Raw genomic sequence first — 270,035 nt, 5'->3', positions numbered from 1 at the left:
CCCATTGACAGGGCGCTGCACGCGCTGCCCTCCAGCAACAGCGCAACTGTCTGCTAGAGCAGCCTGAGGCGGGAGAGACAAGCGGCTCGCTCCCACCAGGCGCGGGGCTGAGGCGCCCTGCAGGAGCGAGCGTCCCTCGCCGCAGACCGCGCGGGGGTCTCCCCGCGGAGAGACGGCGGGGGCTGGTATGTCTGACTGAAAAGGGGTCGCTTTCTCCCGTCTTCCGTGGGGTGGCTGAAACCCCGGAGGGAGGGAGCGGCCCTGCCCTGCCTTTTGACAGGTCTTCGCCCTGCAGCTGCAAGAGCAACGGCTCCGAGAAGCGGCCAGTGACGCTCATAGCCGTACGCGGGGCGAATTGCTGCCGCGCTCAGCGCCAGGACCCGGCCCCTTCTCCACACAGGCTGGTTCAGTCGGCTGGGCGGGAAACAGGCGACACCCTGCAGCTCGTGGGCGCTGGTGCCGTGCCGGCAGGGCAGAGCAGAGCTGCTAATGGGGTGACTGGGCTATGTCTACACTGCAGTTGGACATCCGCGGCTGGCCTGGGCTAAGGGCTGTTTCCTTGTGGGGTGTAGATGTGCAGGCTCCTGCTGCAGCGCTGAGCTCTAGGACCCTGCGAGGTGGGAGGGTCACAGAGCTCGCTGCAAAGTCTATACCGCAGTGAAACAGCCCCTTAGCCCGAGCCCCATGAGCACGGATCAGCAGACACGGGTCACCCATGGGTGTCAAACTGCAGTGTACCCATACCCTTGGAGCCTCGTGCCAGCTAAGACAAGCCCAGGGACAAGCGGTAACTTTGGGAAGGGGCAAAGGGGTCATTCTGCCCTTCAGCCTGTTACGTGAGAGGTGGGGCCAGTGTGCCTGGCTCTAGGGCCTGCTGCCCGGAGTGCTGCTCCCCCTGTCTTCCCCACCCACACCAGGGCTGCCCAGAGGATTCAGGGGGCGTGGGGCAAAGCAATTTCGGGGGCCCCTTCCATAAAAAAAAGTTGCAATACTATAGAATACTATATTCTCGTGGAGGCCCCTGGGGCAAATTGCCCCACTTGCCCCCCCCTCTGGGCGGCCCTGCCACACACACTGACTCTGGGAAGGTGATGTTGCCCTAGAGTCCCTATTGCCTGAGCAGATACAGAAAAAGGCAACAAAAATGATTAGGGGTGTGAGTAGCAGGACCGGCTCTACCATTTTTGCTGCCCCAAGCAAAAAACAAACAAACAAACAAAAACGCTCGGACTGCCGCCACCCGAACTGCCGAAGCGCAAAAAAAAAAAAAAAGCTGCTCGGACTCTGCCGCCCCAAGAATGGACGGAATGCAGCCCCTTAGCATGTGCCGCCCCAGGCACGTGCTTGCTCTGCTGGTGCCTGGAGCCGGCCCTGGTGAGTAGAGTTTTTAATATAGGGTGACCAGATGTCTCGATTTTATAGGGACAGTCCCGATTTTTGGGTCTTTTTCTTATATAGGCTCCTATTACCCTCCCCACCCCACCCCTGTCCCAGTTTTTCACATTTGCTGTCTGGTCATCCTAGATTAATAAAACTGGGATTTTTCGGCTTGAAAGAGACGACTGGGGGGGATATGAGAGAGGTCTATAAAATCATGACTGGTTTAGCAAAAGTAAATAAGGAAGTGTTATGAGAAGGAGTAAACACAAGAACTAGGGGTCACCAAATGAAATTAATAAACAGCGGGTTTAAAAGGAAGTATTTCTTCACACAATGCATACTCTTTGCCAGAGGATATTGTGAAGGCCAAGCATCTCAGCAGAATGGGTGGGGGAAAGCACTTGAGTTGCAGCCTGATCTCTGTCTAGTGTGGGATTCTAAAATCCCTAACGTCTGTTTGGGGCGGCGTAGAGTGGACCAATAGTTTGTTTTTTTTCTGTGCCTGATTCCTGCAATTAATTGTTTCCCACCCCACTCATTGAAATCATTAACATATGTGAGCCATTGTGGGGGGGGGGGGGGGAGAGATGGAATGAACACATAGGTGGCAGACTAGGGGATCAGAAATGATGACCATCCTAAGTGCTGTAAGTTCACCAAGTTGTTACCAATGAATGATAAACACACTGGTATGTTTGGAAATATAGCGGTCAGATCCTCAGCTGCTATAAACTGTCATGATTTCAATGAAGCTGTGATAGTTTACACCAGCTGACAATCTATCCCTAGGATTTTAAAAACTTACAGTTTTAAAAAAGGGCTTAATTAGCAGCCAGAGAGAATTTTTGATTTTTCCTTTCTGTTTGGTGTTACCGCAGAATGATAGCCTGAAATCGGCTTGAGTGTCTGGAATGTTCTCATCCACTTTGAAAAGCATTCCCCTGACCTCATTTTTGTAGGTACCTTTCTGAATATTATAAGCCAAGTGTTTCCTTATTGCTGTACAAAAATACAAATAGGCCTGTATTTGGGAATATATTATTTGGGTTAGATATCCTTAGCTGACGGAGAAGAGAGAATGTTTTTGTCTTCTACCCTATAGCAAACTTATAGGCTTCACAAAAGTTCTCTGCTGCAGCAGAGCCTGGTGACTTACTCAGCTTGGCTCTGGTCTGTGATATTATAATGAAGCAGATCTACTGATACATAACAATGGGAGGTTTATAAAATGATCTTTTATGTACGGTCTCTCTCAGAAAAAGTCCATTTAAAAAGTATTCAAGTAGACTCTGATCTTAAAAGTATTCAAAACTAGCAATGCACATTACAAAAAAATCATGTTTGTAATCATAAACTTAAAAAAAAATTACTTCAGCTGAACTGAAAATGATACTTGAAGCTCCAAGGTGAGAAAGGTCAGTCCTTTGCTAAATAAATAAATAGGAAGCTGATCTAGTATTCTGTCAGCCTCACAATGTGGCCTCTGTGGGAAGCAGAGGGAGACTGGGAGGCTACAGAGTTTTCTGTCATTGGCAGAGGATCAGGAGAGAGAGAGTGTGTAAGAATAGGATGAGAATGGAAGAAGAGTCCTTCCTGCTTAAAAAACTCAACCTCTCCCTCTCAAGTCATTTGTGTGGTTGACAGATTTAAGGGGAATGGGAAGGTCCTTGTACATGAGCCATTCTGTAAAGCAGTGAGGAAATGAGGGAAAGGGAAGATCAAGAATTCTTAGTGAAGGCAAGAACTGTCCTCTTTTATTATAGCATTGTGATATTTCTCAAAGGCACTACTCTGATGCCACTAAGTAGCCATAAAATTAGCTTAACCAACCCCCTTGAAATTCCCACATTGAGCTGGAGTATCTTCAAGGGGCTTAAAGATACTGTAGTGGCTTGAGGCCTACCTTTGTTGACCCTGGGCACATTTGTCATGTCCAGGGAAAAGGAAATGTAGTTGGGTTATGTTTATGCTCCAGGAATTCTCAGTTGCTGGATTAATCTCTTGGGAGCTGCCGGTAGTCAATGTAATTTACAGCAGCTCTCAGTCTGCTCTAATTTGCTTGCAAGTGTCTGGACTGATGCAGACCGACCCAAGCATTTGGGGACTGTGGCTTTAAGCCCGGGGTCAGCAACCTTTCAGAAGTGGTGTGCCGAGACTACATTTATTCACTCTAATTTAAGGTTTCGCGTGCCAGTCATACATTTTAACATTTTTAGAAGGTCTCTTTCTATAAGTCTATAATATATACCTAAACTATTGTTGTATGTAAAGTAAATAAGGATTTTAAAATGTTTAAGAAGCTTCATTTAAAATTAAATTAAAATGCAGAGCCCCCCGGACCGGTGGCCAGGACCCGGGCAGTGTGAGTGCCACTGAAAATCAGCTTGCGTGCCGCCTTCGGCACACATGCCATAGGTTGCCTACCCCTGCTTTAAGCTATCTTTGTGCTCCCCATTCCTAAGTCTCACTCTGAATGCTGCTCTGTTGGACCAAAGGATCAGGGCTCTTATATTTGTTTTTAGAGTTGAAATTGTGAATTTTTCTGATTTTTATGTCAAATATGCTAATTTTACTAATCATTTAAATATTAAAATCTTAATTGAAGGAGTTGCCTCTGCAGTCCATGTTCCATCAAGTGTCTTTGTTTTTGATCCATACTGGTTTTTAAACAGTCATAAGTGTATGCAATGCAAGGTTTGGTTGCTCCTCATTAGTGGTAACAGCAGGAGCTAGAAGGTCATAGATTTCCTTTGAAAACTTGAACTACTAGTTTTTAAATTGACCAGTGGTTCCATATCATCAGCAAGCAGTTGAAGTAAGTGGGCAGCCAGACGTAGGGGGAGAAAGTGTGGCAGTTTTTTTGAGATAAATAACATACCGGTAATCAAGATTAAAAATGTGTGAGGTTGGGAGTTTTTATCTTTACATGCATCCCAATGGTAGAACCAAATTACTTTGTCTACAAAATAAAATTGGATAAAAACCCTTGTAGTTGCAGTAGTATATTACCTTCTAATGATACCTCTCCGAAGGGAATCTTTTTCATTCATGTATCAGAGGGGTAGCCGTGTTAGTCTGGATTTGTAAAAAGCAACAGAGAGTCCTGTGGCACCTTTAAGACTAACAGATGCATGCATGCATCCGACGAAGTGGGCATTCACCCACGAAAGCTTATGCTCCAATACATCTGTTAGTCTTAAAGGTGCCACAGGACTCTCTGTTGCCTTTTTCATTCATGATCACACTGATTTGGGTGTATGTCATATGGCATGTAGTTTAAAAATCAAATAACCAGAAGAGGAGGGAGGATGTTGTAAGAAAGTTGGCCTGATGGACTTATACTGTATGTACACTTTTTGTGAACTGTTGAGAAAGTGCCTTTTCTTACCGTTGCAGGGTAAAAATAAGAATACAATCGAAAATGGAAAATATAGAAGTACAGAACACACAATGTGGTAAGATCTCTGGAATAACTTGTCATGTCTGAATCTGTTTTTCACTGTTTTACCAGACTCTGATGGTAGCTGGGCTACCATGGGGATAGGTGACTGTTGGATGAATTTGCTTGTGCCTTGCTACTATATTCATATATTTGGATTATATGTTGTGATGAAGATACTAGACAAAGCTAATGGCATAGTTCAGACACTAAATTGTGTCCATATGAAATCACATGTTTTTGATAATTATTGTTTCCACATTTATCTCTATTTTCATTTAACCATTTATATTCCTTGAAATCACCAAAGCATTGTGAGTTTTAAGAGAAATTCAGTAGCTACTATTAACAGAAGTGGTAAAATAATTATTAATAAAGTCACCTTGATAGCACACTCAAGACCTTAAAGGCCAGATTTTCAAAGGTATTTAGGCATCTAAAGATGCAGATATGTGCTTAGTGGAATTTTTGAAAGCACATAGGCATTTAACTCTTATGGGAGTTAGATGTATAGGCACTTTTGAAAATCCCACTAGGCACCTCTCTGCATCTTTAGGTGCCTAAATCTGACCATATCTTCTCAACAGTTCATCTGTCCTTAGGATGTGGTCCAACTCCCAGTGCTAGTTGGATTAGTCTCTTAATTATTGAGATTATGTCCTGGTTGGTGGTGAGTGTCCTAAACTCACTCTTGCTGAAGACAATTGAAGGGCACTCGGCACCTGGCAGGATTGAGCCCTAAAAGAGAATTTTCTATACCAAACACCCAGCTTCTCCTGATTTGTCCTTGAAGGTTTTATTTATACAGTACATTGTCATGATCAAGATTTTAGACCCAGCATTTGATGTAATTTATAATTATAATTGAATGGGGAAAGTCCTCTAAATTCTGTTCTTTGAAAGTCCTGTGGTGATGGGCATGTGGTGACAGAGACAGGCAGAGGATGCTGCTGGGGTCCCTAGTCACAAACTTGCATACAGGCAGAGTGAGTGACGTGGTCATTTGTCACTGACTACAGAGCAGCCCTCTTTAAGAATAGTGCTTCACTTCCCAATCCAGAGAAAGGGGAGGAAAGGATCCCTAAACATCATTCACTCCATTATCAGCTTGCTAGTGTGCTGCAACTATCTGGTCATCCAGTTGTGTGGTAAAAAACAATATCACACAAAAAATACTGAACTCTGCATCCAAAAATGTCTACACTCTTTCTGATGATGCTGGTGGGCTCAAAAGGCATACTGCACTCATTTGAAAAAAATTTGTCAAATATAACATCGATGTAGCTGCACTTGCTGAAACGTCTCCCAGGTAATAACAATCTTGAAGAGTTCGGTGCTGGATACACATTCTACTGGATAGGCATGTTCGCGGAAGAGAGGTCACTATCAGGGATAGGCTTTGCTATTCGGACATTTATTGCATGCGCTCTTGATTGTGTACCAAAAGGAATAAATGATCTCCAGATGATCCTTTGCCTCACCTTGACATGTGTATGTCATGTAACAGTCATCAGTGCATATGTACCTATGATGACATGTTCTGATGATGTCAAAGAAAAATTCTACAAAGACTTCGACAAGGCCATAAAATCAGCTCGTCAGCACGACAAATTTAATCATTCTAGGTGACTTTAATGCCAGAGTTGGTCACAGTCACAAAGCTTGGCCAAAAGTAATTGGTAAATGTGGTGTGGGGAAAGAGCACTTAAATGGCGCACTGTTCTTTACAAAGTGCATGCAGAACCAGCTAGTCATCACAAACATGATATTTCAACAAAGCACAAAACAACATGAATGCATTTCCACTCTGGTCATTGGCATTTTATTGACTATGTCATATGGCAATGTGACCATTGGGATATCAAAATCACCCATGCACTGTGGGGAGCATGCATGTGGTCTGATCATCTGTACGAGATGCAAAATGACACTTATCTTGCAATTAAAACAGCACCAGTGTTGTCAATCTGAATTACCCATGCTCGAAGTGCAAGCGTTGAAATCTGAGCTCGCATGTACAAGGCTTGTTAAAGAATTTGATGAAGTTCTTTATATGCTTTCTCAGGCGGACACAATAAACATTGAGTCTTCCTGGTCATCTTTTAAGGAAACAATGTTTGATGCACCTTAAAGAAGCAGGGCCAGCTCCAGGCACCAGCTAAGGAAGCAGGTGCTTGGGGCGACCAATACAAAGGGGCGGCAGTCCGTCCGCTATTGGGGCGGCACGTCCGGGTCTTCGGCGGCGGTTCCCTCAGTCCCTCTCTTCCTCTTTGAGCTGCCGCCGAAGAGGAAGAGGAGGGAGTGAAGGATCCGCCGCCCAACTGCCGCTGAAGAATGGAGCGGCGCGATTGATCTGCCGCCGAAGTGCCGCCAATTGGCTTTTTTTTTTTTCCGCCGCTTGGGGCGGCAGAAAACCTGGAGCCAGCCCTGTAAAGAAGTTCTTGGCTTTATAAAGACGAAGCATCAGGACTGGTTTGATGAAAATGATGCTGAGATAAAGAAACTCCTGACATCCTTGTATGGTCTTCACACATTATGGTTAAATGATAAAAACTCATCTATTAAAAAGTTCTTATTCCTATACAAAGTGCAATGTGCAAGCTAAGCTTCACCACAGGAAAAATAGCTGGTGGAAAATGAAAGCTAATGGTACCATCTGCATCCCTATCTGGAATGCAGATGAGTCACTGCTGCTGACTTATTGTGGACAAATTCTCAAAAGATGAGCTGAACACTTTATTAAGGTTCTGAACTTCCCATCCACCGCATCAGCTGTTGATGGTTTGAATAACTTCCAATTCATGACCAACTTGTAATTCCACTGAACATATCTGAAGTATGGAAAGCTGTTAAGCAAATGTCAAACGACAAAGCAACAGGTCCAGATGGTTCCTGCAGAGATCTTCAAATGTGAGAGCCATGACTTGTCAGGAAGCTCACTGGCCTCTACTAAAAGTTTTTAGAACAGGAAACTGCCACAGGAACTTAAAGATGCCAGTATTATTCACCTTTATCAAAGCAAAGCATTCGTGCATCTTGTGATAACCATCGTGGCATTTTGTTCCTTGCCACTGCAAGAAAGATATTCACCTTAGTCATGCTAAACTGGCTGATTATCAACTAGCAGGGAAGATATTGCCTGAAATCCAATGTTGCATCTGTCCTGGGTGTGATACTTAAGATGGGATCTTTTTACTCTGGCAAATTCAGGAGAAATGTCATGAACAGAATCAAGACCTATATATAGGTTTTGTTGATCTTACTAAGGCCTTTGACTCTATAAATTAAGATGGCCAGTGCAGAGTTCTCCACAAGTTCAATTGCTCTGATAAGTTTGTCAACATTATTAAATTTTTTCATGCAGGAATGCAGGTTTGTGTTCTTGACCAAGGCTGCTTCTCAACTCCTTATGTTGTCACCAATGGAGTAAAACAAGGCTGTTTTTTTTCTCTGACATTATTTAGCATCATGTTTGCAGCTGTTTTTTAATAGATACATTCAGAGACATTGGTTATGGTATTTATATGAAGTACCACATAGATGGAGGTGTCTTGAATCTGCATCTCCTGCATTCAAATATAAAAGTTATGAAGACAGTTATTCATGAATTACAAAAAGAACAGGAGTACTTTTGGCACCTTAGAGACTAACCAATTTATTTGAGCATAATTTGTTAGTCTTTAAGGTGCCACAAGTACTCCTGTTCTTTTTGCGGCTACAGACTAACACGGCTGCTACTCTGAAGCCTGTCATGAATTACAGTTCACTAATGGCTCTGTTTTATTGGGCCATAACCTCAGGGACATTCAGTTGCTGACTGACTGCTTTGCGCATGCAGCAAAATGTTTTGGCTTAACGATCAGCCTAAAGAAGACAGAAATCATGGTTCAGCCTCGACCAGGAAGTACTGCAACTACTCCAGTTGTATTCATTGATGATGTACCTGTCAAGGTCATTGACAGTTTTCCTACCTAGGCAGTGTTGTTTCATGAGATGCGGTGATTGATGATGACGACATTATGAAGTGCATTGGGACAGCCAGTAACGCCTTCAGAAAACTTCAACATCATCTCTGGAATGAACGAGATGTCAGACTGCAAACAAAAATTGATGTTTATTGCACCATTGTTATCACCTCACTGTTCTACGGCTGCATTATTTGGACTATATTGCTGCCCTGTAAAATGCATGGACCAGTTCCACCTACAATGACTGTGTGGCGGATGGTGGGAATTTTAATGGCAAGACTTGGTTCCAAACACTGACGTCCTTGAGTGCTTCAACATCAAAAGCATTGAAGCTTTTATAGTGAGAGTGCAGTTTGAGATGGTATGGTCATGTGGTCCATATGTCTGACAGCAGAATACCGAAGGCCATCTTCTACAGAGAATTGCAGACTTGAACTTGTTTTAGGGGCAGACCAAGAAAATGTTACAAAGACACTCTGACGGCCCACCTCCAGTCTTGTAATGTTGACCTCAACATTTGGGAGCTCTTAGCCCACAATAAGACCTGATAGCGGCAGCTCTGCCACCTTGGACTGAAAGACTTCGAGAGCTCACAGATTGCTGCAATGAAGGAGAGACGTGTGATGATGTGTAAAGCTAAAAGCAATGCACCTTCATCTGCAATTGTTTTTACCTGTGGCATTTGTGGATGGGGCAGCAGGTCTGAAATTGGTCTTTGGACTCATCTCAGGACCCACAATAAATGATTGTAGCTCATCTGTTGAATTTGATGGGAGACTCCATTATCATCAATCATAGAAAAATAATAATAATTAATACAGATACCATTAATTTGGGGAGGCCCAACAAATACATAGTTCTTTTGTCTAAAGGCTGGTTCTGCAGTGACATTTAATTGTAATATTCCTGGAAATATGCAGAAACAAAGTGATAAAATCAGCTACTGTATAAAGTGATTGTTTTTATTAGTGTTAGATAAAAATAGCCACATTAATTTCATCTCTAATGTAAAACACTATAAACAAAGGCAAAATTGGTTGGAAAATCGTCTGTATTTTAATCTTCTAAAATAGTGTTACAAACAATGGAAGATTTAAAAAAAATAGGGTCAATCCAGTATTCCTTAATAAATCAAAATTTGTTCTGGTCCTGATCCAGGATTAAATTCTGCTAGTAGAGATCACATTCTGTGGATGAAATCTTGGCCCTGTTGCAGTCAATGACAAAACACCAATTGACTTCAGTGGGGTTTCAATGGGGATTTCAACCTGTATGTCTTTCATTATTCCATATTCTCTGTTTAAATTAATTTTGCAGCTAGAGAACAACATTGTTACTGAAGGCAATAAGGTGAATATGAAAAGGGGATTGTTCCATTAGCAAATAAAATAATCATCTAGTAACAAAAACTACTTAGAGACACATTTTTGGGCTGTGCATAACTTTTATTGCTAGGTGGGGGGAAAAAAAGATTCAATTTCAGATTGTTCTTTTTTTCTCTTCAAAATAGAAGATGGTGCCATATTTTTATGAGTCTTAACATAAAAATTAATCGTCAATTTAAAAAGGTGCATTCAAAAGAAAACATACATGTTTCCTGTGAAATTCTTCTAAAACTGTTTTTTTCCTCAAAGAGATGAAGACAGATCTGAATTTACTTCTTGAATGTCTTAAATACCAAATGGACAGCCCTGCTTCTCAAAAAGAGGCCTTGATCACTATTTATTCAATCTGCCAACAAAACAGTAAGAAGTATTCTACCATGACATTTCGACTGGGGCATTTGTTATTTCCTGTCTGGGATATTTGAATATGGTAATACTAGAAAAAAAAATCATAGTACATATTAAGCATTGTCACTTTTTAAAATAATGTCTAGGAGTCATAAGACTCTGTAAAGGCATAAAATCTTGGAAACATGTATTCCATACTGCTGATTGTTTTTGGATTCCCAAATTAGTACCTAAGATAAATTTCCCTTTTTGTTCATTGTGTCTGCATATGCAACAGGTGATGCAAGTGATTATTTCCGAGAGATTGGTGGTTTGATGTTTGTAAGTGACCTTGCAAAGTCAAGTGTGCATTGCATAGTAAAGGAAGCAGCCTTATTTACATTAGCAGTTGTAATGGAGAGTAATGGTAATGTATACTTTTATTTATTTTTCCAAGTTCTATATCACTGCACTTTATTGTTCCTGAAAATTTAAGATTTCCTCCTCCTGCCTGTATTTATCATATCAACCAATGGTTTAATGTAGTTTTAGATATATTTATTTATCAGGTTACAACAGATACCAGCCTGACAAATGGGACCAGATTCTTGACTCTGCTGTTCCATACTTGCTCCATTCTGGAAGCTCAAAGGGGCCATAAAGCCAGCTTAAATGGCCATCTGAGAATTCCTCTGGTTTGGGGGAATCCCTTGGGTGGAGTGGCTGGTGCTACATCACCAGCCCCACTTATAGGCTCTGGTGTAGAGGGCATGGGTGAGCAAAAGCAGGGTGGTGCACTTCTTCAGTCTCCCACTGTCATGATGGTCTGAGATTGCTCAGTATCATGCCTCAGAACTGGCTCCAGGATCAGGAAGTAGCAAATAGCTCTTTTGCAGCCCTCTTCCCTCAGAGGCACCTAGCACATACTGGTCACAACTGAGGATCTAGGCAAAGACCTGCAGGTTACTTATCAAGTTACATTGAAAATTACTGACAAGTGGATTTGAGAATTGATCCTTCAGAGTGAGTCTGGAAGCTACACTCTGCCTAGTAACTGTTAAACTGTTGCTAGGTAAGATGAATTTCTAATGTCCTATGTCTTGAAACAGATATCCCAGAACTTCTGAATTAGTGCCATGCCATGAGGAGGGAAATTAGAATGGGAGCTTTCAAGTAGACCTGATACTTTGTTCCATAAAATGACCCAATTATGGTTAGTTTATGTATCACCTTGTTTGGGGGAAAGGTTGCTGTCAGTCACATCTATGGAAGGGTCAATAGACTTTTCAGTCTGGCTCTCAGATATGTTGGTTGGGGGAAGGGAGGAGAGGAAATTTTGCCTTACAAATAAGTAATGGTATGAAATATTTAAATTTTAATATCTGATTCAGTCCTGAAAATTGTTTTTCTCTTGACAGCCTTTCAGTATAGGTCAGTCTGTATATTTTAGACAGAATCTTTTTATCAGTCTGTAATTTGTAGACTTTATTGCCTAAATAAATAGAAATTGTAAATGGCTTAATAGGAATTAATATACCGATAATTCATTTTCTAATTTCAGTTTACTGTCAACAAACTTTGTGTACATCTGAATTGTTTGAAGACCTCATTTTCCTCTTAACTAATAAGAGTTCTAGTGTGAATTTGAAAAGAATGTCTGTTTATGTTATATTAGTACTGGTTTCAAATAACAGTAAGTATTTTGCATTCACTTGTAAAAATGCCATTAAATTATTAATACTATGTAACTCATTTTAAAACACACTGCTGGTTATCAGCCCATACTGTTTATCATGACTTCAAGATTTCATTAATATTTTGTACGATTAGTATATAAAGATTAATTGTGACACAGATTACTTTTAGGTGATCTCAAAATCAGTTACAAGTAGATCAAATATTAGCAGGGTTTTTTTTAAATGTTGAAAGTACTTTATCTTATTTGTGTAAGAAACTTGCATGTAGTTTTTAGCAAAACGTAATGCAAAATGAGGGTTTCTCACATTTTGTAGAGAAATTGAAACATAACAATTGATCTTTATTAATTACTATTTGTATTACAGTAGCACCCAGAGGGACCCATACTTCTGGGCTCTGTACAAACGTATGGTTTAAAACACAAAGTAACAATTAATTTAGAAGTTCTTGTAGTTTATAAAAATTGAAGAACATAGTTAGCACTTTTTGTTGCTATACAGTTAAGGGTGAAAGTACATAACACATTGTTCATTTGTACATGGTTTACTAAGGGAGCTGAAGTAAAACTGAACTATTTAAATGGCATTTAAAGTATTAATACTTTGTTTAAAATTATGTATTGTCTCTTCCAATACTGGCATATGGTCATTTATAGAGAGTGGGCAAACTCACATCAGAGAAACAGGCTGCATTGGTGTTCTGCTACAATTATTCAGGTAAATAAACAGTTTTTGTTAAGATATAAAGTAACAGACTATTTAGGTCCTAAGTCATCTTTGCCATTATGTTTGCTTTTTTCTTAACAGAACAACTCTTTCAATATCTGAGATGAATCTGTCAGATGAAAATATTAATCAGTATTATCAGCTGTGGTCTTCAGTCTGCAGTACTCTGTGTGCATGTGTTAATAATCCTCAAAATGGTAACTATTATTAAATAATTGTATAACATAAGATGATAGTTAACATAAAAAGAACACTTTTCAAAAGTGACATCTGACTTCCATTTTCTAGCATGTCTATAAACGTAACTAGATATTATATTTAGATTTTTGTTGTTGTTTGTTTTACATCTCTACAGAAGACAATCAAATCACTTGCTGTTCAGTTTTTCCACATGCAAAAGACTGGCTCCAAAGTTGCATAAAGCCTGAGATAGTTCGTCCTATTTGTTCATTTATTGGACTTACAGTTGCTAATAATTGTAAGTACATGACATCCTGTCAACAATTTAGATTTCATGGAACTACATTTCATTGGAAACAATAATTAAATTTTAAATTTCTTCCTCTTTCCCTATCTCCCCAGATTCATTCACTGATCTTCCACCTTCTTTGCAGAAGGCATGGATCAGCTGCCTCTGTGTCATTGTCCCTTCTCCTCCAAACCTCACAGAGGACACTTACAGGTCCAGGGTTTGCACTGGGCGAAGAGGTAGGGTGAGCAAGAGGCAGGAGTAGGCATTCACATCATCCCCCTACTGGTCTCATGGAGATTCCTAGGAAAAAATAATCCAGGTTCTGGTAGATCAGCTCCAATGGAGCCATTCTGCTGGAGTGGGGAGGTAGAGTGCTGGGGGCCAGCTAGTCATGAATCATTTTGCTTAGAGGTATCCAGCTTGCGAGAATATCTCTCTCTGTGTATATTTCTCTTATGAAACCTCTCTGGAATTTTCAGTAAGATGGTTACTGTCAGTAGTAATCTTAGAAATACCAACTGTAATTAAAAACTTCGCATTGAAGAAATTATTGCTCTAGACTCTATTTAGTCATTTTCCTCGAAGAGTGCAGCATAGGTGTAAAAATGCTACCAGATCAGTATAGTAGTGTTTTGCATCCACTTTGTGCTGGGTAAGTGACTAAACAAGGTGCAGGGCAACAAAGAATCAGGCTCTTTGTTTTCAAATATAGTTCAGTTTAAACATGGTGAGAAATATTTCTCATTTATATTGCTTTCCTGAGGTAAATGGATGCAGTTTTCTTTTAAAAGCACCTTTGCCTTTGGTGAGTCTTTCTCTAAGGATTCTGTCCTTTCTTTGTCTCTTGCCACCACTTGGTTATACCACAAGAGAACATTGCATCAGAACAAACATCATAGATACTTTTATGGTCCCCAGTCCCTTCTGATATTTTTTTCATGTGCGTTTCCAAAATGCTTTTCTGTTGAGCTAATCAATTATTTTATTATTAAATAGAAGTTAGGTAAGATACGATTCAAAAGACACTCTCTTTACCTATAAGATATATAAAAGCTGATGGTATGCGGGCTTTATTCACTAGCAGTTTTGTCACACCATCCTTCTCTATTTCAGTGCATTCCTTTAGGCTCTGTCCAGCAGACTGTAAGTGTCCTACTTTGGAACAATCTTTCGCTTAGAGGGCTTTGTGTGGTTCCTTTGCACATGGTGACATTTACTTTAAGGGCTAGATTCTGATATCTTTACTCATGTCGAGTAGTACCTTACTCCACAAATAGTCCCATTAGCTTCAAGTTAGTAAAATCTGTAAAATTCTTTGGGCGCCATTTTGATTTTCCAAAGGTAAGTTCATCATTATTACAACACAGAAAATAGTGGCTATAACTAAATGAAATCAAGCAGAACACCAGTACATTGTTTACATGTGTATATTATGCTTGTATATTTTCTATAATTCTTATGAAAAATACATTTCTAAATTTGCCATCTCTTCTATATTTCCAATTTTGATTATGTTGTATTGATGGAATTGCGTTTGATGGCAGGAAAATTAGCATACACACAAAAAATCATTACCACATTGCTTTATTAATATTGTTTTAGTTAATAGAGATATAAATGTTGCAATTCAGTATTTATTCTTTTTTTCCTTAAGCATATGTACAGGAATACTTTGTTTCTGTTGGTGGATTAGACATATTAGCTGAAGTACTTATCAAGCTGGTCCGTGATTCATCTAGAAGCTACTCAAGCGCAAAACTTGCAGTAGTGGTAACAAAGACTTTAGATGCTTGCATTGCTGATAACTGTAAGTGAATGGACCCCAAACATTTTTATATCTATGTATGGTATTTCTAGAAATAAATTAGTAGGGCTAGATTTTAGAAGAAAAGTATGTAGATGGGCATGAAATGGCAAGTAAGTGTACATATATTGCACATGTAAAACTGTGTTTTGCACATGTCAGAATTTCCTAAACAGTCTCCAACTGAAATTAGAAAGAGTGAAGAAAATGTACCTGCACCTGTTGGGATTTGCAGAGACATGGGGGTGTGACTAACAGCTTGATTTTTAGCACATAGATACACAAACAAATTTAGGTGCCCCTAAGTCTTTGGAGAAGCTTGACTTCTTTATAGGAAGCCTCTCCAGTTGTTCTATGGGGAGGATCTTATGTCTGATAAACCTAGAGTTAGATCTTCATGTCCTCTCCAATTGCAGTGAGTTCTCCATGTGCTGAATCTGGTAAAGGATTTGGGGAACCTTTCCAGAGGTCTGCACCCCAGTGTGCTGGAGAGCCCTGATTCATCAGGGCTTCTTCCGCAGCAGGATTTGGGGGATGGCACAGTGTTGGGGCTGGGAAAGAGCATTTACAGGACTGGTCCACTGAAAGGAGACGATACTGACTTCAAATGTTGGAGTGAGGGAGTGAGAGCAGGGGAGAAATGGGGGCAATCTCAAGGCTTCTTCAGGGATATGGAGGACACCCTGAAAAAGAAAATGTATTTTTGTTGCATTGTGTTGTGTACTTACTGTTTAGTTTAATTTTTGTCTCTTTAAATTATTTTATACTAATAGCTGCTGTTGGTGATGTCCTGGTAAAGTATCACATTGTGTCTAAGCTACTGAGGTTGCTGACTTCTGACACTCTGGATTCAGGAGAAAAAATTAGTATTATTCTTACAATTGGGCATTGCACAGAAGGTTGTGGTAAGATTCTGATTTCTGTTATGAATTTTGGTTTGTGGCTTTAATCACTTCAATGCCGCACTCCTCAGCAGTTTTCATTAAAATACTCAAAGCAAAATTCTTCCACATAATTTAATTCAATATTAAAATTCAAAGAAAAGGGTTTAGTTTTCTGTAGTGTTCTATCTTTGGTTTTGAAGAGCTGCTATCTCAATACAACATACAGTATCTTCAGGGTTAAAAGAAAGTAGAGTCTCATGAGGAGCACTCAAAGTACCAAATCCTGTTCACCTCATTCACATAGGGTGAAATTCACCTTGTCCAGAGGGCCAGAACAAGATACATGCATCATGTAAGTTCCACTTAAGCCCTATTTTAACTGCTCCAGTAGTACTTGGAGCATAGATGTTGTGCTGACCCTTTGCACAGGGACAAATGTCACCTATAAATAATCTTACTGAATTTAATAGCATTACTTTTGGAAATGAGAACAGGATTTTGTCTGAAATGCTTTTGCCTGACATTTTAGTGTTTGTCCAAAATAAAGTTGCCCAACTCAGACTGTCAGTTGGTACCCTGTGGCAATGAAAGCAAACTGCATGGATAGATGATTGATTGTTTATATTGTTCGCTTTTCTCTCAAGAGCACTCTGGAATCTGTCAAACAGAGAATATCTTGTAAAGCCCTAATCCTGCTTCCTTTGAAGTCAGTGGCAGTTTGACAGTTTCGACAGGAGATGGATTGGGCTGTAAAGGAACTAATTGAATCAAAGGAGGGCTTTGCTCCATGGAAAATATATTGCAAATATAAATTTTATGATCTTATAAAATAAGAGAATTTTTATTTTAATATGTTATTGTTTGCAGAGTTAAGGATTTTTTTTAAAAGAAAAGAAAAGATCCAATATAATTAGAGAGTTTAAGATCCTGTCTGAACTATAAAAATGTTTTTGGAAAGTTATGCAAATGTTAGCATGCAAATGTTAGCATAGTTTTAGAAAACACAATTTTAGACGATTACATGAATTATGCATGGGGCGACTGTTCTTTTCTTGCCCAAGGAAGAACTGATTAGATAGGCTCTGCTTACAATGCAGATTTCGAACTGGAGTAAGCCAGACAGTTGTAAATCATAGTTTACACTATGCACATGTACATGAGAGGTTTGCACGAATGCAGCTACCTTAGTGCAAAAAACAAACAAACCAAAAAACAGAACAACCAACAACCCTAATGAAAAATAAGGCCCTAGTCAACAACTGAAATTCACTTGGGTCCCATTTAATAAATATACAGGTTTTTTACTAACTTAAACTCTAGATTTTTTTTAATGCAGACTTTTAATTATGGATCGCTCTGTATTTTTCACTTGAATTAGCAGTATTTACTTTTTAGCTGACTCAATCCTTATTGGATTTGCTTATACTACTACTGAAATTTTAGAAGTGACTGTTTCATACAGTAAGTTAGAAGTTATGAATCGTCCCTAATTGCTTCCTAAACTGGACAAAAAATAAATAAAGCAATTCATATAAAGTAGTTCATGCATTATACGGAAATTACCCAGATACGATTTAATGAATTTGGCTCATGATAAAAAGAAACATTTTGCTGAATTTTATTTAAAGTTATTTATACTGTCTTCTAAAGATAATGTAAGAAAACTGTGAAACCATGGTACAAGTTAGAAACTGATTTATTTTCCTTTAATGCTAATCTTCTTTAGAAGAAAATCAGTATGATCTGCTTAAGAACAATGGCCTTCCACTTATGATTCAGTTATTAACAGAGTCTCAGGATGAAGAAGTAAACAAAGCTGCTACTTTTGTGCTGCAAAATTGCAAGCAAATCAGTAAGCTTATTGTTGTTTTAAAAAAATGAAATTCATTGTTCTCAGTATTTAAGATTTGTAAACCTTCAAAATAATTATAACTGTAGCAGGTTGGTGATGCAGTGCACTTCAGTAACCTTTGTTTTCCTTGGGAGTAGTTGTATATTTACCACCATAGAGTGATTATAACATTTAGGGGGGTGAAAGAAAAATTGCAGAGATTCAGTTGAATGCAAAAATGTGCGGGCATAATCTGTGAACAAAAGGCTGATTCCCTTTAAATTATAGGGTTGCCAACTTTCTAATTGCACAAAACTGAACACCCTTGCCCCCCCGCCTCACTCCCGCTCAGTCCATCCCCCTTTCTTGCATCGCTTGCTCTCCCCCACCCTCACTCACTCCTTTTCACCGGGCTGGGGCATGGGGTTAGAGTGCAGGAGGGATTGAGGGCTCCAGCTGGGGATGCTGGCTCCAGGGTGGGGTCAGAAATGAGGGGTTCTGGGTTGGGGCAGGGGTTGGGGTGTGGGAGGGGTTATGGGCTCTGGGGTTGGACCAGAAATGAGGGGTTCAGGGTGTGGGAGGGGGTTCTGGGCTGGGACAGGGAGTTGGGATGTGGGAGAGGGCTCCAGCTGGGGTTGCGGGCTCTGGGGTGGGATCAGGGATGAGGGGTTTGGGGTACAGGAGGGGGCTTAGGGATGGGGAGTTTGGAGGGTGGGAGTGAGGGCTGAGGTAGGGGGTTGGGGTGCAGGCTCTGGGAGGGAGTTTGGGTGTGGGAGCGGACTCCAGGCTGGGGCAAGGGGTTAGGGTGTGGCAGGGGGTGCAGGGTGCATGCTCTGGGAGGGAGTTTGGGTTCTGGAGGGGGCTAAGGGTTCAGGCTCCAGGAGGGAGTTTGGGTGTGGGAGGGGGCTCAGGACTGGGGGTTGGAGTGTGGGGTGCAGGCTCCGGGAGAGAGTTGGGGTGCAAGAGGTCTGGGGCAGGGGGTTGGGGTGCAGGCTCCTCTGGGCGGTGCTTACATCAGGTGGCTCCCAGGAAGCAGCAACATGTCCTCCAGCTCCTAGGCGGAGGCGTGGCTAGGCGACTCCACGCGCTGCCTCCGCCCGCAGGTACCGCCCTCACAGCTCCCATTGATCGCGATTCCCATCCCATGGGAGCTACGGAGCTGGCTTTCAGGGCAGGGGCAGCACGCAGAGCCCCCGTGGCTGCTCCTACACCTAGGAGCTGGAGGGACATGCCGGCCGCTTCCTAGGAGCCGCACAGAGCTGCGTAGGGAGCCTGCCAGCCCCACGCCAACCGGACACCTGGCAACCCTATTAAATTAGCTCTGCAAGGGTAGCCTTGGCCTCACTCCAACCTGTGATACTGTCTTTAGAGACAGAACTGGTTTTTAGCAGCAAGTGGAGTCCTATATAGGTTAATTTGTAGACATATATAGGTTAATATAGACATATATAGGTTAATCCTATATTGATTAATTTGTAGACATAACTCCACCAACCGTTTAGGTGCTGATTCTTTCTACTGCTTATATTAGGTAAAAATAATAGAATTGACAGTTATGGCAAGATGTTATACTCTTTTCAGTGTGTTCTGTGGCTGAGTTTTGTTTGTTGTTTTTTATAAATGAGATGTGGTCAAGCATTTTTTCAGTGCCGTGACCTGAATGCAACAGATTCATTAGAAAACTCTATTTTATCTTTAATTTACTTATAAAAATATATTTGTAACATTCAGTTTGTTCTAACATGTGAACCAGTTTTTATAAGCCCAGGTTCTTCTTTGAGTGCTTGCTCATATCGATTCCAATTAGGTGTGCGCGCACCGCATGCACGGCCGTCAGAGAACTTTTACCCTAGCAACACCCGGTGGGTCGGCCGTGGAGCCCCCTGGAGTGGCGCCTTCATGGCACTGGATATATACCCCAGCCGACCCAGCGCCCCCTCAGTTCCTTCTTACCGCCTGTGACAGTCGTTGGAACTGTGGAGCTCGGCTTTGCTGCTCTCCACTCTCCCTAGCATTTTTCCTCTCAACAGTGTTAATAGTTTAATAGTTTATAGTTAGTATAGTTATAGAGTTTTTATATAGTTATAGTGTAAATAGTTCTACTTAGCGGGTTGTCAGGGATCTTCCCTCCTCCCCACCGGTAGCTTGGGTTCATGCCCAAGGTTCCGGGCTTTAAACCCTGCGCATCCTGCTCCAAGCCCATGCCAACGGACGACCCCCATGACTCTTGCCTAAAGTGTCTGGGGGAATCTCATCAGATCGAGAAGTGCAGGATCTGCAAAGGTTTTCGGCCCTGGACTAAAAAGGAGTGGGACTTTCGTTTGCGACAGCTCCTCATGGAGGAGGCTCTTAGCCCTTAACCTCCAGCACCACGCCAAGACCCGGCACCGAGCGCTTCGGTGCATAGTGCCCCGGTGGCAACAGTAGGAACTGCACCGCGGTCGGACTCTGATAGAGACCCGCAGCACCGGCGTTCCCCGGCACCGCAACTGACATCATCGGTCCGGCACCGCTCCCACTCGCCTGGTCACAAGTGGCACCGTAGACCGGAAAAGGCTGGCCCACCTCAGCAGACACCAGCCTCCCTGGATCCACCCTCGGCGCCGCATCCCGTAGAGGAGCGGCCGGGGCACAAGTGCTGACTTCAGCACTGTTGACTCCGGCACCGAGAGCGGAGCCGTTGAGACTGGTGCGTCTGGATTCCCCGACACGTAGTGTGGTTGAAGTCCAGTTGCCATCGACTCCAGACACATTTGCGACTGCAAGGGATCTGATTGCTATGACAGCGTCAGTATCCCCTCAGCAGACAAAAGCACCGGTTCCTGCTCGTCTGGTCCCATCCCGGGGCAAGCTGGCCCTTATCCACCCAGCACTGTCAGTTAAGCCACGGCACCGTTCCCACTCCCGACGCCGCTCGCAGTCTCGACGTCACTCGCAGTCCCGGCACCGCTCTCCTTTGCGGCGCTGGTCATACTCACGGCACCGATCAGACTCCTGGCACCGTTCTCGGCACCCCTCTGTACGCCGGTCACCGTCCAGGAGCAGATCTCAGTCCAGACGCCACTCCCGATGACGATCACCATCGAGGACTAGGTCCAGACCCCTGCACCGATCTAGGATCACAGTACCGTTCCCCCTCGCGGCGGCGCTCTCCATCTTCCCGGTACTGATCTCCATCGTGTCGACGTGATTTGGTGCAGACCCACTCGGCACCACCCTGGCCATCGTGCTCCACCTCTCGTTCAACAGAGTCGGACACGGGGTCATGTCTATACGACTGCCGCCACTTGGCTCACAGCCGTCTGAACTCAGGGGCTGCTCATTGGCAGGCGCAGGGACAAGGTCCGGTCCAAGGGTCTACTCAATGGCCCTTTTGGACGCCCTGGGCGTACCACCAGGCCCAGGGTGCTCCGTCAGGGGCTTCTTGTTCAGCTCCCTCCGAGCCGTGGGTGCCAGAGGCCACCGTCAGCCGTCCGGCTCCTGAGCAAGCGCTCCTGAGCCAATACAACTATAACTCTTGGAATTCCATGTTAAAGTTCAAGGAGCTGGTTCCTTCGGAGTCCAGAGAGGAGTTTGGGGTCTTGGTGGAAGTGGAAGAGGGCAAGACTGTGGCGAGGACTGCATTACAGGCGTTGGACACCGCAGACTCTGCCGCTCGGACCCTCTCTTCGGGCATTGCGATGAGACGTATATCTTGGCTGAAGCTTCCGGCTTACCACCGGAGCTTCAGCAAACATTACAGGATCTCCCCTTTGATGGAGAGGGCCTGTTTTCAGACAAAACTGACTCGAAGCTTCAGAGCCTCAAGGACTCAAGGGCCATAATGCGATCGCTGGGGATGCATACACCGGCTACCCAGCGGAAGCCATTTAAGCCTCAGCCCCAACGCTCCTATCCTCCTCCTCGGCCGAGGAAGGACTTCTATAGGAGGCAGGGGCGTAATACCAGGAGGAAACCCTCCAACCACCAACCCGGCCGAAGCCCTTCAGCGGGCCCTAAGCAAAACTTTTGAAGGGACGCTCGAGGACGATGTACCGGACCTCGGTCAGGATCCTACCCCACCCTTCCTGAATCGTTTATCCTGTTTCCACCATGCTTGGTCCCTTATAACCATGGACCGTTGGGTTCTTCGCATGGTGGAAAGGGGATACTCTCTCCAATTTTCTTTCTTTCCACCCTCCCTCACCGTCCCTCTTCAGGGACCTGTCCCTCTTCAAGGACCCTTCTCACGAGCAACTCCTCATTCAGGAGATTCAAACGCTCCTATCCATGGGGGCGATCGAGGAGGTTCCAAAGGAGCTAAGGGGCAAGGGGTTTTACTCCCGTTACTTCCTAATACCCAAGACAAAGGGCGGGCTTCGGCCTATCCTGGACCTGCGCGGACTCAACAAATTCATGGTAAAGTTGAAGTTCCACATGGTCTCCTTGGGTACCATTATACCTTCCCTGGATCCCTGTCGCCGCCCTCGACATGAAGGATGCATATTTCCACATAGCAATCCATCCGGCACACAGATGCTTCCTCTGCTTTGTGGTCAACCGCGAACACTACCAGTTCACGGTCCTTCTGGTCGGCCTTTCCACAGCCCCCCGGGTGTTCACCAAATGTTTGGCAGTCGTGGCAGCCTCCCTTCGTCAGAGACGGATACAGGTATACCTGTATCTCGACGACTGGCTCATCCGAGGTCGCACCAAAGAACAGGTGCAATCCCACGTTCAACTGGTCACGGACACGTTTTCTCAATTAGGTCTTCTCATCAATGCAGCGAAGTCGACTCTAGAACCAACCCAGAGAATAGAATTCATCGAGGGGATCCTAGATTCCGTGCGTGCCTGAGCCCTCCTGCCGGACGCTCGTTTCCACTCTCTAACGGGCCTCATCCGGAGCCTTCAAAGCTTCCCAACCTCGATGCCAAGAACATGCCTGAGTCTCCTGGGTCATATGGCTTCCTGCACATACTTGACCAGACATGCCAGACTTCAGCTACGACCACTTCAGGCCTGGCTGGCATCTGTCTACCGCCCAGGTCGAGACAGCCTGAACCTGGTGGTCACTGTTCCAGAAGGGGTCCTGGCCTCCCTCCAATGGTGGCTAGACCCAAGGGTGGCATGTGAAGGAGTCCCCTTCCACACCCCTCAGCCCTCCTTGTACCTCGTCACGGACACGTCAGCCCTGGGATGGGGCGCTCACCTCGGGGACATCTGGATGCAAGGCCTATGGGCCCTGTCCGATCTCTCTCCATATCAACGTACGGGAACTGATGGTGGTGCGTCTTGCGTGCCAAGCCTTTCAGGAGCGATTGCACGGTCGTTGTGTGGCGGTCCTCACAGACAACACCACGGCTATTTTCTATATCAACAAGCAAGGGGGGGCTCGTTCCTCCCCCCTCTGTCAAGAGGCCATTCAACTCTGGGAGTTCTGCATAGCCCATTCCATTCACCTGGTGGCGTCGTTTCTCCCAGGGGTCCAGAACACGTTGGCGGACCACCTCAGCAGGTCCTTCCAATCCCACGAGTGGTCGTTCCACCCCGATGTCATCCACTCCATCTTCCTAAAGTGGGGGTTTCCCCAGGTCAACCTGTTTGCCTCACGCAGCAACCGGAAGTGCCCGGTGTCTCCAGGGCCGCTCCCCGGGCTCTCTCCCAGACGCCTTCCTACTCCCGTGGATGAGCAGGTTGTTGTACGCCTTCCCGCCATTTCCCCTTGTACACAAGGTCCTGATCAAGGCGCGCAGGGACAGATCACGACTGATTCTGGTCGCCCCAGCGTTGCCCAGGCAGCACTGGTACACCATGCTGTTAGAGATCTCGGTGGACGCCCCGATTCCGCTGCCTCTCTTTCTGGACCTGATCGCGCAAGATCGCGTCCGCCTCAGTCACCCCAACCTGCAGTCCCTCCACCTCACGGCGTAGATGCTGCATGGCTGAGCCACTCTGAACTTCTCTGTTCTCGTTAGGTGTAGCAGATCCTGTTGGGCAGCAGGAAACCTTCCACTCGGGCTACGTATATGGCTAAATGGAAGCGATTCTCATGCTGGTGCTCTCTCCACGACATGCTTCCCTTCCAAGCGTCCGTGCCTCTCATTCTAGACTATCTTCTGGACCTGAAATAGCAGGGCTTGGCGATACCATCCATCAGAGTTCACCTGGTGGCCATCTCAGTTTTCCACCCGGGAGTGAATGGCCGATCTGTCTTCGCCAACCCCATGGTTGGTAGGTTCTTCAAGGGCCTGGACCATCTATATCCACAGGTACGACAGCCTGTACCCACGTGGGACCTCAACTTGGTCCTCTCCAGACTTATGGGACCCCCGTTTAAACCTTTGGCCACATGTTCCCTGTCGTACCTCTCTTGGAAAACAGCTTTCCTTGTTGCTGTCACTTCGGCGAGGCGTGTCTCTGAGCTCAAAGCTCTTACATCGGAACCACCTTACATGATCTTCCATAAGGATAAGGTGCAGCTACGACCTCACCCTGCCTTTCTTCCCAAGGTGGTATCGACTTTTCATATCAACCAGGACATCTTCCTTCCAGTTTTCTTCCCAAAACCTCATGCCAATAGTCAGGAACAACGGCTTCACTCCCTCGATGTTCGTAGGGCTCTTGCCTTCTACACTGAATGTACGAAACTGTTCCGGAAAACGATGCAGCTCTTCGTCGCAGTAGCAGACCGGATGAAGGGTCTTCCGGTCTCCTCCCAGCGGATCTCTTCTTGGATCACATCATGTATTCATGCTTGCTATGATCTGGCCGGGATCCCGACCCCCCAGCTCACTGCTCACTCCATGAGGGCTCAAGCCTCGTCGGCAGCCTTCCTGGCCCAGGTGCCAATCCAGGAGATCTGTAGAGCTGCTACTTGGTCTTCAGTGCATACGTTCGCCTCACACTATGCCATCGTTAGACAGGCCAGAGACGATGCAGTATTTGGTAGGGTGATCCTACAATCCACGGTACTTCACACCGACCCCACCGCCTAGGTAAGGCTTGGGTCACCTAATTGGAATCGATATGAGCAAGAACTCGAAGAAGAAAAGATGGTTACTCACCTTTGTAACTGTTGTTCTTCAAGATGTGGTGCTCATATCCATTCCAAACCCGCCCTCCTTCCCCTCTGTTGGAGTAGCCGGCAAGAAGGAACTGAGGGGGCGCTGGGTCGGCCAGGGTATATATCCAGCGCTATGAAGGCACCACTCCAGGGGGCTCCATGGCCGACCCACCGGGTGTTGCTAGGGTAAAAGTTCTCCGACGGCCGTGCACGCAGCGCGCGCACACCTAATTGGAATGGATATGAGCAACACATCTCGAAGAACAACCGTTACAAAGGTGAGTAACCGTCTTATCTATGTGCAACTCTATGCCTTTATTTGTGCACACAATTATTGTGCTTGTGTGTGCAATTTGGGTAATAGTTTGTACTTAACTGCATAACTGTCTATCCAGACTACTGCAGTACCGCATATTCATATATGGGTGCATAGTTGCAAGCAGATTTTTGCTTGTAGGACTTGGGACGCTTACACTATAAGCCAGGGTTTTTGTTTGTTTGTATTTCCTACTGAATTTCCAATTTTGGGTGGACAGTGATCAAATATTACAATCAAACCTTAACGTATGGCCTGATCTTGATAAGTACTGGGAAGCTATAGCGCTCATTGAAATTCAGATCAGGTCCATGGTAAAGTCGTTTTTCAAGGAACAACTTCTACAGAAGCAAGGTTTACTATAACTGCAACTCAGTATGACCCCAGTTCAGCAAAGTACAGAAGCACATGCCTACTTTTAAGCATATGAGCAATTCCAATGGCTTCAGAGAGACTAGTTACATGTTTAAATATCTTGATGAACTGGGACCAATAGCTATAATTGCAGTTTACATTTTGAAATACATTGAAGCTATATGGAACTTTCATTCTACTTCATTATCCCCAAATTTACTATAAACAGGTTGTAATATACACTGTTACCTCGATATAACACGAATTTGGATATAACGCGGTAAAGCAGTGTTCCGGGGAGGCAGGGCTGCGCAGTCTGGTGGATCAAAGCAAGTTCAATATAACGCGGTTTCACCTATAACGCGGTAAGATTTTTTGGCTCCCGAGGACAGCGTTATATCGAGGTAGAGGTGTATATTGTAACTGAATAGTGGATTTAGGATTTTTATTTTTTAATGTTTAAGCTATTAAAAATATAAAAATGAAACATTTTTCAATATACTATTCAGTGTAGAAAGACCACATTTTTATTTTATTTTCTGCTTTACAAAGCTGAGAAATTGTCTCTGAAAATAAATGAATATTCATTAAATCTGAATGATGCAGAACAGTTGAAAATGGATCTACAGATTAAAGAGAGGAATCTAGAGGACTACTGGAAGAAAGTAAAAGAAATTTTACACAGAATAGAACTTCTTGAAAAAGAGCATGATGAGGTAGGCACATTTATTCAAAATACGGTAAACCTAAGCAAATCTCTCAAAAGAAAGCTTTCTCCTCAAGAGTTTAGGGAGAAGTAGGAGGAAATACATTAGATAATCTCAGTGAACTATAAAAGTGGGAAAGAATTGGACATCAGAGAAACTATGTCCTGCAACTCTTCCCTTTGGCATTACTGTATATTATAAAAAGATAGAGATGAGGGGAGGCACTCAGAGAAGGGAATGAATACAAAGTTGAGATCCTAGTTTTAGTGCATTGCGAGAAACTGTACAAAATATATTATATTGTAGAAAATCCAGTTTTGTAGTACTTAGTATGCAGTTAATCCAGGTTGAACAGTGTGGCAGAAAAAGAATATCCACGTTTTTTTAAGTGTCTGTAATGGGTTGTGCTCACCACCTCGGTGGCTCCTGTTGGTCACTCCAGGAATTAGCTCTGTCCTAGCCGCGGAGCACCCTCTGTGGGTGATGTCCCACCCATTGCCTGCTCGGCTGTGCTGTCTGGGACCCACGTTGCTCCCTGGCTTGCGGCGTCCTCTTCTGGACACAGCCCTCCGGCTGTGCCCCTACTCTATTCTCCCCTCTTCCAGGGGGGTATCAGCAGTCCTCAGTCTGCACCTGCTTTCGTGCAGTCCTCAGGGACAAGGCACAGTCCATCGGCCATGCTCCTCTATGGTAAGGTGCGCTGTAAGAGGGGAGGGGAGGACCCAGGCCCGCCTGTTACTCTGGGTCCCAATCCAGGACCCTCTAGCAGCAGCTTCCCATGTCCCTCCTTCAATCCCCTCTTCTCCCTGTGAACCCTGGGCCACTTCCCCTGGGCCAGTGCACCTTCTTGGCCCATTTCCACATTTGTGTGTGAAATGCCTGTGCAGTCATAATAACTTCATGCACAAATGTGTACTCAAATTAAGCATCCAAATATCTAGCTCTAAAATGTAAATGCTTACGCCTTCTTATGCTAGGACTCTGTTTATATCTTGTTTGAATTGATAGACCCAGGTAACTATCATGGTTTATTGAAAAGTAATAGTCTATATGTATTTCATATTAATTAAAATGTTTCTTATGTTTCAAGGATATATGCAGCAACTTTCAAACTGTGGAAACAGTACATAGCCATCAAAAGCAGTATCCAGCTAAAAAAGCTATATACTTTCTGTAACATAAGGGAACAAATCAGATTAAAAAAAAAAGCCTTGTAATCAACCCTGTGATAGAAATGGAGATAAAGAACCCAAATTATGCCAAGTGACAAAGCTAGAAAATAGTTGTGTGAAATGACCTAGAATCATGCTAGAAAAGCTGTAGGCATATTGGTCTGAGTGTAACAGAAAAAGATGCTGAAATATTCAGATAGAGCTCATTAATGTATACAGATTATTCAGTGTTATATAGTACTGTATCTGTCTTGTTCAGCATGCAGTTCAGTCTTTCCTTGATGGTTTCCTATGTCTGCCATTACTATCTGGTCCCTTTAGGTAGTCAGTAGCCAAGTGCTCAGTGACTTAATTTACATGAGTCCCAGACTTCTAGAACTGCTCTGTAATACGACCCAGTTTATTGCTTTCAGATCCAAGTTCTCACTAGGTTACAGTTCCTTTAAATTCTTTCTCATAGCTTTGCTGGATTTCTTGTTAACAGTGTCTAACTAGAGCCAGGCACTTCTGCAGCTTTGTAGTTAACAGGGTCTACCCTCAAATTGCCCAGGTCTGTCTTCTCCTCACCCTACAATAGGATTTATTAATGCTTTGTACAATCATTAACTGGTATTTTTGTAATATAGGAAACAGTAAGAAGACAAATATTTGTTGATATACCTCAGGAAGCAGTTATGCAAGCGACATCAAAATACCATAAAATGAATGCCAGTGACCAAAAAGCAAACACTGAAAGAACACATACAAAAATGCAGTGTTCACAGCTAAATTGTAAGTCTGATGATTTGGTTGGTACTACATCTGCAAATAATCAGTCGTCCAAAAATGGAATATTAAAGACTGTGAATCTAGTAGATGCTTCTACCAGAGAGAGTGAGCAAAATGTTACTCTGCATTCAGCTGATAAACTACACACAGGTAGTGTACAAAAAAGTCATACTACAAATGAACGAACTGCTTGTGAGAAGAAACAGTCTGTTCCTCAAGCAAGGTATAGTATTTGATGTCTCAATGCAAAGTAAAAATGTAAAGTTGCTGTTCACTTAATGAAAATTTCAAAATCAAAAGGTCATTTTATTTAATTATTTTTTACTAACTAGCTCTTTATTGTGAGAGAAAACAGACAACTTTTTGGTCACCACAGCTTTTCTTAGGTGTAGATGTAGTATCTTTGACATCTTAGATCAAAGAAAATAGAATCTCAATGCAATAAAGAAAAAGGAAAAGCATTTTGTCTTTGTACTCTAGATGAAGTGGTTGCAGCTATCTCAAATGCATTTATAGGTACTATTTTAAAAATCTAATATAAGATTAAATATTTAAACTATAAAATCCATAATATTTTCCCCCCAGTTTTCTCTCACATTTCTTTTCATAGAATCATAGAAGATTAGGGTTGGAAGAGACCCCAGGAGGTCATCTAGTCCAAACCCCTGCTCAAAGCAGGACCAACCCCAACTAAATCATCCCAGCCAGGGCTTTGTCAAGCCGGGCCTTAAAAACCTCTAAGGATGGAGATTCCACCACCTCCCTAGGTAACCCATTCCAGTGCTTCACCACCTTCCTAGTGAAATAGTTTTTCCTAATATCCAACCTAGACCTCCCCCACTGCAACTTGAGACCATTGCTCCTTGTTCTGTCATCTGCCACCACTGAGAACAGCCTAGTTCCATCCTCTTTGGAACCCCACTCCAGGTAGTTGAGGCTGCTATCAAATCCCCCCTCACTCTTCTCTTCTGCAGACTAAATAAGCCCAGTTCCCTCAGCCTCTCCTCATAAGTCATGTGCCCCAGCCACCTAACATTTTCGTTGCTTTCCACTGGACTCTTGAATTTGTCCACATCCTTTCTGTAGTGGGGGCCCAAAACTGGATGCAATACTCTAGATGTGGCCTCACCAGTGTCGAATAGAGGAGAATAATCACTTCCCTCGATCTGCTGGCAATGCTCCTACTAATGCAGCCCAATATGCCGTTAGCCTTCTTGACAACAAGGGCACACTGTGGACTCATATCCAGCTTCTCGTCCACTGTAATCCCCAGGTCCATTTCTGCAGAATTGCCACTTAGCCAGTTGGTCCCCAGCTTGTAGCAGTGCATGGGATTCTTCCTTCCTAAGTGCAGGACTCTGCACTTGTCTTCGTTGAACCTCGTCAGATTTCTTTTAGCCCAATCCTCCAATTTGTCTAGGTCACTCTGGACCCTATCCCTACCTTCCAGCATATCTACCTCTCCCCCCCAACTTAGTGTCATCCACAAACTTGCTGAGAGTGCAATCCATCCCATCATCCAGATCATTAATGAAGATGTTGAACAGAACTGGCCCCAGGACAGACCTCTGGGGCACTGACTGCCAACTAGACATGGAGCCATTGATCACTACCCATTGAGCCAGGCGATTTAGCTAGCTTTCTATCCACCTTATAGTCCATTCATCCAATCCATACTTTTTTAACTTGCTGGCAAGAATACTGTGGGAAACAGTATCAAAAGCTTTGCTAAAGTCAAGATGTATCACGTCCACCGCTTTCCCCATATCTACAGAGCCAGTTATCTCGTCATAGAAGGCAGCCAGGTTGGTCAGGCATGACTTGCCCATGGTGAATCCATGTTGACTGTTCCTGATCACCTTCCTCTCCAAGTGCTTCAAAATGGATTTCTTGAGGACCTGCTCCATGATTTTTCCAGGGACTGAGGTGAGGCTGACTGGTCTGTAGTTCCCCAGATTCTCCTTCTTCCCTTTTTTAAAGATGGGCACTATATTTGCCTTTTTCCAATCATCCAGGACCTCCCCCCGACTGCCACAAGTTTTCAAAGATAATGGCCAATGGCTCTGCAATCACATCAGCTGACTCCCTCAGCACCCTCGGATGCATTAGATCTGTCCCCATGGACTTGTGCATTTCCAGCTTTTCTAAATAGTCCTTAACCTGTTCTTTCACCACTGAGGGCTGTTCACCTCCTCCCCATACTGTGCTGCCCAGTGCAGCAGTCTGGGAGCTGACCTTGTCTGAGACCGATTCTACTGGCCATGGATGAAGACTGATGTGGAGCAGTATTTTAAGACCCGTGCCCGGTGTATACAACGGAAGACTCTACCCACGAGAGCTGCTCCACTGTTTCATCTTCACAGTGAAGGCCTTTTGGATTTGGTCTGTATAGATTTTCTCACAATTGAACCCGATAGCAGAAATACTTGTAATGTGCTAGTCGTAACTGATCATTTCACAAGGTATGCACAGGCCTTTCCCACTAAAGATCAAAAAGTTTCTACTGTTGCTAAAACTCTTGGGAGAAGTACTTTGTGCATTATGGGTTGCCCAAGCAGATGCACTCAAATCAAGAATGGGATTTTGAGAGTCAATTAATTCAGGAACTTCTGACTATGCTAGGACTAAATCTAGAACAACACCTTATCATCCACAGGGAGACCCACAGCCTGAATGATTTAATTGGACCCTGCTTAATATGCTGGGAACCTTGAATACCAAACAGAAATCTAGATGGAGCCAGCATGTTAGCCATCTTGAGCATGCTTACAACTGTACCCAAAATGAGGCCACTGGGTATTCTCCGTATTTCCTAATGTTTGGATGTGAAGCACAATTACCAATAGACCTCTGTTTTGGGGTCTCAGTGGATGGGTCTTCCCACCAGTCTTACCTCCAGTATGTGGCTAATTTAAAAAAGGACTTGTGTGCTGCTTATCAACTTGCTTAGGTAGCATCTGATAAGGTGAACCGGGGCAATAAAGACTGTTATGACCAGAAGGTGCGATACTGTGATCTGCAACCCGGTGATCATGTTCTGATAAAAAATCTTGGGCTCCCTGGAAAACATAAACTTGCAAACCATTGGGATTAGCAGCCCTAAATTGTGGAGAATCAAATGCTCAGGCTACCTGTATATCACCTAAAGCCTGAAAAGAATGGCGGCCCATTAAAGACTTTACATCGAAACCAACACGTCTGGGGCAACATGTCAGAATGGATGACCCATCAGATATCGAGCCTACCCCTCTACCCAGATCATCTAGCCAAAGGACAACTGACGTCTGAAAGTTCCTCCCACAACTCCATAGGTGGTACTAATCCTGTGCCTGGCCCTGCTACCATGATGGACATAATTGGTCCCCCAATCAGAGACTGATTCTGAGGAGGTTTACCCTGAATATATATCTATGTATCATGAACCCTCAGATATGTCTCCTGGGTCTGTTGTACTGTCACTTGAGCCAGATCAACCTGAAAGCGCAACTAGCACACCCCCTTTAAACCCTGAAGCTCTTTCTATTCTTTCCTATGGGAGAAGTTCATAGGGAGGGTGTAGATATATGCAACAATCCCCCTGTGTCTTCAAGTGTAGGGAACCAGGTTGCTACAGATGTTGCTCCTTCTACAATGAAGCCAAAGCTGACGGAGCTTTATTAACACCTCCTATAGGGGAGGAAGAAGGGATGGCACAGCCCTTAAGGAGGTCCCAGCGAGAAGTCAGGTCCCCTCAGTGGTTAACATATGATGTGGTTGGAGAGAGCAATGAGGTGTCCATCCCCACAGTACATCATGGGGTGGTTGTGCTGAAAGATTTTAAAACACCTGTGGAGTCCAAACCAGAATATATATCCTCTGAGGATGAGATCAAGTGTTTTTTCGTGGTGGTGCTCACCTCAGGCTAGATGCCTAAATTGTGCCTCTTCTACTGGGCCTATACTTTACCCTCCATTGAATGTTTCCCCAGCTAGCAGTAGAAATTAAGAATGTATGTATTATATTGTAAATTAATCTGGTTTTCTTCTTTGTTCTGGTTCCTTAATGGGGACATTAAGGATTTTTCCGGTTGGGGGAGAATGTAGGCACCCTTTAATAGAGGGGCCTCTGAACTTTATTGGGAGTGTTCCAGTTGGGAAGATCCTGTGTGATGCAATCTAGCCTTATAGACTACAACTCCTATGATGCTTGGGGAAAGGGTGAGAAACCTTAAATTAGAGTGAATAAAAGAAGACTCGGCACACCACTTCTGAAAGGTTGCCGACCCCTGGGTTAGACAGACACGTCAGGGATAGTTTAGCTATACTTGGTCCTGCCTCAGTGCATGGGGGCTGGACTAGATGACCTCTCAAGGTCCCTTCAAGCCGTATATTTCTATTATTTTAAATGTTATTGTGAGATTTGGTTTTAACTTTCTTAATGTGTTTTTGATCTTTCCAGTGAACACTTGTTTAAACAGCCATCAATGACTGTTCAAAATCTGAAACAGGCACAAGTAGCAGGTACAAATAACTGAAGTATATTCTTTTTTTCCAGATAATGTTGTATGTTATGGATTGTTATTGGAAATAAAATATGGTCCATATCGCTTACCTTTAAAGCTATATTTTATCATACAGTGTGTATCATACTGTATGTACACTCCCATTCCATTATGTACAGTGTTATAAATTTGTTAATATTTGCGTAGATTTGGAATTTTATATTAAATAACTATTAAAATGAGAATCTATTTCTTTTGTTTAGATTTTATCTTCTAAAATGTTTTACTTTAGTATTTTTTTGTAAAATATTTCTAACATTACACAAGATAAGTTTAGATAAATGTTTTCTGCTATGTCTGAAAACAATTTTGGATTGAGCAATGAAAGCCATCAATAGTACAAGAATTTGTTTTGTCCTCTGCTCTAAATATTGGGTAGACAAAGGAAACAATCTTGTGAGCTGGCATTTAAGCATGTGTATTGTTCCATTTTGATTTCAGTGGGACTATTCGTGCATTAAATTAAGCACATGTGTAAATGTTTGTAGGATGGGGCGTAAGGGATTAGTGTTGATCTCCGCTTCATTATAGCCAGTGTATTTTTCATACTTCAGTTCTGATCCATCTAATCTTTATTCTTGAATAACCTATTGACAATTTAGAGGAGTAAGAATTTCTCATCTGAATAAGTGTTTGCGTGATTGGTACCTTAGAAAGGGCCAAATTGTGCTCTGTTACATCACTGTAAATCAAGAGTAAGGACTACTACATGTGTAAGGTTTTGGAGGATCAGACTCTAGATTTGAAATAAATACAATGAACCTGATATCCAACTTCATCATATCTATTTTACACAGTTGCACCAGGTAAAACTGGTATGATCAAATGAAAAAATCAGGCCCATTGCATACAATGAAACCAAGATAAGTACTGAATTCCCTGGAGTTAATCTGGATTTACAATAGAGTAACTGAAATTCCCATTTGACCTATAGTATTTTTTTATTCTTTGCTGTTGTGTAAATTAAACATCTATATGTCTTCTAGAAATGTAAAATAAAATTGGACTTATGTATACTGTGGAGAAGTTACCACCAGAAAGACAGTTTGCTTTTTCCATCCTAGTGAAATACACTTTTTTCAAATTTAGAAACAGTTACATTTTGTTCAGACTCAACAAACAAGGAAATAAGTATTCCAATTACTTCTGCATCTCCTAAAATGACAGATTTAAGGTGCTCAGGTAAATGATATTTATCTTAGACTTTTTATTATGATTCCATAAAAATCTTTTTATGTCCTATCAGAAATACATTAAATTACTTGATATTACTTCTGATTTGACGCATCTACAATACTAATAAATCTATTGCCTGTAGCCTATTTTTCTCCCCAGTAATAAAGTGTAATTGTCCCCATCTGCCACTGGGCAGATTGACCAGCCAGAGTAATCTAAATAAAGCCCACACGCTCAAGTTTAGGTCCACATCCTTTTCCCAAACAGAAGATTTGGATATTTTCCTGCTTTCTGTAAGCAGAAAGGGGAGAGAATATATTCTTTCCCTGCTAAATAGGTCTCCTGACTACTACATCCACACCCTGCTCCACTGCTAACCCTGGATCTCTCACTACTAAGCATAGGCTGTCTCAGCAGTTGCTGCTTGCAACCTGCAGTCGCATAACCTGTCATGTGCTTTCTGAACTCAGTCCCCTCAGTCTTAAAGGGGCAAGCCAACAAACTGGGATGTGTGAATTTGCCAAAGGACCAACATCCTGTCACAGACTTACACTATTTTTTTAAACTTATGTTAGTATCCAACTTGTTGTCTAATCCTGTACGCATATGTTTGTGGCTAAATTGTAGCATTAAGTCACAGCCATTTTATGGGAACACTGCAAAACTGCAATGCTCCAGAGGGTACAGTGGCTATGCCACTATTAAAGTGGTTGTAGTATGCAGTGCCTTTCACTTGTCACACAGGTGTTAGAAGCATGCTGTCATCCCTCTCTGGCCACTATATACAGCTTAGTATTAACAGTGTCTCTGGCCCTGGGCACAAGGACTTCTTGTACTTGTAGGGTGACCAGATCACAGGGATGAAATATCGGGGGGCGGGGGGGAGGGGGCGGGGGGGAGCGGAGGGGGAAAAAAAAAACGGCAGCAGAGCAAAAAAAGTTTCTCAGTTTCGCAGGGGCCGGGGGCATTAGCAGGCCCCAGCCGCGCCACCGGATCACGCACAGTGCCCCGGCCGTGCGCGCTGCCTTCCCCGCGGAGCCTCCCGCCCCCTGGCCCATCCCGGGCACATGCGTCCCGCCGCCAGTGGGGAGCCTCGCACCTATGCCGCTCGGCTGCGCTCCAGCGGCTTCTTCCCAGCGGAGCTCCCCAGCAGCGGCGGGGAAGTTTATCAGTTCGGGGGACCCCGACCGGCTCCTCGCCCCTATCCGCCGGCCGCCCCGCCTGGGACAAGTCTTGCCCCCACAGCCCCTCTCCGCCGCATGTCTCCGGTGGGTGGCCCACGCCCCCAGGCCGCGCCGCCCACCCAGGCCCTGCCCGCTCTGCGCTGCCCCCAGACCCACCGTGCTGCCCCATGGGCTGCAGGGCTGGAGCAACCTCCGCGCTGCACTGCAGCGCTCCCGGCCATGGCCCGTGTGCCCAGGCTGCTGCACAGGGGCGTCTCCTCCCCAGGCCCGGCTCGGGATCCTATGGGGCAGTGAGGGGGCAGGGATTTGGGGAGGGATCCAATGGGGGAAGGAGGGGGCGGAGTCGGGGCGGGGGGGGGCGAGAGCCCCTCCGGGCTCCGCCTTTGCGCCGGAGCGGAGGGCAAAATTGTTTGTCCAGTGTCAAAATTGTTTGTCAGTGACGCGGGACAAACAAGCAAATATCGGGACAGTCCCGACCGGGACGTCTGGTCACCCTATGTACTTGGCCCCTGTGCATGGGCAGTGCATAATGGAGGCTGGGGGAGCCTAAGCCTCCCCAAACCTCACACCACCGGGGGGGTGGGGGCAGTGAAGGATTTGAGCCCCTGGAAAAATCTCATCCTGCCACAGCCCCAGTGGTGGGGACACAGCTTTTCTGGTTTCAGGGACACAGAGGGCGGGGGGAGGAGCGAGCAGGGGTGGAGCATTGGGGGAAGAGGTGGAGTGGGGGCAGAACAGGGACGTGGCCATAGGGGAAGGGGTAGAATGGGGGAGAGGCTCTGGGTTCAGAGCTCCAGCCAGGGCCCAGAGCTCTGCCACTGTCCTAGCTGAGGCTGAGAGCTCTCAGCTGACTCCCCCTATGGCCCCAACCGAGCTCTCAGCCCCCCCTTCCCTGGCTAGGGCCATGGGGGGAAGGGCAGAGCTCTCAGCCCCATCACTCTCCAGCCAGTGCCACGGGGGACTGAGAGCAGCAAGCAGGGACAGAGGCTTGGCTGGAAGGGGTGGGGCCTTGGCCAGAAGAGGGAAGCTTCGCCCTCTACTCATGCCCCAATGTGAGTGTGCAAAGGGAACAGAGGCTCCTTGTGTTCTATCCTGTACCTTCCTTGTACTTCTACACAGGGTCTATACATCATCTGGCCCTTTGTGGATATAATTTATTTTCCATGGACTTAATAAAAACAAATGTATGTTTGTGGAGAGCTACTACAAAGTGTTAAACAGGCATTTTCAAAAATATACATTTTAGGGCCAGTCTTCCTTGACGTGTACATGGAAATCTAAGAACAATTTGAACCCTTTTTGGGCAAAACAACAAATCTGCTGGGTTTAGTAGTGGCTCATAGAATGCATGCTGGGGCTTTAGAACAAGGGTTTGCTGGCTGCATCAAGGTTGAACGTTGCAGAACATGAAAGAAGGAAATTAAAATAAGTGTCACTATTTGGAAAGACTGTGGCATAAGCTCTACAAACCACTTTGAAGACATTTTTAACAAATAGATTTCCTACCTCTACATCTTATATATGGTATTTCTACAATGTAGGTTTTTTGTTTTTGTTTTTCCAGGATGTATAACAGTAGGACTGCCTTTCAATAGCAGAAATTTTAGCAAGATCTTGCATACTTGTCCACATCAGTGTGATCGTCACAAAGTCATTCTGGAAGCTGAAGAGAGATATAAAAGGGGACTAAGAAAATCGGTTATCTGTAATAACAGTAGTTCTGAGGCTTTTAAGAGTAATTATGAGGATTTTTTATAATAGATAAGGGTATAGTTTAAAAGGTATTTGTAATTAGTAATTTGTTTTGACTGATTCTGATCTAGTAATCTGACATTGGTGTAACTCCATTAACTTAATTGGAGTTAGTCATAATTTATACTGGTGTATACTTGAGATCATAATTAGACCCCTGGTCCCTGGGAGTAGAAACTACAGTTAACATCTCTCTTGTGTGTTCCTTGGTAATTGGCTGTATATCCCAGGGCCGCCCAGAGGATTCAGGGGGCCTGGGGCAAAGCAATTTCAGGGCCCCTTCCATAAAAAAAAGTTGCAATACTATAGAATACTATATTCTCGTGGGGGTCCCTGCAGGGCCCGGGGCCTGGGGCAAATTGCCCCACTTGCCCCCCCCTCTGGGCGGCCCTGGTATATCCTCATTATGAACTTGGATGAGGCTGTCTGTCCTCTTAGCCAGAATTAGTAAGTCCCTGCCTTCTACCATTAGGAAAGAGTGAATGAGTGCATGACAGCACAACAAGCCCTTTATCATACCAATATCACTTCCTCAAGGATGTGAGAGGCTTAGAACTCTTGATTGAGATGGTGGGTGAGGGAAATTGCATCCTCAAATACATGTAGCTTTCTACTGAAAAAAGAAGAGACTGGATTTTTAGAATGAAAGATTTTAGCTGATAGCATTTATGATGATGATAAAACGATTGTCCTGTGCTTTCCAGAAATACTGTTGACCCCAGCTAAGAAAGGAAGACTGAATACAGAGTCATCAACCTTCAAGAGCAGAAAAAATCTTGAGGAAAATTTCCAAAGTAAGGGCCCAGTCCTGCAACTGAGGCTCATGCAAAAACTTCTTACAGGACCCTCTGTTGCTTTTTATTGTATGAGTAATTCTATTGCACGTGTACGCAAGGGGTATTTCTACACAAGCCTCCCAGCCCAGATCCAGACTTCTTGTATCAGGGCTTGTGTTAATATGCTAAAAACAGCCACGTAAATGTTGTTTTTATGTTCTGGCTTGGGCTGGAGCTCTGGCTCTGAAGCCCTCCCACCTTTAAGAGCCTGAGCCACATTGTAAAAGCAACGTCTACCCAGTTATTTTTAGCATGTTAGTATGAGTGCCACTAACACAAGTCTGTGGATCCTGGCTTGGAGGCTTGCTCCCAGGTGCTATGTAGACATACCCGTGCAAGACTTAATTGTGAGATCTTTTGTATGGGGAATTATGTCCTCCTCTGGGTACTCTATAAATATTAAGCATAACTATGTCACTCCAATAATAAATAATAAGATGGTATCTCATTTCGGTGCAGCAGAAAATAGAGAAATAGGCATTTTTGCTTTTATTAGCAGGAGATTGTGGATGGATTTGAAGCAATGGGGTTCCCGAACTGTGGTGGAAGTAGAGCAATAGAGGGCATGCATCTCCCTATTTTGGCACCAGACCACTTTGCTACAGAGTACATAGACAGAAAGGGCTACTTTTCTATAGTATCAGAGGGGTAGCCGTGTTAGTCTGAATCTGTAAAAAGCAACAGAGGGTCCTGTGGCACCTTTAAGACTAACAGAAGTATTGGGAGCATAAGCTTTCGTGGGTAAGAACCTCACTTCTTCAGATGCATCTGAAGAAGTGAGGTTCTTACCCACGAAAGCTTATGCTCCCAATACTTCTGTTAGTCTTAAAGGTGCCACAGGACCCTCTGTTGCTTTTTACTTTTCTATAGTTATGCAATTGTTGGCAGATCACCAGGGATGCTTCACCGACATCTGTGTTGGCTGGTCAGGGAAGGTGCATGATGCGTGCATTTTAAGAACACAGAAAATATGCTGCAGAGTGCCTAGTAGTTCTGAAAGCACCCACTTGTTACTGTACAGTGTGACACAACTCATAGGATCAGTGATAGTAATAAACAGACATTTACAGCAAACACCACAAAATCAACAGGTGCATTGACTGTTATATTCATAGATATACATCAAGCACCACACAATTCCTAACAGGCCCCAAAACATCAGGGTCAGGTTGAGCACAGAAAGCTATAAGCAAGGCCTTTCTTTCCTGACTGGGAGATTACTATTGGCAATGTTGAAATGCCTGTAGTGATCCTAGGGGACCCAGCATACCCCTTGGTCCCTGACGCATGAAGCTGTACACCAGCCACCTTGACAGCACCAACGAAGGATTCATCTACCTGTAGGTGAAGCTGAATGTGCTTTAGTAGGTTGAAGGGACACTGGCATTGTTTACTCACAAGATTGGATCTCAATGAAAAAAACATCCCAGTAGTTATACCTGACAGCTGTGTCCTGCATAATATCTGTGAAGCAAAGGGAGAGGATTCTTAGGGTCAACATAAATAACAGTGTCTACACTCACACTGCATCAATGTCAGTACATTTGCCCGGGCTCAACGCCACTTGGGGAGGTAGTGTTACTGCATCACTGTAACAGAGCATTTTCATTAGGGGGAGACAAATTTAAGTGTAGACACATGCACAACTATGTCAACATAAGGCAGCGTACATCGCCCTAACTGTAATGTAGACCAAGCTATTGACTTCAATGGATTTGCTCCTGATTTCCACTGATGTGAGAGGAGAATCATGCCAGTTTTGTTGAAATGCACATTGACAGGTTACAACAAGATCAGAGTATTCTTGCAGACTTTGTCTATACATATTCACAATTGTGAATTAAGTAAGGAATTTTCTAGTAAGTACAAAGTCAGAATTTTTACAGTATTTTAAAGCACTTTTCCTGGAGCATTGTATCGTAAATATTAAATGCAAAAAAAGGGAATTTAGTGACCTCAAGAAATGAAAAGCTTCAGCTTGATAACCTAGGAGGCTGAAGTCTTCTACCCATTCACAGAACAAGCACAGTGCAGGACAGCAGCAGTTGCCCCTGTAACTGCCTCCCAATAATTTGCATAAACCTTACGTACCAACAACTTTCAGAATGAGAAGGGAGTTCAATATTCATGGCTCATTCATTCTTTAGTCTCTTTCCCTTTATTGGTTACTGGTGCCATTTGTGATAAGAGGAATCTTGGTGTGATGTATACATCTGCACTAGGGCTGTCAAGTGATTAAAAAAATGAATCGCGTGATTAATCGCACTGTTAATAATAGAATACCATTTATTTAAATATTTTTGATGTTTTCTACTTTTCAAATAAATTGATTTCAATTACAACACAGAATACAAAGTGTACAGTGCTCACTTTATATTTATTTTTATTAGAAATATTTGCACTGTAAAAAAACAAAAGAAATAGTATTTTTCACCTAATAAAAGTACAGACGTGCAATCTCTTTATCATGAAAGTTGAACTTACAAATGTAGAATTATGTACAAAAAAAACCTGCATTCAAAAATAAAACAATGTAAAATTTTAGAGTCTGCAAGTCTACTCTGTCCTACTTCTTGTTCAGCCAATCGGTCAGACAAACAAGTTTGTTTACATTTGCAGGAGATAATGCTGCCAGTTTCTTGTTTACAATGTCACCTGAAAGTGAGAACAGGCATTCTCATGGCACTATTGTAGTCGGCATAGCAAGATGTTTACGTGCCAGATGCGCTAAAGATTCATATGTCCCTTCATGCTTCAACCACCATTCCAGGGGACATGCGTCCATGCTGATGACACGTTCTGCTCGATAACAATCCAAAGCAGTGTGGACCGACACGTGTTCATTTTCATTATCTGAGTCAGATGCCACCAGCAGAAAGTTGATTTTCTTTTTTGGTAGTTCGGGTTCTGTAGTTTTTGCATTGGAGTGTTGCTCTTCTAAGACTTCTGAAAGCATGCTCCACACCTCGTCCCTCTCAGATTTTGGATAAACCTTGGGTCGAGTGCTGTAGCTATCTTTAGAAATTTCACATTAGTACCTTCTTTGCGTTTTGTCAGATCTGCAGTGAAAGTGTTCTTAAAATGAGCAACATGTGCTGGGTCATAATCCGAGACTGCTATAACATGAAACATATGGCACAATGCAGGTAAAACAGAGCAGGAGACATACAATTCTCCCCGAAGGAGTTCAGTCACAAATTTAATTAACACATTTTTTTTTAATGAGCATCATCAGCATGGAAGCATGTCCTCTGAAAAGGTGGCCGAAGCACGAAGGAGTATACTAATGTTTAGCATATCTGGCACATAAATACCTTGCAATGCCGGCTACAAAAATGCCATGCAAATGCCTGTTCTCACTTTCTGGTGACATTGTAAATAAGAAGAGGGCAGCATTATCTCCTGTAAATGTAAACAAACTTGTTTGTCTTTGCGATTGGCTGAACAAGAAGTAGGACTGAGTGGAGTTGTAGGCTCTGAAGTTTTACATTGTTTTGTTTTTGAGTGCAGCTATGTAACAAAAACCCCTACATTTGTAAGTTGCATTTTCATGCCACAGAGATTGCACTACCGTACTTGTATGAGGTGGATTGAAAAATACTATTTCTTTTCTTTATCATGTTTACAATGCAAATATTTGTAATAAAAAATAATATACACTCTGTGTTCTGTGTTGTAATTGAAATCTATATATATGAAAATGTAGAAAAACATCCAAAATATTTGAAATTTATTAATGGGTATTCTTATTGTTAACAGTATGATTAAAACTATGATTAATCACGATTAATTTTTTTTGTTGATCACATGAGTTAACTGCGATTAATCGACAGCCCTAATCTGCACTAAGAATTGGATTGAAACTCCCAGCCCATATCTCAGCCTCTAAACTTAGTTCATAATCTCTCTATAATAAATTTCAGTCTAATGGGTGTGGATCAGTGTGTCAGTTTAACCCCATAAAATATGAGAACTCTTATTTCTACTTTTAAGATAATTCACAAGGGATTCTCACTTAAAATGAAGTGATTGTGGTATCTTAGGCACAGCACCAACCATATCCATACAGTGCTAGTGACTGACACTGTTTTGTATTATTAATGACCATAGTTTAAAAATAGCCCAAAGTTATGTTCCAAAATCCATATTTAGGCTCCTAAATAAGCGTCCTGATTTTCAAATTTACTGAGCATGCAGCAGTACCCACTGAAGTCAATTAGTGCTCAGTGCTTTTGAAAATCAGGCCACTTACTTAAGAACCTAACTTTAGGCTCTTACTTTTGAAAATCTTGGGTTTATATTAGTGTCCAAATTAACAAATTGCTGATACCAAGTTACTAGTTAATTGGTTCATTTATTCTCCAGATTCCAAAATTGGTTATTTTTTCCCAGAGAGATTTTGCCAGCATAACCTTTTCCAAATTACTGACTATTTTCAAGTCATCAACCCCTTTAGATTGATATGACATGGCATCTGGAAGGCAAAGGTTTCCTGCCTGGCACATTCTTCTAGTCCAGCGCAGCTAAATTAATAATATAGCTGGGAAGAGGGTCTTCCCTTGAATTTTGGTTCCTAAATCATTACCTTGTTTGTTGTGTTTTAAAAGGTATTCGTTTGACTCCTATGAAGAAAACCCAAAGTAGTATTTCAAATATAGAAGACAACTTCAACAAAAATATTAATTTCAGAGAAAAATATAACTTAATGCCTACATATACAAAAAGTGAGTATTGCCATAAAATTAATCACAGAATTCAGGAAGTTGTAAAATCAATTTTACTCTGTTTCTGGTTGAGGGCATTGCAACTGGCTGTGCTTCACAAATCTATGCTCATCACTGGAGATCAAGGTATGAGAATTTAAAATGATATATACTATTATCTTCCAACTTTAATAAATACAGATGTTGACTTGTGAGCATGGTCTTCTGTCATCTGTTGGTTAGTTACTTCTACTGCACCTAAGATATAACCCCTTGTATATTTAATGCATCAGTGACGTTGATGTAACTTTAATGCTGGAGAAAAGATACTTTTATATTATTTGAGTATTAGAATTTATAAAATAAGTAACATTCACACTTTAACTTTTGTTAGAAGAACTGCTGCTTTACATTACCACGTTCAGTTCTATCTTAGATTTCAATTAGTTTAAATTAACAAACAGATGGCCTTGTTCATAACTCCACAGCTCTCCAAACAAACCAAGACACACGCTTGAGGAAACAAACAGTCAAAGAGACACACAACACAGAATATCAAGGCTTGAATGAGAAAAATAAATATTCATTTGATGAAGATGAGGTGAGTTATGAGGCCAGATAATACCCTCACATATTTGCATAAAAATCCAAATAAAGTCAATACCTGTGTGTTTTTTAAAAATGTCTTTGTTGTTGTTAGTGTAGTCACTTGTAACAGGAACCCAGCACCAGGATGAATGACCAAGTTGAACCCTAGTGTAAACAGGTGCATCTCCATTGATTGTCAGTGCAGTTACACCCACCTATGTATTTAGTACTAATTTTTTTTCAGCCCTTCACTCTCCTTTAACCACCCTTGGGTCTCCCCTTCTGCCCAGTACCTGGTCCCTGTGGCCACAGAGTGGGGGGCTGGGGCTGACAGATGGTTGAGTCAAGATGGGGCAGCTGGGACTTGGGTGCTCCCCCAGTGAGGGGGCACGCTAGGCAGGTAAATGTGGTCAGAGGAGGGAGGATGGGACAGGGCTCTTCAGAAATCGTCTCCCTGCCATAGTTTCCGCCACCGCCTCTGGTTTCATTAATAGGCAGTATATCTCAGAGCCTAAGGAGGTAAGGTCTCTGAGAGACACTGCACACGCATTGACTATTCTGCTGTCAAGGCAGCAGTTCAGGAGGGCTATGAGCCTCACCAAACATGAGACCAGCTTCAGATTCTCACTTCCATCTTCCCTTTATTGGAAAAATCACGATATTGGGCTAATTTAGCAATTTCTGTGCAATCTGTGAAGGAAGCTGCCCTCCACACCTTAGCCATTAGGAGTGTGTTGGCCTTTTATCTGGACAGGACCAAACCCTTAGGACCCCACCCAGACTGTTTGTCTCTTTTGCTGCCAGAGTTAAAGGGATATCTGTTTCCACCCAAAGACTTTCCAGTTGTATCCTCTCTTATGAGGCTGCTAATCACCGTTCCTAGGGTTATAGCCCATACGACCAGATCTCAGTCTACTTCCATTTCCATGTTGAAGAATGTGCCCATTACAAAAATATGCAAAGCTGCCACTGAGGCTTTGATTCACACCTTCTCAAAACACTGTGCCTTACTGCATGCCTCCAGGACAGATGCTATCTTTGTACTGCAGTTCTGCAGACCGTCTTAGACCAGGTTCTGAAGCTTCCACCTCCTTCAGGGAGTACTGCTTAGGAATCAGCTGAAGTCACCCATAGGGACATAACTTGAAGGAGAGATTGCTTACCGTATACAGTAAGTGGAATTCTTTGAGTAATATCCCTGTGGATGCTCCACTATCCGTCCTCCTTTTCCTTTGCATCAGAGCAGGGGTCGGCAACGTTTGGCACGCGGCTCGCCAGGGTAAGCACCCTGGCGGGCCGGGCCAGTTTATTTACCTGCTGACGCGGCAGGTTCAGCCGATTGCGGCCCCCACTGGCCGCGGTTCGCCGTCCTGGGCCAATGGGGGCGGCGGGAAGCGGCGCAGGCCAGCGATGTGCTGGCCGCGGCTTCTCACCGCCCCCATTGGCCCGGGGCCGCGATCGGCCGAACCTGCCTTGTCAGCAGGTAAATAAACTGGCCTGGCCCGCCAGGGTGCTTACCCTGGCGAGCCGCGTGCCAAACGTTGCCGACCCCTGCATCAGCGTCTTGTCTTGAAGGGACTTTGTGGTAGAGAAGGAACTGAGGGTGGTTCACCCAACACTGCCCTATATATCCTTGGCAGGGCTGGCTCCAGCTTTTTTGCCACCCCAAGCGGCGAAGTGGAAAAAAAAAAAAAAAAGATAAAGCCGATCGGCAGCACTTCGGCGGCAGCTCAATTGCGCTGCTTCCTTCTTCGGCGGCAGTTCGGCGATGGGTCCTTCGCTCCCTCTCTTCCTCTTTGAGCTGCCGCCAAAGAGGAAGAGAGGGACTGAGGGACCCGCCGCCGAATTGCTACCGAAGACCCGGACGTGCCGCCCCTTCCTTCGCTGGTGCCTGGAGCCGGCCCTGATCCTTGGTACGGGGCACAAGAATAGTTAGGGGGTATGTGCAGACTAGGTGCAGCTACCAAATCTCTGCTCAAAAGTGCATGGGGCACAGTTACTGTACAGGATAAGTAACCTCTCCTTCTGTTATTCTGTAGGCCTCTATAATATAAGAACTAACATTTAATAATTATGTTAAATGGTATTCTTAATGACTTTTTCCACTTCAATGCTATGTACTTTTACATAATTTTTAAATAAGTCAAAATAAATACTTACAGAGCACTGAAAGTCTTTCATTGGACACACATGCAAGAGCTTTAAAAAAGAGTAAACGAAGAATCCGGAAAGATTTTACAACAGAAGAAGTAAACTATCTTTTGAGTGGCGTAAGGAAAATGGGCCATCACTGGAATTCAATTTTGTGGTCCTACCCATTTCAGAAAGGACGGACAAACGTTGATCTTGCTAAAAAATACTGCAAGTTACAGATACATGTAAGGAAAATTTAATTTTCTGATAGTCTCTTTATGCTAAAGTTAAAAACTGATTTAAATTGTAACCTCTAATTGCATTTTCAGTTTTGCTGTGAAATGAGAAAAGTGTGAGATTTTGTGCTGTGCCTTTGAGGCACGTCACAGAAGTTGCAGCCCAGGGGGCAAAAGGGCTAAAGTGACTGTAAGCCACCTTTTGTGCCCCCCCAGTTCTGGCTGCTCCCATTTGTAACTGAGGGCTTGGCTACACTTGCAAGTTAGAGCGCATTAAAGCAGCCCTGGTCGCCCTAGCTCACTACCCGTCCACACTGGCAAGGCACGTAGAGCACTCTGACTCCAGGGCTAGAGTGCTCCTGGTACTCCACCTCGGCGAGAAGATTAACACTTGGTGCTCATTGGCTGAAACGCCCGGGCGTTAGTGTGAACGACGTGTTGCATTACTGCGCTCTGATCAGCCTCCAGAAAGTCCCATAATCCCCTTAAGTCAAGTGGCCACTCTTGTCATTGTTTTGGAATCACTGCAGGCATGCTGATATGCCCTTTGAAAGCTCCATTTCTGACAGCCGGCATGGTTATCTGCTCCGAGACAAAGCAACCATTACTGTGGAATGCTGTGTGTGAGAGAGAGAGAGGCGAGGGGGAGAGGGGGGTCTGCTGCTGTCTTACAAGACAGCCTGCTGACATGCTCTCAGCCCCCCCAAAACCCACTCTCTCTCCCCCCACATACACACAACACACTCCCTATCACACTCCACCACACCCCCCTCATTTGAAAAGCATGTTGCAGCCACTTGCATGCTGGGATAGCTACCACAATGCACTGCTCTTTGTGGCCACGCCAGTGCGCTTGCAGCTGTCAGTGTGGATAGATTGCAGCACTTTCCCTACTGCGCTCTACGAAGGTTGGTTTAATTCAAAGTGCTCTACATCTGCAAGTGAAGCCATGCCGTAAGACAGCCCTAGTTGCTCGCTGTGACTGTCTTCTTCAAGTCCTATGCTGGGAGAGAACTACATCTAGGACTTTTAGAGCTCCTTAGCATCATTCCAGCCCCATTACTCAGAATACAAGGGCCAGAATAAGTGATAATCTCACACAAGATCCCTAGGATAGTCCAACATATTGACTAGGGACTGGAAGCCAGGAATTCCTGAGTTCTAATTTCTCTCTGACAATGACTTGTTTGGCCTGGGGCAAGTTTCTCTATGTGTATATCAGTTTTCTCTATCTGTAAAATGAAGATGATTTTTATTTACCCCTTACGCAGGGTATGAAGGATTATAATTGATTAACTAATATTTGTAGCGTGTTTTGAACAACTATCAGGTATTCTTCCTCTTAACCCTGTTCTATAATGTGTACTAGATCTTGTATCACAATTTAGTGTGTGAAAATACCAGTTTGTCTTGACATTTACTATTTTTTTTCTAATTTTACAGAGGAATGAAAATAAAGAAGATCTGTAACATCTTTCTAAAGTATTTTATATTCTGCTAAAGAATTTGGAAGTTTAAAGGACAGAATTATAGTATAAATGAGTTAGGTACTGTTAATATGCACTCTACATATTTCACTTCAGATTTTTTATTGTGATTTGTATAGGGCTAGGCTCTGATGTAGACTTAAGTGAAATGTATTTTGATAGGTATTTTCAGAATGCTAATGTACATTCATTAAATAAAATGTATACCAGTAAAATAAAAATGCTTTAACTTTACTACAGAGGCACATCCCAAAAAAAACCCAGAACAAAACTATTTGCATGCAATATTTAACTTGACCTTCCAGTGCTTAACTGGAATATTTGTACTTGCTTTAAATATCTCACTTGCTAAAACTATATTACAAATCATTTTATCCTCTTTCATTTTTGTACAAAAGTTTAACATTGCTAAATTGATATTTTATACCACATACTGATACATTTTAAAATATTTTTGTTGGCTCCGTTTTTATTTTCTTGCTCTTTTTTCTATTCCACTGTCCCTGAGATGGAACAAGAGCACTTCATTATCTTTAAGATATAGCCATTTCTACCTTTTTCTCTATTTTATACCACACTTATAGATGTTATTGCACTTGGGCTTAGTACTCTGAAATGCTCAAGTTTATTTAAAATGCTTTAAGTGTGATTTTTATCACAAACCATAGGCACCGACTCCGTGGGTGCTCTGGGGCTGGAGCACCCACGGGGAAAAATTAGTGGGTGCTCTGCACCCACCGGCAGCTCCCCACCCTGCCCCCCCACCCCAGCTCACTTCCGCCTCCTTCCCTGAGCACGTCGCCGAGTCCTGCTTCTCCCCCGTCCCTCCCAGCACTTGCGCTGCAAAACAGTTGTTTCACGCGGCAAGCGGTGGGAGGGAAGGGGAGGAGGAGGAATGCGGCGCACACGGAGAAGAGGCGGGGCCGGGGTGGGGATTTGGGGAGGGATCTAATAGGGGCAGGGAGGAGGTGGAAATGGGGTGGGGGTGGGGCCGGAGGCGGGGGGCGCGAGCACCCACCAGTGCCAAGGAAAGTTGGTGCCTGTGTCACAAACTACCCTGCTGTGTGTGTATATAGAACTAATATTGAAAGCTGCTAAAGTTGAAGGAGCCCAATTATCATGTACACCTATACCAGAATGAATAGGAAAGCAGGATGTAGCCATTTTTATTTTTAGAACATTACTTATATGCAGTCCTTTATAAAGCTCAGTTATGGGCCCTGTCTTTAGGAGCTTACTATCAAATTAATTCTGTTTTGGATGTTCATTTAATTTCCATTTTTTTGTGTTAGTAGCCATTCTTCCTTTACTCTGAAGAGCAGTGGGTACTTTAAGCTAGTGTTCTTGTATGCCCTTTAGACACGGTAGTAATAGTGTTGGGAATGCCAGGAGAAGCCCTGATTAGAAGGCCCCAGCCCTGGGAGGTTGGACTGATGTCTCACTCTCAACTCCCAGAAATAAGCAAACCAGAGAGCCAAGCTATCTTAGGTTTCCTGCAAATGTGGAGCAGTAATACAGTGGTTGAAAGACCCTCGAAGGACAGAAGGGCTGGGGCTAGTTTTTATTTCTGTTAATTTAGTTTTCATTCCTTTGTCACCTTGGAAATTGGGACTAGAGGCCTAGCCCTAGAGCAGATCCCTGACAACCATGCAAACTCCCTGATAAGGCAGGCTGACATAGGAAGCAGTCCACAGAAGAAGCAAGCGATCTGATCAAACAACCCCTTGTTACAGGCTCCCTGAGCTTGGAATCCAGGGTGGAGGGAGGGACTGGGTTCCTGTACAGCCTCACCACGGAGGCTAGCATGAAGACCCCTGATAAAAGGATCAGAAGGACTACTGAGCTTGGATCTGGGCTGATGACCTGATGTAGAGTCATGGCAGTACTGTTGAGTTGAACTCTGGTTTTCCCTGAAAGTGGTAAGACTAAACACGACCTGGCTGGAGTGCTGAGTCACAAAACCAGGTGGGATAGCAGCAGACCTGAATGGCCAGCCAGTGGGGCTACATAAAGTAAAAGCCCTATAACACTGCACCAAGCCACAAGGTGGTGCATCAGCTGGTGAGTCAGTTTGGGTATATCTGCACTGCAGTTAGACACCTGCAGCTGTCTTGAGCTAAGAGGCTGCTTAATTACAATGTAGATGTTCAGGCTCAGGCTGCAGCCTGAGCTCAGACCCTATCACCTCACAGAGACTTGAACCCAGGCTCCTGCCCAAGCCTGAATGTCTAAACCTCCATTAAAAGGCCTTTCAGCATGAGCCCTAGTCAACTGGTATAGGCCAGTTGTGGGTGTCTAATTCAGTGTAGACATATCCTCAGTAACTAATACTAATTCTTTGATCATCTGAACAAGAAAGAAGAATGAATAGGATCCACATTTATCTAGCTGTTTAAAAAAGGATGAGGTTTTTAATACCAAGATGTGACATGTGGGTTGAAGTGTATCTTGTATATCATTCACTCTGCCATAAAATCTGATGATAGAGCTAGAACTGCACATGAATAAAGCCATTGTATACCACAGCTGAACAGCAGATAATACATCTAACAATACATTGTGTTTCCATAGGAAAATAAATTTACCTTCTCTGTAGTAGTATTTTGATAGAACTTATCATAACATACATAAAATCAAGTAGTTAGATATAAAACAGTACCTACAATGTATGACAGTTTATTTTCAAATTCCATCCTCAATGTTGAGAACCCCAAAGAGAGTGTGACAGTTACCTAATGTCCCATTTAGCAACTTCAATTTCTGCCCACAATCCTGCAAAGAATTACATACGCTTGGTGCACTGTGAGTAGTCCGCTTCCCTGGGGGACTTTTAGGCCAATATTTTAAATTGACTCTAAAGAAACTCTTGCTACATGTATGCCTGTCCCAGTTTAATCTACTTTCTATATGCCCACTAACATGACTATTATCACTAACCTAATTGTGTGTGTTGAGTCTAAATTCTTTAACTTTGTAAATACAATGATCCATTATGCTATGCTCAATTACCACAGCAGAGGTTCTGGAACAGTAACTCCACTGACGTCAATTAAGTTACTCATGTAACAGGAGAATCTGTCCTTTTCTGTAATATTGTTCTGAGTCACATGTAAGATGTCACAAATCAATAAGAGTAAATAATTTAGTGTTAGACTTAAGCAGCCACGCTTGTTGTGATCTTATATAATGCACTACAAGACTTCAGGCAGGCCAAGAACAGCAGGCTATTGTGATGGGGTATACAAACCCCACTCTGGACAACAAGGGACTAAAGAGCTGCTCTGGGCTCAGGCAGCTTCATACCACACCTGCAATACATGCACATGCATAGAGGAGGAGCTTAAAAGAGAAGCAAAGAAGCATACCTGTTGGCACAACCAGTAAGAGAACAGACCCTCAACTCCTGAGGAAAGGGCTGACTGAAGGTAGGAGCTCCTCAGATGAGTGCTCCGCAATGGCCCTTTCCTGAGAGAAAGGAGAGCCAGATTCTGATGCACCTTGAGAGGGAATAATTCCCCTCCATTTCCTATGAGCTCTGTTTATTTGCATTAATTCCCCCTTCTTTTTGTTCATGGATTACCCTGGAAAGGAAGAGACTTTAAAGTGACCTGGCCGGAGGGTCGAGTCATAGGAAGATGCAGACCACCACAGAGGTGGGGCAACCATCAGCAGGAAGTACCCAATGGGAAGAGAGCTGTATGTTAAGCCTGGCCACAAGGAGGTGCTAACAGTGAGTCAACCCCTTCACAGCTATAAAATGGTGTATTCCTTAACAATGACAAATTTGTTAATACAGTAGAATGCAGGGCCCCAACTTTCAGGTGGGTGGGCAAAAACAGACTGTGCTAGCTCAGCTTCTCCCCCAACACCAGGCCCTTTTCCTGGCCCTGGTGCCCCCAGACACAGAGCTTCACCTGCTGAGTTGGGCATGCATATGGGGCGGCTCAGAAAATGGCAAGGCAGAGCTGCCGGAGCATAGCTTTCGGAAGGGTGTGCACATAGCTCAGTCCTGGATTTCACGTGCCCAAGTGACGCTCAGATTTGGGTGGGCCTGGATGCTAAGTGGATGGGCCACGGCCCACCCGTGGCTACGCCCCTGGTAGAACCTCAAAGATATGAACACTAGAGTTATGGACTTATCGGTCAACCGGACGCCATGTGAAATCAGAAGTCCTCAATCAGGCAGCAGCGCAGACGGAAAAAAAAAGAAAAAAAAGCAAATACTGTACTGCCTCGGGACTTTAGCCCCGAAGCTCAGGGCTTCAGCCACGGGGGCTCGGGGGCTGCAGCCGCAGGGTGGGGGGGATTAGGACTCTGGGCAGGGGGGAAGGCCCTCAGAGCTTCTGACCCTCGGGAGCACCGGGGCTCAGGGCTTTAGACTGTGTGGGGGGGAGTGCTGGGGCTCTGGGCTTCAGCCATGTGGCTCTGTCCCTGGCTTCAGCCCCGTGGGGGGTGCCAGGGCTCGGGGTTTTAGCTGCGAGGGGAGCACCAGTTTCAGCTCCAGCGCTTCCCCCATAGCTAAAGCCCCGAGCCCTGGCACGCCCTCCCCCCTGAAGCCAGGAGTGGAGCCGTGGGGAGCCCTGAGCTCTGGCACCCCCCACGGTACTGAAACTCGGAACAGAGCTGTGGGACTGAAGCCCCGAGCCCCAGCACTCCCCCAGGTCTAAAGCGCTGAGCCCCTGTGTCCCTTGCCTGGAGCCCTGGCACCCTAAGGGTTAGAAGCCCCAACTCCGCCTCGCCCCCCACCCAGAGCCCTGACCCCCCACCTACCCTGCGACTGCAGCCCCAAGCCCCCATGTGGCTGAAGTCCGTAACCTCTTCTTCAGAGTTACAGAACATTTCAGAGTTACAGACAACCTCCATTCCCAAGGTCTCCATAACTCTGAGGTTCTACTGTAGATGCATTTTTGCTGCAAAATTATGAATAGTGACACCAGGTCCCCAACTAATTTATGCTTTAATTCCAAATGATGTATGTAAACTTTAATGTGTATAAGGTTCTGTGTATTGAAGGAATTGATGAAGTCAATGGAAACTTTTAGCAGTGTGAAAAACTAGTCTAAATACTCAAGGAAAAACTTTTTTGAAAATTACAGAAGCTAATAAAACCATTGCATGTAAAAAAAAATAAGCTGCCGGGAAGTCAGAGCAACAAATGTAGCAGAGTTCCACGCTCTACAGAGACTAGAAACAACAGATGGGAGGTTTAGAGAAAGAGATAGGGTTGTGGGTTAGACAAGCTTTGTAATGTATCTTTTGTTACATACAAGAGTCCTATTTCAGAGCTGTTTAAATTTATGCCACAAAAGACTAACCATATAAATGGGCACTACTAAGTGTATAAGCGTTTACAGTGACTACTGAGAAAGTCTTATACTGATAATTAGCAAAATTGAAGTCAATTAGTAAAATTAATATATTGTTTCAATTGTTCTACATAGAGAGCCTAAGAGAAGGTCAGAACTTTTTGTACAGAAGATTAGGTGTGTCCCTGGTGAGTTCAGCTGTAATAGTCCTTGTTTGTTAGCATTGGCTGGGGAGCTGTCCAGAGTACCATGTAAAATTAGTTAAATGTTACACTAAATTATTAGAATGCAACTACTATCAAATTTGACTTCTGCTTACAATTGAACAGATTACCATATGACATTCAGAAATCTGAGTAGAGCTACTATTTGCTCTGATTATGTCATATTTATAGAATGCTTTGAAAGTATTAGTAACCTCATTTTTCATTGATAAGTTTAATATTTCATTTTTATTTTCTGGTTCAAATTATGTAGATGCTCTGATATCATTAATTTTAACATGCAAATAATGTTAATATTCTGTAGTTAGTTAACACAGGTTTCTCTTTATTTGGTGTGCAGTTTTCTTAATACTGCACTAACACATCATTACAGGGGGAAAAAAGTAATTCTGTAACTGAAAATTACATTTGGTTTTCTGCTGCAAAAAGTCTTTCAAAAATCCTCAATAGGTATTTTAACATTTGTAGCTGTTGTGTTTTTAGCTCTGTATAATATACAGTAACTGCTTTGTATCAGCTGAATCGATGCATCATAAGCATCTTTCTTCAAAAGCTTACAAAAGGTGTTCTTTGAGAGACATACCCTCAAAGACCCAGGTCTTGCATACACTTATGAAGATGCTTAACTTTACTACTATTAATACTCCGCTCAGTGATGCTACTCAAGCTCAGAGGTGCTGGGGTACTGCTGCACCCCCTGGCTTGAAGTGGTTTCCGTCATACACAGGGTTCACAGTTTGGTTCAATGGCTCTCAGCATCCCCACTACACAAATTGTTCCAGCATCCTTGCTCATGCTAGTAAGCTTAAGCACTTAGATCAGGGCCGATCAGAGACAAAGTTAGTCACTGGGAGTGGCATACACATGAGGACAGAATTTGGCCCTTTTTAAGGAGACTCTTCTCAGTCTTCTTTCTATTAAAGATTGAACCCTACCCAAATAAACTGCAAGTGGAGAAACCTATTCTGTTATATGAGAATTGATTAGGCTACAATTAGTATATATGAAGAGGGGAAAGAATTACACTGTCAAGGGATCACAATAATAACACGCTTCTAATGCAGACTAATGGCTGAAGAAGACAAATATTTAAACATCCCTCTCTTCTTCTCACACATAGAAATGGGAATTACATTAGTGAGATTTAAAGTCTTGAAGTGACTAGAGACTAACATTACTTCACTAACATAATATTAAATTATAAACTTTGCCACTAATTTGATCCAAGGACAATGGTGTCCTCTTCAATGGGGCTATTTGGGAAGATGAGTAAATGAGTTGTACATCTAGTTTAAATCAAGTAAATTGTTTTTAATTTTTTCATTAAGCACCAAGACCATAGTTCCTCTTCTCCCTACCCCAGTGTTTCAAAACATCATGTACATTTCATAGGTTTAAAATTACAGTATGAAATAATTTATAACCATGATCACACAACTTGTACCTAACATGCAAATAAACTGAAAGTGTTTTCCTGTAATAGAAGGAAAACCCCATTCTTCCACTTGTTATAATGATATGCTTGGCATCCAGAATTGGACACAGTATGCCAACTGAGGCCTCACCAGTGCTGAGTAGACAATTACCTCCTGTGTCTTACGTACAACACTCCTGTTCATATACACCAGAATATTATCCTTTTTGCAATTGCATTACATTGATAACTCATTCAATTTGTGATCCACTATAACCTCCAGATTCTTTTCAGCAAGTACTACTGTCTAGCCAGTTATTGCCCATTTACAATTGTGCATTTGATTTTTCCTTCCTAAGGCCTGGTCTACACTATGACTTTAATTCGGATTTAGCAGCGTTAAATCGAATTAACCCTGCACCCATCCACACAACGAAGCCATTTATTTCGAAATAAAGGGCTCTTAAAATCGATTTCTGTACTCCACCCCGACGAGCGGAGTAGCGCCAAAATCGATTTTGTCATTTCGAATTAGGGTTAGTGTGGCCGCAATTCGATGGTATTGGCCTCCGGGAGCTATCCCACAGTGCACCATTGTGACCGCTCTGGACAGCAATCTGAACTCGGATGCACTGGCCAGGTAGACAGGAAAAGCCCCGCGAACATTTGAATTTCATTTCCTGTTTGCCCAGCATGGAGAGCACAGGTGACCACAGATAGCTCATCAGCACAGGTAACCATGCAGGCCGATAATCGAAAAAGAGCACCAGCATGGACCGTACGGGAGGTACTGGTTCTGATCGCTATATGGGGAGAGGATTCAGTGCTAGCAGAACTTCGTTCAAAAAGACGAAATGCCAAAACTTTTGAAAAAATCTCCAAGGGCATGATGGAGAGAGGCCACAATAGGGACTCAGATCAGTGCCGCGTGAAAGTCAAGGAGCTCAGACAAGCCTATCAAAAAACAAAGGAGGCAAACGGTCGCTCCGGGTCAGAGCCGCGGACATGCCGTTTCTACGCCGAGCTGCATGCAGTTCTAGGGGGGGCCGCCACCACTACCCCACCTCTGACCGTGGATTCCGAGGCGGGGATAATCTCATCAGCTACACCTGAGGATTCTGCGGACGGGGAAGAGGAGGAGGAGGAGGACGAGCTTGCAGAGAGCACCCAGCACTCCGTTCTCCCCAACAGCCAGGAACTTTTTCTCAGCCTGACTGAAGTACCCTCCCAACCCTCCCAACCCAGTATCCAAGTCCACGACCCCATGGAAGGGACCTCAGGTGAGTTTACCTTTTAAAATATAAAACTTGTTTTAAAAGCAAGGGTTTTTAATGATTACTTTGCCCTGAGGACTTGGGATGCATTCGCAGCCAGTACAGCTACTGGAAAAGTCTGTTAACGTGTCTGGGGATGGAGCGGAAATCCTCCAGGGACATCTCCATGAAGCTCTCCTGGAGGTACTCCAAAAGCCTTGCCACAAGGTTTCTGGGCAGTGCAACCTTATTCCGTCCTCCATGGTAGGACACTTGACCGCGCCATGCTTGCAGCAAGTAATCTGGTATCATTGCATGACAAAGCCTGGCAGCGTATGGTCCCGGTGTTTGCTGGCATTCAAGCAACATCCGTTCTTTATCTTGCTGTGTAATCCTCAGGAGAGTGATATCGCTCATGGTAACCTGGTTGAAATACGGGAATTTAATTAAGGGGACAGAGGTGGCCATTCCTACTGGGCTGTTTGCCTGTGGCTGAAAAGAAATCCTTCCCTGCAGTTAGCCAAGCGCAGGGCGGGGGAATTGGCCCAGAGCTTTTCGCGTTTGGCTAGCAGGGATCTTCCCTGATACCAGCCATGCGGTGGGGGGAGGGGTAAAGCGATCATCCCAGAGAATTCATGGCGGGGTGGGGGGTGTTAGTTTGGTTCCTGCAGGGATCTTCCCTGATACCAGCCAGGCGGTGGGGGGAGGGATAAAGCGATCATCCAGATAATTGGATAATAGTTTGTTTTCTGCTGCTGAAGGTTAACAGGAAAACCGCAGCACTCAACGGGCTTTGCTTGGTATGTGGGAAAGGAGGGCGCAGAAGCCGAAAGACAATGGCTTACCATGGCCGCATGCAAGCCGAATTCTGTTGCCCGGACCTGCGTCTGTGATCTCTAGCAGCAAAGCCACAGGCACTCAATATTAAGAGGCAAAATGCGACCTTGCACAGAAATCACATGTGCTATGTAATGTGAATAGTGTTGGTCACCATGAAAGAGTATAAGCATTGTTCTGCAAAATGTATCTTTTTAAAAAATTCTCTCCTTTTTTCCCTCCCTCCAGCAGCTGCAAATTCTTCAAGCCTCCCTCCTCCGTCCCGAAGGCTATCACAGATAAGGCGTCGGAAAAAGAAGACGCGAGACGATATATTCGCAGAAATCATGGAATCCACCCGCAGTGACAGAGCTCATCTGAATGAGTGGAAGGACACGGTTTCAAAGTATAGGAAAGAAGCCAGTGAACGTGAGGACAGGAGGGACCAACGTGAGGACATGAGGGACCAACGTGAGGAGAGGAGAGATGCTCGAGATGAGAGGTGGCGGCAGGAAGATCAGAGGAGGCAGGATGCAACGCTGGGGCTGCTGCGTGAGCAAACAGACATGCTCCGGCGTCTGGTGGAGCTTCAGGAACGGCAGCAGGATAACAGAGTGCCGCTACAGCCCCTGTATAACCCCCCTCACCATGTTCCATAGCCTCCTCACCCAGACGTGTAAGAACGCGGGGGGGGGGAGGCTCCGTACACCTTCCCATTCCACCCCAGTGGACAGCCCAAGCAAAAGGCTGTCATTTTTTTAACCTTTTTTTAGTGGCCTTTACCTTCCCGCCAATCCTCCTCCCAAACCCCACCCAGGTTCCCTCCCTCTTTTTATAATCTATTAATAAAGAATAAATGATTTTTAAACGACAGTGACTTTATTTGGTTTGAAAGCAAGCTGGGGGAAGGGGGAGGGTGGGTTCCTTACAGAGAATGAGTCAATAAAGGGGGCGGGTTTTCATGAAGGAGAAACAAACAGATATTTCACACTGTAGCCTGGCCAGTCATGCAACTGGTTTTCAAAGCTTCTCTGATGCACAGCGCTTCCTGGTGTGCTCTTGTAATCGCCCTGGTGTCTGGCTGCGCGTAATCAGCAGCCAGGCGATTTGCCTCAGCCTCCCACCCCGCCATAAAGGTCTCCCCCTTACTTTCACAGAGATTGTGGAGCACACAGCAAGCAGAAATAACAATGGGGAGATTGGTTTGGCTGAGGTCTGAGCGAGTCAGTAACGATCGCCAGCGACCTTTTAAATGGCCAAATGCACATTCTACCACCATTCTGCACTTGCTCAGCCTGTAGTTGAACAGCTCCTGACTCCTGTCCAGGCTGCCTGTGTATGGCTTCATGAGCCATGGCATTAAGGGGTAGGCTGGGTCCCCAAGAATAACTATTGGCATTTCAACATCCCCAACGGTTATTTTCTGGTCCGGAAAGTAAGTCCCTTGCTGCAGCCCTTTAAACAGAGTAGTGTTCCTGAAGACGCGAGCGTCATGAACCCTTCCCGGCCAGCCCACATTGATGTTGGTGAAACGTCCCTTGTGATCCACAAGTGCTTGCAGCACCATTGAAAATTACTCCTTGCGGTTTATGTACTGGGTACCCTGGTGCTCCGGTGCCAAGATAGGGATATGGGTTCCATCTATCGCCCCACCACAGTTAGGGAATCCCATTGCAGCAAAGCCATCCACTATGACCTGCACATTTCCCAGAGTCACTACCTTTCGTAGCAGCACCTGAGTGATTGCTTTGGCTACTTGCATCACAGCAGCCCCCACAGTAGATTTACCCACTCCAAATTGATTCCCGACTGACCGGTAGCTGTCTGGCATTGCAAGCTTCCACAGGGCTATTGCCACTCGCTTCTCAACTGTGAGGGCTGCTCTCATCTTGGTATTCTGGCGTTTCAGGGCAGGGGACAGCAAGTCACAAAGTTCCATGAAAGTGCCCTTACGCATGCGAAAGTTCCGCAGCCACTGGGAATTATCCCACACCTGCAACACTATGTGCTCCCACCAGTCTGTGCTTGTTTCCCTTGCCCAGAATCGGCGTTCCATGGATAGAACCTGCCCCATTAACAACATGATCTCCAAAGCACCGGGGCCCGCGGTTTGAGAGAATTCTGTGTCCTTGTCCATGTCCATGTCCTCATCACGCTTGTCGCTGTGCTGCCGCCGCCGCCGCCTCCTCGCCTCGTTTTTCTGGTCCTGGCTCAGCATAAACTCCACAAGAACGCGCGAGGTGTTTACAATGTTCATGACTGCTGTCTTGAGCTGAGCGGGCTCCATGCTTGCCGTGGTATGGAGTCTGCAGTGTTCACCCAGGAAAAAAGGCGCGAAATGGTTGTCTGCCGTCCGTTGCTTTCATGCAGGGAGGGAGGGAGGGGTGAGGCTGTACCCAGAACCACCTGCGACAATGTTTTTTGTCCCATCAGGCACTGGGATCTCAACCCAGAATTCCAATGGGCGGGGGAGACTGCGGGAACTATGGGATAGCTACCCACAGTGCAACGCTCCAGAAATCGACGCTAGCCCCGGTACATGGACGCACACCGCCGAATTAATGTGCTTAGTGTGGCCGCATACATTCGACTTTATACAATCTGTTTCCCAAATTCGAATTATATAAATTCGGATTAATCCCGTAGTGTAGACATACCCTAAGTGAAATACTTTGCATGTCTTTATTGAATGTCATCTTGTTGAACTCAGACCAATTCTCCAATTTGTCAAGGCCATTTTGAATTCTACTCCCGTTCTCCAAAGTGCATACAATCTCTCCCATCTATAAATTTTATAATCATACTCTCCACTCTATTATCCAAGCCATTAATGAAAATATTGAATAGTACTGGATGCAGGACTCACCTCTGTGTGACTCCAGTTTCGTACTGAACCATTGATAATTGCTCTTATAGTCATTCAACAGATTGTGCATCCATCTTATAGAAATTAATCTAGACGACATTTATCTTGTTTGCTTATGAGAATGTCATGTAGGTTTGTGTCAAAAGCCTTACTAAAATAAAGATATATCATGTCTACTCCTTTCCCCCCATCTACTAGGCCTGTAACCCCATCAAAGAAGGAAATTTGATTGGCTTGGCATGATTTAGTTTCCTTGTTTACTTTTTTAAATTTCTATGAGAAAGTTATTCTATTTTCTTGTCTCTATTAAGTCAAACTGCTTAATCTCTCAGACAGGAGAAAGGATACATTTATATAGTACTGCAGTGATGATGCTCTCATCAAGACTTCAAGTGACTGGATTGAAAAAGGTTCTTAGACATTTCTCACAAAACTCCTGCAGTGTATGGGATATCACACACTATGGCCTCCTTCTAGCCTCTATCCCACCCTGAAATCAATATCTCACCAACTGCCAATAGGATAACACAGAAACTGTTACCATCAAGTGCCTGTTTTGTACGCTTCCTCCAGGATACTGTTTGAAGCCTCATATACCTACATATTGGTCTTTTAGTTCCTGGTACCCCACCCTTACCCCTCCAGAAGAAGAACCATGGCTGTGGCCATGACCAGTAAGCAAAGGTGTGGACAATATTCCTGCTCGCACCTCTCTCTTGGTAACTATGGCCCAGGAATTTATATATAAACCTCCTTTCTCCTCCCACATTCACTGTAATAGTATTATTGCTGGCCACACCAATGTTCTTCTTCAAGTAGTGTCCCTGTGGGTGCTCCACTGTAGATGTGTCGGAGTCCCTACGCTGCTGATCGGAGAACTTCGGTAGCAGTGTCCATTGGGCCCGCACATGCGCAGTCTTTCCTTCTGCTATACCAGGAGGCTAGCCCGCGCGTGCTGGCTAATAGACTTCAGTTCCTTCTCAACCACCCCTGACTAGAGACAGAGATTTAGCTGTCCATTTGCGGATTGTTAACTCTTTTACAATTGCTAATTTTTAGCTTCCTTTGAAGCCTCTTTTGTTTCTTTTCCCCATTTTACTGTTTATTTGGCCATTGCCAGGGGAAAAAAAAAGAAGAAGAAAGGACTTTTGTCAACTCCCAGTGGGAGGGGAACCCCCAGACAAGAGTATGCTCAGCTCTTTGGGCTTCAGGAAGTGTTGCACTTGTAATGAGGTGATCCTGGTCACGGACAAGCACTACCACTGCATCTGCTGCCTTGGTGAGGACCACATCCAGCAGAAATGCTCCCTCTGCCAGCATCTCTGCCAAAGACCCTGCAAGGACAGAGAGCTTCGACAAAAAATTATCTTGATGGAGGTAGCTCTCCTACCCCAGTCCTTCGGCAGGTGTGAGTCTCCCTCCTCGACCTTCAACTTTGTAGGATAGTGGGTCAAAGAAATGGTATGGGGACTCCTCTCACAGGTCAAAAATGAGAGTGGGAAGTCCCCTCAGTGAGCCCAGAGATAGCTGAAAGCGATCACCATCTCTCTTGATAGCCTCGGCACTGCCGGCACCGAGACCACAATCTGGCACCCACACCTCCCCGTACTGCTGATACAGGTCAAAAACTCCCTGGATTGGTGGAAGAACCCAGCCATAGCATGCAAAGGGATTCCCTTCTTGCAGGCGTCACCATCATCACTCCTTACCACCCATGCATCGCTCATAGGATGGGGCACGCATTTAAACGGACTCACAACACAAGGCAAATGGTCACCTGTGGAGATATCGCTACACATCAATCTCCTCAAATTGAATGGTCAGGAATGCCTGCACTCATTTCCTTCCACTGATAGCAGGATCACAGATAAAGCTCATAACAGGCAACATAGCCTCCATGTACTACATCAACCTCCAAGGAGGGGCCAGGTCGCCCTCCTTATGTGCAGAAGAGATGAAGCTATGGACTGGTGCATCTCTCAAAATGTCACCTTGTCTGCGGCTTACCTCCCGGGCACACAGAACTCGATAGTGGACAAGCTCAGTTTCAGATTCCCACACAACCACGAGTGGGAGATGCACCTGACAGTACTTCACAACTTGTTCTCACAATGGGGAACACCTTCCACAGATCTGTTTGCCGCTTACTAGAACCAGAAGTGTCCACAATACTGCTCCAAAGCAGGGATGGGACAGCACTTTCTGGGCGATGCTCTCTTTTCCCCTTGGGACAAAGACAACTGGGGCAAGGAAAAGCCTAAGAACCACTAATTTCCCACGGCCTTAGCAACATCACAGAATCCGTGGTAAGGAGCACAGTAAAAAGAGATAAAGATGGATGTCTCAGAATTCCACTGCTTTATTTTCGGACTGGCATCCAGTTGTCTGAGAGCCCTGCGGACGCTAGGGGGCGCTGCTCCCTGGGACACTAGGCGGCGGCTCCTCCCAGCCGCTGAACTCATAGCTGCCCGCGTGGCTGCCTGACCGAAGCGGCGCGCGGTCCGGGGGCGGGCCCCCCACAGGCCCCGCCTTGAGGACTCTGTCGGGCTGCAGTGCTGAGGGTTTGTGCGGGGAGCGGGCGCGGTGTCTCCCGGGTGGGAGGCAGCGGCGGGACAGCCCCGTCAGGCGGGCTCGGGTGAGGTCACTCTTTGTGGTGGCCGTGGCTGCTGTTGGCAAGATGGCGCCGGTGGAGAAGAAGTTGCTGGGGCCGGAGGCGGCCGGCGCCGCCGAGATCCCCAGCGAGGAGGAGGAAGGGCAGAACCTGTGGTGAGCTGGGCCGGGGGCTGGCCTCGGCTGCTCCCGACGGTCGGGCGGGGCTGCGGTTCCCGCAGTGGGGCGGGGCGGGCTGGGGCTGGGTCCCCTCCCGGACGCCCTGGGGAGCGGGGTGGCAGCCTGGCCGCGGCCCTGCCGTGTCAGGAGGGGGCCGGGCGCGGCTGTAGGGCCCTGCTGCCTGCCTGCTCCCGATGACTAAGGCAGCTTGGGGCCCCAGCACCCCTGCCGCGGACAGGCGAATATCTCCCACGGCTCCCAGCCGGAGCTGACCCGCGGCTTGGAAGCAGAGCTGGGGCGCAGTGGCGGGGCCTGCGCTGCCCGGGTGGGTGGGTGGGAGGAGGGATTGGATATGTGGGCGCCGCGCGTGGGCTCGTACCCGCTTTGGCCTGGCCCCCTCGGGGGACTCTCCCTGCGCCCTAGGGATTTCAGGGACTGAAGCCCCTCGGCAGCCCTGGCCACAGCGCTTCTGCACTTCCTGGGTGGGGACATGGGGTGTAGAGAATGACTTGCGTGTAGTCACATAGGAAATCATGGCAGAGCTGGGGATGCTCTGTGGTCTCCCAGCCCTTACGCTTTCACCACTAAGTGATGTGTCTGATTTCATCTCCTGGTGTTAAAGGCAACAGAGTAAGGCCTTCACCATAGGTTAGTACCAGTCAGGCAGTCAGCAGTCATAGCTTTAGGTCTTCTTACAATTAGCAGGCCTCTTCATTAGTGGTTCAAGTTTGTAAAAAACGATTTGCTGTTAAATGTGTCATTGAGGCACTGCAACATTCTTTGTCATAAAAGTGAGCAGCTCTGATAGCTGCCTTTCAGATTATCTGAGCAAGGTATCTGTCTTGAATATTTTTATTTAGAGATTTCATAGCTGGTAGATATCTTTTCTGAATGGATGACATTTGACAGGTCTGTTTAAATATCTGCTAATAAGGGCTTTGGAGCTGACATTTACCTGATCTTTCTTTTTGGGTGCCCCACTGGCAAACTAACAAGTGGTGCTGTCCCCATAGGTCCTCAATACTGAGTGAAGTTTCCACCCGGTCCAGGTCTAAATTACCATCAGGCAAAAACATTCTTGTTTTTGGTGAGTAGTATCTTCAAGCAGTGGAGAGGGTTGATTTCTTAGAAATAATAAAGCATGGTTCACACACAGAACAGGGTTTTTTTTGGTGGGGAGGGGGAGAGAGGCGGAGTTAAATGATTTAACAGAATTGGTTCAAAACTTTGTATGGACAAAACCATGAGTTGATGCACTTAATTTGACTTTAAACCTGGCTTATATCAGTTTAGCTTGCATTGGTAAATGTATACGTGCAAGCTAACACAATATAGCAGGGCAAATATAGATCTGCATTTGCACTGGTTTAACTTAATGTGTTTTTAAAATAACTTTAAATGGGTAGACAAGGCCATTTTGTTGGAGTAGAATTGGCCCATCATGGGTGATCATAAATTTGTTAGTCTCTAAGGTGCCACAAGTACTCCTGTTCTTTTTGCATAAATTTTATCTCTTCTTTCAGGCAGCAGAGATGTAGTAAGTATGGGATCCCCAGGTTGGGTGGAACTTGAAAAGTTGCTCTGGAACTGGCTCTGCTTATACTGGGAATTAAGAGGTGGAATATCAGATATATCAATTGATGTTAAGATATAGGGCAGGTCTTCACTACGGGGGGGGGGGGTCGATTTAAGATACGCAAATTCTGCTACACAAATAGCGTAGCTGAATTCGACGTATCGCAGCCGACTTACCCCGCTGTAAGGACGGTGGCAAAATCGACCTCTGCGGCTTCCCGTTGACGGCGCTTACTCCCACCTCCGCTGGTGGAGTAAGAGCGTCGATTCGGGGATCGATTGTCGCGTCCCGACGAGACGCGATAATTCGATCCCCGAGAGGTCGATTTCTACCCGCCGATTCAGGCGGGTAGTGTAGACCTAGCCTTAGATAAACTTACTTTAAATTCATGAGGTACTATATGATGTCCCTGTCCCCAGACTAGTGAACTGTCTAGCCTCATGCTGTTAGACTCTCTATTCAAACTAATGGAATATGTTTTTGAATAGTGCCGCTGCTCTTCTCACTTGTCAGCCTACACATTGACAAATTTAGCCCCAAAACTTGAGGAATGGGGAAACACAAGACCCCCTTTACAAAAAATTGTAACCTCTTAAGTTAGCTTAGAAAATCTTTCCAGTAACGAATACACTTCTGAATGTATCTTTTTGCTGTACAAACTTATTGGCAGGTGATGACGGTTCAGGTAAAACAACACTTATGACTAAAGTACAAGGAGCAGAGCACAGCAAGAAAGGAAGAGGATTGGAATATTTGTACCTAAATATTCATGATGAAGACAGAGATGGTAAGTTACATGCTTTCACATGTAGTCTTTTGCTGAAATTGAGTAGTTGACACATTTTCATAATCATTATGGGTGTCCCTAGTGTATCTTTGGATTACAGTGAAGTAGCTGTTTCAGCATGCCCTTGTTGTATACGTTGTAAGAAATTGATATGGCTCATAAAAGAAAAATGCATTTCACACGTAGAGTATTGTCTCTTTCTCTGCCCTTCTCACAGTCTGGGCTCTTTAAGGAAAAATACATTAGAACAACTTGTTCTCAGAGGATCCATTTACTTGCAGGATGACATTTTGCTGATGTTGATGTACTAGTACATTATTCATCCTGCCTACACTCAAATAAAGGTGCATACCAAGTCTTGAGCTACAGGAAGGATTCTTAACACATCCAAGAGCAACCAGGATCTTAAATATGGATTTCATAACTTCTTATTGTAGCCAAAACTTTTTAAACTAAGTTATATGTAGGTTACAGTCTTCTGTATCTTGTGTCTTTGGTTAGGTTGTTGCCATCGTCTACATAATGGAGAAATTCCAGTAAGCATGGTTAGGTGAGTGAAAAGGAGAAATTAAGCCAGTGACAGAACCAATATTTCCTTTTCTCCAAACTGGGGCTTGTCTTTCTTCTTTTCCTCCTCTCCCACTTCCCAAAACTTGTTGCTGGTTTCATTGCAACTGTTCTCCAGCACACTGGAGGCAAAAGACAAGTTAACTAAGAGTCAGCATGGTCCAGGAAGTAGAGCACTGGTCTGAAAGTCAGGAGAGCTTGGTGTTGTGCCACAGACCTGCTGTTTGATCTTGCACAAGTCACTTTACCTCTCTGTTCCTCAGTGTCCTTATCTATAAAGTGAGAATATTGATATCAACCATTGTTTGTAAATGCTTTGAGCTCTCTAGATGAAAGTGATAATGGTGTTGCTCTTCTGTGCCCCTGAAAATAGAGGACCTTAGGAGAAGTGCATTGGCCACATTGCTGCTTGTGTGTAGGAGTGACACACCTCATGCTCATATCGATAGTCAGCAGAGGCTTGGTACTTTCCTTGCCAAAGATGCCTTATAAGTCATACTCCTTGAATCCAGAGACAGCTAAAGTCGTCTTCAGGCTGTCATACTATATTTGACCCATAGGCTATGTGGTCTTGCTGGCAGAGGTGGTCCTCCTTACGCCTGGGGGTCTGGAGATAATTAATCAGACATAAAACCTGCTGCAGCGTACCCATCTGCCTCTCCTCTGCCACCCAAATGGATACTAACATCTGCAGTATTGCCTCTTCAATTGGCCATTATTCCTGACTGCTTGCCTCCTTCAGAGGCAGAGGGAAGGAATTTGGGATCTGCAACAGTACTTTCAACCAGCAGGAAGGGATTGCTCCCTCCTCAGTCTCTCTTATAGACCTGGGTAACTGGCAAAGTACCACTTTCCTCTTTGGAGATCCATCCTTTTTAGTCGTCCACCTTTCTGAGGAGCAGAAAAAGAGAGCAAAGGAACTGGGGAGTGAGAAGAATGCAGTGTTGAGTAACATCCAATGAGCAGCTTACGGTGTTTCAGACTTTGACTTATAGAGTAGCATCAATATCTTTTCTAAGATGGTACGTCTGAGTCAGGTCATCTGCCTTTTATCAGGGACTCAGGCCTGTGTCAAAAGAAAGGATTCCTCAAGACCAACAAGAAACATGGAAGTAAAAGATTTTTTTAAAAATGAATTACCGTACTTTGTGAGGTTTATTTGACTGTATTATTAAGTTTATTTGCAACAAATGAAGGGCACCAGGTCAGCATTCGGTCCCTGGAACTCTTTCATTGAAGCAAGAAGAGAATGGCCTTTGCATCTTTCTTTGGTTCTAGAGACCATTATCTGGTATCTTCATGTTTCCAGACTTGGGTCCAGAAGAGTCTTAATCTTGGGAGGAAAAAGCAAAATACGTTGGGCAGAGAACTGGCTTGTCTTCCCTCCCTACCTAATTTAGCCTTTAGAAGCAAGATGATAAACTTGATTGCTCATGAGTCCAAAGCCAGATAAACTCTTACTTTCCTTCTTTCACCCTTTGCTTTCCTCTTCCCTCCCTCCAAAATCCCATTTGAGCATTTAGTTCATTTTCTTGCAACTTCAAGTAGAATAGCTATAGATTGTTAGGCCCTAGAGACTTACCTTGAAGTTGTTGTTCTTACCTTTGTCCTTTCTACCACATCAGAGATTTCTGCCCAATTTTTGGGAGTGACTGAATCTCTCTTGGGTGCCAAGTTATTCATGTAGTCCTTTTCTTGGATAACTGGCCAGTTCAGGCCAGTTATTGCCAGGTATTAGTCGTTCAACATTACGTGCACACTATTTTGATCTGTAGGTCTCCAGACATATTAGAACAAATCCACTACTTTATTTCTACCTGAAGAATCTCCTTCATAGCGTGTTATCCCCTACTCTACCTAGGCCAAGGGATTTATTCCATAAAAGAGGTTCAGGGACACTTGGCAAGCAAGAGGATCCTCCAAGGTCAGTGAGCCTGTACCTGAAGCTAATGTCGCTTCTTCCACATACATGACACTTCAGCTCATCTGAACATTCGTTGTCAGCAAAATTCACTCAGTATGAATGACCTGGAAGCCTTGTATTCCTTTGAAAGTTTACCAGACCCTCTAATGGTGAGAGTTCCTAGGGATTGTGATGGAGTTCATTTTAGTTTCTTTTCCCTGGCTGTGTAATCACCACCAATACATCTCATCTAGGTAGAGGAGCACATTGTCAAAAGCTGATGTAATCAGTGGAACATGTGGAAGATGAGCTCCATATAGCTCTGTTACAGCATATTTATTTATAAAGTGGCTTTTAAAATCTTTTCTGACACTGATCAAGGGCAGCGTTGTTAAGTGATAATGGACAAGACAGCAGAATATTACGTCAGCAAGCGGCAGGAGACAAAGGCTTTGTGGGATTGATGCACAGTGTATTACACTACAGATAACATGTAGAAAGAGCATGCTATCAGACTGCTTCACACTGCAGGGGCAATATAAGCAGATTCTGACCATGGTAGACTTGGATAAAATAGGACCATTCTTCTATCGTTACATTGCTGTTTGTAACAGAGGTTAGTAGTCTTAACTGCAGAGCAATTCTGGGCAAGATTGTATCACAGATGTGTGCTGATTGGGCTAGTTGCTCCAGCATGAAACAGATGCTGTTAGTACACATACCTCTCATCACAGCAGAAATGGAGGCTCCTGTTGGTGTCATTGGAGCTGCCATCTCAGGACGATGATCTTGTCTTGCATCCCATTTTGGAGCTGCTTCACTTTATGGGTGATTGACTTCCTTTTGACCTGATACGCCACATGTAAATGCAGGAGATTCAGCTGCAATGAGTGAGCCGTTTCCCCTTTGGAGTGACAATTCACCATAGATGGTTTTCTCAGTTATCTTACTACCTGTAATCTGTTTCCATATTCTGCCTCAATGCATCATTTTATTTTTATTTATTGTACCCTAAATACATTTGCCCTCCTTTTATCTTAACAAGTTGCACCTGTCTGCATCTCAGTGTATGATGTGCTAAATGTTTGATTCTTTATTCAGTTATCTCATTGTCCCAACTTTCCTGAAAGTTCTAGTTAACATCTTCCTATCATGGAATAGGTTCTGACTGGTGGGATGTTGCCATGACGCTGATAAAGTTGATAGGCACATTATTCAAACCCTGGCAAGAATGCTCTTTATACTACTTGTTTATAAAGTAGTTACACCTGAAAGAAATATGAGTTGCAAGCTTTACTACTGAGCATCCCACTGAACACAGAACAAATTTTGTCCTTCATCTTCATCTCTCATTAAACTGAAAAGGTGTCCAAGTTTGACACAAATTAGACTTTGTGTTCTTCCCAGCAACTTGATTTTACTTAGGTAAACTAGTCTCCATATACTGGATGCTAAGATGGCTTTGAGCTGCTGTTTGGATGGGACTAAGGCATTTAGCCGATAAATAAGACTGTGTAGCCATTTGGAATCAGTATAAAGCCATTTTTTGTTAGGCATGTGCCCAGTGGATTAGGCTGTGCAATGAGACATGATTTATTATTTAGAGTTTTAGAGCTCATGGTACCATAGTTAAGTCAACATCGATTTAAACGTTTCTGTGGGGTTGCTAACTGGAAGCGTGTACCGGAATGTATACAAAACCACACGACTGGTATCTAGAACAAGTTGGTCATCTTAACTTTCAAAAAGTAATCTTGCAATTCATGTTTTTATTAAAAATTCTCAGCACACCTTCCTGGAGCTTGTACTATTTGCTAGACTTCCACAACTGGAAATGCAGATGACACTTCTAAAACATAGAAAATGGTTGCTTAACATTACTCAGCCCGACTTCCCTTCTGTATTCTCATAAGACTTTGGGGTTTAACAGAAGGAACTGAGGCAGTAGGACTGCTTGGCCTTTCTATAATTTCAGCTCCAAACATTCAGTGCTGTGAGAGTACTTCTGTGGCCCCAAGGGGCACTGCTTTCTAGAAGTTCCAGAAGCGTGATCGGTTCTGGGGGAGGCATATCTCTCAAGTGGGAATATGCAGCAACAAATCTCCCTAAGGACCACAGTTACTGTGATGAGTAACTGTTTAAAGTAAGTGGATACTACTAGGAAGCACAGATGGGAGACGAGACATCTTTAATCTAATTAAAAGCATAACCGTTGACCTATTTACTGGGTTGATGGTACTTGGATAACTTAACTGAACCAAAGTCAAGCAGTAAATCAACTTTTGACTGTTTCCTGAGTTCTTAATTTTTAAAGTCACAGTTTAAAAAGTGGTAATATTTTTAACTGTATATGTTCTCCGTGTGCTCAGTCTTTTATCCTCTTCATCTTTCTAAAGTGTCCTGATGAAGTCTCAGGTGTGTGACTCATTGTCTTAACCATGTGAGGATGGTCACATTTGCTAAACTTTAGAGTATTTAAAGTGCAGCTTGCATCAACTGAGTTTTAAAAAACAAACTGTGAAGTCATCTTAGAACAATGGTACCAAATTGTGGGGATGCCCCCCTAAGGGGTTGTGGAGGAATGTTTTGGGAGAATGCGGAGGGGCCTGAGCCAGCCCTCATAGCGGTTGGTGAGGGAGCGCCACTCTACTCCCAGCTCTGCTCTGGCCCCGCCCACAGCCTCAGCTCCTGTCTGCGACTACTGGGGAGGCGCAGGTGGATTATATTAGGGGCAAAAGGGGGCGTGTGACTTAAAATATCTACTGAATTTACAATACAAACAGATCTTCAGTAGAAAGTTCGAATTTTCATGACAATACTTGTATGCAACATGTGAGAACGCATCTTGCTACAAGAGTGGAGACCAATGATTGCTAATATTAGATACTTCAGTGATCTTGGCAGAATATTGGTTTGCATAAAAGATTAGATGTACAGGTGGAGTAGGGGTTAAATTATATTGCAATTCCAGTTGGACTTGTTCATAAACTGATTACTTTGATATCTGCATTTTCAAATTTATTATAAATGTGTATTTTAGCCTCTCATGCTAGACTTGCAATACTTTGCAGGATTCTGGCTAAATATACTAGCACCTAACACAGTGAAGCCTTAATTATAGGCACAACTGTAATGATCTCATGACATACTTGGAGTCCAAGTATGAATACATATGCCAAATTCAGCTGTCTTGTATAATATATTAAGTGAATGATTGTAACACACTAAGCAGAAAGTATCCTTTTATAAAAATGAAATGTGTACTTAGGAAAAGCAAGAGAATACAGATGTTCATACCTCTTTGCCGCTAAGTTAAAACCAAGATTCTTACAGAAAGCAACAACTCATTTTACAGGAACGCTGCCAAATTGCTTTGTTGGTGCTCTTTTTCCCTAAGGGATGGGCGGTACACATACTCATTATGTTAAATGCGAACAGGCTAGACTTGCTGGTAGCTAGCTTCTACTCATCTTCAGTTTGGCACTGTAATACCATGTTGGTTTGCTACTTACTGATGGGCTAATGTGGCTGTAGCAAAAGGCACGTTAGTTTGAGGTATAATTGTCCCTTTTCCTTTTCAGATCAGACTCGCTGTAATGTTTGGATTCTAGATGGAGACCTGTATCATAAAGGGCTCTTGAAGTTTGCTGTTTCTGCAGAAAACCTGCAAGAGACCTTAGTAGTCTTTGTGGCAGATATGTCTAGACCGTGGACTGTTATGGAATCTCTACAAAAATGGGCCAGTGTCTTACGTGAGCACATTGATAAGCTGAAAATTCCCCCGGAAGAGATGAGAGACCTGGAACAAAAATGTAAGTCTAGTATGATTTTTCTTATGATTTTTTTTGCATCTTAATGACAGTTTGTTTAAACCGTGTCTTGCTGTACTACTTTCCTAATGCATAGTACTTAAAAGCAGATGATGGCTAAATGTAAACTTTGAAGTTTTGACTGCAACACTGATTTTAAGTGAATGGACTTTTTAATCAAGCTTTTAAAGAACTCCAGCTTTTGCTTGTATTCACTATCAGAATACTAGTTGAGTTAATCACTCTTTGAGTAAAGGATGTAATATTTCAAGTTGCCTTGTATTTGAGCCTTCGTGCTTTCATTGAAATCAGTATTTAATCAGCCAACTTTAAATATGATCAAGCTTTTTAAAAAAAAATCTACCAGAACAAACTTATGCTTTTCTCTCTCTACTCACTGTTCTGTATGTAGCTGTGTGTACATAAATACAATACTCACAAATATATACTTTCTCTAATTCTCTTCTACTTGCCTGTCCTTTAGGGTTGAGTATCCATGGTTGTATATTCCAGTGTCAAACTCTGGATTATGATCTAGGTGAAAGAATGCTTTAATAGGATTTTGCAGGCTATAAACAACCACAATCTTAAGTGTGGTGTTGAGAGGAAGGGTACACTAAAACACACTGTCGTTTTGAGGCTAGTGGTTTCCCTGTAATGTACTTTCTAAAGAACTACATTCCTGGGTATATTCATATGGCTAATATCCTCAGAGGAACTCTTGAAATGTATTTGCCACTCTAGAATGTCATTTTGTAATTGGTCAGGGTTGTTTGCTACATCTTTGCTACATGAAAGAGCACTAAAAGAGCAGAAAACGGCAGGGAAGCAAAGGGAGGCCGGGGGGGGGGGGGGGGGGCGACGATGTGTGCGGTTTTGTGGGGGATTGCCCACACACACACAGAGGCGAGGCATGGGGGAGTACATGGGGTTACATGCCGCCCCATTTCTGCAAGCGCAGAGCTGTCCAGCTGAAGGTTGCACGCCAGTGGTGAGGTGGGGGATGGATCTGGCCATGTTAAGGAGATAATGTTAAACCTATAAAAGGCATTTTTAATGTGCCCATCATAGTGGTACCCTCTATTGTGGGGAGCCTATTTTGTTCTACCTCTCTCATTCAAAGCAAAAGAAAAGTTATCCATTCATTTGTACCACTTCAAACCCACAACTTGTCTTTTCCATTAAATGCCACTTGGCAGTGTTTTTGGAGAAGGCTAAGGATACATTCCTGGAAATGAGGAGGGAAGGTGGAAAGGATCTCTTTTGTAACTGATTCTTTAGTTTAACTGAATTTTTTTCCCCAAACATTTTTTCTGTTTGAATCTGTGCTTTTTAAAATATTGTTGGGTGTACAGTAGAACCCTGTTTATCTGACCCTCCATTAACTGGACAACCAGGACTCCAGGGTCAGAAGCAGGTGATCTCCCCTGTGACTGCTAGAAAGTTCTGCAGAATGGCATTGTCACATTCTCTGGTTTATCTGGATTTTTAATTATCCGGTCTGGTCCTGGTCCCAATTAGATCAGAATAAACTGGGTTCTGCTGTATAATTCTGTTATAAAACTAGGTGTCAGGAGAACTGGACCCCTTGCATAGGTCATCCTCCCCTGCCAACATCTAAATAAATTAGTGCCAGCACAAGATTTTTATTTAATGAGCAGCCCTGAAACATATCAGAACTTTGAGATAGCAGAGCACAAAGGTTAAGAGACTTGCTGAGGTAGCCCAAGGATGCATTCTCTGTCCTTTGAGCTGTAAACTGAAGGGTAAGTCAGTTTGAGTCTAGATACAGCTGAAGCAAAGTTGTTAGTGTACAGTGTGAGGATCTTGAAAGATCATAGTGGCCTTGTTTTGGGATCTGTATATCAAAGCTTCTTGGAATGAGAAGCTTGTATTGCTCCTTACTATAACAGATTCTGAGAAGGTGATTGTTATGGAGAAATGTTAGTGACCTTCATGGTCTTGGTAGGAGGGTGGATAAATCAAAGCAATTTAAATCTCTGATTTTAATAATAATTTAAGTCAGCAAGCAGGAAACTTTAATTTAAATAATCAATTTTAATAATGTTTGCATTTGTACTTATTCCTCTAAAGAAAAGTTCATTCTCATTGGTTGGTAATCATTAAAACATTTGATTTGCTACTAAATATAGACTTTACACTAAATTTGATGCTGCTTTTTGCTAACCAGGAAGATATTTATATTCATGCATATTTATTTAAGCAATTATGTAGCTTAACTTTTTACTAGGTGATTGTTTTTACTTGCAATTTGTATCAAGCGCTATTTGGATGCACTTTTTCTGAAGCTGACAGGCTGTGAAGATCATGTTTAGAATGCCCTGTGCAGACCTAAATCCACACTGAGGCTATGTCTATACTGCACACCTTACAGCAATACACCTGTGCCACTACAGTAGTGCCGCTGTAAGATATGCAGTGTAGCTGCTTTTTGTCAGCAAAAGAGAACTTTCCTGCCAACAAAATAAAACCACCTCCAACGAGGGGCGGTAGCTTAGTCAGCAGGAGAGCATCTCCCACCGACAAATTACTGTCCACACCTCCACCCCCTGACTAACCTCAGTAGGCCACCCAGCCTGTCTGGGTTGGGTGGTGGGGTGCAACCAAAAGTTATAACTCAAAAGTAGGGGGCTTAGCTCAAAAAGTTTGAAAACAGCTTAGGGTGCTGGGAGGAGGTAGCTAGGGGCTGTGTGCAGACAGGGGGTAGCTCAACTTGCAGGGAGGGGGTAGCTGGGGCTGTGTGCCCAGGGGGTCGCTATGGGTGTAGGGAGAGGGGTACTAGAAGCTGTGTTCAGGCAGGGGGTAGCTTAGGGTGCAGGGAGAGCATAGCTCAGGATGTAGGGAGATGGGTATTATATGCTGGGAAGACTCCCCTGTGGTCCCTGTTCCCGGAGGGGTCTGCCAGCCACGGAGCCGGGTCTCCCCACCTTGGGGGACTCTTACCGGTTGCATCTGCGGTAGCAAAGGGGGCTGGGAGCTGAGGAGCAGCTTCAACCTGGGGCACCAGCAGGAGTGGAAGGAACGCTGCTGCTGTCTGCCCCATGGCACCAGCCAGAGCAGCAGCTGTCCCACAATGTCAGGCTCTGGCTTCCCACCTCTGACCTGGACAAGGGCCGGGGAGTGGAGATTTGGGAGAGGAAGGGGGGAAGGTGTGGTGATGCCCCTCGGACTGCCGTGATCTTGCGCTGCAGGTTTGGGGGGGGGGGGGGGAAATGCCCTCCATGTCCCCAACTCTGCCCATGGGCTCAGGGCTTCTGGCTCACAGGGAGCACCAGGGCTGTGGGCTCCAGGCTTCAGCCCCACGGGGTGCGCCGGGAATCAGGGCTTCAGCCCCATGCCTCCCAGCTTCAGCACCGTGGTGGATGTCGGGGATGGGGCTTCAGCCCCGCGGGGGGGGGGGAGGTGCTGGGGATCCGAGCTTCAGACCCACGCCTCCCAGCTTCAGCCCCGCGAGGGGGTGCTGAGGATCAGAGCTTCAGCCCTTTTCTTCCTGGCTTCAGCCCTGTGGGGGGCACTAGGGATCGAGACTTCAGCCCTGCGTCTCCCGGCTTCAGCCCCATTGGAGGTGCTGGGGATCAGGACTTCAGCTGTGGGGCCCCAGAGACCCCTTGAAAGGGCTCACGGATCCCTGGTTGACAACCACTGATATACAGCAAAAAGGCTTTTTGCTGTCTTTGCAGTCTGCTGCCAGTTGTAATGCCATGTAACAGGGTTCACACTGCACCACCTTCACTGGGTATTCGTCCCCTGGGCCTCCCTCTACAGTGAGTCAGGGACACTTCAGTCTGGTGCAACGCCCGAGCTTTTTATTCTCAGAAAGTTTCCCACCACCAGTTCCCAACTATATACAGGCTTCACAGCTACTTTGCCTACAACAGGCCTGGCCAGCAACAGACTAGGAGGCTCCCACTTCCTTCTGTGCCTGATCTTTCTCTTTCCCTCTTCCCCCCTTCTCTGGCTTTCTCACAGCCTTTATAGTTCTGGGCTAATAAGACTGGCAGGTGCGGCCAGTTACCACGCAGGCACGGGGCTACTCACCCATCCTTGATTGGGGCTGGAGTGGCAGGAGCTGATTAAAGGCTTCTCAGCCAGTACCCTGCCACACTCCACCACCGGATTTCCATTTGCTGAAGTCGGTCTGAACCATCTCTTTTGCTCAGTGATTTGCAGCCTTCATAGCTACTGAAACTTGTCCACTACGTAGGCTCGTTGGGTAGCATGCGGTCCAATCAAGAATTGGCATATTTCAAGGTCATTCTCATCAAAGTAGTCCTGATGGTTCCCTTTAAACAAAGCAAAGAACTTCAGCAGCCATATTATATGTCAAGTCCCAAAAATGTTTCCAGGCTAGCCCTACATCCACTGAGGCTTCTGTCACTGAGGGGAATGCTTCCATGAGTTTTTGTTGGAATTAAGTGTCATAGTTTTCAAGGCTTGAAATATTGATATGGGGACATCATGGAGCTCTCTTTGCCATAGAATAACGTAACTATTTTGAATGAAGGCGCGTCCAGGTCGTCTTATATTTGTTGGCCTGTTGAAACACTAGTGATGACTAGGTTGTACTTGGCTTGTTACTACTTTCCAAATGTACCATTAGAGTTCTTGTTACCAAGACATGACAACCTATCACGTCGCCCCAGGATGCAGTCACAACCAACCCTGGCATGGAAATCACCTAAAGTGGTCAGCTTATTACATGGGACTGATGTGATGATGCTATCAGGGGTTTGATAGAAGTCCTTATCCTCATCTGGATTAATCATTTTCAGTGCATGTGTTGATGATAAAGCATAATGAGTTTTCACAAAGGCCAGTGTGGAGAAGCATGGGTCTGTCGTTGACACCATTTGGCAGGGCATCAAGTTTGCAAGCAATCAAAAAGCAAGTGGCAAACCCCACACCAAAGCATCTGCATTTATCCTCAGATATGCGAGTCCAATAAAAGATACACCTTCTTCTTCTGGCTGCAACTCACCAGCAAGTCTTGTCTCACTGAGTGCTTCAATATCCATATTGTACCGTGCCAATACTCTGAGTGTTGCAGTTCTACATTCAGTTCTGTCATCTCTGTCAGAGCATGCAAACATTCCAAGTTGCAAAATTTATTTGGGTCTTCATTATATTTAGATTTCAGAAAAGCTGGATGACCAGTTAGGTATGGCATTCTGAGGGTATGTCTATGCCGCAATTAAAAACCTGTGCCTGGCCCATGCCAGCTGACTTTGGCTTGTGGGGCTTGGGCTAGGGGGCGGTGTAGATGTTCAGGCTCAGACCTTGCAGTGTCATAGAGCCCGGACTCCAGCCTGAACCTTAATGTCTGCACTGCAATTAAATAGCCCCTTAGCCTACGCACCATGAGCCTGAATCAGCTAGCACAAAAGATTTGGGAGGAGCAAGTATTTTTAGGGATCTTTTTCCATCCTCTTCTCCATTTGAAGAAACAGCACTCTCTAGATAGGGCTGCTCTGACACCCAGGAAAGATACAAACATGACATCTTCTCTAGTCTATGATGAACAACCATCACTGCACTCCATCAGCTTCAGGAAAAGTGCCAGGAGTAAAACCGTGCTCTTTATATGATAAGTCAATTTAGCTAAACCTTTTGATTCTGTAAATCATGAGGGACTCTGGAAACATTTTGTTCATCTTTGGATGACCTGCAAAGTTTATTTCTGTCATTTGGTCCTTCCATAATGGGTTGATGGTCAGAGTAGTGGGAAATGAAAAGATATCAGACCCCTTTCTGGTCACTAGTGGCAGCAAACAAGATTTAGTTAAGCCCGCGCCGCTTCCAGCAGCTCCCATTGGCCCAGAGCAGCGAACCGCGGCCACTGGGAGCCGCGATCGGCCAGACCTGCAGATGCGGCAAGTAAACAAACCGGCCCGGCCCGCCAGGGGCTTTCCCTACACAAGCGGCGTCCCAAGTTTGGGAAACACTGGGCTAAAAGATAGGAAAGAATGGGTAGGAATAAATGGTCCATTTTCACAATGGAGAGAAGTAAATAGCGGTGTCCCCCAAGAATCTGTACTGGGACCAGTGCTGTTCAGCATGTTCATAAATGATCTGGAAAAAGGGATAAAGAGTGAATTGGCAAAGTTTGCAGATGATACAAAATTACTCAAGCTAGTTAGGTCCAAAGCTGACTGTGACAAGTTACAGAGGGATCTCACAAAACTGGGTGATGGGGCAACACAAAGGCAGGTGAAATTCAGTGTTGATAAATGCAAAGTAATCCACATTGGAAAATTTAACCCCAGCTATCCATACAAAATGATGGGATCTAAATTAGCTGTTACCACTCAAGAAAGGGATCTTGGAATCATTATGGATAGTTTTCTGAAAACATCTGCTCAAAGTGTAATGGCAGCCAAAAAAACTAACAGAATATTAGGAACTGTTAGGAAAGGGATAGATAATAACACACAAAATATCATAATGCCACTATATAAATACAGGGTCTGCCCACACCTGGAAATACTGTATGCAGTTCTTGTCATTCCATCTAAAAAAATCGAACTGGAAAAAGTACAGAGAAGGGCAACAAAACTGTCTGGAGAATGGAACAGCTTCCATATGAGTGGAGATTAAAAAGACTAGGAGTATTCATTTTAGAAAAAATATGACTAAGGAGGGGATATGATAGAGGTCTATAAAATCATGAATGATGTGGAGAAAGTGACTATGGAAGTGTTGTTTACCTCTTCAGATAACACAAGAACCAGGGGTCACCCAATGAAAGTAATAGTTAATAGGTTTAAAAAAAAAGAAAGTACTTCTTCAGACAACACACAGTCAACCCATGGAACTCGTTATCAGGGGCTGTTGTGAAGGCCAAAAGTATGACTAGATAAGTTCATGAAGGATAGGTCCATTAGTAGCTATTAGCCAGTCTTGTCAGGGATGCAGCCTCATGCTCTGGGTTTCCCTAAACCTCTGACTGCCAGAAGCTGAGACTAGATGACAGAGGATGGATCACTTGATAAATTGCCCTGTTCTGTTCATTCTCTTTGAAGCATCTGGCACCAGCCACTGTTGAAAGACAGGTTACTGGGATAGATGGACAATTAGTCTGACCCATTATGATGGTTCTTTCTTGATCACTGTAGACAACACCACCATCCTGCTTGTAACCTGGCCATCATCTTTGACTCAGAGCTCTTTAGATCCTCACATCCAGCCTATGTCTTAAGTCAGGTCCACACAAGGTGCTTTTGGCAGCAGATGTCCTGGTCAGGGGTTTGATGAAGTGTGATTCCCTGACCTACATAGCTATGCTGACAATGGCACCTAGTGTAGATTCAGTATTGCTGATGTAAGGTGTGTCCATGCTTCCAAGTGTAAACCTGGCCAAAATCTTGCAGATTCTTTCTACGTAACGTCTAAGATATGGCTTTTCCTATCTGTCCAGGCAGCAAAAACTCTCATCGGGCTCTTATCTCAGACCTCAATTACTACAATATCCTTCTCTCTGGCCTTGACAAAGGCAATCTTGCCCCACTCGTATCCATTCAGAATGCTGCTGCTAAGATCGCTCTTTTAGCCTGTTGTTTTAACCTTGTCTTCCCTCTCCACTGGCTACCCATTTTCTATTATATCAAACATAAGCTGCTTGTCTTCACTGCCAAGGCCTTTCCTGCCTATCCCCACCCTACCTATCATCTCTCATTCAGTATCAAAAGTTCAGCTCCTTTCTCTGATGGGCCCATAATGGCAGCCTCTGTCACCCACTTGTGAAATTTTCAAACAGGCACCTTTGTGCTTTCTTCCATGCTGCCCCTCATACTTGGGAGCTCCCTCCCCCATAAACATTCACAGAGCCACTTCATTGACCTCCTTCAAACTTTTCACTGCCATGATACCTACAAAATATTTGACAATGGTTAGTCCACTAGTATGCTAAGCCTATAGCATGTCATGCTGACTCACATTATCTCGGTTTCCTTGTGCTTGCTTTCTGAGTTCCTGTATCCATCTGTTGTCTCTGGTTTTATACTTAGATTATGTGAGCTCTTTGGGGCAGGTGTTATGCTCATACAAAGCACACGGGATCTTTATAGAGGAAGGCAAATATGCAGCATTTATTGAAAAGACAACAGTTAGCATATGCTTTTCAGTCACACACACCTACACATATAGTCCTGCCAGTGATGTTCATAGTTACCAGTCTGTTGTAGCTCGAGTCAATCTAATGGCCAGTTAGATTGAGCACGAGTGTGGAGCTGGGTTCTGTCGGTCGCGATTATGATTATTTTTATGTTTCCATTGGCTCCCCCTGCAAATACAAAACATAGAGCTCAGTATCTTCACATTGTCCAAGTTATCCATAAATATAATTTCAGAGTTCACTTCAAGTTGTTGGATTGTTTCGTGGCATGGAAGCTTATTTGATATTGCATGATTTTAATCCCCCAAAACAGCATAGTGCACTGTTTGGTGGTGATAGCACTACTTGCTCTAGAGATGGGAAGCACCACTGCTTTAAAAATCTGGGGAACAATATCTCTTTCCTTTAATAAAACATTAGCCAATGTACAGAATTTCATGTAATACTTTTCCTTACATTCTTTATATTACCATGCTTCCGTACATGCTCAGAGGAGTACCATGATGATATAATGCAGTGGTCCCCAACTGTGGGGCACATCCCCCTAGGAGGGCACGGAGGTTCAGGGGGGTGCGGCAGGGCCCGGGCCAGCCCCGACAGGGCGTGGGGAGGGAGCACCACACAGCCCCGCTCTGCTCTGGCCCTGCTCCCGGCCATGACTCCACTCCTGGCTGCAACTGCAGCTGGGCTCCCAGCCCTGCTCACGACCATGGCTCCTGAGGGGGCCTGGACAGATTCCATTATGGGTGGGGGAGGGGCAACATAAAAAGTTTGGGGACCACTGATGTAATGGATGGATTATTATATTATCATTGACTTCAGTCAGTAGTGAGACCTTGTTACATATGCCAACTTTTTTAAGTGAACAGCCACAAAACCTTATACTCTAACTTGTTTTTGCAAAGTGCTACATTAGCAGGGTTGTCATTAAGTGCTTCTATTTGATAGCTTGATACAGAAATAAAATTAAGTAAATCTGGGGTTGCAAACTTTCATTCATTACTAAGAGGTTTGATGCTTAGAAAAGTTGAGATTTAAGTTGAGACATCCTAAAGGATCCTAATTTTCAGAGGATAAGTGCTGAGCACTTTCTGAAAATCAAACTTCCACAGTCTGTCTAGTTGAGTACCCAAAAATTGAAGCACCGAGAATCACTAAACACTCCTGAAAATGTTGGCCCTTATATTTAAATTAGAAATGTGCTTTGGATTCAAAAGCTGAAAGCTAGTAATAGCCAAATTCCAAAATCTTATTTTTTTATTTGGCTCAATAGGAATTGTACAATTTCTTGAAGCTCAAATTCTGTTCTCAATTCATGTGTTACCTTAAAAAGGTTGTTGAGAAGATGTCCCAGCTGCTCATAAACATATAATTTTCTGAAACTATTTCACTTTAATACAAATTTTAAAAATGTATTTCCGTCTCTTACCTTACAAAGATCTTTTTTCATAGTTATAAAGGAATTCCAGGAGTATGTGGAACCTGAAGAAGGCTACCAAGGATCACCACAGAGAAGAGGTCCTTCATCATCTGGCCAAGAAGATGAAAATATTACTTTGCCACTTGGAGAGAATGTGCTGACTCACAATCTTGGGATCCCTGTGCTGGTGGTTTGTACAAAGGTGAGCTTGAACTTGAGTTTACTAGAAAGGTTAGTTACTTTTCCTTTTGGAAGATACTTTGATGCAGATGTTTGCAAGCTGAAAGTGAAAGTTCTGGATTTAGAGTAGATAAACTTACCTGGCAGGGGAGATACCATGATCACAAAGGTGGCTTTCCCAGGGTGAGGCTCATCCCTTGCACTGCAGGTGTGCTGATTCCTGCGATTTCCCCAAATGTGGGAAACTCGACTGCATAATTTGTGCTAGTGGTGGACTGCGTTCGTGCTTTCCCCTGGGGAAGAAAAAAAAAAACCAAAACCTTTTTGTTGTATAAACAAGACTTAAAAGTGTGTTAGATTTTTAATTTTTTCTTTTTACCATAGAAGGATTGAGAAAGACCAGTCTTGTCTTTTCAGTTTGGATGAAAGACATATTAGAGGTCTAAAACGTGGACTTTCTCCATCCTTAATTGAAAAAGAGAAGATGTTATGTTTATCAAAAAAACTTTTCTCCCAGTGTTTTGAGGCATTTGAAATAAATGCTTTCTTTTCCCATCAGATTTCACTTGCATAGTATCTCAGTCTTTCCTTAAATAGTATATGGGTGGTAGTGTAGATGAGATCTGAATTTCTAATGTAGAAAGTACCCTTCTCAACTGACTTTTTAAGTTATCTTTGTACATCATACAGTTACCTGGGTTACCACATGAGAAGGTGTTTAGCAACTAGTGACCTAATGAAAATAGCATTTCAAAAATACACATTTATGGCATCAACTCAATATCTGGCATAAAGAATGGATATTTGATGTGGCTTTAACTTTTAACTAGACACTTTTTGTCTTTGGTACCTTGTGAGCATTTTACCCATTGGTTAATTAGTGCAGTCTCCCCAACAAAAAGCGTGAATTGAATGCTGATTAATACAAGGGAAGATGTGTACAGTAGAACCTCAGAGTTACGAACACCAGAGTTACAAACTGACCAGTCAACCACACACCTCATTTGGAACCAGAAGTACGCAATCAGGCAGCGCTGAGACCAAATAAATAAATAAATAAAATCCCCATACACAAATACAGTACAATTCTGGGCTAAACATAAACTACTAAATATAAAGGGAAAGTTTAAAAAAAAAAAAATTAGACAAGGTAAGGAAACTGTTTCTGTGCTTGTTTCATTTAAATTAAGAGGGCTAAAGGCAGCATTTTTCTTCTGCATAGTAAAATTTCAAAGCTGTGTTAAGTTAATGTTCAGTTGTAAACTTTTGAAAGAACAACCATAACGTTTTGTTCAGATAAGCTGAAGATACGAGTTACGAACAACCTCCATTCCCAAGGTGTTCGGAACTCTGAGATTCTACTGTATATCTAAAAGCTTGAAGAAAATGCAGGTTATATGCAAGGAAGTGTTAAGTGGCTTTGCTTTTTTTTTTTTTTTTTTTTTTTTTCCAGTGTGATGCAGTGAGTGTACTAGAGAAGGAACATGACTACAGAGAAGAACACTTTGACTTCATTCAGTCACACATTCGTAGATTCTGCTTACAGTGTATCCTTTTCTAATCTGAGGATAGTGGCAGAATAAAATCTGGAAGATAGGAAATGTATTTTATTATAGTGTGTGAGGGAAATAAAATAACCTAAGGAGAAACTGCATATCAAAATAACTTCTGGTATTTACTAACTTAATGTATAGTATTTGGAGTGTAGTTATGAAAATATATTAAGACGTTTGTCAAGTTTTTTTTTGTTTTTTTTTTAATCTGAAGCCATACATTTGATCTAGGGTCTGTTACATTCCTTGGCAAGGGACTTCAGTTTTGAGATGCATCACATTACTCTTTCTCCCAGAACGTGGATTTCCATACTAAACTTGCACCCTGTGACTTTTTTAAAACAGCTTTCTGGTGTCTATATTGGTCAACATTTTAAAAGCTGAATCTGTTTCCTAAGTGACATGATTCTCATCCTCTTTTTCCCTCCCTCCCAAAGGTGCTGAACACCTATAGTTTCCATTGACCTCTAAAAATTGAGCCAGTAGGTGCCTAACTTTAAGCACCCTACTCTGAAAATTTTGGCTATTTCTCAATAGAAAACTTCAAATATTATTTCAGTTTAATTTAATGTTTAAGTACTGTAATTTATAGTTTTCCTTAAATGAAGTAATTAGATGGAGCTGCCTTGATTTATACATCAGTTAAGGAAGAAAAGAACCTTGACTTGCTGTATAAGTACATTGTACATAAAACATATGGTTTTCACTTTACCACACCTGCCTTAGTGGTAGAAAAGGATGCAGTCTTTATGTAAGTTGATGTAAGAAATATATTTTTCAAACTTTTTGTTTCTGTCTGATCCCCTTATCACTGAAATGTTGTATTTCCTTATGAACAAGTGAAACTTGTACACCCCAAACTTTAGTGCATTTAATTCTTCAACAGAAAATAAAATCGCCACTTGGATGTGAAATATTCTGTTCTAATGTGTGGAATTTAAATTTGTTAAAGTAGAATGAAAAATTCTTTCCACATAAACAATTCATCATTAGCTCCATAATAGCGCTCTCTCTCTCTTGCACCACCCGCCCCCCCCCCCCCCCCAATATAATTGTCTCGTTCTGTGAAATACTTCCATATCTGGTTAGAAGTCTGCCTTCCAAAACCATATTTCACAAAAAAGGAATAATTTGCATCATTTACTTAAATGTACTTTCCATACGTAAACAGGGCTAAAGATAATTAATTGAAAGGGTTGTTTAATTGTAGGAGCATTTCATACTATAACTTATTGGAATGAAGTAAATTTGCAAAGAATCTGATATCTAATAGCCACATTCAGCATGCTGGAAGGAAGTTGGAAACATCATTTAGACTGGTTCTCCAGCAGGCACTTTCTGGGTTTTAAGAAAAGAAAAAAAATTGTACTTGCATTGTTTTAGTGCTCAGTGCCTAGGTTTATTATAATCTGACATTCTTGTGTTCCACATTAGCTTAAAAAAGCATAGTGGCTATAGGTCTATTTACCCAGAATGATAATGCCATCTCAACATCTTGGTAAGCATAGCCTGTTTTCAGAGTGAGGACTGTGCAATGACCTCTTAATGACATGATAAAACTGTTACAGAGGAAGTACAGTAGTATGGTAATACGATTACTTACTTAAATGTGCATGTGCTGTGCCAACAATCTTTTGAGTTTAATAAAACAAACCGTGCCCTAAAACTTTTTTTCCCTATAGACCTGCTGGTTGGGACAATGAAAAGAAAATTGCTATTTTACATGAAAACTTCACAACGGTGAAACCAGAAGATGCATATGAAGACTTCATTGTAAAACCTCCAGTAAGAAAGGTACAAAAGAGTTAATTTTTGAAGTTCAGTGTAAAGAAACTACAAATCACTTCACTATAATTGAATGGTTGATATTGACTATTAATAATATAGAACTTCAGCTTGTAAAGTAATATGCTTTTCTTTTAAATGTTAAACCACTTTTGAAGTAGGTGCATACATTCTCCAGTGGTCTAGGGCAGAGGTTCTTAATAGGGCTGTCGATTAATCGCAGTTAACTCACGCGATTAACTCAAAAAAATTACCGTATATACTTGTTCATAAGCCAAATTTTTTTAGTAAAAAAGGGAAGCATCAGAGTAGGGGGTTGGCTTATGAACAGGTAAGGTGGGACACAGTCCCCTCCCTTCCCCCCCCGCAACAGAGGGGGCAAGGAGAGGCAGCAGAGCCAGAAGGGAAGAGGCAGGGCCAGAGTCTCTCCTCTTCTGGCCACGCTGCTCTCCCCCCAGCCTCCGAAGCAGCTGCAGCTTTGGGGCTGGCAGGCTGCAGCCGCCCAGCCCGGCCTGCCAGAGCAGGCTGCGGCCAGGCCAGAGACATCCTCCCCTGGTCCGCCCCAGGTAAGGTGGGAAGGGATGGGATGGGGACAGTGGGGGGGTCCCAGGCTAGGAGCAGGTAGGGGTTACACGGGGAGGGGTCATGTGAGGAGGTTCCGGGTAAGGGGTGGGGTCATGTGGGAGATGGTCTAGGTATTTTTCATTAGTGTCATGTTACTTTTCAACACTTTTTAACACTAACATTAATTGCAGCCCCCAAAATATTAATTTTACCTAAAATTCTAACTTCAGATGATATGCGCATGCAAAAATCACATTGAGTCCGTAATTTGAGTCCTACAGAAGGGCCCCTATTTATTCTCTTACTTGTTTTAAATTATCACCAAAATATATTCTGTACTACAAAATTCTCTTTGTAGAGTAGATGTGGAGCACAAACTAGGAGTACAAATAAATATTCTGTAGACTGCTAATTGTCTGGACCATGGTCAGGTAACTTATTACAGATAGAGGAAGAATGCATTCTTTTCTAATGGGGCTGGAGTAGGGTAAGTAATATGTAAAACCCTTAAATGCTATTTCAGTCCATATTTGACAACTCCCCAGGGTTTTTTACCTCCTGTCTTGCGTGTTTGCAGTCCCATCTAAGAAAAGAAAAGAAGAGTGGGGACATTTGAAGACACTTGCGGGGAGGAAGGAGGAGAGGGGAATGGGCCTAGTGTTTTCCCTTAAAGATGCTAAAGATATAGCACACCACTGGCAACTCTTTTTTTTAGGTGGGGGCATCTATTGCTCTGTTGTTGGAGTGATGGGAGAGGCAGCCCTCCAAAGTTCAGGCAACCATCCTCTTTGAACATCAAACCTTTGCTGGTTTTAGTAAATTTTAATATGAATATTATTTATCAAATATGTATCCAGCCCCCTGCCAGTTCCTCATATTATCCAGGGAATTGTCCTCAGAAAATATTGTTTTGTAACTATGCCAGGCCAGTCATTCTGAACCCAAAGCTTTTACTGGAAGTAGTTTCATTGCTGCTTAAAGTGGTAGAGATATCTATTAAAAATATAAAAGCAGCATGTCTTTATTGTGGTCTAATGTACTCGGCAAGTGACTGTTCAGTTCTGATGGGTTCAACTGCCCATCAGGACTCTAGTGAAATGCATCTGCACCATAGGTGCTGGTGGGATGCTCAGCAGTGAAGCCGCTAATTGGCTACACTGTTTAGGTATATGCATGAAATAGTTTGCTTCAGATATTAAAAAGCTGATGGTATTTGATGGAAGATCAAATATTTGCATGTAAATACAGCAGTGAGCTAGTTCTATACTCTCCTTTCTTGAAAGGACAAAACCACTTAAAATATTTCTACAGCTGTGCCTATTTAACCAGCAAAAGCATGGATTAGGGATGCATATACATGTTTGGTCTTAAAGTTTACATGGGATCAATATTAAATCCTGTCACTGTTATTTTACACTTGTTAACTGTTTAAAAAAAAAAAAGCTATAATCTTGGTCCTGCATTTCCTAAAGGGTAACTGCTGCAAAAGTGTCCCTCCTTTTGAAAGCCAGACAGAAGGACATAGCAAACTTACTGCCCAGTTAGTAGTAATTCTGCACCTGAAATAAGCCACAAGTCATGGAATGGATGTAAGAAGTGGAAAGGGGTTGAAGTTAGGCTTTTGTTTTTATATGCTGCTGTAATTGTAATAGTTTGGGTGACCACTTTGTTTCTAAAGAGAAATGCATTGTTCAACAGTTAGTCCATGAGAAAGAGTTGGCAGCAGAAGATGAGCAAGTGTTTCTTATGAAGCAGCAGGTAAGAATGTGAAAATGAAACTATTTGAAATGAAAGATTACTTAAATAAACAATGCTTCACTTTGAACTTTTCAGCGTTATATGAAGTTTAGGGCAAGGTACATTGTTTTTAATATTTCATTTTTGAGTGGGTATCCATTATTCTATTTTGCAGATTAAAATGAAATCATAAAACTTTGAGTGCTTAAGAAATGTCCATTTTTATTTTACTTCCCTGCATATGAATAGAAAGTCTGGCCACCGTTTTGAAACTTGGAATACCTGTTAGTTGAGGGTGAGTGCCTTTGAGAAGCAAGGAGGAGCTGGGGATACTCAGCACTCTTGAAAAATAAGGCCACTTTTTGGTGCTGAAGTATGATATGGTTGCCTAATTTTGGGCAAGCAAGTTGGAAAATGTGTGCCTGGTTCTTCTAAAATGGAATCCTATGGCCTTTTTGGATGTTTACCATAACTGAAAATATTAGGTGTACCTTAAGAAGCTTGGCTGTGAATGGCTGTGACATGCTGGGATTACATTAGCATATTTTCCCATTTGATGGGAAAATACCAGACAGGTACAAATGAATACTAATTTATACAGCGGAGAAGAAAAATAAATGGTATTAACATAGTAGCAGAAGTAATAGCAGAATGTTTGAAATTTGCTAGACAGATATGTAAACCCTAAAAATGAGGTGAAATTGTTTTGTACATCAATAATAATGCAGTAGCCAACCTCCCAATTAAAATGTCTCATTCATCAGAGGTTTTAATATACAAGCAAACACTTTGGCATGAGCTTTCAAGGTGTTAGGCGTGAATAAAGCCAGCTTCCAGACATGCTGTGTATTAAGTAATAAATATATACAGTAAAGAAATGAGAACATACCAGTGCCTTACAGTTGTATGCGTTTGAGTGGACGTGCTTGAGAGGCTCTAAATTGAGCTCTAAGGAATGTTCTAGGTTAGGATTGAGATGCTTTAGTGAAAGTGTATAAGGAAGCTCTTGTGTATTGAACACACAGTACTTAGTTCTTTTAATTGTAGTGCCCTCTATTGGTAAAATTTGGAAATGTATCTAAATGTTGTTACAGAATGACCATATGTTAATTTAACCAAAGTCTGCTTCCCTGCTTTTATTTTGAAAAGTGTGTAGTTTTGCTGAGGTATATTTACAAATCACTGTACTGTCTTTGCAGTCTTTACTTGCCAAGCAGCCAGCCACGCCTACAAGAGCATCAGTAAGTATACACTAGTAGCCTCTCAAGAAATGGGGGTGGCTTTTCCTAGACTAGGAAGCTATTCATTGGTCTGTAAACAAGGTACAGACTAGAGCGCCTTCTCTGAACAACCAAAAATGAGCCCTCCTTCATAGTGCATGGTTCTAATCTGTGTGGGGCATAGCGTGCAGTTCATAAATGCAATCATGACCTAATAAAAAAATCTTCCAGTGCCACGGAAATTGTAAAGTGTCTGTAGGTATTCAGATGTCATGTGACAGAATGGTTTTAACAAATAATTGTGGAAACATGGCATTAAATAATCTGGAAATTGGGGATGAGTTGAATTTAGAATGTGCTGTGGTAATTATCGTGTATATTCATGCAGAGGCACTCTCCCAAGATTGGCTCTTGTAGTTGATCATTTTTCAGGGTAAAAGTGTATATACATCACAATATCAAAAAAGGTAAAAGTAGGAGCTTTGTATGTAGTGCAGTATTTATAGATGGTTATAAATTAATCTGTTAATTCACTTACTTGGATTTGGACTGTTTTTATCTAAGGAATCTCCTGCAAGAGGACCTGCAGGATCCCCAAGAACCCAAGGCAGAGCTGGTCCTGTCAACGTACCCAGTGCCTCACCAATAACATCAGTTAAGAAACCAGATCCAAATATTAAAAGTATGCATTACAACTTTGGTATTTTACCAGGCATTTTTTGTTTCCCTTTAAAAAGGGAAAAATGTGTTATTTCCTGATAAACCTGTGTACATTGGTTTTGAGATTGACTCACTGATACTTTATGCTTCGTGCAACTCACACGAAGATGTCAAATCCTTTGTATTCCAAATTGTCTTCTGAGACACTCATTGCTTCAAGTAGCACTGCACTGTTGTCTAGCTGGTCAAAGTTCAAATACATTGGTGTTTAACAGTTACCTAAAACAGTGTAACGTGCCTGTTTCAGCCAACTGGTTTGTGACCCCCCCCCGCCCCCCAGCCATTTGATCCTACATCTAGTTTCATGTTTTCTGTCTCAGCTGTTCCTTCTGGGACCCAGAATTTACCTTCTCTTTTCCCAGATTCTCATAGACATTAAAGCCAAAAGGGACCATCATGATCATTTAGTCTGACCTCTTGGACGTCTCATGCCACAGAACTTCACCCACCCACCCACCCACTCCTGTACTAGACCCTAGTTTCCATAGAGCTGCAGAGTTTAGTACTTAAAAATATTCCTAGGAAGACGGAACTCCATTTTTCCTACCCCACTGGGGTCCCCAGGGCTGACTCCTCTCCCTCCCCCCCTCAATGCACATGTGGGAGAGATAGGGAAGGGGGCATTCCTCAATGCCATTCTCATACACTTGACCATGTAGACTGCTCTTGTCAGAATAGCGTATTGATCTACTGCCATGTCACACCCACTGCTATATGTCTGGCTCCTGGATTCTCATTCAGAGTAGCTATATGTTGAGCCATGTGTATTCAACCCCTTTAGGTCTTAAATGTACTCAGGAAACTTTTCTGCCAGCAACCACAACAGGTGAAGGAGGAAGCAGAGTTGTCCCCACACAATATCTTGTTGCATCCAAGTCCTGAAAGCATGTAGCCAAACTGAGAATAGCAGTTAACTCAGAGAAGCAAAGCCCAGGTTATGTAGGGCAGAGCATACTGAAGAGATAAGGGAAACGCTTCCTAAACATTTAATAAATAAAACAGATCAGAGAAACATTGAAGCTACTACTTATTTAAATTTGTTTGAGCTTTAAGGACTCTCAATTAAATGTTATAACTAAAAAATGAAAAGAGTAGCCAGGATAAAAGTTTGTATGCAAGATTTGTAGGATTTGGCCAAAGTACACGGAGAAGCTTTCAAATGCAGAAGGTGAATTCATAACAAACTAAAGCTTTGTCTAAACACAAATGTTCACCATTACAATTAAATTGGTTTTAATTCATACATGTTGTAGTTTCAGTGCAGATCTGTGTGTAGACACTCTTATTTTGCGATATGTCCTATTTTGATTTAATTTGTCAATTTTTACCAACTTAAGCATAATTAAAATAGGACACGTTTATTACAAAACAAGTGTCCATGCACTCACTTGCACTGAAATAACAAAAGGTATGAATTAAAGCTGGTTTAGGCTTTGTCTAGACTAGGATATAAAGGAGCGGTGTTGGCACATATTGGCTAATGCATTCTAAAAGCCTAGTGAAGACAAGGCTGTGGAGCCGCCAAGATGTGTTAGGCTGATTGAGTGAAACCCTGGTGATAGTGTAGCTTTAACATGCTTAACACATATTATTAGGCTTACACGTTCACACTATATCTTCATATTTTTTGTCCTGCATACTACATGGGGGAAGTTGATTTCATATAACTCTGGCTATATTAGCCTTTATTAGTTATATTTTTGGTCTAGATATCTGACTTGCAATTTTTACTTACTGTTGTAACAGTAGTGCTTTTTGCTACTTTGAATACTCAAGAGCCTAGTAACATTGGTGAGCTTGTTTGTTTGCCTATTTAAATCCAAATATATAGGGGGGGGGGTGTGAATGAAAACTGAGCAGTTCAGTCTTAATTTTCAATACTCCATTTATAGCATTAATATTAATTTGACACTAGCTAGCTGAAGATTTCAAGGCACATCTGCAATATATACAGCTTTGCATTCAAAACCATCTAGTCCATGAGACTTACATTTCCCATCTAGACAAGGAAAAGCTGAAGCGCATAGATTTAGGTTGAAATTCTTTGCTGCACCTTTAAGAGGCTCAGCACAGAGGGCACAGTCAGGGAGAAACAAGGTGCCTTAAGCCACCCTTACATCTTGGGATTCTGGGCTACTTCAGGAGCTCGTGCATCCCAGAATCCTCCTTGGCAATTTATGCTACAGCGCTGTCCCTACATGCCTCCTGTGCCAGAGTGCAAATGTGTGGAGGGTGGTAAAGGAGGAACTAGCAGCAAATAGGGGCTGGATAAGTGAGAGAGTCTGTCCCATACTTGAGATTTTTCTCTTTTGGCTAGTGTGTGTGTAACATATTTTTTTCCTAACACTTAGAGAAATGTAGGTATACATATGTTTTAGAATTTATGATTTCCAAAAAGTAATAAGTTATTATTGATTATTTGTTTTTTAATTAGACAATGCTGCAAGTGAAGGTGTGTTGGCTAGCTTCTTTAACAGTCTGTTGAGTAAAAAGACTGGCCCTCCTGGGAGTCCTGGAGCTGGAGGAGTGCAGACCACAGCCAAAAAATCAGGTATTGAAAATCTGTTGCAGGATGTTTTGCATATTTTTAATGTTTTACTTGGACCACATTTAAATCAACGTGCTTATCATTTAAGCTGATCAGTCAAATAACAGAACTTGAGGGATATGATATGGAGCCAGGATAAAAAGTCTCTTCTTACAGTTTTGCAGACTTTGGGGTTGCTATTAAACTTTCTATAGCTTGACTCTTTTAATGAAGTTGCACTGCTGGGAAATAAACAGCACTGAGCCTTGATTGTATTCGGAAGGTATTAATCTACCTTGTAATTTAAACTTTATTTCTGAATTCTATCTATGTGGCACTTCGCTACTACTTACCTGAGAGGAAGAAATTTAGCTTATTTGTTTTAGGCTGCTGTTTCCAATCAAATCCCTAAAATCTCTCTGGCATTCAAGTTTAAATTAATACGTAGCAACTAATATGAAGGAATGTCTTAAAGCTGCAGTAATAAGTGTTTAATTAAAGTATCATCAAAAGCAATTGTCAGCTTTGATCAAAGACTCAATCATATATATGTAGGATATGGTTTCAGAGTAGGATGCTACTCTGAAACCTGTCATTATGCAAGGCACTGCATTTAGCCGTATGGAGTGGAAATCCATCTCCGAAGAAGTGGGCTGTAGCCCACGAAAGCTTATGCTCAAATAAATTTGTTAGTCTCTAAGGTGCCACAAGTACTCCTGTTCTTTTTGTGGATACAGACTAACACGGCTGCTACTCTGCAACTTGAGTTTGTATTTTAGCCCTTTGCAAAAATTAAAGATAGCTGTTTTTAACTTGGTCATGCCTTTGGAAAAAGCGCTTAAATCTCTGAGCAGTCATACCTTGCCACTTAATGTTTTCAGCATGTACCCTGGGAAAAAAATCACCTAATATTTCACACACATCTCTGAGCTGGAAAACAGATGCTTGTTAAATTCTTTGGCTATGAAAAAGACTATTGGAGGAAGCTGTACATAGTTATTTATATAATTAATCTATTTTTTATTTTGAGTGCCTGTCTCAAAACCTTGCATTTATACCTTAGCATTTGCGTAGTTTAACTTGAAAAAAATATTATATATGATATACAAGTCCATATTCAGACAGTGATAAACCAGGATACAAACAGTCTAACAAATGAATATAAATTCATATATTAAGCATAAAGAGAGAAGAAAACAAAACTAACTACAAATTGCTAGTTATCTGTCTATAACTGAACTGAATACTAATCCTAATGTATAAAAATCAGAAGGGTAAAATCTCCCATTTGTACACCTACTCTGAAGTATCTGTTGATTTTAATTAATGAATGCAACACATTTAAATTCTAACACTTCATGCGGTATTAAAGAATCTGCATTTTTCCCATTTTTCTTTGAAGGGCACAAATTTCACAATATGAATTAAACTTTTGATTCCTGAGAGAGATCAATACAGTTAATAATGAAGGAAACAATGAGTGTGATTAAAACCAAAGTAACAACACTTTATAGCAAGTGCCACAGATATCATGATTTTTTTTCCTTGTGCAACTTATTAAATACTTAAAGATTTCCATATAAAATACTCTTCGATATGACTGACATACTATGATCATCCTAATGATGGAAGAATTGTTTACTTATTAGTTTTTTGGAGGAAATATCTTAACATGATTGCTGTTAAAATTTCAGTTGTCATAACAATGTACATCCATCATGCATATTTAAAAGCTGAATTATACAGCAGTCTCACTTTTATTTTAAGGCCTAATCTATTTCTCAGTGAAGTTATTAGGAGTCTTTCTATACTCATCAATTGATAATTGGATCAGGCCCTATGAAGATGGATGAAATAATGAGAAGTTAAATAAAATACCAACAGAAACAATTATTATAAATATTTGTGCTGCTGATATTTCAAACAATGCATTGCAACTGTATTACTTACTATTTGTCCTTTCTCTTTAGGGCAAAAGACTGTTTTGACAAATGTTCAAGAAGAACTGGATAGAATGACTCGCAAGCCCGATTCCATGGTAACAGCAAACTCTCCAACAGAGAATGAAGCTTGATAGCGCTTAAAAACTGTATATGTAAATGACCAAATAACTATGTATATTGATCTGATAAGACCAGGATTTTTCTGCTATGGCAGATGCTATAAGTTTTCTTGGGGCAGGGGAAATGAACTTAAAACTTCATTGGCTTGTCCCAGTATAAAGTGCACATTCAGGAAGTTTGCATATAAAATCCCTCTGTATAAGATAACCATTTAAAGTTTATATAGGGCAATTCTCTTGATTTTGGAGATAAGCAGGTACATCAGCAGCTGAATTTCTTGTTATGAAGAGCACAGAGAAGCAAAATGCAGAATACCTTTTGCAATACTACTACTGACTGCACACAAAGCAAGAAAGACATGAAATCCCTTTTCAGAGTTACTGGAATTGGCCATTTGTATGTTAGCAAACACATTGGTGTACTTGGAAAGGTGGTGATACAGCACAGCATTAATTAGATGGAGGAGAGAGAAATCCAGGTAGGAAATGCAGCACTAGTAGGGGGACGTGAGATTTGGCTCAGTAGGAATAAAGAATGCTGACTGGACTGGAGAGGGAACACAGTTACTAAATCCTGTGGTCAACATAGGGCAAATAATCACTGTTTAAAAAGACTTCTTAAAATTAGAGAATTTCCAAGCCAAACACTAAGCATCATGGGAATTATTCTTGTTATAAATTGCATCTTTACTTTAACAAAAGGTGTATAAAATGGGGGGATGCCCTTTTTGGTATAGCTAACACAGGGAGAAACTACAACTTGCTTAGATCCAAGTGCCTGGCACAAAGTGTGATGTCTTTAGAAGGTGCTTGAACTTATTGTGCACTGTAGTACAAACAGTCACTGTTTGGTTTTATTTTAAAATCAGTAGTTTTAACAATTGTATTTAATTTCAAATCCTGTTTTCTGATTGCTCCTGCCTTGTTTTTTTAAATGCCAAGAGGCTAACCTAAGAGTGATGGGTGACATATCATTTTCCCATAATGAAATGTGCTACAGAATACTCAAATACTTCTTGTTTGTAATTAAACAATGGCTACCAAGCTCAGACTGATTCCTGCCTTCTACCTATGGAAGTTTTTATAGACTTTCAAGGTTCTTGTTCCAGCCATGTAGGCTGCAATCTGCAGCAGACTCTCCAATTCGAACAATAAATTGAAGAGTATGAATATGTACACTGAAGAATATAGAACCAGTGACTGTTCAGTTTGTATTTTTCCCTAAATGTAGCATTTTCATATGGAAAGTTGCAGTTGTCCCCTGTTGCTATATGGAGTAGTGTCCTTGGTCACGTCAAACCAATGTTCCGTAAAACACTTCTTCAGTTACTGAAATGGCACTTTGATTTTATCACGGTATATTTGTTTTACACATAAACACTACCATAAATGAACTGTATCAAGCATATTCTGTGCTTTGAAGGGAAAAAAACCACAATTTGAATTATACAGAGTTTACTTTTTATTGATATGAACTTGTTTGTTGTACTAAATCTGATGTCTGGATATAGCTTCCCTAATATATATCATTACTTAAATATACAGAATTAGATTGACCATTAACACAGTCCTGGACATAACTTCAAATCCTATGTTAAATCAAGAGGCTGGCTTTTTCCTGTTTTGTATGTCTGTCTAAACATTATCTAGAAAGCTAAGAGTATTTACTTGCCTCTTTGACAAACATTAACATAAAAGCATGTTACTTGTGCCAGTTTTATTCTTGAAAATATATTATATTTTTTCCATTTTTTTTTACTTTTTTTAATGTTATGACCTTGAGTTACACATTTGTCTAAATGGTTGAAAACTGAGAGGCTGTGGACAGCAGATAGGTTGTGTGGTTGTTCTGCCTGGTGTAACAGGTGCCAGTGACAAGATGAAGTTAAAAAAAATATCCTGTTACCACACCAGAAGAAAGAATTGCATACTGTCCTTGTGATATTGAGATTGGGGAATAAAACATCAAAAGCAAGACACGTAAATTGAAAAAGCATGCGTTTCTAATGGTATACAGTTGTAATGAAACCTGTGCAAAACTGCATATTTGTATTAATGTTTTGTCATTTGAACTGATAAGCACTTTCTGTATCAATATGGCTAAAAGTTACAATTTAAGTATCATTGGTTAGATCTACTAAAACTGAGCAAAAGCCAGTAACGTATTATACAATTTGTCACTTGTGTAAAGAGATGCTTCTGACAAAACAGAAGTTTGATTTCCAGTTCTTCATTGCAAGTCAATGCTCCTAGTTTATTGGAAGAAAGTTGTAAGTAATGTAGTGTCCACTGTTTGCCAAAGTCTAGAAACTTTGGAGAGCTGCACAGTTGTTTTCCTGGTGTTTTCAAGCATTGGAACCAAAGGCCAAACTGCAAACAGCCTTTACATTTTAAAATAAAATTAATTTTATTTGCAGGATACACTTGTATGGTAGACTGTTAAAACTATTATATGACTATTTATATGCATTATAGTGATTGCATCTACTGTTCTGTTTAAACTTAAGAAAATAAAATAACTTCTCCACTTGAAGATAAGGCAAGTATAGAGGTTAAGGATTGGCCCTCCATAAAAATGCTATGGTTATGCTGCTTGATTTTAAGTTTGCACTTTTTTATTGGCGTTTTAGAAACTGTTTAAACTGAACAGAATTTGTCATATTTTATTTAATTTAACTACGTTGAAGGTGACTGCTCTGTACATCATGAACTTAACAATATACATGCTGTAAATGAAAGTTAACTGTCCTGTATACTAAGTTTATTGATGTTTTTTAACTTACAGTTAGGACTGCAGATGTATCAAACACAAACCTTAGTCCAGTTGTATGGCTTTAACCAGGTGCAGTATGCAGTCATGTGGAATCTTGCTTTCTAGTGCTGGCAAAAATGAGGACATGTCTTTAGTTACTGGCTTCAATAAACACGAATCCAGACTGCTTAAAATGTTGTGCCTTTTTTATTAAACAAGACAAATTCTAGTACTTTTTTGGAGGGGGCAGAATCTTAAGGCATGTAGGTAACACAGGCATGATTGACTCATAGCTGAGAAACATCACTGGCTTTATTATTGAAGGGTCCCATTGCAGATCTTACTCATGCAAAAACTGCACTGAATTTAGTGGGTACGGCCATGGCTATACTACGCATTTTTGCTATGTTGTGATCCCTGACCAACATAGCTGGGCAGGTTTTGCCAGTATAGCTTATTTTGGTCGGGGGGTGCGGGAGAGGGACTGGAATAAGCAAAAGCAGTTTGTCAGTATAACCTGCTGCATCCACACTAAGAGTGCTTTGCCAGTATAATATACCATTATAGCTATACTAGCAAAGCGTTCCAAGTGTAGATTTGGCCTTAGGTTTGCAGGTCTAGAACCCAAGTTACTAGTGGTTAAAATAAGGAGCTGCAGGGGCAGTGTAGTTCACCATTCTCTGCTAAAAAGAAGTGAGGAACTCCCCCTTCCTTTCATTGTCTTGAGCAAGCAGTGCTCCACCACAACTCCCTCTTCTGGGCTGATCTGGTGAGAGCTGCCCCTCCTTCAATCTACTAAAAGTTTATTTCGTTTTGGCTTCAGTGCACACCCTTTCTTACTTGATTTCCTATGCTTAAAGAATTCAGTATTCTCTAAGAAAGCTGACTTTTATACCTTTTATACCTTAGACACCTGTTCCATTATTTGTCACTCACCAAAATTCTGGTTAGTCCAACATTAATCCAAGATTTCTTTGGTCATTTTCCCATTAAAATAACTGCCTTCCACGCCAAGATTGACGGATTTCTACCATAGAGTTTTTGCTGAATTCAGTCCTTCTGAAGCCCTGTGCAGCAATAATGAGAGATATTGATTATAGAGGATAAACTTAAGCATGTCTCACTTTTTTAATTTTAGTTCATTAATGTACAGTAAAGAATGTAGCACAGCAAACCGTGAAAAGAAATTGACGAAACCAATAAGGTGAAATTTAGAAAGAACATGAACTGTTTATTAGCAGTAAGAGAATTACCCAGTATGTGCATTTTTGTGCACAGAACTTTGTACTATAGGCAACTAGAAGAGTTTTCCATTTCCAGCTGCAGCATCACTGAAGTTCCAGTTTTCAAAAGGAGCATGAAAACACTGGCAAAAAAGGAAGAATGCCAATATCATGCCTGTTACCTTGCTGCTGTTGATCAGGATCCTACTCTGAGCATAAAGAAGCCGTTTTCCCCATGCTAACTACAGTTTGAAAGAGAAATGGCTCAGCCTGGCAAATGGCAGGAGTGTCTTCACTGAAGAGACAAGGTGAGTGAGGTAATATCTTTTATTGGACCAACTTCTGTTGGTGAGAGAAACAAGCTTTCAAGCTTAGACAGCTCTTTAGGTCTGGGAAGTGAACTCAGTGTCACAGCTAATAGAAGGTGGAACAGATTGCTTAGCATAAGTAGTTAACACATTTCAAAGGTGGAAAGCAACAGAGGGTCCTGTGGCACCTTTAAGACTAACAGAAGTATTGGGAGTATAAGCTTTCGTGGGTAAGAACCTCACTTCTTCAGATGCAAGAAGTGAGGTTCTTACCCACGAAAGCTTATGCTCCCAATACTTCTGTTAGTCTTAAAGGTGCCACAGGACCCTCTGTTGCTTTTTACAGATTCAGACTAACACGGCTACCCCTCTGATACTTCAAAGGTGGAGTGGTCCGTTAACACCCCTCCAGTCAGAGGGGGAAAAGACAAGAAAAAAAAGCTGGGGGGAGGGGTTAAGTAGGTTACAGATTGTTGTAATAAGCCATACATCCAGTGTGTCTCTTCAGTTCATACACAGGAGCAGTGGCTTCTACTGAACACTGTTCCAGACTACTGTCTGTTTTAACTCCTGTATTCTCATCCAGACAAAGCCAAACTTCAGTGTTTTTACTTCCTCCATCTAATACATTAAAAATCTTAATCAACTTTTACTCTAATTATTCATGTTCACTTACTGATTTTTTTTTTCTTGCTGATCATAGGAAAAATGTCTCCAGGGAAGAACATTGTCTGCTAGAGAATGTAGCTGGAAATAGGCAAAATTTTCAATAACCATCAAATTGATGAAGAAACAATTTGCCAGACCCCAAAAGACAACTGAAAAATAACATTCAGATTAAGGTTTCATCAAGGTTTTTAGAACAAATAAGGTATTCATCTGCTAATGTGGGGTTTGGCAGTCAAGTAAAACGTTATTGCAGTCAATATTAGCTGTACAGGAGTAGAATCTGCTCTGTGAGCTGGCTATCTGACAGTGTTGCTCAAGCCCATCATTAAACTTGGGCTACTACACACACAAGAGCATCAAAGCAGTGAGGAGCTGCCTCCTCCCACTGCAGAAGGAGATCTCTGCAGATCATACAGGGGACTTGAAACTCCCAGCAGCTGCTAGCTTTGCGTGTGCATAAGGCTGGCTCTGACTTTTGCTTTTAGTTTTAATTATTTTTGCAGCTGTAACTCATGATTCTTGAATATAACCTGTTTAATATGAGAAATGAGTATGTGTTGAAGGGAAATTGCAATGATCTCTAAAGTGTGAAGCTTACCAGATTTATTATCCACCCTTGCATATGCACTCTTAAAAACTGACAGATTGTACAGTGAGGGGCAAACATCAGATTTACTTTAATCTTTATATAATTTGATTTACTTTGGTAGAAAAATAGACATTCTAAAAAGAACCTTGAAGCATAGAAATATGTCTGGCACTGAATATGATGCAAGAATATAATACAGATAGCCATAGACCTAAATTGCTTACAATCTAAAAGACAGCAGGGAAGAAGGGTCACAAGGAAATCTAGAGGGGAGGCACTCAGAACATGGTGTAAACAAACACGCAGCTTAACACATAGCTATAATTCAGTTCCTATATTTTATGGCTGTCAAGTGATTAAAAAAATTAATCGCATGATTAATCACACTGTTAATAATATAGCATTTAAATATTTTTGGATGTTTTCTACATTTTCAGATATACTGATTTCAATTACAACACAGAATACAAAGTGTACAGTGCTCGCTTTATATTTATTTTTGATTACAAGTATTTGCATTGTAAAAAACAAAACAAATAGTATTTTTCAATTCACCTAATACAAGTACTGTAGTGCAATCTCTTTATCATGAAAGTTGAACTTACAACTGTAGAATTATGTACAAAAATAACCTGCATTCAAAAATAAAACAATATCAAACTTTAGAGCCTACAAGTCCACTCTGTCCTACTTCTTATTCAGCCAATCGCTAAGACATACAAGTTTGTTTACATTTGCAGGAGATAATGCTGCCCGCTTCTTGTTTACAATGTTACCTGAAAGTGAGAACAGGCGTTCTCATGGCAGTGTTGTAGTTGGCAACGCAAGATATTTACGTGCCAGATGCGCTAAAGATTCATATGTCCCTTCATGCTTCGACCACCATTCCAGGAGACATGCGTCCATGCTGACGATGGGTTCTGCTCGATAACAATCCAAACCAGTGCGGACCGACGCATGTTCATTTTCATTATCTGCATCAGATGCCACCAGAAGAAAGTTGATTTTCTTTTTTGGTGGTTCGGGTTCTATAAAAGCTGTGTAACGTAGACATTCCCTTAGATAAGTTCATGATGGATAGTCTATCAATGGCTATTAGTCAAGATGGTCAGGGATGTAACTAGTGTTCCCTCTAATTTTTTATGTCCATGTGTAGAATGAATTTAATTATGTTCACCAATATGGAGGTGATGTGTGACACATCACCTTCATATTGGTGCACATAAAATTATGTGGTGGGGTGGGGTCGAGGGATTCTGAGTGTGGGAGGGGGCTCAGGGCTGGGGCAGAGGGTTGGGTTGCAGGGAGGGTGAGGGCTCTGGCTGGGGGTGAGGGGTCGGGTGGGGCCAGCAATGAGGGGTTTGGGGTGCAGGAGGGGGCTCAGGGCTGGGGCAGAGAGTTGGGGGCAGGGGGTAAGGGCTCCGGCTAGGGGTGAGGGCTCTGAGGTGTTGCCAGGGATGAGGGTACAGGGTGCAAAGGGGGCTCTGGGCTGGGGCACAGGAGGTGCAGGCTCTGGGGTGGGGCCGTGGGTGTGGGATGCAGGCTGTGGTGGGAAGAGAGGACTCCCCCAGCCCTCTCTCGCTGCAGCAGCTCAGGGCCGGGTGAGAGGCGCCTCCTGGCTGGGCCAAGGGAGGGGCTCCTGTCCCAGGCAGCTCCGGCAGGCCTGGGCCGGGCCGAAGGAGGCTCCTGTCCCCGGCAGCTCTGGTGCACCTGGGCTGGGCTGAGGAAGGAGTTCCTCTCCCCACCTGCCTGCACTGCCCTTATGTCAGTATAAAGATATGCAGTTGCATAAATGTTCACAGGAGTGTGGCATGAGATTGTAAACTCTTTGGGAAAGGGATAAAACATACAAGCAAAGGGTTCAGGGTGACAGGCACTCAGTTTGTTAGATCCATAGCACCCCCAAAACCAGAGGCTTTTTTGTGTGGAGTGAGGGGAAGTGATAGAAGGGGATGAGTTAATAGGACGATGGAGAAGGAAAAGAGGAAAACTAGGAATCCCTGGGAGAGGATGGAGATGGTCATGGAGGCAGGGAGAGTGAGGCAAGCACCACAGTGACCGAGGGAGGGAGGCACACAAAGCAAGCAACCAGCTATTTACACATTTGAGGAACATAGGATTTGCCCTGGTTCCTAATTACTGATTCACTTTCTTCAAATGATGGCTATGTACTCACAACACACGGGAAACACTCCACTTTCTGATGGTTGGCTGGAGTGAGAGAGCAGGCTCTGTCTACGCCCACATGCAGAAACAGAGCCAAGCATACAGGAGTGATTTTCTTCGCAATGTAAGTAATCCACACACCCCGGAAGGCAGTAGATAGGGAGGGGGTCTACACTGGCAATTGAACGACAAAACTTTTGTCTTTCAGAGGTGTTAACCCCTCTCCCACCCCGAAAGACAAAAGTTTTGCCGTGACAAGTGCCAGTGTGAACAGCGCATTGTCGGCAGGAGTGCTCACTTGGTGACAACACAAATGCCGCTTGTTGGGGGTGGAAGCAAAAGGCTACCAACCCTCCTCAAACCACTTCTGAATTTGAATGGCAAACAAATACAACACACCCACATTTAAAGGGTTGCTGCCAACTTTAAGCTGCTTTTATTTTCATTTTTAATTTGACTAGATTTCACGTCCTACACCTGCCTCAGAGTCTCTCAGCCAGTTTTGCTATTATTTTCCTATTTGTTTAAATGTTCCCCTTTCCCCTATTGCTGTGTGAAAGACACACCTAAACAGAAGAAATTACTATACAGGGGAAACAGCCAAACTGTACAAAAATTACTGTCAAATGTAGAAATTAAACACACAGAAAAAACAAGGAAATATTTTTTCTCTAGTCTGTTTCAGTTACAGTAATCCTAGGTGTCATTTATAACAATAGTAGCTAAAATACATTGAGACAGAAAAATGATGTTGAAGTTAACAGCAACCGCATTAAAAATAAATATTTGCATTTCTCCATCTGAGCAGTGAATGAACTGGATTCGTTACATAACATCAAACTCTTATAAAACAGTTGCAGTCAATCATTTTCACTGGCCCCTTTTGTCTATGGAAATAAAGAATGTAGTAAATGAACCTCATCCTTCTTCAAACCTGCTATGGGGCCTTTAAAACTCTTGACAGTTTATAAAACAGTTTACATAATTTTGCTTCCTCCCTTTGACTCCCCCTCCCACCCCCATCCCCCAAAGCACTTTTATTCCAAAAGCTTGGCTGTATCCTATACACTTTGTTCATTCTCTCACTATAAAAATACTACACATCACATGGAGAGCATGACTGCACCCACACGGCTTTCTGACCTTGCCCTTTGTGCCTGTGTTTTCATGTGACTGTTCAAGGAAAACTGTATCCTTTTTCTCTGCCCAATGGTACATATTTTCTCAAAGTAAGAGGCCCTGATAAGAGGCTTAGTTTGTCATGAATAAACTAAGCATGGCAGCCTGTCCCAACCCACTTTTAGAAAGCTATCGAATATGCTTATTTTTTCAACACACTTTGTGTTGGACTCTTTCAGAGGAAACATTCTAACCCAAGGTCTTGTCTGCTCTCCAGCACCATCAAAGGGTCCATGGCACTTTTCATAAGAGTAGGAATTTTTGCCTCAATTTCTTTCTTTTCCCCTCGCAGTTGTGTAGCTGTTAACTGGTCTGCTGCCTTCAACCCATGTTATGCTCATACAAAGCACACGGGATCTTTATAGAGGAAGGCAAATACACAGCATTTATTGAAAATAGAACAGCTAGCATATGCTTTTCAGTCACACACACATACACATATAGTCCTGCCAGTGATGTTTATAGTTACCAATCTGTTGTAGCTCAAGTCAATCTAATGGCCAGTGTGGAGCTGGGCTCTTGTCGGTCGCAATCCGATGCTCTGAGGCTCTGCAGGACTGAACCCAGAGTTCCATGGCAAAACACCCCAGCTTTATAGTTGTAAATTCCCATTTGAGTCGATGCATTTTGCAATGTCATCCTGTAATCATTAGTCCTTAAGTGGTGTTATCATTTGATGGTTATTGTCCGGCTTCCCATCGTTATCTCCTATTTGTTGTCTCGCCTTCGGGGATGCCTGCCTCACCTCTGAGGTCGTCAATGCTGTTAACATGTATACAATGGATGTTTTCTGATTGTCTCCTGGTCTTTCCAAGCCTATCACTTCTTCTTGACCATCTGGACATTTGTGATGGCTTTCACACCTTATCTTTTCGTGATGCATGCATTCCTCATTCACACAAACAATCTCTTATAGAATCCTTCAAAGGTATACAGACAGCATTTTATATTCAGCAGAGTACATTGTGAATCAAGCCTACAATTTACATTGGGGCTTCAGGCCCTCAACATTCCTCTAATCTCTTTAACATAGATACAATACAAGATCCTGTCTCTTACTTACTAAAACCTTAAAACAAAGAAATGTATATTTAACTAGAGTGCCTAATTTGTAATACATATAGGAAACCATAGTAGACATTATAACTTATCCTAAAACAAAAGGGTGACCATAATCAGTCATAAGGATTGTTCTGGTCTGTCATTCCTTTCTGCTATTCAAAAAGGGTTGCTGACAGGATGAAATCAAATCATACATTAATTCTCATAGTACATTATAAAATCCACCTCCTACACCCAGAGGCGGAGGCATTATGAAACAGTGTGTATAGTTTCCAAGTGCTTTGCAGACCTTGGAGATGAAAGGAGCTTTATCTGTTTCAAATATTTATTATACCTTTTCAGGGTGATAATGAATGACAATGTAAGTGGGGAAATGTCAGACCCATTGGACTCTATTGAAACACTTTCAAATGTAACTCTTTTGTAGTAGATTTCTTTCCCTTTGCCAAGCTCTATACAAAAGAAAGCCCTGATCCTGCAAAGATCTAGGATCTTCTGCCATTACTTAAACACATAGGTGAGATTCTTTGCTGTTTCTTTAACACAGGAGTGGGTAAACTACGGCCGTCAGGCTACGTCAGTCCTGTCAGATGTTTTAATCCGGCCCTCAAGCTCCCACCGGAGAGCGGGGTTGGAGGTTTTCCCCGTTCCACATGTGGCGTGGCTCTGTACGGCTCCTGGAAGCAGCAGCATGTCCTGCCTCCGGCTCCTACGCATAGGGGCAGCCAGGGGGCTCTGCACGCTGCTGCCGCCCCAACCACTACCCCCACAACTCCCACTGGCCAGGAACCGCGGCCAATGGGACCTGCAGGGGTAGCGCCTGCGGACGGGACAGCGCGCAGAGCCGCATGGCCAGCGCCGCCCGGAGCCTGCACCCCTGACCTCCTCGTGTGCCCCAACCCCCTGCCCCAGCCCTGATCCCCCTCCTGCTCTCCGAACTCCTCAGTCCAGCCTGGTGCACCCCAAACCCCTCATCCCCAGCCCCGACCCCCTTCCCCAGTCCGGAGCCCCCTGCCACACCCTGAACCCATCATTTCTGGTGCCCTCACCCCCTTCCGCACCCCAACCCCCAATTTCATGAGCATTCATGGCCCGCCATACAATTTCCATACCCAGATGTGGCCCTCGGGCCAAAAGGTTTGGCCATCCCTGCTTTAACAGGTGTAGCACAGAACTTGCAGCCCAGAGGGTGAGGGGCTTATGGTGGCTTAAAGCCACTCTTGGGCCTTCCTGCCCCTGGGCAGTTCTGGGAGTTGCAGAGGCCCCTGGCATAATTTAGACAGCTCTAGGGGACTGACTATGTTACAGCAGCATCCCCTGCGTGCCCTTTGAGCTAAAGCACTGCCTGAAATCTCTGTTGTACTGGTATTGCAACCCCCTCCCCAGCATATTCCACACACACCAGGGCTTGTGAGGGGGTCCTGGGAGGGCAGCTTTTCTCCCACAGTGTCTGCATTGGGGAACTCTGTCCCCAGCTGCCTATAGGGATTTTAGGGCCCCTTTAGACTGCTTTGGCCCTTTACTCAGCTCAGAGGGGCTGAAGCAGAGGTGAGGAGCTCAACCATACAAATTATACAGGTAGAGGTGTTGTAGCTGACACAACGTATAGAGTATGGCGATGAATAGGATTGACTAGCTCTATTAGGGGATCTGCACTTGCACTATGTATTATTCATGAACTTGTTTGAAGATCCTGGGATTTATTCCTAAAATGAAATGTTTTTGTCTTGTGAGTAGAACATTTATTGAACTTTTTGACCCATTGAGAATAGTTTTTATATGTGACTTTATGGCAACTCCATTAGGGATGTTTGCCATTGTCTTTCCTAATCGGTAGCCTCTCTTTATACTCTAACATGAGTGCGTTGTAAAATATTGAAATAAATACAAATGTGTAAAACAATGATTATTCTAATTGACCAATAGCATTTTCATAGAGAGAATCAAACCTCTCAGACCTTTTCATTTGTTTGGGTAAGGAATCTAAATCTAAATCCAGATTCGTGTTTTGCAGCTGAGGCCCTCACTTATTTATGCACTGAGATCAGGTCTGCTTACCATGTGAACTTGTAAAAGGTGGGATGAACAAATGAGATGCAGTTTTCCTTTAAGGCCTATATTTGGCAGAACTTTCAGGCACAAGTCACATGTGCAAGCTCTGATGAGGCTATCTGGCCAAAGAGCCTGTCAGACACTGGTGAACGCTGTCTGTTATTCTACATCCTTGGAAAGCTGTTCAGTACATTTCCAAGGTAAGCTAGGCAGAAAGTCTGAGAAAAGAGCACTTAATTTTCAACAATGTCTGAGCCTTTCAGGGATCCTCACAGGATCCTTCTTTTCCACACGCTGTCCCCCACAGTACTTTCTTTCCCCTACCCTTGTCAGCCTGCCTAGCCCTTTAGCTGAGGACTAAACTCAGTTCTCTACAAGGTCCATCAAAACTGCTCCTGAGTTGGCCAGAGGGATCAGCACTAAGTGACACACAGCATTGGCCCCATCCTGGGGGTTCTGTCTGCTGCTTCTGCAGCCAAATTGAGACTGAGCTAGAGCCGTGAGCTGCGCTCTTCCCTCGCAAGTTAATACTGGATTGCTGCACCAGTCCCCATCCATGGTTCAGTTCTGCTTCTACTGAAGGTCAGTGCCAGAATTTTCAGTGGGAGCAGGATGGGGGCCTTTGTCCTTGCCACATACTGTAGTAATCTCTAAATCTGATTTAGCAAAAAAAATTAGCCTGTCTCCCATGCTGCTCAGGGCTACAGAATTACACACACACATACAAATTGGCATGGTGTGAAAAATTATTGGATGTTTTGCTGAATTAAGAAATTGAAATACACTGAAAGTTTCTCCCAAGTGAAATTCCTTTACTGGTATTTATTGGATGTTTTTGAACTTGAGAAGTGAGAGGGCTGTGGAATTTTTTAGAGTTGGGATATCAAAGGAAAACATTTCTCTCCTATGCTGGAGTTAAACTCTAATCACTGCTCAGCTCTCTTGGAATTTGGCAGCATACCAGTGCTCCTTCCCTTCAGTAGGTCATGTGGAAATACTAGCATGTTTTCTTAAAGAAACTCTCAGCTCTTTTCAAGTACTTACACGGATGCTACTTTCCTGTTTGAATTGGGTTCTAACTGCTTCAGAAATCAAATAGCATTTTCCATGAAATAAGCACTATTCACATCTACAGCATTTTATATGTAATTATTAAAATATTTCCAAAGCATTAACCCCAAAAAATACAACTTTTAAAATTAGTTCTTAGGTTGACATTTGTATTTAATTACAATTGAATCAACTATTTTAACTTTGAGAATGTTTAAAAATGTAATCAATATAATTATTGTGATGTTCAATATATGTAATATTTGCTTCATTTTTATATAGGTTTCTATTAATCTGAAGTTGTCCACATGTTTATCAAAGGCTGTAAATCTTATATATGAACAGCTGGTACATTTTGATCAGTTATAAGGCTAAGTGACATATGGTTATGGATTCTCTTCCCTCTGCTCTTTGTGCCTGGATTATTGATTGGCTTTAAGCTATAGCCATAGTACTGGAGATACTTTCTGATAGGTAACAGTTAATTCTGTCCAAGGCTGGATTATCTATTCTGTGCTAATGTGAATCTTTGACCAGGCTCGGTGCCTGATCTCAGCATTCTCTCCTTTATAACTTTTATTCTCCTAGAATGATAACTGCCCTTCAGTTTTTCAGCCTTATCCATTGGTTGTAGATCCGTTCATCAAATTCCGTCCCTCTTTCCCCTCTCCCGCATTATTTGTTTCCTACTAAGGTATTGCTAAATTCCAGTTGGATGTGAAATCATCCTGGAAAGATGCAGTGGTCTTATTATTTATTTAGTATTTGTATTGTGGTAGTGCTTAGACGCCCCAGTCATAGATCAGAGTCTCATTGCGGCGCTAGCTCCTTTATGTACGTAACACACACACTGAAATCAGACTCTGCCCCAAAGAGCTCACAATCTTATTTTAAAAAGTTATCTTAAAGTAACATAATCTGCTTTGGATGAATGTAATAAACTTTACCCTGGATCAATATATGAAATGTATTTTATACATTTAATATGTATGTATTTTTCTTCAAACACTATATAGCAAAATCTATAAAGGCGCTGCTTCTGTGTCAGGCAAGGATTCCTTTATTAAATGTCGGCAAAAACCACAAAAGCCTTTGCCAAGTTGGTCCAGGGAAGCTGGCCCACCCGCCTTTCCATAAGAATGCCAAGGAATCCCCCAGTATGGCTCAGTATTGACTCCATGCCCTTTATGGGGTAGGCAACCTATGGCACGCATGCCGAAGGCGGCACACAAGCTGATTTTCAGTGGCACTCACACTGCCCGGGTCCTGGCCACCAGTCCGGGGGGCTCTGCATTTTAATTTAATTTTAAATTAAGCTTCTTAAACATTTTAAAAACCTTATTTACTTTACATACAACAATAGTTTAGTTATATATTAAAGACTTATAGAAACAGACCTTCTAAAAACGTTAAAATGTATGACTGGCACGCAAAACCTTAAATTAGAGTGAATAAATGAAGACTCGGCACACCACTTCTGAAAGGTTGCCGACCCCTATGGCAATCCAGGAAGCACACTGTACTGTACTGATCATGGTGCCGAGCAGGATTTTGCTGTGCATGCTGGTGCCCCGTCTGTTAAACCACGGTTAGAAGGACACTGTCAACATAGCTTGTTAGGAAACATTCCTTACCATTGTTAGAAATAACCAGAGATTACCAGAATGGAAAGAATATTAACCATGCTTTCTTCTCCCCATGTTTGCTCACTTTTGATAATAAATAATACTGGGCACTTCAGTGCTTTCATCCACAGTTCTCAAAATGCTCTATAAATATGAAGTTTTCCTCATCCCCCTGCTCCCCATTTCACAGAGCGATAGTATGGAGGAGTTAAGTGACTGGTCCAAGGCCACACAGGAAGGCTGTAGCCTCCCACTTGTGTTTCACTCACATTCCCCCACAGCAGCAGGCGGCGGGTTCTCCTGCAGCATGCTATTATGCTCTGACTGAAATGACAAGGGATAATTCAAAATAATGTTAACTGATTTTGTAAATGTTTTGCTTTAAACCATTCTGTTCATGGCAATTTTGTAAGAAGTCCACTCCACCCACTCCTTAACAAATTAGAAATGTGGCCTTGACAATGTCCCTTTGAGCTGTGAAAGCCCCAGTGCTTCAGGAGCAGCTGTGGAACCTATTTATGTTAAACAGAATCCAGAACGAAGCTACCATGCAGCAGCAACCACTTAGCTCTGATGTTTACCGCAAGCAAAGGAGCTTTGTGAGATATACTTGGATTTCCCTGGATTGAAATTAGAGCTGGAAAAGACCTATTAGTCCACCATGTCCAGCCCCTGCCAGTGCAGGATTTGAATTAGCACATTGCCATGCTTGGCATGTATGTCCCAAGCAATGGGGATCCCACTATTGATAGGTCCATCCATGGGTATTAGCCAGGATGGGCAGGAATGGTGTGCCTAGCCTCTGTTTGTCAGAAGCTTGAAATGAGCAACAGGGGATGGATCACTTGATGATTACCTGTTCTGTTCATTCCCTCTGGGGAACCTGGCACTGGCCACTGTCGGAAGAAAGGATACTGGGCTAGATGGATCTTTGGTCTGACCCAGTAGGGCCATTCTTATGTTATTTCCCTTGTGGGACAATTCTATGATCTAACAGTCTTGTAGGACAGCTCTGCATTTATCTCTGTGGTCCTGTTGCTCCCTCCCCCCCCCCCCCCCCCCGCATTTATCCAGCATCTGGGAGGAGGTAAAAAAGCTGTTTTTCAAGCCACTTCCAGCACCACAGCAAAGTGCAGAGGAGCATTATGGCAACCCGCACTGGCCTGTCAGCATTAGTCTCTTCTTCCTCACATTGCTAACCCTGCAGTGAAGGAGAGTAAGGTGTGAGGAGTAAGACAGAGAAATACCTCTTGCCTTGGAGGGTCCCCAGCCTCTTTCCGTCTCTCTTCTTCTATCACTGTAGTCCTGCCTCTTGGGGCCTTGTAAGGAGTGACAAAAGGGGAGAAGAAAATTCCAGGAAAGTAGTAGAGGGGATGGTGGAGAGAATCCCATGGGAGTGAGGGAAAGAGAGGATGGAGGGGAGGGGAGAATCCCAGGGTGGAGAGTGGAGGGAAAATCCTGGGGGACAGGGAGAGGAACAAAGGTGGCAAAGAAGGAAATCCTAAGTGTGGAAATCCAAGGGGGTCAAGGGAAGAAGACAGTTGACAGATGGTGGAGGGGAGGGAGAGTCCTACAGAAGGTGAAATCCTGAAGGACTAATAAATATAAGAGAATACACTGTATAGAAATGTGAATGAGAAAAAATGGTGAGAAGGCAGAGAATGAGTGAGAGATGGGAAGGGAGAGGAGAGGAAGGGGCCAAAAAGCTAGAAAGAGGCAATTTCTAGGATAATTTTTTTTTAAGTTCTGTATTTGTTTATTGTTCCTTTGCAGACATTGGGGAAAATAGACTATTTCGAGTAATATTAATATTGCTAGTTGTCTACTCTGGTTACTGTAGTATATTAGTGCCGTTTCTTTAGTTTCTACCTGCTTTCTTATGATTAATTATGGCTATTTTGTTGTCTTATTTCCTGCCCATGTTCATATTTCTGTAGTGGACTCTGAGTAAGTTGTTGTAGGATCATTCCCTCTCTCCTCACTACATACTTTCCTGTCCCTTCTTCTGCATGCGATGGATACCTAAATGAAAGTTTGCCTGCTTTCTAGAAATCAAGCCTTCTATGGATCACATATCCTGTGTACACACATTATCTCCTTTCACGAAAAAACCCCCAACTTTGCTATACAAGTGAATGTGGGGAATTAGAAGGGGGATTGCCCAGCCTTCTCTGGCTACTGCTAAAACATCACTCACTGCCAATGAAGACACAAATCTCTGGATGATAAAGATATATCAGAAGAGCAAATATTTGCTTTTGGAATACACCTGATGGTATCAATTACAAATATATATTTTGCATAGGAGAGATTGACCATGTAAGGGTTTTAGCCCTCCACATTTGAATTCTCAGTTCAGTCACTGCGACAGTACTATCAGTGTGTACACACTCTCTGAATATATAAGATTTTAGAAAATGTCTGCAGCTGCATTTATATACATTTATTTGGCAGATTATGTTGCACAACTCTCCTTGGTTATGATGACAGCATTGTTGTGTAAATTATAGAAAAAATTGAATGTGTCTCCGAGTGTTCTCTCTCCTTGGTCCGTACATACACAGTGATTTTTGTGGCTGTGGAATCTACCCCTTGCCTTTGCACTGGGTTTCCCAATTTAAAATTTTACTTAAAAATATTTCTAGCCCTCATAGAAGATATTGCTGAAAGTGTTCAGAGTACAAACTAATGTAGTGGTGTCTTCTTGAGTTTACGAACATTCTGTAACTGTAGTTCTAAGAGGCTTAAACTGCCCTATATATCTCAATGGATCAACTTTGAAACCTAAAGAAAATTTTCAGAGTAGCAGCCGTGTTAGTCTGTATCCGCAAAAAGAACAGGAGTACTTGTGGCACCTTAGAGACTAACATATTTATTAGAGCATAAGCTTTCGTGGGCTACAACCCACTTCTTCGGATGCATATAGAGTGAAACATATATTGAGGAGATATATATACACACATACAGAGAGCATGAACAGGTGGGAGTTGTCTTACCAACTGTGAGAGGCCAATTAAGTAAGAGAAAAAAAACTAAAGACTCCTGTTCTTTTTAAAGAAAATTTTCAACCTTGTTAAATATCACTGCTGATCAGCAGTAAAATATCCAACAAATCTGTTTATCCCACACAACTTAATTGCCTCTGATCCCTCCCGGGGTGCCAAAAGTCTCCTCCCAAATGGTTGTAATAGCCAACTGAGATTTATTTGCACTGTTATGTGTTACCAAACAAAAGATTATGGCAAAATGAAAATTGAAAGTGTGGAGGGGACAGCACAAAATAAGTTGAATTTAGTAGCAAAATAACACATTAGGCCACTATACTGACTTAATATATTTGTATTCATTTTTGGATTTAATACATGTATACTTAACTTGAAGTTTTAAATCTTTATTGAAGATTAAGGGTGAGATTTTTCAAAACTGCCCAAGGAAGTTAAGTACTTGGGCCCAGATCTTTCAGAGGATCTGGACCTCAGTTCCCTCTGATTTTCAGTTTTTAACTTTTTGTGGGACAATCCCACCCTAAATCTTTAATCTTTTTAACTTAAATGGTGTTATTGTAAAACTGCCAGTTTGCTGTGCTAGACTATTGCAGAATTGAAGTTTAGCTTGTCGCAGAGTAGGGGAGGCTGGAAAAAAGAAAAAACATTGCAAGATGTTTTCCCATTTTTTATCTACATTTTATTCTGATTTGTTTTCTGACTGCCATACCACAGAGTAGATGGCGCCTTGGTTATACTGCCATCTACTACCATAAATAGTTCCTCTTTTTCCTTCTTGTTTACCCTTCGTAAATATTTGCAAACTGATCTCATAATCCTCCCCCTTCACTTCTTAGATAAGACAACAACTAAGGTCAAAATGCACAACAATCTGCTCAGAAAACTGGCCAGAACGACATGTGGCGTCAACACCAAAACGTTATGCGCTTCAGCCTTGGTACTCTGTTATTCAGCGGCGGAGTACTGCGCACCAGTATGGGCTCACTCATCTCATACAAAGATGATCAACATACAGCTTAATTCCACCATGCGTATCCTTTCAGGCTCACTTAAATCTCCTCTACCTTGGTTACCAGTTCTCTGCAATATTGCTCTGCCCAGTGTTCTCAGAAAGTGTCGCAAAGCTCATGACGAAATTGCGTGATATGCCATATCTTCCGTTAATTAAAGACTTGTTTAATCCATCACATGGTCGTCTGCCCTCACATCGCCTGCTGTGGATAAATTTACTGAGTGAGGGATTTATGGTAGAGGACACAAAATGGGTTTCATGGTTTGCAAAGTAAGTGACAAATTATTATCTTGTCTCGGATCCCACTCAACGTCAAGCCGGGTTTGATTTACGCAAAGGCAATGAAGCCTTCTGAACCAGTTTCATACCGGACATGGAATTTGTGCTGCAGCAGAATTTCGGTGGCATTTTAGAGATAGTCTACTATGTCTGTGTGTGCAGCCACAAACCATGACATATTGTTGAGGACTGCAAAATGACAGCTTCCTGGAGGCCTTCGTGCCTTGAACATCGTTGATAAGAACACTGTGGCTTGGCTTGACCAAATTGCATAAGCCAAATAAGAACAACAACACCTCTTAGTAAAATAGGACATGACAATTATTTTAGGCCCCAATCCTGCAATGAACACTGGGTGAGTCCCATTCTCTTCGCACAGCTCTCATTTTAGGATTGGGGTCTTAATTCTCTATAAATGAGTCCTTCCAGCTTCTTAATTCCTGTTACTCTTCTCCATACTCCCATTTATTCAGTAAGAAAGTATCTAGAACTGACCACACAATATTTCAGCTGTGGTCACCCCAGAGCTGTATAAAATGTGACCCCCGCACATACAGTCTGTGACCCATTATTGCTTTGGGGTTTTGTTTTAAATATTAACATCACATCCCTTTATAAAATAGTGTGTGATCTGCAGTCTGCTCTCCTATACAGAGGAAAGCTGGCTTGCTGTGGTGCAAGACAAAGTGGGAATCAGTGAGTGAGCTGAGTTCTTTGCCCAGCTCTGTCAGGTGATTCCTGTGTGACCTTGGCTAAGCCTCAAAGTCACTTGCCCATCCCATGTCTTGGTTGCCCCATTTGTGGAAGTGGGATTATCCCACCAGCTATACTCGTAGAGACATTGAGGCCCTTATGTCTGTGAAGTGTTTGGGGGTATTTGGTGGGGAGCAGCACTAATGAAGGGCAAGGGATTGTCTTCACCCCAGGATCATCTTCTGCCTCCCAGGTTTCTCTCCTCCTCAGCCCACCTGTGGCACGAATCGGTCTTCCCCGAAGATATCGACGTGGACTGCTCCAAACCACATTTATTTTGCTTCTTTCTACGCGCTGCCCTTAAGTGCCATCCCCAGGCTTGGTGCCTGTACCCACCCCTTTCTCTGGGGCAGGGGGTCCCTGTGGGAAGGGGGTGGGGGGAGCGGGCTGTTCCCCGGGGCGGTGGCCATACCTGACCCGTTTTCTGGGGAGGGGGCTATTCCTCACGGTGGTGCCCGCGCTCCCGGCCCTTTCTCTGGACAGGGGATGTTCCCCGCCGCGCAGGTAACTGCTCCCGCTCGGGGCAGGCGCCTCCTGGCCCCGGCGCGCCTCAGGGCGGGCTCTCTCCGCCCTTTCCGCTCAGCGGCAGGGGGAGGAGCAGGCGGCGGTAGCAGCAGCAGCAGCCGCCGCTTCTCCGGCCGGAGCTGCCCCTGCGTAGGACAACAAGGGGAGCCCCGCAGGGCAGCTCGCGCCCGGCCGGCCTAGGGAGCGCCCAGCGGCTCCATCCGGCGAGGGCCTGGGGCGCCCCCACCCGCTACCAGCGCCGGGCACACCCCCTCCCCCTCGGCACTAGCGGGGAGGCGGCTCCGCTCTCCACAACAGCGGCGCCCCGGGAGCTGAACGCCGTCCCCGGGGATCGCGGTGCCAGAGGCGGGGTTCGGGGCGTCCCCTGGCGGGGCTAGAGGAGCGGGGCCGGGCGCCGCACCATGCTGTCCCCGCGCTCCCCGCGCCCGTCCGCCTAAGGGCAGGGAGCCCGCGCCAGCTCCCCGTGCTGCCATGCTGCTGGCGCTCCGCTAGGCGAGCCCGGCTCCAGCAGCGGCTCGGGACCTGACGGGCGGGGATCGTTGCGCCTCACCCCGGGCGGCGGCACCATGAGGAACGGCGAGGAGCTGGAAGGCTTCGATGGCGAAGCGTCCAGCACCTCCATGATCTCCGGGGCCAGCAGCCCCTACCAGCCCACCACCGAGCCCGTTGGCCAGCGCCACGGGCTGGGCGGCCTCCGCTGCGACCTGGACTATCTGCGGGGCGCTCTCGGCAAGATCAAGATCACCGAAGTGGTAGGTACAGCGCCCCGGGCAGGCCCAGGGACGCGGCATCCGTCAGGAGGGCATTGGTATCCGGATCCTTACCCAACGGGGGCATTGTTCCTCCCCGCACTGCCTAGGCGCCTTTATTCGCTGTGGGGGGAGGAGGGTGTATGTGTCGGGGGTACAACCAGAGGAGGCAGTTGCTTGTCCCCTTCCCGGCCCCGCGCTTCCTCCAGTCTAGGAGGCTCACAGGTGGAGGGGGAGGACGAGCTCTGCTGCACTTCATTCCTCAGGTGAGAGTTTAACCTCCCTGTCCTTCATCCCGCCCTACTTCCACGCAAGGTTTCTGCTTGCATGGTCCTGCTCATAAGTACTAGCGCTGCCACCTCCTTTAGGTCACGTTAGTCTGGGAAGTTAAAAGAAACCTGTAATAAGTTTTGTTATTTGTTGGGTGTTCTAAATCCCATCGGGGTCGGTAATAAATTCTACCACCCCCTTTCTTGGTGTGGATTAGTTTCACTCTTGCTAATGGTTACTTGATGGTCTTATTTTTGAGAGACCCGGGATTTTTGATCTTTTGATATATGAGGCAGCAGGTGAGGGGCAAGTTTGTGAGTCCCTTTTCTGCCTCCCATAGACTCATCATCTGGTAACAATTCGCCCATTGTTTCTGGGTAGCTGAATCAAAGGTGTGCGTGAGAGGGTGTTTTTGATGTTTTTTAGGTGTATTCACCAACTCCAGACTAGCTTGGATTCGACTGTGTGTACATGTGCTACTCAGTTGTTAGTGTACTTTTGGTTGTAAAGATGTATAAACTCACAACATACCACTTTACATGTTAGAGCTCTATAGTGTAGATGTGGGACCCCAAGAACAGTGGTTCGGGTCAAGTGGAAGTGATGACATTAATGCTGTCATCTTTTGTATATTAGAAAGTCTTACTAAAAATGTGTTTAGGCCACAAACTCCATTTTTAAAACAGTCTGTTTTCCTAAATGCCATTCAGATCCCATTTTTTCACTTTCCTAAATTGCTTGAGGGTGGATTCAGCACAAACTGTATGTGTACAGGTTTGTCACCAGCCAATACATAGCATTTTATATTGTTGCAAATGTTTGTCCAATGTATGAAGGTTAACCTGAACCAGGACCAGTTAACCTGAATTTTTTTAATTTAAGAAGAATATTATTTTTTATTTAAATATGACTGAAGAGAAGTAGGATTTGTACACCTGGATACCTGTACCATCCTGGTATCTTATTTCTTGATTATTGAAGGAGTAACTAGTTGTGCAGCTGACTGTGAGAGCAAAATTTGGGCCTTAGTTATACGGGTTGTACTCCTATTTGACTTAAGGCAGCACTACAACTTGAACTCTAGTCAGCTCAAGAAATGAATTTCAAAAGCTTTAAATCCGACACCTGCACTTTAATCCCACTGCGAAACTGTGTTTTATTTGATTTGCAGGACCAGATGGGGACTAATCAAGGATCAGTCAATCAAGGATGCAGTAAAAGGACAGGCTCTGCTCAGATTTGACAATCTAGGGCCCCAATCCTACACAGACTGTGTGTGTAAAGTTAGCATATGCGTGAGTAGTTCCCTTGACTTTAGTGGGACTACTTGCAGCATATAAAGTAAAGCATGTGCTTACATCTTTGCAGGATTGGGACCTTAGTTCTGGCAAGATTCAACGGGTAGAGGAAACAAACAGGAGGAGAAGAAAGGCGGGGAGGATAAAGTAACTGTAAATCAAATAAATTTTACCAGTAAGAAGTCCTCATTCTTGTAGGTTAGTTTTTAACTGTTTTTCTGTCCTTGTTTGTTTGTGGAAGACACACACAAGCAGAGGACACTAAAGAAAGGTTGCATCTTGCAAACATAAAGGTGAATAACTTCATTCACAGGAGTAGTTCCAATGGGCACTGCTTGCCTGAATACATGTTACTCACTTCTGTGCTTGCAAGTTCAGGCCCAAACTGGCTGAAGTGGTGTCAAATGCACAAAGAAAACAAATTGAAGAAATAGAGAAATAATTTTCTAATTTCCCTTAGATAATGAACTTCATGTATTAACAATTGTGTGTTAAACATTTTTGAACAGAAGTGTGATTAAGATGATAGTGTCTCTTTTGTGATTTTCGAGGTGATTTCCAATTTTTGTGTGTGTGTGAGCGCACGCGTGCCTGGGATGCTAGTGTTTGTCTTTTCCATCTGCTTGACTTCATTAGTGGGATTTATTTTGCCAGTTCTGTTTCTGATAATTGCAAATTTAAATTTAGAGATTTTTTTTCTATCTTCCTGGAGATGCCGCTCAATGAATTAGAAATTGCTTTTACAATTTCTTGTCACTGTATGAGCAGTGCATCAGGGAAGAGATATGTTTGAAGTATTTTGTCCTTCTTCCTTTCTCTCTTATCTCTGAGAGAAGAAGCACTTTAGTTACTGTTTGTGTAATTTGGAGTCCATACTGGCACATTATTGGCAGGAGGTTCAGAAATTAAAGTTTTTATATTTCATATGCATACTAAACACAGCAGAAAGCTTATATTTTCAGGCTTAATTTAAAATATTCAGGGTATTTTTTGCTTCAATATCAGGCAGATGTTAATTTTTCAAATCAGAGGTTTGAATTAAATGATTGTAAAATATGTTGATTCTAGAATACTTCTACAAATAGGTTACACGATCGAATATCTGAATAAAGAAGAACACTTACTTTATTGTCAGTCTCCCTTTTCACCTCTCACCTCCCCCTCAAATACATCATGTTCTGTAGGAGGTGGCCATGAGCATCTGAAGTCCCATACCCTGTACACACTGAAAGGTATGCTTAGCTTTACCACCGAGAGTAGCCCCATTGGAATTAATGGGACTAGTGATGTCTGTGTGTAGGGGGGGGGTTGGGCCTAAGAAACTGTCATCTGTTTGCAACATCCACCTGTTTTGAAGTGTTAGCTACAGAAGGGGGTGGGAGTGGGGTGTTTTCTGGGGGTAGAAGTGCTGGGGGGAGGGGGTGTTTTCTAACATGCTGAAATAATCTTGTTGTTTCTCTGGTCTACTATTTGCTCTTCCTGCAGTTACTGCAGTAGACTTTTTTGTTTTGTTTTGGTAAGTCATATTAAATATTTGAAATGTAAATGAAGATTTGAAGACTATAAATAGGTTTCTAAATTCTATTTTTGTTTGAAAGAGCAAGCCCCAGAGGCATAATCAGCATGTTTCATAAAAGAACTTTAAAAAAAATCCTACTAGGAAAGAAATAGGAAGAACACATCGTACTTAAGTTACAAACGTAAGAGGTTTCTTATCTGCTTAGCAAATATTTTGCTACATTTAGACCATTGTTGAGGAAAAGGTGTGTGTGAACTAACCTTAGTGGAACCAAAAAATGCTTTGTGTGTTTTTGATAAACATAGTCTATTTGTCACGTAAGGTGGGCCAGAATTTACCAAGACATATAGAGATTTACCATGGCTTGGCATATTTGGCTTCTGGATATTTGCAAATAAAAGAGAATTTATTTAATTAATATTAATAACTCAGAGTCCCAGAGCAAACATGAATTTTAACTCTTTGTCATTACTGCTGAAATGATTGCTCATCCAAATGTAAATTTTTGTTTGTCAAAAGAAAAGCGGGACAGGGAAGGAAATGTGACTGAAGAAAATAGTACAAATAGTTCTAAAACTTTATTGTTTCTTCCTCAAAAGAAGAAGTCTATATCGATTCAAAATATTGTTACATAATTGAATGTCATTGATGAAACAGGAGCGTGACACTTTAGACATGAAGAATATTTTAAATTTTTGTTAATAAACCAGGGACTATTTTTAAGGTCAAATGTGTCTTGTAACATCTTAAAATCTTCAATGTAATACATCAATGGATAAACCACAAACTGTCCTTTGAAAGTGTGTGCTGTATTAGTGGTGGATTTGGTGATGTGATCCATGTTTATAACTCTTTTTCCTTACCTTGACCGTCCCTTCTCCCCCTGTTTTCCCCCTCCCCCCCCACAAAGATTAGAACGATTGCAGTTTTGCCAGTTTCTAAATTGAGTGTATAACCACAGGAAATCTTATTTTGATACCACTGGCATTTTTTATTCATGTTTAACACTGATTAATCTGTTTAATCGTTAATTAATATAACTGTAAAACTAGAGGAAAAGTAAAAAAGGAGCCAGATTGAAGATTAAAAAATTTAAACTCAAGTTGATTCTTTAAAAGGTTTTTTTATATATAGAGAGAAATAAGTGTTTAAAAATTAGGTCTTTCAGTCATATTTAACTAATAATTCATTTCAATCATATTTAAGTTCTCACAATTCCATACAAACAGGAGTTAATCCCTATCTTCCCTCTCCAAAAAAGTCTCTCACAGATGGCTATATTATCCAAATTAAAATTGCATCTTTAATGTTCTTTTGTTTTTACACTAGTGTGATAACAAAGAGAACACCATTTCCCCCCCCCCCCCCAAACATCACAACGTAAGAGAGTTGGAGGTGTTGGGCTGTGTAAGGAAGGAAATTTCAAGCAGAGAGAGCTGTAAGGAAGAAAAGGTGAAGAAAGAGTGATAAATATAAAGGGAACGATTAATTATGTGACCTTATAGAGAGGGAATGAAGAGGAAGGCAGGTGCTGAGTTCTAGAGAGCCTCAAAGTTGGGGGAGGACAAAGAGTTTAAACTTGAAGTGAAAGGCAAGGAGAAGCCAGTCTAATTCTATGTGATTATAACACGTTTTCCCTTCTGTGAAATTAAAATTCAGAAGAAAAAATCTCCCTGGTGACTTTTTAGTGGAATACTTCCTTATCAGACTTGAAACTTCATGCAGTCATCCTTGGGATTATTGCAGAAGTGTTTCTTAGTGGTTATTTTCAGTGCTTTCTCTGGTCTGCTTGTACATTTCTCAAGCAGTTGGGGATCTCCACTTTCCCTAGAGACTATTTAACCATTGAACAGATCTCCCAATGAAGACATTTTTCTTTATGTGCAGCCTAAATTTCTCTTTCCATCACCCAGATACTGTAGTTGGTATGTTTGTACTATGGGGACTACATCAGTTTACTACACGAGGGTAGTTATGTCAGCATAACTCCATAGTGTAAATGCTGCCTACACCAACAGAAGAGTTTTTTCCATTGGTGTAGGAACACCATCTCCCTGAATGATGAAAGCTACGTCAACTGAAGCATTCTTCTGTCAACATCAAAGCTATGTCAGTGGGTGTAGTTTTACTGCAGTGCTGGAACTGAATGCGGCCACCAGAGCAGGATTATGGTGTTTGTTTCTTATGACTTGATGCCTGTTTTTTATCTAAGTATTGAGAACCTGAATCCTCCTACACCATGATATAATCTTGTGGTATCCCCTAAACCTCTTTACCCTTTACTAGAGCTAATTGCTATCCGAGAAAGCAGTAATTACACTCTGGAGAAAAATTACTTTAATTTCTAAATGAAAGACAGGCGCGTCAGTAATTCAGACCTTGATATAGCGAGAGCTCCTGTCTCTTCAGGTGGATTTAAATTTTTTACAACGTTCCATCTTTGCTCCTTTATTTTATCTACTTTATTTTAACCGTTCTGCTGGCTATTCAAAGTAGGAGAGATTTGTTCCATGGGTTACCATCATTACCCATGCAGTCCAAGGTTATTTAGAAAGGAAAGTAATAAGAGGGGACATGATAAAAGTAAATGAAATAATGATATAGAGAAGGTAAACTGGTATTTTCTGTTCTCCCTGGCTCATAACACAAGAACAAGGGAACATTCAATTAAACTAGACAGTGGAAAATTCAAAACTCATAAAAGGAAATACTTTTTCACATCAACAGGTAATTAGATTATGGAACTCATTGCCACAGGAAATCATTGAGGACAAGAAACTAGCAATATTCAAAAAGAGATTGGACACTATATGGAGATCAAGAGTGTCTAGAGTTGTCATAATTAATGATAAAAATGTCGGAATGGATATTAAACTTCATGCATCAGGGCTTAAATCAGTCTTTAATTATTAAAGATCATTATGAGGTCTAATGTGGGGGAAGTTCATTCCACGTTTGTCTACTATGGGGTTCTTTACACCTTCCTCTGGAACATCTGGTTCTCCTATCACAGATGCGATACTGGATTAGTTGGACCTTGGAGTTGACAATTCTTGTATTCCTACTTTGTTTTTGCTTCTAATTTTAAGTACTGTTATTAGATATTACTTTCAATTTTCATAAGTATAGCTTTTTACTCTATTTAGAGTGTAAGCTCTTTGGGCAGGGACAGTGTCACCTTACCTGTAAGGTGCCTAGTCCAGTTTTTGGCACTGTAAAAATAGTAATGGGTCCCTAGAGCTGATACTTTATTGTTTAGTATAGGATATGCTCATCACCTATCCTAAATATTGATTGCATTTGTGACAGTTTTATAAATGGTCTCTTTGAGGTGAGATTTCTGTAGTCTTTTTCTAACAGATAAAATATCTCTGTTGTAAACACATTCAGTAATCCTACTGGGATAAATCACATCTCTTTCATTTCTTTGAAATTTTTTTGACAATTTCCCTTTGGGGAAAAAATCTTTTTAAGGTTTTGAGCCCTCTTTAACATACAGTAAGATTTTTATGTTCATATTTAGCATAGAACTTAGTCAAGGAGAAGGAAAGACAAAATAACACTCTTTACAATTTTTTATTTTTATTTTTTTAAAAGCTCCTGATCACAGCTAGAAAAGAGAAGCTTTTGGAGAGGGGTGATCTCTGCATGCAGAAGAGTGAATGAGTCTCTCCTTCTGCTTTGACAGACATTCTTGCCACCTAGCAACAATACAGAATAAATAATGCCAGCCTTTGGCTGTAAAATATTCTGTCTGTTTTTGGAATATGGTGATAGATACGCTCCAACCTACTGTATATTAAATGTCTGTCTAAGTTAACTGATAGTTTTAAATCCTACGTCTCTGAAAAAATTCTTTTTTTTTTGGCTGAGGTTGCTATTATATTCTGTTTTTGTCCTATATGTAGATTTACTACTAGGATTAATGGATATTAGCATAGTGAAGAGTGTGGTTAAAGTGTGACTGTATTCTGAAAAGTTACTCTCTTGGTTCCCTTTGTAAGTCTTCTGGTGGAAAAATTCCTTTTTTGTTGATGAGCCTTCTTAGTGTCTTAGTTATATTTTTGAGATCTCTCTCTATAAGGAAAAAGACCAGAGATTTATAGTAGGTTTCTTTTTTCTTTTCTTTTCTTTTTTCATAACAGTAAGTTGAATGGCACAAGTCTACTCTTAATGTCATAGTTGTGTCCAATTCACTTCAAGTTTTCTTTAAAAAAAATCTAGCTTAGTCTTGGATCTTAACTAATAATTTTGGGTCAATAAAACTGTGTGTGGCTTTTATTTGTGGAGATAAAATTAGGCATACAATGGAAACTCAGCTATAAACTGAACTATGGAGTCGCTGTCACGCCATAATAGCAGCCGTTGCTATTAAATTATAACTGGACAGAGAAATGTACTTTCTCTTTTGATATTCTGATAATAAAATGACTCACTTTTGAATTTTTTCATATGGCAAGGGCAGGCAGTTGCTTCTAATGCCGCAGTCTCCACCAATGGGGGGAGGTTAGGATATTTCTGGTACTAATGCAGTGCATAGGGTTTAATGTTTTCTCTTGTTCCTTAGTGAAGGAGGTGGGTTAGTAATAATGAAGCATCTAGATCAGGGGTCGGCAACGTTTGGCACGCGGCTCGCCAGGGTAAGCACCCTAGCGGGCCGGGTCAGTTTATTTACCTGGTGACACGGCAGGTTCGGCCGATCGCGGCCCCCACCGGCCGCGGTTCGCCGTCCCGGGCCAATGGGGGCGGCGGGAAGCTGCGGCCAGCACATCCCTCGGCCTGCGCCGCTTCCTGCCGCCCCCATTGGCCCGGGACGGCGAACCGCGGCGAGTGGGGGCCGCGATCGGCCGAACCTGGCGTGTCACCAGGTAAATAAACTGGCCCGGCCCGCTAGGGTGCTTACCCTGGCGAGCCGCGTGCCGAACATTGCCGACCCCTGATCTAAATGGACAAACTGTTTATATTTTCTTGTACCTGGTGATGTACTTAAAAAGGATAAATTACTATTACTCTGAAGTGATGATTGCTGTACTGGAAGAGCAGTAATCTCTCTGGCAGCTGCTTTATTCCATTTTACATACAAGTGTAATGCTAAAAGATTCTGAAGAAAAACGTAGAAACCATGTGTTTGAAAAGCCTTCCAGTTCCAATTGCAAATTTGTAGGTTTCCCTTATTTCTGTTTATCATCTTATGTTAAGCATTCTCTATTTAGAAACAGCAAATACCCATAATGTGAGATCCAAAGTTGCATTGTAGTATTTGTAATGGAATGGTACTAAGGCTGAAATATGGTTTCAGGTACAGAGAGCAACCCTCAAAATAGGGAGTTTAAAAAAAAATCCATAAGCATATGCAACTTAAACTTAGAAGTATAAACTAGAGTACCAAGCACCTAATTTATGGATGTTAATTTCACTTACTTTTGAATGTAACTGCCTGTAAGAAAACAGGATGCATAGTGACAATTCTGCAAAAACAAGGCCTTGGATATGTGGCAAACTGTGATAAAATACTGAGACTGGATGAGCGAGCACATGACTCCAGGGAAAGTAATAAGCTATGGACTTGGTGAGGTCGGATGAAGCCAAGACCTTGGAGACCACTAGTTATCAGGAACGAACCTTTGAATTGGATTCAGAATCTCTGAATTAACTATGGAGCAGCAGGGTTGAGGATGTGGAATTTATATGGTTCCACTTCTTGGAGCAGGAGTTTGTCTAGCTAAGGGACCTAGAGTAGTGATTTAGAAAGACTGTAGGAGCAAGATTTGCAGATGGAGTGTGATTAAGACACAAACATAAGGATTTCATCAGAGGCAGGATATAGGTAAGAATTCATGGTGGCAATAGGTTGATTCCAGATAAGAAGGGAAAATTTTTGGCGTTAAAGATGATTTTGGAATATAGTCTGAAAGTGAGAGAACGTTTTTAACCCTACTTTGCCTTTACCGGTTAGTATCCACATGTCTGATAAAGTGTTCAAAATAAAGGACCAAATTTTGCCTTTTAGTACAAATGGAACTCCTTGACATCTGTAGAAGTTCCACTCAGATGTTCGGTAGATTTTGGCCCCAGAATTTCTGTGTTAATTTATATATGTGAAGCTGGTTCCCTTGGGGTGTAAATTGGAGAAGCTTAAAGTATTATATCCAGGTTTATTGAGTGCTAAGTCACTCAACTTTTGTCCTTTTGACTTGCAAGAATATTGAAAATAGAAGTGTGTGCCCTGTTAAACTAGATATAAATATTTATATTATCTAGTTGACTTTTTCAATGAAAGCCATCACTTCTGGAAAACTAAGTAAACTCTCAAGCAAGAATATTGTCAAGTTGAAATAAGTCTGAGAGTACATATCAGTAACTTACCTTTTTTTTTAAAGCGGGGGGGGGGGGTAAAAATGAAGAAAATTTGAGTGGAGATGGTATTTATGAATTGCAGAGCCTTGACGGTATGGAAAAGCACAGTAACTATGCATACACCACCATAACTTCGTTCCTGTGGTTACATCAGCCTCTTGTCTTTCCTTCTTTGTTTCTTTCTTAGCTAGGGTCTCATTTTAAGAACCCTTACTCACACAATTAGTGTTTGCTGGATTAGAACCCGGCATTGTAAGATGTTTTAGAAAAAATCCTTCATCCAAAAGTCTTTAAAATGAAAGACTTGTTAGCATCTTAAGTTTGGCATCTATAAGCATCTATAACTCATAGTCAGAGAATCCTAGAAAATGAGGGTTGGAAGAGACCTCAGGAGGTCATCTAGTCCAACCACCTGCTCACAGTAGGATAAACCTCAACTAAATCATCCCAGCTAGGGCTTTGTCAAGCCGGGCCTTAAAAACTTCTATGGATGGAGATTCCACCACCATCCTAGGTAACCCATTCCAGTGCTTCACCACCCTCCTTGTGAAATAGTTTTTCATAATATCCAACCTAGACCTCCCCTACTGCAACTTGAGACCATTGCTTCTTGTTCTGTCATTTGCCACCACTGAGAACAGCCTAGCTCCATTCTCTTTGGAACCCCCTTCAGGTAGTTAAAGGCTGCTATCAAATCCCCCCTCACTCTTCTTTTCTAATGATTTGCCATTGGTCCATTTCCCTTTAACATCTTTTTAAATAACTGCTTTTAAAAGTCTTTTATCTCTGGAGGGTGAATCTTAAATTTGGAGATTATTCTGTACAGCTTGTACAGACTTGTATTTATGATGCCAGTTAAGCGTATGCATTGACACCACACTAACATTTGCTCTTTTCATATGGTGCCTACAATATTTGCATATGTAGATAACCTAGCTCTGTTTACAGATACCTGTATAACTAGCATAGAGGTCTTAATAAAGACTGTAGAATGATGGCCTTCAGTATGCTATTTGTCGAATCAGGCACATTTGTAAAATACAGATGAACAAAAGCTGGAGTAACAGAGGGTCCTGTGGCACCTTTGAGACTAACAGAAGTAGTCTCAAAGGTGCCACAGGACCCTCTGTTGCTTTTTACAGATTCAGACTAACACGGCTACCCCTCTGATACTTGAAAAGCTGGAGTATATCCAACCATAGTAGGACTAAGAGTGAAGCTGTAACAGGATGAATAACTGATTAGATGAAACAGTTTATGGACGGATAAAATTGTCTCAGAAGATTCTTTTTCTTCAGGGCACCGCGACAGGGGCAGAGTTAAGGTTGTTTTGGTGTCTTAAGTCCATTGTAGTCAAACATTTCTGCTAGGTTTAATCCTCAGAGTGTCCTGTGTTTCTAATGCTTGGAGTTTTTAAAAAATATTTGTTTGACAATTACAACATTCCTGTAAGGTTTTACCCATAGGTTTTGATATGTACTCAAAAAGAACTTTTTTATTTGTGAATTGATATTCAGATGCCAAAGCTTGTATGTGAGGTTTTACAGCTTAATTGAAATATAAGGTATATATTTTCATGCATTTGTTCAGTTTACAAGTGAGCTAAACTTTATATAGTCTAAATTGAAGATTAACTTTATTTTGTTTAGTATCCTTCATTAAGGAACAGCTTAAAAGTATAGTGACAATTTATCCAATATATGAAAATACATCCCATACTTACATCTGGAATTGCATGAAGTAATGCCTCCACTGTGACTTTAGTACTGATATTGCTATATTCTGTCAAATTTATAGTGCTAGAAAATTAGATTGTTTAGTGTAAACTGTTCTCTCATGATGTTCTGGCAATTTCTCTAGTGGCATATTATTTTATGAACCAGCTACAAGCTTTTTCATACTAGAAATTTTCATTATTCTTGCACATTTTTAAGCTGCAATAATCAGATGAGACGATAACTAACAACATAAAAGTTGTGTTGATTTTCAAATACTTTAAAAAACTGCAGATCAAAACTCAGACTAAAATCCTGCAAGGAAGTGTAATGTCAGTTCTACCAACATGTAAAAACAAATATTTTGATACCAATAATTGATATGGTCACTTGCATGAGGAAAAAGTAAACCAGATACGTATGGTCTTACATCAGACCAGTCCGTGTTCTAGGCTTGCAGTCCCCCTTCTGTTTACTGTACTTATTCCCACAAGTCTGATGTTACTCCAGTCCTTGTTGCTCTGCCCTCTCCCAAGGTCTATGACTTTAGTGACCTGTCAGCCTCCACACAGAACAGTACATTTATTTACTTTAAATAGCGTTTAAAAAAAGTAACCGGTTAAACTATTAAAATTGTATTGGTTAAATGTTTAACGGTTAAGGACTTCACAACATAGGTGGGGAACTACGGGTGTGGGGAGGGTGCTGCAGCTCCCCCACATTTTACACAGGGCCCCGCTACCAGCCCATGTGCCTGGGGCCCCGGATGCCTTGGGCTGGCAGTGGGGGCTCAGAGCTCTGCCTGTGAATCTCAGCGTCTTCAACTCCTAGCAGTAAGTGGATACCCCATGCGTGGGGGTGGCGATAGGGGTAGGAGTCGGGACAGGCAGCTCAGATGTGCCTACCTTTAAGATGCAATATAGGCACAGTACAGTATTTGCTTCTTTTATTTTTTGTCTCCTGATTTTTTATTGCCTGATTGGTTACTTCCAGTTTCACATGGTATCCGGTTGACCAGTCAGTCCATAACTCTTCTGTTCGTATCTTTGAGGTTCTACTGTAGTTAGAAACCTTCATCTAATTTCAAGCCTATATATTCATTTGTTTTTGTGTCAACACTGGTGCTTAAATTAAATAATTCCTTCCCTTCCCCGGTATTTATCCCTCTGCTTTCTATAAATACGTCAACATATCTCCACTCAGACTTCATTTGGTTAGGCTAACCAATCCAAGCTCTTTGAGTCTTTTCTCAGTAACCTTTCTCTGCACCTGTTCCAGTTTAAATTAATCTTTCTTAAACATGGGAGACCAGAATTGTTCACAGTTTTCCAGATGAGGTCTCACCAGTGCTATGGTACTAACACTTCCCTGTCTCTATTGGAAATACTTTGCCTGATGCATCCTAGGAATGCATCAGCCTTTTTCATGGCCGCATCACATTGGTGGCTCGTAGTCATCCTGTGATCAACCAATACACACAAGTCTTTCTCCTCCTCTGTTGCTTCCAACTGATAAGTACTCAGCTTATAGCAAAAATTCTTGTTGTTAGTCCCTAAGTGCATGACCTTGCACTTTGCACTATTTGCATATTTCTATTACTCCAGTTTTCAAGGTCATCCAGATTTTCTTGTATGATATTCCGGTCCTCCTTTGTATTGTCAATGCCTCCCAACTTTGTGTCATCCACACATTTAATTAGCCAGGGCCGGCTCTAACTTTTTTGCCGCCCCAGGCAAAAAAGAAGAGCGCCGCCCCGCTGTACCCCCCCCGCGAGTGCCGCTGAAATCCCCGCCCCCCCAGCACCACGCAACCCGAAGCCCTGCCCCCCCAGCGCCGCCCGAAGCCCCTGCCCCCCCTCTGAGCGCCGCACCGCGCCAGCCCCCGCCCCCCCAGACCCCACCCCTCCAAGCACCACGCCGCCCGAAGCCCCCGCCCCCCCCTCCGAGCAGCACACCGCCCGAAGCCCCACCCCCCCCAAGCACCACGCCACCCAAAGCCCCCGCCTCCCCTCTGAGCACCGCGCCGCCGAATAAAATAAATAAATAAATAAATAAAAAATCGAGCGCCGCCCTGCCCCAAGGTGCCGCCCCAAGCACGTGCTTGGTTGGCTGGTGCCTGGAGCCGGCCCTGTAATTAGCACACTCCCACTTTTTGTGCCAAGGTTCATTAATAAAAATGTTAAAAAAGATTGGTCCCAAGACCAATCCCTGAGGAACTCCACTAGTAACCTTCCTCCAGATGGATACTTTCAGTATGACTGTTGTAGTCTCCCGTTTAACCAGTTCCTTATCCACCTTTCAATTCTCGTATTAATCCCCATCTTCTCCAATTTAACTAATAATTTTCCATGAGGAACTGTATCAGATGCCTTACTGAAATCCAGATTAGGTCTACTGCATTTTCTTAGGTCTAAAAAAAATCAGTTATCTTGTCAAAGACGGAGATCAGGTTGGTCTGGCACAATCTACCTTCTGATTAAACACTGGAAAGTAACCACAGTTCTTTCCAAAACTGTTACTATCCAAGAGCTTCAGTACTCCAATCTGAACAGGATACCCCCATTTTTCTTCTCATTATGTAGTTATTTTCCAGTTGTGATTTGAGAGTAGGTAGGTGAATGTTCATGGACATTTACTTGTCATTTCAATTTCAATATTGCCAATTCCAAGCATTTAAAAATCAGAGACTTTTTTAAAAAACAAACACCACTTTGGATTTTGTATTTGTCTTCTGGTTTTTAAGTCTTTAAGGGTACATTTGGGTCACATTTTCAAGCTTTTCTCTGCAACGCTGTGAGTAGAAACTTACTTATAATTTTTGTAATGAAATCTGAGATTCTTACCTAACAAGTGCCTTCTGGAGCTGAGGCTTTAAGAGAAACACCAACTATCGTGAGACTTGTGATAAAATCAAGAATTGGCAGCACTGTGATTTACCGGCTATAAGATAAGATTCTTTCCTGTCATATAGTGCTTTCTCATCCAAACTAACTCTGTTGTACAGTTGTGTAAGTGGCAGGGCAAGCTTGAAGCTTTAAGCATTCCCATCACAGCTGGCAGTGCTCTTTAATGTTGTGGCCTACGTCTATTTTTTAATGTTCTGTTTTACCAGTATGTCTAGACTTGTTTAGCCTTTTAAGGCATGGCATCTGAGGGGGCCATCAGATTGCAGTTTTAGGATGCTTGGGATTACAAGTACGTTTTGCACCATTTCCTTTTTATTGTTAAAATTCTTGCTCTAATGGATCCATTTTTGGACGACTTTATGTTCTTGATTGTTTATCCATTAAAATTCTTTTCTTAGTATAGCATTGGTAGCATGGATGTTTGATATTTACTCATGACTAATCTTAAACAAGACTTTTAAAGGGAATGAAGTGATTGTGTTAGTTTTAAATGGTGCTTTAAAAGAGTTCTTTGGTTTGTTGAGAAGTGAATTTCAAAGCTTTTACATTTTGTTTTTAAATAAACCTTGTTATTCCTGATTAAACAGAACTATATTGATTTAAACATTAAAAATCTACATTTTAAAACAAAATAATTGAAAGTCAGTTTCACCTGGTGTGGGCTTCAGAGTTAAAGAACAAAATAGAGAATGCTTTTTGGTTTAAATTAATTGAGAAGACATATATACTGCTCCCTTCAGGCACCGATTTCAGGATTCCATGAGTGAAGGAGTGATTGACATCATATACTCTGTTAACAATCACACAAGCACAAATTGATTTACTATGTTCCAGCAGTGTATGTGTGTTGTCAGAATTTCGGGGTAACTGCCCCTTTCACACACACACCTCTCTCTCATGGTCTGCTCAAGGAATGTCCATTAAGGTTTCAGGCCTCTAGCTGTCACCTCTCCCTGGGCATGGCCCCTCATCCCTCTCCCTTCTGACTGGGGGATTAGGCTACAGCTCTCCTGTAATTCAGTGTGACTCTCCTAGCCGGTCTGACCAAGAGACCAGCCCTTGCACTTAGTTTTCTCTCTAAGCGCTGTGAATCATGTATGCCAGCATGCAGCTCTATCAGAGCAGAGTACATTTATTTAAGGACAAAAACCTAAAAAATAGGGGGAAAAAATGAAACAGTAAAAGGGTCTAAATGCTTTAACAGTAGCTCCCCATCAGTCCAGTGGAGACCCCAGCAGGATCCCGTCCCTCCAGACCTTCAGCAGAGCTGAGTCCCTGCTTTGGCAAAAGATCATGTCTGTCTGAATCAAAAAGAAGGCCTCTCTGTCAGATTAAACTCAGGCCAGGTCTACACTTCAGAGTTAGGTCAACATAAGCTCCCTTACATTGACCTAACTCTGAAGTGTCTACACTCCAGCAGTGCTCCTGCCTATGTAAGTCACCCACAACATCAACTTAATAACTCAACCTCCGTGAGAGGCGTAGCGCTTAGATCGATGTAGTTAGGGTGATGCAGTGTCTTTGTAGACACTGCGTTACTTACATCGCCTGTTGGGTGTCAACGCTGTGTGGGGCTCACAGCTGGAACCCCCCTCCCGCCCTGGAGCTGTCAGCCCAGCATGGGGCTCTCACCAGTAGCCCTCTTTCCCCCCTCCTCCCCCGCCCCCCCCCAGGGGGCTGACAGCCTCAGCTATGAGCCTGGTGCAGGGCTCAATTTCACAACAGGGAGCCGACCAGCAGTGAAATTGACATTCCTGTCAGTTTCACAGCTGCTGCTATTTCACCTTTGCTCTTGGGCTCTGCCAGGGGCTCACAGCTGGAACCTCCACCTGCCATGGGGATGATAGCCAGAGCTGGTGAAAATGTGAAATAATAGCAGCCACGAAACTGACAAGACTGTCAATTTCACCACAAGTCGGCTCCCTGCTGTGAAATTGAGCCAGGTACCAGGCTCACAGCTCAGGCTGACAGTCCTGGGGTGATGAGGCTCCAGCTATGAGCCCCACATTCTGGTTGTCAGTGCCCCACAATGCCCCACTTCAGTCGATAAAGGTGCTCCTGGGGAGGACAGCGTGGACACCAACAGCTGCTTTAATTGCTGCGGTGTCTGTAGGTCAACCTAACTTAAGTCGACCTAATTTTGTAGTGTAGACAAGCCCTCAGCCTTTTATACCAACAGCCCTTTCTTTGTCTCCTTGGGCATCTGGGACATGTTTGAGCCAGTATATGCAAACCACTCCAGGCATGGTACTTTTCTGGAGCTGTTTACCCCTGCTGTTTTTAGTTCCTGGAGGAGCTGCCGTTAACCCTCCTTCATGGCATAGAATACACTCCCTACCCCACAGTGATCAACCTAACCTTTGCTGCCATTGACTGGTGATGTCTGATCCTAGCAGGTGCGAAGTTTGGGAAAGAGTAAGGTCCTGGCGGGGCAGAGCAGAGACCCCCCTGGCCAGAACTGTGAGGAGGATGAGCCCCTGGCTGTGGAGAAAACACCCCCCTCCCCACTGCTGAATGGGTCCATCCCTGGGAACCATTCACCAGCAGAATGTCCTCCCCCATAGCCAGGGGCTTGTCGTTCTCCTCTCACTCCTGGCTGGGAGTCACTGCTTCACCCCCTCCAGGACTGCAGCCTCCCTTGTACCTTGCTCCTGCAGGACTTGAGTGTCACCGGCCACACAGAGAACCCTCTGCTGCTCCGCTGTCACAGCCCCTCTGACTCACTCCTGTGACAGCAGGGCTGCATAGGGCAGGGGTGTGCAAACTTTTTGGCCCGAAGGCCACATCTGAGTATGGAAATTGTATGGTGGGGCATGAATGCTCACAAAATTGGGGATTGGGGCAGGGCCAGCGCTTCCATTTAGGCGACCTAGGCGGTTGCCTAGGGCACCAGGATTTGGGGGGGCGGCATTTTGCCGCCCTCGGCAGCAATTCGGCGCCGGGGGGTCCTTCCGCACTCCGGGTCTTCGGCGACAATTCTGTGGCGGGTCCTTCACTCGCTCCGGGACCCGCCGCCGAAGTGCCCCGAAGACCGGGAGCGCGGAAGGACCCCCCCGCCGCAGAATTGCCGCCGCCGACTGGGAGCGCGGAAGGACCCCCGCCTAGGGCTCCAAAAACCCTGGCGCCGCTCCTGAGTTGGGGTGTGGGAGGGGGTGAGGGCTCTGGCGGGGGGTGCGGGCTCTGGGGTGGGGCCAGAAATGAGGAGTTCAGGGTGCTGGAGGGGGCTCCGGGTTGGGGGGGGGTACGGGCTCTGGGGTGGGGCTGAGGATGAAGGGTTGGGAGTGCTGGAGGGTGCTCCGGGCTGGGACTGAGGGGTTCGGAGGGTGAGAGGGGGATCAGGGCTGGGGTAGGGGGTTGGGGCATGGGAGGGGGTCAGGGGTGCAGGATCCGGGTGGCACTTACCTCAAGCAGCTCCCGAAAGCAGCGGCATGTCCCTGCTACAGCTCCTACACAGAGGCGTGGCCAGGCAGCTCTGCGAACTGTCTCGTCCGCAGGCGCTGCCCCTGCAACTCCCATTGGCCAGAGTTCCCAGCTAATGGGAGCTGCAGAGGCAGTACTTGGGGCGGGGGCAGTGTGCGGAGCCCCCTCGCTGCCCCGATGTGTAGGAGCCAGAGGGGGGACATGCCGCTGCTTCCAGGAGCCGCGCGGAGCCGGGCGAGCTCCTGACCCTGCTCCCTGGCGGCAGTGCCGGAGCGGGGCAAGCCCTGGACCCTGCTCCCTGGCGGGAGCTCGAGGGCCTGATTAAAATGTCTGAAGGGCCGGATGCGGCCCCCGGGCCATAGTTTGCCCACCCCGGCATAGGGCTTTCTGCATGGCTGAAGGATTGGTGATACTTGATCCCTCCAGGTGCAAGGTACTTAGAGAGAAGCTGCACTCACACTGACTGTAATTAATGGATATTTTTTTCATCAATTTCAGTGTGTCCGCTGAAATCTCTGTTTACCAACATCTGTTGATTTAAATAAAATCTTGCCAAGCCTAAATATCACATTGTTAAATTAATACAGTAGTCCCCAAAGATACTGCGTGTGGCTGCAATATCTGTCACATCTTCCCCATAAAGAAGTGGGTTTAATTAGGATGCTTAATTGGCATCCTGGGGAACCCAGAGGCTCACCTCCTGGACAGAGCATCAACTGCCAAATTTGCAGTTCCTTTCAAAATGGACCACCTCCATATCAACATTTGGAGCACCTGGCTCCATTTTAGCAATTTGACAATAGTCCCTTTCATTTGATGCAACCAGGGGAGTGGTGAATGGTCAGTATATACAATGAAAAAATGCCCAAACATATAGGAGTATAATTTGCTAAGGGTCCACACTGTGGTGCGACGTTCTTTTTTTGGTAGTTACATAGTTTTTCTCTCAGGGGAGCAATGCTTTGTTCAGATACATGGTGGGATGTGTCTCCCTCTTTCCATTGCTTTGCACCAGCACAGCCCTGACTTCGTGTCAGAGGTGTCTGTGAAACCATAAAAGGTTTGTTATAGTCTGGGCTTACTAGATGGTTTGTCATAGTCTGGGCTTACTAGAATTGGGTTTGTACTTCATTCTTCCTTCAGTTTACAGAAGGCCAGTTGGCTCTGTGTGTGTGTGTCTTCCATTGGCATGGTTCTGGGACAGCTTGTGGGTCAGCGTAACAAAGTTTGTGTGCCTGATAGCTTATAATTTGAAGGGTGCGCTCCAGATGGCATTAATTTTGTTTTCAGATCATCTTTCTCATTAATTCTCCCTCCAGACTTTTGTGGTGTTGTAAGTCATTGCAGGGTGATTCTTAACAAATGGGTAAAAACTCTAAAACAAAAAAAGTACTTTGTATGAGGTTAACTGATGTAATAGGTATATTAGTTGCCAAAATCTGTCTTTGTTCCTCATTACCAATTTTTATTTTACAAAGTTCATGTTTTGCCTTTATTTGAACCTGTAGTAAGAAAACACAACTAGGTCAAATAGTGGTAATATTAATATTTTATACACTTTTTTACGGTCTGACCATAGAAAATATTTCTTAGAATCTCTGTGTGTCTATCTTTGATTCTAGAAATTAACTAGAATAGTTGGAATTATAAAAGTTATATATATTTTTTTCTTAATCATCAAAAATGTCAATTTTGGGGGGAAAATACTTAATAGACATCTTTCCGTAATTATTTCTCATAGCTGCTTAATCAAAAACAGGGAAAGAAATGTAAAGAAATTCTTGTTAACTGTAGTACCATTAAAAGGAAATGGTTATACTGTAGTTCTTTTAGCATAGCGTGATCATTGAATGCTTATTTTTGCAACTTGCTGAATTTCGCATAGGGCCTCGTTCTGTGGGCCCTCCTCACACAATTTCCATTGAAAGCAGTGGGAATTATGCTCACTCAGTCCTTGCAGGTTGTGGCCCAAAGTGGATTTTAATTTCTGTATATTTTTCCAAGAAAAAGCATTTAAATTTTTCAGTATAATTCCCAAACAAAATTTAGTTAAGTTTTATGTATTAAATATCGGTGGGGTTAGTCATTTTTGTGATGCAGGCACTTAACCATTTCCAAAGCACATTAAAGTAAATGGAAAGACTTCCTTTGACTTTACTGGGCTCTGGATCAGTCCCTTGCCTACTAAAATGACCTTCAGATAGTTGCAACTTTTGGTTGCTGCAGACTGGTGACCTAGAGGTGGATGGCTGTAATATCCATTTAACAATCTTCTGATCCCCACAGCCCTCTTTAAATTCCTTTTTCTTAATCTACAAATCAAATCTGGATGTTAAACAGCTGATCTAATAATTTTGAGAAGGAAAAAGTGAATTCTTCAGAGTTAATATTGTGATGCTGTGAAGAGAAGTTTGGGTTGAGGGGGTTGTAGAGTGCATTAACTGCTATTGTAGAGATGTTTCCTGCGGAAGAATTGGCCTATGTTGCTTTTTGAATGTTCTATACTAAATTGAATGTAGAATTTCTTTGCATCATGAAATTGAGTAAACAGTCAGCGGAAGTATTGAGGATGAGAATAATATCTATTTTAAAGTGTTTGCCTTTAGCAGCATCCAATGGAAAATTGTATTGTGCCTATGCCTCTGTTTTTTTTAATATATGGAGAAAACAATATTATGTTATAAAAGGGTTCCAAATTAAATGATAAAACAGAGTGCTGGCAATAATTCATAATATAAATGGAGTTATATTGCTATGATCTAATTTGCCTGTTCAGAAGAACATTTAGATTTTAAAATGTTTTCTTCATTTTCGATCTGATTAAAGACTGCCATGGACATCACAGGGCTTTAGTTCAGACACCTATATTATTTCTTAAGTTTATAGATTCTATTAATCATCAGCAAGGGCAGGGGCGGCTCCAGGCACCAGCGCAGCAAGCGCGTGCCTGGGGTGGCAAGCCGCTGGGGGCGGTGTGCCGGTCGTCGTGAGGACAGCAGTGAGGCCCCCTTTGGCGGCATGCCTGCGGGAGGTCTGCCGGTCCCACGGCTTCAGTGGCAATTCAGCGGTGGGTACGGCGAAGGCGCGGGACCGGCAGATCACCCGCAGAAACGCCGCCGAATCCGTGTGAGCCGCGGACCGCCCGCAGGCATGCCGCCGAAAGCCGCCTGACTGCCGTGCTTGGGGCGGCAAAAAACATAGAGCCGCCTCTGAGCAAGGGTCATATTGACAGTTTATTCCTGGAAGCTGCCCGTCTTTCCTGGTTAATATAGAAGATGTAAAGACAGGCAGTTAATAAAATCACAATTAGTCTGAAGCTTTATGTAGGACCCTTCCTTATATCTCCTAATACTGTAAAAAAAGAATGTTAATGGTAACTCGTTTTTAATTCAGTCTTGTAGTCAGCATTTTTCCACTCTCTGTCCTGTGGTCAATTGTTATCATATCCAGGGCCTATTACTTCAATAAAGCTGGCTTGCAGGTAGGTAGCTCCTTTGGAAACCAGTACTGTTACTTTTTTCAGGCTGGATGACAGTTGACATCGAGGAATAGAGCAGCTGGCAATCTCTTCTTAATGAAAGACTGAGTCTGCACCATTATGTACACATTCTTCATCAGCCTAGGGTCTAGCCCAGGGGTCGGCAACCTTTCAGAAGTGGTGTGCTGAGTCTTCATTTATTCACTCTGATTTAAGATTTCGCGTGCCAGTGATACATTTTAACTTTTTTAGGCGGTCTCTTTCTAGAAGTCTATAATATATAACTAAACAATTGTTGTATGTAAAATAAATAAGGTTTTTAAAATATTTAAGGAGCTTCATTTAAAATTAAATTAAAATGCAGAGCCCCCGGACCGGTGGCCAGGACCTGGTCAGTGTGAGTGCCACTGAAAATCAGCTCACGTGCCGCCTTTGGCACGCGTGCCATAGGTTGCCTACCCCTGGTCTAGAGTTTTAATTCCAAGTAGTAACTCAGGTTTAAATGGCAACGTGAAGCTGTACTAATGTGATCACTATGAAGAGATACTATCATTTGTTTCAAAAGAATCCTGGAAGAAGCCAATTATTTAGACTTAAATTTAATGTAGTTGATTATTTCATACTATCTCAGAACTACAGTATTCAAACTTTCAAAACTTATTATTTAGCAGGGAATGTATGTGATTGTTAATAAAAATACTCTCCATCCTGTATATCTGGGTCTCATTTTTCAATAATGCCTAGTGCAAATAGGACTTCTGATAAAACATTTTATTCTTCAGATGTCATAGCTCTTACAGCTGGACATGAGTGAAGAAGACACAAGGGAATGAATCCGCATACCTGTCACAATATTTAATGCAACACTGAAGCAATGTACGAACATCCTTGTGACAAATTTGTATCTAGCGTTTGTGTGTGTTTGAGGGACGTGTAGACCAATGCTATTCAAATTGTGGCAAAAAATTTGAATAGTTTTCAATGGTTACACTGCAGGCAGAACCGGTAAAAAGTAAAGTTTGGGTTAATGGGAGAGTGACTTTAACTTTACTAGGACAAATGGTTGATTTTAGGTGGGGCTTAACTAAGCAAGACAAGACAAAACCTTGGTCTTCTGAGCAAAATGATATGAGCTGTGTAAGAACAGTTGTGAGTGAAATGTAGCACCGTCTGAAATTTCAAAGGAGAACTATCAGCATCTTTGTCGTCGTAGGCAGCAGTTTGGGTGATGGCAGGTAACTATGGATTCAAGATCCTAATACAGATCATCATGATTGCAGAGATGGATGACCCGAAGGTCCAAATATAGCGATGGAGGTGAATTCCAATAGGTAGCATTAGCCACAGAGGCTGTTGGTTCAAAGTTCTGGTCTTAGGCATTGAACTAAATTGTGACCACTCCAAAAGAGCCTAAGGCATGCAGCAATAATATAAACCTGTAGCCTTATACATGCAGACAGTTGTCATGTAAAAAATGTGAACTTATTACATACAGTGTTAGAGGATTTACTTAGAATAATGTACAAACGTAACATGCCAAAAGTTTAGGGAAGTTATTTGGGTTCATGATGAAGGAAACAGCTGTGTCTGTACATTAAAAATTTCCCTGACATTAGGCCACTAGGGAAGTTAAATATTCCCTTATAGCAAAATACTATTCATAAAATAGTATTTAAAATGGAACAAGTCTGCCGATGAAGGAAGAACAAGGACATTCAGAATTGAGATGCTTCCAAACAGTATACAGAACACTGTTTAACAGAAACTAACTCATTACTGCACCGGGGCACTTTTTTCTTTCCGGTTGTATTGGTGATTTACATTTTTAAAAGTAATCTATTTCCACCTCAGTCAAGAATCTTTTTTTAATTCATCTCAAATCAGTCCTGCTAAAATAAGACACTTGGATTAATGTCAGTGTCACAGCCCTGGCAAAGCTCCCTCAGCCAGACTTTCACCAGGCTGCTGTGTTTGGGTCCCATCATGCTAGACCTGTGTGCTTTAAACTTCCTGAGTCTGAGTAGCAGCACTGTCCAGCACTGTCTTTCCATGACCTCTCTGGTACACATCCTGGGCATGTGCTCTCTGTCTGCTACCCCTTTATGGAAATGGGACCTCAGAGTCCAACTACTTATACCCCCAGCCAGGGCTGACGAGAAGGTGGGATGGAGGGTTGGGGGGGGAGAGGGCAGCTGTTCTAGGGCTGTGAGGCTCAGGACCCTGCCAAACATTTGTAATGTCTGTGTAAATAAAGAAATGGGAGGGGATGGGGACCCAGCGAACATGATCACCCCAAATTTATCTTAATGGACCTGCCCCCAGGATCAGTGTTGACCGCCATAAACACCCCAGGTGCTTACCAACACCCTTTACCATAGCTCCAACCTTTGTGAGCATTTTGGTTACAGTTTACCCCTTCAGGGACATGTGAAATGTAGATGAAGCATGTAACACACAGACTTTGCAAAAGATTCTCAAATCAATCTCTCTTTACTTTAGATAGCACAAAAGATGTACAAACCTAGATAAAACACCTATATGCCATCCCTGCCTCAGGTTCCTCACCACTCTTGAGCAGGGGTCAGCAACGTTTGGCACGCGGCTCGCCAGGGTAAGCACCCTAGCGGGCCGGGCCAGTTTATTTACCTGCTGACGCGGCAGGTTCGGCCGATTGCGGCCCCCACTGGCCGCGGTTTGCCGTCCCGGGCCAATGGGGGTGGCGGGAAGCCGCGGCCAGCACATCCCTCGCCCGCGCTGCTTCCCGCCGCCCCCATTGGCCCGGGACGGCAAACCGTGACCAATGGGGGCCGCGATCGGCCGAGCCTGCCGCATCAGCAGGTAAATAAACTGACCCTGGCGAGCCGCGTGCCGAACGTTGCCGACCTCTGCTCTTGAGCATTCTTTGCATTTGGTAAGAGTCCTTGAGGGTGTCCAGGATCCCCTCTCCTTACATATGGCTTCTCCTTTGAATTATGGAATCTCTGCCTCTCTCCAGCCAGCTTCCTTCTTCCTCAGCTGGTGCCACAGTTAGAAAAGGACACCCCTACTATGAAACCATGTCTTTGTTCCTCTGTCCCTGAGTCCCTCTGGGTTTGTTTGTCCTGCTTCTGGAAAATGTCCATTTCTTCAAATCCCATCTAGGGTTGCCAGGTGTCTGGTTTTCAACCAGAATGCCCGGTCGAAAAGAGGCTTTGGCGGCTCCGGTCAGCACTGCAGACCAGGCCGTTAAAAGTCCAGTCAGCGATGCTGTGGGTCTAAGGCAGGGCTTGTCCCTACCTGTCCTGGCATCACGCTGCGCCCCAGAAGCGGCCAGCAGGTCTGGCTCCTAGGCGGGAAGGTGGGGGAGGGCAACGGGGCTCCATGCGATGTCCCTACCCCGAGCACTGGCTCCGCACTCCCATTGGCCAGGAATCTCAGCCAATGGGAGCTGGGGGGGGCAGTGCCTGCAGGCGAGAGCATTGTGCGGAGCCTCCTGGCCCCCCTGCCTAGGAACTGGACTTGCTGGCTGCTTCCGGGGTGCAGCGTGGAGCCAGGACAGGCAGGGAGCCTGCCTTAGCCCCGCTGCCCCGGGAGCTGCCCGAGGTAAGCTCGTGCCCCAACCCCCTGCCCCAGCCCTGAGCCTCCCCCCAAACCTGGAGCCCCCCTCCTGCACCCCAATCCCCTCATCCCCAGGCCCAGTACACCAGGCCTAAGATTGTGTGACATTGCTACCAGACTAGCTATCCTCCTTTGTAATGGTATATTTGGAAATAAGCTGCATGTAAACTTTCTGATATTGACAAAAAAAGCTACTTCCTTCTACAAATTGTTTAAAAAAACCACCTGATAAAACTGACAGCTTCCCACATATGTCCCTTCCCTGTAGTGCCCAAATCTTGGAAACTGTCGTTGAGTAAATTTGATCTAACGTGGAAATATTACTAGATCTGTTGAACTCACAAGACTTCCATAACCTTGAATGGTGGAAACTTTACAGCTGTTATCACATCCAAACTGGAACTAGAAAATGAAACACTTTTCAGATCTGGATCAAGCTTGGCACCAAAACTGTGTCAGAGTGTGGTTAGGCTCTGGAGATTCAAACTTAACTATGTTACTTCCACCACCACCACCACAAAAAAAAAAACACAAAAAAAATTCAGAGGAGGTTGAATTCAAGATTCTGGTTTTGGTCTCTTTGGCCTTGCTCACTATTTCATTTTGTGTACCTTGAATACAATTTAGTTTATTTAAGATGCTGACTTACTAGTGCTTGCGTAACCTTTCCTTTTTATTTAACACCTTTCACCTAAAGTTTCCAGGTTTAAGAATAGAATCCCAACTTTATTTGCAGAGTTCAAGCTCTTTGCAATCATGGTAACTGAGTTTTTGAATCTTAGGCTTTGTCTACACTGGCACTTCGTTGGCAAAACTTTTGTCATTCAGGGGTGTTAAAAAAACACCCCCCCGAACGACAAAAGTTGTACTGACAAAAAGCGCTGGTGTGAACAGCAACTCCTGCCAACAAAGCCACTGCCGCTCGTTGGGGGTGAAAGTTTTTTGTCGGCAGGAGAGCTCCCTCCTGCCTACAAACAGCAGGTACAGTGAGTGCCTTTTAGCAGCACGGCTTTAGCAGCACAGCTGTGTCGCTAAAAGCTGCGTAGTGTAGCCATAGCCTTAGTGATGCAGAGTAGGAGTGGGCAGGAAATCAATCATCCTTCTGCTTAGGGTAAAAGGTGGTTTTTTGCTGGAGAAGCAGTATTGTGTTAAAGTCATATTATCCAAAATATTCATGTTTGTGCCTGCTGTTTTAGATGTGGGGAATGCATGTGCTTTACAAGGAGTGAGACTTGATTTCATGCATTGAGTTAGGACCACTGGGTCAAGTAAAATGAAAACAATATATCTATATTTGAATACAAGAAAAAGTTAATTTTTTTTAAAATGTTTTTAAAGTTTTGTAAAAGCAATTTATTCCTTGTATACTGTATGTATGTATTGTACTGTACCACTAATCTAAACAGTCTGGAAATAAAAAAATGTCTTGGTAGTGTGACAGTATTACTAAAATTTTGTGGGTATTTTTCAGGCAGAAAAAATGCTGACCATTTTGTGGTTTTTCTGAAATCGTGTGCAATTATGTCATTTAACCAGACAATAAGGCTTTCTGTGGTGCTTTTAGATAAACAGGAAAACTCGCTTTTTACTTTGTCTGTTTTCATTACAGAACCAGCCTTTATTTTTAGTGCTTAAGTTGTTTGATACGCAAAAATAAAGCACACAGTAAATTTTATCATTGATAGGAAAATGTGTCGTCAATAATCTTCAAAAAGCTCCTGTTCAAGTTTGGTGTCTGTTGCTACAGGTTTTATTATTTCACTTAAGACAAAATCAATTATTGTATTTAAAATGTATGTGTATGCGTAACTGACGCAATTGTAATCCATTTACTTGGCCATAGGGCATTTGACTCCTTTGCTAAGAGTAATTTTCTTCTATGCTGAGAGTCCAGCATTTTAAAAACCCTACATAATGAAACCCACTGCAAAATAGAATGAAAGCTGCAGTTTTATTGCAGCAACCAGTCTTCGTGTTGGGCAGAGCTGAGCACTGTACAGTCTGGCAGTCATAGGCTATGTCTACACTACTGCGGAAAGTCAACCTACGCTACGCAACTCCAGCTATGTGAATAACGTAGCTGGAGTCGACGTACTTTAGGTCAAGTTACCACAGGGTCTACACCGCGGGGGGTTGACGGAAGAAAATCTCCTGTCGACTTACCTTACTCTTCTCATCGGGGGTAGAGTACAGGGGTCAACTGAAAAGCGATCTGTTGATTTGCGGGTCTTTAGTAGACCTGCTAAATTGACCGCAGGTGGATCGATCTCAGAGCGTTGATTCCGGCTGTAGTGTAGACCTGCCCATAGACGCAGGCCTGGTCTACACTACGAGTTTAGGTCGAATTTAGCAGCATTAAATCGAATTAAGCCTGGACACGTCCACACGACGAAGCCCTTTTTTTCGACTTAAAGGGCCCTTTAAACCGGTTTCTTTACTCCACCTCCGACGAGGGGATTAGCGCTAAAATCGGCCTTTGCGGGTCGGATTTGGGGTAGTGTGGATGGAATTCGACGTTATTGGCCTCCGGGAGCTATCCCACAGTGCTTCATTGTGACCGCTCTGGACAGCACTCTCAACTCAGATGCACTGACCAGGTAGACAGGAAAAGCCCCGCGAACTTTTGAATTTCATTTCCTGTTTGCCCAGCGTGGAGAGCACAGGTGACCACGCAGAGCTCATCAGCACAGGTAACCATGATGGAGTCCCAGGATCGCAAAAGAGCTCCAGCATGGACCGAACGGGAGGTACGGGATCTGCTCGCCATATGGGGAGACGAATCAGTGCTAGCTGAACTCCATAGTAGTAAATGAAATGGCAAAATATTAGAAAAAGTCTCAAAGGCCATGAAGGACAGAGGCCATAACAGGGACGCACAGCAGTGCTGTGTGAAAATTAAGGAGCTAAAGCAAGCCTACCACAAAGCCAGAGAGGCAAACGGAAGGTCCGGGGCAGAGCCGCAAACATGCCGCTTCTACGCGGAGCTGCATGCCATGCTAGGGGGTGCAGCCACCACTACCCCAACCATGTGCTTTGACTCCATCAATGGAGAATCACGCAACAGGGAAGGGGGTACGAGGAAGATAGCTCACAGCAAGGAAGCGGAGAAACCGGTTTCCCCAACAGCCAGGATATGTTTATCACCCTGGACCTGGAACCAGTAACCCCGAACTCACCCAAGGCGTGCTCCCAGACCCTGAGGGCACACAAGGGACCTCTGGTGAGTGTACCTTTGTAAATATTACACATGGTTTAAAAGCAAGCGTGTTTAATGATTAATTTGCCCTGGCAATCGCGGCCAGTACAGCTACTGGAAAAGTCTGTTAACGTGTATGGGGATGGAGCGGAAATCCTCCAGGGACATCTCCAGAAAGCTCTCCTTCATGTACTCCCAAAGCCTTTGCAAAAGGTTTCTGGGGAGGGCTGCCTTATCCCGTCTGCCATGGTAGGACATTTTACCACGCCAGGCCAGTAGCACGTAGTCTGGAATCATTGCATAACAAAGCATGGCAGCGTATGGTCCCGGTGTTTGCTGGCATGCAGACAACATCCATTCCTTATCTCTCTTTGTTATCCTCAGGAGAGTGATATCATTCACGGTCACCTGGTTGAAATGGGGTGATTTTATTAAGGGGACATTCAGAGGTGCCTGTTCCTGCTCGGCTGAACAGAAATGTTCCCCGCTGTTAGCCACGCGGTGGGGGGGAGGGGTGAAGTGATCTTCCCAGAGAATTGTGGGGGGGGGGGGAGAGTTGGGTTTGTGCTGCATGTTAACCCGGAAACCGCAGCCCCTCCTTTTACATTGCAAACCCATTTTAAATGGCCAACCCAACGGGTGCTTGGTATGAGAAATGAGGGCGCTACTGTTTGAAACCATTCCCACATGTTAAGAAGGTTAAAAAAGCCAAAAGACTGTGGCTTACCATGGCTGCCTGCAAGCCGAAATCTGTTGCCTGGCACTGCGTGAGTGATCTCTCACACCAAACCGGCAGGCCCTCAATATAAGAGGAAAAATGCGACCTTGTAACAAAAGCACATGTGCTGTGTAATGTGAACAGCAAAATTTAACGTGAAAGAGTGTACCCATTGTTCTCTAAAATGTGTCTTTTTTAACCACTTCTCCCATTTCCTCCACCAGCTGCAAATGTTTCTCCTTCGCATACGCTAGTGAAGATTAGAAGGAGAAAACGGCGGACTCGGGATGATATGTTCTCGGAGCTCCAGATGTCCTCCCACGCTGACAGAGCACAGCAGAATGCGTGGAGGCAGTCAATGTCAGAGTGCAAAAAAGCACAATATGAACGAGAGGAGAGGTGGCGAGCTGAATCGCGGGCTGAAGAGAGCAAGTGGCGGGCTGAAGAGAATAGGTGGCGTCAGCTTGCAGACAGAAGGCAAGAGTCGATGCTGTGGCTGCTGGAGCATCAAACTTATATGCTCCAGCGTATGATTGAGCTGCAGGAAAGGCAGCAGGAGCAGAGACCGCCGCTACAGCCCCTGTGTAACCAACAGCCCTCCTCCCCAAGTTCCATAGCCTCCTCACCCAGACGCCCAAGAACGCGGTGGGGGGGCCTACGGCCACCCAGTCACTCCACCCCAGATGATTGCCCAAGCATCAGAAGGCTGGCCTTCAAGAAGTGTTAAAGTTTTAAAGTTTTAAACTGCAGTGTGTCCTTTTCCTTCCCTCCTCCCCCACCCCTCCCGGGCTACCTTGGCAGTTATCCCCCTAGTTGTGTGATGAATTAATAAAGAATGCATGAATGTGAAGTAACAATGACTTTATTGCCTCTGCAAGCGGTGCTCGAAGGGGGGAGGGGAGGGTGGTTAGTTTACAGGGAAGTAGAGTGAACCGGGGGGGCGGGGCGGAGGGTTCATCAAGGAAAAACAAACAGAAGTTTCACACCGTAGCCTGGCCAGTCACAAAACTGGTTTTCAAAGCTTCTCTGATGCGCACCGCGTCCTGCTGTACTCTTCTAACCGCCCTGGTGTCTGGCTGTGCGTAATCAGCGGCCAGGCGATTTGCCTCAACCTCCCACCCTGCCATAAATGTCTCCCCCTTACTCTCGCAGATATTGTGGAGCGCACAGCAAGCAGCAATAACAATTGGAATATTGGCTTCACTGAGGTCTATCCGAATCAGTAAACTGCGCCAGCGCGCTTTTAAACGTCCAAATGCACATTCCACCACCATTCGGCACTTGCTCAGCCTGTAGTTGAACAGGTCCTGACTACTGTCCAGGCTGCCTGTGTACAGCTATATGAGCCATGGCATTAAGGGGTAGGCTGGGTCCCCAAGGATCACGATAGGCATTTCAACATCCCCAACGGTTATTTTCTGGTCCGGGAAGAAAGTCCCTTCCTCCAGCTTTTGAAACAGACCAGAGTTCCTGAAGACGCGAGCATCATGTACCTTTCCCAGCCATCCCACGTTGATGTTAGTGAAGCGTCCCTTGTGATCCACCAGGGCTTGCAGCAGCATTGAAAAGTACCCTTTTCGGTTTATGTACTCGCTGGCTTGGTGCTTCGGTGACAAGATAGGGATATGGGTTCCGTCTATCGCCCCACCACAGTTAGGGAATCCCACTGCAGCAAAGCCATCCACTATGACCTGCAAGTTTCCCAGAGTCACTACCCTTGATACTGGCAGGTCTTTGATTGCGTTGGCTACTTGGATCACAGCAGCCCCCACAGTAGATTTGCCCACTCCAAATTGATTCCCGACTAACCGGTAGCTGTCTGGCGTTGCAAGCTTCCACAGGACTATCGCCACTCACTTCTCAACTGTGAGGGTTGCTCTCATCCTGGTATTCTGGCGCTTCAGGGCAGGGGAAAGCAAGTCACAAAGTTCCATGAAAGTGCCCTTACGCATGCGAAAGTTTCGCAGCCACTGGGAATCGTCCCACACCTGCAACACGATGCGGTCCCACCAGTCTGTGCTTGTTTCCCGGGCCCAGAATCGGCGTTCCACGCCATGAACCTGCCCCAGTAACACCATGATTTGCACATTGCTGGGACCTGTACTTTGTGAGAGGTCTATGTCCATGTCAATTTCCTCATCACTCTCGTCGCTGCGCTGCAATCGCCTCCTTGCCTGGTTTTGCTTTGGCATGTTCTGGCTCTGCATATACTCCAGGACAATGCACGTGGTGTTCATAGTGCTCATAATTGCCGCGGTGATCTGAGTGGGCTCCATGATCCCAGTGCTATGGCGTCTGGGCTGAAAAAAGGCGCGAAACTATTGTCGGAGGGAGGGAGGGAGGGAGGGGGGCGAGTGACGACATGGCTTACAGGTACAGGGAATTAAAATCAACAAAGGTGGCTGTGCATCAGGGAGAAACACAAACAACTGTCACACAGAATGGCCCCCCCAAAGACTGAACTCAAAACCCTGGGTTTAGCAGGCTGTTGATTTCACGGAGGGAGGGGGAAGCAAATGAATACAGAACAAATCTGGTCCATCTATTTTTTACATCTTAAGCTGGCAGCAGACGGTGCAGCATGACTGATAGCCATCGGCATCTTCTGGGTGCTTGGCAGAAGATGCTGTACTACGACTGCTAGCCATCATCGTCAAGACGGTTCAATAGGACTGCCGGCAGGACTGAGTCTCCAGGAGACAAAACATGTCTGCCCAGGTGCCTCTGACCGAACTCACTGAGGAATAAGACGACGATGGATACCAGTCGTAATACACCATCTACTGCCAAAAGGCAAGGAGCTGCTGCTGTATAGCAATGCAGTACCACGTCTGCCGGCACCCAGATGACATATGGTGACGGTGAGCTGAGCTGAGCGGACTCCATGCTTGCCGTGGTATGTTGTCTGCACAGGTAACCCAGGTAAAAAGGCGTGAATCAATTGTCTGCCGTTGCTCTGACGGAGGGGGAGGGGCCTGACGACATGTACCCAGAACCCCCCGCGACACTGTTTTTGCATGATCAGGCATTGGGATCTCAACCCAGAATTCCAATGGGCGGCGGAGACTGCGGGAACTGTGGGATAGCTACCCACAGTGCAACGCTCCGGAAGTCGACGCTAGCCTCGGTACTGTGGTCGCGGTCCGCCGACTTAATGCACTTAGAGCATTTTATGTGGGGACACACACAATCGACTGTATAAAACCGATTTCTATAAAACCGGCTTCTATAAATTCGACCTAATTTCGTAGTGTAGACATACCCTAACATAGCTTCAAAATCATCTGGCTCTCTACTGAAAAACACAAGATTTCTGCCTGAAGGGGGTAAAAGAAGCTTGAAAGAACCCTCTGCCCAATAATGTACTTTCCTTTAAAATTTTCCTCTCCACTTTCTTTGTAGCTTAATCCTTACATTTTTATTCTCCAATAACTTCTCTATAAAACTAAGTGTATGAAGACATTTTATATTCCTGTTATCGTTATTGCAGGCTGGGCTGGTAGCACTACCTATTAATGTTGCCTGACATTTCCCATTATACAACACTGTTTTTCAGTTGTGTTTAACTTTGCTAATCTTTAACAGTTTGAACTGAAATTTTTCATGTCGGGCAGAATTTATTTATTTATTTAAATTTTAGGCAAAATGGTTCAGCTGCTTTTTAAAACAAGGCTGGGGGAAATAGTGATTTGCCCATGTTTAAAAAAAAAAAAAAAAAATTCTGGTGACCTTTTTCTTTGAACAGCTCTAATACCCCATGCTTTGGAGCAGAAACTTTAAATTTGGCGGGGAATGGTTTTTTTGGGTTTTTTTTAGGGTTGTGCCTTTTGCCGTCCCTATGAAAATCTGCCCAATTTGGCCAAGTTTTAAGCCTTTGAAAAATTGCAGTTTCCATGTGCTCATTAGAGACTTCTTTGACTTTCAGCAGCTAAAATCTTGAAAGATTCCATTCTCACTGAACATGTGCAAGCCTCTTGCAGCTTCTTGTGCTGACCAAAGTGCATGTGCATCATCTCCAAAGTGATTGAGCATGGTCCAGCCCAAGGGTACAGGGGCTCAGAAGGACTTTCTCTGTAATGGCTGACATGCACTGGATCTGAGAGTAGGGATACTCCGATTTTTCACAGGTTAGGTGTTGGCCTAATGCAGGAGTCGGCAACGTTTGGCACGTGACTCGCCAGGGTAAGCACCGTGGCGGGCCGGGCCAGTTTATTTACCTGCTGACGCGGCAGGTTCGGCCGATCGCGGCCCCCACTCGCCGCGGTTCGCCGTCCCGGGCCAATAGGGGCGCCGAAAAGCGGCGCGGGCGAGGGATGTGCTGGCCGCGGCTTCCCGCTGCCCACATTGGCCCGGGATGGCGAACCGCGGCCAGTGGGGGCCGCGATCAGTCGAACCTGCCGCGTCAGCAGGTAAATAAACTGGCTCGGCCCGCCAGGGTGCTTACCCTGGTGAGCCGCGTGCCAAACGTTGCCGACCCCTGGCCTAATGCTTCCTCCATTAAAGGCAGTGGTAAAATTCCATTAAGTGGGTGCAGAGTTATGCCAACATTTTGAATGCTTTTGAAAATCTCACCTTTAATTTTATGTTCAATGTTTGTACCCTAAGCTGAAGCAGTTGCAATTATTTTTTATCAATTTTTAATCATGTTTTTCCTCCAAGAAAGATCAATGTTGGCCCACTCTAAGAAAACATGCATAATTCCAAGTTAATGCAATAAAATTTTGCTTAAATGACTATGCTAACGCCACATGATTTTGCTTTCAGTCCATTAATGTAGGAATAGCACTTTACTTACAGCAGTGTGTCTCACAGGTAAATGCCCTTTCTCCTATATTGAATAATAAGGTGCAGTCTACACGTAATAATTGCTCAAAAGTTTTAGTACTTTCTTATCCATCATAACTCAGGACTAGGAAATTAACACATTTTGTGCAAAATTCATCATGCTAGGTGTCTCTTTTACCCTATGTTTGTCTCTAATTTTGTATAAGGCGATGGTTCCCTTTTAAGCTTACTGTTGAGATGAATATGTAGGGGAAAAGCAGTTCATCAGCAGAACAAAAAGACCCCATATGCTTCACGGTAGTTGCCAGTTGTAATGATCAATCTGACCCAGTTTTTAGCTCCTCCTATCGAATTTTTTTGGTTACTCTGGCACAATTATGTATTGTATATACTTTAGGAATGGGGTTAGAATTGCACAGAATCATGTACTGTAATCTATCTAGAGAATGTTGTAAAATACATTTATTATAATATAAAACACTTGAGAGCATTTTTAAAAGGCTGTTAGAGCTGTTTTTGGACTACAGTTATATAAATCACGATGTGTGAGGCTTTTCAATCTAACTTCTAAAAGAGTTTAGAAGTTAGCCAATTAACAGCTCAAGTTTAGTTGCAAAAGCTTGATATTAATGCTCATGAATAAATTGAAGGTTCATAAAAGGGCTCTCTTCCTTTGAAGTTAGTAATTCAAATTACTGTCAATTGTGAGGCAGCTATTTACAGTAATGTTAGACTTTATTATGTGTTGTTAATGCAAGATCAGGCCACCTCCCGGCAGACTATCCTGCTTTTAGTTTAGCAGACTCTTCACATCAACGTTTGACTTTTGTATATAGCCACTGTGATTGACAGGTTTTCTTTTTGCTATTTAATGTCAAGGTTGGACCCAAACCTTGCAGTTATATTCAGTGTTTTAACCTGTTTGTTTACACTGTGCTCAGTTAAAAAATATTGTTTAGACATACCTGTGATTGCAACATGTGTAGATATACCCGAGCTAGCAGAAATTGATCGTGACTTTTTGTGACTGGACTTTTTTGCTTAGGTGCTTTTTGTAGTAGTGATGGAGAGATTGTGTTCATAAGGGTTGGATTGAGTTGTGTCTTAGTAAGTGCCTATGTTGTTCTTTAAATCTAAATGTATAGTCACACCACAATGAAGAAGTAGACAGAAACAAGACATAGTATGAGTTTCCTTGAAATTATTAATATTGATACGGGAAACCATCAAACACTAATGTAACCATAAATTCCTTCATTAAATCCAAAAGCCAAACGGTATTTATACAATTGCTGTAAATATGCCTAAAAAGCCTTACTAATAAGTAATTTACTACATCAAAACAGTAACAAAATATTTATAAGCATTTGATCAAGATACTTACAAACGGGCTAAACCTGGGGTGCTTAGACCCATGTTGGTCGGCTCCAACGTGGTCAGGCAGGTATTAGCAATGAACCCCTTTAAGAGTTTACCTTTTATACCCTTTAACAAACAAGTGATGTCATTGCCAATTACTCTACTGACTTCAGCAAAAAACCAATTTGAGACAATTTACCCTTTTTTCCAGTCTTAATCTAGATTCACAGCCTCCTTTCTTCCCAGGGCCTTTCCTTTCTTATCTTCTCTCTCCCCCGCCCCCTCCTTGCTTACCAGCAGAACAGTAGTAAGGTTTGAGCTTGTTTATTTAAGATAGTTTTTCTTTGTCTTCTTACTGCAGTTCTTTTACTTTTACTTTTGGAACCATACATCCTTCCCATACTACAGGTAATACTTACTATTCTCACAGCCTTCATTTACCTGCTGATTGGGACCTTTTCCCTCCTGGCCACATACTATAAAGAGAAAATGTTATTTTCTTAATTAAACTTAGGCTAACTTTAATTCTTTAGTTTTATATATGTATTCTACAAGTGCTTATGTGCCCCTAATTACATTAGTATCATACAATTTTTAGTGTGTTTACCCTGGACATCCATTTGAGGGAGGGAAGTCCTATTATTTCTGTTTTAGATGGGGAACTGGGAACCAGAAAGACTAAGTGAACTTGCCCAATTTCACACAGGAAGTCTGTGGCAAAGCAGAAAATTGAGTCAGTCTCCTGAGTCCCCGGCTAGTGCCCTAAGCACTGGACCATCTTTCCTCTCACAATATGGTTTCTCAGATGAGGAGAGGTGAGTCTCTACCTTAATCAAGGATCATGTTTTAGAGGAGCTATAGAGAAAGAACAAAGAACAGAACATAAAATATTCATGTTTTTCTTTTTTTTAAATCTCTAAAGGCATTAGGCCGTAATTACAGAAAATCATCTAGGAGATCTAAAACCGGTATAGGAAGGGATATTGGACATGAACAATTCTGTTTTCACCAGTTCATTCCTTTTGGCAGAAGTCCTACGATCCCATAGCTGACTTGCCCTGGTTAACTTAACATTTCTAACTACAACAGATGTGAGGACCTCACAGAAACTGTTGTGAGAGCTGAAATGGGAGAGCACTTCAAAAAGTGCTAGCCTGATTAAGTCCTGCTCATGCCTGACTGAACTGATGAAACTGGTGATACTAGCCTTGAGGCAGGCCAGAGGAGAAAAGTGTGTGCTTGGAATAGAGTTGTATAGTGTTTGCCAAAGTTGTAATTACTGACTCAGTGTTTAGAGTCTAGGGTAAGAATATGGGAAGAGAACTGTATGCACAGCATTGCCCCATTGAAGTCTCTGGAAGTTTTGCAATTAAGTTCAGTGGGGATAGAATTTTCCCTTCTGTTATGGGTGCAATAGTCTTTTGATACTCTTTGCTGTTTGATATATATAAAGAAGGCTTGAAAGTTATATTTCTCCTTGTGTTTTACATTTAGAAACTAACAGATAAATAGAGTTTAAACAGTCTGACTAAAAACTCCCACCTCCCCATAGTTGCTTAATTTCATCTCTTAGGACTCTAGTGATGTTATCTTGCTAGTTCTCCAGTCACTGTAGAGTCTTCCAGGCTAAACAGAATTTCTGAGAAGCAGGGGGGGAAACGCCTTTTTTGGGGGTGAGGTGGGTAATCAACATTGAACATCCTTCAGGCTGCCTTTATAGATGTCACAGATCTGGCTGAACTCCTGTTGGACACTCACCAGGCTGCTGTGAGGGGATCCACCTCACTGGGCCCCCTGTGCTTTTAGCCTCCAGAGTCAGAATGGAGTCCAGACACTGTCCCTGGCGTGGGGTCTCTAGGCATGCTGTTGGGGTACAGATTCTGTCTAGCACCCCATTCTGAGAACTGAGACCCCATGAACCAACTGCCTAGCTCCTGGGACCGTGCTGGCCCCTTAGACTCCCTCGCAGTTTAGACATATTCTGTCCCAGAACTCTAGCCATGTGGGAACCCTGGGTTTAAAGTTTACCTCTTCAGGGGCATGTGATAGTGAAGTGAACAGACACAGATAGACTTGGCACAGGATTCTAAAATACCATTGTTCTTTACTTTATAGCATGAGAAACACAGATCCATGTAAAATAATAAACACAACTCTAGGCATTTCCCTGCCTCTGGTTTTTCACAGCTCTGAAGTGTTCTTTGGGCTTGGGAAGAGCCCTCTGGGGTGACCAGGATTCTTCCTCTCCAGCTTATGACTTCCCTTCAGAGACATGGAGCCTCCCTCTAGGTCAGCTTTCTCTGACTGTGGCCAGTTGCAGTTAAACAGTACTCCCTGCTATGAAAACCTGCCTGTCTCTTTCCCCTCTCCTCCCCAAAGTTCCTGTCCGGGCCTCAGAGAGTCTCTCAAGTTTGTGGCCCCCTACCAACACCTGGTTCCTTTGTTCTGCTGCTGGTGTTCTCCATCTTCACTTCTTCAGCCCCCTGCAGACAAGCTGAAAGAAATAGCTTCTCCCTGCTCCAGCCAGCCTCCTTAGCATACCAGTGGTTCAGTCAGAGTGCAGTTGTTAAGGTTAACAACTCTCCATTGTGGCTTGTTGGGACACAGTCCTTGTCAGCAAGGGGTGGATTCCACATTCACATAGAGGCTTTCCCTGATACAGCAATTTTCTAATAACTTCATAGTAAAACCAGGATTCTTACTTTGTACAGATAAAGTTCCCAAATTTTTCACAGCATACAAAGAACAAAGAAGGCACCTGCCCAATTTTTTCCCCACAAGTTATTTTTAAAGGGGAATTGTCAACATGAACATTGCATTTATATCTGAATTATACCTATTATGGTTAAGACTGCTATCTGAGAGATTCCTTTTTTCTAATATTTTAGTTTTGTTCATTTTACAGAGTATATTTCACTCTATCCCCTGCAGTCTTGCAAACACTTAGGACTTACGCATGTGCTTAACTTTACACCTTCATTGAATTCAATGGGACTGCTCCCTGCGCAAAGTTTAAAGCGTGTAAGCATTTGCAGGATCAGGACTTTAGACTCTTTTTCCTTTATGTGAGGCTGTAACTCAACAACAAAGGATGGGGAGGAGGGGTGAGGGGAATTAAGTATTTGCAGAAGTAGGGAATTTTCAAATCATAACAATGGGGTGAGGTCCGTGGAGAACATTTGAAGCTATTCTAAAATTTTTATTTAAACTGACTACGTTTCTAAGTTGACCGACCCTTGAAATAAATGTAATGGAAAAAGGCATTTTTAAATGGTATTGATCTGGATGTGGTTGGCACTTATAAGCAAAATCAGTTGGATATTTTCTCCAAGTTCTGAAAAGACATATGAATAATTTAAAAAGGAAATAAAATGTTTGCTTTATCGTTTGCACTTTATACTGTTGGGCTTAGGAAAGGGGGTTCTTTTTTCGGTAGCCCATGACCAGTGGCTACGTTGACTTTAGATCAGTATAATTTTGTTACTATAAGTTTTGTAATACATGAAGTACCCAAAAAGTCTTGCACTAATTCCTTTTATTCTTGCTTTCAAATAGTGCCCTATTCCAAACTAAAATTGCACATTCTTGAGAGTAAACTGATCATGTTCCCAATGGAAATTTCAGGAATACTTGTGGCTATTTTCAAAATGTGGAAATCTATTTATATTTTTTCCATTTGTTTTTTTCCCTAGGTTTTGGCACTGATTGCATTCATCTGCATAGAGACCATCATGGAATGCTCCCCTTGCGAAGGCCTTTATTTCTTTGAGTTTGTGAGCTGTAGTGCATTTGTAGTTACTGGAGCTTTATTGCTTATGTTCAGTCTAAATCTTCACACAAGAATACCACAGATCAACTGGAATCTTACAGTAAGTTCTCATCCAAATTTTCATATTGTAAAAATAGCTGAATAAACATTTTAAGTTTGTTCTTTAAACTCTGCCTGTCTTTTACTGAAATTTAAGATCCTGAATAAATGCTATGTATACTGAGTAAAATATATATCTTACTTATGTCCAATTTGAACACCCACGGCGTAGTGAGTCTTTAGAAATATAATGAGATTATAGGATGTTAAATTAAATAAATCTGGAATTGTCTTCTAGCAATTTCTCCTCCTCTGAAAGAGAGCCTTTCTAGCAGTGCCAACATTTATTATTTATGGCTGAGGTGGGCAAAAATACTCTTATTGTATAACTTTGAGAAATGCTGTCCAAAAAAAGAATTAGGAATCCATTTTATTAGATCTAAAAATCAATACAAACAGTTGTTGAAATGTATGGCAAATATGTTTGTAATAACCTGCTGCTGTTTTTTGACACTCCGAGTGAGGGTATATGCTAAATCTCTTGTAAACATGAACACAAGCATTGTGTTGTTTTGGGGGGAAATTGCACTGTCGACAAGGAGAAGTCAGCTCCGTTGACTTGGTTACATACCTAGAGACTATAAGAAACATAGACTAGCAGTCCTCATGTTCACAAATACAAGAAATGTGGGTGTGGGGAAAGAATTGCCAGAACTCTCATTCATTTTGGATGTATCTTCATTTTCTTGCTTGCTATGAGGCTAACTTTCAGACTTGGTTGCCTGAAATGAGCATGTAGATCAGCATGTAGATCCATTGAGCACCTACATCTGTATTAACTTTTGGACATATCTGTATGCAGTTCACCTGAGGAAATGAGTCTATGCTCCTTTGTTCTGGCCTCTGTTCTGCCTTACCACCAGCACTGTTGTAATCTAGTATAAATTGCTGTTGTAGTTGTACATTTAGGCGTGCAGTCCCAGTGGATCAGCCATCCCTAACCTTAGCAAAGCTGCCAGATTTTTGCTGCTCCGTGTGTGACATTTTGTGCAAATTACTTAACAGACAAATTTGCGTATTTGCAAACAACTTTCATATATCCATAAACGTCAACACACCCAGTCCTGAACCATGCTGGTGGTAGGAAATGGAGATGCACAAAACCTGGCAATTGGGGATGCATAAATGCATGGAGAAAGCATGTCTGGGGAGGAAGCTGAATGAGGTGTTTGGGGGAAGGGAAGTTGAGGAAACATGGGGCTTGTGCCTGGGCCCCTCATCTTCTGTCTCCATTCTGCTCTGCCTGCTCCTCCTGACTGCTCCTACCCTGTTTGGATTCAGCAAGTAGAGGGGGAGATGGCTGGCTGCTTGTACCACAGTGGCCACTGGCAGTCAATAGTAACAATGGCAGGCCATTCTTGTAGCCCAACTGGATGCATGATGTCTCCACTGTGAGGTGGGAATGTCGGGCAGCACTGCCAAGTGCACGAGAACGTCACGTGATAAATAAGACTTGGCAGCTCTGCTTATGATGACCTCATTATTGCCTAGGATGTAGGGTAAATACTAGATTTCATGCATATTACAGTATCAGAGGGGTAGCCGTGTTAGTCTGAATCTGTAAAAAGCAACAGAGGGTCCTGTGGCACCTTTAAGACTAACAGAAGTATTGGGAGCATAAGCTTTCGTGGGTAAGAACCTCACTTCTTGCATCTGAAGAAGTGAGGTTCTTACCCACGAAAGCTTATGCTCCCAATACTTCTGTTAGTCTTAAAGGTGCCACAGGACCCTCTGTTGCTTTATGCATATTACAGTGAAGCAAGCCTGACAATGACTGCTGGGTAGTACAGATAGTCTTCATGACTCAGCTAAAGACTGCTTCTTGAAGAAGCCCAAACATCTATTTTATTTTTTTAAAATTTTCTGATAGAAAGAAATCAGCATGTGTGGATCAGATCTGCCCTCGTGTACAGCCATGTAACTCCATTGACTTCAGTGGTTTTGTATAGATAAGCGTAAATAATGGTGGGATTTGGCCCTGCATGTTAGTGCTTTTACTGCTTGCAAGAGGAATTTAACTGTATCATGAATGCACGTGGGTAGAGAAGGTTGACTGAGGCTTCCCTTCCCCCTCTTCCCCTCCTCAAATAATGTAATAAATTTGAACTGTTTAACTACAAGGTCCTTTCAACCACTCTTGGTACTTATTGGTTTGAATAGCCCTGTTCAAGCGATGACAAATACAGTTGTACTCAGAATGAGAAATCCATCTCTAGCATAAGACTCTGATAGAGGTCTTTGAAAAGAAGGGATTTAAAATCTTTTAACTAAAAATAGAGCATTTTGTTGTTTGGGTTTTCACTTGATCTGGGAAAGTAACTTGGACTCATCTTATTTATTTATTTATTTTGAAGTTTGTTTTATTGCTGTTCTAATAGTGAACAGAAGGTTTATTTTAAGGCTTTATTCCATCTGCCCAAATTTAAAGGTATAATCTCAATTATATAGTAGTTATGATATGTAGTACTGGATTTAGTAAGAATCCTTACTGAAGATATTTCCCCCAGATTTTCATACATACACAGTAATGTTTGACATGGGAGAGCTTGTAGTAATACCTGACTGTGTAGTGCATGGATCTACCTTGTATGAAATTGTGATTCAACAGATTTGACTAGGGTATTTTGACCAAATTTCTAGTTCTTGTCTTAATACTCTATGCTGAAGTCTATCTGCCCATAAGTACTATTTTAGTGCAGTATAAGGTATACAGTACTGTATTGAGTGGCCAGAGCTCAGCCTGAAGGTCACAAATGGAGTGGGTTGCAGATGCCCTTGCATCACTACATAGGTGTGGTCAACAGAGACATACAGTAATACTTCAGTAGCATTTCTACTTTCCATTCAAGTATTTCAGTGTGTTTTATAAACACCAAGTAAACTTTGCACTACTACTCTTGTGAGATGAGTACTTTTTATTACCCACATTATGTAAATGAGGAAACTGAGGCTGTGGCTTGGTCTGCACTACCAACTTATGTCAGGATAACTACATCACTCTTGGAGAGGTGGAATACCTATGTAGATGGGTGAAGCTCTCCCGTTGGCGTAGGTAGCATCTTCACTAAGCGCTACAGCACAGTGCCGCAAGTGTAGACAAACCCTCAGAAGGGTTAAATGACTTTTCCAAGGTTACACAGGAAATCTGTGGCAGAGCTGCAAATAGACCTGGAAATTGCTGACTCCCAGTAATCCAAGACCATCTTTGTTTCCCAGCTCTCCATGTTGAGGTAAGTGCCTGCAGGATAGTTTGTTGGGACCTGTGGTCTGGAGAATTCTACGCTGCAATCTTAATAATTAGGATATCTCAAGGCTGTTCTGGTATGCATGCAAATTGAGGTCTTCAAGCTCCTGGCAAGCTTGGGCAAAGTTAGGATGCCCCTGTAGTACAAGAAGAATTTTATCTGTGCTTTCTGGCTACAGTGATTTTTGTCTTGTGCAATTCAGCGATGCAATATCTTTGGTGTTTCTAATACAGGCTGTACACACACATTAACCTTATTTTGTTCATGTGGCAGATTGTGTGCTTCACACTTTTTCTCAGAGAAAATATTGTGGTGCTTTTTCTATAGTCTGACAGTTATTTAGGAATTATGCAGCCTTTCATGTTTGACACAATCTATTAAAAGCATTTTCAATAATGACAACCATCATAATTTCTCAATAGTGTTCAGGAGACATGTGTATTCCTATCTATTTACAGTTTCATTAGTTTCAGTACCTGTTCAGTTAATCATCAATTTCAGGATGGTATTTCCTTATCTAAAGACTAACTGCAAGTTTTTGAAGTTTAATGTAACATAATTACAGAGGCTGCTCTGGCAGTACAGAGGTTCAAACATGCCACATTCTTTTTAGCCTTTTGAGTAGTTTGTAGTGTTATGACTCTTTCCTAACCTTATCTGAGATGCACCCATCTGTATAACAAACTTCCTGTGCAAACAGTTTATCCTCAATAAGCCTAGAAATTAAAGAGGAAAATAATTAGGTCATCTAGTCCACTCCCTTGGGCCCTCTGTAGTATGTTGTAAAAATTGGTATTTCTTTATAGATCAGTTGATCAATGCCCCAGCATTTTACCATGGGTCATAGATGGTAGCAAACTGGGCATCTGTGCCAGCAAAGATGCATCAGCTGCTGCTGGTTGTGTATAGCAAACTGAGATTATGCAGATTTTCAGTAAATAACCTTTTTTCATTTAATATCAGGAAACATTGAGGCTATGTCTTTGTTTTAACCCCCATTCTATCTGTTCATTGAAATAGTACTTGAAATCCATAGCCTACAGCATAAGAGCACAGCATACAAATATTGTGTTTTCTTTGGGGAGTGAATTTCCTTCTGTGCCCTTACATCAGTCTTATCCCTAACTAGGCCAGCCTGTTAGTGACAGTAATCATTACTAGCAACACCAATGTTTGCCAAAATAAGAAAAAATGCTCCTTGGGTTCTGCCTGACTCCTCTGTCTATCATAAAAATGCATCAGTCTGCCAACATCTAGCACAGATACACAAATATTACAAAATCCATCGTTTTGTGGCTCTTACATTTTCAGCCATTTCAGCAACAGTGTTTTGTTTTCATCCTAATTAGAAATGCAACTGCCACCTAAATATTATTGAGATACAGTATCTGAAAGAAACGTGGGATTTCTGAAGCTAGGAAAGAAACTTCTCTGGAAAGAGAGCTAAAAATTGTGTATCTGTGACAGTGAGATAAAAGAATGGATCAGTCATTCCTCTGTGCTGCGTAGGATTATCAACATTACCATGAGATGTGAGGACTTGGGGGAAATGACAGTGGAAATTTCCATTTCCCTCTGTGATACACAGCTGAGATGTGCATGCTATTTTGCAAGGATACTTGAATGTAGCAGCAAGGAATGTGATGTACACTTCTACACATGTTCCAGATGATCCATAGGCATTGTAACTGCATAGAAATATTTCAAACAAATTACTCATAACAAAGTGGTTAGTATAACTACATTTGGCAAAATGTGTTCATTATCTGTTTATTATTTGAAGCATAAGCTGCTTGGACAGGGTGAAATACATAAGTGAGGTACAAGTGGAATTTGTTGTGGGTTTGCATACAAAGGGTCATGGTTTGGCAGAACTATGTTGAAGCACACAGTGGCATGGAACATAAACAAGGATTGTATGACTAGTTAAGACCAAGAGTGGAAAATGTAACAAAAGAACATAAAAATCTAGAAGTTTTGAAAGCCCTGCACCTGGGTTACCAGGTATATAGTCTCAGTATTAGAATCTTGTCCTATGTTGCTATAGAGGATGATTGTTACTGCCGAGATCTGCAGTAGTTTTACAATAATTTCCCAAAGCCACAATGTGTCTGTGTCAGAACTAAGAGAAATCAAAACCTCCCCAATAAAGATGGGGGTGGTGAACTTACAGGTCATCATTAATTGTTGTGGCAGGCAGTCCAGCATGCTGAAGCTCAACAATCTCTTGGATGAGGGAGTATGAGCGGAGTTGTTGCAGATACAGATCTTTAGTTATTCCATCAGTAAAATGGACTTTTTTGTGACTTAGTATTCGCATTTAATTTCTACTTTACATAACCAATTGCTCCAACTAGAATGTTTGTTATACTGTCTGTTGATGATCTGACTTTGGTTATATCTATTCATGTTAGTCAGTGATTTGTTTATATCTAAAACAAACACAAGGCCAACAATTGTCAAGAATGTTAGAAGATCAGCATGTACTAGGTTTTTAAAATCAAGTGTGTCTGGATTGCAATGTTGGCTCATGTCTCCCTCAGTTCTGTGTCAGATACTAGTTAACAAACACAGGTTCATTGAACATGAAGATTGAGCACTGGATATTCATGTTGCTTGAAAACATGCTTCAGAGTTTTTTAGAAAAGCTGCAGAGGGGAACAATGGGTACAAATGTCCAAGTAGGTGACAGCAAAATAATTGATGTTGCTCTGAAGAAACTGTTTTATTGTATCAGTCTTGGCTTTAAATATCTCCATTTCAAAGTTGTAGGTTAAAGAGCATCACAGAGGAGACTGTTAAAGAACACCAGACTTTTTCTACTTGTAGATATTGTATGGGAACTGGAAAAAGTTGTCTTTTATTTTTTACTTCTGCCAAGAAAGAGGTGGTCACAGTTCAGGGCAACTATACCTGTATTCTGCCTCCGTGGTCCAGCAGAGGCACCTGTTCTTAGGATTCCGGTTCCCCATTCATACCTCTTTTGGGCAGAGACATGGGTCTCTCTCCTTCCTGAGTGGGGTATTTCCAGACTGCACAGTTCCGTGCCTACATTGGGAATTCCCCAGAAAGTCAGAGCGCTTCAGCAGGCCTGCTTTGCCTTCTCTTCAAAGGCTATAAACCGCATAATTGCCCATAGGTATAAGATACCACACAGCTTTTCCTAAGCAAGCTCACTTATTCTTAAGGTGAAAGCATTACGGAGAAAACATTAAAAACAATAAAAGAACCTACACACATGCTAGTAAACTTACCAGAGATCACCCCAGCTCCAAAAATTGTTCTCACAGGTGATAAATTCTTCAAACCCACCAAGGGTTTTTTCTGCAGTTACAAGTTCATAACCACCTTGGCTCAGAACAAGCACATCCATCAATAGGTCAAGTTCTTCCAACCCTTTCCAGGGCGGATTGATACCTGCTTTGGATAGAAGGTCCTGTCCATTTGCTCGATCAGGCCCTGAATCAGTTTAAACTCAGGCTGTTTATCCAAAAGTCCTTTTTTTGTTGGTTCGCTGGAGAATCCAGTTTGAATCAGGATATACAAGTATCGCCAGGAGGTGGTACCTCTTGTGAGGTGTTACAATCTGAGTGAATTTGACTAATCGCCGCTCACTGTTTTTAGTTCTTGGAGAGCTGTGGTCCTCCTCCCCTATGGAATTACATACAATCCCTGGCCCAAAATGATATATAAACTTAATTGAGTAAGGTTTAACTTAATTCAATAAAGTTTATTCAGGATACTGCAGGAAATTGCCATATCTGTCACAAAGATGTCCTTTAAAAAGATACATCATTTTCATGTTCTTAATTTATGAACCATTGGCAGGGTTTATTATATGCTGCAGGCTTGTGTTCTAGGTGCACCATCCCTATTTGATGTTTCACAATTTTCTAATCATCATGGGCGGTGCATTCTTCCGCTAAGGATGCCCTAGTAAAACTAGCTTAAATGCAAGGAGTACTACTAGCACGTGGCCTCTATTGCTAGTGATGTGTATAACAGTAGACAGTAACGTCTGTTAATGTCTAGGACTAGAAACACTTGGCAGAAGAATTGGTAAGTAGTAAGGTGTAAGGGGTTGAGAGGGAACAGGAGACTGAACACCATGGAATTTAAAAAACAACAACACACATACACGAAGAGAAGTTAGAAAATAAAGAGGTGGAAACGTGAAAACAGTGAATAGAAATGGCACATTTGTCACTCTTGTACAAGAAACGCTGCTTCCAGCAAAGCCTGTGCAAACACCCAGAAATGGCGAGACCCATATAAGGACGAAATCATCTGACCCTGACCGCCTCTTCCAATGCCACAAAATCGTGTCTTGTCCCTTAAAATATTAGCCAAGATTTTCAGGCACAACTAGTGATTTTTGGATACCTAATTTTTCTATGTGCCCAATTTGAGATGTCTTAAAGTGGCCTGATTTTCAGAAAGTGCTGAACTCTCAAAATCATTAGTCATTTCTGAAAATTTTGGCTGTTGACTGTCTTGCCATGGGTAGGAGTCTGTCCCCTTTGGACAAATTTCTAACATGAATCCTGAATTTTTAGTTGCAGTATCCAGTATTTGAATACATCCTTTGTTGCATGGGTAAAAATAAATTAATATGGAGGTGAGGGGGTGGGAATTGGATTCTAACACATTTAATTTGGTTATTTCTTTATATGACATTTTTACTTTGCAAACCATGTTTCCATTAGTAACTACACTGCGTGTGATCATATGATGTTTAATAACATGACTACACAGTAAAATTATGGGGTGATCAGGGAGATTGGGTTCAGCAGACTGACTGGTATGTGTATAAACTTCAAATTGATAGCTACACACAGGAACAAGGAGAAAACAGCCCAAACCTTGTAGAGTAAAGTGATGGTTTGGGGAAAGAATTAGAGACGTTGGACAATGAAAAGGAAGCTAAAAGGAAATGTTAGTTTCAGCTCTCTATTTTGCAGAAACTAACTTGGAGAGTGGTAGACCTCAAACTTCTATAACAGGTTTTTGACAAACTCATCCCACTGAAATGCAGGTTTCTTTTCCAGATTATATACATTTAGATGGAAGTTAAAATAGTTAAATGTAAGCTTTTTGGGTTTCAAGAATTGAATGGCAAAGAGAAGGATTCTGTAAAAATGCCCTGATAAAAATAAGTATCCTTGTACATGAATTTAAAAAATACATGATTTGCCTTTACATAGCTTCTGATGGCTTGTGCAGTCTAACTGTTTTCATCCAGAATTTCTCCTGGAAAATTACATATGTTCAGGTTTGGAGATGAGTGGGTGAGGGCACGTGGCTGCCACTGCCACCACTGGGCAAGAGAGCCAGCTCCTGGCAATGGACCCAATCTGTAATGCTTAAGGGAAAGGTTCTTTCCCTATCTGTTCCTTTTCAGAATTTACTTTCTGCCTATAAGCAGCAACAGACTTCTTCAAATTCACAGACTCTATTCAGTCTCTCCACTACAGTTAGGCCTGTGGTTCCCTCTGCCTGTCCATGCTTGACTCTTAAAGGTGAAAGTCTATGGCAGGGGTCGGCAACCTTTCAGAAGTGGTGTGCCGAGTCTTCATTTATTCACTCTAATTTAAGGTTTCGCGTGCCAGTAATACATTTTAACCTTTTCAGAAGGTCTCTTTCTAGAAGTCTATAATATATAACTAAACTATTGTTGTATGTAAAGTAAATAAGGTTTCAAAATATTTAAGAAGCTTCATTTAAAATTAAATTAAAATGCAGAGCCCTCCAGACCGGTGGCCAGGATCCAGGCAGTGTGAGTGCCACTGAAAATCAGCTCACATGCTGCCTTCGGCACGTGTGCCATAGGTTGCCTACCCCTGGTCTATGGGATGATTAAGTTGCACGTTAGAGCATCCTTGGATTGCCTCTTCTGTCAGCTGCCTGGATACTGCTTTGCTGTGCCCTGCTGTGCTGTTTATGTCATTCAGCCCTGCCTCAGGAAGTGGACAAGAAGTCTGAAGACACAGAAATACAATTAAAGTAAAACCTAGTCTTAATTTCACAGTTGAAAAATTGGGTGGTAATGTAGGTCACACACAGTTAAATTCAGTGTGGCTGAAGATTGGATCACAACATTTTTTAATGAGACCTTTATCTGTGCAGCCACTATTGTAATCTGCTAGTACAGTTGCCTGGAAGAGTATAATTTGTTCTAAGGCAATACCTCCGTAAACATCTGCAAAACTAACTCATTACTGTCTTTCACAACCTTCCCCAAACTCTCCTTTTCCACGATGCCTACCAAAAAAAAAAAAAAAAAATGACAACAGGCTGCTGGTGTTCTGAGACCACTGCTTATCATGCTGACAAATACTGTTTTGTTTCTTTGTACTCCCCCTTTGGTCCGTATCCATCTGTTGTTCTTGTCTTATATTGTAAGCTGTTTGGCGTTGAGACTCTTTTTGTTCTGTGTTTGTACAGCACCTAGGGTCGTGATCTGTGACTTGGGCTCCTAGTTACTGTGGTACTACAAGTAATAACTCCAGATCACTCCCCCCTCTTGTCCCCTGCTCTGCCATCCTGCATTGCTGAGAATTTGGAGCCAGAGCAATGCCCATCCTTATCAGGTAGTTTGCCACCTAGTCAGGAGCGGCGCCAGGGTTTTTGCCGCCCTAGCGGCAGCGCTCCTCTGAGCATTCGGCGGTGGGGGTCCTTCTGCTCCGCGTCTTCGGGGCACGTTGGCGGCGGGTCCCGGAGCGAGTGAAGGACCCGCCTCCGTATTTCCGCTGAAGACCCGGAGCGGAACGACCCCCCGCCACCGAATTTCCGCCGAGGACAGCAGAATGCCGCCCCCCAAATCCTGCCGCCCTAGGCGACCGCCTAGGGTCGCCTAGTGGAAGCGCCGGCCCTGCACCTAGTTACTAATATGTGCACCTTCTGTCAGTTGCGGGAACAAAAAGTGTGACACAGTGCTAAATGTGTAGCATAAAATGGGAATCCGGCTTTTGAAAATATAGCCCTGTGGACCTACTGTTGTCAGTCAAATATCTGCCCCATGGATAAGACATTGAAAGTGACACTATCTGACAAATTTTAGATACTTCTTTCATTTTGATTAGAACAGTTAATATGACCATTGGATAACAAATCACTAGCAAGCAACAGCAAATCAATCTGACATTAAATTATTCCTGAGAGAGTAAAGGATCAGTAGCAGTCTAGAGTGGATTTGACTCCGATCCTAGACTTTATTCTGTTATGGACAGCAGCTTTGAACACCGTTTTATGGCGCAACATGCTGTCTCATGAGGTTGCTGTAATTTCAGCTGAAATTCTTCTATCTGTGTGATGTGGTTTTACTTTGTCTATAAATACAATAGTAAAAACTTCAGCTACATCATGGCCAGATTTGAAACTACATCTTTTTTCAATTAGCTTATTCTTTTTTATTGTTATGGTTACTCATTTTGTCATCTTAATGTATAATTTTTTTTTTTATTTTTTTTTATAAAACATCTTTTGCTTCTAGAATCCTCACCATAGCTTTCTCTCTTCCTTTGGGCTTTAGCTTTTTCAAACCAGATTTTAGCATTTAAAGTTTGAGTCTGTCATGTTTTTCATTTGAAATGAGAAGCACTGCTTTTTTCAGAGGGAGAAACTTGACAACTTTCTTGAAAAATTCAATAGAATATGATAAATACTTGCCTTAGTTTAGACAGTCTCTCCAACTACCACCTTGCCTCGAAGCCTCCTTCCTAAGAAAAATCATGGAGAAATGTCGGGACAGTCTAACTTCAGCAGTATTTCACATTCTGTCTTAGTCCTCTCACAGTCAGATTTCAGACTAGCCTATGACATGGCAATTGGTCTTGAGGCATTGATTGGTCTTTCTGTTTATGGACAGGGCAGAACTCCTTGCCTGTACTACTCGGTATCCTTTTACTTGGATGTTCAGGTACAGAGTTGAAGGTCACAAGATCATTAGATAATCTAGTCTCACCTCCTGTATACCACAGGCCATTAAATTTCACCCAGTTACCCCTGTGTTGAGCCTAATAACTTGTTTGGCTAAAGCATACCTTCCAGAAAGACATCCAGTTTTGATTTAAAGACACTAAGAGATGGAGATTTCACCATTTCCCTTGGCAGTGTGATCCAGTGATTAATCACCCGCACTGTTTAAAAATGTGGGCCTTAATTCTACTTTGAATGTGTCTGGTTTCAGCTTTCAGCCCTTGGTTCTGGTTATGCCTTTGTACACTAGTCAGTAATTCCCAAACTCTTTACTAAGGCGACCCACCAAATGCATTTTGGTTTTTTTTTTGTTTTTTTGTGACCCACCGAGATCCAACTTCATGGGGAATTGCAGGAGGGGCGCAAAATCATAAACCAGTGTCGTCATCCTTCTGTGATGACCGACCACTATGCCCATACTGACACCAACCACCTCTGCCCTGGCACTACAATCTTAGTGGCCCGGAGTGGAGGAGAGCCTGGGAAAAGAGCAAGCTCATCCTGCAGGGCTGGGCCCAGCTCTGTGCTCTGGGTATTTTGGCCTATCCCTGCTCTATACATCATGATGGAGGGGTGGCTGCACCAAATTTGAGTTAGTGGTGCTGAGGCCTCGTATGCTAGGTCTCAGCACCTGGAGCAGAGAGCCAGGCTCTTCACTCCAGCAGAGAAAGGTATGATGGGTTCTTCAATCTAGCAGAGAAAGGTAGAACAACGATCCAATGGCTGGAAGTTGAAGCTAGACAAATTCAGACTGGAAATAAGGTGTACATTTTGAATGCTGAGAATAATTTATCATTGGAACAATTAACCAAGGATCATAGTGGATATTCCATCACTGGCAATTTTCATATCAAGACTGGATGTTTTTCTAACAAATATGATCTAGGACAGGGGTCAGCAACCTTTCAGAAGTGGTGTGCCGAGTCTTCATTTATTCACTCTAATTTAAGATTTCACGTGCCAGTAATATATTTTAACAATTTTAGAAGGTCTCTTTCGATAAGTCTATAATATATAACTAAACTATTGTTGTATGTAAAGTAAATAAGGTTTTTAAAATGTTTAAGAAGCTTCATTTAAAATTAAATTAAAATGCAGAGCCCCCTGGACCGGTGGCCAGGACCCGAGCAGTATGAGTGCCACTGAAAATCAGCTCACATGCCGCCTTTGGCACACGTGCCATAGGTTGCCTACCCCTGATCTAGGAATTATTTTGAGGTAGTTCTATGGCCTGCATTTTGCAGGTGGTCAGACTTAGATGATCACAATGGTCTCTTCTGGCCTTAGAATCTCTGAACCAGGTCACAACACCTGGAAAGGACAGGAGCCACCATTGCAGGGTGGACTTGCTCTCAAACTCCAAACCACCCCCACTGCACCCAACTAGCTGGGCCTCTGCACTGGGCCCACAACCTATCTACAGCCATCCCAATCACAACCCACTGTTTGGGAAATACTGTACTAAATTAAAGAGACTTTTAGTACCTTCTCTCTGTGAAGTTACTTATCTGCTGTAATCAAGTCACCTCTCAATTGGTTTTTTTTTTTTAAGCTAAACTCTGCATTTGGTAATATTAAAATGAATTTTGTTTGACTGGGCCCAGCACCGAGCGATCCAGATTGTTCTGAACGATTGCCCTACCTATATCATTATTTACCACTCCCATTGATCTTTGTGTCATCTGCAAACTTTATCAGCAGTGATTTTATATTTACCTCCAAATCATTGATGAAAATGTTGAATAGCATCAAGCCTAGGCATTACTGACCTCGTTACAAGACTTAGCTGAAGTGGACAGTGCAACACTATGATGACTTGAGTCATTCCCCTCAAACAGGACCTAAAGACTAGTACTGAGCAGCTCTCATACAGTCACAGGGATCAGTACTGTATATTTCTCCTCCACTTGGAGAGGTGGTGAAATACTGCTTGCTCCCAGAAAGCAGTAAATGGACATCTTTATTTTTTGGATGGTAAGGCCTTCAAGATAGGAACTGTGCCTTCATATATACTTGTTCAACATCTACGCCTAGGCTCCTGATCTTGGTTGTAATACTCCTTGGCAAATATAACCACCATCACTTCAGACTTGCCTGGGTATAATTTGAGGTAGCTGCTCTTTAGACAGGTGTTGGTCACGTGCAAACATTTTGATATCTTTGGTCACTGACCTTTCCCTCCATTTTTCAAGGTAGCCTGGCAGTCTTACTGCATTCATTACTGATTCTGGATACAGGTTGCAACAGTAGTGAACAATGGATTTTTCTCCAACGTGTCAGGAAACTGTCTCTTCCTTTTAGATGAGGATCTGGCCACAGTGATCCTTGTATTCACCTCATTGTAATTTACTGTACCTGGGCTGAAATCGAAGACAACACAACCCCAATTTGTACAGAATGTAGTAGCCCTTCTTCTCAGAAATTTTTTCAGCTGAGCACATAAATCATGCCAGTGATTTGCACCCTCTATAACACTGCTCTACAGCCAAAATGCTTCTGAAATAAATGTAGTCAAACTTTACTAATTCTGGGTCACTGAGAAAGAAAATGATGCTTAAAATTGTTGATTGGCTCTAGTTTTCAAGATATGCTATTGGGTCAGTATATACGACCCTTGACTTGGGAATGGCGGAGGATAAGTGAGTTATAAAGGGAAGGGATCTCAATTTAAACCAGAAATGACTAAAATACATTTTTGAATGGATCTATGAATAAATCTATGACTGGGTTTGGACAGTACTTGCTTTTTAGGCAAACAATGAATGATGCAATCTGAAGCTGGTATTGCGTCATACCTGATATGAATTGCATCATGCTATTCCTAGAAGTCATGGATGATGCAATCATAACGAAGCTTACATCACTCTGCTGAACAAATTGCCCTATATCAGCTCTAGAAATCATACAGTGTCATGCTCTCTTATTTGTCAGTGTTTGATTTTGCAAAGGGACACATTTCTGTTTAGCCAAAGTGAGCAGAGATGCCTCGTACTTGTGTGAACAGTGCAGATAACTTCTGCTATGTTTGTGGTGAAGTGACTTTTGCATCACAAAAGCGCAGTATAACCACTATGGTTAAGAAAGCCTATCACCTTTATTTTGGCTGCAAAATTGGAGATCAGGACAAGAGGTGGGCCCCACACATATGCTGCAACACTTGTGCAACAAATCTTCGCCAGTGGTTGAACAGGAAAAGGAAATCTATGCCTTTTGCAGTGCCAATGATTTGGAGAGAGCCAACAGATCATACCAGCAATTGTTACTTCTGCATGGTGCCTCCAGTTGGGAAAGGTGTGTCAAAGAAGAAAAAGTGGACTGTGCATTATCTAAACATTCCATCAGCTATACGCCCAGTACCCCACGGAGAAGGACTACCGGTTCCTGATGCACCAGAATCATTCTCACTTGAGTCAGATGAGGAAGAGGATGAAACTTCTGGTCCTGAACCATCAATGTCACAGGACCCACATTTTCTCCTATCCTCCTCCTCTGAACCACACCTCATAACACAAGGTGAACTGAATGACCTTGTCAGGGATTTGGAACTACCCAAGAGTAAGGCAGAGCTCTTGGGCTCCAGACTACAGCAGTGGAATCTCCTGGCAGGTGATGTTAGGGTTTCCATGTTCCGTGACCGTCCAAAGGATCTTGTTCCATTCTTCTTCATGGAAGGTGATCTTGTAGCCTGCAACAACATCGATGGTGTGATGGCAGCCCTCAACATCGTTCATGATCCAGATGAGTGGAGACTGTTCATTGATTCATCGAAGACGAGTCTTAAAGCTGTTTTACTGCATAATGGCAATGTTTTGCCATCAATTCCAGTTGGTCATGCAGTCCATATGAAGGAAACCTAGGACAACGTGAAACAACTTTTGAGGTGCATAAACTATGACCAACATCAGTGGCAGCTTTGTGGCGATTTGAAGGTTGTTGCTCTCTTGCTTGGTCTGCAGACTGGATACACAAAGTACTGCTGTTTTCTCTGCGAATGGGATAGTCGTGCAAGAGATTCCCACTACATCAAGAAAGATTGGCCACTCCGACAGTCATTGGAGCCTGGGAGGAAAAGTGTTCAGCATCCACCACTTGTTGAATCAAGGAAGATTTTGTTACCCCCCTTACACATCAAGCTGGGTCTGATGAAGAACTTTGTCAAGGCCATTGACAAAACACAAGCAGCTTTCAAGTACCTCCATGGAAAATTTCCAAGGTTAAGTGAAGCTAAGATAAAGGAAGGTGTCTTTGTTGGTCCTCAGATTCGTGAACTTCTTCGAGATGATGCATTTGACCATGCACTGCGTGGCAAGGAAAAGACGGCATGGAAAGCCTTCCAGTTAGTGGCAATAAATTTTCTCGGAAACAACAAGGCAGACAACTACAGGTTGTTGGTGGAAAACCTCCTCAAGGCATACAAAAGCCTTGGTTGCAACATGTCACTAAAGATAAATTTTTTGCACTCTCATCTAGATTTTTTTCCACCGACCTGCGGAGCAGTGAGCGACGAGCACGGCGAGCGATTTCACCAGGACATTGCAACAATGGAGAAACGCTATCAGGGCAAATGGAGCCCATCAGTGCTTGCAGACTATTGCTGGACAGTGACAAGAGATGCTCAATTTAATGAATACAAGAGACAAGCCAAGAAGCGCCGAGTAGACACTGAATAGGACTAAACTATGTACATAATAGTTTTTTGCCTTTTGTTTCATAATAAATTTTATTTATATAACCCTTTTGCTGATTTTTAAAGTGTTACATAAACAGGACAGGTGAAATATTATCATGTAAAGCAACCATAAACACATGAAAAGACCTAGGTTTACAATTTATGATTAAAACTCTACTATCTACACAATATACATAGACATAAAATGTAAAAACTTAAATATCTTAGAAACAGTAGCCAATCAGTTGTTTTAATTGTCATATTTGAATTCAGCACATCAAAATACATAATAAATAGCACATTTTATCTCTGAAGCAGACGACTTCTCAAAAATTGTAGACCAGTGTAATCTGTCCTTCCAGTGCTTTTTTCAAATCCCTGGCCTTTAAGGCAGAAAATAGTTTGGGGCCTTGCCATGTCTTTTCACAACCCAAAGTGACAGCTGCTTTCATAGTGAAGCTAGCTGTGGCCAGGTCAAAGTTTAAGATTCCTGGAGCTTAGTCAAGGACCCTTGTCCATGGAATGCCCCACTTGAAGAAATATGTCTGAGTCCAAGCATAACCATTTTTACAGCACTTAACAAGACTTGCTTTTTGCAAAAATGTTGCTGCAGTAAATGATTGAGAGTGGGAATTGGCAGTAAGCAAAGTGCTGAATGTAGGAAAGACTAACAGCAGAGGCCACTATGGACAACTGTGTGCATTTTAATTACAGATAATACAGTGATGGGCACATTTGAAATATCTCCAAAACGTTTTGTATTGTAGTTATCAGTTGCCGCATTTGAATTTGAAACTATGGTTTGCACTGCAGCCTTGGTTGTACAAAGCTGATCCTTCTGTCCCTTCAGTTAGTGTTATTCCCTTCTCCCAATTACTTCATGTTCCTTAAGTTTACCTACCCTGCCCTGTCCTCAGCTGCTGCATTCCATGCTCTTCCTTGCCCCTATCTCCCTCACCTTCATAATTGCACTCTGCTTGTCTTGAAGAACTGGTGGTAACGTAGCTGTCTGAGCAGCTAGATTCCAAGGCAACACTAATGGCTTCTTTCCCTTAAAATGATGCAGGAGGGTGCCCTAAATAACACGCTAGGGATTCTTTATAAACTAAATGATTCTACCACTCTGTTCTTTTGGTACTTTATCTCTTGCTTTTGTGATTTTTAACTGTTGGCAATTGAGTGGAGCATTGAAGAAAATAGCCCTCTTGTCAAATAGCTGCTAGTTTAGAATTTGTAGTTGTGTCGACAGCAGTATGTTAGTGACCTGATTTGGAATGCTGGAAGCTTAGCAGCATGATTACTTCATTGCTAAGCAACACAAAGTCTAGTTAGTTGAATTGCATATGTTGCTGCTGCAAGTGTGTCTACATTTTAAAAAAAAAATCAGATTTCTTTCTAATCCTGGTAACCTCTTGGAGAGAGTATGTGGGTTTTTTCATGGACATATATAAATAGTGTGTGAATATTACATACTTGCCTATCCAATACATATATTAATAAAAGTGTGTGTGTGTGAGAGAGAGAATAATAGACATTCTGTATTATTCATATAATGCCATAAAGTGTGGAGTACTTTTACAAACAAGACACTATCTGGCTCCAGTGGCTTGAAAGAGCAGTAGTTTGAGTCACACATGAGAGCTGCATTAAGGTTAAGCAGTTGGAATGCTGCAGATTTCTTTAATGTCAGCTGTAGTAAAATAGTTGTATTCACAGTTTGTACTAGCAGTGCTTTTTTGCTTCTAAATACTAACTCTGAATAGAAACTGGTGTAACATATTCTGAATCTGCAGCGATTTGCAAATTTTGCTCACATAGCATGTATATATGTGTGTACGTGTATGTTTTGAGTGTAATGTACTTCCTGGATAAGTTTCATTGCCTTTTTTGCAAAAGGATAAACTACATAAAAGTTGGGAGAGTGTTAATGCAGATTCTGTTCTGATCTTCCTCTGTGTTTCATCCATTCAGTATAAAACAAAAAAGGATGATTGTGTGTAATTCTAATAACTTTGTTTTTATAGGATCTTGTCAACACTGGACTCAGCACTTTCTTCTTTTTCATTGCATCTGTAGTACTTGCTGCTTTGAACCATAAAACTGGAGCAGAAATTGCTGCTGTGGTAAGAAAACAATTCAAATTTCTTTACTCTTGACAATTATTTTTCATCAGAAGTAAAGGGTGACTTTTTCCTGCACCCCATTGGATATTTCCCTCACTCTTGCTCACACATCTCTATATACTTTTAATGGTTATCATCTACACATTTTTGGCTAGTGGCGATGTTTTGATTTCAAGGAAATCAGCTCTCCCTCTATGACATGAGGAGATATTGGATGAGCCCTTCCCCCAAAAGTTTTAATGGTGAGAGCCAAAGAAACTAAGTTTTAGGCTTAGTTGATCAGATATTCTGTAACTTTGAATGGTCATTTGCAAATACTTTATTATTTACTACTTTTAATAAAAGGTTACAGCTATGCATGAAATCAGACTCATTTTAAAGTTGCTACAGACAGTCTTGCAAAATTCTACTTGCATGCTCTTTAGTAAGTTTTTCTTTTATGGGTTCGTAAGAGTATTCATTTTTTATTACCACAACCATCATAAGGGCAAGTGAATCGATTTGTGCCTGAACTGGCAAATTTTAATGAGTTTTGCAAGGCTGGGTATAATAATGGTTAAAGTCACATAACTACTCCACAGAATTTTGCAGGGATGAAGTTGAGGAGAAGTAAAAATTAACTCCTTATTTCCTGTGCTTTGAGGGGCCTGATCTTGGGACAATGATCTCTTCCCTCCTTGCCATTCAGTGCCATATGGTAGAGTAGCAGTATTTAACTTGCATTGCTTCACAGCATAATAGATAAGTAAGAGTGGAATTCTCATTGTGGCACTAGGTCATTTATGTTTGCATCACTGGCTTGAGGCCAGATTAGCTCCATAGTGATCAAAATCACTACCATTTGCTGAGTATTTGTATAAGCAATAAGCAGGTAGCTTCTCTCTCACTCAGTTTCACAAAACCCACAATCTGTGTTTGGCATCTTTGTTAAATCCAGCAGAAAAGCCGAGGATTCAATGGGGGAAAGAACTATCCTGTCTCTTTAGAGGTCCCTTTGACATGAACATCGTCTTGTATTGCCAGTATCAAGGGTGTTCTGTGTCTAGAGACCTTCAATCTTTAAGATCATTAATCTAGTACCTTTCACAAATGCTAAAATTCATTTAAAATAAAAGGCATTGGAGCTGATTTTTATAGGCCACAACAATGTGTCAATGCTAAGTACAACATCAAGCTCTAACGGTTTTGTTGTGAATCTGTTATCATTTTTGATTTGGAAGATTGCCTTTGACAAAGTTTTGCTGCTGTTTCTTTTAGATATTTGGTTTCTTGGCGATGATAGTGTATGCTGTGAATATGTATTTAGCTGTTAAAAAATGGCGAATGAACAGCAGACAGCAGAACAGCCGGCAGACAAGTGATTACATTCGTGCTCGGACAGAATCAAGAGAAGTAGATCACCACCCTGAGATTCAGCGTCTGGATGCGTGAAAACTACAGCTGAGTGGGACTGGAAAGAGGGGATAGAAAACAGCAACTTTTTATTTTGTTTCATCAAGTGAAGTTTATATAGTTTGAAGTTTTCATTTTTTAGGAAGAGTCTTGGCAGAGATAAGCTGACCATTTATATGTACAGAGAGAGATGTTGATCTACATTTATTCAGAAGCTATTGGCTTGGAGGCTATAATTATTGGCCATTCAAAAGTACGATCTATATACAATGATTACATATATATCTGATGTATGTTAATATTTTAGATTAAACACCTGTATAGTACTTCTTTCCAGGTACCAGCTCTAGAGAAACTTGCGCACTCTGCCACTATTTCATCACCCAGTAGGAATGTTATGATCAACACTATATCGTTCTGTTAAAAGAAAGAAATATTCCAAAACTTAAGTACATTTTATTGCATATGAAAAGAAAGTGAGGGACAAATAGCAATAACATAAGCCAGCTTGAGCGTACACCCACACTTTATACACTTCCTCATGCAGCTTTGCCGATGCAATTCACTTCTCACCTGCAAGACCTCCCACAGTTCCATCCTTGGTGCATCTTGTAGCTGACACAGGCAATCACGTCAGAGATTTGGGCTGGTGGATTGGTGATATGGACAGATACACTATGGACTATCCTAAAACCACCAAACTCATTTAATGTATGACCTCAACCAGATTTTGAATTGGGGCTCCTACATGTGAAAGACTAACACTTTTTCACCTGCTGCACAGTCAACACAACCCATCCAACACTAGTATGTAGGTATCTGCTCATGTTTGAATATGTATTACATGATTTTAATTCATGAAATACTTTTGGGGGGGTTGTCAAGTAATAGACTCTACATCCCAATCAAGGTTCATTTTTTATTTCGAGGTTCAGTCATCTGGGAATTTTAAGGAAATCAGGAGCCACCAAAAATGCATGATGTATATATTGTAGGATATTCCAAGACTATGACGTGTTTTGTGTAGGATAAATACGTTTTATGGCATATTCTGGTTTTAGATTGGTGGTTCTGTTAAATTAAAATTGGTTGGTAGTAGGTAAAATAATTTGGTTTAATGCCTAAATTGGGCATAGCTATAAAACATTTTTATAATGTTCCTTTGAAGCTAATTTTAGGTAACGAGGACATATGGGTGGTTGAACCTATTGTTTTTCTCTGTTTGCTTCTCATGTTTACAGACCATTTGCCTAGCTCAAATTTTCTCACTTCCATTGAACTTTCAGTGAAGAGAAGACTATATTCTCTGGTTATTGAATTCTGCAAAACTATGTCTAGAACCTTAGTCATCATTTTATTAGGGAGACTTCACCAATATCTTGTATGCTTTGTGATTAAGGTGTGTGTCCCATGTAATAATGGGTTGGCATATGATAAGTGTTTACAACAGCTTTCTCATTTATTGTAGATGGGAACACAACACCGCGCCACCCCCAGTGGAGTCAAATATAAACCTGATGTACATGAGTAAGATCTTCATGGAAGTCAGTGAAGTTGTATACACTCACACCAGATCTGAGTTTGTTCCACAGACTTTTAGCATTGTATTCATGTGTAACTATTCCCAGTATGGGTTGATGTTTACACCAATACATAGTTGGAATCATACGTATAAGACACTGTCAAGTCAATTTTAAGTGCAAAAATGTAGATTTTTTTTTTCCAAACAGAGTTTTACCAATCATAAAGTTAATAGAAATGTTTACATGAAACTTTTTTTTTTGTAATTCCAAAAGAAACAGGGAAAGCTCTAGATTTGAACATTCTGCACTGTTCACTTCTCGGGCAATGCAAGCCTTGTGCTGATGCATGAAAACCAGAAAGTGAAATTGTTTCTCTCTTGTCATTCTCCATCTTGTTTGCTATTTGCAATCATTCCACATAAACTAGATCTTTTTAAAATTCTGTTTTAATAATTAAATTAAACTAATTGTTTATTTTTAACTTGATAGAGGTCTTTTTATCATATTATCATATTTAATGTTATATTTTACATTTCACTGAAAGTTGTAACTGAAGGGAGTGCTGAGTTTAGAGTCTAATAGTTGAAGTTCTAATGATCCTCTAGAGTGGTTAAGAACATAGCCATTTTATTAATTAATTCCAGTGAAAGCTAGCTTTAATGGGGTGTCACATGAAAACTGACCTATAACTCAGTATGGTTAGCAGTGCTGAATGGAGGTGTGCACTGTGCCCATTGGATAAGCTGTTTTTTCAGCATGCTGTGCCAAGTATTGGAGGGATGATATAATTGGGGTAGTTCATAGATGCTGCAGTTTAAAAAAAAAAAAAAAAAAAGGAATATCCATAAATAAACCTTAAAAACTAAACGCAGTGATCTTTAGGGTAGACTTGCAGCTTAGTTTAAAGGAATATTTTGAAATGTTATCGAAACCCTCTAAAAAGGGATTCAGAGGATGCATTATCCAGCACTATATTAATATTTCATGGGTGAGGTCTTCCGCTGAAGTCAAGTAATAGAGGAATCCAGTGTATGGTATAATAACGAAGACTTTTCAGCATAGCAAAAGTGTATCCTGTTAGCTGATCAGTAGAAGGAATGAAATGGTATATTATACAATCCCCTTGTGCTTTTCTAGTTAATTTCTGACCCTAAGCAATGTTCTGGTTACTTAGAGATCTAGACAGAGATCCATTTACAATTTTATGTACTTTCTTGGTATCTTTTAACGTTATGTGCATTTTACTGCATGGGAAAGGAGGGGAAACTGCATAGTGCTTTGTCAGAGTTAGATCACAGAAGGTTTTTGTTAAAGTGCGTGCTTGGTCTGGCTAGTTAATGTGAATTACCTTTTTTTTCAGTAATCTGATACAATGGTCTCTAATATAGTATATTGTACAATCATATAGCAAATGTATGATATGATTACACATGAGATACAATGGCTTTGATGTGCTGAGTACAAAATATCATTATTTATTATTTACACCATTATTACATGGTCAGCACAATTACAGAAGATATAAAGTTTTTGAGATGAGCTAGGACAGAATAAAAATTTTAAAAACCCACTTCTGAACACAAATCTTAAATAACTGTAAACAAACCGAAAAATAGATGTAACTTCCGTATAGCTTTTGGGACCAAAGATGATCTTAGTGTTGATAGATACACTTTTTTTAAAAACTAAGTTAGAGATTTGTTAGTCTAGGAAAACGTTATTTATGACTGTCATGTAAGTTGAAGGGGATGGATTCATTTGGCTTATGATAGAAAATTAAAATTCATATACTGATATCCTACAGTATGTACACAGTGATTTGGTTTTTCCAGACTGGATTTTGTACTGTGGCATAATGAAATATCAGCATCTTGCCAACAAATTAAAAAAACTAATAACCAAAATGCAGATACTGATATTGGCCTCTATGTAAAAAATGGGGCAGAAAGTTTAACTTTTGTGAAACTTACACAGGAAACTCATGTTAAAGTGCTTCCCCCTATCAGATTATGGTTCTGCTTTACTACCGGTTAGTCTCACTTTGAACCGTTTGTTAAACATAAAGGGACTACTTCCTTAGTCCACAAGAGAGCTACTTTGCTCCACAAAGGGATCCACAACATTGTAAATAGAGCTCAAATTAAAACCAGACCATTAAACCATTTCTCAACGATGTGGAAATGTGGTGCTTGAAATTGTCTTAGGCATCAGGGCATTCTTTCCAAGGCAAATCCTGTCCTCAGATATGCAATTCCAATGTATTTCAGTGTGTATGAGTAGCTGAGGGGAAAATTTGCCACATTTGTGCATAAGTAGGGCCCTAACAAATTCATGGTCTATTCTGGTAAATTTCATAGCCAGAGGGTTTTAAAATAGGTCAGTTTCACCCTTTCAGATTTTATGTCTGAAATTTCACGGTGTTGTAACCATCGAGGTCCTGACCCAAAACGAGACTTGGGGGGTCGCAAAGCTGTTGTAGTGGGGGTTGTGGGATTGCTGCCCTCAGAGCTGGGCTCCATGGAGCTTCCTGCAGCCAGGGGAGGTACCCAGAGGTGGGTCTGATCTCTCCCTCCTCCCTCTCCAGAGCTGCCATGCAGGGGAAGAGCATGTCCTGTCCCTCCCCAGACCAGCTGGGGTTAGCAGCTAGGAGCCCCTGGCTGGGGCGGTCCCAGCAGCAAGGGGAGATCAGACCCACCTCCACCACCAGGAACCTCCTCTGGCTGCAGGAAGCTTGGTGGCTGCTGTTTGGGCTCTGAAGGCAGCGCAGCTACGGATCTTTCTGCAGCCAGGGGAGGTACCTGGAGGTGGGTCTCTCTCCTCCCAAGAGCGGCTGTGCAGGGGAAGAGGAAGTCCTGTCCCTCCCCAGCCTGGCGGACTATTCGCAGGTGCCCGGTGAATGGTAAGAGCCCCCCTGCTGGGGCACCCCCAGGCCTGCTCCTTTCCCTCCCCTCCAATAGCTACAAGGTCTGATGTCATGGTCCGTGACGGCTGTGAATCTGGTAGGACCCTACCCATAAGAGAACATGAATGAAATAGACAACTAATGGTAGCAGCTACACGTGCAGACTTCTGGTTTTGTTTGTTTCTTTTAAATAGTTCTGTACACGGCGTTCTGTCAATCCCATATTCAATTTTGTCAGCCTGGCCACTTGTTCATCTTGTCACATTCTCTGTAACTATAGCAACATGGAAACCACTCTCTGCCATAGAAATAATTTCACAAGAAACCTAGTAGGAACTGGGTGAAGAGGTGAAAAGAATGGAAGACCCTTTCCCTTTTCCAGAGAGAGAGAGAGAGAGAGAGAGCTAGCTGTGAGATCTCATGCCAGTGCTTCAGAGGACCCCAAGCTCTCTAGCACTTGATGGTTCTGAAACAGTGGCCCTGGTCCCACAGTGTCTGTGCTGTCCATCCAGTCCTTGTAGCCTTTTGAATACAAGTTATAGCTTGGTTGGCTGTGGTAGCAAAGTTTATTACTTTTTCCTTTCTTGGTGGTAGATTGTCTGTTAGGCAAAGACGTGAATGACATCAGAAAAGAGCTTTAAAGAGCCTTAGTGTACCATCAGGATTGGCAGATAAAGCTCTGTTTGAAATTAACTTTCCATTAACAAGGAAACTACTCTTCCTTTTAGGTTTCGTATCACATCGCTTAGTTCCGTAGCCTATCACTTAGAATGATCTGGACCTTTTTTGTTCTCTCCGCTTGTACCTGATAGTTAATTTTGGTGGGAAGTGGGGAGAGATGGACAGTTGGCTATCTCCAGTCTCTTCTAAATCAGTGACTGTCTCAACTCTTCTTTCTGTGGACTGCTTCATAAGATAGAGAGCCTGGCATGGTCCTGCCCTGTTACTGCAAGATCCACTGGGTCTTACAATACTCTCATTCATACTACTAGATAGAGCTCTGTGATCTGGACTACAGTTTGAGAGTTGCTGTTCTAGACAATGGACCCAGGTAGTCCGGTGCAACTGGATTGTAGAATTAATTACTAAAGTTTTCAATGAAATGTCCAGTTTGGCCTCCTTAAACAAGTGAAGAGCTTCCCTTATGCTACTTACCCCTTCTGTTACATTGGTTTGAGGCATACAGGCAGAGCAAGTGGTGCTTAACTTACCCACATCACATCATTTTGGCAATACCAGCTTTGTTTTTCAACAGGGAATCTTTTCCTGGTCTTAAATCTCCCCACCTCTGTGCCTAGTGTCGTCTTTTCTGACTCTCTTTTTAATAAACATTCTGTCACCCTTTTCCTTACGGTGGTTCTGCAGAGCACCCGTCACAAAAAGCCGGAGGCACTCGGCATTTCAAACACTATTCAAAATAGCATCAACCATCCTCTTCAGATGTGATGTAAAGACTGAACAGCTTTCCAAGTCTAAATAGCATAAACATGATCAGCTCTTAACGCTGAAACCTCGGGAGCCAAAGGTTTTTGATTGATATTTAGGACAAATAAATAGTCTGGTAGAATCTGACCATGAATCTAAGAAAAATCTGTTAATGCTTTTACATAACTCTTTATTTTCCAAGTGATGTGTGAACATTAATAATCCTCAGTGCCCTTGGGAAGGAGAAGGGAGGTGTTTTTTGCTTTTCACAGATAAGATACTAAATCAGAGAGATTCTGTGCTTGTGAACAGTATACTTTAAAATCTGTGTCAGAGCTATGCTGTTATATCAGCCAGTGTGGTTATCGAACAACCCAATTAAAAGCCAGTAGTTGGTCAAAGGAGTCACTACAGAATGCAAATCCTACTTTCACCAGAAGGGTGAATGTGCCCCGTGTGAGGCACCGATCCTGCAAAGTTGTACACACTGAGTAGTCCCGCTGAAATCAAAGCTATTTATATTGTGTAAAATTGAGCAAGTGTGTAGGTCTCTGCAAGATCAGGATACTTAGTCCCTAGCTATGAGCCCCATTCATAATGTGGTGGACTGTTGGGATGGCCTTGGAGTCAACTATGGATCAGACACATTATGCAGAGATAGAAGGTTGTTTTTTAACTATTATGTTATTTTAGGCCTCATGGTCATAAAAATATCATTTTGAAAGGAAACTGAAATATGTACGAAAATAGCAGAATGCTGTAAAGTTTGTCAAGTAAGGATCTGGAAAGAAATTATATTTGAAAACTGCTAATAAAAGTGGTAGAGAGTTCTTCCTTTCAGTAGGGGAAGTTACCAAGACTCAGAAGCAGGATTAAGTTAAATCGCTCTTTACAAACTATTTCTCCTTATTCAAGAATTCGCTGGATACTTCATTAGAATTTTTCTTATTAGCACTCTCTTTACTATCGCCATAGTATCCATCATCCATTCACAGGAGCAGAGAGGTTTCAAATTGGCTGGGAGAGTAGGAGGATATAGTCTGGCCCTAAAGTTTATTTTTTGTGAAAGTTAAAAGAAAAAGATCTTTGACCCTCATGTACCCATTGATGTTCGTGAAATACACTTTTAAAAGAGAATCTACTCAGGCTGTGATTTATAATATTCTTTGATTTAGAGTAGATGACACAGGTCAGTTTTGTTTAGGGACATGCAGGCTTCAAAAGTGTTCTTATTTATGCCTCTAAGTGAAAGTCACCCATTTCTTTCCAAAAATGTGATGAAGTACATCTTGCGCTGGCATACACTATAGTTACCGATTCACAATTCCACTGGACTCATTCAGCTCTGCTGGATGAATGACCTAGTGAAAATGTTGTCTCTTAGTAGCTATGGGCTAATAAATATTTGTTGTATAACTAGTCACAGGTGTTCCTTTTTAAATTATACTTGGCAAAGAAAATATTTAATTTTGTTTTTATATACAATATACCTAGTTACCTTGATTGACATATTTATAACATAGAGCTTTGAACTTACTATGAAGGTTTTCAGTCCCATGGATTTCGTGAGCTAAGTAAAAGCTAATTAACATATAGTGAAGGATATGGAAATTGTCATAAATTCATAATGAAGACTTAAAAACATTTGAAAAAGCAGTGTCCAGATCTTGTAAACAGGTTTTTGGGGTTTTGTTGGGGCTGGTCCCTACAACTATATTTATAACCTCTGGATGTGAAATACTGAGGGAACAGGATGAAATATAAACATCTGCTTCTTTTGACTTGCAAGGACCTGATGAGTATCCAGAACATAGTAAATTTCAGGGTGTTGTTTTTTAGACAAATGTCTTAATAGACATATTTAGTTGAAAGCTTCACATTTGAAAGGAAATATCTATAACTAGTTTGACTTAGTACTTTTAGTAATCTTTTAATCCCAAAAGTAAAATAGTCTAGATAGTTTAGCAATGCTATAGTGTTCCTGAAGTCTATAGGTTTAAAGTGGTTCAGGCTACCAGCCTTATATTTTGAAAATTTGCTACCTTCAATTTTCTACTTTTTATACTTCTAGATCTTGAATGTTTTACTGGTTCCTAGCAATTGGATATTGTGGAGGGATAGTGCATCTTATCACTACCATTCATGCAGCTTTAAATCACATTGCAGACCTATAGTGAGAATAGTACTTTTTATTTGTATTGTGATCAATTTAATGCATTTTAAAATAATTCCTATATTTAAAATACAACACTTAGGACATCCTGGAATGAATGATATAGCTACTTGAAAGGTGTTCTGTTGGCCAGGTTTCTCCTCTTCTACATTAGTGTCCATTGAAACTGTTTGTATATGTTGAAGTTTGTAAGGGTTCAGGAACCCAGAATAAAATAGTAAAGTATGTATTTATTACTCACTTTATTGCTCAGTTTTGATTTGAAAAGTTGACATTTGTTATGCCTTTTCACATACTTGTAAACAAATATTGGACAAACTACTTCACCTAGGGTGCCTTCCATGTTTGGTATAAGTACTTTGTCAGTCATAAAGACAGAAATGTAATGTATTAAACCAGTAAACACTATTTTTGTAACATGGCTTACTAACACATTTCCAGCTTTGTGTTTTATTTTCAGTAACACTAGCCTTAATGGTAAACAGCAGCCATTTTTTCCCTTTGTACACTAATAGTAAAGTTCTGAGTTCAAGGTGGAACAGGAAAGTTGTACCTATTTTGGTCTGCTCAAAACTGTAACCTGAATGGTGAAAAACAACCCAGACTAATGTAGAAATATACTTGAAAATACTCCCCCCCCCCCCTTAATACATGCCTGAAGAGATCCCCATTTGTGGGATGCATATGCAACCCTGATGCTGAATCTGAGCCCCAACTGGGGCTGATCCAAACATTCCTGCATCTAGACCACTACTTAAGATAGAATATAAATTTTAAAAAGAAATCTCTTGTCTTGGCTGAAAAACTTAAAATGACAGGGAATCTATGTGCCACTGCAGATTCAGGGCCTGATTCTGCAGCCCTTACTCAGGCAAAACTCCCCACTGACTTCAAGGACAATTTTCTTAAAACTAAAAATTCATTTGTCAGAACATGCTTTTATACATGAAGGCGAGATAATCACTCGGGCCCCATGTGATTATCTCGCCTTCATGTATAAAAGCATGTTCTGACAAATGAATTTTTAGTTTTAAGAAAATTGAATTCAAGCAAAATGTTATGTATAAAGATCATTTACAATCTGATACAATGTAACTGTATTTTTGGTTGGTGTTCTTATATCTATTTTAGATCAGCAAAAAACCACAAGTAAGATGGTCAACAAATAATATTGAAAGTTTCCAGCACAGGTACTTACCCTCTAATCCAAACTGGTGTCACCTTCTTCACAGTATCAGTAACTAATTTAACCTGATACAGTAAGTGTAGTAGCTGTCAGGCTTTTTATGCAAAGAAATTCTATTGATGCTCTGGACAACTTTAAAGGCAAGAAAATCATACAAGAACAAACGCTTCCTAAACTTGTTTTATAGAGACAACTGATATTCTTTTATATGTTATGCACTTCTTTTCTTTTTTAATTAATGTTCTAGTATAAACAAAAGTTGAAGGATTGTAATAAATTTACTAATGTGATATAGAAGGCAATCTCTAACTTGCTGTTTGATCTTGTCTATATGTTTTTAAAACACATGCCTTTATAACACAACTTAAATGGTGTATTTTATCAGTTTTAAATGTCATTTTGCTTATTCAGTGTTTTGTATATGGGCACAATAATTTTTTTTTTTAATTTTCCAATTTAAAATGTAGTATTTGTGCTGCCTTTTGAGTTTGCTGTTGTCTCTTTGCTAGCTTTTTTCCTTTGTTCTTTTGATATATCAAGTTAATGTTCTAAAAATTTTCATGGTACTCTTCTGATTATGTCTTCATAGTAGTAAAATCTGTATTTTTGTATGTAGGGAAAATAGTTTTCTGAACACTAATTTCTGATCAGTATAGTACGGAATCATTTGTGAAGGATTTCTTGTTTAATAAATGGACATGTTAAAGTGTTTAAAACATTTTGTCGTTATCTGTAAATGTAATGTATAAATTCAGTACTAGGTATCATGGCTGGTTATTTATCATCTTTGCTGATGATTATCTGAAATTGCCATCCACTACTACAGCAGGTGTAAACTGGTTTATTAGTTCGATGCTTAAAGAAAATTGTTGTGATTGAATTGGTGAGGATGATAAAGCACCAGGAAAGAGATTCTTTGTGGATAAGAGAGTTGTTAAAAAAAACAAGCACGTAAGTAGTCCCTGATAAATTCCATGTAGCATAGGGTTACCATATTTAAAAAATAAAAAAAGAGGACACTCCACGGGGCCCTGGCCCCGCCTCTTTCCCACCCCCGGCCCCGCCCCTTCCCCGCCCCAACTCCGCCCCGGCCGGCGCTTCCCCAGCGCAGCTGGAGCCCGGGAGGGGAAGTGCCCAGCCGGGGGCGCAGGGTCTGGAAGCTGCCCGGCAAAACGTGAAATTCCTGGGTGTAACTGACAAGAGTCTTCTAAATGTTTCCTTAAACACTTATTTAGTGTCACACAGCTGGCAAGCCTGTAAGTTAATTGACAGTCTAAAAAGGCTCTCTACAAAGGGCTTGAGTTCCATGCCAAGCTAATATTCTTATGCTATCACTTGTACAACAATGACTCAGGAGACTGGAACAAAGTGTCCACTGACAGGAATAAGGTGCAGAGATAAAACAGCGAGAGTGCCTTGTGAATTCATCCAAATGTGGTATAAAAGGAGACTTTCTTTTTCTCCTTACCTATAACTTTGATAATCCTGTGAGTGGTGTTTTAAATTTACATGTAAGTTCACTCTGCACTTGCTATCGGAAGCTTGCTTCTCTTCCTAGCCTCATTTGTTGTGTATTGTTGCTAAGTGCTGCTCCAGAATTCTGGAAATTCACACTAGATAGCTACATTTCAGTTGTAGGTGAAGTGATCCTATATCAGCTTGTAAATGCTTTGACCTTAATTATTGTTATTGAACTAAAATGTATGGGGGTTAAAAATGCAGAAAACAGCAGTATGATCATAACCAGGGCTGGCTCCAAGCACCAGCGTAGAAAGCAGGTGCTTGGGGCGGCCAATTCAAAGGGGCGGCAGTCTGTCCGGTATCGGGGCAGCATGTCCGGGGCTTCGGAGGGAATTCGGTGGCGGGTCCCTCATTCCCTCTCTTCCTCTTTGAGCTGCCGCCGAAGTGCCGCTGAAGAGGAAGAGAGGGAGGACCCGCCGCCGAAGTGCCGCTGAAGAGGAAGGAGGACCCGCTGCCAAACTGTCGCAGAAGAAGCAGCGTGATTGAGCTGCTGCCGAAGTGCCGCCGCTCTTTTTTTTTTTTTCCCCTTTTCTTTTCCGCTTGGGACGGCAGAAAAGCTGGAGCCGACCCTGATCATAACGAGCTGTTGCACTGACAATTTCAGCAGAAGAAAACTCTGCAGTCAGAATAACAGCTGATTCCCTCAAGGTCTGATTCTTTTCAGGGGTCCTGAGCAACCAGAGGTCTCATTGACTTGAACGTGTCAAAAACTCAGGACTTTAGTGCAGCATGGCTAGCCCCAAGCATTCAAAAATCTTGAGTCAGGCCCCAAAAAATCATGATTGGCTTTAAAATCACTTAACTTTAAAAATAATAAAATTTGGGTTCCCTTTATCTGACTCCTGGGTTTTCAGAGTTAGATTTTTTTCAGTTGGTGGTGGTGATTTTTTTCCAGCCACTATAGGAGCTAGAAATTTTGTAAATGACAGCTGACAGTCTCACATAATCATGTGACTCCACGAGCTGAGGCTTAAGAAAAACACCAAATATCTCAACAATAAATATAAAATCGTGACAGCAAGCAACACAATGTATTATTAAAGTGATACTGAAATATCTTAGTATTTTTGTATGCATCTCTTGATTTTGAGAACATCAGCATAAAACCCACTATTTTCATTTTATTTGAGGAATAATTCCCTGAATTCCAGAAATAGTGTGTGAATAAATTGCAAATCTAAAGGGCAGATTTGTTTACAAGAATGACAGTATCAGATCCCAAAACACACAGCAGCTTATTTACTTCCAAAAACTGCTGAAGAGATCATAACAACATTTATGGTGACATCCCTTTTATGCATGGGTTAGAGGAGTGTGCTATACTCTACAAAGATATAGCATCCGAAGTAGTGGGTATTCACCCACGAAAGCTCATGCTCCAATACGTCTGTTAGTGTATAAGGTGCCTAACTTGCTGCTTTTAAAGATATAGCAGTGAGCCTGTAATCTCCGAGTGCTGAGGCAGCACGTTTCTCACTGCCTCTTACAATGCTCTGTGCACGATTAATCCAAACCGTATTATTGTATCTGGTTTAAAGAGTGAAAGGTTATAAAATGAGATTGTAAAATAAAAAACATGTAAAGGAAAACACAAAACTCAGCTTCTGTTAAAGAGGGTATAATCCAGGATCATTTATAAATGTTAATCTTGGGCTAGTTTCCAGGGTTTCACATGCAGTACATTTAAAAAAAAATTGTAAAAAAAGAATTTAAAATTACAAAAAGAGTGTAAAAATTACCACAGGTCACCTAACATCACAGTAAATGCCAGTAAACGTATTACAGTAAAAGAGAAGCATGACGGAAATGCAGAATTCCACACTGGAAAAAGTCCAAAGGGCTCTTTCCTGAGATAAGTGCTGATTACTTCTCACATTCATTGTTGTTACTCCTTCAGTGGTCTGGAAATGGGGATTGTGGAGAATGGGAAGGTTGTCTTTCAGATATCCCCTTATTAAGCCAGACCATTCTGTCTGAAACACCTCTACGCTGCTAATCGGTACCTTGCTTCTGGACGGCTAACAGCCAGCTGCTAGCAGGTCATTGAAACACCAGTGGGATATGTTTATTCCCAGCGAAAACTGCCTTTATTGTTTTAGCTCTGTTTTCATTTACTCTATTGGTACCATCTGCTGTGTCATGAGGTCTTTTAAAAAAAAAAAACGAGAGAGAGAGAGAGAAAAGAAGAAAAGCCACCAGACCTGTGACTATATGAAATACTTGTTAACATATGAGTTTCTTTTAAACAAGCATATCAAATGCCGTACATGGAATTTGCCATTCTTTTAACTAAGTTCTTGTTTGGGATGTATATAGATGTTGTCAGAAGGTGCGGCTACTGCAGACAGGTTATGTTACCCTCTCTCTAAAGAGAACCCTTTGAAATGCAGGAGTTTTTCCTAGAAACTCCACACCAAGGGACAAATCTGCCCTCTCAGAAAAACCAGAGAGGGCTGGGAAAGTGCGACTTGCTGCACTGAGATTTCTGTCAGGAGGCTGGGTTTGCCTCTCCACAGTGGTATGGCCCTTCTGTACCACAAAAGCATAGATAAGGTTGTTTCCTCCATTCTCTGTGGCAGCCTGGCTTTATCAGGAGCTGTAAGCCCTGTGGTTTCCTACCTGGGGTAAACACTATTGACTGGAGGACTGATGTTAAAAGCATAGAACAAGAAATGGTGCAGTGGTCTCTCGTGCGGAAATCCTTACAGGCTTGATGGGGTAGAAGATGTCATGTGGATGGCTCTGAGCCAGGCCCATCTGGCCATGCCCCCTGAAACTGGAGCTAAATGTGCAGACTGCACGTAGAGGCTTCTGCCCTGGTGGTAGGAAGGGAAGGTTAAAACGATGTGTCTCATGCTCAGCCTCGTTTTTGCCATAAAATTTGAAGGGCATGATGTGCCCCCACAGAAGCAGATTAGAAAGAGGGTGATTTCTCCTCAGAAAAAATTACAAAATGACAGAAAATTGAATGTCCACTAAACCAGCTAACCTGAGGCATTTTCAGATTTGCTCATGTTGCAGATGTCCGGCTGCCATTTTCCTGGTCACACATAGGCAGCAGACATATAGTTAAATGCCTTCTGAAACCTGCACATCCAATATAACCTGTGCCTTCAAATGCTTGAGATAGTAGAGGTAGTGAGACTTTATCTAAAGGAATACTATTGGCTTCTTAATCTGGGGGGGGAAAGTAGTAAGAAAGCTCAGACTCAGAAATCTAGTGTAAAGTTTGAAATAACGCGTATTAAAAGATAATATCTAGGTACAAGATTGCACACCTACAAAATGGCCAGTTTCCAAAGAAATGTTCTGTGATACTGAAATATTCTTTCCCCCACATCACTGTGTCACTGGTTTTGTGACTCTGTAAACAGTGATGGAAAAAGAGAGAGAACGTACTGGTGACTGAGACCAAAACAAGAAAGGGAAACATTTCAACTGGCAATGCATTTAGCAAATAGGAAAGAACTAGGTCATCTCTTCCCTTTGACTTCACAATCCGTAGGTGCGCTGTTCTTCAGTCCGAATCCGAATCGGAGGCCCCATCTAAAAAAAAAAAAAAGGGGGGGGGGCAGTGAGTAAAGTGAAGCTGCAGTGCCACCTTTCACTCCTGTTCAAATAGACTTGTTGCTCTATTTTAGGTGGCTGCTTCAAAGAAAATAGGGTCTTATGAGGATTTCTTTAATTACAGCTTTTATTTCCATACCATTGCAAATGATTGTGGTGCTTCAAAGTCCTGCCCAGGAGTTAGTCTCAGACAAATACAATACAAAGGACAACAGTTCAAGCGAAAGAAGTTGTGGAGATATCATTGGCAAGGTCACTGCGAAAAGGAAGCCTTCACAAAAGACGTGAGTTCGATTAAAGACCTTCCATAAAATTTGCGCTGTCTTTTATAGGCCTTGTATTTTGCCAACGAGAGTACCCATTTCTTGCTTTTATGGTAGTCCCTTGTCTTCCTAGATGGCTCGGCTTCTATTCATATTGTCAATACAGTATGTGAGTTTAGTTGAAGGCAAAGAATTAGAAAGCCCATGGGAATGCATGGCATGAAAATCTTTAAGGCTAACGGGTATTAGCTATTAAAACAGTCCTTTTGGTGCAAGGAAGAAACTCCGTGGCAGTCAGATCTATTAGTCTATGGAATAGTCTCCCAGAGGAAGCATCATCAGTGGACACATTTAAAATTTGACTAGACAAAACACAGGGGAATGCATTTTTTCTTAAAACAAGGTGGCGATTTAACTTTCTCAAATCAATAAGCCTTAGTTACTATGTTATTGACTGCAATGGCTTTGTACCATAGAATAGTTAACACACACGAGTTCTGGGTCACCATGAACAGAGTCTGTGTAGACTAGTTAATGCTGGGAACTCTCACATATCTGTCAAATAAGAGCTAGAGGTTTTGCTTGATCACTTGTAAAACATAAGGGAGGCATTTACCTACCTTCTGACTTTTGTGCTTCAGTGGCATTTTCGGAACCGCCTTGTTTGAGAAACGTGACCAGGTCATTAAAGGTAATGTAGAAATCAACAGCAAACACTATTGTGGCTATAAAGCCAAATACCTATACAACAGAAGGATAGTCTCTTCATCAGCAGTTCATGTCAACCATCAAGGACAAAAATGGCTAATCTTAACTAACAATAGGCAAATTGTTGCGGAAACATGGGGCAACTGGAGGGTGGTGGTGAGGCAAAGGTGGCTTAGGAGTGTATTTGAGGGCCTAACAACTTGTGAGGAAGATCTAAAAGGAGGCTTCCCCCAGTCACCTCTGGGTCATTCCATAGTTCAGAACAGCCAGAATGCTCTAGCCACATGCACCATTGAGCACCTGGCATGCCCCTATGTCTGGAGATACAAAAGGTGTCCCACGGGACCCAGCATGACTCTGGAAACCCCTTTGTATTGAAGGAATTCCCATCTGGGAGATCAAGATCCTTTCCAGTCTCCATAGTTTTTGCCATTTTGCAAGGCCTTCTGCCAGGCTACTCATCTGCTGTTGAATGAGCTGTGCTGGGTGCAGTGTCTCTGGAGCTGCCTGTTTAGATTAACAGGACAAGGAGGCTGAAAAAAATAAGGAGGCCTTTGTAGCTAAGCAAGCTAAGAATCTAGCATATATGATACCTCCCATGCATAAAAATAGTGACAAAGGTAGATTGAAAATCAAATCCTTATTATGAAATTGTATTTACTTTCCAATGATTTGGTTAAGGTGTCTGGCTGACAGGGAGGAAAGAATCCAAGATATCTTTTAAAATATTATGCAAATGTGATTTATATTATTTATGTTGCATAAAATATTTATATCTTTTTGGCTTCAAGTTGCAAATGGAAAGAGAGTGTGTCTTGGTTCTGAGCACAAAATGCTGACTGTGATCTCCCTAGGAAAAGCACTTCACAGTCCATGTGCTGGTGACATGGTGTTTAAAGGGGAAAATGCCATTGCTTTTGTCTCAGCTGCTCGGTGCAAAAACAGGCAGCAAAGACACAAGTCTGAAAATATTTGCATCATGGATCATATTTTATTAAATAGAATTACAACCCTGGGTCACTATATAGGGCTTTTCATCCAAGGATCTCAGTGCTTTTTACAGAAATGGGTATTACTATCTTCATTTTACAGATGGGGAAACAGAAGCAAGAGTAAGCGAGGTCACACAATGAGTGAGTGGCAACATCAGGAACAGATCCCAGATCCCCTGATTCCCAGTTCCTTGTTCTAAACAATAAATCGCTTTTCCTCTCTTTGGGCCGAATCCTGGCCTAAATTAATTCAATGGCAAAACTTCCATGGATTTCAATGAGATCAAGATGAGGCTATTTCTCAAATATATTGAAGTACAGTTCACCAAGATGCAGAAGTGGAAATCGCTTTTCTCCTTGTAGTACTTACTCCAGCTGCTTTGGATGCTCCATCAGAATATTTTGAGACTGCAGCGATTGAGATGGCAAAATATATAATGGCGGCAGTGACACAGCGCAAGAAATCCTGTATAACACAATGCAGTGCTGATTTAAATAGTCAAATTATTGTAACACATTAAAGTCCTATTACAATTGCTTTTAAAATGAGGACTTTAAAAATATTTTTGTCATCAGAATTTCAAGATTATATAGTTATAACTATTTTATTATCTGCATGTAGACCTGCTATTTTCTTGATATATCTGAGAAATCAAAATTAAAAAAAAAAAAAAAAAAAAAGTTTTTTAATGTGCCTGCGATCCTGACTCCAGTAGCTAGAATCTGATCTCAGTGACATTACAAATCCAAAGCTAGCCCACGGAAATCAATGCAAACCTTACACTGGATCGAGAAGGATATCTTTCCACTGAGTTCACTTAGGAACAGAGGCATTACTTTGGATTTATGCTACTGTTCCTGAGATCAGAAGTTGGTGCTTTGTCGTCAATGATTGTGCATGGAACATGATTGTTTGACAGCTAGAAATGATTAACAGAAGCTTTCCAACTGGAATCAATTTAGACTGCCGATAGCCTCTACGGAAATTATGAAAGCCCTGCCACTTGAGACACCAACTAGATGGCCAAAGGACAAGAGCACATAGCGTATAGGCTGGGCCATGCACTGGATTACCTATTCTACTTGTAAATATTTCTAGTGCCTCCATTCCGCTGGTTCTATCTTGTACGCAGTGATTTCCTTAGATGGTAATAAGAATAAATTATACAGCTGAGAATCTAATTACATTACAAGAAACTGTATCCAAATCAATGTGATTATTTTCTCCCCAGGCAACAGTTGTACCAGCCAGGAGACTGAGTGGCACAGCAAGCGCACAACAATGTACTTAAATATTTCCCACTGTATAAATGAAAACATTATCTTCAGTACCTGATCAGAAATGTTTGCCTAGCGCTTAAGCTATAGTTTATACTAAATGTGTACTGACAAGTAAAGGATGAAAGGTTGAGAGAGAATTCTGTTCAGTCTATGAAATGTAGCGTATCCAAGCTACCAAGGAAGTGATGGAGGGAGATGAAATTTTTCATTCTTCTAGGTAAAATGTGCTGTGTATATGGTTGACATTGTAGGCTCTTTGGGGGCAGGGAACATGTCATATCAATGTTTGTAATGTGCAGTGGAAATGGCATCTCTAAATAGTACGTCAAATAAAAACAATGATTTGCTAATACACGTGTAAACGTTGTGAGATGCGGGGACTGATATCTTGACCTCTATTCACATCTTTTGTCTTTTCTGAACAGATGGACAACTCAGATGTTGTCATAAGACACAAATCCTCAAGGAAATTGAATTCCTTTGAGGTCAAATAGTGGTCAGCAATCTGAATTCTGAGGTTGGTACACATTACCGTAATGGACATAATAAATATGCAATTGATTTTTTTTTAGATGGTTTTGTAAAGGGTGCTATAAAACAGTAAAAGACAAGCATTTATTTGAAAAGGGGCGGGGAGAGAGGGCTCTTGAGATTGGAACTGAGAGCACAAGCTCTAAAAGCGTGTACACTGTCCCTGAGAGGATGAAGTTACTGCTACAGTTTTATCCACCAAAGACTCTACCAATATTTAACTCAAAACTCATTAAGACCAACTATCCCTACGTTGCACTAATAAGGAATCCAAACTGAACTAGGTTGGGATTTTTTCCTAAGCAAAAATAAATTGTCCTGCTAGATAAATGTTCCCTGTAGTGAGAGTGTTTGGAGCAACAGAGCCATCCAGTGGTCAGTGTGAGTAATAACCTGCAACTCTTTCTGCAGGTTTCCTATAGATCACATACACCGCTTTTCAGTTTAAAGGTGATTTTCTTCATACAAATTGGGTATCAACTGCCAGAAGGGTCAGAGAGCTCCTCCCGCCATCACACAACAAATACATTAGTCCTGTGTTGTCGGGGCAACTGCTACTCTGACTGCACTTGTATAGCACATTCCAACTGAGAATCTCAGAGCACGTTAGCAAGGTGATATTGTTACCCTCACATCACAAAATGGGGAAACTAAGGCACAGAGATTAAGGGTTGAATTTTTCAAAAGTGCCTCGTGCTGGCCCAAAGCTCAGTTAGGCTGAGGCTGGGTGCTTTTGAGAATACAACCTTAAAGTTACACAGCAAGTCAACTGCAGAGTCAGTAGGCCCTAGGCCTGGGCTCCAACTACAGTGTTACCTCCCATAAAAAATGGTAGCTACAAAGTTATAGTGTATAATCTATTGCCGTTTGTAACGTGACTTTGGGTCCTGTGGGATGAGAGGCACTAGAAAGAATTTATTAATAATAAAGGTCAAGTTGTTAGCAATTAGTGTAAAATGCAGCTCTATCCCTTTTATCATCTACTTTCATACTGTACAATTGAAGTTGTGTGTGAATTTCACATCCCACTTACCGACAAAGGCCAGTAGATTCCTTTAAACTTCTCATTAAGCTTAGAGGAGTATGCAAAGAAAAGAAACAGTGCCAGCAGAAATTCTATGAGTGGTGCCATCATGAAAGATGCAGCTGAAGATGCAATATAACAGATAAAGGTGATAAATGACAGCACCTAGAGTACAAGGGAAAACATAGCTTATTATTCACATGGTACAGCAGAGACAGAGTCCAGGGCAGTTCTGAGAGGCTTTGAAGAGAGATTTCTTGTGCATATTTCAGTCAATCCAGTGACTGATGGCAAATGCTACTTTCTACATGCTCCTCTTGCTTAGAATTGTGTAAATTTAAAATAACTCCATCCATTCCAATGGATCTGAAGTTGGCTTCTGGGGAGCCACTCCAGATTTACACCTATCATTTGGCCCTGATTTGTAAACGATTCTGGGAACATAATTAAGTGATCAAGTTGGAAAATGAATTTATAAATTCTAAGATTTCAATCATGGCAAAGCAGTTCCCATTTGAAATCCAAGTCATTGCTCATATAGCCCAGAGGTACTAGTCTTGTCAGTAAAATTAAAAGAAAAAAAATATAATTTCTTCTGTTGATGATGATAAAAAAAACAACAACAAAAAACCAACCTTTGACAGTTGCTAATGTTCAAAGGTTCCCGTGAGTCAAAGGTTCTTGTTTTTCTTCCAGTACTGACTGCTTTGCTTTGGTAAAAACAGACTTGAATAAGATTTTTCTCAGGAAGGAGATGGTGGTGGTTCACATAAAATGAACCTACTATGTGTGTTGTATAAGGGTATTTATCCCACTCTGCCTTAAACCTCCAAAACAACAGAAATGGATACTTTCTCAGCAATGCTCTAGCTGCAAGGAAAGGCATTGCTATAGTATGGCTCAAAAAGGAAAGCTCTACAATGGAGATGTGACTAAAAAAAATACAGCACAACCTGAATTGCAGCCCCAAAATAGAGATAAAGAATGTTGGACTGGACTGCCGCGAATACGACACACCCTGTGAGGGTAAGTAAAGTATCTGTCATTTTAGTTTTACAGATGGGTTATACACTCTTACTTCAGTGAGGGGAGGAAGGACAGAGGACAGATGGAGTCTAGTATATACTTTTAAAAATTAAATTTTATTTACCTTTACATGTGAAAAATGAATTAAATCACCCATTTTGAGAAATAACTCCCCGCCCAACCCCCTAGTTTGTTTTGAGAAGTTCTAGCCTGACATACTTGTCTAAGGGTTGGAGACCAGCTTTATGGGCCTCTGGCTCTGTCTGTCTTTAGCTGTAGCCAGTCAGCCTCTCCGCCTTTAATTTCCCCCCATAAGATGTGTGTTAATTAAAACCATTAAAACAATCTCCCCTCCCCCACAAACTAACATTCATTCTCTCTCTCTCTCTCTCTCTCTCTCTCAGCCTGCTCTGGCCAACCACAAGAAGAGGACATACCTGCCATAACAATCAAACCAAGTATAAAGCAATATTTGGCAATTGTTTAATGCAACTCAATGGGAAGCTGCAATACAACATTTCTGCACTGATGGGAAGCCAATAAAGCAGCAGCACGCCCAGGCTCCACTCCCAGAATTCCAAGATGGCACCATTTAGAGGTGAGTGGCACTGCTGGCTTCTCTCTGGATCAAATTGACTTGTGGGTTTCAAAATATAATAACAAAAATCTCTAGCATAGTCATTAAAAAAATATATTATTTGCATGCCAAGCCACAACATTTACATACTGAGTTGCCCAGCAAGCCACACCTCTTCTGAACCATTCCCAAATGCAAAATTTTAGATTTGCTACTCAGATAGTCATAGGTGGTATTATCACTGGTATTTCACTAGCTTCCTTTTAAAACAGAATGAAGCAAATGTGCTCCTTCTTCATTATTATTTTATTCACTAGCTGGAAAATAGGATATCAGTAAAGTTCACAAATGCTGTGTGCTAGGTTCTGGTCCTGGGTTACAGGTCTGTGCTGTGTTTGAGTGTGGTCTATGCCTGAAGAAACTACTCCACAGCTGTCTTGTTTTAATTAAATGGCAGTTTATTATTTATTAGTCAAACATAAAAATGTATGGGCACAAGGGGCTGCTTTTTGAATGGAAATCTAATTGGAATGCACTCTTGAAATGTTCATTTAATCTCAGAAGTGTGATTATGCTATGGAACAGCCTTGGAACATGATTCTATCCAATTATGCTTAGAATTTTTGCATTTGCAGGTGTCTGATACAGATGGGTCCAGACTTCGTTTACAGAGCCAAATATTGAACCCAACAAAGGTCAGTGAAGTTTCTAGATCATTACAGCGATAGGCAAGCCACAAAAGTCAAATGAGAATATGAGTTCAAATTCCCCCTCCTAAATGTGGAGGTTTTCAAGCCCATCTCTAGTGTCAGAGAAGTGAGGGGCGTACGTGTTTGTTTAAGATGGCCCTTTCTGAAAAGGAGACACTGCTTCTTGAAAACAGAAAGTGTTTAGATTGGAGGAGTCAGTGCAGGGCCAGCTCTAGGCACCAGCGTTCCAAGCATGTGCTTGGGGCGGCCCTTTTCAAGGGGGCAGCATTCCGGCCCTTTGTGGGCGGCTCTTTTCAAAGGGCCTTTTTTTTTTTTTTTTTTTTTTTTTTTTTTTTGCTTGGGGCGGCAAAAAACCTGGAGCCGGCCCTGGGTCAATGCATTTGCCTCATTGAATTTCAGATCTATTGGTTTGGCTGTCTGCAGCTACAACATATTCCCTGCACCCAGTTGTACATCAATTAAGAAGTGTTACATTTGCCATATAAGTCACTAATTACTCCTGTGAGAGGTCATTCAGTGCCCTCAAATACTTATACCTGAAAAGCACATTAGGTTGAGAGAGTGCTAAGCAGTTTAATCTTGTTGGGATTATTTACTAATTTATTAAACTAACAAACCTTCATACTGATCGCTAAGTGCCTTATTAGATTGTTCCATCTGTGACCAGATGTAGAGGGAACGTAATAATTGAGAGCAATAAATCATCCCATGCATTTAATATCAGATGGGTTTGTTCAGATTTATAAAGGAGTGGATGATTTGGTGTGTAATACTTATGGTTTACTCCTGTATCCAGTTCTGCTGTGTGATGGCTCAACCTCATGCTCTGTGTATAATATTCCATTTGATTCTCATGTATCTAACGGACTCAGCTCATCCTCCAGAATACCATGGAAGACACTGTTAGTAATCTCATTCCCTGTTTCAGCTGCTGGCTTTTTTGGTATGTTTGTTATTTATAATGAGATACAATCGGTGCTTAAAGTGGTCTGAAAAAAGTGAGGGATCTGTCATCATCTGGGAACAATACCTCACGTAAGACAGTGCTTAAGGTACACCCCTCAATGACCTAGCTTGATTTTTTTATTTTTTTTTTATTTTTTGACCAGGTGTGTGACCACTTGTAACTGCCCCTTCCCTCCACATGCCCACATTAAGCAGTGAATATGAAAGATTGAGGTGGGTGCTATAGTAAAGATTAATGAGGAACACAGAACCAAGTTGGGCGGGGGATACAAGTAGAGCTTCTAACTCCAGCTAGCACTAAGGTCGTCGTAGAGGAAGATTTGGAGGCTTCACACAAAGGTTAATTTAGAATTAAGGTTGCTAAATTCAATGACTAACTATACAATTCCTAAAATAATCCCTGGGATATCCCCAGTTATGTTCCTTCTCTCCCGGAATATGTCACTTCTGATACTCTCCTACTCCCATCCACCACCCTCTACTTGTAGGCTTCTTTTGTCACAAATGTGCAACCTTACTCTGATCCTAATGAGTATAGACAAGTGAGTGCTGAGATTTTTATGGAAGGAATAATAGTTTCTGGGGCCTGGAAGATGGCAGTTTCTGATGGAACATATCTTGTCTTGGTGTGTTAGAATTGTGGTGGTAGACTGGGAGGGGTGGTATGAAATTCCTAGGAAGATGTAGGTAAATATGTATATGACATTGTTCTTGTTTCACCTTAGGAACCTGTTATAAGAAACTGATACTGTTCGTAGGTGGTGGATGATTCTTGTGACTCAAGTTAGGGGTGCACATTTGATAGTGAAGGACGAAGTCTTTGTGTTGCGGATTAGGGGAGGGTGCAGAGGAATATGAGAAATGACGTATCCTGTAGAAGTACAAATTGAAAAGTGCTGATTTTGTTCCCCTACCCCTCATCTCCTCCAAGATAAGTCTGGCCACTGATCTCTGGCTAGGAAATAGAAAGTCCCATAACTTTGTGTTATAAGCATATCTGCTGCACTTGCATTTGCTGGACATAACATGGACCCACTGTTTCACTTGGAGTTGGTTGGAAGGTCCATAATATTGAGAATCTGAGAAGTATTATTTCTCACTGCTCTTCTTTAAAATCTCCTGTCCTTTTTCTGGCTGAAGGCAGGGCAGAGGGGATGGGGAAAGGTGCAGGTATGGGCATGAGGACAAACAAAACAAGAATAAATAGGTGCAGAAAAGATGGGCCCTCCGAATCCAAATAATGGAAGAGTTAGACCCAAACTGTACTTCATAGCTTAGGCTTATCAAAAAGTATTAAGCACAATTTAAGAACTGAATTACACTATAACGAACGTAGAAGAAAAAGCAAAAAGTCCTAATTCCGAGGTGAGTGGTCCATAAAAATGGAGGAAAATAACAGAGAGCTTCTATACCAGACTCCATTCATTTAGCATGTTGACACCAGATTTTATGGTGCACATTTGTCATTCCCGCCAGCAGAGCCGAGTTCCTCCATCAAAGGCATGAGCTAATTCAGGTGGATTCGACATAGAGTAGTCTTTGCATTCTCTTAAGATCAACCTTTTGGCAACAGTTAAGGCAAATAGCAACCCACTTTGAGGCAAATGAAGTGAGGTGTACTTTAAAATCCACAAAGTCAAGGATACGAAGTCATAGGAATAAAATGAGGAATATACGGAGAGAGAGCTTGTGTTCAGTGAGACCTTTGCAAATATCAGCAGAGATTCTGAACCTTCAGGCACAAAACTAGTGTGTGTGTGACACAGTGGCAGTATGTGCTTGGATTGAAATCCAAGTCAAACATAAGTTATTGGGCTCAATACAAGGGTAACTGGGTGAAACGTAATGGCCTGTGATATACAGGAAATTGGATTAGATTATCTAATGATCCCTCCTAGCTTTAAATTCTATTAATACACCTCTACCCCGATATAACGCTGTCCTCGGGAGCCAAAAAATCTTACCGCATTATAGGTGAAACCACGTTATATCGAACTTGCTTTGATCCGCCAGAGTGCGCAGCCCCCCACCCCCACCCCAGAGCGCTGCTTTACCATGTTATATCCAAATTCGTGTTATATTGGGTCGTGTTATATCGGGGTAGAGGCGTATATGAAATCACCAACATTGTCTGCCTTATGCTGGCAAAATCCACTAGGAATTTTGTTTTGAAATAACCATATAGATGCACTTTTCCTATGTTGGCCTCATTCTATCGTCAGATTTCTGTTGATGCTAATTATATTCTCTTGATGTGGGAACTTCAAAACAGAAAAAGATCATCAGATGGGGTTTTCCCAGCATCTCGGGACTCCAGCAAAAGTGTCAAGCAAAGCAGGAAAGAACAGGCTTTTAAAAAAAGTAACTGTTGTGTGGACTCTGAGTTATTCAGTGTTTTATAACTTGAAGAATTTTGTCGGTATTACTAATGGAATGTGAAATGCTACTTGTCTCTTGTTTTTAGTGATGTAAATGTTGGGTCTGACAGAGATTTGAATTCTATGAACTCTGCAGCCCTGTAAAATTATTACATTTGATAATATTAGCACCATCACCACCACACTCCCAGTAGATACTATAAATAATTCTTTCCACTAAGGTAGGTGATGGTTTTACCAGTTTTAACATCAGCCAGTACAATTGCTTATAATATAGGAACAAACTCTTGGCTTCCAACTTTTAACAGAAAGCTTTGTTCTTTAGATTCCAACCAGGACAGTCCTAACAAATAACGTCATAGTAGAAGCCTTACAATGATCCATAGTCCAAACTCACAGAGGGGGAAAGAGAGCAGTGTGTGTGCTTTGGCAGAAAAAAACGGTCCTATATTTGTGCTAACATGCCTGAGGGTAATTCTCTAATAGTTTATGACTATAGAAAATGTATTCATCTGGGTTAAAGTGACCCACTTAATTAGCTGTAAGAAGCAAAATTTGGCACAAATTATAGTTCTTGGCACAAGTAGTTCTTTGAGCAACGTTAAAGCCTCCCCCAACTGGGGAGAGATGCTAGTTCTTTTATGATAAATAGGCCCCCACTGTGCTGTGCTCTACTGTCATATTAAGGAAGTGGTTATAATGGATATGGGCCTGATCCAACGGCCATTGAAGTCAATGGAAAGACTCATATTAACTTCCAATGCGCATAGCTGGGGACTTTAATGAGAAAGAGACAGAGAGAAGTTCAGAAGAAAGCAGAAGGGAAATGGAAACCATTGTAATCTAACCATTTTTTTATTTGCTGACAATGTTTGCAAATGCAAATGGGGGTTTTCTATCTGCTTCACTCTTACTTGGCTTGTCTTACCTATCCAAAAGGACAATAAAATTCAGGGACTGACTTTTATCCTGGCCACAACCTGATCTCATTTTGCAAAAGGATTTTGACAGCCAGTATGTTTTGTTGTAATGCCACTGAGTATATTGAGATGCCTGTGATTTTTGTACCTGAATGTTTCATAGTTAGACACCTTATGTAATACTCATCCCTTCTCTGAAGTCCCATCTTTAACCATTGCTTTGGGAGTGGGGCCAAGGAGTCGTAACCGGTCAATTTTTCTAAAAAATTCTGTTTTCTATTTCTATGCTAAAAATAGAGAGAGGGTGTTTGTTCTAGCCAGAGAAGAGTTCACAAGTCCATGTTCTAAGACATTCAACCATTGAAAGCTCAACTGCTCCTGAAAGTTATTCAAATTGTCTTTAATCAGAGCAAGCAAAGGTAGAACATTTTCATAGAGAAGACGTATTCTGCATAGCGGGAGTCATGATAACCCCCAAAATACAAGATTGACTTCTGGGATCACTCCTTATTAGCACTGAGATCACTTAGAACGCTTATTGCGCCTAAAATTGCTGTTGGGAGTTTAGCCAGGTTGCTGCCCCTTCCACTGTGTGGGAGTACTTGTGTGCTGACAATTCTAGCATAACAGTCCATAGACAGGACCGCAACAACAACAATATCCTGTTGTAAAAAGGGTCCCACCATAAGGGAACAGGCTAAACAGTTAATATTAAATAGCAGTCTCTTCATTAAGGAGCCTAATTTTATTTTTTATTATTGCATTCCGAAAGGTATTTTTCTTCTATGTGAAACTTTCTTAATCTTATGTGCCTGAGGCTCCTAAATTGTTATCAGTAATGATTCCTACCTCTTAGAGTTCTGTCATTCAGTTACAGGCATAAAATATAATTTAAAAGGTTAGTGGATTATGCTGCTATTAATGAAGGTCACGAGCAGAGTGAGGACATTTCTAGCCTCTCTGTACTGAGTACACCCTCCACTGCAGTTAATCAGGGATCATACTGAGGGCCAGGCAATAGTTTAGAGCTTTGCACAGTGATACATAGGCTCACTGGCCACCATCCACCAGCCTGAATGTTCAAACACATGTTATCTTCCCTTTTCATGGGAAAGAGCTGCCTTGCATATTCACATTGCTTGTTGAGTATGGTCAAGGAAGATCTCCTTTAGTCAGCGGGTAAACACCGGTGGCTCTAATTTTCCCTATTTCATCTTGTTTACACACTTCATGCAAAGGGAGAAACAAATACACAGAGTGGACTTGATGGTACTCAGTTACTAATTCTCCACCATATTTGACACAGAAATGAAGTTCTGTCCCCAGAGATTTAGCTGCAGAGGTCATCTTCTATTTACTGAGTCACAGAAAGTCGTAGGGGTCTTCTCCAGAAGAGGCACTGATTACACAACCTTTTCAGCTGGAAGTTTCAGTTATAGGGCTCACTTCAGAGAAGAAGACTGAAAAGAGAGAAGAAAGACAGCAGACAAGAAAAACAAACATCACCTTTTCTGCATCCTTTGTGTCACAACATCCACCATACTTGTGAAGGGGCAATTCGGAGTATTTGTCCGGTGTTCCTACAAAAATCTATAGTGCCTCCCAGAGGGGGACATCAGGCATACAGGAGTTGGGATGCACCACTTAATTTTAATAGAGAAGCAGTGACCAAGACAACCATGAAGGTTTGACTTAAATATTTGGAGTGGGGAGCAGAATGGATGAGAAGGAATCTTGCCTGGGTCAATGGTAGGGAAGTCAGCAGCAGCGCTGTCTGTTGCATGATTTCCTGGCATGTCTTTTTTGGGTGTGTGTATGGGAGATAGAGGGGGGCAAAACAGAGCTTAGAAAAGATTCCAAAATCTTCAATAGGGAAGGGACAATGGTTTGCAGAAAAACTGAATGGATAAAGAGGGGAAAGATTTTAAAATACTGGAAAATATAATGGATAGAGAAAAAGGAAAGCAAACAGGAACGGGGAAAAGGAGCAATTAAAAGGGGAAGATTATTAAAATAATTAAACAGAGAATAAGGGATTGATTGAAGGGTGAGAGGAGAGGCAGTAAGAGGGAGCAGGATCGGGGGAGAAGGCAAAACTCATGTATCTGAATTCATGTACCTCGTTATTGCTTCTTAGTGGCTATGCAGTTATTCCAGGTGGAATCAAAATAAGGAGATAAGACCGAAAGAGACAGAGCAGGGGGGAAACTCATTATGTGAATAAAATTTAGGATAGTAATTATCTTCTGGCAGTAATTAGCTTCAGCACTGGCCTAACTTCTGCTAAATGAAGTAATGGATTTCCCCAAAGCTGGGAACTCTCAAAGTATGTTCCACTTTGCTGCCTCTGACAGAGAAATTACAGCCAAAGAGTGGAAATGAAACCTGTTTATTAAAAAATGAATGTAAATAGCCATGATGAGCATTTGTTTCATTCAATATGAATAGCATGCAGCTCGCTAGCAGAGCAGAGCTCACAATGGTCCTCTCTAAACTGCTAGTGATGTGATTCACTTTGTAACACACAGCAGGATGTATGGCAACTGCAGACTTGTGTGCCCATTATGCTGTACTAGACTAGGGTGACCAGACGTCCCGATTTTATCGGGACTGTCCCGATATTTCCTTGTTTGTCCTGCGTCCCGACCGATGTGCTGTCGGGACACTGGACAAACAAGGAAATGCTCCGGACCCCGGAAGTGCTCGCAGCCCCGCCCTGACTCCACCCCCTCCTCCCCCCATTGGCTCCCTCCCCGAATCCCCGCCTCTTCCCCAGGCTCGCCATTCCTCCTCCCTCCACAAGCGCTGGAGGGAGGCCCGGGAGACGCAGGGGAAGCGCGGGGCCAGGGTGAGTGAGAGTCCGGCCTGGCCCCAGTGCAGGCAGGACTCAGTCGGGCAGTAGGGAGAGTAGGGGGGCGGCCCGCGGGGCCAGGCGGCGGCTGTTCTCCCCCCTGGGCAGCGGGACTCGGGAGCAGCCGCTGCTGCAGCTCCCACTGCCGCGGGGGAGGAAGTGGCCGATGGCCAAGCTCGGCGGCTGCGGCTCTGGCGCCCGGGCCCGAACCCCCTGAGCCCAGGCCTGTTGCGGGGACCCAGCAGCGTGCACGCTGCGCCCAGCCCCTGGCCAGTCGCGTCTGGGCTGCTGCCCAGCTGGTGCAATCCCGCGGCGGCCCCGGGGCGGAGGCATCGGCAGCCCAGCCCTGTTCGTTCCCCTGCGGGACCCGAGCGGGACGGGCGGGCTGGGGCCTGCTGCCCCCACTCCGGGGCCGCCGCGGGATTGCACCAGCTGGGCAGCAGCCCAGACGCGACTGGCCAGGGGCTGGGCGCAGCGTGCGCGCTGCTAGATCCCCGCAGCAGGCCCGGGCTCGGGGGGTTCGGGCCCGGGCGCCAGAGCCGCAGCCGCCGAGCTTGGCCATCGGCCGCTTCCTCTCCCACTGCCGCGGGATACACTCTATAACTAAACAGAGAAATTCTAGTCTACGCTGAGACATGCTAGTAACTACATGGCTTTGAATCCTCACAAACTGAATAGATTTCTGCAATTTACCAAGCCACTGAATAACAATGTGACACTACTATTCAGTTATAGCACTGAGAGTCTCATTTTATTCAAACTCCTATTCTGAAACATCCCACCTTTGTTAATTTATTTACATATTCCATGCAGAAATCCCTCTTAATATGAATGGAATACTGAGGCTGAGAGATCAAGCACTCTGGACAGGAAATGCAGAGTTATGGCTGAAAGCTCAGTCTTAACTTTGCCCATTTGTGTGTACACCATAAATTATGGCCTTGTGCTATTTGACATTACTTGTGAATTAATACTATATAGAATGTAATGTGGCATGGGATTTTATTATCTCCTTGTATCCAGTAAATTACAGCACATACACTCTGGAGACAGCTTGATTTTTAAGTCTGAGATGTTTGAATTCAATTCAATTATTTTGAAGCTTGGAACACCCAAAGCTAGCAAGCTGAAACATTTTCATCCTTTTTTTTTAGATCATTTTACAACTGGAGCAACATAGTGTCAGGTGCCTCAAAGTTAGGATTGTCTTAAATGTAGCAACATAGTTTCTGAGCTGTCTTGCATGACAGATGGTCTCAATCTCTCAACTATTTTCAAACTGGCCTCATCTGAAATGTGAAAGCATGGGACCATCTTAAACTTGGCCATATAAAAACTATAATCATTCACAGAACAGATTAATTTGGGGGTCTGTTGGCTTCTGCCGGGATAGATCAAAGAACAGAGCCTTGGTGGCAAAGACCAACAGGAGTGGAGGGATAGCTACTGCAACCTGCCCTCTCCCATGGGCCAATGCAGCCCAAAATGTGGGTTGGCTAGGAAGGAGTGTGGCTAGTAAATTCAGGCTGCAGCCTTCACTGATAGGATTTAAAGCTGTCTTCACCCAACTAACCCCCAAAGAAGGGTGAATCTGGCCCCATGACTGAAACAATATGCCTTACACATGTCTTTTGCAGACATAAAAGCCACGTTGTCTCAAGACTGCAATTCATTACATGTAAGGAGGTATAGAAAAGTCCAGTTTACATTGTGTTATGTAACAATTTATAATGATATAGAGAGAATATTTTAAGTCATATGCTCAAGGGAGCAAATTTAAATGCTTGATCGCTCATCCTGAAATGTTGCCTTAAGGTTAGGTTTTTGCCTGGAATTTTTAAAGAAAGTAAAGGGATGAGAATTATCAATGGAGCTGGTACACGCTACAAAACCAAACCCTATTTCCTAATGACATTTTCCACCTATCCAACCAAATCTCTTGCCTCTCTCTGCCTCTGTTTTCCCTATACCAGACAGCATGCTAACCCCAGCAGCAGAGACCATAAACCCACAGGAAAGAGAGATGCTGTCAGCCATTTGTCTTATTACCCATTTCATTCACAGTGTGAGATTTCTGGAAACAGTACAGCCAGAGTGTGGTGTCCTGCTGCATGTTGCTGCTCTACAAACCAACTTCCTTTTCCTTGTATGAGTTTCCTTCCCCTAAGCTGATCTAGTGGGTGAGTTCACATGCATCGGTGATCTATGTATTTATTGCCTACTGATTTTGGGTGCCTCAGTGGTTGAGCACCTGTTGCTGAGTTCTCAAAACTCCAGTTAACATTAATATTTTAAATATAAAGGATCATCTGTTTTGAAGAAAAAATGAATAACGTTTTTACAATTGGAGAAGTGTAGTGTTTTAATCCTCTTGCAATGCAAAAACTGCTGAAAGAATTTTCCTCACTTTCCAAAACAATTTACCTTTGGGCAAAAACTAAGGAACTCATCCTGCCTTGAGATCTGCTAACATGGACCCCTGCATATGCAAAGGATCTCCCTAAAGCCAATGGAACTCCATGTGAGCACAGGGCTCTTTGCTTGCACATCTGGGTGCAGGATTGGGATCCAAGCATGGAATATTTCAGGTCCAAAGGTGAATGTTTTGTGAGTTGTGAGTGTGTGAAAAAAGGGAATTATAATTCATTCCAGCATCACATTTCTGATGTGCTCTGTCAGTATAGAATGAGGGTTTCCTTTATAAACACCTTTTTCCTGATGACATGAAAGATGGTAGGTTCCCATTCTTGGCCTATTCTATCTAAAAATTAAAAAGCAGTATTTTTCCCCGCAAGAAGAAAAATCTATTTTTCAAATGTGATGCTTTTACCTAAACTCAATAGGAAAAAAGTCAGAAAGAGCTTGGTGCTTAAATTTCTGGGTATTTCCAGAGTAACTGATTGAAAATGGAGATTCAAATATGTTAATTTCTTTCATTGCAAGAGAGTATATGATTAACAATCTTAATGCTTTTTTCCTGCCTTACTAATGTGGTGCTGTTCCATCTGTCAAACTTAAGAATAAGTAAGTATAGTGTCAGATAGACAGTACCGAAACCTGAAGTTCTAGATTCAGACCCAACACAGCTCTCAAATCTTGAGCTAGAGAAAAAGACTACAGTATAATTTTGGGAAAATGAACAAACACATTTGTATTTTCAATGGATAACAAAACCTCATTCTTAGTCACTACATGCCCATGCTGATTTGGCAGCAGACTAAATGGTGTCTCTGCAAAGGAGATCGAATGCATCCTTCCCTTAGCATAAAATGGGTATCTGGCCTTGTCTTTGCAAACTTCTTTATTTATTAGCAATAAATGGAACTTCACCACAAGTTATGCTATGAGCTAGAAATCAATTATGATTTTTAAACTGAAAAAGGGATCACTCCCAAATAAATGTGCACACTCAAAAACATGTAAACAGTGTAAGCTTATGAAACAGTCACAAGAAGTTAATGAAAAATTACAAAAGGAAATACCTTGGGAAGGTGGAAACACCATTGTGCCCAGGCACAGTACCTCAGACTTCTAATCCTGAAGTTGCCCATTGTACCTAGCTTTGGCATTGTGTGCTATGTTTTCACTTTAGTGTGTGCGCGTCAGCCCGTCATCCCTAGGGTGCATTTTGCTAACAAAAGGACATGCATATTACTGGGAGAAATTTCTCCTACTTAACTTACAAACAGCCAAATACAGAGTCAAATCCTGCTCTCGTTTACACTGGAGTAAATCCATTGAAGCCACTCACTGGAGTTAGTGGGGAGCTACACTGAGCTGAGAATGGAATCGGGCATGTCCTCTGTTTGCAAGCAGAGCCCCTTCCTCCCCCCACTATACCCATTCAAATGGGCCTGTCAGCTGGTTCCTATTTCCTTGAGTGAGTTTTTTGCCAGCCTAGGGGCTCGCGATCTGCTGAGCTCTTTCGGGCGAGCTAGGGGGCTGAAGCCAAGGCTGTTGCTGCTACTGGACAAGGAACTAAGCTACTTTGCATGGTTGCGGGGGGAGGGAGCTCAGTTTACTGTCCCCCTGGACGGAGTATGGAAGCTGGCGGGGCGGGGGAGAGTTGGGGCAAAGCCCGAAGCCGCGAGTGGGTGGGTGGGTTAGTTCCCATTGTTTAAATGAGCAGTGGGGGGAAGCCGTTCCAGGCCCGCGCTGAGCCACCGCAGAACCGCTGTGGTCCCTCCCACCCCGGGCCGTGCCTACCACGCTGCGGAGGGGAAGAGGCTCCCGGAGCCCTTACCGACTCGGCCAGCAGGAGCTGCCCTTTGCGGGAGCAGAGGAACTCCCTGGAGGGCAGGAGCGTGCGGAGGCCAGGCGAAGGCGCTTGGGCATCGGGATCTTCCGAAGCGGGCAGGTCCATGGCCGGGAGCGGAGCGGGGCTCGCCTGGGCGGCTCGGGCTGCTGCTGAGCGCCTGGGGACTTGGATTTTTTTTTTTTTTTAAGGAGGGAAACGGAAATCGTGACACTGCGGAAATGTGAAAAAAAAAACTTTTAACATCTGCAAATCTAGGGAGTGCCCGGCCCGAGCGCCTCCGCCCCCTGCCCCTGCCTGGCCTGCTGCACTTAGCCGCCTTCTGGGCGCTGGCAGGCAGCCAAGGTTTGTACCCCAGCTCCACCCCTCTGTACTGTCTCTGCGCCCCCAAACTTCCACTTCCTGATACATCCCGCTGCAAAAACCTCGCGCTAGCACCTGGATCCGGCTATTCTCCCCCTCCTCCCAAGCAGGTAACGCCAAATCGAAAAGTGTAGCGGCTCCTGTGACATCATTAAACCCAGACTTTGATGCTCCGTGGCATGACAGTGCTGGAAACATCTGGACCCAGCTAATTTTTGGCCCAACTCCACAAATCCCAATGTCTAAAATAAATAGAAAACAAATGTAGTTGTTCCTCCGCACAGAGTTGGACGCCAATGTATCCTGGTGCCACAGCATTACAAAACCCCAGAGCTAGTTCCTGAAACTCGCTAATTTTGGCTGCATAGCCTCCCAGTCTTTACCATCTAAATTTAGTAGGCATGCAACTTCTCTTGTGCCCCCAGAATAATCCAAATTCCAGTACATCATGGTGCAACATTGCTGCAAAACACCATCAACAAGGTAGCAATGCATATTTCAGGTTCCTCCATTACATGCAACTCTAACCATACCATTGACACAGCAGTAAACTTAATTAGTTCAAAGTACATATAGCTAAAGTGCTGGAAACAATTCTCTAACCCAGGGGTCCGCAACCTTTGAGAAGTGGTGTGCCAAGTCTTCATTAATTTAAGGTTTTGCGTACCAGTAAAAGGTTTCGCGTGCCAGACCGGCAGCGCGGGCAGCAGACGGAACCCCAGACCAGCAGCGGGCTGAGCCAATCATCCCGCTGCCGGTCTGGGGTTCCGTCCACTGGCCCCTGCCAGCCGGGGTCCCGGCTGCCAGCCCCGCTCAGCCCGCTGCTTCTGTCCATCCAGGCTGGCAGCGGGCTGAGCGGGGGCCAGGACCCCAGACCGGCAGCAGGCTGAGCGGCTCATCCCGCTGCCAGTCTGGGGTTCCGTAATCCAGGCCGGCAGCGGGGTCCCTGGCTGGCAGCAGCATGCCACTAAAAATCAGCCCATGTGCTGCCTTTGGCTCGTGTGCCGTAGGTTGCCGACCCCTGCTCTTACCTGAGACGTTCCATAACTGACCAGCCATTTAAGTTGTGAAATTCACATTTCAGTCTTTATGTATTTATTTGTTATTTTGGTGAAAAATAATAATCAGGGCATTATTATTTTAGTGGATGGAATAGCAACAGAGCCCTCACTAGAAGTAGTAAAAACTGGCAGATTAAGTGCTGATTGACTAGGAGTCAAGTATGGGAATACCAGAAGACAATTTTATATTTGTAAGAATAAGAGAATGGAACAAGATATTAATGTAGGTTGTGGAAACAGCAGCTCAAACATACAAGTACTTCTGAAAGCATAGCTCATCATTGCTAGAGAAGAAAGGCAAAACTATTGAGAATGCTGAAAAAAAATTGAAAACTATATTGCAACCATGCACAGAGGCAAGAGGTCAAGTCTAAGACAGAATTAAATGTATGAATGAAAAAAATATAGAAAAGTACAGAAGCTGATTTAGTAATACTGTAGTAAGAATCTATAATGGAATTTTCAGAAATGGGTCTAGCCCAGGGGTTCTCAAACTTCATTGCACTGCGACCCCCTTTTGACAACAAAAATTACTACACGACCCCACGAGGGGGTGCCGGTTGTCAGATGCTACCGGTGTGGTGCTCTGGTTGCTCCTATGTTGATATCACTCGGCTGCGTGCGTGTGTTCCCTCTGTGTGCGGTCCCAGCTCTGCAGATAGCTGACACAGCAAACCCGACGAGAACCCCCAATAACCACAGAGTCTAGTAAGGTACGAAGGCACCTTGGCCACGTTTATTGCGACCCTGACACAATTGCAGTTCCCCGCAGATTACTTAGTCTACGGGCCATACTACGAGAAAGTGCCGCTCGGCAATGGACTCAGCTCAGTCAGTGGCGGGACTTTCCACTGCCCCCTCGGCTGGACAAAGATACCGCCCCAGGGATACATTCTTATACACAGGTACAAACAAGTTATACATCACTCCTGACGTATTGAGGTGCAACCCCTCTACGCAGCAAGGTACAACCCCTCTACGTAGTAAGGTGCCACCTCTCACCTTGTACATGTTGGTTCGATCAAAACAACTCTATCCATCATTTTACCCTTTTGCCACTGTCATTGGGATGGGTCGGCCTGTTCCATGTTATCTGTGGAATGTTCCAGTATAGTATGTGTTCTGATATTTGGTGTTCAGTACCTTTTAGGTATGTCTCTTTTTGCAGCATCAGCCCTTTCCCTGCCAGCTTCTGTGAGCAGGGCCTGCCTCTGGCTCACAGCTTAACTTTGCTTTATGTTAGCAAAGCCCTGACCATTACTTTAGTTCAGGCCTTAGGCCTCATACCGGGCCTCTGATACTAAGGTTTATATCTCAGGGCCTCCTCTTACTACAGTGCCAAAGCCTAAGCCCCAGGCAGGGGAAGAGGGGGCAAAGCCCAAGCCCTGCTGCCCCAGGCAGCGGGGGCCAAAGCCCAAGGACTTCAGCTCCAGGCAGGCGGCCTGTAACCTGAGCCCACCACCCAGGGCTGAAGCCCTGGGGCTTTGACTTTGGCCCCAGGCGGTGGGGCTTGGGCTTCAGCCCTGGGCCCCACCAAGTCTTAACACCAGCCTTGGCGACCCCATTAAAATGGGGTTGCGACCCACTTTGGGATCCCAACCCAGTTTGAGAATTGCTGGTCTAGAGCCAGGGTCCAAGTGCTATCTCTGTGTCTTCCTTTTCCATGGAGGAATTTGCAGAGACTACCTCTTGCAATTTTCATCTATTCACTTCTGTGGAGAAGCAAACCCAGGGTTTTGACATTCCTCACCCTGACAAATAATGAGAAGGAAAAGAGTTGAAATTCACCAAACTTTCACTTCCCTATCCAGAAATCACCTGCTTAGGAGTGAAAAGAGCCCTTAGTGAAATTATGTTTGGCGATAGATGCAAAATGTTTGCAAAGGTCAATTTTAACTCAAAGCCCATTTTCCTTGTTTACTGTTTATGACATTCTTTGCATCAGCAATTGATGACTATTGCACTGTGCTTATACTTAGCTTTAAACTACAACTTACTATTCAATTTGAACAGATAAGCTTTGGTTCTGAACTGTGCTTGACCTTTAACGTTGTACTCTGAACAGAGCACAACAACTTCTTCAGCAGCTATTTCTATTGAAATTGCAGTGCTGTTTGTGGAAAATGAAATACATCTTAGCCCAAATATTGTCCAATACTTTCATTGTACATTAGCACTTACTATTTATGGCATCACTATAATTCTGTTATGCTAAGGTTCATATTTCTAAGTAAGACTAGATTTTTTTTGTTCTGTCTTCAGAATACGAAGATAAAACCTCAAACAGGTTTCAGTAAAATTATTTCTGCAGAGTCTCCACATACTCTGTGAATGTTTCATCAGCCAATTTGAGTTATTTTTCACAAGAAATGAACATACTTTTTGCACCTAGTTGCACTTATCCAGATGGAAAAACATCCAGTCTCAGTGAACAAAACTCCTGAGTTTACAGAAATTGTAAAGAACACAATCATTAAATCTTTAGTTAAGAAAAGGAATGGTATTTCAAAGTCAGTTTTGGGTTACATAGCATCAAACTGGAGCTGTACTCGTCCAATGAGAAATAAGACTAATTCTAAGGGTCAGATTCTGATACCTTTACTCACAACAAATAATACTTTACTTCACAGTGATCCCATTAACTGGCCCACCTGTAGAGTAAGATGCTATTGAGCATGACTATGGAGGTCAAAATCAGTCCCTAAATATATTTGGCAGGAAAAGACTCGTGTTAATTCAAATAATTCTTGCTTGAAGTACAGTTACTACTTACCTACTGAAATAATACATTTAGATCCATTTGTATTTTCAATTTTATTATATAAGCACTTCTGTAGAAAATTAGATTTTTTAACAAGTGAAAATGTATCAAGTTTACCAAAACACATAGGACAATATTTAAAGTCAACACTGGTAAAAATGTGTGGTCTAGAAAAATACATAGGAATTTAAAGAACGTTAATGTGTGAAAAAGTAAACTACTTAAAAAAAACACACAGGAAAATATTGTAATTCTAAGATGAACATGTTAAACCCTTTAAGAAAAATACATAGGCTAAGAATGAAACAAGTATCCTATTAATCAATAGGCATTTAAAGTGGAGAATAAATCAGTCTTTTGGTAAATTGGTCATTCTTATCTGGTAATAACATTCCTTCCTCTTGGCTTATTAAATGTAATCTTCTTGAAAAGAAGAACAGAATCTGCAATACAAAGAACAACCAACAGAAGACCAAAGACCTGCAAATAAAAAGAAAACTCTGTTTCCTCCTATGCACATCACAGTTAGTTGTTTATCATCTTTACCTTTCATTGTAATAACTCATTCATTACCAATTCTGAGCAGATGCAGTTGCTACAGATCACTAAATTGGTCCTGCCCTTCTAAATATTTATGAATATTTGATTTGTGATGATTGAGAAATTCAGTGTTCTCCATACTTTAGGTCAGATATGCTGCAATCTCTCATAAAATGACTTTCCCCTTATGCTCTGGCAATCATCTTCACCCTGACCTTGCTTGCCCTTCATCTGTCATCTCAGAATAGGAAGTGACTCAGTCTCCATGGAAACCAGACTACAGACATGCTTCTTTATGTGAGATTATGCTTTCCTCCAGAACCAAATCTCTTATGTCTGTGTAAGTGATGATCTACTTAATGGTTTTGGATTGCAGTAAACTCAGTGTTTGCAGATGCAAGGCTAGAAGAAAAAGATTTTTTTCTCTTTCAGAAGTTTTGAAGTGAAAAACTCTGAATTGACAGGAAGTTACCTTATTTAATGTTTAAAATGTGAATACTTGTTATTAAAATGTGGGGCTAACATTATAAAATTTCAGTCACAAGGAAGCAAAACAAGTGTCATCTAAGAATCCTGTTTAGCAATGTCTTTGCTGCAGAGTTAACTTGGGTTCTTATGTGGGTGTTGCCCTAAGCCCCTGCCTGTCCATACATAAAGCACCAAAGTTTGGTGATGCTTTAAACCTGTGCTAGGTGGTCTGGCTGGGCGTACAGGCTAGATCTCGGGTGCCACTTTAACTTGGGCTGGTAACCCACCCAAGTTTCAGTGAAGAAGCAAGCCAAATCCCTCAAGTGATGATAGCTCCTTCAGTGCCTTCCCACAATTTCCATGTGCCCAGAAGGCAAGACAAGTTCTCCCACAATTCACTGGGGAAGAATCATGGAGCAGCTCTGCTTATCACAGCAACCTTGGGATATACTCCCCAGAGGTCTAGCAACACATGTGGATGAGTGGGGTACCAGTGAGGGTAGATATACATATTAGCTCTGAACTAGAGCGCTACAACTAGTAGTGTACCCACAGCAGCACAGGTAGCAGCTCAGGCTAACCGAGCAAATACAATCCCCCCAACTCCATGGGTACATACTCAGGTGGCTAGCCTGAGGCACTGCCTGTGCCACCGCAACCACGCTGCTAATTTTAGGTGCTAATTTGAGCTGAGCTAGCATGAGTGCATTTACCCATGCTGAGAATCACACCTCCCAGCTGCTGGGTAGAAATATGCAGTAACTTGAGTATGGCTTTGCAGTGTGGCTGCTCATATCTGGGCAGCAATCACTCAAGTTAACTCTGCAGTGAACAGGTACCCTTCAATTACCAACCCAACTAGCAGCACTTAGCACCTGTTTGTTACTGTATATTAGCAATTTAAGACCACGTCTATACTTGAGCTAGAGGTGTAGCATACATGTGCTAGCATGCTAACAATAGTGTAGCTGCACCGGTGTGGACAGTGTGATGGGCTAGCCATCCCAAGAATGATCCCGCCAGGATCCTAGGTACTTGGGCAGCTAGCCTATGCCACAGCTTGTACCACTGTGGCTACAACTGTGGTCTCAGAGCTAATGCACATACATCTACTCGAGTTGGAAATTACTTCTCCAGCTAGGGGCACATGTACTCTCAGTATCACTTGAAGTCCTGTTAGATGCTTTGTGTGCTAAACTACAAAGTTACATAAATCATTTCTAGATAATCTGTTCTTTGAGTGGCAGTATTTTCTCTAATTTTAGTTATAAACACTGGAATGGACCATGATCACAAGCATGCTTTAAAAACTGTTTTGTCGTCATCTTTAGCAAAAACAAAAAAACTCTAAGTGTTCTTTTGCAAATAAATTAGCTAAATGTGATAATCTGTAAAGCTATATATTAAGATTTGCTCTGCTTTTACACTTTATTTGCTTATTACTCATTTCTTTATGTGACAGTCCTCCATTTGTACTTGGAAGGAGGGGAGAAGTACTGACTCTTTACTCAGATGTTCCTTTATCAAATGATAACACACGGGATGTTTAATATTTATGTTAGTGAAGGTAATTTAGAAAATGCAGTTTAAACGAGATGCATTCTAAAACATATTTGTCATCTAGAATTCTAACTTTTCAACTCAATGCTATTTGCTACACAATATGAACAGTTTCAAAATAATAGTAATTTAGTAATGATAAATCATTGGTGAACATTATCTGAAGGAGACAATAATTTACCTCATTCCTCTTTCTTGAATGTAGGCAAGAACTTCAGATGGTTAAAATTGGTAACTAGCTATGCTAATTAACATCAGCTAAGAATCTGGCCCTTTATATTTAATCATGAGAGACATTTGGAAAGCAAATGCCAGAGAAACAAGTTAAACACTTCTGACTAAAAATTATAGGTTCTCATGTTCTCAAAGACAAAACAATCCAAGAACCTTTTTCAATTGCTCTAATAGTTCACTCTTAGCAAGTCGTGCACAACCATTATTTATATTATGCAATTTGGGCCTTTTTCAGTTTTTCTTCAGAATGTTCACTCCCCCAAGATTTCTTTATTTGACATGGTCATTCTCTGTTAGATAGAAAAAGAATGATTGCGTCTTAGCTGTCACCCAGGAGGAAACTATCCTTTACTATTTCCAGTGCATATCACTTGGCTTGAGTGCCTGGACTCAGTTCTGAAAAGAATCTGGTGTCTTTTCTTAAGTGCACCACCTTTCTGTGACACGGTTGCTGCTAAAATGCATTATTTGTCTTAAGTGTAGTAGTGAAGATTTCATTTCTTTTAGAATGGGAGTTTGTTGTTTTAGTTTTAGTAAATGACCTGCTCATTATAGGATGAACTGGGTCTTCAGACATGACTAAATCCAGATTTGTAAAACCAATTTCTCAAGTGTGTAAGGGGTGGGGAGAGAGAATCTGCTTCTCTTCCTCCTGGCAATCTTAATATCCTTATTCATTTTGCCCAAATATCTGTTTTATTAGGCTTGGCTTTAATCTCCTGCATCGTGGCAGCCAATAATAAGTCCTCAATCTTTTTATCCGGAATATGTGCAGTGTTTTCTCCTGCTATAGCTTTTAACTCAACTTTAAATTCTAGAAATTGCTCACGCAGGAGACAATGTTTAATCCAGCACAGTCAGTCACTTATTTTGGAATATTTGTAAAAGCTCTTTTAATTTGCTTCAGTTGTCAGCACTGGAACAAAATGACAGCTTTGCACACTATGGCTCATAGCTGTATGTATGAAGAAGTCAAAGTGAGAGTTCCGGTTTTTATTGTTTGACATATTTTAAAATGTCAAAAATTAGGACAGATTTATTTTGAGGAAAAAAGAACAGTAATATTTGTTACATGAGAATAACTAAATATTTAAACATTTAAGCCATCTCAATTTCAATGGTCTAATTTATTATTAATACTATAAATTCCCCTACTTACTCCTCCAACCAGAGTCCCAGTCGTGGTCTTGATTATTATTGCACACAGGCACACAATGATAAAGAACAAAACTGCAATCAATGAGTTGAAAATATCCTGAAAATGTATTATAAAACATAATTAACTTTCATTAAAGTACATGACTAACAAATACTGAAATGTGTATACTTGTAGCATATAGCAGTCTTATTTTACTCCTTGAAGGAAGTCAGTGAAAACAAAATATATTTGTCAAGTTGAAAAACATTAAATGATTGCAAATATTCCCAACATTGTTATTACCTGCCAAGAAACAAAATCTTTTTGCCACTGAAATGGGATTAGGTAATGTCCAAATCTGATCTAGAGTGACACCAAGTGGCATGATGCTAAAAATTGCATTCCTGAAATAATCCCCTTTGTCTGAGCCCTGGTCTACACTATGAATTTATGTCTGAAAAATTTAAATTTAAACCCCCTTTGTCTGAGCCCTGGTCTACACTATGAATTTATGTCTGGGTGTTTTATTCATTTGATACTGTTAGTAGTGAGAGTTTTTGTAATTCAAATGTATTCGTTATTTAAAAGACTAGTTCAATTTAAAACAAAAGAATTAATATAAGAGCAATTATGATCTTTTTTCCATAGGCAGAATTGTAACTGCATCTTACCTTTGCAGAACCAGTGCTTACATTGTTTTGAAATAACATGGAGCCTGTTCACAACTGTTAATTAATTAGGCACTAGCACAACACTTGTTTTATGCATAAATCATAGAATACATACATACACTTGCATTTTAAAAGATACAAATCAATACTTACAGCTAAAGGCCAAAATAAGAATTTCATCTTTTTATCTAGTTTTAGCAAGTATAGCCCAAAGAATAACAAAGTGATGACAAATTCCATGATTGCAAGTGCTATAAAGGCTTCATGGGATTTCGAGGCAGCAAAACAGATGAATGTTACAAATGCAACAACCTGAAAGAATAACGACAGTATTTACTAATGTCCTCCATTGTCATTTTAGCATGTGGTCAACATGGTGCTATGTCTTGTGCTCCGTGCCAAAATGTACTTCTGCAAAACTCCCCGCTGCCCCGCCCCCACGCATTGGCCCCGTCTTTGCTCAGTCAGGGACTGATTAAAGCCACTAGGACACTTAATTTACTTCAGTGGGTTTTAGCCGACGGCGCTCCGACCAGTGGCGCGCTGCGAACCTCTCAGCCCGCCCCCCTCGCCCCAGGGGCTCGCCCGGCGCCTCGGCCCAGCCAGCCTGTCCTCGTACCAGGCGGGCGATTTTCAGCGCTCCCGGCAGGGAGCGGGGGTAGCCGGTGTTCACCTCCACCATGGCGCGCGGGACAGTCCTGCTGTGCAGCCTTCGCTGCGGGGCGGTGCCGGAACTAACTGAAGCGGCCGTTGGGCACGCGCGCGTCTAGCGGCCAGCGCGGGAGGGGCTCGCTCTGGCCCGCGCGCACAGAAGGGGCTGGGCAGGGGAGGCCAGGGTCGCTCGTGGAGCGCGTCCCGTGCCCGCCCCACTCCTTGTGCATCCAGCTCCACCTAAACCCAGCCCTGAGGCACAGCCAGCCTGCTGCCGCCCAACTCGCCATCCCCCCATCCCCATAGAGCCCACTTCATACAACCCCGCCTCCAGCCCCACCCCTGTATAGCTAACCCCCTCCCACTCTCCAGCCCCACCCCGCAGAGCCAGCTTCCCATAACCCTCCACCTCCTGTATAGCTAACCCCCTCCCACTCTCCATCCCCCCATCCCCATAGAGCCAACTTCATACACCCCCGCCTCCAGACCCCCACCCCGTATAGCTAACCCCCTTTCCAGCTCCCCCCCCCCCCGCAGAGCCAACTTCCTACAACCCTCCACCTCCTGTATAAACAACCCCCTCCCGCGTAGCGCTAACTTCCTGCAACTGCACTGCGTTCACCATTTATCAGGTACTGTATATAGGTTCCATTAGCAGATGGGGAACAACTTAACAAGTGACTTGGAAACAAACGCAGATAGGTTCCCCTGCAGGCCCTGCAATCGAAACATTGCCGCACTGTTGCGCCTGTAAGAAAACTAGAACGTGTAATTGACTAGCAACAAAAATGAAACTGATTAATTTTCAGTTTCAGTCCAGCCTAAGTTGCAAAAAAGTAAAGAAGCTCCAGGCAGGGTGAACAGCATGTCAGTTCTTAGTTTGAATAGCCTCTGTTGGTGTTTTTAACTTAAGCAGAATTTTTTATGCAACCACCTTCTTGAATGAACGAATGAGCATCTGTCAAAACATAAGAAATAAACTTGTAAAACAGGAGCATTATTAGAGTGCACTGTGTCTTTAAGGGCCACGGTGGAAGGCTTCCGGGGCAGTAGTTTGCCAAGCTTGGTTGCTCAATGCATTGCTCAGTGATTAATACAGTAGCGGAAGTGGGATCATACAGGAAGCAAAACATTACACCAGCGGAAATTTGACCTGTTGGGATCCAGGAAGCTCTATGCGGCTCGAGTCTTATACCTAAATCTTAGAGCTCAGCGCTACCGGAGATGGGCCATGTGGTTATTGAAATCGTTATGGATCCGGCCTCTCCTAAGCCTTCAATGTACCAGGGGCGCTCAAGCTGGCCTCGGGTTTTGTAGCTGGAAGCGCCAGCGGAAGCAATTGCTACATCCACTGATGGCTAATCGCAGCCTCTGCATGGCCGGCTGCTCCCAGGACGCCTCATGTACGCCTGGTACTTTTGCAGCATGAACCGTTTAGTTGTGTTTAAAAAGATTATTGATGCCACCCTTGCGCCCTGGTATTTGTAGCATCAGGAATCTCTCGCGCTGTCTCTCAATAGGTTTGTTATTTGAGATGAAAGTACTGTAGAGAGAGAGAAAAAGCAAACGCCACTTCATTCCCCGAAATAGGTTGATGGTTATTGCTTTTCACAAAGAAGTAGCTGATGCTTATTTTGAAGGTATTTGAGAAAATGCATTTGATCTAGTGGCTATGGTGGTGGTAGTTTATTAAACATTGTTGCTGTGGTCCTTGATTTATCTTTTCTTAAGTATGTAGCTGTATGTACATTTAATCTGCTGATCGCAATAGGCAGCCTCTATTCAGTGTTTGCCCTCCCGCAAATTACTCATGATATTACGAAGAAGGAACCCATCTGCCAAATGGGGAATTTAAAAAAAAAATGAAATGCAATATACTGAAAAAGTGTCACGCCTTGCAAATATATCCCCCACTCTTCATTTTTAGAAAACAGGATGAACTGTGTTTTTTTTTTTTTTTTGGTAGTAGAAAGGAAGAGGCACTTTTTGAAAGGTTGAGCAATCAGGAACTTTCAAAACCCTTTTATGGCACTAGTCAGTACTTGTAAAACAAGTACCCATCTCTACTTCTCTATTAAAATGCACACATGAACAATATACTGTAATTAAATGCCCTGAGTCCTTGCTCAGCTATACACAGTGAACAAAGGTGCAGTGAACATTGTAAAGGGACATTATCAAATTGCAATCCAGTCAATTTCAGAAAATGAGTTAAAAGTACACCTCTACCCCGATATAACGCGACCCGATATAACACGAATTCGGATATAATGCAGTAAAGCAGTGCTTGGGGGGGGGGGAGTGCGTGCTCCGGCAGATCAAAGCAAGTTCAATATAACGCGGTTTCACCTATAACGCGGTAAGATTTTTTTGGGCTCCCGAGGACAGCGTTGTATCGGGATAGAGGTGTAGTTTTAATTATACCTGTTCTGAGTCTCCTGTCAATTTAATTTTTTTTTTTTTTTACAATCACAAAATTCCCTGTTTTTAATATGGTTTCCCTCCACTGTGAGAGAGGCCCAAACAAACAGAGAGAACCTGACTTTGCACAGGCTCTGGAGTCTGCACTACCAGTTGGAATTGTGGAACTGTGGTTTGTCATTCTGCACACAAAGTTCTGTCAAAGGTGCATAGTATCTGGTTTTCTCTACTCTTTTCAGTGATAGTTTATCTTCGATGTTACTTGTAACAATAGTAGGTACACATTTTTAGATGGACGAGTGACTTTTAAATTGAAACTGGCTCCTTAGTATCTAAGTTCCTGACCCTGCAGAGTGCTCTGCTGACAGTGAAGTCAATGGTGCTTTGTCCAGGCACAGGGATCTGCCAATAATTCATTGCAGATTTGGGGCCTATTTTCTTACGGTGAAAATAAGAGCTAACAAAGAAACAACCATACATAATAAATAATCCTACTCAATGAAGGTAGGAACCAGCCATTTGACTACTTGTAGTGTATAATAATATAAAGTAAAGCATATGAATTATAGCCATGGGAGTTTAATGTAACATGTTTAGTGTACCCTATAACTCCTAAACCTAAAACTCATTAATATATTCATTCTTACAAGAGTCCCGATAGTGGCTTGGATATACAATCTAAGAGCAGTTTTCTAGTTCTTCTAACAGTGTTTCTTCCTGTTCTAGATAAACACCTCATTAATGAAGGAGAGAAAAAGACAGTTGTAAGTATAATATTTTGCTCAGAAAAATGTATTTAGTATATTATTATTGCAATATAATTATATTATGGAAATGTCCACAGGCTAATGACTGGGTCTTGGTGTGAGCTGGTGCACAAATCTAGAGTCTTATCCTGCATTTTGTTCCGGGCAGGCAGACCCTTGCTGAAATCATTGAGGTAACTTAAAAGAAAATTAGGAGGGTTTCATGCAGGGGCTGCTCGTGTGGAACACACGTCGCTTGATCAGGGCCACAGAAGTAATAGCCAGCATTCTGAATGTAACCTCCTTCATTTACATTACATGTATTTTGGCTGTAAATTCTAAGTACTGTACTCAATTCATGGTGTTTTAAATCTAATTATTTTACGAACTATGAGTAGATGGTTGGACAAAATACTTTTCACTCATTTTAGAAACCTAGATGGCTAAAAGAAATTGTAATTTGCCTGAGAAAAATCTATTTATGGGTGTAGAAGTGATAACATTTAATGTACAGTAAATTGTATTCAAAGTAAGCTTAAAGCCTTTTGGGGTGACATTTAACACAGTGTGGATGGCTGTGTAATGGGTGCTGTAAAAGGTGCAGCAGCACTGCAGGGAAACCTCTGCAACCCTGCGTGCCATGGAAAGGGGTTCTGCACTTCTGAAAAGGATGTTGTGGTGGAGAGTTAGGATTGGATGGTGCAGATCCAGTAGCCCAAAGCCTGCAGGCATTGAATCAAACTCTTATTATTTTAATAGCCACACTAACTGTAACAGGGCATATGGGACTGGGTGCAGATGTGCAGTTGCAAACATGGTTTTGAAAATCTGGCCAGTTGAAGCCAACATGTATCAGTTTGCACAAGTAAGGCCCAAAACTGTACTGGCAACTTATATCTTTAGATATTAAAGGTCTGATTCACCACTGTGTTGTTCCATATTTATTCCAGCACAAAACTCCATTCCTTTCAACATGTCACTCCATTGTAAAGCTTGTACAATGCAATAGTGAATCAAGACCCGAACTCTTGAAGTTCTCTTGGAAATGCCTTAACTATATTGACACTAGAATTTGCTCTAATGTATTTATAATGCTAATGGATTATTTTTAGACTATAAGTATGTGTTTCTACATTTGCTGTCAGTTATTTCTTTGCAGTAGCATTCATTTAGTATTGAAAGGTTGGTGTCCTCTTTCCCCAGATCTGCATTGAGGGGAATATTGCAAGTGGAAAAACAACATGCCTGGATTATTTTGCCAAAACTACCAGCATTGAGGTATGGGGCTTGAAACGTCTTAATGTTCAATCAAATCAGCAAGAGTTTTTCTATTTATAACATTGACAGTATTTGAGTCTACTGCAGTATTTCCCAAGATTAAATGTGAGTAAGATACATTTAAAGGCACACTGTCAAACATTTTCTAGTTTTTAAACTCTTAGCAATAGTCTCAGAAGTTTAAAAACAATACTTTTCTTTCTTGATGTTGCCCTTTTTCATTTGGCAACCAATAATTTTCCTTGGTTTTTAGTTAATGGAATGGAAGCCAGTATGATGTATTGTATTTTTTACTACATTTGTGCTTGGGTTAATTGTTGCCTTGATCCTACAATCACACACATGCATAGCTTTGCTCATGTAAAATAGGCTATTGACTGCACTGGGTCTGCCTACTTGATTAAATATATATATGTGAGTGTTTCCATAATCGAGGTCTAAGTTAGTATTAGTTTCTTGGAATATTGTAAACTGCTGCTACAATCAGTGGAAGAAGCAGTATATATTTTAGGAAAATCCTTAGTTGTTGAGTGGCAGATATAAAATATATACAATTCAAAAATATTCAACAATGGAACATAGTCTGAATCTGTAAAAAGCAACAGAGGGTCCTGTGGCACCTTTAAGACTAACAGAAGTATTGGAGCATAAGCTTTCGTGGGTAAATGCCCACTTCATCAGATGCTGATGAAGTGGGCATTTACCCACGAAAGCTTATGCTCCAATACTTCTGTTAGTCTTAAAGGTGCCACAGGACCCTCTGTTGCTTTTTACAGATTCAGACTATAACACGGCTACCCCTCTGATAGTATATTCCAGGGGTCGGCAACGTTCGGCACGCGGCTCGCCAGGGTAAGCACCCTGGCGGGCCGGGCCGGTTTTATTTACCTGGTGACGCGGCAGGTTCGGCCGATCGCGGCCCCCACTGGCCGTGGTTTGCCGTCCCGGGCCAATGGGGGCGGCGAGAAGCCGCGGCCAGCACATCGCTCGCCTGCGCCGCTTCTCACCGCCCCCATTGGCCCGGGACGGCGAACCGCGGCCAGTGGGGGCCGCGATCGGCCGAACCTGCCGCGTCAGCAGGTAAATAAACTGGCCCGGCCCGCCAGGGTGCTTACCCTGGCGAGCCGCGTGCCGAACGTTGCCAACCCCTGGTATATTCTGTAGATCAAATGTTGTCCCTCAATAAACTAGCAATAATCAATAGAACTACCATTTTTATTCACTGCATTTTAAAAAATCTTAAATGGATCTCATAATAAGCAAAATCAGAGACAATTCACGTAATGAACCTAAAAGGTATTAGTCCCATATAAGTAAAATAATTCAGGTAAAGATATGCTGGTTAGTTGGGAAAAATACATTTGTATAATTCCTTTTTGGAAGTTTGTCAAACAAACATGAGATTTGATCCCATATTCCATAGGCAAAATGCTTTTGGATGAGGAAAAGACAAACCTATTGTTAATACTGTAATTGCTTTAACCAAAACAAATTCAGAATAAACTTCAGGAAGCATTTATTTATGTGTACATAAAATCTTAAAGGTGTTGATAGATCTGCTAAGAAGAATATTAATACAAAAATCTAGGATTCTTCATAGGGATACTTAGTATTAAGAGGGTCCTTGGTAATTTAAAAGGAACGAATTGAGTTGAATAACTAGCCAGTAGCCCAAAATGTTTTTTTAAATATGTATACAGTGCAAAAATTTAGAAAGTAAATGCATGTAGTTTAGCTAGCTAATCTCAAACTCACACTAAGATCTTAAAAGTCCTTTATGCCCTGATCATGTAGTTTGGTGGATCCTCATGCCCACATGGATACCACCCTGGAGACTCTTGTGGTTTTAGCTACTTAGGGCAGAATAGACCTTCTTTTTCTGTCTAATTTTGATTATTATTAAAGTTCTAACTGCATTTCTTTTTGATCCACAGAAATAAAATGAGTTATGTATAATGGCATATTGATCTTCAGCTTTTATTCCTTTGCCATTCTGTTTTGTCCTATGGGAATTTAATTTGTGAGCAGATCTTTTGCATGAAATACTCTCTACATTCAGCTGTCAGTTCTTCTCTCTTTACACTGTTACTGATAAATGACAGCCTTCTATGTGGGATTAGTCAGCCATTGCTTTGTTTTGGTGGGCTGATAAAAATAATAATAATGATAATAATAAAACTACCAACCATCACATTTTGTAATTAAATGCATCTTTTTCATTTTTATAATAGCTCTTAAATTGTGTATTTCATTAAATCAGTCCTTTTAAAAAAAAAAAAAAAAAAAAAGGGATAGATCCTCCAGTACAGACACTTTATTATTCAAGACCATTTTTATAAATGAATATGTTGATACATTCAGATAAATAAAATAAAAAAATTGAAATTGCTTGTGTTACATGGAATGAATGTCATTTTTTAATTAAGGTTTTGACGGAACCTGTGCCTAAGTGGAGGAATGTACGTGGTCACAATCTTCTAGTAAGTGGCAGGAACTAATCCTGTGATTTATGTTCTGTTAAAAATATGGACCCTGATGTTCTCAAAGTCCTGTGTGAAGGTTTAGATGCAGTGAAGTCCCTAGCAAGGATATGGTCACAATCTTATGTAACTGAATATGAATATCATGATGGTGATTGTTTTTTCCCCCTCTTATTTAGGAATGGGCATTAAACCTATTGTGTGCAAAATGTAGTCCTGAGAAGGACTTGGGCTCCGATCTTGCAAGCAGCTCCATGCTGATGGCCACTGCACCCACAGTGAGCCACATTTTGAAATCAGTGAGCTCTGTGCAGGCATAAAGGTCTGTCTGCATGGAGCAGGTTGCAGGATTGGAGTCTTAAAGTGATCTCAGAGACACAATGGGTCTGTTACTGCCTGGCAGTGAGTTCTTTAGTTCATAAACAAACTAAGGCTAGGACAGCTCTTTCAAATGCTCAAAGCAGGCAGGAAAGTGTTTTTTAATGCTAAACAATACAGTACAGGTAGAGTGTGTAGTAAGGTGAAAGGAGTTGGATTTGGCAGTCAGGGAGTGCTATGTGACTGCTGAGACAATGTCCTGCAAGATGTTGAGTGCCTTCATTGACTATGGGGAGAGTTCAGGGTCATCCTCACCTCACAGAATCAGACACTTTTAATGCAGTGATGCAGCACCGTCAGAGACTCCACCCTCTGATAAATAGCATTATTACCCAGAGCGGTGTGTGTGTGTCTGTCAGAAATAAAAGTAAATGAATAAATTTCACTTCCAGCCTAAATTGCACAAACAACTTGTTCAAAGTACTTGCACTTTTGTACTCACAATATGCATTTTGGCTCCATTACTAGTAGCAGTGTGTCCTGAGGAAAGCAAATTCCCTTGGGTGGAGGTTACTGATGCTCCGCTTTCTGTTTTTCCATTGGCAGTGTAGCAGGGGGATGCCCCCTTCATGCCTTGTTGTGTCACCAACATTTTCAGCAGTAGACCACCTGCCTCACAGATCTCTTTGAGGTGGGGGGAGAGGCCAAGTCTGTGTCCGCAGGCAATTCAGATCACTTTAAACCCTGATGTTTGCTATTAAGCCGTTTTGCAAACCAACACTTGATCCTAAAAACTCCCTTTTTACTATAAAGTGTTATTCTTTGGGTTTATGGTACAGGCTGATATTTACTGGTGTAAAGAATTGAAGCGGGGTGGGAGTCCTGGAGATTAGAGAAATGCTTTGCAGGGGGGGCCACAGCTGGGCTCTGCGGCATAGGCGCTGACTCCATGGGTGCTCCGGGGTTGGAGCACCCACAGGGAAAAATTGGTGGTGCTCTGCACCCACCGACAGCCAAGCTCCCCGCCCCAGCTCCCCTTCCCTCCCCTCCCCTCCCCTCCCCTTCCATTCGCCTCCTCCCCTGAGTGCGCCGCATCCCCGCTTCTCCTCCCAGTGCTTGCTGCTGCAAAACAGCTGTTTTGCGGCGTAACAAGCTGTGGGAGGGAGGCGGGTGAGGGGCAGGGATTTGGGGAAGGAGTCCAATAGGGGCAGGGAGGGGGCGGAGTTGGGGCGGGGACTTTGGGGAAGGGGTTGGAATGGGGACAGGACGGGGCAGGGGGGAGTGGGGCAGGAGTGGAGTCGGGGCAGGGGCAGGGCCGTGGGGGGGGTTGAGCACCCACCGGCGCCAGGAGAAGTTGGCGCCTATGCTCTGTAGGGGAGGGGTTGTTGGTATCTGGTCCCCTGGCATACATACTTGCTGACAGACATACTTGCTGACAGGTATTTTGAAATAAATTTCCAAAATAATTGAAACTGGTGTGATTATGTAGTGTTATTTTGACAAAATTTGCAGAATTTTAAAATATTGTGCACAGAAATTTTAACGTTTTGGCCCAGAATTTTTAATGTTTTGACGCAGAATGCCCCCAGGAGTAATAATGCTGGTGTCTGCTACCTTAATGCCATTATTTCGGTAACTCTGAGCAGGTATAAAATATATAGCTTAGCTTTATTTGTTACTAATTGGTATAGTCAAAGTGGTTTTATTTCTCTCTCATTCTTCTGCCCCCATCCCCAACACCAGGGCTTAATGTATCAAGATTCATCACGGTGGGGGATAACGTTGCAGACATACATACAGCTTACCATGTTGGATCAGCATACCAGGCCAATGGTAATTTAAAGATATTTTTTTCTTTTAATCTGAAGCAGAGATATTAAGGTGCATTTATCGATCAAAATAATTTGATAACCCTGCATCCAGAAGATAAGACCCTAGGTTGACTTTCATTCTGTGTTCCTAAGCAGGTAGGAATTTCCATGTGAAAAGACAACACTGATATATTCAAGTCAATGCTCAGTGGGGGCTGGGGCATCTACCTCCTATATTTACATGTGTTTCAGTCCCATATCCAGTATTGCTTACTGTTAAATGTTGGCCCATGCGTTGGTCATCTCTCAGCTTGATTGTTATCTTTGCCTTTTTATTTATTTTTTGGGGTATGTGAATTGTTGGAACCTCAAACTCTGGGTTCACATATGGTAATCTTAAATGTGAATATTCAAAATCACACATTGGCCGGTGTCACTCAGAATACCCCCTGCTGATTCATGTGACTCTAAACACAAATGCAGCTTCCTGCTTCTCACCTCTTCCCACTCTAACCCATCCAAAATACTTCTGCAAAGATTATCTACCTCTTCCTTTTGGATTGTCTACACTTCTTTCTCCTCATCCGTTTTCCTTCTGCTCCCTTCTCACATTCTTCCCAGTCCTCTCCTATGTGCACTCTTTGGGCTGGATCCTCCCTTTTCCCTTTCTCATCCACCCTTGAAACTCATTTGTTGTTGCCTTGGAGTCTTCATTTATTGTTTCCTTCCCACTTGATAGCATCTCCAGTTACTCCTATACCTGAACTATTTGTTATTGTATCATATTGTCTGACTTTACTTTGGGGCAGGGGTCTTTCTTTGTAAAGTTTCAGAGTAGCAGCCGTGTTAGTCTGTATCCTCAAAAATAACAGGAGTACTTGTGGCACCTTAGAGACTAACAAATTAATTCCACTCCATACGGCTAAATGCAGTGCCTTGCATAATGACAGGTTTCAGAGTAGCAGCCGTGTTAGTCTGTATCCTCAAAAATAACAGGAGTACTTGTGGCACCTTAGAGACTAGTCTCTAAGGTGCCACAAGTACTCCTGTTATTTTTGAGGATACAGACTAACACGGCTGCTACTCTGAAACCTGTCATTATGCAAGGCACTGCATTTAGCCGTATGGAGTGGAATTAATTTGTTAGTCTCTAAGGTGCCACAAGTACTCCTGTTATTTTCTTTGTAAAGTCCCATGTAAGGTTATGGTCCAATGAAAATGATTAATAGTAATTTGACAAAATAGTTATATAAGGCTGTGGCTTGGGGCTTTCTGGAAATAGTTTTTCCTTTCCTTCTCAGAAACGTGACATTTTACAAGTTCCAGTTTTGAAGTATGCCCAGTTCTCGTTTCTCTGCACTCTTGAAGATTTGGACAGATCCTGTTAACTTTCTATTCAGTGTGTGTTATGAGACAATTGCACCATAATGCTGGGTTCTTCTTGGATGAAAACACAAATAAAAATTATACCTGTATTCTGGCTGGCATGTAAAGAGGGAAACAGGTTATGATTGATAGCTTCAATGAAAAGATGCTGAGACACTAGTCTCCTAAAATGAGCAGACAGTAGCCTTTTATAATGGCCATGTCCCTAGTCTGGATTAAAGCAGTAACAGAACATACCAGATTGTGGCTGCTTTTGCACAGATACACAGGGAAGAGAGGTCACAGGGAGACCTTTCTCCATCTTGTGCATTAATGAAGGAGGCAGCCAGCACATTGGTCTTGTGCTAAGTGAGTATGAGGGAGGTGGGTTAGTGTGGCCAGAGGCACTCCACAGGGAGCATGGCTGGGTGGGGTGAAATCCACATCCCAATCTCCTCTGCACCTGTTAACAGTGAGCACTGGGAGAGTGCATGCTTCACCCATTTAGAGGGTGTCATCATTTCCACTTCTGAGCATGTTCCCTCCCCATCCTCAGGTGTTTCCTCAGTCTGTTTCTGTGTTCCATGGGCAAAATGCCTTCCACTTCTACCCCTCTGTGCCCCATGCCCTGTAGCACTGCTCTGGCTCTCACAGCCACAGAAGAGTCCCAATTGTTGTCCAGCTTCAGGGTGGATGGAACTTTTCTCTCTCTCTCAATCTTCCCTGTAGATATAGAGGAGGCTAAAGAGGCAGGAAGCCTTCCAGAGCTCTGTCTTGCAAAGCACCTTGAAAAGTGCTCCATGCACCATCACTTCTGTGAAAGTTGTGAGATGAAAGAGCTGCCATGCAAAGGAGCATATTGAGTAGCAGACAACTGGGGGTGCTCAGTACCCAGAAGGCCTTTTCAGTTCCTTTGTATTTCCTAGCACAGCTGTGGAAAAAACCCAAAAGGTTTGGATGTGTTTGAAAGTGCAGAGAGTTCTTTTGTTTGATTTGCAAAATGTTAAAAGTCCCAGTGTCTCTTAAGAGCTCATTAAAAGCTCCCAAGAATTCCCCTGCATTCTAATCTGTACTCTGCTGCCAGTTCCTGTGTCAACCTTGCAGTAGCAATTGTGACTATGTGACCATTAACTCTGTGCAGAATAGCTGATTGGAAAGAACTCCTCAAGCACCACCTGATTCTTTAGAGACCAGGGAGAAAAGCTTAAACAGTGGCAGGAAATCATCACTCACCAAAATTGAAGCCCATTTGGGTGGTAGATCAGATGAAGCTGAGATACTCTGCCAATTACAGTGACTGCTTTGGCCCCCGTGAAGGAGGAGTAGCACACTTGAGACAATTCTAAAATCCTGTTTTCTTTCTATAGTGTCTCTGATCAGTACCCTATGTAATAAGCTCAGTAACATATCGGAGGAGGGCACCACTTCAGGCAGTGACAGTTCCCATTGCTCTGCACATTCTAATGGACTGCAGTTTATTTCTAGTCAAGTATCTAGTGATTAACTTCTTGGTATTGGTGGGTTTGGTGCTCCTGCAGTTAGCTTTCAGACATCTTCCATAAGTCTAGTGTGTCAGGAAACTCCTGGTTCTGGAATCCCAGGTTTATATACATAATGTGGGTTTTAGCCCATGGAAGCTTGTGCCCAAATAAATTTGTTAGTCTCTCAGGTGCCACAAGTACTCCTCGTTCTTTTTGCTGATACAGACTAAAACTGCTACCACTCTGAAACCTGTCAGAAATGTTTCCTGAGTAAGAGTAATTTTTTCTCTCTGCCCAAACAATTAGTCTGTGTTACAATCAGCATAGTTTAGTAGGAGTTTAATAATGTAGTGACCATGAAGAAGATTAATAAAAAATGGAGGTAAAAGGACATGCTATGCAGCATTAGGGGGTGAAAGAAACTAAGAACATTGGAAAATGTAAAACTAGTGAATGGCTGTTGTTTTTATCTTGTAGATTTCCCCGCTAAGAATGATGGAGAGGTCAATTCACAGTGCAAAACACATTTTTGTAGAAAACTTATATCGAAGGTACAGTACATGGTTTACTACTTTAGCGTCGTTTTTTAAATAAACTGATCATCTTAGTTTTCTATGATAATTTGCATTTCAAGAATCCATGAAACTTGTAGAAGTGTATTAGAGAGCTAGTGGTTCCTTACTCAGTCAATGCTGCCGTATATATACAAACACACACATACACATTCAATCCAATCTTCTTTTGGCTGAAACAAAATAGATGTTTAGTAGTATTCAGAAAGATACACTACAATTTAGGACAGGACACGAAGAATAAAACTATAGGCAATTGGAACAGGGAAATTAAGTAGATACAATGTACGTTAATTACACAAACTAGATTTGGCCAGGGTCTGGAGAGGGGTAGAGTTAGGGAACAGGGAGCAGGGGGCAGTTGGATGGGGCGGGGGCGGTCAGGGGACGGGGAATGAGGGGGTTGGATAGGCGTGGGAGTCCCGGGGGGCCTGTCGGGGCGAGGATGTGGATAGGGGTCGGGGCAGTCAGGGGACAGAGAGCGGGGGGGGTTAAATAGAGGGTGGGGTCCCAGGGTGGTGGTTAGGGGACAAGGAGCAGGGGGGGTTGGATGGGTTGGGGGTTCTGAGGGGGGCCGGAAGTGGGAGGGGGCAGATAGGGGGCGGGGGCCAGGCTGTTTGGGGAGGCACAGCCTTCCCTACACAGCCCTCCATACAGTTTTGCAACCCTGATGTGGCCCTCAGGGCAATAAGTTTGCCCCCCCTGGTCTAGATAATACTTAGTCCTTCCTTGAGTGCAGGGGACTATGACCTCTTGAGGTCCCTTCCAATTCTATGATTCTATGCTGGCTTTTTAATATATTTGAAACAATCTGTAATGGGTTATAATTTGTGAAACCTCAGACTGGTTATAGGAAAAATGTTTCTTGCCCAAATCTGTGGGGAAAACAGCTGCTTGCCAGTAGATCCACAAGATGGCATCCATGCTACACAAGCTCTTCAATTGTGTTTGTTACTGAGTTACTTTGAATGTTTACATAAGTGCTAAGCTAAGATGTAAGGCATGTAAAAACAGTGGAAAATAGTAAGAGTCACTGTTTATCATAGTCTGTATTCGGAAGACTATACTTAGTTCTTTTTCTTTCTTTTAAGCTATTGATTTGCTTTTTTCATATTGGACCAAATGCTTGTGTCATAAGAATTGAAAATCTTGCCTACTGCTAAAAGGCTAAGTATAACGTGCAATGACTTATTTCTTGACTTTGTAACGTATTTTCTACAGGCAGCTATGGCTCTTGGCATTTCTGTTTTTGTATCTTTTTTAGTGTTGGGGATCAGGTATTTACTTTGTGCCTCATTACAACAAACTGCAAAATTGGTTGCAAATTAAACAAACAAGAGTCAGAGTCTGTGAATGGATATTTAGGTGTTTGGGAAATGAACTCATAGAATATGAAAAAGGAGACATGACAGGTGAGGTAGAGGGACAAAAAGTGATTGGTCTTTTATAATTAATAGATGTGGTTTGACAGTTAATAGATGACGTTATATGTAGTTTAGGACCTACTTTGGATCTCCTAAAATGGGGCATGTTGTAACCACAGGCAATCTTATTGCTTAGTGCATATGTGATTATGACTAAGGAAATTTTTGTATTACATAGCCAGTGTAACTAGTCTGCAACTCTAAGATGCACCAAGATGTGTATTTCTGTTTTCTTGTAGAATCCTAGAATTATAGGGCTGGCCTTAAGAGGTCATTTAGTCCCTCCCCCCTCACTGAGGCAAGATTATAAAACACTTCAGAGGGGGATAAGCCTGAGGCATGAAACCAAAGCCCTGATGATTTTAAACCATCTGAGATGTGCAGTAGTTGCACTGAAATTGCTACCACAAAATAGTTTCTTCCCTACAAATATCAAGAAAATAAAGCTATGCATTGACCTGACATAGGTATGTTACTTACCAAGTTTGCATGGCAATCATATTGCTTATTCTGGGTCTTGATAAGAGGAGATTTTCAGAGGCATCAGTGGGAGTTAGACACATAACTGCCATCATTACCTTGAAAATCTTCCCCACACTAAATAGGTATTGCTACTGTTATGGTTCTGAGACATGGGGAATATTAATTCTATAGGCATTCTTTATTTACATGTGTGACAAAAGGGGACTCTTTGCCGAGAGGTCTCTGTCTTAATAAACCACTCTCACCTCAGACCTGACAAACTCCTTACACCGAACACATATTTTGCAAGGTATTTATCCAAAAGGGCTATCATGTGAGGTGTCTGCAAAAAGGTCATAACTTGTCAAGACTCATAATCATTGCGAGATGTATGCACAGGTAATATTTAAAAACCAGTGTGTTTATACTGAAAGTATGCTTTATGGACCTGGAGTAGAAATTAAACACCAAGACATGATGGGCCTCAGGGATGGCTCGTTCAAGCAATCCCTAATCAGCTGGCAAGGTGATGAAAATCTCAATTGACCAGCCTTGCTCCCTCCCAAAACTATCCATGCAAAACCATCAGCGGCACCATAGAATCATAGGACTGGAAGGGACCTCGAGAGGTCATCTAGTCCAGTCCCCTGCACTTATGGCAGGACTAAGTGTTATCTAGACCAGGGGAGGTCAAACTACGGGCTGGATCTGGCCCATCAGGGCTTTCAATCGGCCCGCGGGATTGCCAACCCCATGGCGCAGTGGGGCTAAGGCAGGCTCCCTGCCTGCCCTGGCCCCACGCCACTCCCGGGAGCGGCCGGCACCATGTCCCTGCAGCCCCTGGGAGAAGGGAGGGGGGCAGAGGGCTCTGTGCACTGCCCTTGCCTGCAGGCACCGCCCCCCGCAACTCCCATTGGCCAGGAATGGGGAACCGTGGCCAATGGGAGCTTTGGGGGTGGTACCCGCAGGCGAGGGCAGTGCGCGGCGGAGCAGCCTAGCCTGCCCCAGTCCACCCCACCCCCAGGAGCCACTGCCGGACATGCTGGCCACTTCCGGGAGCGGCGCGGTGCCAGGGCAGGCAGGGAGCCTGCCTTAGCTCCACTGTGCGCTGCTGCCACCTTGGAGCTGCTCCAGGTAAGTGGCGCTGGGCCGGAGCCTGCACCCCACTCCCCTGCCGCACCCCTCCTGCACCCCAACCCCCTGCTCTGAGCCCCCTCCCGTACTCTGCACCCCAACCCCTTGCCCCAGCCCTACATTCATGGCCCTGCATACAATATCCCCACCCAGATGTGGCCCTCGGGCCAAAAAGTTTGCCCACCCGATCTAGACCATTCCTGTCACGTGTTTGTCTAACGATGGAGATTCCACAACCTCCCTAGGCAATCAAACAATCCAAACCTCTCAGAGGTGAAAAAGGAACTTTACACTAGACAGAGTTTCATCCCGGCTGTGTATGAAACAAAACACTGTTTTCAGAATCCCAGAGTGTAGAAAAGCCATTCTGGATGCATTGAACGAGGAGACCCCCTGGCGGAGGGGGGGGCTTTCATGAACGATTTGGATCCCGGTTATTGAGAAACCAGCCAGCTCTGCAATAGACTGAACTTGGGGGGTGGGAAATCTACTTGATTAGATAGGAAAGGTAACTATTGATAAGTGTAGGCCCAGGTTCACGGCCCATGATTTTATTTTGTACTGTAATCACCTGTTTCCACCACACTCTTGGTTCTAGTTAAATCTTTATTCTTCCTTAAGTAAACCTCCTTTTGTTTTATTATAAGTGCTGTGTGGGTAATAGGGGTGGTGGTTTAAGGAAGAACCAGTAAAATAGGGTCGACTGCACCTTTGTGTGCAGGGGATCTGGAAATTGTGCGAATAGCCAGTGTCAGGGACTGGATGTCATGGGAGAACAATTCAAAGGGACTCTGGGATTGCGGTGGAGCTGTTAACTTGCAAGGGGAAGTTAGGGCTGGCATAAGCCCAGAGAGCAGTGCTTGAGTGGCTGAAGGGCTGATGGTGTCTGTGAGCTGCCACCCAGCTACCACAAGGAAGACTCCCTCTCACTGGAGGCAGGGGTAACAAGGTGGCTCGCAGGCTTGGGTAGCCCAAGGACTGTCACTTCATAATGCTGAGAGTTTAGTGGCATGTGAGCATGCGTGTGAAGAGAGACTGTTCTTGCACTGGTGAACCTGGTGTACTGGTGTGATATTGAAGTACAGTACAGACCCGTTTATGCGCGGATGTCGGGAGTCAAGCCGTCACAACCGTGTGTTACAGGACCGCGGGTTAAGAGGGCCATGCTGAAATACCTTAAAATATCTATATATACATGTATAATTATCTAGGATTACATACGTATTCACAGCGTCCCAAATACTGCAGGCCTATCTGTTAACGGTGCTTTGCAAGAATATAAATTCAAATGTGTAATCAAATAAAACCATTATTATTACTACACAGGAGTGAAAGTAACTCAGGACACTTACCGGTACGGGGTGGGGGCCGCTCTGGTCTCTGGAAGGGGCGGGGGCTCAGGCGGAAGGGGTGGGGCTAGGGGGTCAGCATTCCCCTTCCAGACTGCCTGGTCTGTGCCGCCCGGGGTTCCTGTGGCGATTTAAAGGGCCCGGGGCTCTGGACACCGCTGCGGCGGTAGCGGTGTCCGGAGCCCCGGGCCCTTTTAAATTGCCGGCCTTGGGGCAGCTGCTCCCTTTGCTGCCCCCCCCCCGCCCGTCGGCGGCCAAGGCGGGGCAAAAGGGGCAGGGACCTTAAAACGCTACAGGGTCCTTTGCTGCGGCAGCGCTTTAACGTTGCTGCCCCACCCCCCCACCCCACCCCTGTCGGCGGTAAAGATGTACAACATGTTTCCGCTCCGCACTTCCTGTCGTTTTCTATGTCAGTGAGTTAGTGAGCAGATCTGTAGCCCTACATAGCAAGTTCCTGTACCGCATGCTAACGAGTCTTGCATGTTAAATAGGTAGCACTGGGAGGCATGGCGCTACCGTGTGTTAAGTGGATTCGTGCGTAAACGGGTCTGTACTGTATATTCTGTCTTTATTTCTTCCTGGAACCTTGTTCTCTGTTAATTCCTTCCCAGGGAGTAACTAAATTACTTCTTGAAGACCCATTCTACAAAGATATAATGACAATATCTTACGTTTATTAGATAGCACCTTTTCATCCAGAAAGATCCTCAGTTACTGTATAGCTCACCGCAATCTGGAAATGCAGCCTCTTCTAGTGGAGGGTGGTAGCTAACTGCTGCATAGCACACTGCACAACGATGCAGAGAAGATTTTTGTTTTTGTTCTAAGACTTTCATTTATTTTAATGCTTTTAAGACCAGTGGTTTGTCCATTCTCCTTGTCCCATCTTGTGTGGCATGTGAACTCATTTTTTGGTGCAGTGGCATTAGCCAGAGATGTGAAGCAGAATTCCGACTCATGTTCAGTAGATAAACAATAAGCGATACACTAAATCAGGGGTAGGCAACCTATGGCATGCGTGCCAAAGGCGACACCTGAGCTGATTTTCAGTGGCACTCTCACTGCCCGGTTCCTGGCCACTGGTCCGGGGGGCTCTGCATTTTAATTTAATTTTAAATGAAGCTTCTTAAACATTTTAAAAACGTTATTTACTTTACATACAACAATAGTTTAGTTATATATTATAGACATAGAAAGAGACCTTCTAAAAACATTAAAATGTATTACTGGCACACAAAACCTTAAATTAGAGTGAATAAATGAAGACTCGGCACACCACTTCTGAAAGGTTGTCGACCCCTGCACTAGATATCCTGGAAGAGAGAGTTCTGAGGGTTATTCTGTATTGATTAGCTCTGAGAGTCATGACCTGCGTGTTGCACTGAGATATATACATTATTGTACTAGCTAGAATGAAGTCCTTGCTGTGGAAGCTTTTAGCACAATTCTAGATCGTTTAATGGAGAGCTTGAGCTGTGTGTTGTTAGCAGTATGGCTACTTTCATTGGTTGCCTGAAGGTATAAAACAAATTGCTTTTCAATAATGCAGTGTGGGGTACGTGATTGGAAGTTGGCCCTTGTTCTTTATCTGCATTGATGAGTTATGCTGTAGTTTCAGTTAATGGGGGTCCTTTCAACCTCTGTATGAGAGTTAGTGAGATTAAAGAAAATCATTGAACTTTTGGAATTTGTAAAGCTCCATCTTAACTGGTCTGGAGTGTAACCATTTACTTAACTAATAGTCTTCATAAAGAAGTATACCTCATTTTCCAAGTGGGAGCCAAAGGAACAATTTCTTCTGCCTTTAGCTACTCCCTAGGGGATTCTCATATTCAGGTCAGATCCTTATCCCTAGGCAAGTCATAAATCAGCTGTCGTAAGTAAACCGACCAAGGGCCATAAAGGGAATCCAACAGTAGTTGCCAATGGTATATCAACAGAATCTGTAATGAGCTTCCAAAAAACCAGACCAACTGGAGTGACATCTTCAGGTTCAGGCTGCTGGAATTTTACTGAGAGGTCCAGATCCAAGCTATTCAACTAACCTTTCCAGCAAAGATTGTTTACCTAGTATAAAAACTGGATGGCAGAAGAGGAGTCTTAGTTTAATATCAGTGCAAGGGGATATTTATTTAAGGGGTTTGCTATCAATTACAAGAAACGTGCATTTTTGTTAAAAACTGTGTTAAAAAAGGGGACCTTGAATGTTTTGAAATAAAGATCCAGGCTGCTCAGAAGTGGATAGGCATTCTGTATAAGAACAGAGGTTAGACCAGGGGTCGGCAACGTTTGGCACGCGGCTCGCCAGGGTAAGCACCCTGGCGGGCCGGGCCAGTTTTATTTACCTGCTGACGCGGCAGGTTCGGCCGATCGCGGCCCCCACTGGCTGCGGTTCGCCGTCCCGGGCCAATGGGAGCGGCGGGAAGCGGCGCGGGCGAGCGATGTGCCGAACGTTGCCGACCCCTGGGTTAGACTTTGCTTATAGAAACAGGGTATAGTATGAGTTCCTGACTCAAAGCCATGGAGCAAGCGGAGGTCCATATCTCTAATCTAAACATACTTCCTTCCTTTTCTCATTGTTAGAGCAAGGGACTGGGAGATAAAAAATTCCGGGTGCTGTTCCCAGTGGTGCCATTGACTCCAGGTGTGGGCTTTCAAAGTCACTTTAACTCTCGGTGCTTCAGCACTCCTGTCAGCAAAAAAATGAAGAATATTTACAGGGATGTTGCAAGGCTCCATTCATTTGCATTTGCCATGAGATTCTATGATGAAAGCCACCACAGAAATGCAAATGATTCTGCATTCTTATCATTATTACAACTCTATATTTAGTATTGAAATAGAAGCATGTATTTGGTTTTTAGCAATTTTAGACATATGCATTTGAATGTGTATGATTTTTATGACTAAATCATAATTAAGTTAATTTTTCCATTTGAAATCAGATTAGTAGTTGGGTTAGGAAGTTGCTCCCATTCCTATATAAACTTGGCAATGAGAACTTTTACTTTGGAAGAGTCATGTCCTCGTCAGCAAGATTTCAGTTGAGATAGAGGGACTTCTGCTTTGATTCTTACACATGACCTTTATTTTCCATGAGCCTGTTCCAGATGCTCATGCAAAGTATTCCCATTGATTTCAGTGGCACTACTCACATAAGCACAGACTGCCTGCACATGAGAGGTTTTCAGGATTGGCTCCCAATTGCAGTATATATTTAATTCTGGGTTTTGTTGTTGTTTTTGTTTTGTACTTCCATTTCTATTCAGCCTTGCCATTCCTCCTTTTCTCATATGTCTTGGGGGAAAAGTGGCAGAATCAACCTTGGTTTGTTTGTTTTTCCTTTGGCTTGTGCAGTTAAAATATAAAATCATTATGGATGGTGACACGGAAAAACATTTGCTAGTTACGGGTATTTGAAAAACAACAGTTGTTTGTTCACAATGAATTGTTACGCTTCCCTTTGTCTTTCTCCAAATTGTGGAGGCAAGCTGTTAATTTGGATGGCAGACAAGGAATGGGGGTAGTATAATTTCTGCAAGCTTTTGCTCTTTTTCTTTCTTAACTCCAATATAGATATTGCAAATATCTTTATATGCTGCTGTCTCCACCCTGGTGACGACCCAAACATGTTGCCAAAAGAATGGCAGAGAAGTCTGTCTCTTTTAAACTCATCTGAAAGCTGCAAATGGTCATAGGTCTACTAGGAGTTCTACACATCAGTACTTCTTGTACTCATTTACATGTTTAATATTTTACTATTTGTTCTTATCAAGATGATCATTTTGGGATCATCACCATCATCACTCCCATAACCGCATTGGTCGTTGGGGCACCATCATCGATGAGCAATCAGCCAATTGTCTCCACCCCTGACGATTGTGTGTCAGTGCTTGAGTCTCCGCGAAGTCCATTCCTGTCCACTCTTTTATGTTGTCAGTCCATCTCTTCTTCTCTCTACCTCTTCTTCTCTTCCCCTGTACTGTCCCTTGGAGGATGATCTTGGATAGGCCAGATGATCATGTTATATGGCCGTACCACTTCAGCTTGCGCTTCTTCATGGTCTTCATATGACCTAGCGCATTGGGTGATGATGTTGCGGATCTCTTCATTAGTGACGTGGTCAAAGTAGGAGATGCCCAGGATTTTACGGAAGTATCTCATCTCTACTACCTGTATTTTTCCATTCAAGTTTTGCCGTAAGGGTTCATGTCTCACACACATACAGAAAAATGGAGATGACCAATGTGTGCAGCAGTTTCAGTTTGGGTTCCAGGAAGATGTTCTTATTCCTCCAGATTGGCTTTAGCTTTGCTACTGCTGCAGTTGTTTGCGCAGTTCTTGCCAGAATTTCTGCCTTTGATCCTTCATCAGTGATGATTGCCCCCAAATACTTGAGCTGTTTTACTGTCTCCAGTTCTTGTCCACTGACAGTGATATGTGAGCTAATTCCGTCTTGTTTATTTGTCATCAGCTTGGTTTTCTCTGCACTGATTTCCATGTCGTATTTTGTGGAGGTTTCATCCAATCATTTCACAAGGTTGGCAAGTTCATCTTTGCTGCCTGCCAGGCCGTCAGTGTCATCAGTGAACTGAAAATTTGAGATAGTTCGCTCCCCTGTGCTGACTGTGCATATGTGATCTTCTAGGGCATCAGTCATTATGCGCTCCAAGTAGATGTTGAACAGTGTGCGCGAAAGAAGGCAGCCTTGCCGGACTCCCAACAGTGGTGCAAAACCACTCTCCTATTGTGCCATTGATGAGAACTGCACTGCTGGCCTTGGCATACAGTTGTTTAATGGTAAGGAATAAGCTTACGACCAACATTTTACTTCGTCATGGTTGCACAGAGAGCTTTGTGTCATACTCTGTCAAACACCTTCTTGAAGTCAACAAAGACGTGGTAGATGTCCTGCTGGTGTTGTAAGTACTTCTCACATAGAACACGAAGGTTGAAAATCTGTTCTGTGGTACTTCTTTCAGCACGAAAGCCAGCCTGTTCTTCAGCGATGATATTCTCCGCTTGTGGCTTCAATGTGTTCAATATGACTTTCAACATCACTTTGCTGGGATGGCTAATTAAGCTTATGGTCTGGTAATTTTGACACAATTGCAGGTTGCCTTTCTTTGGTAGAGTGATGATTAGTGACTGTGTCCATGTGAAGGGCCACTTACCGGTTTGCCAGATCTTGTTGCAGATCTTGTTGAGTGCATCTATTACTATTTCTCCTCCAAATTTCATCAGTTCGGCTGGGATGTTGTCAATACCTGTAGCCTTTCCATTCTTGAGTGATTTCACAGCTGGCTCCACTTCTTCACGCTGTATTGGAAAGTCATCCTCCTCTGTTGAATCTGGTCGGTCTATAACACTAAGATCTCCATTTGTCTGGTGGTTGTATAGATCAGAGCAGTAGTTTGTCCACCTATTGATGATGTCCCTTTCTTCTGTAAGACTATTCCCTTCTTTGTCTTGAATTGCGTTAGCTTTGGTCCATCTTTCCTTCATCAGATCTTTTACAACCTGGAAGGCTTGTTTGCTATTTTTATTATTGATACACTCTTCAATTTTAGAGCATTGTTTTTCAATCCATATCTCCTTGGCCACCTTCATTCCTTTCTTGGTCTTTCTGCCAATCGCTCTGTATTTATCAGCTCCCTTAGTGCTGTTCTTGTCTCTCTTGAGTTTTCTTCTAATGTCACACATTTGTAGTATTTCATTTGCGACCCAGAGTTTTGTCTTCTTACGGTGTTTCCCAAGGATGTCCATTGCTGCCTCATGAAATTGTTCGTCATTGTTTCTACGTCTTTCTCTAGAGCAAACAGTGGGGCAAATTTTCCGTCAATCATTGCTTGAAATGACTGCAATGTTTCAGTCTCTGAGTCTTTCTAAGTCAAACTTGGTTCTGGTGAACTTTGGCCTGACGATTTTCTTTAGCCGCAGCCAAAAGTTTAGCATTACAAGGTCGTGATCACTTTCAACATCAGTACCGGTGAAGCTCCTTGTTTTAGCTCTGTTAATCCCAGAACAAAATCAGTTTTGCACCACGATGTAGTCAATCTGGCTGTGATGTAGACCATCAGGTGCATGCCACATTGATTGTCTGGATGCTTTATGTGCTCCTAATGTGTTTGCAAGAACCAGATAGTTATAGCTGGAAAACTCCAGAAGTCTCAATCCTCTCTCATTGGTTACCGCATTACAGAAAGGGCCACAATAAATTTGCCAATCTGCCTGTGCGTCAGTACTCACTTTAGCATTCCAATCTCCCTGTACAATCAGGATATCTTTCTTGTGTACCTTATCAACGATGTCTTGGAGCTGATTGTAAAAATCTTCAATTTGCTCATTGTCATAGTCTGTTGTAGAGGCGTAGGCTTGTACCACTGTGACATTAAACAGTACTGCCTTTAGATGGATGGAAATAAGCCTGCTGGATATTGCGGCATTCTAATACTGAATTCTTGATATCTTTATGCACTAGAAATCCTACGTCGTTGACATGTTTGTCCTCTCCACTGTAATAAAGTACATGGCCTTCTTCCGTTAGTGCCTCTCCAAAGTTCTTCCATCTGAACTCAGAGATTTCTAGGAGGTGCCAGGTGTATTGTTCCATTTCGTATGTGAGTTTTTTCAACCTCCCTGTTTGTCTGTGTCCTTCCATTCCATGTGACTATAGTGATATCATCTCTTCCATGGATTTTCTTTGTTGGGGTTACACCAGTAGTATACTTGTCACGTCCGCCCTGGTGGGAGACGGATGGCGTGGTCATTATTAACCCTGGTTGCGACCAATGCGGTATGGACATGGTTGAATTGCTCATCATATGGTGTGTCTTGGGCAAATTTCTAACCTGGCAGAGCCCATCCCTCCAGGCAGCCCCCTTTTAGTTGCCTCTTATGACATGCAGGAGGAGCAGTAGGCCTATTCTGTCCCCGGACCCACAGGGGATCATTTTGGGATAGTTGTCTATAATATTGCTTATTCTATATGATGGAATGCAGAACTCAAATTAACCTTCCTGAATATTTCAATAATCCCCTATCCTAATAAATACTTCTCACATGGAAAGTAAAGTGTAATTTACATTATGCCATTATTCTTGCTCTTTCTTTTGGCAACTGTAACAAATTGTCGATGTTGTTTAGTCAATCAAATGTTCATGGCAGCATGGCGTGCAACAGTTTAAATACATTCATAACAGTCCCACTGTGAAAAATGTTAGAAATATAATTGATGCTAATTTACTGTATCTACAGTATAGATATTGATGTTGTAACATTTTCCTACTTAGTTCACCAAGTAACTGTGTTTTTGTGAAATAGCATAAAATACTAATTTGTGTTACAAAAACTGTTAAAACTGAGGGTTATATTAGCCAGTATTTCATTTTTAAACGTTTTTCATATGTCTGACCCATGAACGATATTTCTGTATGACTAGAGGCATTATGGGTCTTGAGTTCACTTATGCTGGTGTAAATCGGGAGTAATTCTAGTGAGGTCAAAGGTATACTGGTGCAAATCATTTGAGAGATCAGAATCAGGCCCTCTTGTACACTGTATGATTTTGTAGTAAAAGAGGTAATAAAAAATCATTTTCTTATTGATCGTTGCAGTGGGAGAATGCCAGAAGTGGATTACGTAGTGCTAACTGAATGGTTTGAATGGATCACGAAGAACACTGATGTTTCAGTTGATTTGATAGGTAAAACATGTTCTTCTTTGACACTGGTCCCTTTTTAAATTGAGTATTTTTTATGTATTGTATTAAGAAAAAGGAGAAAAAATGTTTTCTTATTTCTATTTCCTGTGTCCTAAATTTCTGTGACATAAGAAATACCTTCTAGTGTACACGTTAAACAGTAGTCATGCCTTTGGAACATTTGGTGCTGTTGTTACATTGCCATACTTCATCTATATATATCAATGACGTTTGGAGGTGGCTACCTTCCTCCGAGAGCAAATCCACTGGTGTCTGATAGATTGACCAGCAGTGGAGCCACTGTGGACGTTTGTGGCTGATATCCATGTCAGAAATGCCTACCACAGATTGCTTTTCTGTTGGTTGTGGAGGAGATTTCTGCTCTACGTTGCTTTCTAACCTGACCCCTGAAAATAACTATTCCAATGTTTTGTTAATGGCAGTTTATCTACAGACTTCTCCTGAAACTTGTTATGAGAGATTAAAGAACAGATGCAGAGAAGAGGAAAAGATCATTGCTATGGTAAGGAAATCTTCCATCATAGTAGAGCAGAGGCTCAAGATGCCTTTCAGGGCATCATGTGTTTGTATCTTCATAGCTTTTAATCTGTAGCTCCTCTCCCTCTAAATAAAAATGTTGTACTGTAGTCAGTTAATAAAAGTCAGGGTCTTGCCACAATGCAATCCACCTGTTTCCACTGATGGGTGCAACTTAGTATTAGGAAGAGTGTATAAGGTTCATTGTAGCTTTATAGTCTAGTAGAGACAAGTTAATCCTTATTTATTTAAAAATCAAAATAATTTTGGACAGTGACTACCTCAAGTTCTACATGTTTGCAGTTCTGGTAGGTCAGTACAATACAATTCAGTGAACATGGTGGTAAATTTCTTTTTCTTCCCCAAAATTTTCAAAGGGTGTCCGCCTGCTCTCCTTTTCCGCATGCACTTCTTGAGTATGAGCCCCTGTGCATGCGGGCAATAGAATTTACATGTGCAAACTTCATCAGCTGTATGCAGAGGTGTTTGGGCTTGAAAAATGCCCTTGCAGGTGTTTGCCTGCGCCCCAAAAGAAGGCACTGTTTGAAAAATCAAGCACGCAGTGATACAGGAACCTAATAAAAATAAGTTGTACAATTAGATTACTACATCTCCTAAACAATAGTTTATGTGAAGGCCCTGCCTCAAACAGGTCTTTTTAAATAAATCCCTAAGCCAGAAATAAATGGGGTAATAGAAGGAATGTGCTGCCTATTATTAAAGTGTCTCTATTGTAAGGTGATTTAGTAAGAGCAGTTGGGTAGGTTGAACATATATGGTGAGATAAAAGCCAAGAGCTAAATCCTGAGCCATGTGAAATGTCCCCTAGGTGAATAAGCCCTAGCTATTATTTTACTACACTGGCTTTGAAGAGACATCATGTGTTGCACTTTGCAGTGTCTTTCTCTGTTACTGAGGAAAAAACCTATAGTGAATGAAAAAGGTTAAGTCCTCTTCATGAAAATCTAATAGCTGCTGACAAGCAAAAATGCTTTTAAAGGACGTGAGTGGAAGTTGAAGAAAATCAACTGGGAATGTAGAAAAAACTTATCCACATAAAAAACAGCTCTGAAGTCAGTGTTCATTTCAGTTTTCCCTTTTGTTCTTTCCTCTTCTGTCTATTAATCTCTGTGTAAGGTTTAAGTCAGACTCCTCCCATGGGAATTAAAACAAAGATCTTGATCCTGCAAGGTGCTGAGAGCTCTCCAGTCCCATTGACTCAGTGGATTAGATCCAGCATAGGTTAAATCCTAACACCAGTGATAAATTGTGGCCATTGCCAGTAGGAAGAAATTCAAAGATTCCACTTGCCCAGTCTGTGTGGATTCGCCATGAAGCGGCAATGGCATCCAGGAACGCCGCCAGCTTTTCCGCCGCCCTAGGCGGCGGAAGGTCCTGTCCCAAAATGGTGCCCCCCACAGAGGTAGCGGAAGGTCCCGCTGCCGAAATACCGCCGCGATTGCCGCCCCCCAAATCGCAGCGCCCTAGGCGACTGCCTAGGTCGCCTAATGGGTTGCGCTGGCCCTGATGGCATCCCATGGGAATGATGGTGCTAGTGGAGCTTGGATGGTAGACTGGAGCTAGGGGAATAAAAGAAATGCTTCACAGGAATTATTTTAGAGAAGCTCTCTGGCCTGTGCTATACAGGATGTCAGACTAGATGATCACAATGATCCCTTTTGGCCTTAAAGTATCTGACTTCAGTCAAATGAAATGTTGGGTGAAAGTTTCTGATGCACTGTATTCTGTAGTCACAATGCAATGCATAATAAGGACCTGCCTTATTTGTCAAACCATGTCTGAAACCTGGATTTAGTATCAAGTGTTTGATGGTAGCTTTCTTATTTATACACAGTTGGTTGAAGTCATTGACCTCTTAGCTGATTTGGTTTACTTTAAAAAATATAAGTACAGAAACCACAGTATGTGTTTCACCTCTGTAAACATTTGTTTTGAATGGCTTTTTATAGGAATATTTAGAAGCTATCCATCAGCTCTATGAGGAGTGGCTTATTAAACAAACACTGTTTAAAGTTCCTTCTCCAGTGCTTGTAAGTATATATTTATCAATTGTAACCAGGTAAGCGCACGCGCACACAGAGAAAATTTCAATTCTCAAATGTCACTTAGTTGTAAAGGCAAAATCTATTTTTCTAATATGATTTGGAGAAGAAAAATTTCAAGAAGTGTTCATGACTCTCAATAGGATACAGCTTTAGAGTTTGATCTTGCAAATGACTCTTACTTCATCACCCAAGGGGCTATTTACAGTAGTAAACTTTATGCTTGTCTGTAAGTGTTTGCAGAATCTGACCCATTGCTTGTAAAAACCCATCCCAAACCCTGCACTGAAAACAAATTGACCAAGTGCCTAGGAGTAGTTCATTTTGGGACATAGTGGTAGTATTTCTTGCTTTTCAAATGCTAGCAAAATGAATGATTTTTGGAAAGAATATACAGATTTTTATAGGGCCTCTTGTTCTAATTTTCATTTTCTTGTTTTCTAGGTGATTCCAGCTGATAATGACATGCAGAAAATGATAGAAAAGTATGAAGAAAATCGGGACCGAATATTAACCCCGTACAATATACAACACTGTCTGTAGAAATCCAGTTTTATGGTCATGCTTTAAAAAACATGTCCATCAGGGGAATTCTGATCAACATTCCCAACCCTTTTTATGATGTGGTCTCTTGGTTGAGATTTTGTCTTGTAAAGTGTCAATGACTTTAGCTAGGAAAAGGCCACAAACAGGCCATATCCTGTTTACCTTCAGCGTCTTGCACTTTTAAGTTCCAGTGCAGCTTTACTGATCTCAGACTACCTGACAGGAAGCTGCTGTATCTCATTTCCCTACTTCACTTCTGCATTGTATAAATACCTTTCTGATATTGCATTTTCTCATGATAATGTGCTTTCATTCACTCCAAATAGCCCCATATATGTCCTCTCATGTAATTCGAAGGCTGTGAATAAGTCAAGCTTATGTAGTCAGTAAGTGAGCAAATTCAATCCAATTTTGTAACAATTTTCAATGAAATAACTAATTATGCTACTGTTCTCAACCACCATTTTCACAAAATATCATTAATTGCACTTAAAATAGGAAAACTAAACAGTTCATTTCTTAATTATGGACCTGATTCTAATCTCACTTGCACCAATGTAACTTCATTGGCTTTATTGAAGTCATTTCTGATTTAAATGAGATCAGAATCAAGCCCCAATCCTGCAAATACTTATGCATCTGAATAGTCCTATTGAATTAAATGGAACAACTCAGGTACATAAAGTTACCCAGGCTTTATAAGAATTTGGGGTCTAAGGCTCTCTGGCCCAGATTTTCAGAAGAGTTCAGCATCTAGCCCCTCTCAATGAAATTCTCTTTTGAAAATCTGTCCCTAAAACTTTTTCTATCATGTGCCAGAATTTTACTTATTATGCATCGAAATTGGGTAATAATTCTGATACTGATTATTTGATATCTTAAACTTTTTATTATGTTCTAATAGATGTTTGCCTCCTGTGTAAGTTTTTTAAGAACATGTGAGGGGGCGGTACATAGGGTCATCTTGATCACAGCTTCTCCTGGCTGCAGACATCAAGAAGAGAGCAGAGAACATCTAGTGAAAGTTAAATTCTCACTTTAATTCTTAAACTTCTCTGTGGTGTTTTTATAGATCACTTATTATTTACCCTCTCGAGTGCTGTCCTCATGTTGGCACTTTTAACGGCGCAGTCTTAGGACTACTTGCACTTTATTTTCTCTTTAAATTGGAAGGGATGATTCTTTGTTTATTCTATAAAAGTTTGGGTTGTTTGAACTGGTGCCAGCAAAATTAAAAATGCTTCCAGGAACACCTCTGCTTAAAACAACATAGCAAAAAAAGCATTTACTTCACTGGGCATGTGTCATAACTGTATAGTCTTAAAACTAGTTCAGTGTTTAGCTCAGCTAAGATGTTTTCATAAATTTAAATATGCAGTGATCAGTGTCTATAATGTGTTAGAAACACAGAGGATAGTAACTTTCAAATACAGAATTCTGTTGTGTACGTCATTTGGTTAAGAATAACAACAATCAGATACTACACAAAGGTGTATCTTTAATTTTCATTGTAATCATGTGTAGTTAATTTATAGTTTCATTGTAGCCCTTTATTTATTCAGTTTCTACTTGAATTGGACTGCTGCTAAGAGAGGAGGCCCTGTGTCATGGGGTCCACTCACTACTAGGGCGCCTCCTCCTAGCTGCTATGGGGATTAGCTCTTTCCAGGTCTGACATATGCTTGTTTGCATGCCCTGCTGTGTCTCTCTCCCTCTGACTCCAGATACTCTCCCTTCATGGCTTGTTCCTCCAGTCAGGTCACTGTGTTTTCCCATTTCTGGGGTATCAAAGTCATTCCATAGAAAACTGTCTCCAGCAGCCTTCTCCATCACTACCCAGATGGTGCCACTTTCCAGTGGCTGGTAGAGGAACCTGGGTCCACCCTCTACTCCAGGTTCTAACTCAGAGCGCCTCTACTTAGATGCTAAGGTCTGTACCATCTTAAATCTTGCTGCTGTTTCTCTGAGCCACCACCCTTCTGGATAAACCCTTCCTTCCTTCTGGGTCTTGATCCCCTGGGGTTTCTACTTTCTCCCTGCATGTCCTCCCTTCCCTCCCTCTCGAACATCCAGAAAGTGACTAGAGGCTCCCTCACTACAGTCTCTTTCTGTTGCCAATTTCCTGGCTTTACACTAGCCCCCTCTGTTCCTTTCCAGCTGGGCTCCATGCTTTAATTAGGGCTTGCCTCTCCAGCCTAATTCTCTCCCAGGTGTAGCTGTCAGGTTAATTAACTCCTTCCCAACTACCTTAACCCTGTCAGGTAAGGGTGAGGAGAACACCCATCACACCCTGGTAATTTCTTCTATTTTTTTTTTTTTTTTTTAACATCAAACAAGATTTTTGTTCTCTTTATACAGAGAACCAATGCTGGTAGTCGTGCAGAAAGAGTTTCTGAGTGCAACACTAAATTAATTTTCTAAATTATGTGAATGCAGTGCCTAGGTTCAGTGGTTCTGTTCTAAAGCTTTAGTACTCTAGCTGAACAATAAGAGCCAACATTTCTAACTGCTTAAGTATATTAATTAAAGATTTTAAATGTAGAGGAAAAGTATTTGAATGTTTCTTGAAAACACACAAGCTGGGCATACCCTAAGAGAGACCAAAAACAGCCAACTCCTTGGAGATTGTCCCATATGTTTGAAATGTTCAATTAATTTTATATATATATATATATAAAATTAATTGAACATTTCAATATATATATATATATATAATTTCCTTAATAGAAACCCTTTAGTGAGCAGGGAAGTTTTTACTCCTTTCAGTCTTGATTCCAAATTCACTGTGTAAATTAAAGTATTGCAGCAGAATGGCATTGTTTCGGTTATTTGCTCAAATTGTTGGTGGTTACTCTGTCATATTTTTTTCTCTGAACATTGGCAATCAGAGTAGTGTGTTTTAGGAACTACTTTTTTGAGTGTTATAAAAACTGACTCGGTTGGGCACTGGAAGCCTAAATCTCTCTATCAGGCAGTATCACAAGCTCTCCTAAATCCCTGTCAATTCTTTTTTGTTTCTTCCTCAAACATTTTGTTTCATAATCTCCTGCTTTCTAAACCTATGCTTAGTATCCCTAAACAAATTCTAATTTAGTGTTCCCCTATTGTCTCTGCTTAATGTGTTTTAATCTTCCTTGCACTGAAATTCAATTTTCTTGGTTTTTACCTTTTCAAGAACATTTGTTCTAAAGCTAACCTACGCTTCTTCAGCACCCTTAATTCTAAACAGCGCAGGGTCATGGGTGTGATATGAATGTTAAGTGGGGAAAAATGACTAGCTCAAGACACCCAGAGGGAGAGCTTGAGTGAGTGAGTAGTATCACCAACTACCAGATTCCACAGCGTAAGAGCCGCTTCTGTGGGAATCAAAAGAGAATGTTGGTAATCCAGGGCAAGGGAGTGGAGCCATTCAAAGGGGCTAGCTCTGTGTAGCATGTCGCTTTGGGAATAGGCTGGGACTCAAATTTGTGACAGAAAGATATCCAGTCAGTAAGTAAATCCCCATTTAATCCACAGACAGTCAGTACCAGCTGTAGCACAATTAAAGTCAGCCGCTCGCAAGAAGATATGCACACATTTTACCAAAACAAATAGACCCCCCCCTTTAGCAAGAGACATTTGCAGCCCTGGTATTGCTGTCAGCTAAGTTCAGGTGCTGACTGTGATGTAATTTAACTAAGCAAAGAGAGGTGCAGCATTCATTAGAACTTGTATGCAGGAGCACATTGGCCGATGGGATCATAAATTGCTTGGCCCTTTAGAAACCTCCCTTGCAGTCTGTCCTCAGTTTCTGTCCAGAGACGATGCATAACTGTTGATAGCAGGGGGCATAATTTAAAGCAGAGGTTTTCAAACTTTTTGAGCTGAGCCCCACTCCCCCCCCCCCCCAGTAACAATTTTTGGTTGTGTCCCACCCACCCCAACCCAGACAAAAATAGATGAAACGGGGTAGAGGTGGTGCTCCCTGAGCCCTGCCATGTGGGGCTGAAGCCTGAGCCACTGCTTGCCCCCTGAATGTTCTTCTGTGCCCCCATAGGGGGCATGCCCCACAGTTGGAAAACCTTTGATTTAAAGGTTCTGGTGGCATGCAGCGGGGTTCAGGGCAGGGCATATAAACCCTGGTAGAAATCAGGGGGTTGGGGGCACACGACCCCATGCTCCCCCTGCCCCAGGCATTGCCTCTCTTTCTGTCCATTTATAAAATAGAATTACAGACGGCCTCTGTCCGGTCTGTGTAGCTGCTACTTGGCCATCTCAGCAATTCCACAAGTGCAGTGAGAATACACATGAAGTTGCATGCACACAAATGGAACACAGTTCAAGGCCCATATAAAAATGTGGCTTATGTGGTTTAAAGCTGTGCCCCAAATCGCATAAATGTCATCAAATGTTCAAATCTCAAAATATGGCCACTTTAGATCTGCTGGGTTAAGTGTAATTGAGGTATGTGTTCAAAATGGGTTTAACTTTAGTTTTATTATTGAAGCAAATTCAGTGATATGATTTGGTGACCCGATGTAGTGTTCTGGGACTGCATAAAGTGGGGCTGCTGTCGCTGAGTTGAGACAACCCTTTTTTTATGCTTTCTGTTTGGACTCCTTTAAGTCTTGCCTCTTTTTCCAAATAATAATTTAAGTTATTCGAGTGATTGCTCAGGTGTATTCCACTATAGGTGTGCGTGCTCGCCACGTGCACCGGTGCCGGAAGTTTTTCCCTTAGCGGTATCCATAGAGGGGGAGCACCGCTGCGACTCCTGGAGTGGCGCCGACATATCACGCCATAAAGGGGGCTGCGTGCTCCCCCCACCCTCAGTTCCTTCTTGCCGCCAGTGAAGGTAGTCGGAACTTGCTCCAGCTTAGCTTAGCTGCAGCGTTACTAGCCTTAGTGGTATCCAGTTTCACTGATCTCTTCCTTGCTGAACTTTCTTTCGAGAGTGCCTGGCTCGGGGCATGCCCCGTGGCCCAGGCTTCAAGTCGTGCGACTCCTGTCGCAACTCCATGCCCAGAAGCGTTCCACACAATCAGTGTCTTTGCTGTCTGGGCGAGTCTCACATTAGTGACAAGTGCAAGATCTGCGGCTCCTTCAAGCCGCGGACAAAGAAGGAGCGTGAGATCCGACTCCGAGCTCTGTTAATGGAGTCAGCATTGGCACCGGCGTGTTGAGCCAACACCGCGCCGGGCTCCGCGTCTTCGGCGCGTGGCAAAGCGCCTCCGATGCGCCGTTCGGAAGCAGCACCCGGTACCGTGTCCTCGGTGCGCAGCGAGGCGCCGTTGACGTCCCAGCACCGCTCCCCAGCTAAGAAGCCAGGGAAGTCTCAGCAGCGCCGAGAGAAGGACGGGTGAGGCCAGACCCGAGTTGGGCAGCCTGCGATCCCCATCGGGACAGAGACCTCCGACTCGGGCTGAGCGGAGTAGTCCAGTCCCGTCCGCACAAGCCTCGCCGGAGGTACGCATGTCTTCGACGCCAGAGGCAGCTCAGGCCGCGCGTGACATCTTAGCGCTTCCGGTGCCGGGAGTGCTGCCTCAGTCGGGCCCCCGGTCCCGTGGAGAGCCGCCTTTGGGTGCCCATCAGCCCTCCCCAGAGGTGTCAGAGGTCGAGGCGCCGAGCAGAGCCCCGAGATGTACGTCGACTCTGCGTCCGGACTCTTCGATGAGCGGATCCCACTCCTCTGCTCTCGGACGCCGTCGCGGAGGTGACAAGAGACGGCGCCGTTCCTCTTCCAGCCGCTCCGAGAGGAACAGGTCTCGACACCGTCTGCACCGGCGCTCGTACTCAAGCGTCCGCCATCGCAGAGGCCATGCCCGGCGCGCGTCCTGAGAGTCCCCGGCACCGTGGCCACAGGCGCCGCAGGGAATCCAGAGACAATTCCTTGGACATCTACCTGTCAACATTGTCCAGGTTGAAGTCTCGGGGCAGGAGCCATCACAATAGAGACCGCTCCAGTCGTTCCTATGGCACCGTGCGCTCTTCCAGGACTTCGGCTTTGGTACGCAGCCGTCTGTCCCTGGGCCGCACCGTGCCGCAAGAACAACCAGTCCTGCCACCTGATGCGCCTCAGTTCCAGGCCGTGCCCTGGCAGGGACAATGGTGCCAGTGGGCACCGTGGCCTCAGGCATCTGCGCAGCCAGGACCTCACTCCGTGGCGGGAGCCTCTCAGGGCCACCCTGCGTCACCTCCCCGGCACCGGGATCAGGCCGTGGGCGCCGAACCCCCGACACCAACTCTGGCACCGAACCCGGAGCCCACGATGCCATTGGCCGCCGAAGGGACCGCACCTTCCACCTCTTCGGCACAGGGCGATTCGGTTGCTGTACCGCCTCCCTCTTCCCAAGAGGACTTTAAAGCACATCAAGAGCTGCTTCGGAGGGTGGCAGCCAACCTCGAGCTCCGGGCCGAGGAGATGGAGGAGCCCTCCGATACTCTCTTCAATGTCCTCGCCTCCTCGGTACCGGGGCGTGTGGCGCTCCCTTTCCATCAGAGAGTCGCCAATATCACCACTGGCCTTTGGCAGACCCCGGCCTCTCTTGCGCCTATTTCCAAGAAGGCCGAGAGGAAGTACTTCGTCCCCGTGAGGGGTCTCGAGTACCTTTACACCCACCCAGCTCCAAACTCCCTGGTGGTAGTCGGTCCACCACCGCGAGCGGAATGGCCAGCCCGCGCCGACGCCAAAGGACAAGGACGCTCGTAGACTTGATACCTTTGGAAAAAAGGTTTATTTGTCAGCAAGTTTCCAGCTCAGAGTGGCCAACCATCAGGCGCTTCTGAGCCGTTATGAGTTTAATCTCTGGGGATCCCTCCCCAAGTTTGAGCCCCTCATTCCTGACAAGGATGCGAAGGAGTTCCGGGTGCTGATTGAGGAGGGTGCGGCTGCCGCCAAAGCTGCTCTCCAGGCGGCTTCGGATGCGGCGGACACAGCGGCTTGTTCGATGGCTTCCGCGGTTTCCATGCGACGGGCGTCGTGGCTCTCGCTTTCGGGGCTGTCGTCAGAATCCCAGTCCATAATGCAGGACCTGCTGTTTGATGGCAAGGCCCTTTTTGCGGACCAGACAGACACCTGTCTGCATGGGATGAAGGACTCCCGCACCACCCTGCAGACGCTAGGCCTGTACGTCCCGCCTGCCAAGGACAAGCCCAGGCCTCAACCCTCTGCTCTGCAAGCTAGGGGCAGATATGAACCCCCACCTAAGTGGCAGAGGGAACAAAGGCATCGGTCCCAATGCCAATCCCGCTCGGCCTCACAGCCTGGGGCCTCAAAGGCCAAACAGCCGGGAAAACGGCGTTTTTGACTCATTGAGGGGGGTCACCGGGCCTGTTGCCAGTGTACCCCCCCAGTTAATAAAGTTGCCTTTTATAAATCGTTTATCGGACTTCCAACTGCAGTGATCCCGCATAACGTCGGACCAATGGGTCCTCAGCACCATCTCCCAAGGGTACAGGCTGCAGTTTGTTTCAACCCCTCCCAACTGTCCCCCGACCGGGCAGCCGGCCCGGGGTCCCGGAGCATGCCCTCCTCCTCTGCCAGGAGGTAGAGCGCCTCCTCTCTTTGGGAGCGGTGGAAAGGGTACCTTGGGAATACCAGGGCGGGGGTTTTACTCCAGGTATTTCCCCATCCCCAAGGCGAAGGGCGGGCTTCAGCCCATCCTCGAACCTGCGGAATCTCAACCAGTTCCTGTTGCGTTGCAAATTCCGCATGGTGTCCCTGGCCTCTATTATTCCATCCCTAGACCAGGGGGATTGGTTTACGGCGCTGGACCTCCAGGATGCATACATTCACATCCATATTTTCGAGGGTCACCCTCCGTTTCCTGGTGGGTCAGGACCACTTCCAGTTTACGGTCCTCCCCTTTGGCCTTTCTACTGCCCCCAGGGTATTTACAAAGTGTATGGCGGTGGTGGTGGCCCACCTCAGGAGGAATGGACTGCAGGTCTTCTCCTACCTCGACGACTGGCTGCTCAAGGGCCGGTATCGCTCTCTGGTGCAGCAGCAGACGAGCTTCCTGCTAGACACCTGCGCGGCTCTAGGCCTACTGGTAAACGAGGAGAAATCCACGTTAATTCCGGTTCAGTGCATAAGCTTTATAGGGGCGCTGTTAGATTCCTGGGTGGCCATGGCCTCCCTCCCACGGGACAGATTCAAGATGCTCAAAGCTCTCATCGCCTCGGTCATGGCCTTTCCGGTAACCACGGCACAGGTGTGCCTTCAAATCCTAGGCCACATGGCAGCGTGCACCTATGTGGCGCGACATGCCAGGCTTTGGATGCGGCCCCTTCAGCTCTGGCTGGCTTCCCGGTATTCCCTGGCCAGGGATGGCCTGGACAAGGTGGTCACGGTGCCGCCCAAGGTGGTGGCAGACCTTCAATGGTGGTCCCTCCCGAGCAATTGCTTCAGGGTATTCCTTTCCGAGAGCCCCCTCCCTCACTACATCTAGTGTCGGATGCCTCGGACCTGGGCTGGGGAGCCCACATGGGGGATTTCAGGACCCAGGGCATGTGGTCACCAGAGGAACTAACCCTGCACATAAACATCAGGGAGCTCAGTGCCGTACGCCTGGCGTGTGTGGCATTTCGCCAGCACATACAAGGGAAGGTGGTCAGAGTCCTCACGGACAACACGACCGCCATGTATTACGTCAACAAACAGGGGGGCACGCGTTCCCGGGCCTTATGCCAGGAAGCCCAACTCCTGTGGGAGTTCTGTATAGCCCACAATATACTCCTGCGGGCCTTTTACCTGCCTGGCAAGAGCAACACGCTCGCGGACCGCCTGAGCAGGGTATTCTTCCAACAGCACGAGTGGTCCCTGCACAAGGAGATGGCCAGGTGGATCTTCCTACAGTGGGGTGCTCCCTAGGTAGACCTGTTCACCACCGCCCAGAATCGTCAGTGTCCTTGATTCTGCTCCAGAGCGGGAGAGGACGACGGGGCGCTATCGGATGCGTTTCTGCTCCCATGGTCGGGACCCCTGTTGTACGCCTTCCCGCCCTTCCCCTTAATAGGCAGGGTCCTACAGAAGGTGAAGTCAGACGGGGTGAGGATTATCCTCATAGCCCCGGATTGGGCCCATCAGCATTGGTACGGGTCCCTGCTGCAACTCTTAGTGGCCCCTCCTTGCAGGCTGCCGCTACGCCCGGACCTCCTCTCCCAGGAGGAAGGTCATCTCCTCCATCCCAACCTAGCCACGCTCCACCTGACAGCGTGGCTGCTTCGTGGTTAAATGAGGAGGAGGGGAGGTGTTCTGAGGATGTGAGAAGGGTCCTGCTGGAGAGTAGGAAACCCTCCACTCGTCGAACCTACCTGGCTAAGTGGTATAGGTTCTCTATGTGGGCGAGGGATAGAGGTTTCTCTCCCTCCTCCGCGTCTATCCAGCTTGTCCTTGATTACCTCCTGTCCCTTCGGACCCAAGGTCTGGTGCCTGCCTCCATCAGAGTGCACCTGGCGGCCATTTCGGCTTTCCATCCCCCAGTGCAGGGCTTGTCTATATTCTTGCATCACATGACGGCCCGGTTTCTGAAAGGGTTAGATCGGGCATTCCCTTACGCCAGACCCCCGGTCCCGCTCTGGGACCTGAACCTAGTACTTTCCCGCCTCACAGGGCCCCCTTTCGAGCCCTTAGCCACTTGTTCGTGGTCCCACCTGTCGTGGAAGGTGGCGTTCTTAGTGGCTATCACCTCAGCCCACCGGGTCTCCGAGCTCAGGGCCCTGACCTCTGAACCGCCGAATACGGTCTTTCATAAGGACAAGGTTCAGCTCCACCCTCACCCCTCCTTTTTGCCGAAGGTAGTCTCGGCTTTCCACATGGATCAGGATATTTTCCTTCCGGTCCTCTGTCCTAAGCCCCATTCCTCCAATGAGGAATGTTAGACGTGCGCAGAGCGCTGGCCTTTTACCTGGACAGAACCAGGTCATTTAGGAAGTCCCCCCAGCTTTTTATTGCTTCGGCCGAGCGTATGAGGGGACGCCTGGTGTCCACCCAGCGGATCTCCCGCTGGATCACCTCGTGCATTTGCACCTTTTATGACCTGGCAGGGGTTCCCCCGCCTCCTATAGTGAAGGCGCATTCGACGAGAGCCCAGGCCTCGTCTGCGGCCTATGTGGCTCATGCCCCTATTCAGGACATCTGTAGAGCTGCTACGTGGTCCTCTGTCCACACTTTTTCATCGCACTATGCGATCATCTCCCAAACAAGGGATGACGCCGGGTTTGGTAGGGCGGTGCTCCGCCTGGGTAACCCATAAATCTTTTCCTTTAAACTCCTACCCGCCTCCATCAGGGATAGCTTGGAGTCACCTATAGTGGAATACACATGAGCAATCACTCGAAGAAGAAAGGACAGTTACCTGTTCCGTAACTGGCGTTCTTCGAGATGTGTTGCTCATGTGTATTCCACGTCCCGCCCTCCTTCCCCTCTGTCGGAGTTGTCTGGCAAGAAGGAACTGAGGGTGGGGGGAGCACGCAGCCCCCTTTATGGCGCGATATGTCGGCACCACTCCAGGGGTCGCAGCGGTGCTCCCCCTCTACGGATACTGCTAAGGGAAAAACTTCCGGCACCGGTGCACGTGGCGAGCACGCACACCTACAGTGGAATACACCTGAGCAACACAGCTCAAAGAACGCCAGTTACGGAACAGGTAACTGTCCTTTTTCTATTGTCTTTATCACAGTCATCTCCCTCAGCCAACCTGGCCCACTCAGACCCTCTCTCCCAGCAGCGTTATCTCTACACCTCTCTAGGTATCTCTACACCACACCTAAGACCAAGCCTCCCAGCTCAGGTAGACAGACTTCTGCTAGCAGGGCCCAAAGTAGCATGCTAAAAAGATCTTTGTGGATGTTGCAACCCCCGAAGCTTAAGAGCCCAAGCGCCAGGGCATGCCACAATGTCCACATGGCCACTCAAGCCCTGCTAGCGCGAGTCTGTCTATTCAGGCTGAAGCCTGCTCCCAGCTGCTGTAGAGATGTACCCTATGTGTCTACAGTACATATTCTCGTGTGGTGGGGACGGCTTTTGCAACTTCCCAGTCAGAGCTCCCCTAATAACTTTTGCTAGACACAAAGCTTAAAACAGAGGAGGAACTTTAATAATCCCCAATGGGGGGGAAAATTGCATCTTATAAAAACACAATAAACGAAACAAAGTTTAGCAAGAACATGAATGTGGACTTGGAAGACATATATGCAAACAGGAATATCTGCTCGTGTGTGTAACGTAAACTTCCCTCAAACCTTAGGTGCAATCCTGCCATTGACTTCAATGGAGTCAGGGTTTTACACCCGCTACTGTTAAGACTTCTAAGAGCTTCATTGCAGGGATTCTCCAGTGACTTTTTCAAAGTACAGAGCTTTCCCTGTGTGAATTCTTCAGCTTTCCTGATAGCCCCACTCTTTCTTTCACCCCGTAAGAATCCTGTTTTTCTTTTTCTCTTGGCACAGAACTACTGTTTTACAATCCAGATGGTGACATTATAAAGAACTTGAAGAAATGATCAGCAAATATTTCTCTATATACAAATAAGCAACTCTAGGAAAGAATTGGTATTGGAAATATCTAAGTTATAATACCTTTTACTAAGAAGGAGATTGCTTAAGATTTCTGAAAAATATATTGAGCTTAGCATTAGAATACACTTTTTTTTTATTCTGCTTTATACTAAGCACTATTTTGGAAAAAAGATACTTTCAGCAGTCAAATGTACTGTTAACATGCAATATCAGATAAGAGCATGTGTATCTAAATGAACAAATATTACAATTCAAATAAATGTAATATTTGCATACTGCTTCAGGCACATGTTTGTATTTACACTTAATAGCCAAGATTTTCCATATAAGGAACTTAAAGTTAGTCTCACAGAGTTGCCAATTCTTGTTATTTTGTTGCAATATTCCCAATAGTTGGTGTTTTTCTTAAATCCGCAGCCCCTGAAGTCATGTGGTTAAGTAAGAATCTCAACTTTCTGTCTTGTCCTTTTGGGGGAGGGGGGGTTAAAGTGTGTTTCTAGCCCTCATGGAGAAAAAATTGAAAATGTGAACCCTAAAGAATCAAAACCCAGAAGACAAGGCAAGAAACTGAAATATATACACAAAAAAATTCCATTATTCGTTTGGGCCTGAATCATGATTTTTAAATGCTTAAGTTTGACAACAGAGGGCTCCCGAATAAGTGACCAAAACCAACTCCCATTGAAGTCAGTTGCTGGTCAGCACTCAGGCTACTTATTTAGGAGCTTACCTTTGGTTCTAACTTTAGCATGTATTTTTGAAAATCTTGGTGTATATGTACATGAGAGTATATCTGGAGTATGGAACTTCATTATATTGCTAAAAAGTTAGTAGAAAACAATGTATAGTGCAAGAAAAGCATGTAGTTTTCAAAAGGTTATAACTTCATTAATAAAAACAATTTTTGTCATATTGGTTAAAGGAACTAGTCCTCATTAAGGCCCCAAGACAGCCCTCCCTTTTCCTGCACTAAGCACCATTGAGTTCAACAGGATTTTGTACAGACATAAGGGTTTGTTTGAGAGAGTCAAATTTCAGAACTGGGGCCTAAGACAAAACATTTTTTTTTTTTGGTATTATTTGGTGGTAGCAAACGGAGGGAAGTATCAAAACCTATAATTGCACAGAATCAAGTATATTTAGAAGACCCACAGGATTATTCTAACGCAAAAATACATCTGAAAATGTCTTAGCAGAGTGTGTTTTAGCTCCGAACGTCCAAACAGAATTTTACCAAACTTTCTAAATCAATCTTAGGACTGAGAACAAGCAAAAAGAATATTAGCTCAAAAGTTAACTTCACTGAAATGTTATGAGCAACTGGAGATGAGCTTCAATTTTAACTTTAATGAGGCATGGGAGAGGCTATAAACAGTGAACCTTCATTTGGAATCATTTATCTATTTTTCCCATTGCACAACATTTTAGACTTTATTTCATTCTTTGAGGTAAATTTGCTGCCTTGCTGCAAGAATAACTTGTTAGAGAGAGAGAAAAAGTGGCAGTATATGTATTTGAAAAACCTGTCAGAAGCCAAATACAGCAGGCCCTGGTGTCTAACTTATACATCATATCAAATACATTTGTGAATTTATCCTCATTTTTAATACACACAAATTAAAGACAGGTGACCATTCAGGTCTGAGCACCTGAGTATCAGTGTGATCACTGAAGACAAATAGTTAGAGCAGACTAATGGACCCTTTCTTCACTACCCAAAAGCAGCACATGCTTTGGTATGACGAATCTTTGCTCAAGAGAGGACCAAGACCAGCCTGGAAATACATGTATGTTGTAGACCAATGGTGAAGGGCATTTTCAGAATCATATGGGCCTGGCATTCCTTATTCACCATCCTTGCTGATAATTACATAGTCCTCTTGGTTAGTTTCATTCACTTCTGTAGATGAAGAGGACTCAAGCGAGCCTCCTTCAGGCTGTAAGTGGCTCTTCCTACAATTCACAGTGGTGGCGCTAGGGCCTGCAGGTGGAACATAAATACTTCTGGGAGGGATGTAAGTGAGATTAGGTGGCTCTCTGATGTGTCTGAAACCCTCTGAAGTTGCATGTGTACCAGGCGTATCCGTTAATAGTCTCTTGTTATCCGAGCCAGTAGTAGGACACTCGGGGCCCCCAGTGGCATTACCAAGTAGGTTTGAGGAAGACTGACCAACACTGAAAGGTGCTTTATTTGTTGTCTGAATCCTAGCTGGATATATATATTTCATCTTGGAGTGATTCCATTCTCTGATGTCTTTATCACTTGTATTTACATTCGTTATACACTCAGGTTGTGCAGTTTCCTCTACTGGATACATAAGCTCTTCATCACTGGCTTCCTGGATTTTTAGTTTGCTAAAAGATAAAGACATTTCACAAACTTTGTCTTCTCTGGTTAAATTACATTCTGTAACAACTGTATTGCCATGAGACAGGGGCTTCAGCTCCTGGGGTTGATCTGCAGGATTTGTGGAGGTGCCTATGCAATTCATGGCATCACTGATTTTTGCTTCGATGGTTTCTTCAGGGACCTCTTGGGCTCTGTATTTATCAAGGGCATTTCTGCTTTCAGGAATAGCGTCAGTAAATATTGCAAAGGCTTGTGGGCCGCTTGCACCTGGTGAGAGTGGTTTGGGACCAGCTTCGTTTGCTGTCAACGGTGTTGAGATCACCAAAACACATTCTTCACTCTGATCACCTCTTAGCTTCTCTTCAAACACTTTCTGAGAAGAATTCTCACTGAAGATAGGCTTTTGTCCTATGACGATGTCACTGTATTTGTTCAAGAAGTCTTCACTATCTGAGCATTTGCCATGAGAGTGTGCTGACTCACTCACTTGCCTCTGGTGTACTTGAAGCCTGCTAGTGGATTGAGTAGATGCTAACTGAGGCACATCAGCAGGAGGTTTAAAATGGGATTCATCTTTGATCTTACTATTTCCAGCAGTTTCAAAGGATTTCTCACTCTTTGTTGAGGACTTCTGTTGAGCACCAAGGCATGAAGAAATCTCATTATTTTCTTTGTTTTCCAGATTTTCAGGGTCCTCTCTCTGGAAAGGTTGACTCTCTCTGTCCTTGTTCTCTTCATGATACCAATGCTTTTGTGCTCTCTTCTGTAGGATATCCCCCAAATCACTGTGTTGTACTTCGTTTATCATTTCAAGGATGGTTTCACACTCGATCCTTGCAAGAAATATTTCAAATGCAGTCTCTTTTGTTTCCTCCTCATTTATCTTTCTGACAAGTGAATACTCTGTTGCTGTTGTTGCAATGTAACCTATTTTCTCCAGTATTGTTTTTACTATGTTTTCTGGGAGCACTGATTGAACACAGTAGACAAAATTACCTGTAAACGTCTGGAGGGAAAAAAAAGAAACATTAAGATGGGCATTGAGGGAAATCATGCAGGGGAAGGGGCTTTTTAAACAAGTTCATAACTATTTAATTTTTAACAACTATTTCCCCAAACTGGTGTCACTGAGTTTTGAATTTTGAGGTTTTATACCAGCATTATTGGCAGCCTCCTGAAAATGATTGCTTTGCTCAAGTGCAATAACTTCAGTGGAGCCTACGCCAATTTCCACCAGCTGAGGATATGGCCTGTTACCTCACTAATTGAAAAGGACAGTGGCAGCAGCAGAAGATCTTCGTGGCCAGACTAGGATAGTATAAAACTATCAAACACCTTTTCTTGTGTTCCATTCAAGAGCAAAGTCTTTTTCAATTTAAAAAATAGAAACCCCTTGAACACTGAAGCTCTCCCATTGACGCAGCGCTGTCTACATGGGGGTGTGTGGGTGTTTGGTTAGTATAACTGTGTCGCTCAGGGGTGTGGATTTTTCACAGCCTTGAGTGACGCATTTATACGGATTTAGGTCTGTAGTGTAGATCTGGCCTAAAATATGTTCAGACCAAACAATCTGAGTAGAGTGGAAAAACAGGCTTGTCTTATACAAAGGAATATGGATTTGCCCATCTGCCTGAGTCTAACTTTGTAAGCTAGAGACAATGAAAGTATATTTGCATCTAAGCTAAACAAAGTAATCAACCCACCAGAAAGAGCTAATTAACAAGAGGACAAAAAAGGGACATGCTCTGCACCCTGCAGAACAAGCAGCAGGGAAGAACTTTGTATGGGGTTACTTTTCAAAAAAATAAGTTTCAAAGATTTTCTGAGTTATAAGGAAGAGGAAAAAGACATCACTTAAAAGTGACAAAAGGGCCAGCACTTCTGGAATCTGTGAAAGGTGTATTTTGCAGCCATGTGGCTTAAGGACACTGAGAACTGACTGTGAGTGAGAAATTGCCCCATACCAGGCGTGTAATCTGTTAAATTTTAGACACCAGAAAGTGTATTTTATTTATGGTTTATCTGTACCCATTTTCAGTTTCTATTGTCTCTGCTTACTATCACTTAAATCTGTTCTTTAGTAACAAACTTATTTTTGGTTTTACTATAAAGTCATCTCAGTGCTGTGTGTTACAGTAAAGCATGAGTCCTCAGCAAAACAAACAAGTTGGTGTGTGCACTGTTTCTTTGGAGGCAGCAAACTTTGGTAATTTTGGAGACTCTGCAGTGATAGGGGCAGGGTACTGCAGAGGAACTTGTAGGGGGTTTACTGAATGTTACCTGCAAGGCAAGGTTAAGACTGGTAGAGTCTTGAGGTGTTTGCTGGTGAGGCGGACAGGCGGGTGTGGCAGGGAGCTGAGACACAGTTAAACTCCAGCAAAGCTCCCTTGCTGAGGCAGAGGGATATCCCAGTGGCTTACTGTTCTGGGTGCCCTGAGAAAGCATCACCGGGTGCTCAACCCTTTCTGGAAATCAGGCCTCTTTTAAGTGTGCCAAGTTGGGCCCAAAATCAGTAGTTACTTTTGAAAATCTCGCTTTAAAGCCTTACATGTAAACATTATTGATAATCCCTTCCATTACCTGTATCTGCCTGTCTCCTGCCTTATACTCCCATTGTAAACTGCTTGGGGAAGGGGCTGGCTTTTTTGGTTTTGCCTTTGCATGCTGCCTGGCACAATGGACTCCTGGTCCATGACTGGGGCTGTGAGGGGCTATGTTGATACAAATCATAATGCCATTGTTGGGTTCATTTAATTGAGTCGTATGAATATATGTGCGTCTCTGTTTCCGGAGCTTCCTTGGTTAGAACACTAGATTTCCCTCATTTCCCCTGAACCTAGTCTAAAGATATAACAAAGAGCTCCAATGAGCTGAGGTGGCGACTCAAAATTGTGACAAATATTTAGAAAGGTTGTTCAAAGATCATAGCATTATGTAGCTGGAGTAGTCGCTCTGGTCAAGCAAACTCCTGTGCAACTGTCTTGCAGAGGATACTCTCTGTATTCATTTTATGTCAGTTTCCTCCAGGCTCCATATTCCTCAGACTCTCTTGTCCCTCATCAAAAGTTTCCATTCCCTCAGTGTGGCATTTATTTTCCTCTTTGTTTGTTTAGCTTTTCCTTATCCCCTGCCTTTTGATAGTTTATGTTATATATTTGCCTGGAGAACAATATGGACAGATGAGCAACAGGTTGTGGGGGAGGGGCATAGTCCATAGGCTGGGTAATTAATCCACAATCAAGGGTGTGACAGTCGAAAACAACATGTGCTAAAAGGCTTCGTGCTTAGCAAAGTCAGGCCAGGCCATCTCTGTGGATTCCGTGGTTGATAGTTCCCACTTCTTTGGGTACTGTTTGACTCTGCCCATATCATCACCTTCCATGGATCAGCCCAGTGTCTGCACAGTAAGGTGGAATGAGCAGGGAACAGAGTAAGCAAGACCTGTATAGGGCACAGAACTGCTGAAAACTGTGGCTCAAGCCCTGCACAGAGCTGATGCCCCTCCACACCCTTTCTCCAGCCCCCTCCTAGCTCTGGAGTGGGGCTGGCTCACCCACCATGCCACGTCCCTCTGTGTCTGTGCACTGATTTGTCTTGTGTGATATTTATTTGAGCATTAGAATGAATCCAGACTGGCAGCCATGCAGGGTTTAAATGGCATTTCACAGCTCATGCTCTGGGGACCCACACTTTTAGAATGATGACATTATGTAAAAAGCAACAGAGGGTCCTGTGGCACCTTTAAGACTAACAGAAGTATTGGGAGCATAAGCTTTCGTGGGTAAGAACCTCACTTCTTCAGATGCAAGTATGTAAAATTGCTTCATTTTGTCTGATCTGTAGAGAACCCAATTTGCATTAAAAGTAGCCAAGGAAGAGCTGTAATGTTCGTGTAGCTTGTTTTAATGTTTATGCTTTCTACGTTAGAACATTACTGCAATGTGGCTGACGTACAAAGGACAAAGAGTCCATTCACAAAGAAGAGAATAAACAGACTGCACATCGCTTTTGCTCACCAGTATAGTGCAAAGCATGCTGCTCCCCTCTAGCAAGGCAGGCTACGTAAGCAACATTTTTCAAACGCACCTAAAACTTGTTTTCAAAAGTGACTTAGGCACTTTGTTGAAGTCTCATTGAAAGTCTTGGGCTCCTAAGGACCATATTTTCAAAGATATTTAGTCACCTAAAGATGCAGCTATGCACCCACTTGAATTTTAAAAAGGACCTGTGCCGGTTAGGCACCTGGTTCCCAAAAGGATAACCTGCTCAGGTCCTTTTTAAAATCTGACAAGGCACCTAGCTGCATCTTTAGACAACTACCTTTGAAAATCTGGCCTTAAGTCACCTAGGTCTACATGCAATAAAACACCAGCAGCTGGCCCATGTCATCTGACTTGGGCACATGGGGCTCAGGCTATGGGGCTATAAAATTATAGCATAGACATCCGGGATCTGGCTGGAGCCTGGGCTCTGGGACCTCCCCAAGGAGGGCGGGTCCCAGATCTTGGGCTCCAGCTTAAGCCTGAAGGTCTAATTGTAATTTTATAGCCCCGCACAGCCCAAGCCCATATGCCCAAGTCAGCTGACATCGGCCAGCCACTGATGTTTTATTGCAATATAGACATATCCTTAGGCACTTTTTAAAATTTTATCACTTGCGCATAATGGACCTGATTGAAAGCCCACTGAAATCAATAGAAATGTTCCCCTTGACTTCAGGGGACTTTGGATCAAGCTGTAAATCATTAATTTAATTAAAGGTGCAGCACACTGGGAATAAAGCACTACCCTGAGGATTTGATTTATAGCTTTCTGATCCTGTTGCTATGCCACTGTTTTCATCTCATATCCTACCTTCAGCGACTTTATTTCTTTTCTCCAAGGAGAGAGGAACAGGTTGATGCAGAGCAGCTCCAGGAACTCGAAAGCTTGGATGAGGTTTTTGAAAACATTGCCTCCTTGTTGCTTTTTCATCTTTAAACAATTCTCTGCAATGCTGTAGAAGCTAAACCTGCTAAATCTCTCAGCAGGGCAGGCACCAGACTCCAGGAAGTGTTTAGCTTTTGCTTTTATCGTTGTCTCGTTGCAGATCAGAAGTTTTCCTTCCGACCACTTCGTGCCATAGTATGCAACATAGTCTCTTAAAATGTCTTGTTTGGCTGGTGCTGCTGCTTTAAGCTCCTTCATAGTTTGCAGGAGTCCCACACTAGCAAATGTTGCTCTTTAAATTTCAAGCACGTTATGGAATTGTAAATGAGGAAGTTGCTATCCTGCTTTACTTTTGCTGAGTCTCTTCTGTCTAATCCGGTATTGGCTTCCCGATGGCATGCTAAGAATTAAGTGGTCACATTGTGTGTCAGTCAAGGCTCAAGTTACAAGGACAGCTCTTGTGGAATCAGGAAGTAAAAACACAAGTCCAAAGCAAAAGTGAAACTTGCTTTCCGGCTGTTCACCATTTGTGCCTACAGCTTCCTCACTGTGATTACTCACAATAATGGGATACTCCTGGAAATGTAGGGGCCCGGTAAAACAAACTGAATGTAATGACACAATAAACAGCGCAAGGAATAGGCTGCGTTATTCCTAATAGTTCATTCAGACCTCCAATCAATAACATACCTGAAGCTACAGTTGCCAACCCTCCAGGATTGTCCTGGAGTCTCCAGGAATTAAAGATTACTCTTTAATTAAAGACTGATTGACATGTGACGAAACCTCCAGGAATATGTCCAACCAAAATTGGCAACACTAAAGTTGTTGCAGTTTCCCCCTTCTGAATACTGCAGTATTCTACAATAGTGCAGATAGTCCAGAGGAAATAATACAGCTTGCAGCAGTGACTCTGCAGCATTTTGAGCCAGTGCTGCAGGCAAAACGCCTGTTGACTTTATCTGGTGCAGGATTGGATGGCTGGGGCGGGATGCAGTGGACTGGACAATGTCATTCGCGCAGCCCACAAAATATTGAGTAGTTTGCAGCAGGAAGGGCAAAGTTCTCTGTTACCTTTATTTATTCATTTTATTTTTCATCCTTTATATCACAAAAGCAGCTGTTGCATTAGAAACCTGCCTTCACTGTTTACTTTGATTCCCAACAGGAACCTGGTGCTGTTTTAATCTAACTGGTCAGACCAATTGGGAAGAGGTGTGATCACTCCTGATAGGTATGACTAAATATCCAGGTCCAAAATTCCATAGCAAGAAGCTACTGGGCCTGTCCCCAGCTCAGTGGATATGTCTGAGCAAGGTCACATGATTTCCATGCCAAGCTAGACCTTCATTCTACAGGATGCCCTGGGTTTCAGCAGCAGACGAGAAACTCTGCAGCAGCTTTAGGGACGTTAAAGACTGGAGGGTCTGAATGAAATAGTGAATCATGCAGCCTATTCCTTCTGCTATTTACTTTATTACATTCAGTTTATTTTACTCTGCCTCTACATTGCCAGGATTCAAATGTGAGCAGTGTCTCGATTTAGGAGTCCCTTCTCCCTCCCACCTTCTTTGGTGGGGTAGTTTTGTAATCTGGATTGTGGATGCAACACCTAGAACAGGGGTCTCAAACTCAATTTACCTTAGGGCCGGTGCCAGTCCTCAAATCCTCCCCTCGGGCCAATAATGTCATTGAAGAAGGTGTTCAGAAAAGAAAACGTTTATGTTGTATTTTTTATTTCGAATTTCTTAGAAATAATAAAACTATCATATGACTTTATACAATTCTTCGCCTGCCAGAGAGTTTTTAGTGTTTGCCAGACACCTGGCAGCGCTTCAGTTTTGTCAGGCCGCTGATGTTTGGCTCAGTGACTGAGCAGTTGAAACCTTCAGGATTGCAGCAAGGTGTGCGTCCGGTAGTTGTGTTTGGTATTTTGACTTATTTATATTCAATGTGGAAAAAAGTGACACTGCTTCCATGGCTGACTCTGCCTGGCAACTAATGATGCTGCCTCCATGGCTGACTCTGCCTGGCGACTAGTGATGGTATCTCTGTCCCTCTCCCCCAGCCAATGGGAGCTGTGGGGGGCGGTGCCTGCAGCAGACATTGCCAGCAGTGTGGCTGCATGCGTCTCTCCTCCGCGGGCCGCAGTGCAGGGCCGGCTCCAGGCACCAGCGAAGGAAGCAGGTGCTTGGGGCGGCCAATAGAAAGGGGCGGCACGTCCGGGTCTTCGGCGGCAATTTGGCGGCGGGTCCCTCAGTTCCTCTCTTCCTCTCTGAGCTGCTGCCGAAGAATGGAGCAGCACGATTGAGGTGCCGCCGATCACGGCTTTTTTTTTTTTCCGCTTTGCCGCTTGGGGCGGCAAAAAGCTGGAGCCGGCCCTGCCGCAGTGGGGAGGTTCTTGGGCCGCAGATGGCTTGCGGGCCGGGACTTTGAGACCCCCCACCTAGAAGACTGGTTCAGATCTGGATCCAAACACTTCCCAAATTCAGTGGTGTTTGCATTTGGAATCTGGATTTGGGCCGCCTTGTCTTTGGCCAGCACAGTGTTTGTGCCAGTCTTCTCCCATCTGTTAATGTCTGCTCTCCCTATTCTTTTAGTGGTCTTCTAGGACTGCCATTTATATTAAGACCAAATCAGAGAGAGTGTAATTCAGCCTCACTGCACTGATGGCCTTGGAACTGCACCTGCTGATTCCAGGTCTGAATTTGGCTCCATAAATTCTTAATGGCGTCACTCATAATCGATTATCCCAGTTACAAGATAGCTATTCATTTTTCAACACCATTTTCTTGTTAATCCCTTTGAATAAATGGTTCCCCTTGATTAATTTTGTGCCAAATCCCAGATTCACATGAACACAGTCATTTGCTGCTCTATCTTCTCATGCACAAGACAGCTGTGCTCTATTGCAATCGAACCAGTTTTGAATCTGACTTCTCAGGCTTCCTAGAAACATGTGCCTTGATAATCATTCCAAGTGAAATGTCATTGAGAATTTCTTATGTAGAAATCATGCATGGATAATTGCTATATAGAAATTGCTGATTTAGCTAGGAATAAAGACATGTCAGAATGAGGCCAGCTGGCCATCTGCTGCACAATTTCAATGCCCCCTTTCCCAACCCCTAGAGTCAGAGACATGGCACCGCTGGAGCCTACAGGCAGCTCTGCTGCACCATCGCCATACGCAGACAGCTATTGACCCAAACTGGGGCCCAGTGTCCATGTTGCTGCTCATTCCCCCACCATTATGCTGAGGTGAGCTCTGGATTGTGACAGAGCGTTAAAGGCTGGTGGGAGGGAGGAGAGGGGAAGCAGCAGGACTGAGAGTTGATGTGATGGAGTATGAATGAGTGTGGCAGAGAGAGGCTGACGGCCAGTTATGAGGATCAGAGCTAGAGCTGGAAGATAAAAAGCAGGTCCCTTATTCTAACTCCTGTATTACATTCTCCTAGACAGAGGTGGTGCTTTTTGGTCAGGATTGAAGTACTCTAGCAGGGCAGGAGGTAGACTCTTGCTTTGCTGTTGCGCCAAGCGGCCAGATTTACTTTGCAGTAATGCTGGGTGTGGGTGTGGGTGTTTGCATGCACACAACATGCTGACAGTCACCTAGTCCAGTCTTGCATTGGTTGAGAGGTGTTCCCTGAACTATATTTTCTACTGTTGTCTCTTTAAAGGTCTCCACAGATGGGATTTCTACCCTTTCTTTTGGGAGATTGTTCCAAAGGCTTAGAAATCTGGCCTCCAAAAACATTTCTGAGATCACCACCGCAAAACACAAGATGGTACTTGGTTGATGCCAGCTCTCACTCCCAACATGGCCTGGGTTTGTGCCGGTGACTTAGCTGTGCAAGGTGCAATAGTCCATTTACAATTCCTTAAGCCAAACAGACTCCCATTAGATGCATCCTTTTTTTTTTTTTTTAATCAAAAGCACATGAAAGAGTTTGTTGCTCAGTCCGTGCTTTGCTCTTTCCTCGGTTTCTTTTACCGTTTGTGACACAGAAATAAATCTGGCTTTAACCTCACACCAACATAAAATATCTTGTTGGGAGCAAAGCTGTGACACAACGATCTTGTTTTTACAGGGATCTTTCATTGCTTCATCTTTGTTGGCATCTAACTTGGCAAAAAGTGCCTCTCCACCTTGAATTTATTGGATTCATTCAGAGCAAAAGAGTAGAGAGAGCTCACCAGATATATAGCGGCAAACAAGTGCTTGTCACTGCTGGGATGATTAGTGTAATATTTATGTTCCAAAGACTGCAACTAAGCAAAAACCTGGTTAGTAGTTCCAAGAGAGAAAGAATGATGATTCTGAGGAAACTGAGGACCAAATTCAGCTCTTGCATAAGCAAGCACAATTCCCATGGAATCCAAGAGGTATTGTGCCCACCTACACCAGAGCTGAACTGAACCTGGAGACTAAGGTTTAGATTCACAAAGGTACTTAGGGATTTGAAATTGGGTTTCCTACATCCCTGGTGAATGCTCTGACTGCTGGGCTATTGGCTATTCCAGGGACAGCTAGGCACACAATTCTCAACCTGCTTGCCCTGGGCTATCTTTTGTACGGGGCCTGATCCTGTCTGTGTGCTCCGAGAACACCTCCAGGATTGGGCCCTGATGGGAAGAGAGGTAGGGGAGATGCCTACATGAGCGAGGGCTCCAAGCTGCTTGGCTGTGCGGTGGCATCAGGACTTAGTGGCTCTGTGCATGCCCACAGGGTTAGGCAACAGCTGAGTGGTGATACTGAGAACGTCAGCGGCAGTTAAAGAGGCAGTTAGGTGCCTAAGTCCCTTTGTGAATCTGGCCCTGCAGGCCTGATTCTTTTCTTCATCAGGCCAGTCTCTGCCAGCAGAGGGATGTTATTAAAATCAGTGGCTTTATGGATTTATCAGGAGTAAAACTAGTGTAAAGCAGGGGGGAATCAGGCCCTAAAAACGAGCTGGGAGCAAATTGTCTGCTCACTCCAGACACCCTTAAATACCATCCTTATCTCTGGCCATACTGAACGTTGAAGCCAATGTGCCTTTTCATCACTCCTGCTCGTTCTGTCTCTCTGTGGTGAAGTGAGAATGCTTACACCGAAACGGACCTGTCTGAAATTGGGCCGGGATGTAGAGTTTGACGTTGCTGTATGAGAGATGCCTATTGCTGTATATACTGAAAAACTAACTAATGCTCAGTCATGCGAGGAAGCGAGCTGCCTATAGAACAGCAAAGTCAAGTAGTAAGTGTCTGAACTTTGATCTGTTCTCTGTAAGACTAGGAAAGGTGGCTTAGTGGACAGGACATTGGGCTGCGATTTGGGAGACTTTGGTTCAATTTCTGACTCAGCAACAGACTTCCTGTCTGGCCAATGGCAAGTGACTAAATTTAGGCTATGTCTACACTACAAAGATAAGTTGACCTATGTTAGGTCGACTTACAGCCACGGCATTAATGTCCACACTACCCTCTGTCTGTCAGTGGTGCGCATCCTCACCAAGAGCACTTTCACCGACTGAAAAGGGGCAGTGTGGGGGGCTGAAAGCCAGGGCTCTCAGCTCCATGCAGTTCCCCCTGGGAGCCCAGTTGACCTCAGGGCTTCTTGCCTCCATGCTCCCAGCCGGAAGCACAGGGGAAGCCGCCCAGGGCTTCTTGCCTCCACTGGGGAGATCAGCTCTGGGAGTCTGGTCAGCTGCCGGGCTCCCAGCGGAGAGCAGGGAGCCAAGACCCTGGGGACACAGGGCTCCCACCAGGGCACACTGATCTGGAAGCCGGGGCAGCAGCCCAAGCCTGAAGCCTGGGTGTCTGCCTGGCTAGGAGCGGAGACCGGGCAGCGGCCCGGGAGCCGGCTTTCTTGTCAAATTCACAGCTCCAGAAGAGCCGTTAAATTAACAAGAATGACAGCCAACAGCCGATGGAAGGAAAGGAGTGTCTACACAGACACTGCATCACCCTAACTACACCGACATAAGCCCTACTCCTCTCGTTGAGGTAGTTTTATTATGTCGGCATAGCAGGGGAGTTACATTGGCGGGAGGAGAGTTTCAGTGTGTACACCTCTACTGTTTTGTCTACAAAAGCTGACTTTTGTCGACAAAACTGTATAGCGTAGACAAGGCCTATGACTTAGCTTTCTATCTGTGAAATGGGTTAACGCTTCCGTACCTCACAAGAGCATTGCGAGAATAAAATCCAAAATGGGAGGTGCTGAGATACTATGGTGATGAAAACCATATGCAAGGAAAGTTTGGTGTTCTTAGTTTGGTCATGGAAGCAACCTGAATTAAGTAAATGTCTATTTCCTGTGTTTTCTAAAGGATATAGAGCAGGGCCGCCCAGAGGGGGGGGCAAGTGGGGCAATTTGCCCCAGGCCCCGGACCCCGCAGGGGCCCCGTCAGCCCTGGCCCGGCGGTGGTCTGGGTCTTCGGCGGCATTTCGGCGGCGGGTCTTTCAGTGCTGCCGAAGACGCGGAGCGACTGAAGGGCCCCCCCCCGCCGCCGAAGACCCGGACCACCACCGGGTGAGTACAAGTACCGCAGCTCCCCCGCTTTGCCTCTGGCCCCCTGAATCCTCTGGGCGGCCCTGATATAGACAGGGCACCCAGGATTTGGAAAGAAAGCTCCAGCTGCTATTATTTCCTTACAGATACAATTACTAATTCAGAGGCCAGGAAATAGTGTCATGCATTTTTTCCATTATAAACTAGTCAACTTCCTGAAATCTGACTGGAAACTCTACCAGAATAAAGGGAATTTAAACTTCACCTCTACAATAACATAAGGGATTTTTTCCCTCTTCAGATATTTTTTTATATTCTTCATTCCGCCCACCCCGTTTGTTCCCATTCTGGCATCTTACCTCTTGACAACTGGGATGGCTGATGAATCCCTACGCAGAGTGGATTGCCACAAGTTGTATAATGAAGTAATGTACCTCTGTGTCTAGCACACAGCTGGCACTTTACAATGAATAGCAAAAAATAATCGACAATTGTAAGGTGACTGGCTTGACATTTTTACTTTGAAGGCATAGCTGGGATAGCAAGAGGTTCTTGTAAATTGTTCTATTGTTGGCCTTCTGGGAAAGTCCTGTAGAATTTATCAAAGGATCCTGTCCTGTCTATGGGTTTTTTTGAACCATACTCTAGAATTCTAAAGCAGGGATATAAATCTCTATTAAATGTTATGGAATTGTTTGTCTTAAAAAAGAAAAAAAAAAGCTATAGCAAATTTATAATTTTCTGTTACATTCTAGGACTTTTCCAGAAGGGTAGAATGGGACTGGGATGTTTACACCTGCACTTATTCTTCATTAGGATCTATTTCTTCATTCATCTCCTCTAAGAACTAGAACATTGGTTAACACAGAGCATCGCTATTAATAAAGTTGACCTGATAAACGTGTAAGGAGAAAGCAGTTCCGAGCATGTACATCACTGATGCCCTAACCTGTTTGCAGATGAGTTAAAAGAAAGACACCTTTTAAATGATTTGACCGTAAGCAACTTGACCTACAGGCAAATAAAAATGTTCTAGTCATGAGCATGCAGAACTACTTTGCTGCCTCATATAGAGATATCAAAATGTATCTGTGACGTTGTGCAGTCTATATGGTTTTATAAAAACATGATAATAAGTGAATATAATGTAACTGGGATAGTTTTAGAAAAATATGGTAATAAGTGAATATAACATAACTGGGATATGCTTCATGCAAAAGGTCTCTTGTAAGGTATCATTACAATGCTTATAATCTACTGAGTATGATCATCTGATTTGTATACATGTACCACTCTTCTATCTAAAACTAGAAATATAAAATGTAACTCTGAGGGCCTATTGTAATTATGTAAAGTGTGGGCCATTAAGGATGGTTTGGAATCTTGATGACTCCCATTGTCTGCAGATGGCTGTGTTTACCTGTGAGTCTTCCTGTATATGTGTGTGCTGGCAAGTGAGTAATGAAGTCTTGCAGTGACATGTGATCATGTCACCTGAACTGGAATCCATCTTTAACCTGGTGCTTTTCCAGTGAGGGGGGGTGGAAACCCAGAGGGACAAAGGGTTCCCGCCTTATGCAAAAGATATATAAAGGGGTGGAAGAGAACAAAGGGGTGAGAGGAGCCATCATGAAGAATCCCCTAGCTATCACCTGAGCTGGAACAAGAGCTGTACCAGGGGAAAGAATTGTGCCCAGGCCTGGAAGGTGTCCAGTCTGAGAAAAAGCTTACTGAAGCATCTCTGAGGGTGAGATTATCTGTATTCAGTTTGATTAGACGTAGATTTGCGCATTTTATTTTATTTTGCTTGTGACTTACTTTGTTCTGTTTGTTACTACTTGGAACCACTTAAATCCTACTGTCTGTATTTAATAAAATCACTTTTTATTTAGTAATTTACTCAGAGTATGCATTAATACCTGGGGGAGCAAACAACTGTGCATATCTCTCTATCAGTGTTATAGAGGGCGAACAATTTATGAGTTTGCCCTGCATAAGCTTTATGCAGGGTAAAACGGATTTATTTGGGTTTAGACCCCATTGGGAGTTGGGCATCTGAGTGCTAAAGACAAGCACACTTCTGTGAGCTGTTTTCAGGTAAACTTGCAGCTTTGGGGCAAGTGATTCAGACCCTGGGTCTGTGTTGCAGCAGACGGGAGTGTCTGGCTCAGCAAGACAGGGTGCTGGAGTCCTGAGCTGGCAGGGAAAACAGGAGCAGGGGTAGTCTTTGCACATCGGGTGACCGTTCCCAAGGGGGTTTCTGTGATCCAACCCGTCACAGTATCCTACCTAAACAATCTGTTTTACTCCACACTTTGTCCTCTTTCACAGTGATTCAAAAAAGGGACAATGGATAACTAACAACGTGTGGAAGCTTTTTTTGTGTGTGCCTCATTCTGAACCTGTGACAGCACAAGATATATTTTGCTTAGAAGAAGCCTGAAATGTACCATTGTGTAGAATAATACTCCATATCATAATGGGAAGGCATGTGAACAGATGCTTAACAACAAATGTGGTGAAATATATTGCACATTTCAGTTATTTAAATGCATGAAAACCAAAGATCTAGGAAAAAGTGTAAAATTCAAGGTGAATATACATTAGTTTTGTGCAGATGCTACAAATGTCACCATATTTATTTGTGCATAGTTTCTATGAAAATAGTTGCAGTTGTGAAAAATCTGTGTTTGAGAAACAGAGTAATAGAGGACAGCTCAAACACATTTCAGTGCTATAACTGGTGAGTTTAGCTACTTAAGAATGAAGCAATCAGTAGTTAATTACTATCGAATGTGCACTGGGATAACACTTTTTCTGATGAAGGAAACACATTTACTGAAATTAAACATTACTGGCAAGAAGGGACTCTCTGTGCTGCTGTTGACTCTCAACTGTATGTCATGATTTCAACATAATTTCTGAGGGAGCCGGTTCATACATGAGTTGGGGAAGAGAAAAGGCACCGCTAATTCCATTGCTATTCGTGGAATGGAGACCAAGATGCTGCTTCTCTTCACAAAGAACAGGCTTCCCCTAGTGCCCAGCTGGAAACATCTACATTTGTGGATCCTATAAGACTATGGCCATGTTGTGGTTTTGATAAGATGTTCATTTCCTATAGGGGCTGTAATTGTAGCTCTTACATGTTTTGGGACGGATCTAGCTCTCAGTGAAGTCAATGGAAAGGCTACAGTTTACTTCAGTGGGAATTAGATCCAGCTGCTGAGGAGGCCATTTATTTAAGTGGGTGGGCAGAGATTGGTTTAGATGAGGGCCACTCATTATTTGTAGGGGTTAGATGAAAAACTATCATACACATGAGTCTGGCAGTCGGCGAATACTCAGGCATAAACTTAAGGGTTAGTCTGTTTATTTCCAAAGAGTAGCATGTATCTGCACTGCCCCAGGAACAGACAAGGGAGGAAATTGATCCTCCCCCTTTGCTGCGCAGGTGAAGTAATCTGAAATGGCAGGCTTGGCTAGTACATTGGGGGTAGGGAAATAGAATCAAAGCTCCACCCACAATCCCCGCCCAACTGTGCAGAAGGAGGAGGAGTGACTCTTTGGAAGCTGCCCTCCCCTGTGCTCCGACAGTGTGAGTAGCCCGAGGATAGGCTTCTCCCCCTTAGTTCCCACAGAAGGTGTGTAGACGGAGCCATAATCTTGCCCTGAATTAACCTAGTCAATTGGCAGACAACTAAAGAAGATAACGAGTGGTCCGAAATCAGTACAGATGCAACAAAAAGCACAGGAGTTCTATGATTTACATGTATGTTCTTTACTAAAAGTTCAGTCTGCAAAGGTCAGTATACTAAAAATACCCCAAATAAAGGAGATGAATACAGACATGTGCCAATG

The 270,035-nt window shown here is 42.9% G+C and overlaps 7 protein-coding genes and 1 non-coding gene across 13 annotated transcripts; 5 read left to right on the top strand and 3 right to left on the bottom strand.

Annotated features, from left to right (window-relative positions):
* The first annotated feature begins 4,801 nt into the window (after positions 1-4,801).
* Positions 4,802-46,893, top strand: TERB1 (telomere repeat binding bouquet formation protein 1). Its single transcript, XM_065416869.1, has 20 exons — positions 4,802-4,835; positions 10,422-10,532; positions 10,798-10,926; positions 12,061-12,192; positions 12,853-12,913; positions 13,004-13,119; positions 13,278-13,400; positions 15,049-15,201; positions 15,972-16,103; positions 17,809-17,934; positions 26,181-26,344; positions 28,134-28,498; positions 32,713-32,774; positions 33,905-33,997; positions 36,740-36,910; positions 37,632-37,721; positions 42,371-42,487; positions 42,955-43,067; positions 45,217-45,432; positions 46,867-46,893. The coding sequence occupies exons 1-20, from the start codon at positions 4,802-4,804 to the stop codon at positions 46,891-46,893; spliced, it is 2,535 nt and encodes an 844-aa protein (XP_065272941.1).
* Positions 46,894-61,457: 14,564 nt separating this feature from the next.
* On the top strand, positions 61,458-92,111 carry DYNC1LI2 (dynein cytoplasmic 1 light intermediate chain 2). Of its 3 annotated transcripts, XM_065416456.1 has the most exons (13): positions 61,458-61,555; positions 62,572-62,645; positions 63,805-63,921; positions 69,973-70,203; positions 79,784-79,953; positions 81,385-81,478; positions 82,100-82,235; positions 83,167-83,278; positions 85,532-85,591; positions 86,770-86,811; positions 87,355-87,472; positions 89,945-90,061; positions 92,008-92,111. In XM_065416456.1, exons 1-13 carry the CDS (start codon positions 61,467-61,469, stop codon positions 92,109-92,111), a joined length of 1,464 nt encoding a protein of 487 aa, XP_065272528.1. In that variant the 5' UTR covers positions 61,458-61,466. The 3 variants fall into 3 exon arrangements, with proteins under 3 accessions (XP_065272528.1, XP_065272529.1, XP_065272530.1); XM_065416457.1 differs by lacking the exon at positions 63,805-63,921; XM_065416458.1 differs by lacking the exon at positions 69,973-70,203.
* LOC135889079 (U1 spliceosomal RNA) lies at positions 80,064-80,227 on the top strand. The gene has a single exon (XR_010561920.1). It is a non-coding gene; the product is annotated as a U1 spliceosomal RNA (small nuclear RNA).
* Positions 92,112-112,914: 20,803 nt separating the features above from the next.
* CMTM4 (CKLF like MARVEL transmembrane domain containing 4) lies at positions 112,915-174,371 on the top strand. 2 transcript variants are annotated; one of them, XR_010561899.1, is made up of 5 exons: positions 112,915-113,100; positions 151,407-151,583; positions 169,498-169,596; positions 170,854-171,241; positions 172,457-174,371. XR_010561899.1 is itself a non-coding variant. In XM_065416536.1 (4 exons), the coding sequence occupies exons 1-4, from the start codon at positions 112,915-112,917 to the stop codon at positions 171,025-171,027; spliced, it is 636 nt and encodes a 211-aa protein (XP_065272608.1). In that variant the 3' UTR covers positions 171,028-172,279. The 2 variants fall into 2 exon arrangements, 1 of the variants encoding a protein (XP_065272608.1); XM_065416536.1 differs by lacking the exon at positions 172,457-174,371 and having other exon boundaries at positions 170,854-172,279.
* Positions 174,372-183,322: 8,951 nt separating this feature from the next.
* On the bottom strand, positions 183,323-203,956 carry CMTM3 (CKLF like MARVEL transmembrane domain containing 3). Its single transcript, XM_065416429.1, has 5 exons — positions 203,756-203,956; positions 190,094-190,249; positions 187,619-187,714; positions 186,169-186,289; positions 183,323-185,264 (listed from the first exon to the last, which is right to left on the bottom strand). The coding sequence occupies exons 1-5, from the start codon at positions 203,873-203,875 to the stop codon at positions 185,236-185,238; spliced, it is 522 nt and encodes a 173-aa protein (XP_065272501.1). The 5' UTR covers positions 203,876-203,956; the 3' UTR covers positions 183,323-185,235.
* Positions 203,957-207,990: 4,034 nt separating this feature from the next.
* CKLF (chemokine like factor) lies at positions 207,991-213,329 on the bottom strand. Its single transcript, XM_065416678.1, has 4 exons — positions 213,183-213,329; positions 212,717-212,875; positions 211,914-212,009; positions 207,991-208,432 (listed from the first exon to the last, which is right to left on the bottom strand). The coding sequence occupies exons 1-4, from the start codon at positions 213,243-213,245 to the stop codon at positions 208,328-208,330; spliced, it is 423 nt and encodes a 140-aa protein (XP_065272750.1). The 5' UTR covers positions 213,246-213,329; the 3' UTR covers positions 207,991-208,327.
* Positions 213,330-213,752: 423 nt separating this feature from the next.
* Positions 213,753-242,355, top strand: TK2 (thymidine kinase 2). 3 transcript variants are annotated; one of them, XM_065416373.1, is made up of 10 exons: positions 213,753-213,846; positions 216,362-216,399; positions 217,585-217,659; positions 220,086-220,139; positions 222,201-222,290; positions 225,592-225,665; positions 237,672-237,760; positions 238,201-238,280; positions 240,265-240,345; positions 240,802-242,355. In XM_065416373.1, the coding sequence occupies exons 5-10, from the start codon at positions 222,207-222,209 to the stop codon at positions 240,898-240,900; spliced, it is 507 nt and encodes a 168-aa protein (XP_065272445.1). In that variant the 5' UTR covers positions 213,753-213,846; positions 216,362-216,399; positions 217,585-217,659; positions 220,086-220,139; positions 222,201-222,206; the 3' UTR covers positions 240,901-242,355. The 3 variants fall into 3 exon arrangements, with proteins under 3 accessions (XP_065272445.1, XP_065272444.1, XP_065272446.1); XM_065416372.1 differs by lacking the exon at positions 213,753-213,846 and adding an exon at positions 214,326-214,617; XM_065416374.1 differs by lacking the exons at positions 213,753-213,846; positions 216,362-216,399 and adding an exon at positions 216,543-216,575.
* An 11,891-nt stretch (positions 242,356-254,246) lies between these two features.
* LOC135888971 (uncharacterized) lies at positions 254,247-260,037 on the bottom strand. The gene is made up of 2 exons (XM_065416782.1): positions 259,607-260,037; positions 254,247-255,758 (listed from the first exon to the last, which is right to left on the bottom strand). The coding sequence occupies exons 1-2, from the start codon at positions 259,937-259,939 to the stop codon at positions 254,247-254,249; spliced, it is 1,845 nt and encodes a 614-aa protein (XP_065272854.1). The 5' UTR covers positions 259,940-260,037.
* Positions 260,038-270,035: the final 9,998 nt, after the last annotated feature.

The sequence above is a fragment of the Emys orbicularis genome, chromosome 14 (assembly GCF_028017835.1).
Source record: "Emys orbicularis isolate rEmyOrb1 chromosome 14, rEmyOrb1.hap1, whole genome shotgun sequence".
Taxonomy (NCBI): domain Eukaryota; kingdom Metazoa; phylum Chordata; order Testudines; family Emydidae; genus Emys; species Emys orbicularis.
This window is presented reverse-complemented; position numbering and strand designations above follow the sequence as displayed.

Bases quoted from the DNA above. Each gene is read 5' to 3' on its own strand.
- CMTM4 (XM_065416536.1), top strand. From the start codon at position 112,915: ATGAGGAACGGCGAGGAGCTGGAAGGCTTCGATGGCGAAGCGTCCAGC. The intron at 113,101-151,406 runs GTAGGTACAGCG...TTTTTTCCCTAG, and splicing joins AGATCAAGATCACCGAAGTG to GTTTTGGCACTGATTGCATT. The intron at 169,597-170,853 runs GTAAGAAAACAA...TGTTTCTTTTAG, and splicing joins GAGCAGAAATTGCTGCTGTG to ATATTTGGTTTCTTGGCGAT.
- CKLF (XM_065416678.1), bottom strand. From the start codon at position 213,245: ATGGTGGAGGTGAACACCGGCTACCCCCGCTCCCTGCCGGGAGCGCTG. The intron at 212,876-213,182 runs GTACGAGGACAG...TTATTCTTTCAG, and splicing joins CGCTGAAAATCGCCCGCCTG to GTTGTTGCATTTGTAACATT. The intron at 212,010-212,716 runs GTAAGTATTGAT...ATACATTTTCAG, and splicing joins TCTTATTTTGGCCTTTAGCT to GATATTTTCAACTCATTGAT.
- LOC135888971 (XM_065416782.1), bottom strand. From the start codon at position 259,939: ATGAAGGAGCTTAAAGCAGCAGCACCAGCCAAACAAGACATTTTAAGA. The intron at 255,759-259,606 runs GTAGGATATGAG...TTTTCCCTCCAG, and splicing joins AAGAAATAAAGTCGCTGAAG to ACGTTTACAGGTAATTTTGT.
- TERB1 (XM_065416869.1), top strand. From the start codon at position 4,802: ATGGAAAATATAGAAGTACAGAACACACAATGTG. The intron at 16,104-17,808 runs GTAAGATTCTGA...AATCTTCTTTAG, and splicing joins GCATTGCACAGAAGGTTGTG to AAGAAAATCAGTATGATCTG. The intron at 33,998-36,739 runs GTAAATGATATT...TTGTTTTTCCAG, and splicing joins GACAGATTTAAGGTGCTCAG to GATGTATAACAGTAGGACTG.
- CMTM3 (XM_065416429.1), bottom strand. From the start codon at position 203,875: ATGGACCTGCCCGCTTCGGAAGATCCCGATGCCCAAGCGCCTTCGCCT. The intron at 187,715-190,093 runs GTAAGTGGGATG...TGTGTTATACAG, and splicing joins GAATCTACTGGCCTTTGTCG to GATTTCTTGCGCTGTGTCAC. The intron at 186,290-187,618 runs GTAAGTACTACA...TCTGTTGTATAG, and splicing joins GAGCATCCAAAGCAGCTGGA to GTATTTGGCTTTATAGCCAC.
- DYNC1LI2 (XM_065416456.1), top strand. From the start codon at position 61,467: ATGGCGCCGGTGGAGAAGAAGTTGCTGGGGCCGGAGGCGGCCGGCGCC. The intron at 70,204-79,783 runs GTAAGTCTAGTA...CTTTTTTCATAG, and splicing joins GAGAGACCTGGAACAAAAAT to TTATAAAGGAATTCCAGGAG. The intron at 79,954-81,384 runs GTGAGCTTGAAC...TTTTTTTTCCAG, and splicing joins TGCTGGTGGTTTGTACAAAG to TGTGATGCAGTGAGTGTACT.
- TK2 (XM_065416372.1), top strand. From the start codon at position 214,446: ATGTGGTTATTGAAATCGTTATGGATCCGGCCTCTCCTAAGCCTTCAA. The intron at 217,660-220,085 runs GTATGGGGCTTG...TTTTTAATTAAG, and splicing joins CCAAAACTACCAGCATTGAG to GTTTTGACGGAACCTGTGCC. The intron at 240,346-240,801 runs GTAAGTATATAT...CTTGTTTTCTAG, and splicing joins AAGTTCCTTCTCCAGTGCTT to GTGATTCCAGCTGATAATGA.